Genomic DNA, 288358 nt, shown 5'->3' with positions numbered 1-288358 from the left:
CAAATGTGAGGCATTGGGAATCGTTTTCGGACTTCGGAAGTTTCATCAGTACCCATTCAGACAGAAGTTTACACTTCTCACAGACCATCGACTTCTGAATTCAATTTTTGGACTACACACAGGCATTCCCCCATTAGCTGCTAGTCGTATGCAATGATGGGCATTGTTGCTTTCCGCACACACATGAAATCCAGTATCAGAAATCCACTCTGCACAGGAATGCAGATGGTCTCTCAAGGCAAACGTTGAGATATTGCCCAGAAGGAAATCTTTTACTTTGAGCAGGTAGAGAATATACCCATCACCTCTACTCAGGTATGGAAGGCAACGTGCATTGAACCAGTATTATCCCAAATTATGGACCTGGTGATGCATGGAACATCTCAATGAACCTCTCCAATCTCACCCGACCTTGTTACCTACATGTCCCAGAGAATGGAGTTATCGGTCCATTCTGGTTGGTTGTTGTGGGGAAGACTTGTCAGTATCCCACCACCACTGAGATCAGAGAAGTTAGAACAGCTGCATTCTGGTCACTGTGGAATAGTGTGCATGAAGAAAATTGCACAAAGTTATTTTTGGTGGCTGGGATTGGACAGTGCTATTGAAGAGAAGGTAAGAGCTTGTAAGTCATGTCAGGGTATAAGGAATGCCCCCCAGTTGGCACCCTACACCCATCAGACTGACTTGAAAACCCGTGACAGTGTATTCACATTTACTTCACTGGTGGTGGTAGATGCCCATTCTAAATGGGCAGAAGTCTCTATAATGCAGTCCACTACTGCAGAGAGTAATTATCCAAAACTGATGAGGACTCTTTCATCATTTTGGTCTGCCAGAACAACTTGTGAGTGACAACAGATCGCACTTCATTTCTCAGGAGTTTGGAAATTTTATGAAGGCAAATGGAATACACCATCACTTCAGCACCATATCATCCATCCACCAATGGATTAGCTGAAAGATTTGAGCAGACAATGAAACAAGCTTTCAAACTGGCAATGGGACAACTATCCATTCAAAAGAGCCTGGACACCTTCTTACTATCCTACAGAAACACACCTCATGCTATGGTCAAGGCATCCCTGGCCCTTCTAATGATGGAACGACAGCTGCATACTTGCTTTGATCTGCTGAAACCTTCTGAACCCCGACAAATTGTGCAACGTCAGCAGCAAGATCAAGTCATAAGGCATGCACCCAGAGCAAAAGACCGAACCTTTAGCCCAGGACAGCCGGTTTTGGCTCAGAATTATGCTTCTGGATCTAAATGGGTCCCTGTCACTGTCATTGCTCAAACAGGACCTGTTTTTCTACATTGGCTGGACTGCCAAGGATCTCATCTGGAAGCGACATGTAGATCAGCTGTTGCCAGGTCATACCAGTCCCCAGGATACATCTTCAGTTGAGTTGCCTGACTTCACCACTTCCGGCGAGACACTGAATCAAGAGTCAACAACTCCTAAATTGTTTGCCTTCTATAACACTGATAGAGATATGCACAGCTGTTCCACCCCTTCCTCCCCCCGCAGCTATTAATACATACTCTGGGTTAATTAATAAGTAAAACATGATTTTATTAACTACAAAATAGGATTTAAGTGGTTCCAAGTAGTAACATATAGAACAAAGTAAATTACCAAACAAAATAAAATAAAACACGCAAGTCTAAACCTAATACAGTAAGAAAGTGTGTCATAAATATAAAGGGAAGGGTAAACACTTTTAAAATCCCTCCCGGCCAGAGGAAAAAATCCTCTCACCTGTAAAGGGTTAAGAAGCTAAAGGTAACCTCACTGGCACCTGACCAAAATGACCAATGAGGAGACAAAATACTTTCAAAAGCTGGGAGGAGGGAGAAAAACAAAGGGTCTGTGTCTGTCTGTATGATGCTTTTGCCAGGGACAGAACAGGAATGGAGTCTTAGAACTTTTAGTAAGTAATCTAGCTAAGTATGTGTTAGATTATGATTTCTTTAAATGGCTGAGAAAAGAATTGTGCTGAATAGAATGACTATTCCTGTCTGTGTGTCTTTTTTGTAACTTAAGGTTTTGCCTAGAGGGATTCTCTGTTTTGAATCTAATTACCCTGTAAGGTACCTACCATCCTGATTTTACAGAGGTGATTCCTTTACTTCTATTTACTTCTATTTCTATTAAAAGTCTTCTTGTAAGAAAACGGAATGCTTTTTCATTGTTCTCAGATCCAAGGGTTTGGGTCTGTGGTCACCTATGCAAATTGGTGAGGATTTTTACCAAACCTTTCCCAGGAAGTGGGGTGCAAGGGTTAGGAGGATTCTGGGGGGGAAAGACGTGTCCAAACTACATTTCCCAGTAAACCCAGTTAGAGTTTGGTGGTGGCAGTGGATATTCCAAGGACAAAGGATAAAATTAATTTGTACCTTGGGGAAGTTTTAACCTAAACTGGTAAAAGTAAGCTTAGGAGGTTTTCATGCAGGTCCCCACATCTGTACCCTAGAGTTCAGTGTGTGTGTGTGTGTGGGGGACCTTGACAAAGTGATTACAGAAGAAATCTCACCCTCAGAGATGTTCCAGTAAGCATCTTTTACAGACTAGTCTCCTTCTAGTCTGGGTCCAGCAATCACTCACACCTCTGTGGTTACTGTCCTTTGTTCCAGTTTATTTCAGGTATCTCTTGAGCCAGCTGAAGACCAAATGGAGGGGCTTAAATAGACTCTCTTGTGGTTGGTCACCCTCCCTCCCCCTGTGTAGAATTCCAGCTACAGGATGGCGTTTTGGAGTCACATGGGGAAGTCACATGTCCATGCATGACTCAGAATTTTAGAGGTCACAGCCATTTTTCACATGCTACCTTGAATGTCCTTAGGTGGATTGGAGTCTTCAAAGATCCATTGTCCATTAAGTGTTTCTTGATTGGGCACTTAACTTGAAAATTCCTTTCTAAAGAAGCTGACCAAATGCTTTACTAAGGCTACTTAAAATCAAACAAGTACATAGCCAATATTCATAACTTTGAATACAAAAACGATACATGCATACAAATAGGATGAATATATTCAGTACACCATAACCTTTGCAGAGATATGTTACATGGCATATGTAGCATAAAACATATTCCAGTTATGTCATATTTACATTCATAAGCATATTTCCATAAAGCATTATGGGGTGCACAGTCACACTGAGGTACACTGACTGTTACCTGCAAAGCAAGGTTTGGATTGGCGGAGTCCTGAAGAGTTTGTTAGCAAGGCCGATGGTATGCCAGGGAGCTGACACACAATGTAGTAGCAGCAAAGCCTACTCCTGCTGAGGCAGAGCAGTAACACAATGGCTCACCGTTCTGGGTGTCCTGAGCAAGGGATCAGACAGGATGTCTGTCTTGGCTATGTTGCATTACTTTTAAATGTTTTACTGACCTTTTCAAACCACCACCACCATCATAAAGAAAAAAAATGCAGTTTATTAAACGCCGCTGCATCCCTTTGGAAATACCTTAATTGGCCTCTTTACTCTTCTACTGCTGTGACAGCTAATAGACTAGACACAGCTCTTACTCTTCTGTGACTTTTGTAATCTTTCCTGAATGATGCCTTTCCAGTTCAGATAGAAATGTCATCACCCCTATCTATAATGTCAGTATGCTAATTCCCACCTGTAGTTAAACTCTTATAACTGAACAATATATAGATTACATTTTGCTATTTTTGCATGTTTTCATTTTTAGAATGGATGTGTCACATCATTGCTAACTCTGCTTACTGTAAGTGTTAACATAGACTGCAATCATTTGCCTGATATCCTGCATCTGGATTTGCAAGAAGTGATTGATTGATATGCTCTAATTGTTGGCCTTTCAATTACTGGAAAAAGTATTTAATTGAATGCCTCAGCATTGGTTATATCAGTTCTTATCCCAGTTATTGGTTAACTAATTCTGTTCACAAACAGGGAAAAGGAGCTCTTAATGGAATTGTATTGTGCATGTCCCTCCAGTAGACCACAGACACTTGTTTTCACAGTCTACATCCCAACATTAATTTTGGAAGTAAATGTAGTGGAATGTTTATGTGCTGAATATGGAGCTGCTTTGTAGTAATTTGTTAATAGTGTATGTTGGTCTGGCTCTGGCTGAGGGTTTTCTTATACAAATAATTTTGGTTTAAGTGTCTCTCATAAAAAGACTGTCTGCAAACTATCAGGCAGGAAGGAGATATCTCAAGATTGTCACCTACCAGCTTCCACTTGAGACAACGAGCTTGTGTTAATTTAAGGTATAGCTTGTGTTGCCCCTGACTTGAGTGCCACCCTCGATCAAAGACCTTTAACTGTAATGTGGTGTGCTGGCCTGTCACTGAGTATGAGCTACAGCTTAAGTTAACACAACTCATCAGCTGTCAACACAACAGCTCTGTTTTTAAGCCAATTGCTCTTTGCAGCTTTATTTATTTCAGTGATCTTGACTAACTTGAGTTAACTGCAGTGAAGACATAGCCAATGCCAGAACTAATAGCCCTGATGACGCTGGCTTGATCTCAGCTGAGCCTATGGAACTGGGCAAAAGCTTCTCAACACTTGTAGAAGCCTCCTGCAGAGAAAAGGTAATCTTGTAAGCTTTAAAGGACACTCTTTAAGGAAAGTAGGGTGGAAACTAGATTGAAAAGATACAGGAACCATTATGGGGTAAGAGGACTTTACGTAGGATACACATGCATGTAGGCTGTTTGTTTTACATTCTTTTATTTTTTTCCTCCTCCAATGCTTTGTTTCAACTACTAAGTGAAGATACCGGCTGTTGGTCAGTCCCACTGGTCACAGATCCCAAAGGGAGGAAATGGAGGTGTCAGAAACTCAGTCAGAAGTGTAAAGTGATAAGGGATTGGTATGTTTAAGGTATTGCAACCAGGCCCCCATATATAAATAAGTATTTGATTCTACTGCAAGACAAGTAAGGTCACAAGGCCTAACAACTGAGGAGGTGCACTCAGAGAGAACAGAACACGGACTGTGACAGTTTTCTTAAAGCCTGCTCAGATGCAACTTATTTTATCCAGATTAAAAAAACAAAAAAGAATTATGAAGACAAATGCAAGGTGTCAAGGTTCCTTCCTCACTCTGAACTCTAGGGTACAGATGTGGGGACCTGCATGAAAACCCCCCCAAAGCTTATTTTTACCAACTTAGGTTAAAACTTCCCCAAGGCACAAACTATTTTTCCTTTTGTCCCTGGACTTTATTGCTGCCGCCACCAAGTGTCTAACAAATATAACAGGGAAAGAGCCCACTTGGAAATGTCTTTCCCCCCCAAATCCCCCCAAGCTCTACACCCCCTTTCCTGGGGAAGGCTTGATAAAAATCCTCACCAATTTGCATAGGTGAACATAGACCCAAACCCTTGGAACTTAAGAACAAGGAAAAAGCAATCAGGTTCTTAAAAGAGAATTCTAATTAAAGAAAAAGTAAAAGAATCATCTCTGTAAATCAGGATGGTAAATACCTTACAGGGTAATTAGATTCAAAACATAGAGAATCCCTCTAGGCAAAACCTTAAGTTACAAGAAGACACAAAAACAGGAATATACCTTCCATTCAGCACAACTTATTTTATCAGCCATTTAAACACAACAGAATCTAGCACATATCTAGATTGCTTACTGACTTTTTACAGAAGTTCTGACCTGCATTCCTGCTCTGGTCCCAGCAAAAATGACACAGACAGAGAGAACCCTTTGTTCCTCCCCCCCTCCAGCTTTGAAAGTACCTTGTCTCCTCATTGGTCATTTTGGTCAGGTGCCAGTGAGGTTGTCTTAGCTTCTTAATCCTTTACTGGTGAAAGGGTTTTTTCCTCTGGCCAGGAGGGATTTAAAGGTATTTACCCTTTCCTTTATATTTATGACACAAGGGATTCCTTTTGTTTATGTTTTGTTGCTTTTAATACCATCACCATTCACAATTATTTAGTTTAGACTCCATTGGCCTTTCCTTTATAAATTGTAGGCCCCATCCTGCAGTGCTTATTCAGTCACATACTCAGCTATTCTCCTAATCAAGAATCAGATAGGGAGTGAAGAGATTGGGAGAGATGACAGTCTGTTGCTACACAAGAGGTTTAGGGTCTAGTTAATTTGGACACTACTATGTACCTTCCCTTTCCAGCTGGCTTTTGTTGTTTCTTACATTAGTGTGTGTTATCAAGGGCCAAATTCTGATCACCTTAATTATGCTGAATAATATCTCTTTCTGCAAATTATCCCATGGAAATGAACCACACCAATTTATAGAGTGAGGTACTATTTACAGTGAAGAAGGGTGTCCAAATCTGGCCTGAAATAAGTTTCTCGTGGTAAAGCCATTCTTATTCCAGTTTGCATAATAAGTTACATGATTTACTTGTCGTTTGTAAATTCCAGCCTATCTACTTAATCTCTGTGGAATGTAAAGTACTTGCAATCCCTTGTGCTGAACGAATTTAATGAATTCTTGCCAAGATTACTCAAACCAGAACTACTTTAAGTGTATGCTTCCTTTAAAATACTTTATTGATAAACTACAGATGTTTTAAAGCCTATACTACTTTTTTTTAGTGGTAAAGTTCACAATGTTTGTAGCTAACAGAATATGCAGAAATAAAATTCAAACCATATGGCCAAAAATGTAACTTTTCAATCAATAGCCTAGGATGTACCAGCCTCTCTGGAATGCACTGGTATGGTTAAGATCCATGGAGATGCTCAAGCTGGAGACCTCTTTACTATTAAAAAGAGGGGGTTGTTAGCAGGGCATCATCAGTGAGAAGGGAGGGTGTTGAGGGTGAGATTTTTGTCTAATGGGATGATATGGGTTGGGGGCACTGATTTGCATTTTGTCGGCTGAGGTGGTGGTTGGTGTGGGAGTGCTTCTTTTTGTAAGTATTTTTGTGGTTTTTAGTTCATAGCATTAGATATATTTTTAAATCAATAGGACATAATTAAAACCATGCTTTTATGAAGTGCCAGGAAAGTCTGTATATTGCTGAAATAGACTCCCAAAGACTTTCCCAGAAGTTCTAGGAACAGGATTAAGGTATCTCCCCTCCCCCAAAATTTTAGCTGAACTGATGTTACCTCAGACAGATTTGCAGAGCTAGAAGAAAACCACGGGGTCCTGGCATATGTATGTGAACAGTTGCCATCTTGGTTGACACTGGGATAACAGACTCATATCCTCTGATCAGGCACAGATTGATATGTGTAATACATCAAGGCCAGAGGGTTACAGATTTCCTCTGGACAGAGGGTTTTCATTCCAAGAAGTGGAGACCCACAGCAGTTAAAATCCCAGATAAGACTGGACTAACTTGGTCAACCCATCTGGGATCTCCAAAGCATTAGTTTCTACAGCTTGACAAAAAAAGTCAGGCTCTCAAGCGAAGAGTAACACCTGCATCCTGCGTGGATGGGGTTCAGGGCAGGACACACTAACCCGTGAGTTATACATGCATTTTGTAAAACTACAGCCACTGAAAATCCTGCAATACTTTGCCTGTCTGTACTAAGGCAAAACGCTAAGGACTCCAGGATTCAATCCCCGATGAACAGACTAAGGAGTCACAACTTGCACTCTAGCCTCTGCTTTCCTTCTGCTTTCACTATGCACCGGGTGCAACCATGTTCCTGTTGAGATCGAAGGCAGCTTTCCAATTGTATTAAAAAAGAGCAGTTCTCAGCCCGTCTCAGTAATATGTTTCAATCACTTATGTAAAATCATTCTTCTTCAATTATTTTATCATGTAACTTTAAGCAATTAAGATTCAAAAGACACATTTTTCAATTTCTTGGGGTTTTCTGATTACCATGGAAACCACTGTATGCATCTGATGAAGTGAGCTGTAGCTCACGAAAGCTTATGCTCTAATAAATTTGTTCGTCTCTAAGATGCCACAAGTCCTCCTTTTCTTTTTACGGATACAGACTAACATGGCTGCTGCTCTGAAATCTAACGAATTTCAGGAGATCTTAAGTTTCTATGGGACACAAACCACCACATTTGCTGATCTGCTTTTCTGTCTGTTTTGTACTAAATACTGTTTTACTTCATATCTGCTTTGGTGCATGTCAAAGCAGTGGATGAACATCAGCCTGTCCTTCAATGGCATATATAATGTCTCATTTAAATTACACAGAATGAGAATTCGGAGAGAAGTTCCTCTGCTTCCCTTTAAAAGATTTGTTTCTGAAAATCTTGTCTGAATCCAGAGGAACTTCAATAAATGCACTAAACGTTGCTTGCTAGGGACAATGTGTTACATCTATTTTTTTTTCTTTAAACTTGCACTGTACAAATTGATTGAAGACACTGCATTACAGAAATAAGTTACCTGACATGCAGAGATTTAATTGGGAATTTCTGTCTTTAAAGGCTTTGCAAGCTTCCTCCATTTGAAAAATGTGAACTATAATGTGAGAAGCAGTACTCTCAGATTACCTCCCACAGGTTGTTGAATAATCCATTTCATTGACCACGCTGACTTACCAGCATCCCCTTTGTAATAGTAAGGCGGATATTGCTTACTGATGCGCGCACACACTCTCTCTCTCTCCCCCTCATAGAGAGAGGGAAAGAGAGCATTTCATAGTTGATTTATTCTTCAGATATATGAAACTAAAGAGGTGCCCATCCCAAGCTCAGCTCTGGGCACTCTGACATAATTTAACCAGGAACCACACAGTCTGCTCTCCTGAATATTAAACAAATATATGGAGGCAGATCAGATAATACATGGACTTAAAAAAACCCCACAACCCATCACTTTTAACAAACACCTTTGCATTAAATCCTCCTGATTCCCTCATACTGGGCCTTTTGTTCTTTAAATCATAATACTGTGGAGTGTGTGTCTGTGGCCATAATGTTACTGTGGAAGCGCCAAGAGCCACTTTGCTTCAGGTAGGCATAATACAGCCCAGAACTCAAGGGAGGAGGGGGGGAGAATATGGTCACAGCATTACCGCTGTAGAGAAAGCAGCATGTGCTCCACTCTGCAGGTGCATCCTGTTTTGCTGATTAGTGTAAAGGGTGGCAGGGTGATGGTAGCAACCCATCCCTTTGGGGTGTGGGTTCTACTCTTGTGCAGGACTTCAGCTTCAGAAGCACAAGAGCTGTGATCATGTCCTCTCCCCTCAAATTATTACACCTTGCTCATCACCATCTTATCTGATCTTGAGCATAAGATCACTTCTGAGGGATACAGTGCATAGTGGAACACACAGCTTGTGTTCCCATAACTCTTTCCTTCGGGGAAAACCCAGAATCCAGTGATGACATTTTAGTCTGAGAGCACATGTAATTCTGTGTGCAAGTTAATGATCAAAAGGTAAAGTAGGTGTCATTTGATTAGTAAAAAATTGACAGAATCATAATTTCAATGGTGTAAGCCTCTGCAGCACGGAAGGGGAAGACTTGCTGACCCCGTCCCCTGGATCTCAGCTCCAGGTCTTCCAGTGGGTGGAAATTTTGATAATAGTGTTCTCAGAAATGAGATCTGGGTATCATTCAAAAGCCCTTTCTCCCATGACCACAATGGTACCAAACATGACAAACCTAGAACAGTTATAGAGACATGTATTCAATAAAATGTTTTTAAAAACAAGAATTTTTTAAAATTATACTTTAAAGTAGGCATGCCAAATATGCAGCCTTCACGAAGTTAAATTGTGGCCCTCCACTGACAGTACAGTGTTATCAGTTAATGCCAGAACATGATACCCAATAGATTTTTTTAATGTTACAGATTACCTTCATGTTGATTCACCACATCCAGCAAAAAAGAAGCACTTCAGTGGCATTGATTATTGATTTTGTTTATTATGCCAAAAGATTGTAATGAGGCACCAGTTAAGACATCAGCATCTAGCCAGAAATTACTGAAATCCATCCACAAATGGTATGCACACGTATATATAACATAATTACAATCCCAAAGTAATTTATAACATAATCCTGGTTAATAATTTGGTCTTGATCATTTTTAGGCGTCAATCTGGAGACCAAGAGTCCTGACTAGTAGCTGAACCTTTGGGGAATATCACCACAGAGGAAATGGTGGCCCATTATATGCTTTAGAAAATACACTGATAAAGTGGATTTGGCAAAGTTGATGTGGAAATACATTGAACATCAGGTAAAAGTTGAAGATGCTGTGACGAATACTAGATGTGGGCAAGACTTGCCTTATACAAGCTCCTATGGTATGTGTTTTGGGAACACCATGCTACCAAGGAGACTTAAAAACAAAAACCCTCACCCATTAATGTCCGGGAGAATTCAAAAACAATTTAGAAATCCAGAATTTGGGCATCAGTTTTGCCTTTACCTTGGGCCTCCAAAAAGCAATAGGATCCTAGGCCTGGTCAAAAACCAGGTCATTATTTTCATGAAAATTTCTTCCTTTTTTGGATGACATTTCAATGAAAAACTGTGTTTTTTTTTTTCAAACTAATATCTGATTGAAAAACAGGACAAATATGCATCAATTGTTTTACAACCAAAATTGTGAATTTTGAACTTTAAAAAAAAACCAGTTACATGTAATCACGCTACAATTAGTATGATGTTACAGCTTGTTCTTCACCAAAACCCATGATCTGAACAGCCTCTATCTTTGATGGGTTGGGTTCAAAAATCCAAACTGGTATCCAGATTCAAGTGTTGCAATTTGCTCCTGTCTCTACACAGAGTCAAACCTGAACCCCAGCTTGGAACAGACCAAAACAATTTGTATCTTGTATAAATTCAAATGAAAACACCTTAGGTACATCATTACCTTTAATAAACATATAACATAAGGCTAAACTGGCACTGTTGTCTTAAGGCATTGGCATTATTTATAATCCTGCAACTGTGCAATTGGCAAAAATATAATCCCTAAATTTCCAGAAATACTGCATGACTCTAGGATTGCATTCCATTAAGAAGGATTTACTATACATAGGTAGCTCCCAGATGTATCATGTTAATTTCCCATATATCAGTGGGAGAACAGAGTCCTCTACATCATGAGTCACCCCTGACAACATTAATTTATCCCCACTGAAAATAATGCCCATCACTGAATCAGTGCAAAAGTTTCACTTGCAAGAATATTCAAGAATACATCATGAATATTGTGTCACTTAGAATCTGAGTAAATGGAAAGCTATCCATTACCATGGAAGTATGGAAAAGGAAAACTATGGTGTTGCCATGGAGATGCTATGGATAGATAAGACTAATATGAAGTAAAGATCAGAGTCAGAAGCAAAAGAGGACTTGCTGATCCTGAAGTTGTCTGCCATTTTCAAACTGTGTGTATGTGTATACAAACAGCTCTTTAGTGCAATTCAATACCTAGTATTTTACCTAAACAGTTAATTTAATTTGGTACAGTCCTCTTAAAATACCTGATTTTCTGGTATTGGCCATAGGCATCTGCTGAGAACTGAGCTCCAAGGAGGAGAAAATAAAAAGAGGACTGGCCATAGTTATTAGGGGTATGGACACTGAAGCTGTATTGTGCTCAAATTAAGCTCTTCGACTGACTGCTGATGAGCATGGTAGCAGCAAACAGCAGCTATGATAGACCTAAAGAGCCACATTCTACTCCCAGTTCTATTGTAAATCTAAAGTCATCCTGAAGCAAATCTATTTACTCAAGCGTTGCACAGAGAGTTGAGGAACAGGGGAAGATTGCAGCTTAAGAGAATCTTTACTGTTAGTAATAACAAACAAAAAAGGACAGAATCCATCAGGACTTTCAGATTCTAGAGTACATTTGCATGACTGGGAGTTAAAAAGACACACCCAAAACCCCCAATACAGCCCAATAACAGATATTTTTACTTGAAACCTGAGCAAACCTGATCTGAAACGCTGACACAATAAACATGAAACCTGAAAATGCAATTTTAAAATCACTTTTCAGACTAGAAATATGCTTCAGTTCTCATAATACCTCAGTAAGAGGGACAGTTATTTCCCCCTTTTTACAAATGGGGAAACTGAGACACAGCAAAGTCTAGGTTATTTAATGAGCCAGTGGCAGAATGCAGACAAGACATCAGGAATCCTGCTTCAGTCTTGTGCTCTAACATCAATATTATACCTCCATGCAAAAAAAAAAAAGTTTTTTTCAAATGTTTTCATATCTGTAACAAGGTGTGAATTAATTTTAAATGTTAGGCAAGGGTTTGTGTCAATTCTTACTGAAAAAAATGACTAGATAACACACACAGTGATAACATTCTGGAAGGGAGAGTTGAACAATTTGAGAACCAGGTGATCTATTAAGATGTGTCATGGGCTTCAGGCTGATGGGAAACCTCCTGGTACTCTTATATTTATGGGACAATTTATAAAAAGAACTCCCCTGAGTAAGCATACACTTAAAAGAAAATTCAATCTGTGCTGGCAAATGCTTCCACATGCCAATGGCAAAGTTAGGTGGTGAGGGATACTCAAGTGAAATGTTTATTGGCATCCGAATCAATGCTGGGGACATGAAAGTATTTTAAGGGCAGTCCGAAGTGAGAGAAATCATCTGAGTGAAATATTTTCTCCTTTCCAGATCTTAACCCTGTGACACAAACCTGGAGAAGAGACTTTAGAAAGATCAAGAAAGGCTTTATCAAAGAGGTAGCAGACCCTGAACTATTGCTCCCAGCTAAACTATATGCTGTCTATATGAAGAAGTGTATATTTTTTTGGGATATAAAAAAACCCCTCAGATACTGACTTGATAAAATCAGAGGTGACTTCAATCAGGCTGTTAAAAGAGGGAAAATAAAATATTTTTTCAAATATGAAACCTCTCCATTTCTGGAGAGTGAAGTTTTCACCTCTTTTATTTTGGCATTTAAAAGTAACTATGAGTGCAAATACTTTATCCTTGGTAATCAAACAATATAGGTTAAGCTTGATGGATTTCACTCCAGTCTCGAGAGTTACTGTGTGCAATGGCATACTTTGACTAACCACAAAGTAGTTCAGATTGGTTGAGTTCATTTGAATTAGTGCTTCTTGCACCAAAAGAGTAGATGAAAGATGTAGAATTTGAGATGAGTTAGAATCATTTATTGGCATAGATACCACTACACGGTCTTTCCTCGTTTATAGTTAGATTTAATTGAGTCATTATTGAAATATTTTACATACAAGTCTAGTGCATTGCAGTGCCTCATTTTAGGTGTCCTGCCACCTAGTGGAATTCACAGCTCTGAGTTAGTTGCCCAGACCATCATACAATGCATGGGGAGAGTTAGGTGGCTAAAAAAGGGATTCACAGGAGCTAGCAAGCTGGATGGGGATCTCCCTAAGCTAGCTGGTAGGAAATGAGAGGAGAGAGATGTGACCTATTCCTCCCCCTCAAAGGGAGTAAGGTGCCTAACTCCATGCCAGAGAGGATGACTCCTTCCACTTGGGATTCACAGCTGTGAACCCTCTTGGAGCAAGGGGGCTAAGCCAGGTCAGCCTTTCCTCAGGAAAAAGAAGGCAGAGGAGTTGGTAGTGATGGTGTCTCAACCTCCCCTTTTATGCCAATGCTATCATGAGAATAAGGATCCAGTAAGTTATTTAAAAAGAAAGTCATAGGCAAATGATAGGCAGTGCATCACTGGTGAATTTAATTACAAACATTTCTTTAAGGTGAGCTGGCAGGCCACACAGGAGATCTTGGTGAGCCACATTTGGCCCACAAGCCACCTATTGAGTAACACTGGGTTAGAACTTTCATTTAGGATGTGGGAGATCCATGGTCAAATCCTTCCTCTGCCTGATTAAGAGCAGGGACTTGAAAACCTAGGTCTCCCTCATCCTATGTGATTAAGGCATTCACCTCGGTGGTCTGCATTCAAGTCCCTACTCTGAATCATTCAGAGGAGGGCTTTGAACCCAGGTCTTCTACATGCTGGGTGAGTGGTCTAACCACTGGGCTATTGTATATAAAGTGGAGTGGGGGAGGGCGTTACCTCTTCGGCTATGTTTTGTGCAGAGCTGGATCTGGTAGACATGCTCTTAGATTCTAAGTATGCCCCATTTTCCCTCACCTAAAGATATATACTTTTTATTACATGATCACACACTCTTTTATGGGAACTATTATGTCACAGTGTTTGAAGAGGTCAACATGAATTCAGACAGGAAGACACAGGAGGAGCTGATATACTAATGAGAAAAGATGAAGGGTCAAATTCTGTGAAGTCTTAAAACCAGTCTAACCCCACAGAAGTCAATGAGATTGCACAGCATTTAAGTCAATATAGAACTGGGCCCAAATATCTACAACAGAAAATAAAGGAAAAGAAGCACAAGATGTTCAGCTGAATATCTGGCTTTCAATAAGATTTCTCTGAAAGTAACAACATTATAACTCTAGGGGCAGGTTTACACTTAAAAAGCTGCACCGGTGTAGCTGCACCACTGTAGCACTTTAGTCAAGATGCTACTATGCCGATGGGAGAGCTTCTCCTGTTGGCATAGTTAAAATCACCTCTGTGAGAGGTGGTAGCTATGTGGACAGGAGAAGCTCTCCCTGTCAACATAGCACTGTCTACACTGGGGCTTATGTCGGAATAATTGCATTGCTCATGGGTGTGGACTCTTCACATGTAGATGTAGCTATACCAATATAAGTTTGTAGTACAGACCTGGCCTCAGAAATCAGAGAATTTAAAGCACTCACAATAGCTAACATTGAGGCCAATGAATGTATCACACCTAAAGCGGGGGGATGTTGTCCAGGCTTGCCAGAGGCGGGCTGCAGTGCTTTATGCCTGTGGTGGGGAAACAGGGCCAGAATCTGCTGCAAAAAGGTAGGTGATGGTCAACTTTGCAGTACCGACTCACCCCCTGGGAATGTAAGGGCGGAAGGCTTTAAAGGTGCAAGCCCTGGTGTAGGAAATCCCTTTCACAGAGTGCGGAGGCTTGCACAAGGAGCTAGCGACAAATTCGAGTAGATGTCACTGGTGCTATGTAGCCGTGGCATACGAGGTTGGTGGTGGCATGCCTTGGCTCCAGGCACATGGCTCAGCTATGAAGAAAGTTGTAAAGACTTCTTCTAATTTCCAGATCAGGATTGCTGGTCACCTATATGGCCCATCAGGAAGGGGCAGGTGTTGTGGGACATGGTATTGGCAACCCAGCTGTGGGAGTCCTCGACAATCCTTGCATAGTGCAAGGGGCAACCAAGTTCATTTGGGAGGATGGGAGGTTCACTGATGAAACTTGACGGGCTGACAAGTTTTTGGGCTGCCATATAAAAGGCCATTGGAAGATGTCTGGGAACCTGACTAGGTTTGCAGGGGAGGCAGGCAAGCTAATTACTGATGCTTCCTTGTGGTGGATGCCCAGTGCAAGTACTCCATAGGGAAGACATCCAGTGACAAGTTGAATGGCTTGGTAAAGGAATTTAAAAACTGGTGCTGGTTAAAGAAATGGAACAGTGGCGAAGGGGGGTTGGGGCGCCTATGGTTGGAATGGCAGGGAGCCAGCCCACCTTAACCCTCCTACGAGGGGGTGGGGGTGGATGGTAAGGTACCGGCAATGGATGTGCTGGAGGGATCTGGATGGAAAAATGAGGGGGAGATGGTGGAAGCCCCCCAGGTAATTACGGAATTAATAGGGGGTTACCGACACTGCACCCTTTTATCTGCCAGGTAGTCCCAGATATCTAATAATAAAGTTGCGGCCTGATTAAATCCATATCAAGTGTCTCCTGTTCTTCTTTCAGTATGGCTGGGTAATATCTCCAAAGTTTGAATGCAGAAAGTTATGCATCTCAATCCTGATTTTATATCGCTAGTAACCAAAAGAATACGCACTTGTGTAAAGTTACCCATCTGAGTAAGTGCTGGTAGGATCAGAGGCAAAACTATTATTGTCTCCTTGTTTTGAACAGAAATAAACATTCCTTCCCACATATGAAAAACACAAAGAAAAATTAAAGAATAAATCACAGAACAAATGAGGGAAGAAGAAAAAACGGATTTATCTCTGACCACTCTCGGACCATGAGGATTGTATGTATTGCACAAGTTGTGAAGACATATGCTAGCAGTGAAGAGCTTGATCTGCAATTCAGTGAATCGCCTCTTATGTCATTCAAAAATGGTTTCCAGATCCCTATAAATTCATCTATTTTATTCTCTAATCCATAAATTTCCTTTAGATATGCATAGTAGCTATTTCTGTGAAATCTGCAGTTCACTCTGTCTTATCTCTGTTGTCTTGCCAGTACCTGAATTGATTTTTTTTCTCAGTGTAATGCTTTCACCATTCCAAACATACCTTTTAAATTTGAATATTAATGTAAATAAATTAACATTGAGGATACCCTTTAATATAAAGAAATATATTAATTTTTATCATGGAGATTGCAGCTAAGTTTGTCTGAAACTAAATACTGCATCATCTCTAAAACCTTTAGTGACTAACGTTTTTGGAAGGGATATTTGGAGCAAACAGTAGTTATACATTTCCTAGTTTTCCAGCATTTGAACTCTCACATTCAGCAAGCCATAGAGAGCGCTGTGTAGTTGCAACCTGATTTCCGCTTTAATGATGAGTTTGTCTGATGAAATTAGTATTTGAAAATGGGTGATCTTTTATTTCTTTGTTTATTTTTACAGTCTTGATTATTTTTAAGTAAAATGCATACACCTTAAACTATGATTGTGAATTCTAATTACTGCAGAGGTCAAATCTCAAGGTTTCTACTCCATCTTTATCCTTCATGTCCCCTCTGCTGTTTTTGACATTGTCATTCGGACTCTCCTTCCTGAAATCTTGTCCTCTTCTGGCTATTGTGGTTCTGTCTCCTTTTTCTCTCCTTACCCCTGTTGATTTCTTTAGTCTGCCTCTCTTCTCTCTTTCAATGGGGTGGGAGGGGTGTCTTACAGGGCATGTCTACACTACAGCTAGGAGTGAGCCTCCCAGCATGCATAGACACACTTGTGGTAGCGCTGCTTGAGCTAGTGGGCTAAAAATAGCAGTGTGGCCATTGTGGACACAGGGGTTGGGTGTGCTTGGACTTAGGTGGATTGCTTGAGCCACCAGACAGGCTGCAGTGTCCACACTGTTAGTGCGTAAGCTCAAGCAAAGCGAGCATGAGTCTGTCTGCCAGTGTTGGGAAGCTCGCTCTAAGCTGCAGCATAGATATACCTACAGTGCTCCACCCTCAGCCCCTTTCCTTTTCTCATTGTTCACATTTTCCTTGAGTGATCTCACCTGCTCACATAATTTTATTTATGTTGTGTGACGTTCAAACCAAACTGATTCACCAGCAGCCTACATTTAACATGGTCAAAACTGAACCTTCTTTCCCTTTCTAAAACCTCTTTCCCATTATCTATCATTGTTGACAAGACCACCATCCTCCCTCTCACTCAGTCCATAACCTAGGTTGTTATCTTTGACTCTTCCCTCTTTTTTGCCTCACACATTCAGGCCATGTCCAAACCCTGCCACGTTTTCCACTATAACGTTTCTAAGATGTGATGTGCATGTCATGCTGTAAAAAATATACAGCTACTAAGATCATCTTTCTTGCCTGTTGCTCTGACCATATCATTCCCCACTTCTGGACCTCTCACTGGGGTTCCTGTTTTCTACTGCATCAAGTTCAAACTTCTTATACATGTCTTCAAGGCCCTTCACCACATGGTTCCTCTCTGCTTGTCTCTTATGTTGCCCACCAGCCCCCTCTGTTCTGCTAATGATGCCAAGCTCAGGTAGCTGGTTGTTTGCTTCTCCCACAACTGTTTTTGCATTTTCTTACACCTCACTATTTACAGATGGCATGGTCTCCCTGGTACTGATCAAGTCTGTAGCTTCCATGGCCTAGCCTTCCCTCCAGGTCACCTCCCAATCAAGTCCCTTTCTGAAGTTAACAAAAAACTCCAACCCACCCACCAACAAAAAACCCAAAATCTAGAGGCTACTGGGCCAGGCTGTTGGCCCCCATCTGGGACTTGTCATTCTTGGCCTCTTTCAGTCTTGAAGCCTGTGCTTCCCCTCTTGATCTGGGGAAGAGATAGGGGAACCTAGGCCCACCGTTGCCTCTGGATTCCAGCCCAGGGATGCTGTTTTAGGTGACTAAGGATTGTTCCTTAAGGTCCTTGCCCCTTCCCTGGGCTGCTCCTACCTTTCCCTGCTTGTCAGCATCTGCCACAGGTCTGTGGATGCTCTATTCCAACTGTGGATTTGTGGCTCCTCTCAGCTTCTCCTCAGCCAGTGACTAGGGAGTTTCCTCAAAGCGACTTCCTGCTTACTTGGCAGCAACTGGCTGTATTTCAAATGTCCTTCTGGTTTCCTTCCTTCAGACAGAAGTCTCACCCACTCCTCCTCTTTGGAATTTGGGGTGTAACTTAAACCAGCTGTAAGGCTTTAGCCAACATCTTCTTCAGTTGATCCCCTTTCTCCCAATTGATTTGCAGTCTCCGAAAGTTCAGCAGGAAATCTTCTACTACTGTCTCCCCTACTATGAGGGAAGAGGAAACATATGTGTGGGGCCCACTCCTAAAGATCTTCTCAATTGTCTGGGCGAGAGAGGAGCCAAGACTCACCATCTCCGCAAGGCTCTTGGGCCCTTTAGGAAACAGTAATATGATTTCTTCCAAAACAACACTGCTTATTCCTGAGACCATTTCCTCTCTCCCAATATCTCCTAGGTCCTTCTATATATCAGACCTCTCAAAATTTTAGAGGGCCAGCTGCTAGCACCGCTACCTTCAAGGGGACAAGCCACACTGTCACAACCTCTGAACAAGACTACAAGCAATCTTGCAGATTTGCAAAACTGGGTAGCCTCATTGCAATGACATGGTGAGTTGTGCATCCAATTCATGGTCCTGCTTTGAGCAGGGGGTTGGACTAGATGACCTCCTGAGGTTCCTTCCAACCCTGATATTCTATGATTCTATGATTAATTAAACTAACACAAAGGCTACAACCCTGCATAGAATGTGCTTAAGTGATCCCCACCCTCACCTCCGTGCCGCTAAAGCTGCTTCCCCACCAGCCCGGGGAGCATGGGGTCTCCACTGAGCATCCCTGATAGGGTACAACCCAGCCACAAACCACAAGTGCCTGACCTGCGGCTGAAGAAACCAGTGCAGCCGGGTGGGTATCAGCGGGCGGGCGGAGAGTCTGTGCGGCAGATGCCCCAGAGGCTGGGGTGGGAGTGACCCTGCAGCAGCCTGAGGAAGGGAAGGGGGCTCAATCAGGTGTTGAGATTTTTCAAACCTCGTAACAAACAATTAACCTGACTTTCGGAGGCATAACACAACACAGCTGGAAAGGGGGCAGGAGGAGGAGGCAGGCAGATGGGGAAGTGAATTAGTTTGGCTGGCTTCAGAAATGCTGGTTCCTTTGGCTTGGCTGTCAGAAAAAACAGAGTGGGAACATTGGACATGAGGAAGCTGCTTAGAGGAGAGGCTGCTGGGCTGAAAGGTGCAGATTGTGTGTTGTGTATGTACAGCTAGCCTATGTTTGTGGAAGGGGGGTTTCAGTTCCCTTCAATTCTTTACCGCATAGTTATGTTTTGGTTTTGGTAGCACACACAGGTTATTATCCTTATCACTGAATCAAAACTCAAGCATGCAAGGTATAATATAACAGGCTGAGCTGAAGACAAAGGGATGACATATGTATAGTAAACACGGGCAGGATACAGACAGGGGGATAATGTCCAAAAATTTTAAACGTGTGTCCTCACGAAACTTACTGTACAAGATTGTCCTCACGAATTTTCATCTTGAATCTGGGCCTATAGACTATGAAAGCCTATGATGATGGCCAAGCTACCAAGCTAGGGCTCAACCAACCAACCAGTCACCTATTCTAGCTACCATATGAAGACAATAATGGGGAATTCTCACACATAAATAAATCCTTAGTCAACTAGACGTAAACCTATAGAGACACTAAAATGTAACAATTCTGTACCTTTCAACATGCACTTGATCCAGCACCAGCCACTAGTGGTGGTTTGTTTATATAATTAGCTGATATGAGAGGACATGTTCATCATGGTCTAATCTTGTGCCATCAGAACCGATATCTTTTTATTAATATTTATTAATATTTTAACTCTTTAATATGACAAAATCTATATCAGTTAACAAAAAAAATATGGCTTTTACCAAATCACATTTCTTATTTGCTTAAATTTGCAGCTGTAAGCTTAGAGAGTGTGTCACATTTTGGTCCGATAGGGACGCACATAAAAACAAATTGTGAAACTTATCAAATGCCAAAAAATTAACAAGTGTCTAAATTTGAGGCCCCCTTTGAGCTTAAGGCCCAGGCCAAATGGTCCTCCTTGTCCCCTTCTGCTTGGCCCTGACCCTACCTAAGACTATACCAGACACTTTCAAAAAACCTTCAAGATTTCACGTCTGGATTGACATACACTAGGAGAATTATGTGAGGAAAGCTTACATAATAGCATTGACTAGAGCCTTGCACAGGAAAGGTAGACATTATCTCTTCAATTACAAAACCACTAAATTCACCTGTAGGTTTTTTTTTTGTTAATTAAGAAAGAAAGAAGTAATGATGCATTAGACACGGTAGAACTACATAGCATTGATAGTAACACAAATGGGCACATACCTGATATGTCCACACATATGCCAATTTATGCCATTGTTTGTTTTTTAAAATGTTAGCATATGACATTGGATAAATGGATACGTACACATTATGTACATGCCATGAATGAAGATTTAATGTCTTTTCTCCAGGAAGATATAGCATAGCTAAGGAAATGACAATTTTAAATAACATGGCCATGTTTAGCTTGCCTATGAGAAACCGTTTCTATAGGTATTCACTAAAATTTATGCTGACAGGTTAGAATGTCATGTACTTTAATACATGCAATTTATGGCCATTCGACCATCTAACTACTTTATTTATTTACATGGTGCACATTACAGTGACTATAAGTCAAACATAAGCAATTTACTTTGACAACCACAAATCATTAGAATGCTTAAAATATTCTTGATGAGGGAGTTTCAGGAACAGATCTGAACTTCAGATCTCTTCCACAAAATGTTTAGCTTGTTGCAGATTCTAAAGGAGGAAAATGCTTGTCACTTGCATTACTCTAGCAACTACTGTAGCAACTACTGTAGCAACTACTGTAGCTAACAGCGGCAGCAGTTCAACATAATGACTCTGATAGTCATGCCATGCTCCCAAGTGAGTCTTTTTGCCCATTTACGTCACTTATTCTTTCATGTTGAATATATCGAGCTGAAACAAAGTCTTGGTTTCAGAAGAGGCCTCCTTGCTCATATAGTAGCAATATAACCTGAAACATATCACATTCCTGATACTGTACTTCAGTACTGGAAATCTGTATATGAAACTCTCATATTGAGCATGACTTATGTAAAACTGAATTCTGCCTTAATGTGAAATTACTAAATAGTGTCATGACTACAGTTCTCAGATGATTCATACATGCCAACGAGCACGGTGTAAATGGTAAGAAAAAAACACAGGTGTTGCTAGACAAATTAACCTTAGCTCTTTTCCAGAGTACACCTACAATGAGCTTCCTCTACTGTTATCTTCAGACCTCAGACCACGCTACATGGTACACCAAATACATACATTAAGGACTACTGTCATGTCTGTAGCATGACAAGGTTGGGGAGGTAATATCTTTTATTGGAACAACTTCTATGGGTGAGAGAGACAAGAAGGGCCAATAAAAGATATTACTTCACCCACCTTGTCTCTCTTTTATCCTGGGACTGACGTGACTACAACTACACTGCCTACAGCATGTCCGTACTCTCTCAGACAGGCAAAGGACTATATTGTACTATGTATTTTCCCAGGAGAGGAGACGAGAGGAGAGGAGAGGAGGTCAGCAGCACTAGCGACCCTGCAAGCATCACCTCCCAAAGTTTCATGCTAATTCTCTCCCTGCATGGGAGGAGAACAGGAGGAGATATGATACCTATAGTATTTGGAATCTCTAGATCACAGTTGTAGAGCCTCCAGGGAGAAAGGCTTTCCCTTCACAATGATCTAAATGTCTTCATTCCTCTAGGCAACATGACTGTCTAAGCAGTCAGATGCCATAGGTTGCCATGCCAGTTGCTCTACGCTGCATATCAGGGACCTTGTGGGAAATAATGCTGTTCAGAGATCTGTTATCTACTGGTTTCCGATCCATTTTATATTGATGAATCCTCTTGGATTCCTCACTGATACTAAACTCCCCATATTAGCCTCTGCAAGTAATGCATAATTGGCTAAGATACTTTGCCCTATCCTGGTGGACAATGACCTGGCCTCAGTTATTAATGTCTTCATCACCTCTTGTTTGGACATGAAGCCTTCAGCATTTAGGAAACTCCACGTTGTAAAGAACTATCCTTATCAGTACAAGCTACTGCAAGCACATCAAACCTCTCCTCCACTCTCTACACGGGCTTCCCATGGAGTATCAAATCAGACCCTCATAGGTACCTTTGACTGGATTCTAATATGGGATTCTAATTTTAAATAAACATTAATAGATTTCAGTGTCAGTTAAGTTTTTTGTCTTCTTGTTTTGTCTAATTCAATTTGGGCAATATAACAAAATAATGTTTCCCACACCTATCTGATGTTTGTTCTTTATCAGTGCAATCCAATCTAATTGCATTGCATAATGCAAATCCTCTTCAGGAAGAAAAAGCCAACCTGTGTAGCGAACTTAACTCCACCCACTCACTTCCCACCTCACCTGGAGGGAAAAAAACACTGGGCAAGATTCTCAGCTGCTATAAATCAGTTTATCAATATGAGCTTTACTAGAGCCATGCTGGTTTATTCCAGCTGAGAATCTTGTCCAATTTGTTTTGTGAAATACTTCTTAGCTTGAATTATAGATAATTAACAGGAAAGGTTATATTTAGATCAATCTCAATTATTTAGGCAACCAGCAATCCTAAGTATTTATATTGTCTAATTACTTCTAAAGCAAACCATCAAGAGAACCTCCTTTACACAACAAAGCTCATTTAATTTTGATTAGTTTGCCAGCATAAGGGTTTGTCCTCCTGATATTTAAAACTTATAAATATGCTCAGCTGACTCTGCAAGCCCACTGATATAAAACAGTAACTACATGGAAGTCAATGGACTTATAGCAGTGTAAGTAAGAACACATTCAGACCCACTGTTTTTATAGTATTCTATTTGAAGCATGAATTTAAATAGTAACATCTGGGAATCACGTATTAAATTAACTAAACAGAAAATTTAGTTTAAAGTATGTAGAGACATTTTTACAGTGTGAGATGTTAAACTGGTGAGTAGTCTCTAGGGAACTGACGGGAGCCCCTTCTCTAGAACAAGTTATAATTGAACCATTAGTCTATATACGCCATAGCCAACTGAGCAAAAATTGAAAAAGTCTGAGTGATTTAGGAGCCCCTGACTTTCAATGAAAATAGGCTCCTAAATCCTGTAGGCATTTATGAAAATTTTACCCTTACTCTAAAGTTGCTACCAAACTTCAGCTCTTGACAATGCCAGTGATACAGCATTGATATTTGCTTCATATAATAATTGCTTTTTTGGGTAATAAACTTAGTCAGAATGTTTCCGTCTTTGCAACCATGTGCTGCAGCTTTTTGCTGTCACTAACAAGCATTCCATTTCTCAATTCACTGTTTGGGACTGTGACATCTGTGAATGTTGTTTAAACTTTTGACCAGCTCTACATAGAAGCACAACAATGACATATTAGCAGGAAGGGCTACAGTACCTGCAAATTCAAAGAAAACACTCTTCCCGATAAAAGTTTTACTGGTAGCTGGTAAGCCAGCAGCGCAGCACTTACGGCTCATGGCTTCTCTGCTAATCTTACAACCCTGACCCAGATTTAAAGAGACAAAGATGTGGAATTATGGAGCTCTGGCATTCTACCTAGCTTTGTGTGCTACAAGCACTTTTTACCAAAGAAATAGGATTCATTCAATGTGAAAGAATATTAAAACATTGTGCCAGCCAACATCAGGTGAAACGTTGCTGTGGTCTGGGAGTACATCAAGATCCTGGCTGCTCCGGACTTGCCAATATACCAAGACCTCAATTCATTGCCACTTTCCTGACTCAAAACCAAGAAGCTTTTCTGGATCCACATGTCAGTGCTACAGGCCAACAGAAAGGACATCAGCATTCTCTGGCTCAAATTGTGAGCCGCTTGTGAAGTCCCAAATAAAGACATGATTGAAGATCCAATGAAATAAGTCCCAGGATTCTGCCTTCCCTATAGGCAATGGACTGCATTTAACCACATTTGGACAATGTATGGAAGGTGTGAATATCTCCTCCACAAATGGAAAATCAAAGAATCACCAAATTCTGACTGGTGAGGTACAAACCATGCAACACATCAGGGAAAACTGCACCATTCAGGCTTACAGAGGTGACACAGGGGTTTCAGTAGCTACCCCAGAAGCATTTGAATGGCTTTCGAATCTCAAGATTCAATTATAATCCCACCCCATTGCTTTTCAAATGCCATACCATAAAAAGAAGTGCACATTATCACTTTGGAGGGCTACACTACTAGTCATTTTTGTCACCAGCACAGAGTGCCAAGATAGAAAAGTGAAGAAAGGATACGGCTAAATCCTTCTTGAGAGAGCTATTTGAAGGATCTACCCCACAAACTGAGAACATTCTGATATGTGTGCTTTTCATTGTCAAGGTTTATAACTCAATCATGAAAACATACCTCCCTTATAAATGTGTTTAGGTATGGTTAAGATATATCAGGTTTAAAAATATATTAATAATCACGGTTCATACTCAAAACAATAAAAACCTGATTTGTTTTGTTTACTTGAAAACTGGCTGATCATTAGAATCTTTAATGTATTTAAGGGGGAAGGAGGAGAGATTAAAATATAAATTATTTTGTTTAGAAATATGTTTCATGGTACATGTTAGTTTCTTTAACTGAAATTTGTATCTTTTTTTTCAAGACTGTGGACACAGTAAACGCGCTTGTACCTGGGTTTGATGTCTTTTCCTTGAAAATAGGATATTCAAAGATGAGAATTTCAGAGTAGAGCAGTCACAAAAAAGAAAAGGAGTACTTGTGGCACCTTAGAGACTAACAAATTTACTTGAGCATAAGCTTTCGTGAGCTACAGCTCACTTCATCGGATGATGTACATTTAACTTTAAATCATCAAATCTGATAGCGGCTGGATAGAAAGAAAACATTAGACAAATTAAGGTTAAATTCTCCAGAAACTGTACGTTGAAATTTCCCTCTGCCTTGAAATCCAGTGGGTTTGCTGTGACCTCTGATTTTCATGCTGTTTCAACAGTGTGATCTCACTGTTACCTTTTGTTGCCCCATCTACTTGTTATATCTACCTCTTGACTCTCATCTTATACTTGACTTGTATAAGATCTTTGGGTCAGGCACTGTCTTTTTGTGCAATTGGGATCTGAGCTTCGACTGGAATGATATTGAAATATAAATAAACAATAATTATAAGAATAGGTAAATCAGTTTCCTTTTCCCCATCCATATTTTTAGGAGCTAAAGATCTAGGACACAGAAACTGTTTAATGAGTCAAAGTGGTTTTCCCTCTGTTCTTTTGTTGGCAGGGCCTATTTTCAGTAGATTTTTGTTGTTTTTACCACCAGTAGCCATATTTCAAAGAAGAGAGCAAATTTTTTTCTGTGGCTGTGATTAGCTGAACGTTGGTGGGAAGATGCTATTAGATGTGAATGATTCTCTTGAGCTTCTATATTATTCTACTGTAAGCAGTAAATCATGCAAAAATGTTGATAGCCATCATAGTAATCACCATGAAAAAATAATAGAGAAGTAATCATTAAAAAAATGTTGATGCACCTAGAACATCATTGTTCTAGGCACTGTACAAACAGAATAAAAGATGGTCCCTGTCCTGAAATCTAATTAAGACAAGACACATTGAGTAGCTATAGCAAACCAATGGAAGTAGGATAAGAGAAGCAGTTACAATAATGTGTGATGCACAGCTACATGGTTTTGTGATAATTAGTTTTTTAGATTACCATAAACTAATCAATAAGTTAAGTACCAAATGTCTCTAGTGGACATCTACTTAGCTCTTATGAGTTTGCAGTTTCCTGTTGGCATTATGGTAGAAGCTGGTTAGAAAGAAAGATTTTAAGAATGGGAAGTGGCTTTATGCCCAAATTCAGGCCAGATGTTCCATGCAAAGGGGTGGTATTGAAATAGGCATGAAAGTGTTTGTGGAGAAGCAAAAATGGGCAGTAGAAGCTGGCACTGTTTGTGGAAAGAGAGCAATGAGATGACATGGTAAGAGCGAACAACAGATAAATAGATAAACTTTGACAGTTCTTAAAGGCAAGGATCCGGAAATTGTATCTGATGCAGCAGAACAGATTAGCCATTGGGCTGTCGTAAAGAGAGAAGGGATGACATGATCAGAATAATAAGGGAGGATAATCTCCATGGCAGTCATTTGAATGGGCCTGAGAGGTGAGTGTCTAGAAGGCCAGAGAATATTAGTCAAAACAGAACACAATGAGGGCCTGGTCAAGAATTTTAGTGGCATGAACAAAGAGTAGTGGCTATATCGCACAGATAGTATAAAGCAGAATAAATTGGACACTGCCTGGATTTGTAGGAAGTAATGCACAGTTTATTTTAATTACTTGTCTCATTAAATTTTTCAGACATTTTCTGTTTCATGATGAGCCACCACATCTGTAATGTAATTTTTACAAAAAGCAGTTGCTCACATTAAAAATTAATTTAAGTGCATTGAGATTTTAATTTTTTAAAGATTCCTATAATCATTTTAATAAGAAAATAAGGGGAAAATAGTCTATTCCAATACCTTGGCTATATTTGAAGTGAGATGAAATCAACAGCTGCAAGTTTAGCATGACATATTTTATGGTTCAGAATGTTAATTTAGCTATAATTGCTGTCACTAAACAAAAGACTAATTACACATAATACTAATAACTAATACATTTATAAAGGACCATCCATTACAAAAGATGCCAAAGCATTGTGCTATAATAGACACTTGAATATTGCACATGCATATGCAAAATATTTTAAAAAGGTGAATGATACTGCTGAAAGAATTGTGCAAAAAATTAAACATTAACAGAAATGTTTGGCTTTGTTTTCTGCAGCCTGGGCATTGTATTTCACACATTTTTGAATGCTCATGCTTTCAATATGCTGAAGGTACAAATTTTTGAACAGAAGTATAATGGCCAGCATCTTTGTCATTTGACATACAGCTTATCATTAACCACAATTGAAGGCAATGTTCTGTTCCCCATGCATTGTGGATATGATCGCATAATCTCCTCATAAATTCCTTGACCACTCCTAAATAATTTAGTAGCCAGGCAACTCTTCCATGCCAGTCATTCTCCTATGAAATCAGCTGCACTGTAAACAGATTGCACTTGCTGACTTCAGAGTGCTCAACTGTGCAATGTGACTTTTCTCTTAATTTTGTATTTTACTGGAATGTTGACCTTGTAGAGTAGAATATGGAAACCAGAGTAAGATTTTCTGCTTTATGTTCTCTCCTGCCCTCAGAGCTTGATACTAGCTTCCCAATGGTCCAGATTCTGACCTTAGCTGCACACGTATGGCTTATATTTACAACCATGAAAATTGTGCATGGTATCTACAGGTTGATTCTCGTGCATTGATTTTTCTTCGCATTTTACAGCAAGATAACAGGTGAAAACAATAAATATTAACATGAATTGCTAAATGGGTTGAGATGTTATTGGCAGGTTGAATGGTAGAACTATTTGCAGTAATTTTCCACTTTAGCAATTATTTTCAATAGCGTGCTCACTGAATATTGGCACAAATCTGTGCGGTTTTTCTGTGTAGAAAAGGGAAGCCATGGAAGCTGGGTTTTTTTAAGGCAATTGTGAGGGAAGATATCATAGTACAGGATAGCATTGTCGTGTTGTTGGAAAGTGATCAATAATTATGTCAATTCAGTAAGAATTAAATGCACAGATCAGATATAAACAATATGTTTTAAATACAAAGACATTACGCATTATGGAGGAGTTGGTCATGAGTCCATATTAAGACTCATTCTAGAATTCCATTCTAAACCCTATTTCCTATTTCTTGTGTCTTTTTTTTTTTGAGTAACTGAGTTGTTTGCAAATTTATACATTTAAATTAGGACCCCTGAATAATTTATTTTCCTGAGACTTTGGAAAGAATAAGGTTAAAGGTGTTTATTTGCCGGTTAGTCAAACACTACTTATGTTTAATTTTCACCCAGGACCTCCAGATTTTTCAGCCCAGGAGTTTTCAGCAAAGGTAGGTTGTCAGCACTCCCAATGTCACATATAGAATATCACAAAAAAGTACTAGTTTGGAGTCTTCATCCTTATGAGCTACAGCCATACAGAGTAAAATGGGATCTGGCTAGTCAAGCCAGTTTCATTTTCTTGGGAAACAGCCTTCCTATTTGCTATATCCTCACTGATTCTGGAGGACTATAGTGTCCTCAGTGTGGTAGGCAGGCAAAGCTGGGGACTGGTGAGAAGAGCTTATGGGTCATTGAAACAGAAGTGTTAGGGACTGGAGAGTGGAATCTAAGGGAGTGAGAAGAAAGAAGATGGGGATTCAGGCTGGTCTCTAGTGACAAACCTGTGTCGCTCCACAGTTTCATTCTGCTTTGGGAAGCAATGTTTCTCCCTGGCTCCAAGAATTGGTGTGAGGCTTGCGGCAGTGGTGAGCTTCAGAGTGGTGCAGATCTCTCTACCTTGTTTCCCAATGAGGTAAAATAACAAATGTATTGTCCTTCTGTTGCAGTTCTCTTGCATGGCTATCTCTATGTACAGCATGAATGCCTCCTTCAACCAGGTCATCTCTGGGCTAGGTTTGTGTCTGTGAAATTCAGGGCTCCAGGGGACTTCCAGCTGAGCTCCATGGCTCATGATACCAGTGGCTGCACTTCAGAGAACTCACACCTCGGATGCTGCCACTATATTTCACTAGCAAAGAGTGAGGCTGAAAAATGCAGATTAAGTTGAGGAAGTGGAACTTTATTAAACTCTGTGCACTACTTGGTCCATGTGATTGCGCTGCTCCCAGCCCAACTACTACTTTCCACAGTTCCTCTGGTGCCTGGTCAATAACAGTATCCCCTGGGAACATGGGCCCTATGACTCCAGTTCCACTGATCATGATACAAGGGCTTGCCCAAAGCAGAGTAATAATTCTGGAACAAAATAACTTTTAGTCAGTAATAGAGTCTCTGCAAAGGGAGTTATTCTGGAATAGCTATAGTGGAATAACTGATTTCACTATAGCTATGCTATACCTGTTAATTTGCCCATGTAGACAAACTCTTAAACTCCCAAACACTTTAAAATGAGCTGGCATTTCCATTGCTTTTCATGTGAATTCTTCAAATGCTTCACAAACCTTAACTGATTCAGTTTCACAGCACCCCTCTGACGTACATAAGGGATATATAGGAATCGTTTCACTGACTACTGAAATACAGTCTTCACTGATGCAAAATCTGCAGCTGTTTAATTGTTCACAGCAACATTACCTAACAATTTAGGTCAGGAAGGAAAGAAGTGTAATATTTAGTACAAATTGCTGGGGGGATTTAGATAGGCAGAATGTAATTGCCTGAGCTGGGATTTAGTTAGCACAATGCCACCCTTATGAAAAGCGTTATGTGAGCTTCAAACAATCACACTTTGTCTGGAATTTGTTTTTTATAGCAACATCTGAAAAAGGGCATTTCCAGCAGCTCTGTGCTGCTCAGCATTATGCTAGTGCACTGCTTAGGGCAGATTCCCAGAGAAGAGTATGCCCTGTGATATCACCAACAAGAGCTGTGTTTGTCAACATTTGTCACTGTTGACAAATGCAACCTAATGAACATTGGAGGGAATACCCAGGCATCTTTCTGGATTCTAACTTAAATGTATCAACTCAGGCAGGAGAAGACCCCAGGCAACACTGTAGACAGCAAAATTAAGACCTTTGTAAATATGCAGTAGTGGTCAATAAAGATAACAAAACATTAGATACAAAAGGAATGGGGTGCAGAACAGTATATGGAATATTATAATAGTATTGTAACAATCAAAGGTATACCCTCACCTGGAATAATGTATGTTCAGTTATGGTCCCTGCAGTGGCTAAATTAGATCTCACTGCACCAACCAAGTTTGAAAGAGATAGTTCTCTTCTTCTCTTAGCAGAGGAAGGGGAAGTATACTCCTACCTGCTCTCCTTTACTGGAACTCATCTCACAAAGGTCACAGAAGAATTATAGACAGGTGATTAGAATGACTAGGGGCATGGTAAAAAAATCTCTTCTGAAAAAAGTTTGAAAAGACTTGGATTGCTTAACTTGGAGAGGCTATGACTAAGGGTATGTCTACACTATGGAATTAGGTTGAATTTATAGAAGTCGGTTTTTTAGAAATCGGTTTTCTATATTCGAGTGTGTGTGTCCCCACAGAAAATGCTCTAAGTGCATTAAGTGCATTAACTCGGCGGAGTGCTTCCACTGTACCGAGGCAAGCGTCGACTTCCGGAGCGTTGCACTGTGGGTAACTATCCCACAGTTCCCGCAGTCTCTGCTGCCCATTGGAATTCTGGGTTGAGATCCCAATGCCTGATGGGGCTAAAACATTGTCGCGGGTGGTTCTGGGTACATATCGTCAGGCCCCCATTCCCTCCCTCCCTCCGTGAAAGCAAGGACAGACAATCGTTTTGTGCCTTTTTTCCTGAGTTACCTGTGCAGACGCTATACCACGGCAAGCATGGAGCCTGCTAAGGTAACCGTCACCGTATGTCTCCTGGGTGCTGGCAGACGCGGTACTGCATTGCTACACAGTAGCAGCAACCCATTGCCTTCTGGCAGCAAATGGTGTAATACGACTGGTAGCCGTCATCGTCATGTCCGAGGTGCTCCTGGCCACGTCGGCCGGGAGCGCCTGGGCAGACATGGGCGCAGGGACTAAATTTGGAGTGACTTGACCAGGTCATTCTCTTTAGTCCTGCAGTCAGTCCTATTGAACCATCTTATGGTGAGCAGGCAGGCGATGTGGATTGCTAGCAGTCATACTGTACCATCTTCTGCCGGGCAGGCAAGAGATGAGGATGGCTAGCAGTCATATTGTACCATCTTCTGCTGAGCAGGCAAGACATGAGGATGGCTAGCAGTCGTACTGTACCATCTTCTGCTGAGCAGCCATGAGATGAGGATGGCATGCATTCCTTCTGCACCGTCTGCTGCCAGCCAAAGATGTAAAAGATAGATGGAGTGGATCAAAACAAGAAATAGACCAGACTTGTTTTGTACTCATTTGCTTCCCCCCCTCCCCTGTCTAGGGGACTCATTCCTCTAGGTCACACTGCAGTCACTCACAGAGAAGGTGCAGAGAGGTAAATCTAGCCATGTATCAATCAGAGGCCAGACCAACCTGCTTGCTCCAGTAAGAACAATTACTTAGGTGCACCATTTCTTATTGGAACCCTCCGTGAAGTCCTGCCTGAAATACTTCTTGATGTAAAGCCACCCCCTTTGTTGATTTTAGCTCCCTGAAGCCATCCCTGTAAGCCGTGTCATCAGTCGCCCCTCCCTCCGTCACAGCAACGGCAGACAATCGTTCCGCACCTTTTTTCAGTGCGGACGCCATACCAAGGCAAGCATGGAGGCTGCTCAGCTCACTTTGGCATTTAGGAGCACATTAAACACCACACACATTATCCAGCAGTATACGTAGCACCGGAACCTGGCAGAGCGATACAGGGCGAGGAGGTGACATCAGCGCGGACACGTGAGTGATCAGGACATGGACACAGATTTCTCTGAAAGCACGGGCCCTGCCAATGCATGCATCATGGTGCTAATGGGGCAGGTTCATGCTGTGGAATGCCGATTCTGGGCTCGGGAAACAAGCACAGACTGGTGGGACCACATAGTGTTGCAGGTCTGGGACAATTCCCATTGGCTGCGAAACTTTCGCATGCGTAAGGGCACTCTCATGGAACTTTGTGACTTGCTTTCCCCTGCCCTGAAGCGCATGAATACCAAGATGAGAGCAGCCCTCACAGTTGAGAAGCGAGTGGCGATAGCCCTGTAGAAGCTTGCAACGCCAGACAGCTACCGGTCAGTTGGGAATCAATTTGGAGTGGGCAAATCTATTGTGGGGGCTGCTGTGATGCAAGTAGCCCACGCAATCAAAGATCTGCTGATATCAAGGGTAGTGACCCTGGGAAATGTGCAGGTCATAGTGGATGGCTTTGCTGCAATGGGATTCCCTAACTGTGGTGGGGCCATAGACGGAACCCATATCCCTGTCTTGACACCGGAGCACCAAGCCAGCGAATACATAAACCGCAAGGGGTACTTTTCGATAGTGCTGCATGCTCTGGTGGATCACAAGGGACGTTTCATCAACATCAACGTGGGATGGCCGGGAAAGGTACGTGACGCTCGCATCTTCAGGAACTCTGGTCTGTTTCAAAAGCTGCAGGAAGGGACTTTATTCCCAGACCAGAAAATAACTGTTGGGGATGTTGAAATGCCTATATGTATCCTTGGGGACCCAGCCTACCCCTTAATGCCATGGCTCATGAAGCCGTACACATGCAGCCTGGACAGTAGTCAGGAGCTGATCAAGTGCAGGCTGAGCAAGTGCAGAATGGTGGTAGAATGTGCATTTGGATGTTTAAAGGCGCACTGGCACAGTTTACTGACTCGCTTAGACCTCAGCGAAACCAGTATTCCCACTGTTATTACTGCTTGCTGTGTGCTCCACAATATCTGTGAGAGTAAGGGGGAGACATTTATGGTGGGGTGGGAGGTTGAAGCAAATCGCCTGGCTGCTGGTTACGTGCAGCCAGACACCAGGGCGGTTAGAAGACCACAGGAGGGCGAGGTACGCATCAGAGAAGCTTTGAAAACCAGTTTCATGACTGGCCAGGCTACAGTGTGATAGTTCTCTTTGTTTCTCCTTGATGAAACCCCCCGCCCCTTGGTTCACTCTACTTCCCTGTAAGCTAATCACCCTCCCCTCCTCCCTTCAATCATTGCTTGCAGAGGCAATAAAGTCACTGTTGCTTCACATTCATGCATTCTTTATTCATTCATCACACAAATAGGGGGATGACTACCAAGGTAGCCCAGGAGGGGTGGTGGAGGAGGGAAGAAAAATGCCACACAGCACTTTAAAAGTTTACAACTTTAAAATTTATTGAATGCCAGCCTTCTTTTTTTTGGGCAATCCTCTGTGGCGGAGTGGCTGGTTGGCTGGTGGCCCCCCCACCTCATTCTTGGGCGTCTGGGTGTGGAGGCTATGGAACTTGGGGAGGAGGCTGGTTGGTTACACAGGGGCTGTAGTGGCAGTCTGTGCTCCAGCTGCCTTTGCTGCAGCTCAACCATACACTGGAGCATACTGGTTTGGTCCTCCAGCAGCCTCAGCATTGAATCCTGCCTCCTCTCATCACGCTGCCGCCACATTTGAGCTTCAGCCCTGTCTTCAGCCCGCCACTTACTCTCTTCAGCCCGCCACTTACTCTCTTCAGCCCGCCAGCTCTCCTCCAGGTCATTTTGTGCTTTCCTGCACTCTGACATTATTTGCCTCCACGCATTCATCTGTGCTCTGTCAGTGTGGGAGGACAGCATGAGCTCAGAGAACATTTCATCACGAGTGCATTTTTTTTTCTTTCTAATCTTCACTAGCCTCTGGGAAGGAGAAGATCCTGTGATCATTGAAACACATGCAGCTGATGGAGAAAAAAAAAGGGACAGCAGTATTTAAAAAGACACATTTTATAAAACAGTGGCTACACTCTTTCAGGGTAAACCTTGCTGTTAACATTACATACATAGCACATGTGCTTTTGTTACAAGGTCGCATTTTGCCTCCCCTCACCGCGTGGCTACCCCCTCAACCCTCTCCCCTCCCCGTGGCTAACAGTGGGGAACATTTCTGTTCAGCCACAGGCAAACGCCCAGCAGGAACAGGCTCCTCTGAGTGTCCCCTGAAGAAAAGCACCCTATTTCAACCAGGTGACCATGAATGATATCTCACTCTCCTGAGGATAACACAGAGAGATAAAGAACGGATGTTGTTTGAACGCCAGCAAACATACACTGCAATGCTTTGTTTTACAATGATTCCCGAGTACGTGCTACTGGCCTGGAGTGGTAAAGTGTCCTACCATGAAGGACGCAATAAGGCTGCCCTCCCCAGAAACCTTTTGCAAAGGTTTTGGGAGTACATCTAGGAGAGCAAATTAATCCTTTCACATGCTTGCTTTTAAACCATGTATAGTATTTTAAAAGGTACACTCACTGGAGGTCCCTTCTCCTCCTGCCGGGTCCAGAAGGCAGCCTTGGGTGGGTTCGGGGGGTACTGGCTCCAGGTCCAGGGTGAGAAACAGTTCCTGGCTGTCGGGAAAACCGGTTTCTCCGCTTGCTTGCTGTGAGCTATCTACAACCTCCTCCTCCTCCTCATCATCTTCTTCGTCCCCAAAACTTGCTTCCGTGTTGCCTCCATCTCCATTGAAGGAGTCAAACAACACGGCTGGGGTAGTGGTGGCTGAACCCCCTAAAATGGCATGCAGCTCATAGAAGCAGCATGTTTGGGGCTCTGACCCAGAGCGGCCATTCGCCCCTCTGGTTTTCTGGTAGGCTTGCCTCAGCTCCTTAAGTTTCACGCGGCACTGCTTCGGATCCCTGTTATGGCCTCTGTCCTTCATGCCCTGGGAGATTTTGACAAAGGTTTTGGCATTTCGAAAACTGGAACGGAGTTGTGATAGCACGGATTCCTCTCCCCATCCAGCGATCAGATCCCATACCTCCCGTTCAGTCCATGCTGGAGCTCTTTTGTGATTCTGGGACTCCATCATGGTCACCTCTGCCGATGAGCTCTGCATGGTCACTTGCTGCTTGCCATGCTGGCCAAACAGGAAATGAGATTAAAAAGTTCGCAGTTCTTTTCCTGTCTACCTGGCCAGTGCATCTGAGTTGAGAGCGCTGTCCAGAGCGGTCACAATGGAGCACTCTGGGATAGCTCCCGGAGGCCAATACCATCTAATTGTGTCTACAGTACCCCAAATTCGACCCGGCAAGGCCAATTTAAGCGCTAATCCACTTGTCAGGGGTGGAGTACGGAAATCGATTTTAAGAGCCCTTTAAGTTGAAATAAAGGGCTTCATCGTGTGGACGGGTGCAGGTTTACATCGATTTAACGCTGCTAAATTCAACCTAAAGTCCTAGTGTAGACCAGGGCTAAGAGAGGACAGGATATAGAAGGTATATCAGGTACGTCTATTCACCCTTTCTCATTGTACAAGAACAAGGGGAGATACAAAGAAACAGAAAGGTGACAAATTCAAATCTGATAAGAGGAAATACTTTTTGTCGTGGAACCCATTGGCACTGAGGCCAAGGGCTTAGTAGAATTTGGATATTAGATTGACATTTATATAGATAACAAAAAATATCCACAGTTATAATGGTGTAATATATATATATTTTTAAAATCAGTGTTTTGGAAGAGATACAAAGAAACAGAAAGGTGACAAATTCAAATCTGATAAGAGGAAATACTTTTTGTCGTGGAACCCATTGGCACTGAGGCCAAGGGCTTAGTAGAATTTGGATATTAGATTGGACATTTATATAGATAACAAAAATATCCACAGTTATAATGGTGCAATATATATATATTTTTAAAATCAGTGTTTTGGAAGAGTTATAAACCTTCATGCTTCTAGGTATACAGCAACTTATAATTAATGTGGATTAAAAAGAAACTTTCCTTGGGGCAAATTATCCCATAACTGATGACTATGAGGTTCCTATATCTTTCTCCCAAGCATCTGCTACTGGTCATTATAAGACACAGGATATTGGGCTAGATGGAGATACTGGTCTGATCCAGGTAGGGACTACATTTCTGAGCACCTAGTTATTGCTTGGACCTGTTCAGACCCTGCTTGACTACAAGGATCACAGCACAAAATAGAATGGTTGCAAAAGATAATCACGTAAATTTCCCTAAAAGGCAACACATGACAATTTGTGTTGGAATGATCTATGTTTTTACATGATTTGTCTCATTGATTTTACAGGAACTTAGCAAGCATGTCAACTGTTTAGAAATCTATTTGGAGGTCTTCAAATTATTCTTAATTTACTGGGAGGTAATTTAAATTGAAATTGTCTTAAATTGTCAGTTCAGGTTAAAACATTTTGTATTAATGTGTTTGAAGTTTTTGTAATCCTCATCTTTCTTTATTTAAGCTAATTCTTTTTTTTTTAAATCCTCCAAGCAATAAGTAAAAGACTATACATTATTGTACAGGATAAGAAGATTTAAATCTTTTTCATAGTTCTGCATTGGATGAAAAATTGGCTGACTACTCTACCTCTCTATTACATAGTAGTGAGGACACACTTGCCTCTTTGTGCTTTAAAATGAAAGCATGTTGAGAGCACCATTAGTTTTAAAGATTTCACTGATAAAAAACCAAGAAACAACCCTTTTGTGTTTAGAAAGTCCTTTGAGTCTGTGGGCCTTGATTCTGATCTCACTTATAAGTCAGTAGCAATTCCTCTGAAATCAATAGAGTTATACTGGTGTAAAGCAATGAAGAGCCATGCCCTAAAAGACAACAATAACAAAAAATGAAGCCATCTGCAATGTACTGATTACAAGGGGAGCAAATGATGTTGCTTCTGGCAATAAAAATGTGCAATGATATCTTCTTAACCTTTACAAATAAAACTCTTTTCTTGGTGGGTATATCATATTAGACTGGCCTACAACATCTGGAGTGAGATCCTGACATATTCTCCTATGTGTTAGTCCATGTGTTTTCTTGCATAAGTCCATCAAACTTGTTTATCATTTTGAGGAGTACTTTTAATTGAGCAAGATCTTAGAAAGTTCTGATGCTGTGTTGACTGAATACAAACCTTGCTTGCTTAAAAATGATAAGAATAATGATTCTAAAGGAGTGTCTTGAAATAATCTTAAAAGTAAATTGTCATTCAAGGTCAGAAAGTTCTCCTACTTTTCCAGCGATACAATTCTATTTAAAAGTAAATAATCAATACTCTGTATCAGCATTGTGTCTTCTGTACAAAATTAGTCAAGGAATGTGGAGAAGGAAAGCTTACTGATAACCTTGGAGGTAGTTAAAACAGGAAAAACTCATCTTGCAGTGGTGTCTGCAAAACTGAGAGACATTCCTGGAAATGTACCTAGTGAAGGTTTGGTGGTAAGACAAAAAAATGAGATGAACTCTGTACTGATTAACATGGCTCATGACATCAGAGACATCTCAGTTCTAAAGTAGCTTAACACAAATTCTGATCTTCACATTGCTGAAAGTCATACTGAAGAAACAATATTTTGAGGGAATGAAAAAACTGAAACTAAGCTTGGAAATTAGTTGGAACTTTGCATTTACAAGTCACTTTCAGCCAGAGAGGAATCATTAATAAGAAAACTTCAGCAATTTTATCAAAAATTTACTGAATCTGTAGGTGTATATAGATACATAGATATATCCCAAGAGCAAGCATGTTACTGAGAAAGCAAAAAGAAATGAAAGTTTGCAGGAGAAGTCAGATTAAATACATGTTAAAAATACTCATCTGAAAATGGGATCCATCATGTATACAATAGGAGGATGATCCAATAGGCCATAGAAAAAGTGTGAAAAAAGGTGACTAGCCTCCTGAGAAAAAATCCAAAGGCAAAATAGCACTAGAGTGAATTCTAAATATTTACTCATTAAGTCAACAGAGAAATTTTAATTTACAGTACTGAGTTAGTCAAAATTGGACAAGCAGGAGATAAGCACTGACACCTTATATGTAGTTAGCTTTGATATTGATTTTGGACTCCCAGGGAAGGGAAGCTAAGGCCACGGTTTTCTTGGAGAGTGACAAAACTAGGCACTATCGAAAAATAGCTCTTTTCTTTCTTTCTTTCTTTCTTTCTTTCTTTTTTTTTTTTTTTTTTTTTTTTTTGCTGGAGAATGTTGCCAGCGTGAACTGCAGCTTCCCTCAAATTTGTTTTATAAGTCAGAAGGAAAAAAGATGGGGAACGTATACTGTAATGCTAGAGGCCTCCATGACAATTAAGGGGTTAGAGGAAACAGGAACGTCTCTTTCATTAATCCAAAGTAAGGTGCTTAACATATTTGGTGAGAGAAATTGCTAAAAAATAATGCACATTTAAGTGACCCCATAAAGTGGAAAGCTAGAGCTGCTTCAAAGCCATTGATAGTTTGTCAGCAAAAATAACACGCTAATTCTACTCCACTAGGGAGAGGAGCATATCAGACATAACCACAGTCTGAGCCTGGCAACTTTGGAAACAACCTCTTAGCCTTGGTTCACCAGAGCCAGGACTTCAATACTCTTTTTCTAGGCTGGCTGAGTGGTGGAGGGTTGATTGATAGATATTGCGGGTTGGAGTAACAGTCAGAGGAGTTTGTTTTGGAGTTGGAGGCTCTTTTTACATTTATTTTTGACATGTTTGATTATTTCATTATAATTTTGAAATTTTGTAAGTGCCTAGAGAGCTATCCAATATACAAAACCAACTAAAGAAATGTAATTGACTCTGAAAAGCCTGGGGCAAAGCATGGAGGACTGGAAGGGTCTGCAGCAATGCATTAGAATCATAGAAGGTTAGGGTTGGAAGGGACCTCAGGAGGTCATCTAGTCCAACCCCCTGCTCAAAGCAGGACCAATCCCCAATTTTTGCCCCAGACCCCTAAATGGTCCCCTCAAGGATTGAACTCACAACCCTGGGTTTAGCAGGCCAATGCTCAAACCACTGAGCTATCCCTCCCCCCAAAATTGAACTCACAACCCTGGATTTAGCAGGCTAATGCTCAAACCACTGAGCTATATCTGCTCATATTTGCCTGGAGAATCAGGTTCACACCAGAGCAGGTGAAGTCACACAGGCCTTATCTTGCCATGGACTGAATATGGCGGTGCTGATTGTGACAAAAGTGAGTCCTGAGAAGTGTAAGGAGTTCAAAAAGACTACACTGGGATTTGCCAGAGAGGCATGGGCTTTGGGGACAATAAGTGTTTAGTGAGGGAATCCCTGGAGAGTGGTGAATGCAAATTCCACCACTCCAGTTATGCAAAACCCCAGCCTTTTGAAGCTATGCCCTGAGGTGAGGGCCATTGACTGGTGATTACCTGTTCCCAGAGACAGGAGATCAAAGACCCAAGCTGTATAAAGAAAAGAACTACAAGAATTATCTGAAATCTGGAAAACCTGCCTTACACTGAGAGACATAAGAAGCTCAATCTATTTAGTTTATCCAATAGAAGGTTATGAGATGACCTGCTATCAGGAGTGGCGGAAGCTCCCTAAAAGTGTGTGGGGGGGGCACCACCACTCCTTCCTCCTAAGGCCCTGCCCCCTTGCCCCAGTGCTAATCCTTAAGGATGGCAAAAAGTGGGGGGTCCATGGCCCCCTGACTCCCTCATTCCGGTGCCCCTGCCTGATATTCCCCTTATGTAAAAGGGGAGAAGATTTCTGATAGTATAAGACTCTTTAATTTAGCATATTATTTGGAGTCGTGACTTGGAGTGGCTTGAATGCAGATTTGCCAGCTGGTTGAAGAAATACAGCTCTTTCTGGGCTGGAGTCACAAAAGAACTTCAGTATCAGGTTGGCACTTTAGATGCCTATGTCCCACCCTGAGCAATGCAGTTAGACTGACCTAACCCCCAGTGTAGATTCTTCCATTGACCTAGCTACTGCCTCTCAGGGATGTGGATTATCTCTGCCAATAGGAGAACCCTTGCCCATGTCGTAGGTAGTTTCTACACTGAAGTGCTAGAGCAACACAGCTGCAGCTATTTTGTTAAAGCATTTCAAGTATAGACAAGCCCTATGGTGCCTATATCTGTGAGAAGGGTAGGCCTTACTCTGACACCTCCTACTGGTTACCTTGGATGAGAAGCCTCCTAAGACACTGGCTCTTATGAATCCCATTCTCAGGTGCCTCTTTCTCCCCATTCATTGTAGAGGGAACCTAGGGCCAAACCCAGCCTTTGTATATCCCAGTGATTTTCTAGGCACCTAAAAGTATGGTGTGGTGATGCTTAGGTTTCTTTTTAATCTAGCTCCTTGTTCTTCCACTGGGCAGAGTGGTGTTTTCAAGACAATTTAGTTAGCTGGAGGTAGTTGATGAAATGGTTCAATAAGTGTGCCAAAATACTTTTTGTTTTCATATCAGCAAAGGACAACATTAGGGAAGCAGTTTTCAAAAGAGGGTTGTTTAAATTTAGGCTCCGAAATCCATATTTTGGCTCCTAAATTAGTGGTCTGATTTTTCAAAATTGCTGAATACCCAGGACCTGCCAGACACTGCACTTCTGAAAATCAGGCCACTTACTTAGAAGCCAAAATATGGATTTAGGAGCCTAACTTTAGGGTCCCATTCTGAAAATAATGGTCAGAGATTTTCAAATATTTTTATATATGTGTGTGTGTATAACTTCTTAGCCCTATTAAAGCTACACTATACCCATTGAAGATAAATAATAATAACAATAAATATATACAATTACATAGCAAGTGATATTAGAGAAACTCAGAATGCTTTACTAACAGTCATTAATTAATTAAGCCTCAAAACTGCCCTGTGGTGTAGGTGAATAGGAATATGACAGCACGTATTTGCCAAAAAGGATTTGACATATACAAACTGGGCGTGTGATTCCCTGCTCGCATGTACATACTTGCCTGAGCGCTCATCTGAGCTAGCATGCTAAAAATAGTAGTGTAACCATGGCTTGGGCAGCAGCAGCAGCTTGTGGGCCAGCCATCCCAAGTACAGACGTGTCTGAACCCCGTGAGTGCGCGCTCGGGGAGGCTGGCCTGTGCTGCTGCAGCCTGTGGTACCATACCTACACTACTATTTTTAGCATGCTTGCTCAGATGAGAGCTAGCACCAGTATGTGTATGTAAACTTGAAATCACGCCCCACCTCATAGTGCAGATGTAACCATATTGACTTTCTGCTGGCAGTAGGGGGGATTCCACTGAATTTAACGGAGGGGTTGCCATTGTCTCAAAGTGAGTGATTAGGAACTCAGTGGAATCATGTTCTATTATAATTGGTAGTACACATGAAAAGCACATTTTAAAAACCTTTTATCTTAGAATAACAGTACTTTTGTCCTATATATTTGATATGCTACTGAATCACAAACTAAATGTGTCAGCTATTGTCAGGATTTCTGTTGTGTCCTTTTTACAGGAACATGTTTGTTTGGTTGGTTGTTTTTTTTTTTTACCAACAAAGAGCACTTGTGAAGGGTTGACACCCTCAACAGCCTTTTCAGAAGTTAAGTTTGATATGACAACTTTCCTGACATTTTACCCTCTTTGAGTATGCACATAGGGAACAACCATTTATTTAGCCCTGTCTTAAAGGTTTATATGCCCTATAATCTAAACCTCTGAAAGACCTGGTGGAAAATACAGATTTCTCCTTTAATATTCTTAGACACCCAAGTTTGCAGTCCTTGAAGACCCAAAGCTCCCAGCTATTTCAGTGGGAGTTCAGGATGTGTAAGGAGTGCCAGTGTCCCAATTTTGCACTAATCTGCCTGACACTGGCCTACACGGAGCTCGCTGCACAATGGGCCTGGGTATGTATCTGGTGTGAATTTGACTCAGAAACCATGCTGGTGTGTGGTACTCAATTTGTACCTCCGTCAAATAAAAGTTGCTTCTTAGTTTTATAAATAGTCTTTGTTTTAGAATATTATTTTTTATTTCAATATGGATTGTTACTATTTTACTTACGTACCGATGCAGGGAAATGCCTGTATGACAGAAACATTCACTAATATTTTAATGGACCAACATTTTTAAAACCATGTATGTCTCTTGTTTTCTAAACTGGAATCTCAGTCCTGTAAAATCTTCAGAATGTGCTTAATTTGATGCACTGTGAATAGTCACATTGATTATAGTGACCACTCACAAGATGACATTCACATTCACTTCAGTGGGCACAGGATTTTATCTACAATGCATCAAGTTAAACATGTGAATAAATCTTTTCCGGATTGGGCCTTAACTATCATATTCAATTAAGGCTAACATGTTAAAATAATCAGAATAAAAGTCTGTTAATTCTCTCTCCCTTGCCGTTTGTTCAGAAAAGTTTCTAGATACCTGTCTATGACAAAATTCATTACAAATCAATGTTTTCTTGTAAGACATTTTTGTTGTGAGTTTTCAGTTATATTTTTGCATTTTGTAAAACTGTTCTGAAGAAAAAAAGTCATATTGATGCTTTGCTCCTTTAATTTACCACTCACACCCAAAGACCATTTTGTTATCCAAGGATCCCATTCTCCTGCTTCAGGGTATGAGTAACTTCTGTTTACTTCAGGAATTACTTGTACCTTACAAGGTAGAAGATTATGATCCCATATTCAGAGGAAACAGAAAAACACCCTACACAGTAAATAGCTGTTTTTCAAAGAGATTACACCTTGTGTCCCTTTGTAATGGTCCATAGCCCTGACTCCAGAAAGCATTTAAACATAGTTCTGGATAGGTATACTTTCCTGAATCAGGGAGTATAAGATTCTCTATTTCTCTCTCTAACAGGGTGACCTGACTCATTAAGGGCCAGAGGACTCAGCCCTGTTCATTTACCTCCACCCCTCTATCCCTATGCAGGATTCGATTTAAGAGGAAGGAAACCTAGCAGTGGGTGCAAGTAGAATATACAGGCTGTCCTGTGGTGGGCAGGATCCCACCTGGAGGATTCTGGGGGTAGCTACAGAGAGGGTTAGTACCATAAGTGCAGCTCCAATATACCAGCACTACCAGGGAACCATGCAACGGCTGGTGACCAGAGCTAGCACAGAGGCACAGGTCTTCTGTGCAGAAGGTTTTAGCTTGCTGCCAGTCTATGGGAATTTGCAAGTTTTAGAGTAGGCTTGATGGCTTATTTCACAGTAGGGCAACTACTACCATCTGAACCCAATGATAAGAGCAATACTTTCCTGATATCCCCCAGGCAAGGGGATGATCTGGGACCCTCATGATCACACTTACCTGTCTTTGTTTGTCAGAGAGGCTTTGTAATTGGGGACAAATACATTAGGAAAGTTTTTTATTTTTTAACTAATAAATGTTGTGAAAAAAGTTGTAAAATAAAATAATAGTTTAAAAAATCCATTGATTGTTTCTTTATGACCATGACATTTCCCCTTTCTTGTTTATATCTAATAAATTGTCAGGATGACTACTTTTGCTACAGATATGAGGGCTAACTACGTTCTGCATGTGAAATCAGATTATAAATCTTTTTCAAGAGCTGCAAAATAAATGACAACCTTGGGTTTACAACAGCTGCTGTGGTTGAATAAACCATGAACTTTATGTTACCAGGCGAGTATCTCTGCTGAGGCTCTAGGCACATCTCAAAGATGTAGGATATTAAAATATAATTTGTTTTTTTTATTAACCATGGTATTCTACTGAATACATTAAAAGTAAATCTGATGGATACTGTAGTGTTTTGCTGTGCTTTAAGTTGTGTCCCATGTTTCTGCTAGATTGACAGGCTCAGATATGACATGGTTTCCATGCATTTCAAAGGGTTGGAAAGCTTCTTGTTTGCTCTATGAAAAAATGATTAAATGATTCCGAATTGGAGGATGCTTGTTTTCTGAGACTGCAGTACCCCATTCCTGGTTCACCTTTTCACACAACAGATAATCCATAGAATGATGAGGAGATTTGCATAAGGAGGCCGAAAAGAGGACTTGCTCAGTGAGTGAGAAAATGTTTGGTCTGCTGATGATGCAATTTCTACACTTACATCAGTGAGAGAAAGATACTGATCATCCCAGGGTAAGCATATTTGTATTTTTATTTGTGCATGATAACTGCACTTCACTTCTAAAAATATTCATAGCTGATGGATAAGGAAGATGAGGAAATGATTTGAGAAGGAGAATAAAGAGTGAAGAAGAGATCCCGGGGAAGGAGATGCCTGCATTGTGTAGCCCATGAAAATGTTTCCTGAGTAGTAATCCAATGGGCAAATATCCAAAGGGATTTTACCAAGTCAGTAATGTTTGACATATTTATTTTTTTAGATGTATAAAAATCTCTTTAGGTCTGAATATCCATCTTATAAATTAAAATACACAGTAAAAAGTACAGTGTACAAAACTACTCATACATAAATAAAATGTCCATCAAACCCTTTAGACCCTTACCCAAAAGTATTTGCATAAATTCTGCCTACTCTTTTGACTGATTCTTCCAGGCCTTCAACACAATCTAAATCCTTCTGGATTAAGTTGCAGCCACTTCAAGCCCAAATGCATTACAGACACTGCATTTTTTGTTCCACTATTCTGATCAGGTTTGATCTGATGGAGAAAGAGCTGGTGTCACTATACTGAATTCAGCTCAGCCCATATCTCCTCTGGAATGAGACCATGTCTACACTGCAAAGTTAAGTCGACTTCATGTAAGTCGACATCAAGTCTCCGATTTAAGTAAGTTGATCTTGCATGTCCACACTGCGCTCATTGTGTCGGCGGAGTGCATTCTCACTAGCAGGGCTTGCATCGACGCACTGCACATTGCAGAGTACCTTCATGAAAGCTGCCTAGAGATCTCCATGGAGGATTCCAGGGCCATCCCCATGCACATAAACAGTCTTTTTCAGACAGCACCCTCTGCATAGCTAGAGTGGCTACCGATACCCACTATACCTACATTTTTGTTCAGATTAAACATAAAAAATAATACCATGTAACCCCTACAGTTTGACTGGAAATGTGTACTCATCAGAGGTGCCTTCCCCAGCATCACGCTCCGCCACCAACTGGTCTTGTAAAAGGATGGGCTCCAGGATTAAAAACAGTTCTTGGCTGTCAGGGAGAATGGATCCTCTGCTTGCCTGTCTCACATTCTCCTCCTTCTCCTCCTCTTCCTCGTCAACAATGTTCTCCTCATTGTTGCTGGAGATTTAAGTACCCATTGTTTATAAGGAAAACTTTGGACCAGATCCCAAAGATGTTATTCAAGCTTTCCTCAGTCCTCACTTGGCAAACTACCATCAACATTACAGCAGCTTGCTTGAGTAGGAACTGGGTAAAACCAGAATTAGTGAACTCAGAATTTTGTTCTGAGTTTGCTTTGGAATACTGAATATTCCAGCACCTGTGAAATACCTTAGTAGAAACTGCCCTTATGAGACATAGCAAGAACACATGGGAGGAGAAGGACTCAATTTGAGACTTTCTTGCACAAAATCCTGGTATTAGCAGGCATGGTTTTCTACCCTGCTTGGAAATGGAACAGAGTACACACACACTACATACAAATCTTAACTTACCCTGTACCATGATTTTTGCAGAGCATAAACCCCAGCTTAAACTTTTTTTCAGAAGCTTGATTGTTCAAAGGGTATCCCTAAAGAGCCTATCTGTCTTTTTTCCTATTTCAGAATGACCCAGCAATAAATACATTGCACCTTCATGAGGGACGCAACACCTGGATAACAGGTTGACTCTCTATGCTGGATCCTAGCTAGTTAGTATAGGTGACTCCCTGCTCATTGTGCTGGCATTTGTGGATCCCTTTCTTAGGCACCTAAATCTGCCATGCATTGTATAGGGAGACCGGGTGCCTAACTCAGGGCTGTGGAGCCTACTAGGCAGCTGAGCTCCTAAAAGCCTTATGTTTATTAATATGTATACATTGTCAGTATTAGTCACTCTTATCTGACAAACATTCTGCTCATAGGGGGAGAATAATGTCCATGTGCTCTTATTCAAGTTCAGCATTAAGATTAATTGCAGCTGTGCACTTTTTAGTCCACTTCTACACTTCCTCGGTTCTCTATGGGTTTCCTTTCATACAAAGCCATAGTTTCTCTGTTTTATGTCTGATTCCCTTTCATATTGAACCAGAAAAGCAAATTCATATGCTGTACTATAAAGTAAAAAGGGTCTTGGAATTATTATTATTTTCAATATAGTACAAATGTTTGCTTCGTGTGCTTTACCGTAAACTCTTTTAGAGATTTTTCTGGTATTATTGGCCATATCTGCTACCCTTTTCATTCCTTCTGTATAATGTACATTATACAGAAATTTCTCTCCTCACCCTCAACATTATCAAAAAGACTTATTTTTGTAGATTCATCAAAAGATTTATTTCCTCCACAAATTTCTTTTTGGAAAAGTAAAGTCAGTGTTTGCTTTGAAAATGGAAAAAGGAAGAAAATTCACAGTTTTCCCCAGATGACAGATTTTATAGTCCTCTGTTTTGGGGCAGAGTAGCAAAATTTCACACTTAGTCAAAATGCAAAGGTCATTTCAAACCATCTTTATTTGCATGCATATTAAGTATATACATGAAACAAAAAATAGTTCAAAGAATGAGAATAATGAGATCTTTGTACTGAAATAATAGTAAAATAGGTGAATTTTAAAATGTATTAAAAACCTGTTTGTTATACACTCAGGGGTAGCTTTCCCATAAGTCCTGAGGACCAGGCAGCAGACCAACAACTAGATTGTGACTCAGTGATACCATTGGGTATCTTTTCTCATATCCTTTCCCATAAGGGAGTTGTCCAGAATAAATGCTGAAGAGTTAGTACAGCCTCAGGCCTCAATAATTTTCCACTGGCTTTTCTATGAAGTTTGGAAGATGGGAGGAAATGAGCATATCTTCATCCTCCTTGCCACCTACTTCACGGAATGCTCATCTGAGGTACCAAATCTAGGGATACAATGTTACTGAGGCTGCAGATCCCTTTCAGCACAGGTGGGTTGGCGAAATCTGTGCAGATGAAACCTTCCAAGTTTCTTTGATTAGATACTCATTTGGGCCCTTGAGTCCTCCCAATGTTTATATTACATAGAACAATTCATATGACATAGGACAATCAGAAATGAGTTTGTGACATAACCAATGACTAAGGCTAGACTTTGTAAGAAATCTTGGTCTTTGGGACTCACTGAAAACAACTTTTGGCAGTATAGAAAAATCCAACAGAATTTAATGGAAATGTTAACTTTTCACTATATTTTTTTAACCCATCCCATAGAATTGCATAGAGGTATATATTCCTGCTATTCTTTTAATCTAAATTCTATGGAACTTTTCCATAAAGGGGAAAGCCAACCTAGAGAGGATTATTATAAATGAATTCTCTTATAAAGAAAACAGGAGAATTATTCTCCATATCAGCTATCAGAAGAAAACATCTTGCCCTTTAACCATAGGGCGAGAACCTCAGCTGATGTAAATCAGCATAGCTCCAGTGAGGCCATAATCTATAAATGGTACCAGGAAGGTGGCAGCAATATGTCTGAATGCAGAAAGCTGAATATTGCATTCATTTTTTATAGAATGAGAGGTGAAGAGGTCTAGCCTATCAAACTTTGAACCAGATATATTCATCCTTCTAGCCTCAGTTCCTAACTATAAATTCAATCCTAGGTGTCTTAAATTCAGCTCTATAACTATGCAAGGGTAAATCTCTGACAATTAGGCAGCAAAGAGATGGCCACAACAGGATCCAAATAAAAGGCTTTTGGATTTTATCCATGCAACAAAGAAATGCAAAATTCAGACTACAGACTTTGAAATTAGCAATATCTCAGGCTCATAGTTATAAACTGGAACCAGGATCACAGGTTTAATAGAAGGGCAGAAGAGCAAGACTTTCATATCATACATCATGTGCATTAGCATTTGTATCAGTGCACTGTTCAGCCACATGAGGGCAGTAAACTATTGCCATATGATGACATTGCTGTTTAAAGGAAAGATCCCTTTTTTAGTAATATATAAAATAGTTGCTTATGTTTAATATGCATCACTAGCCTTAATTTTTATGTTCTAATCTAATCAGTACTAATCATATAATAAATTTTACATTGTTGCACCCAGACTGTTCAGTAAATGTTTACAAATAGTTAATACCTTTACAGATATCAGTATCTGTTTGGAAACAATTCACTAGGACAGCACAGGGCTGAAATCATTGGTCAATTTGTTTGCAGTGAATAATCCAACCACCTTTAATATTGTTATTTTTCATTTTAACCAACTAAAAAGTAGTTGGTTCCAGAAGTAGTATGTAGATATTAATAAAATAATTGTCAGAATGGAATATCCTGGAGAACCATATGAAAATGCATCAGAGATCATTCAGTAGCAACATGTAATATTAATAATTATTATGGGCCCTATTTAAATTGTGGGATAATTGTCAAAAAATTGCAACTGAGTTGAAGACAAGCCATGGGCAATTGTGAAAAAGTAATAATGGACCTTATTATTTGTGGTAATAAAGTCCATTATTACTTTTCTATGATTTTCCGCTGTTGGCTGCATGGGGCTGAGAGTGGTGGCTCCTGCTGTCAGCATCCCAGGGCTGAGAGCAGGGAGCCGAGGCTGACAGAGGCCACCTGGAGCTGCATGATAATCAAGGTGGGCCATGCACATTGTGTAGAGAGTTGTCACTTTGGATGGGCTATTACCAGCAGGAGAGTGAGTTTGTGTGTGGGGGGGTGGAGGGTGAGAAAACCTGGATTTGTGCTGGAAATGGCCCAACTTGATGATCACTTTAGATAAGCTATTACCAGCAGGACAGTGGGGTGGGAGGAGGTATTGTTTCATGATCTCTATGTGTATATAAAGTCTGCTGCAGTTTTCATGGTATGCATCCGATGAAGTGAGCTGTAGCTCACGAAAGCTCATGCTCAAATAAATTGGTTAGTCTCTAAGGTGCCACAAGTACTCCTTTTCTTTTTGTGAATACAGACTAACACAGCTGTTACTCTGATACATGATCAGAGACCTCTGGAAGACAGTGTTCTTAGGCACTGGAAGAATTTTAAAGAAAGTCAAAGGAGAAAGAGCACTAAAATGCAGGAATTCTGTGGAAGGTTTTCCAAAACTTCTGACTACCCAAACCTCTGGCATTGGTTCATGATCAGGATTTATTGGTGACTCACAGGGATAAGTTTTAGACAGTAACTTTCCCCTTTGTTTCTCAGAATGATTAGCAGCACCAGTCCTGCAAACCTCAGATGCCACCAAAACAAGGTTCATTAGATAGAGAAATTCTAAATAATTCAAGTTTTATGTAATAAAGTCAAACCCTGAAGAACATTCACACTATGTCTGAAGTAGGAAATAGGGATATTTGATTAAATGTGGTAAAAATAATCGTGATTTGTTCTGTCTCCCACTGAAGTCAGTAACAAAACTCCAAATGTCTTCAAGGCCCCAAATCAGTACATCTTTCAGATGAGGATCTTGGCATACTATCCGACAATGTATTAGTCATGGATCTCTTTGATGATTATCCATTGGGGAGTGTGATGCTTACCGCACACTACAGAAACCTTTAAATGGCAAAGTGAAAACAGGTCTAGGTCATTAGTTCATTCTTCTCATATGTTGTATCATATGCTAGATTCTAAAAGCTGACAATTTAAGACATGCCTGCACCCAGACTTATTATTAAGCAGCTATATTTCTCTGGGTGATGAAATGATCTGAGAGAGAATTTAGAGTTAATTATTTCTGAATAAAATACAGCCTCCTCTATTAAAAAAAGAAAAAAAAAAAGAAAAGAAAAAAAAAGAACAAACAGACCCAGATTTCTGCGCCCTTCCACAAAAAAGTGTTGCTTAGCAGCATCATAATTTTAATGTGATTAAATATCCTAATTATTTTGTTTTAATGAATAAAATTAAGCTAAAATGTATAAATACACACATTAAAGTGATTCATTTGTCACTGATGTTTTATCGACGGAATTGTTTTGTACTTAAATAGTCATGTGTGGAGAATGCTTGGTGAGGAATTTGATACGTGTGTTTTTCTTCAACTTGTCTCCATGTATAAAATGGAACAAATTCTGCACTCAGGGCCTGATTCTTCACAATTTTACATTTCAGTAACTCTTCTACTCATGTAAGTAGGCGTATTTACAATGGCACTGGACTCTTACGTCTAATACATATTATCATTTATACTATGATTGTTCCCAAAGACCCAGTTCAAGATTTGAGTTGCATTGTGCTAGGTCCTGAGCAATGTAAAGGGGCACATAATCCCCACCTGAAAGACTTAATAATCCAAGGCCCATCATGGAATGGACAGAACAGCCACAAATACTTTGTAGTGTAGGTCCGCATAAGCACAGAGGTCTGCACTAATGTATCCAGCTGCAGTGTCAGAACCTAAGAAGACAAGCAACATATAAAGGATGAAGGAAAGAGAGAGAAAATCAAATATCTGCAAATACAAATTTGAATATACTTGTATTATACACTTGTTACTTTTAATTTGGACTTGTAGCTACCTAAGCAAATAAATATCAATATTTTAATATAAATTATGTATTACCATATGCTGTTTTAAAATAATAATTATTGGTAATTATTAGTATATAATTCCTTTGAAACTCTGTATTTGACTATTATAATGCTCAATTTTTTTATTACTACGTTCCCTGATTTTCATTCAGTGGTGCTAGTTTATGACTAAAAGAGTTCTGGGAACTTGGAGGCGTATAAGTCTTACCCAAACATTGGATTCGTAGTATGTTTGTAGTGCCCTTGGCTTTGTACAATCTTACCTCTGAGTACAATTTGTACTATGCAATATAGCTTACACAGTGTTCTAAGGAAATAATGAGCTAGTCATGGTATATACAATTTATACAAAAATTGTCCTAGTGCAAAGCACTGTGGTACAAACTTTATTGAAGGAAAGAAACAAGAAGAAAAGAGGATTAATAATGCAAACAGAACAACAGTTAGATGACCAAAAAAATAGATAATAAAAATTAAACACTCTCTTCCTGTCTTCCCATGCAGCTTGATTTAGCCATCATAGGCTCAAGAGAAAGATAGAGACAAGATTTTTTCCACTTTCAAAGGGTATTCCTTTGAGTCACAGTAGGGATTTTGTTTTTATGCAGCAGTTTCTCTCTTACACAGAAACTTCACCTTTCTTTAAATTGTGGCTCCCCACAGGATCCATATTAAGTACCCCAACGTAGGGAGACTACATATCTAGTGCCATTAAACTTATTTATCGGTGGTTGTGAATAAGTGGAGGAGAAAATTTCTACACACTTAGATTCCCGAATCCCTATTTAGGCAATTGAGTAAGTAGCCTGTTATTCAAATATACTGAGCACTCAGAGTTCCCAATAAAGTCAGTTGGAGTTGTGTGTGTATACATATCTGATAGAAGAACTAAAACTTATGGCATATGGGTCTGTAACACCTGCTGGGGCTACCCGGAGCTGTCAGCCACTGTGTTACCTCTCTGCCTCAGCCAGAGGAAGTTTTGCTGGCTATTAGACAGTGTGTCAGCTCCCAGCCACACCAGTCTCTCTTTCTCACCCGCTGACTTCTTACGGCTCTCCCAGCCCTAGCCTTGCCTAGCCTTGCCTACCACTGTGTATTCACAGATTATATTAATTTTGCTGCTCTGTTAAAGAGTCAGTACATCACAGTTTATTAATTTAATGGGGATAAATACACCCTTCCCTTCAAACAGTACTGAATTGGCTTATAGTAAGAATAAAACAAGTTTATTAACAAGAGAGCATGGATTGAGTGATACCAAGTAAAAGAGATAAAGATAGAGATGTTACAAGCAAATAAAAGTGAAAACACACATATACAAGTCTAAAACTCATTCTAGCAAGGTACAGTTTCTTTTACACACAGTTTCCTTTCCAGCTTTTTATGGCCAGCCTGGCCAGAACCCATCAAATTGCTTGTTCTTTGTCTTCTTAAGGTGAAGGATAAAGATGGAATCTCTTTCTTTGTTCCTTATGTCCCCAAAGGGACGTCTTTGTCTTATAAGTCAGAAAGGCCTCTTGGGGGTTCAGTCTCATGTGACTTTCTGTGATGCACAGTTATAGTTTTATTTACAGCTAATAGGTAAATTGAGGTTAAACTCACATTCTTTGACCAGGACAGGCCTGTTTATCACCTTTACCTAGGCTAGACTGTCTTGTCTTAAACATGTTCTAGTAACATCATACAGAGGGAATTCATAACTTCATACATAATGTTAACACATGTGTTTTGCAATTATATTAATAACCAGTGGGTTATTAGCTTTCAGAGGATACCGCAGAAGGCATATTTTGTACAAATATTACAGAAGCAGTATGTAGTAAGTATGTCAGGCCTGATGAGAGTTGCTGTCACAGAGTAATGAACCACAAATGGGCCTCTGTGTCCATTGTCCTTTAATATTTTTAAGTGCTGTATTTTGTGTCATACAGAAAGACGAAAGTGGAGATGTAGTGATAGTTCTTAAAGGAGGTAGAACCCAATCCTATAACTGATCAGGACTCAAAGCTCCCCTTGACTTAATTGAGAACTCTTCATGTAAACTGATTGCACTGGGCACACAGAACATGTGCAATTTGCTTTTCAGACCCAGTTATACCCTTCTTTTAATTCTCAACCCATTTCTTAAATGTAATGCTTCCTCAGTTACATCTAGCACCGCAGAAAAGGAATAGGACTTTATAGGTATTAGGGAACCAATATTTAGTTTGCATAATATAAATGAGAGCTGTCAAGCTTCCTCCCCCACTCTGAACTCTAGGGTACAGATGTGGGGACCTGCATGAAAAACCTCCTAAGCTTATCTTCACCAGCTTAGGTCAAAACTTCCCCAAGGTACAAAATATTCCACCCGTTGTCCTTGGACTGGCCGCTACCACCACCAAACTAATACTGGTTACTGGGGAAGAGCTGTTTGGACGCATCCTTCCCCCCAAAATACTTCCCAAAACCTTGCACCCCACTTCCTGGACAAGGTTTGGTAAAAAGCCTCACCAATTTGCCTAGGTGACCACAGACCCAGACCCTTGGATCTTAAGAACAATGAACAATCCTCCCAACACTTGCACCCCCCCTTTCCTGGGAAATGTTGGATAAAAAGCCTCACCAATTTGCATAGGTGACCACAGACCCAAACCCTTGGATCTGAGAACAATGAAAAAGCATTCAGTTTCTTACAAGAAGACTTTTAAAAAAATAGAAGTAAATAGAAATGAAGAAATCCCCCCTGTAAAATCAGGATGGTAGATATCTTACAGGGTAATTAGATTCAAAAACATAGAGAACCCCTCTAGGCAAAACCTTAAGTTACAAAAAAGATACACAGACAGAAATAGTTATTCTATTCAGCACAATTCTTTTCTCAGCCATTTAAAGAAATCATAATCTAACACATACCTAGCTAGATTACTTACTAAAAGTTCTAAGACTCCATTCCTGGTCTATCCCCGACAAAGACCAGCATATAGACAGACACACAGACCCTTTGTTTCTCTCCCTCCTCCCAGCTTTTGAAAGTATCTTGTCTCCTCATTGGTCATTTTGGTCAGGTGCCAGCGAGGTTACCTTTAGCTTCTTAACCCTTTACAGGTGAGAGGAGCTTTCCCCTGGCCAGGAGGGATTTCAAAGGGGTTTACCCTTCCCTTTATATTTATGACACGCCCCCCAAATCTCAGCTAGGGTGAAACACTGGCTGGGATTTCTTCCTGGAGCTCTAGGAAAAACAGAGTTAATAAGACACATGCATCTCTAAATATACTACCAAGTACATAAAGACTAACAATATTTTCCACATCTCAAGGACGATTTTAACCAGTTGATTCTGGGAAACTTTCACGGGAGAGTGCATCAGCCACTTTGTTAGAAGCTCCTGTGATGTGTTGGATGTCGAAATCAAAATCTTGGAGAGCTAAACTCCACCGAAGAAGTTTTTTGTTAGTTTCCTTGACGGTGTGAAGCCACTTCAGTGCAGCATGGTTGGTTTGCAGGTGGAAACGCCGTCCCCAAACATATGGGCGTAGCTTTTCCAGAGCGTAGACAATGGCATAACATTCTTTTTCAGTGACTGACCAGTTGCTTTCCCTCTCAGACAGTTTTTTGCTGAGAAAAACTACAGGGTGGAATTCTTGATCAGGTCCTTTCTGCATTAAAACTGCTCCCACACCACGCTCGGATGCATCTGTGGTTACTAGGAACGGTTTGTCAAAGTCTGGGGCCCTTAGGACAGGGTCAGACATGAGTGTCGCTTTAAACTTGTTAAAGGCCTTCTGACACTTTCCGGTCCACTGAACAGCATTTGGCTGTTTCTTTTTGGTTAGGTCTGTCAGTGGGGCAGCGATTTGGCTGTAGTGCGGTACAAATCGTCTGTAATAACCGGCCAAGCCTAAGAAGGATTGAACCTGTTTCTTTGACTTTGGGACAGGCCACTTTTGGATAGCATCCACTTTGGCCTGTAGGGGGCTGATAGTTCCTTGACCCACCTGGTGTCCAAGGTAAGTCACTACAAAGGACTTTTTGTAGATGTTCCAGGTGGTCTGCCCAGGAATCCGAAAATATGGCCACATCGTCAAGGTAAGCGACTGCATATTCTCCTAATCCCACTAGGAGGCCATCTACAAGTCTTTGGAAAGTGGCGGGTGCATTTCGCAGCCTGAAAGGGAGTACATTAAATTCATACAGCCCGAGATGTGTGGTGAAGGCTGACCTTTCCTTGGCAGATTCATCTAGCGGTACCTGCCAGTACCCCTTGGTTAAGTCCAAGGTAGAGATGAACTGGGCCCGTCCCAGTTTCTCTAATAGTTCATCTGTGCGTGGCATTGGATAGTTGTCTGGGCGAGTTACAGCATTTAGCTTACGGTAGTCCACGCAAAAACGTATTTCCCCATCTGGTTTGGGAACTAGAACCACTGGAGATGCCCATGGAGTTTCAGAGGGGCGGATTACACCCATCTGTAACATATCCTGGATCTCCCGTTCTATAGCAGTTTTAGCTTGAGGAGACACCTGGTAAGGTTGGAACCTAATTGGGTGAGCATTACCTGTGTCAATGGAGTGGTATGCCCGTTCAGTCAGTCCTGGGGTGGCTGAGAACGTTGGTGCGTAGCTAGTGCACAGCTCCTGGATCTGCTGTTGCTGCATATGCCCAAGGGTCGTGGAGAGGTTCACCTCTTCCACACCACCAGCGCATTTCCCTTTGTAGTAGACACCTTCAGGCCACTCAGCGTCGTCTCCTCCCTGGGCTGTAAACTGACAAACCTTTAATTCTCTGGAATAAAAGGGCTTTAGAGAATTAATATGGTACACCTTAGGCTTTCGGTTGGAGGTGGGGAATGCTATGAGATAATTAACAGCTCCCAGGCACTCCTGGACCATGAATGGCCCTTCCCACGAGGCTTCCATTTTATGGGCTTGGAGCGCCTTTAAGACCATGACCTGGTCTCCTACTTTGAAGGAACGCTCTCTGGCATGTTTATCATACCAGGCTTTTTGCTCTTTCTGAGCATCCTGTAAGTTTTCTCTAGCAAGGGCTAAAGAGGTTCGGAGGGTGTTTTGTAGGTTGGTTACAAAGTCCAGAATGTTAGTTCCTGGAGAAGGTGTAAATCCCTCCCATTGCTGCTTCACCAACTGCAATGGCCCCTTAACCTCACGGCCATATACAAGTTCAAATGGGGAAAACCCTAAACTGGGATGTGGTACAGCTCTGTAGGCAAAGAGCAACTGCTGCAACACTAGGTCCCAATCATTGGAGTGCTCATTTACGAATTTACGTATCATGGCCCCCAAAGTTCCATTAAACTTCTCCACCATGCCATTTGTTTGATGGTGGTAAGGAGTGGCAACCAAGTGATTTACCCCATGAGCTTCCCAAAGGTTTTTCATAGTTCCTGCCAGGAAATTAGTCCCTGCATCTGTGAGGATGTCAGAGGGCCAACCTACCCTGGCAAAAATGTCTGCTAGTGCCTGGCACACACTTTTAGCCCTGGTGTTGCTTAGAGCTACTGCTTCCGGCCATCGGGTGGCAAAATCCATGAAAGTCAGTATGTACTGCTTTCCTCTGGGTGTCTTTTTCGGAAAAGGACCCAGAATATCCACAGCTACTCGCTGAAATGGAACTTCAATGATGGGGAGTGGCTGGAGAGGGGCTTTGACCTGGTCTTGGGGTTTTCCCACTCTTTGGCACACCTCACAAGACTGGACATAGGTAGAAACATCCTTGCCCATTCCCTCCCAGTGGAATGACCCCCCCAAACGGTCTTTGGTCCTGTTCACCCCAGCATGGCCACTAGGGTGATCATGGGCTAAGCTCAAGAGCTTGGCCCGGTATTTAGTTGGGACTACCAACTGTCTCTGAGGATGCCAGTCTTCCTGGTGTCCCCCAGAAAGAGTTTCCTTTTATAAAAGTCCTCTTTCTACAACAAATCTGGATCGATTAGAAGAGCTGATAGGCGGTGGGTTGCTCCGTGCCGCCGTCCAAGCTCTCTGGAGGCTTTCATCTGCTTCCTGTTCGGTCTGGAACTGTTCCCTTGATGCTGGAGACATCAGTCCCTCATTGGATTGTGGACCTAGGCTTGGTCCCTCTGGAAGCGATATAGGGGATGGAGCTGTTTCTGTTGACTGTGAACCGCTCTCTGCTGGTGCACTATGTTGGGATTCAGGCTCCGGCGGAGCCTCTTGTGTAGGGTTATGGGCTGCTGCCAGTTCAGGTTCGGTGGGGCCCTCTGGTGTTGAGGTTGCAAGTACTGGATTCAGTGCTGACACGGGGTCTGGTGTTGGTTGTTCGGCTGGTTCCGGGACTGGTTCCGTCTGGGTCTCTGGGACTGGATCCACTACTGCTGTTGCAGACATTGGCCTGGGGTCCGGGTCCATCACCTCTGACCGGGTCCTGATAGAAGTTTCTGGAACAGAGCTAGGCCTCACGGCTTGTTTAGCCTGGCTGCGGGTGACCGTTCCCACCCTCTTGGCCCGCTTCACATGATTGGCCAAGTCTTCCCCCAACAGCATGGGGATGGGATAATCATCATAGACTGCAAAAGTCCACATTCCTGACCAGCCCTTGTCCTGGACAGGCAACTTGGCTGTAGGCAAATTGAAAGAGTTGGACTTGAAGGGTTGAATCGTCACTTGGATCTCTGGGTTGATTAAATTGGGGTCCACTAAGGAAGCATGGATTGCTGACACTTGTGCTCCGGTGTCCCTCCACGCGGTGACCTTCTTCCCGCCCACACTCACAGTTTCCCTCCACTCCAAAGGTATCTGGGAGGTATCTGGGCCTGTGGACCTCTGGTGTGACTCCGGTGCAATGAACTGTAATCTGTTGGGGTTCTTGGGGCAGTTGGCCTTTACATGCCCCAGCTCGTTATATTTAAAACATCGTCCAGCTGACGGGTCACTGGGGCGAGGAGGGTTGCTGGAGAACGGGGTGGCGGGACGATAAGGGGTCTGGAGGGTTCTTTGGGAGGTAGGTGGGGCTTTGGGCGGCCCCCGGTAATAGGGTGTGGTCTGGGATGGTCCCTTCTGGTCTCCGCTCCAACTGTGACCAGTTTTCTTCTTCTCTGCCACCTCCACCCATCTGGCTCCAATCTCTCCTGCCTCGATTACAGTTTTGGGCTTCCCGTCTAGGATGTATCTTTCTATTTCCTCAGGAACACCCTCTAAGAATTGTTCCATTTGCATTAGGAAGGGCAAATTTACTGGAGATTCAACACTTGCTCCTGATATCCAGGCATCCCAATGTTTCACAATGTGGTAGGCATGTCGGGTAAATGACATGTCTGGTTTCCACCTTAGGGCTCTGAACCTCCGACGAGACTGCTCAGGTGTTATCCCCATTCTGACTCTCACCTTGGATTTAAACAGTTCATACTTGTTCATGTGTTCTTTATGCATTTCAGCTGCCACCTCAGCTAAGGGTCCACTGAGCTGCGGCCTCAGCTCTACCATGTATTGGTCAGTAGAGATGTTGTACCCAAGGCAGGCCCTTTCGAAGTTTTCTAAGAAGGCCTCAGTATCATCACCTGCCTTGTAGGTGGGGAACTTTCTGGGATGGAAAGTGGTACCTGGAGAAGGATTGTTAGGGTTTGTTGGTATATTCTGCCGGGCCTTTATCCTCTCCACCTCCTCCTCATGCTTCCTCTCTTTTTCCTTCTCCTCCTCCACATGCTTCCTCTCTTCTTCCTTCTCCTCCTTCTTCAGCCGCATGAGTTCTATCTGTCTTTCATGTTCCCTTTGTCTTTCCTCAGCCTGAAATTTGGCTAATTCCAGCTGTAGTCGAGCTGCGGATTTGGTCATTCTAACTTCTCTGTTTTTAACTAACTTTACACCCGAGGTTTAGAAATAAACAAACAAAACTTGGCTGTAAAATTTTGCTGTGGTGGAATAGAATACCTATTCTCTGATAGTGATTGTCAGCCTACAGAAAAAGACAATTCCCTTGTCTCTGCTCTGGGCCCAAATTAAAGCTAAAAACCTCCAACTACTTGGAAACCTGCTTACCCAGCCCAAAGAAAAAGCAAATGGGTAGAACACACACCCCCTATTTACTTTTAGGAAGAAAAGAAAAAAAAAAACCTCTGGGTTGGAAGACTGAATTTCCCTGCAGGAGTTAAGTACCCTGCCTCCAGGCAAAGAAAACCTGCAATTCACAAAGATAATCCCCTTTTGTCTCTGCTTGGCCACAACGCAGAGAAAAAACAAGCTGCTTTCAGTTTCAGCTGCTTTCTGGAATTCCTTTCCAAAGGGAAAAAAAATGTCCTTTTTAAAATCTGTATTTCTAGTTCAAAAAATCTCAACTGGATCTCAAAATGATTTCAGGTTAATCCCACCAGTATGCCACCATGTCACGGTTCCTCCCCCACTCTGAACTCTAGGGTACAGATGTGGGGACCTGCATGAAAAACCTCCTAAGCTTATCTTTACCAGCTTAGGTCAAAACTTCCCCAAGGTACAAAATATTCCACCCTTTGTCCTTGGATTGGCCGCTACCACCACCAAACTAATAGTGGTTACTGGGGAAGAGCTGTTTGGACGCGTCCTTCCCCCCAAAATACTTCCCAAAACCTTACACCCCACTTCCTGGACAAGGTTTGGTAAAAAGCCTCACCAATTTACCTAGGTGACTACAGACCCAGACCCTTGGATCTTAAGAACAATGAACAATCCTCCCAACACTTGCACTCCCCCTTTCCTGGGAAATGTTGGATAAAAAGCCTCACCAATTTGCATAGGTGACCACAGACCCAAACCCTTGGATCTGAGAACAATGAAAAAGCATTCAGTTTCTTACAAGAAGACTTTTAAAAAAATAGAAGTAAATAGAAATGAAGAAATCCCCCCTGTAAAATCAGGATGGTAGATATCTTACAGGGTAATTAGATTCAAAAACATAGAGAACCCCTCTAGGCAAAACCTTAAGGTACAAAAAAGATACACAGACAGAAATAGTTATTCTATTCAGTACAGTTCTTTTCTCAGCCATTTAAAGAAATCATAACCTAACACGTACCTAGCTAGATTACTTACTAAAAGTTCTAAGACTCCATTCCTGGTCTATCCCCGGCAAAGACAGAATATAGACAGACACACAGACCCTTTGTTTCTCTCCCTCCTCCCAGCTTTTGAAAGTATCTTGTCTCCTCATTGGTCATTTTGGTCAGGTGCCAGCGAGGTTACCTTTAGCTTCTTAACCCTTTACAGGTGAGAGGAGCTTTCCCCTGGCCAGGAGGGATTTCAAAGGGGTTTACCCTTCCCTTTATATTTATGACAAGAGCCATTTCAAAATGCATAAGGTATAGACGGTCTCTGACATCTAAATTTCAATGATATCCACAGTAGTATACCAAATACTGTGGTTATCACAATGGAAATGCCAAAGAAGTTCACTTTGTGAACAATGTTTAAATTAAGTGATGTTAAAAAGTTTTTTTTTTAAAGCTGAAACTAGTGTTTCTTATAGGACATGCATAATTAAGGAAACAGAAATAAATCAATGTATATGTATCAGACACAAGCACTAAACTTACAAGATGGCAAATACAGTAGACGGATGTATGGTGCTTTGTGCTTCAGGCTAGATATAAGTTTGACCCAATGCTGTACCTAACCAATTCAAAATAATTTCTTTTTAATGTTACTAAAATAGCACTTTGCACCATAATGTAGCTTACTTTATTTACAGTAGTAAGCTGTTGATCCTTTCTTTGATGGTGACTAATGTGGCAACACTCACCCTTTCACAGCAAGAGATTTTGAGACTGAGAAGAGAGAAAAAAGGGGCTAATGCACACCAATGAAAGCTGGTCCCAATAGCTTGGCGATAAAGTATTTTGACAGAATAGTTCAAAAGTCACATTGATGTAATTTTTCATTGCACATTTTATGTTTTATAACCCATCAACAAAAAGATAGAAATCTTTAAATCTATACATGATAAATTACTTTCAAGATATATAGTTAATCATCCAGTAAACTTTGAACTGTTTAATACATGTATGAATTAAGCAATGCAAGCCTTCAGGAAAACTTTCAAACCAATGAATTCTAAATTGGGTGGAAAGGAAAGTGTAAAGAAAATGATTGCATCCAAAGTCCTGTTTCCCTGTGTGGAAAGTCTCTGCAATACCTTTTAAAAGCTTTTTTTGCTCTTTCCCCCCTGAGTTTCATTTAATTTTTAGTTCGCACACCAAAAACAAACAAACAAAGAAACAAGCAAACAAACAAACAAACAAACCGATTTCAAGACTAATACAAAAGCTAAGGGAGAAGCAGCAATGGAAAAAATAGATTAAAAAATCCATTCACCAGAATTTACAAATAAAAAAGTAGTGGTCAGATTGGGCTTTTAAGACCCAGTCCTATGATGGGGATGATGCAAACGAGTGTTGTGTCACAGGCCAGTTGTAGGTCGCATCATCTCAAAGGCACAGTGCCTCCTGTAGCCCCTTTCCATGTGAGTGATGGGGTACAACACTGATCCCCTCTACATCTAACCAGCTATTTCAACCATTGCAGAGGAGGGAGTGGGGCTACACTCTTTGCTGTGGCTAGCACCCCTGTGGGCACTACATGGTATTAAGGAAACCACAGGGAATGTTAGTCTGATAGCACTTGCACCTTGGCTCCCATTTATTCAGGCATACATTAGCCAGGCTTAGTCTGGCCCTTAGATTAATCATAAAGATAAAATTTTAAAAGCCCCAATGCAGTGTTTAAGAAAGTTGCCAGACTGACAGCATTAGAGACTGGAGTGCGCTGTTTATCCCTAATAGAATTACAGGAGACGCAGTAGTAGTACAAGCTTCCCACCACCAAGCTACCTCAATCCTAACCCCTGTGTAGTGGGGAGAGGGTAATTCAGTCACTAAAGCTAATCTGCCTTGGTCTCTTTGATGAAATTTGTGGTAGTTCAGCTTTGTGATCCAGATATCTGTCTCTGGGAATTGGACTCAGACTGCCAACTCACTTTACACATGATGCTGGTCAGGAGAAGGCAATTGGAAAATGAATGACTCTGTATCCCACAATCAATCCCTTTGTTAGAATGAAGAGTGCAAAACCACAGAGTGGGAGGGAATATTTCAGTGGATACAATGGGCATAACTAGGAAACACTATACAAATGGGTGATTTTCTCCTGGGGGAGGTGGTGAAAGCTAGTTAAAGCAAACCCTGAAGCCATGTGTATGTATGTGTGAGTGCAAGAGAGAAAGAGAAAGACTACTGCTCTCAGTCAGCATTCCCAAGTTCATCATATGGTTATTTGAGATATGTACTGAGTTTTTGGGTCAAGATTTGTCCAGTAAAGACTAAACTTAGAAGTAGCTGTGAGAAACTTGCTTACATATGAAGATTAGAAAAGAGACATAGAATACAAACACTCATTTATGGTGCAACAACATCTCGAATGAGATTCCATAGTGCAGCTCTAAGAGGTGTAGCACAAAGTTTGCAGCCCAGATGGCACGGACAGGAGAGAAGCTGCAGAGGAGCTGCTGCACCAGCCCTACACCACATGGGGATTCACTTCTCTGGGGCCCTCTCAGGTGACTGAATGAGCAGTCGTTATGGTTGCATTGTACTGCTAGAGTGACAGAAAGCAGCCATAATGGATACCAGGATCTGGTCTTTCCTTTTGTTTCACCCGTCTCAAAGAAGAAAGACATTGTAGATGAGTTTCCTTTACCAAAGGCTGATTTTCTAAAATGATGTTTTTGGCTCACACCTTAGTCCTTTTGGAGACAGTATGCTATCTTATCCTTGCAAGACTCTGCGTTTGCACCCTGGAAAGGGTGCTTATCCTGATCCTCACCTAGCGTTGTCAAATAATCCATCTGTGCAGAGGTTCTGCATCAGTGATTAATGACATATGCCATTAGCACTCTAACACAAAGCAAAATTTATTTCAGGAGTGAAAACAGTATCTTCTGTGGCTCTGGAACATGTGTTTTACTTGTGAGATCTTTGGGTTATCAATTGTCTGTATGAGAGGTAACTATTCCAGTGAGGAATCTGGGAAACATGCTGTTATGATATGGAAACTTCTGTGGTCTGGGCCTCATTGGCTATAGTCATTGCGTGATATCCATAAAATTCCACAGGATCAAAATCTGTTCATGTTTTTTGCTGACTGGAGGGTGATGCTGCAGATATATATTACCATCAGACTTATCTGAGTTAAGAAGTGTAATATCCAGCTCACCTAGACATACCTGTGCTAGCTCTGCTCAAGCTAGCATGCTAAAATAGCAGTGTAGTTGGGGTAAAGCATTCTGTGGTTTGAGCTAGCCACCTGAGTATGTACCAACACCGATCGCTCTCAGGTATGTACTCGGGCAGCTAGCCTGAGCCGCTGCCTTTGCTGTCCCAGCTACACTGCAAGTGGGTATTCATACATAAGCTGGGAATCACACCTCCCAGGTCAAATGTAGGTGCATCAATAGTGCTTCTACATGATTGGGCCCCAGAATACACAATTAATCTACAATAGAGTGAGGAGTTATTTTTACTTAAAAAGAGTGGTGGATAAAGAGCACATTCTGTGGCATATATAGCAGATGGAAAGTTAACAATGTCATACAATTCATACATGCAGATGTTGTGTACTACTTGAAAATAAAATAATAATAGAAACAACTGATAGATTAATTCTGCTAAAAGTATCACCTAGAAACCAATTTGTTTATTTGGAAGTGAAAGTTTGATTAATAACTGTGGTGTCTCTCTCTGTGCTTTAAAAAGCACCTATAGCTATAAAACCTAAAGTTCAAGTAATTTTAACAGTTCATGGTTCTCTTAATTACTCAAAGAGATTGTATGGTTTCTTTGTTAAATCCATACTTTTGGTAAATTGCTTAGTACTGAGATCTGAAAAATGTGTGCTGATCTATTTTTATTGTCAGTATGTTAGTTTTTCAGGCCCTTGATTTAAAAAAAACAACACACTATATCATTATTTCATTCTTGTTTTCAAATGGTCAGACTTACATAATGTATCGTGTGCTATAAAGAATAAGGAATGGTTCTCAGAGAAAGTCTCCAATTTCCTTTCAGAGCATTTTTGAAGAATTTCTTTCTACAACAATTTCACGTCTGTTGAGGTACCCTTGATTTTTCTATTCTAACTTTGCTTTCAATTTAACAGATTTGACAAAAGCAAAATGTAACTTGAAAGCAGAGGCTGTTTAGCAAAGGAATATGCTAATATGAAATTCCATTTTTGATTGGAATAGCAGCCATTTTTGAAAATGTGCTGTCACCTAGCAACCAACATAGATAGCTACACTGAACACACACAACTGCAAAAATATATACATCTGGTGTTTAGATTTCATATGCCACTTTCAAACAAAGGCATTACATAGTACTGCCAGTATTCCATAATCAATAGACAGTTGTGTTTAAGAAGAGGCTAAAAGCAAATAGTATTAATACACTGTACTTATATAGCCTAGATCAAAGGGTCTGAAAGAGCATTTGGTCCTTGAACAGCTTTCCAGTAGGAGTAGTGGGGACAAGAAAGCTTAATGCATTTAGAAAAGGGATTATATGATGTGATTGCTTTCGCAGGGGACTGGACTCCATGCCGCAGGAGGTCCTTTCCACTCCTATGTTCTTATGCTCTTAGCATCGCAAATATTTATGAACTAAACTTTACCTCACTCCTATGAGGGAAACTGAAGAAGAAAAAAATATCACAAAATGGAGGTATAAAGTCTGTCTTTTGAATCCATATTTAGGCACCAGAATGAAGGTCTGTCTGATCTAGTCTATTGCAGTCTACAGGAGTTTTTCTTTGAATTCAATGGGCTTTAGATTGGCTCCTAAGTGGTCTGATTTTCAAATGTGTGAAGCACCCAGAGTCCTACTGAGTCATTGGGGCCTTGCCTTTGATGGAAGGAAGTGGTTGGCAAAGAGCACCTGAGAGCATTGGACTCATAGAGGTACTTAAATGTGCGCTAATGAGCCTAAAGTTGGCCGTCAAAATTTGAAAACTTTAGACTTACTCTGTAAAAGAATGCCTGAAACCTAAGTGTTTAAAAAAAAAGTAGCTCAACAGTTGTCCCACTGATGTGACCATATCTTCCTGTTTTTATTTAGCTTTGTTCCCAGACCTTTTCTATTTCCTCCCCCCTGAGTCCTCGTCTATGAACAGCTTTTGCAGCAATTTCACTAGTTTGGTTAGTGTGTCATTTTAGTTAAATCAGGACAATCCCTATTGTGGATGCACTTATACCACTATATAACTTAAAGTATAAGGCCCAAGGCACTCAGGTGCCTAACCCCAGATTCAGGCACCTAAATCCCAGTTTTAGGCTTCACTGCAATTCACAAAATTCCTGCTCAGCCGCACTAAATGCTGTTGGCACCTAAACTCAATCGGTGCCTAAATGTTTTCAGTAAAAGTTCCCTATGCACCTATGTTTCTGCCTTTGGGCATTCACTTTGCTGCTTGACTCTGGACATCCAGATGCCTATCTTCTGCCTAAGCCTCAGAGTGATCCTGGGGAAGATAGGTGTTTGTCCTCCTAACTTGCATGTTGGGCCCAATCCAATAGGCAGACTCAGAGGTTGCCCACCGGACTGAGGCCCATTCAAAATCAGGCATCAGGAGGAGGAGAAAGAGGTGCTGGTAGTTCTGCCCACCTTGTGACTTTTAGTCCAATGGTTAGAGAACTCTCCTGGGATGTGAGAGACCCAGGTTGAATTGTCACCTCTGCCTTAAGGGCAGAAAACAGGGTTAAGTACCAGAGGGGGCACCTACATCTTTCCACAGAAAAATAACTGGTGGAGATGCCTATTTTATAATTTCTATCTTGACATGGGAAACAAAGGTTCAGTTCCCCCCCCACACACACACTCTGTCTGGGGAGAGGAGGGGAATTTGAACAGGAGAATGCTCTAAGCACTGAGCTATGGGATATAGTGAGACTAGTGGAGGGGGCGATTGAAGCTGTTCCACTGTGGCTAAATAATTAAATAGTAGGGGTTCCTGCTCTCAGTATAGAGAGACATTTTCATTCTTTTTCTGGCCAGGTGACTCTACTTATACACAGTGGAGCAGCTTCAACAGGAGAGACTGAGGTAGCATTGTATCAGGATATCCCATAGTTCAGTGCTTAGAGTATACACATAGGCCATGGGAGACCCCTGTTCAAATCCTTCCTTTCCCCCTTTGGTAAAGAGTGGGGGAATTGAACGTACACATCCCAGGTTCTCTAACCAGTGGAATAAAAGTTATAAGATAGACACCTTCGCCAGCTGTTTTGTGTGGAGTGAGGCAGATACTTGACTCATTCTCACAAGAAACAACTTAGCTACCTGGCTCCAGGAGATGGGTTTCCAGGCTGAGGATCACAAGCAGAGATAGACTCCTCCTGGCAACCCAGACCTAGGGGCTTATTTCTGAGAGGAGGCGGAGCTTAGGACACCTCTCTCTTCTCTACATCTCTCATTGGTCAGTCTGGGTGGCTCCCTGCCTAGCATACTGGATTTATGGATTCCATTCTCAGGAGTCTCTCTGTCCCCATTCATTGTGTATGGATCCAAAGCACGTAACTCCAGCTTTCTGGATCACAGTGTTATACCTGTGATTTCCTGGGCACCTAAAAGTTAGGTGCTGTGATGCTCATCATTGCAATGCCTAAGTCCCCTTGTGGATCATTTATAGCAGTATTTGTGTATCCATTCTAGGGGGTTATGGTGCTTTATTGGTTTCTAAACTGATATAGTTAAAGGGGTACAAAAATGGTCCCATCTATTTTGAAATAATAAATAAAATAGCATTAGCATTTCATTTTAAGTGTCTTGTAATTGTGCATTCATTAGCTATTTTTTATAGTTTTAGTGGTCATGATGAGATCATTGATATTCACGTGGATGTAATATATAAGTGATGTTACATTTTAATTCAGAATTCATACAAAATAATTAAACATAAATTAATATTGAAATTCAAGTCAACAAAATTTTTAAAAGAAAGTCTGTAGGAGAGTTAATGTACATTAATTGCTCCATGAAAACAGTGGCACAGAGGAAGCCATTCACAGTACATGCAATGAATGTATTGCATGTCCCAGCAAAAACTGGTTGCTCATGGGCCAGATCCAGCTGTCAGGCTGATTCCATCCGGCCTCCGAATGAGCACGGAATGTGCCATTTTACAGTGGGGTCCTCCATACAGCATGACTTCATCTCACCATACGTTTGAGGTCACACTGTATGGAGGATGCCATTTTAAAGTGGCATCCTTCATGCTCCTTTGGAGCTCTTGCACTGTCCATATGGGGATGCCATTTTGTGGAGCATCAGGAATGCAAGTGGATAACTGAATACACAAGGCATGTACTAGAGGGAGGGAGGGACCAAATTAAGCAAGAGTCAGTCAGTAGTGGCCACTGGCCAAGTGCCATTAAACTTATACACAGGAGAAAATAGAAATGTATAGAGCACACTATAGAGAGATTATATGGACACTATAATTGCCATTTTAAACAAAGCCTTCAGATAGCTACATGCATAATTAATTTATTTAAAACTTTACTGTTTTCTACAACAAAAAAATCTATTTAAATATTTAAGGTACTTAAAACAGAATGTCTCCCCTGCTGTTTCCACTTCATTAGCACTCCTGACTATTTTCCTATTTTGAAGTGTATCCTTGAAAATTGCCTCTTTTTTATATGTTTCTCTTTCACATTTTTCTGTTCTGTACCCTATATTCTCACACCAGCCACTGCTTAAATTTGCAACACAATATTTCTCTGTAAAAGCTTAAGGCATAGATTCAAGTTTCAATATAGGCTGCGGTATAAAGTTCAGTTTGGAATAATGAAAGTCTCATTAATGGCCAAAAAAGAAAGAAAAAAAGCATGTAAAAATAAAGAGAATACCAAAGATGCCCAGGCAGGGGATGGCAGTGATCACAGTACTTGCGTTTTCCTCAGCAATGCTATTTTACTGCTGGAACCTAGCCAGAGAGAACTCCTGCTGCAAGTGTAGAATGGAATATACAAGGCATACAAGTGTATGATTGAATAGAACAGAGTTAGCAGCTTCAACTCTTCATTAAGATGGAAAGTTTAGTGAAAAAAAATTGTTAATTCATTTAGCGCAAGCGACTAAAGAGACAGAATAATGGATTTTAAATTGCAGTAGAAATGTTAAGTAATCACATAGTTGTATATTCTCAGTTTTCATTTTTATAGACTACTAGTATTTACCAAAACTAATGTATTTGGTTTACTAATTGCTATGTGTACATTTAGACAGGGCTGGCCTTTCCATGAGGCGAACTGCGGCGGCCACCTCATGTTCCAGACTGTGTGTGTGGGGAGGTGGCGCGGGGGTGGGGGGCTGCCACGAGGACCTAGAGTGTAGAAAATTGTGTCTGTTGCTGGTGCATATGTATCCTCTCTGCTCTAGATGCACAGAGATGGTGGAGTGCTGTGCTGGAGGAAGGAGGGCACAAGAGTCATAACAGGCAGGCAGGAGAAAAGGTAAGAGGGAATATCAGAAAGAAGCAGGAGCTGCAGGGAGAGAGAGGAGGAGGAGCCTCTTATGGACCTCTCTAGCACCCCCAGAAGCCTGGACTGATTAACACCAGTTCTCAGGGAGCTTCCAGTTTCCTGCTGCTTCCCTGAACCCACTGGAGGAGAACAGGCAGTCAACTGAAGTAGTAGGAGCCAGTTAGGCCCTTAAGACGCTGATATCTTCCCTCACTGAGACCCTGCTACCAGCCTGCTTATTTGTTCCCTTCAGTTGAGTGTTGAGAACCACTATAGCTGGCACAGAACAGCAGTCATGAGTGAAAGAAGAAAACACCCTTCTGGGGAAGCATTAGAGAAAGAAAGAAAGCAAAGGAAGCTTTTCTATTTAAGCAGGAAGGAGCTCTCCTGAGATACATAGACACAAATGTTTACAGCCCTAGTGAGGATGTGAGTGGTGAGGAGATGCCTAATCTTCCAGTTAGCCAGAGTGCAGGTGACCTAGCAGCTACTGCAGCATCCATATCTCCATCTCAAATGGATGTAACCATGCATATTCCTGAAGAAAAGTGTAGATCAGAGAAGAGTGTGGTGGAGGCGCAAGAAACAGCTGCTGCTGAGTTTAGTTCCTTAAGTCTAGATTATCCAGGACTGTGGATCCACTTGAGCAGTAGCCTGAGGGACTTCCTTCTACTGCATGGGCCACAACAAGTGAAAAACTTCATGTTCCCCAAAGACAATGAAAATAGAAGTTTCCATCCAACACATTACTGGTGTGAAATCCCTAATGGTGACAAAGTGGAGAGGCCATGGCTTATGTACTCAAAACCCCAGAATGCTGCATACTGTTTTTGTTGCAAACTCTTCCAGTCTAATGTTCCAGCCACACTGGGTTCTACAGGAACAAAGGACTGGAAAAATCTGGCTAGAAATCTGGCATGCCATGAGAAGGCAGCAAATCACCAGAGAGCAATCCATAGGTGGAAAGAGCTTGAGATAAGAGTATGGTTAAAGGCCACCATAGATGATCAGCCTCAAGAGAAGATTGCATCAGAGTCTCTTTACTGGAAAAATGTTCTGAAAGGGCTCGTTGACATTTTGAGAATGCTTGCTACCCAAAACCTAGCACCGTGTGGCACTTCAGATCAGCTGTATGTGCCAAACAATGGAAACTTCCTTAAAATTAGGGAGCTGATGGCTGAGTTTGATGCTGTACTCCAGGAGCATCTAAGAAGAGTCACCACCCAAGAAATGTACACACACCACTACCTTGGAAAAACAATTCAAAATGAGATCATACAGTTACTGGCAACAAAAGTCAAACAGAAGATTGTGCCAGATCTGAAGTCAGCAAAATATTATTCTGTTATTCTGGACTGCACACCTGACATCAGCCATATGGAACAAATGATTTAATGGTGCATTTTGTAAAAACAACAGAACCTAGTGAAAATGTCCCTGCAGTGGTGACTGTCAGAGAGCATTTTCTAGAATTTATTGACATTGATGATACTACAGGAGCTGGTCTGACAAATATGCTTCTTAAAAAGCTGGAAGATATGGGAATTGCGATAGCTGACATGAGAGGTCAGAGCTACGATAATGGTGCCAAGATGAGAGGAAAGAACAGAGGAGTGCAGATACGGATCCGAGAGTTAAACCCCGAGCTTTTTTTGTCCCGGGCAGTTCTCATTCATTGAACTTGGTGGTCAGTGATGCAGCATCAGCTTCTATTGAGGCGTCTGAATTTTTTAATGTAATTCAAAGCATCTATGTATTTTTCTCTGCATCAACTCATCGATGGCAAATTTAGAAGTGACATCTGGGAACATCCTCCCTGACACTGAAACCACTGAGTACCACATGATGGGAAAGTCGAGTAGAGGCAACAAAGCCTATCAAACACCAAATTGGGAAGAATGATGATGCCATAGTTGACATTATGGAGGATAATGCTTTGACAGGAACTGTTTGTGGGAGAACAGTGGCAGAGGGAAATGGAATCACCAGAAACATACATAACTTCAAATTTCTGTGTGGCTTAGTGTTGTGGCATGACATACTGTTTGAAATAAATATTGTAAGCAAGAGACTCCAAGGTGTTGACCTTGATATGTCTGGAGCAATGAAAAAACTGGACAAAGCAAAGTCATACCTACAGTCTTACCGGTTAGATGAGGGATTTCAAAACGTTCTGAAGAGTGCACAGAAATTGGCAGAGGAAATTCACACTGAAGCTATTTCCCCAGCCATTCAAGAATACAAGAGTCACTGAAGAAAAAGACATTTTGATTACAAGGCACAGGATAATCCCATAAGAGACCCCAAACAACAATTCAAAGTTGAATTCTTTAACCAGGTGCGAGATTGTGCAATACAATCAGCTGAAGAAAGTTTCATGCAGCTCAAGGACACAGCAGCATATTTAGGATGTTGTATGATATTCCAAAACTCCTCACTCTACCTGAAGAAAACCTACACCAGCAATGCAGAGCACTAGAGACAGTGTTGACACATGATGACATGTGCGATATTGATGCGAGTGATTTGGGTGATGAACTGAAAACCCTTTCAAGATACATTTCAGCAGGATCAGCTCCAAAGGCTGTTCTGGAATATATATGCACAAATAAGATGACCACCCTCTTTCCAAATGCTTTTGTTGCTCTGCACATATTTCTAATGCTTCCTGTAACAGTGAAGAACGCAGTTGCCAGTGGAGAACGCAGCTTCTCCAAGCTGAAGTTAATAAAAACACATCTATGATCCACAATGACATGGTCAGCCTTGCAACCATCTCCATAGAGCATGAGCTGGCCCAGACAGTGGACCTTCACGATGCAGTTCAAATCTTTGCAACCAAGAAGGCACAGAAAGCACAACTTTGATTATTCAAACAGATAAAAATGCCAGTGTTTACTATGCAGATAAGAAAAGTTACATTTGTTGTTCAGGCGTTTGAAAGTTAAGTGTTACTTAAAATTTTTGAACAAGGCATTTTAAGTTGTTAGTTCTCCTTTATTGGGGTACATAGCAGAGCAATACCATGAGAGGAGTAGAATAGGAAGAGGCAGAATTGAGACCTTTCAAAGTTTTGGCCCAAGCGAGGGGGCATGGGTGCGTCATTTGAGCTCCCCGCCTCAGGTGTCAAAATGTTGTGGGCTGGCCCTGGCCACGAGTAAAGAAATGTTTTACTAATAACATGAGAACCCTAAAATGGTCTTGTCAGATAGTTGTAATAACATATGAATCATAAAAATCTGTATAGTATCATACACTTCTCATCCCCTATTTTCTCACTGCAATGTGTACCATGAATATTTCTCCTGCATTCCCCTCCCTAGCCATGTTTTAAAAATGTATGTGCTGTGTACCATGGAGAATGACTTGGAACTGATGTATATGAGCTCCAAACATGCCAGCTGGCCATGTCTTTGAATACTGTTTACCTATGGCTGCACTGGCTTTTCACTTGAGTGTTTATTAAGAAAGATTAATATAATGCTTCTAATTTACTTTTACTTTTCAATAAAAAGGCAAATAAATTATACACATAAACTCATGGGTAAGCAATATTGTCTTATAACTTGGCAGATTCAAATGTTAAAAATGAAATTTAATTAAAGAAACCCCTTATGTCATATGCTGATCAGACAAGAAATTTGATTAACAGAAGAGTTATATGTTGCCAGGATGCAGCCAAACAGTCTCATGAGTCCTTTTTTTTTCTGAATCCAAAAATAATTGGTTTCAGGATGGAACTATCTGTTGTAGTTTTAATTATATACTTTTTTTTTAAAAAACAGGCAAATAACCAACTAAAATAATGAAAGTAAATAGTTGTCTCAAGTCCTTGAGGTCCTTGGCTACCTCTAAGCATCTTTCAGGTATGTCCGCCCTGTGGCCAAAATGAAGGTTGGTTCATTGTTGCAACTTTGGTGTAATTAATCTCCCCACTCCCTTTTCAATCCTTCACAAGTTGTTGTCGGCATTTGGAAATGTGAGTGCCAGATCATGTCTGGCTCTTGCATGGGCATGAAGAGTAGAACATAGGACGATGTGGAAGGCTATCTCCTTTGTGTATGCCACACAAAGTTCACACACAATAGCAATCTTTGTGCTCTGGGAAATGGAAGAACTGCCCTTTCCTAGTGCCACATTGTGTGAAAGTCACACCAAAAGGGGCACAAAAACGAAATGGGCTTTGTCTCTTCCCTCTCCGCACTTGGTCATAGGTCTGGCAGTGTGAACCCACAGGAGAAGGCAGTATCTGCACCTATTCCCTTGGATGTTTTTTTCAAAGACTTCTTTTAGTCATTGCCATCAGCAGTGTGAGGCTATTCAGCATGGCCATGAGCAGTGTGATCTCTACAACCCCACTGTAGCCTGTGTCCATCTGGCATAATATGGCTTTTATGGAGTCAAATTCTGCCCTCAGTTATACCTGTGCTTTCCCATTGATATAAATGTGATTATTGGAAATGTTGCATAAATGAATAGACAATCTAGGGTGAAATGCACTGAGGTGCAGAGGAGTCACACAAAGCTCTATGGACTACTGAAACCCTATGTAAAATGACACAAAATTAGAGCCTGGATTGAGCTCTTTGCAAATTAATCAATTTAATAGATCTATGCCTCTACATATCTCTTGATCTGAAGCAATTGAAACAAACAGTCAGAACAACTATGTTGATGTTCTCTTTCACTTCAGTTTAGGAATCACCTAGTGAGTGTCATTCTTAATTCTACATTTTTAATCCTAAAGAATACTAACAATTTCTGCTTCATTTATTAATTTGTTTAATTTTAATAATGTTTCTATATAGAGCTGAGCTACAACAGGTTACTGAAATTGAACCTTCATAGAATATCAACTGAAAAGAACAAAAGCAAACCAATTCTTAGAGTTCTTAAATTGATCCTTTATTTAATAGGTTACATGGTCTTTTGATCACAACGATGGAAATGCAGATATTTCTTAAAGCATTAGAAGTCTCCAAGATTTTTAAATGAAGGGTCAAATCCATCTGCTGCCACACAATACATTTTGAATGGAACCAACATCGTGGTTTGTAGTGGAAGGGTGGATTCCAGTTCCTATAGCCAACTTTTTGTTCCCTTGTTAACGAAACTGCCAGCATAGCTCTGACTGAGAATAAGGTTGTGGAAACTATATCTCCAATCTTACAAACTCTTGCATTGGGTACAGTTAATTATGAACATAAATATTTGTAGGGTTGGGGCCTATCAGTTTACTTGACAGTTCAGTGAGTAAGCAGAAGGCTAGGAAGGGTATAGGCTAAGCTCACTGCTGTGAAAAAATCAGTAATGTAAGTAGAGATGCATATGCCAGAGGTACCTTTGTCATGGTCTGATACTTAATGCACACAACTGGGACTCTACAGATCTGGGTACAATGCCCAGTTCTATTAATTGTTTCCTGTGTAGCCTTAAGAATATTGCTTCCCGTCTCTGAATATTCATTTTTTTACTCTGAAAAATGGGGATAATAATGTAACTCTTAGGGTTTAATTAATTAACATGTACAAAACACTTGCAGATTCTCAGACAGAAGCCAATATAGAAATGGAAAATATTATTACACTATATTTCCATGATTAGATTACAAAAAGCAAATATTACAATAATTAACTTTGCCTTATGAATTGTATGTATTTTATCATTTATATATGACTAGTTTAAATTCTCCCTGTTAAAATCAACACATCTGGGTTTTAGAGAGGCTGAAAAAAACATCCACCCCTCTGTCCATCTCAAAGGTTAAAATATCATGAAGTGGTATTTGACATGGTTAACTACAGAGTTATGAAAATAAGTATGCATCACAAAATCTGTGACTCTGGAAAGCATGAGGGGATCCGGTATTAATTGTGTATGATTAGTGATTCACTTGGGCCTAATCTGCATTTTTAAATGAAAATGAACTTTATAAAGAAATGTTTCCTGTCGGCTTTGAGGGAGAAAAAGTGTCTACATCTGTGCTATATTTACAAATCTTTGCATCAGCTAACAAGAAACACTATATTAAGTAGTAAGACAAGCTGTTAATTTGTAATGTAATTAAAAATGCATATTTTGCAGTAGCTCAAAACTGTAAGCTTGTTTAATGAAATTTAAATGGCATATTTATTTTGCAACTTCAGATATGATATTAATAAACTACTTGATTTAGACCTCATTTGCATAGTAAGTGAATATAATTAAAATCAAACCTTCATTAAAAGATCACAGGGAAATATTTAATCTGCAGCATATTTGCAGGGAAACAACCAACAGAAATTATATCTGGAATAACTCAAACCACAGCAGCAACTGTAGATTGGACTAACTATGTTCATATTGTACATATGTTGAATTGTGTCCACAGTAATAAATCATTTGTAACGATTTTGGCACCATCTGAATATAATTTTGTTTTAATGTTGTTTGTATTCCTTTTTATCTGGTTTTCATAAACATCCCTGTGACTGAAGCTTATGCAAATATTGATAAAAAAACAAATTTTGGATCTTCAACTGAGACACATTTAATCATGAGTCTGAATTAATTTCATAATAAAAAATTCATGTTGGGCAAAAATGAGAGCAATTTGTAATAGCTATGTCATCCAGTCAGGGAACAGAAATAAGAGCATGTAACATATGTGACCAACCACACAACTCAGATAGCAAATCTTGAATATTGATTACACAACGTACACAGTGATCAGCTGGCAAGTAATACATAGGCTGTGTCCACCCAAAACATCAAAAAGTACTGCCAACCCCAAATGTTCATGAGTCATGCCCCACAAACCAGGAGATAGAGTGCCTGAGTGCCTCTGTTTGATAGTTTAGATTCATGGCTTTAGGCTTTACTCTGCAACCATGAGGGTTACAAGTCTACATGAAATAAAAAGATAAAAATGTTGGAATTGTTATATAATCACGACTCCATGCACTTGTAATTTATGAAAAATACCATAGATAGTGACACTTGCAATAAAATTGTGAGTTGGTAACTCTGACATACCAAATTTCTAATGGTGATAAAATGTATAAAAGTCTTGCAGCCACTCTGTGAGGAGGGGGAAAAGGGTATATTTGCTAAATAAATTGTTAATTGCAAAGCATTCTGCCAGATCTAATGAACAGTGAAGTGAAATGATATACACTGATCTGTGAGGAGAGGTATTAATGAAATTCTATCGGTCTTGCTTATGAGTCAGGCATGGCCAATAAATACTGAAAAACCACTCCCCCACCTCTGAAAAGGATGGTTCTGTATTATGAGCTACAGTGCACCTAGATCTGCAAGGGAGAGAAAGATGTCTCTCACCTTCCCTGTGTTCCTGTATAGGGACCTTGTGCTTCTACTTTGTGAAATCTGAGCTGGGGGGAAGGCAAGGCAAAGTTGGAGCTATGGCAGAACTGGGCTAACATGGGGCAAGGGGTCCTAACATGTAGACAGAAGTCACAGCTCGTAGTGCAGCTCACGCTTAAGCTTACCAATTGCTAGCAGCTGTGCAAATCCATTAACATGCCCTATCAGATAGGCAGGGCCTTCCTCAAAAACTGTGCCTCCCTGAGCCAATGAGATTGTTCAGCTCCTTCTCACTCCCACCTCACACCAATAAAACCTACTGTTTAATAACCCAGGCTAGTTGTTTATTGCCTCTGCCTGATTCAAGGAAGATTTGGATAGGCTTGAACTTCCAGTCTCCTGCAGGCATTTTGGATCTGTGCTTCTCCAGCAAAATCACTGGGGACAGGTCTGATTCGAGTCCAAGAGTCTTACTATCTTCAAAGTTTTGGGTTGTTCAAATTTGCAATTTTGATTTGGGCTTATCTCTAGCATCAAGTATAATATCAGCATGGATAGCTAGCCAATTGCCTACAAGTGAGTTTTATCTAGTGGTTTAATTTCCTTCTCTTGTAGTCTTGATATCAAATTTCCTTTTGAAATACAGTAGAAGCTTACATATATCAGATTAAATGGATTTATTTCAATTGCAATACTATTTGGCACTGTGTAAATTATTATTGAAAAGCACTAAAAGAAATATAGTCCAATAGCACCACTATACTTAAGTGTCTGTCAGCAATTCTATTATAAACCCGCTATTTGATGTTTTCTTAATGACATGAGCTTGAAAGATGAAACTCAGGGGTGTTAGCCCAGATTCACTTTTGTAAAATCAGAAAGGAAAAAAGGGGATAATTGGTAAATTGATCTAGCTATTAATGATTCAGATATAGTAAAATTATAAAATGCAGAATACTAAATCTGTTCTCAGAATACACTACCAGCAAAGAAAAAATGTATCATTGTTTTAGCCCACTAGAATCCATTATCAGAACAGGTTTCAGTGAAGATAATGGGAAATCAGAAAGTGTTCAGAAACCAATCAGACTGACTCTATAGTTCCATATTAAGATTTGTGTAGTAAGGCCCCATTCTTGCAAACACTTCCACATATGCTTAGCTTTAGTCTCCAATGGGTCTACTCACGGTAGTAAAATTAAGCACATGTGTAAGTGTTTGCAGGATAAAGAATGTTGTGAGGGGAAAATTCAGAAAGTTCAGTTATTGCATATGAATTTCTAGATGCTTACACAAATTCTGAATCATGGCTTCTTTTGACTCTGAAGTCAACCATTTAAAAATTATTGGTCATATCTAGATGGTAAAATAAGATTAATTTATTTTGCCATAATAATAGCCATTATTTCACGTATATAAAGTTTACAAGAGTAAGGGTTTCCCCCTTTTTGCCTACAGATATTATAGGAGCAGCTACTGAAAGTCATCATGCTAGGTGTGTTCCCTTAAGGTTGTCCTCCTTACAGCTACTAACACCTGTTACAAGGTGAAGATTTTGCTCTTTTTGGGTTAAACACTCAGATTTCTTGCTTATACTTTTGAGCCCCAAACTGACCATAAAAAGGGAACTATTTTTTATTTTGAGGCAGATGAATTATGAAAAAAAATCCCAGGAGCCAAGAACTAAAATAACACACACCCACACACACACACAGAGTGTCAGATACTCAGTTTGGTTTACCTTTATGATTTATTGGTAAATAATTATTTCCAACTCCATGTGCCTTTTCCAATTAATATTCATGAAAGTTTAAAATACGTTTTGTTGTACATTTTCATCTGACAGTGTTAATTATCTAACATGACACATGTCATGCTTTGCATCCTCCAGAGTCAATCTGTCTCTGACTAACATTTGTGAAGTAGTGTCATTATATCATTTCAGTTCTTACTAGCTTACTATCTGACAGGGTGCTTACTTTATTTCAGCAAAACAAACAGAAACACACACAGAGACACAAATTCATGCACTAGCTGCACAACAAAGGTGACAAAAGGATGTAGTTAGAAAAAACAATGAGGGACGTCCAATTTCTGTGTGCATATGAAGCTCTGGATATTTTGGAGTCTGTCTTTTATTGTTCTAACTTCATATCATAAATGCTGGTCAAGATTTTCAAAAGTGATAAGTGGTTTTGAGTGCCTGACTTGAGACAACCTAAGAGGAATCTGATTTCCAGGGAGCAGGTAATTAGAACTTTCTAAAAAAACCCTATAAGGAGTCTTAAGTTGGGCACCCCAAAATTGAAGTGCCTACAATAACTAGTTGTATATAAAAATATTGGCCACTATTTTGGTCAAACTGTAAGTTACATTTTGATGCCCAAACGTCCTCACTTTCACTGAATTTGATGGTTTCAGTGAACATTTACCTAGAAATAATGATATATCTGTGATTGAGCTATCCATCTGCCTTGTTTCCACAGTAGTTTCTGAGTTGTTGTTGAGGCAGAAGTATATTTTTAATTAAACCCTGTTAGCACCTAGTACTACTGTACTGACCAGATCAGTACACTCTTAGTCTTAAATGAAAATAATAACATGTAGCATAGACATAGTGCTTTCATCATCAAATTTTAGAGAGTAAGCTCTTTGGGGCATGGACTATGTCCTGTCTATGTTTTGTACTGTTCCCAGCAAATCATTCTGAAACATATTAATAAAGTAATCATACTTTGCATTGATATACTGTAGCACTTTTCCATTTTCAAAATGACTAAGTAATCATCAATTAATTTTTCTTCACAAGACTATTCTAAGATAAGTATTATTAACCTAATTTTACAGAGGGAGAAATGTGTGCCGTGTATCTAATCAGGTAGCTTGAGACATTGAAACATATGGCACCATTTCAGTGAGTGTTAATTTTTTTCTTGGCAGTGTTGTACTCCACATATTTACAGATTCAGTTACGTTAATATTGAAATTTTAAGTGATCTCTTCTATTTGATGGTTTACAAAACTATAAGCATATAGCTGATAATCTTTCTCTTGCAGAGGTGCTGGAAAAAAGTTGTTGCAACACAATTATTGACTTGCCTTAGTCTCTGTCACTTCTTGACTCAATTCTGAATTGAAAGGGGAGTGTGCAACTGCCCTTGAGAGAGTTTGTAATGACCTCCCTCTTCAGACTGTTAACAATGTCCTTTCATGGCTCATTTTACTCAATTTAATATCTTCTCTAGATATCCTTGACCCTGGTATCATTTTACATCACTCTAAGCACCTTGTAGGCCTCCTTGGTTTTGTTCTGTCATGACTCATATCTTCATCTAACTTAAGCGATATTTTTTTGTTAATTAATTACGGCATGCATCCTATTTTCCTGTTCCAGTTTGCTTTAGGGTTTTAGATTATGATCTGTACTATTCATTGCTCTGACGCTCCTATTTCCTCATCTTTTCATGATGGTTAACTCATTAGTGCTGTGCTTGTGGTACCGTATTCTCTTTTGATGCCTCTTTAAGGTCCTTCAGTTTTACTATTTTGCTGCATAGACATTCAGAACTGAAGATATTTTTAAATTAATCCTAATCTGATGTTTATGACTGTCGTAGAACTTTCTTAAGAAAAAATTGTCAGTGCCATTTGGTTTCTGTAATCAGAAGCACCGCATTAGTTTTTGTTTCTCTTCTTTGCATTCACTTTCTTAATTAGTGAACAGAACATTGGTAAGTCTGGGCTTGGATTCCTGTGTCACAAAAAGGGTACATTTTGTCATAGTGGGAATATAGCAAGGTTGTTGTTCATACATCCACTATTGGATGTTATCAGAATGGGTTATGTTTCCATGACATCCAGATTCTGTTTCTCAATTTGTATGGCTTTTTCTTCGAATTTTGCTGTTTTTCAGATGACCTCTCAGTTGTGCAGATGGGTGCCTTTGTTCATGGATTTCCTGCTGTTACAAAACTCAGCCACTACTGAAGCAGGGAAATCCTGTGGTTGGTGCTTGGCTGTGTTTTTCTGAGGTCCAGTCACACTGATTCATACTCCTTTGCCCTCTCTCCCACAGGTGCTTCCACACAGCATTTCCCCCATCCAGTAGCACTGCCTGTTACTACAACGGTAAGGTGAAACCCTGTGAAGCATGGGCATGGAGAGAAAGGAGCACAATAGTAAGAGCAGTAAAAGAAGCAGGCCTTGTAGGGAAAACTCCTTCAGATCTGAAGCAAGCCTGCTTGGGAAGGCATGGCTGAAAGGAGTTAGAATAGGAGGAGAGGAGTTCAGCTGGCTTGCGGTGCCTTGGGGAGCCTGACTAATTGGTCATAATATTAGCCGCAGGAATAACCATGCTGATTATCTTGCCATTATCTAAATCACTGATGAATATATTGAAAGAACTAGACCCAGAACTGATCCTTGAGGGACCCCACTTGATATGCCTTTTCAGCCTGACTGGAATGCACATTTCTGCATTATCGCTTGACAAATTTCAATTTCTCCTTATATATCTCTGCCCATACTGTTAGAGTATCAGCAATATTCTACCTGAGTTTTCTAGATGGTCTGCATCTGTTTTCAGCATGATGATGATATAATCAAAAAAGGACTGAGTTCCATGGATTTGTTTTATAACACCTGCTCCATGGCACATTTCCATATCACACAAGTTGGTGCTTGTGTGTTTTGTTCAATATCTTCATAAATGATCTGGAGGATGGTGTGGATTGCACTCTCAGCAAATTTGCAGATGATACTAAACTAGGAGGAGTGGTAGATACGCTGGAGGGCAGGGATAGGATACAGAGGGACCTAGACAAATTGGAGGATTGGGCCAAAAGAAATCTGATGAGGTTCAATAAGGATAAGTGCAGGATCCTGCACGTAGGATGGAAGAACCCAATGCACCGCTACAGACTAGGGACCGAATGGCTCAGCAGCAGTTCTGCAGAAAAGGACCTAGGGGTGACAGTGGACGAGAAGCTGGATATGAGTCAGCAGTGTGCCCTTGTTGCCAAGAAGGCCAATGGCATTTTGGGATGTATAAGTAGGGGCATAGTGAGCAGATAGAGGGACATGATCGTTCCCCTCTATTCGGCAGCTGGAGTACTGTGTCCAGTTTTGGGCCCCACACTACAAGAAGGATGTGGATAAATTGGAGAGAGTCCAGCGAAGGGCAACAAAAATGATTAGGGGTCTGGAACACATGACTTATGACGAGAGGCTGAGGGAACTGGGATTGTTTAGTCTGCAGAAGAGAAGAATGAGGGGGGATTTGATAGCTGCTTTCAACTACCTGAGAGGTGGTTCCAGAGAGGATGGTTCTAGACTATTCCCAGTGGTAGAAGAGGACAGGACAAGGAGTAATGGTCTCAGGTTGCACTGGGGGAGGTTTAGGTTGGATATTGGGAAAACACTTTTTCACTAGGAGGGTGGTGAAACACTGGAATGCGTTACCTAGGGAGGTGGTAGAATCTCCTTCCTTAGAAGTTTTTAAGGACAGGCTTGACAAAGCCCTGGCTGGGATGATTTAATTGGGGATTGGTCCTGCTTTGAGCAGGGGGTTGGACTAGATGACCTCCTGAGGTCCTTTCCAACCCTGATATTCTATGATTCTATGATTCTATGCTACTTCAAAGTGCAGCAACTGAAACAGTCCCTAATGGATATTCACTGTGAGTAATGCACAAGAGTAAGGACTTATCTGCATAAATAAGATGCACTGAAATCACCTTCATGAACTCCTACACACTTGCTAATGTAGTGCAAAAGTCCTTACTATGTGACACATTTTGCCTATTTTTAAAATAGGATTAATCATTAATGTAAAATCATCCCAAATCCTTACATTTTTCTTGACAGGTACATCTGGGGAGCTTCCTACTCACTGTGATCTACTACACTTATCATTCTTTCACAGGTTTCAGAGTAACAGCTGTGTTAGTCTGTATTCGCAAAAAGAAAAGGAGTACTTGTGGCACCTTAGAGACTAACCAATTTATTTGAGCATGAGCTTTCGTGAGCTACAGCTCACTTCATCGGATGCATACTGTGGAAACTGCAGAAGACATTATATACACACAGAGACCATGAAACAATACCTCCTCCCACCCCACTGTCCTGCTGGTAATAGCTTATCTAAAGTGATCATCAAGTTGGGCCATTTCCAGCACAAATCCAGGTTTTCTCACCCTCCACCCCCCCACACAAACTCACTCTCCTGCTGGTAATAGCCCATCCAAAGTGAGCACTCTCTTCACATTCTTTCACAGTTTTATACTTCCAGTTCTAGTTCAACTTTTGACGTGAAAACATATGGAATTTGGATGGCATCTTTCTTCTAGTCTTGAATATCTTTTAATTTGTCTGGATTGGTATCAAAAATGGAAGCATGCTTTTCCAGAAGTTTTTTGTCAGTCTTCTGTTCAATACATATTATATTGTTATACTATATTATTATAACAATACAAGATTATTTAGAATATTCTAAATTATATATTCTAAATTGTAGTATTACAAATTATATATTGTAATGGTGTTCTAATGTCATGTCAGTTTAACTTAACCTGTGGTCACTTGCATTTTGATATTTGTTTTCAGTTGCAATATGCACTGGCTTTATTTCTTCTCTTCTTTCCAAACATAAACCTTAATATACACAAGTGAGAGAGTGCTAAATAACAAGGTTGTTGAAACTTTCCCCAACCCAAAACAAGCCACTTTTATTTCCCCAGGGAAACGTAAAAAATATATATAGCCTGTATTAAACAAAACATAAACTATATAATGTAACATATATATTACATCATAAGAATTTTTTGTCCTGACCGTAAAAGGCTGATATTCTTGAAAATGAAAATGGCAGCAGTTCCATGGAGTAACCTGACAAGGTGGCTTTCCTCTTGCTCTTGTTGTGTTTGCTTTCCTCTGTCTTTTTAAAAGAAATTATTTTCCATTCCACATTATCAGTCTATATGAGGTGTATAGCCTACTGAACTTTGGAGGTCATGGCATTTCTCAGGTTTAACAACATCACCTAAACAGTCCTCAAATCAGCCTTTGCCTCCTTATTTGATGCTGTCCCCATTGGGTAATGCCACTAGGAACAAGGGAGAAACTGAATCAACAACTGATCCTCCCTTCCCATCCAGCCAGATTTCAGTTGACTTGGATGCTGCCTGTCAAAGGAAAAACACCCATCTTGTCCTGAAGATGACTTCCTTCACATACCTTCTCTTTTATTTATGTTGTCTGATTGGGTTTGGTGGAGGAAATTGATTTGAAAAAAAACCCACACCAGCTTTTGAGTAAGCTGAGAATGGTTTGGTTCACATTTTTATCACTGAAGAAAAAGGCTACCAGAGACAAGCTGGGTTTTGTAACTTTTTGCCTCCTTAGTTATGTAGATAAGAATAGAAGCTTTAACATTATATCTGATGAAGAAGTCAAAAAGTTAAATCCTGGCATTTAAGTACTGGCAGTGGGGAGCACAAAACTTGTAATTAACCACAACAGATGGTTATCTTTTGCTATTTGCTATAGTATTACCATAAGAAAACTTCTGTGGTCTTTCAATATATTGTTCCCTGTCATCACATCCGATGTAGCTCACGAAAGCTTATGCTCAAATAAATTGGTTAGTCTCTAAGTTGCCACAAGTACTCCTTTTCTTCCTGTCATCACAGTAATCCATGTGTCTAATAAACCAAGCCATTATGTTTAGGCCCAGAATTACCCCTGTTGTGTTCACTAATTAAGGAAGTGTTAAACCATATTGCCTATCCAGGAATCCCATTTTAATTCCCAATTCCAGGCATCTTGAGGCTTCCTTGGATAGAAACAGCAGTATGAGACAACACACACAAACAGTTTTCTCCTTCTCTCCAAGACCTCACACACATGAAATGACTCCACAGAGTCTACTAGCTACTGCCACTCCTTTCTCCTTCCCATATTGGCTGCATGGTGCTTCCTCACCTCAGCTCTTCCCACACTGCCTCTGATTCTGCCATTTTGGGAGGAGTTGGGGCCAGGGCAGCCTAAATTGGTGGCAGATGGGAGAAACATAAAGAGTAACAATAAATGTATTGCCCACCTCGGCTAGCTGGCAAAAACAAGTGGGAGGCCTGGGAGCTGAAACAAGGCTATGAACTAGCATCTCCATCCAAAAGCTCGATTTGGCATAGATCTGAACATCCTAAAGAGGCAATCTTTAACAATACAAGGGAGGAAGGAACTACAATGTTTGATACCACTTTTTTCAATGAACATACAATTTCCCTTCTTTTGATTGTGTATAGTGATGTAATTAGTTTTTAGTAATATTTATTTAATTGCCATAGCTGCCGTCTTGTGTTTTCATTTCTTCTTTTCCCCCATACACGTTCTTAATTTTCCATAAACAATACTTACACTTTATTGTTGTAGAAATCCAGCCATCTCCTCTCTTCACTGTTATAGATTTTTCTCCTCCTAAGTCTTTCCCTAATTTTTATTATTTCTTTCCTATTTCTCCTCCATTGTATTTTTCATATCCCCACTAGCCCCATCCTGGCTCATCACTTCGCAAAGGCAGTTGAAAAATTGAAGAGGATTCAGAGAAGAACTACAGGAATGATTTGAGGTCTGGATAACATGCCTCACAATGAGAGACTAAGAGACTTATCCATAGCCCATTAATGTTAATGGGAGCCTTTCCACTGACTTCCATGGATTTCGGATCAGGCCCTAAAGGGAATCAATCTATTTAGCTTATTGAAGAGAAGTTTAAGAGGAAACTTGATTATGGTCTACAAGTACCAGGAGAGGTAGAAGAGATCTGATGTTACAGGGGTCTAATTTAGCAGACAAAGACATAAATTCCAGCAACTGGAAGTTCATGTTAAAAATATTGATACTGGAAATAAGCCATATTTTAAAGCACAAGGATAATTTAACAGTGTTTGTCTAACCTGCTCTTAAAAATCTCCAATGATGGAGTTTCCACAACCTCCCTAAGCAATTTACTCCAGTGCTTAACCACCCGGTCAGTTAGAAAGCTTTTCCTAATATCCAACCTAAACTGCCCTTGTTGCAATTTAAGCCCACAAGAACAATTCCCCCCTCCTCCTTGTAACAACTTTTTATGTACTTGAAACCTGTTATCATGTCCCCCCTCAATCTTTTCTTTCCCAGACTTAACAAACACAATTTTTTCAATCTCCCCTCATAGGTCATGTTTTCTAAACCTTTAATTTTATGGCTCTCCTTTGGAGTTTCTCCAATTTGTCCACATCTTTCCCAAAGTGTGGTGCCCAGACTTGGACACAATATTCCAGGTGAGCTCCAATCAGCACAGAGTAGAGAGGAAGAATTACTTCTCATGTCTTGCTTACAACACTTCTGCTAATACAGCCCAGAATGATGTTTGCTTTTTTGCAACAGTGTTACACTGTTGTTTCATGTTTAGCTTGTGATCCACTATGATCCCCAGAACCCTTTCCGCAGTACTCCTTTCTAAGCGGTGATTTCCCATTTTGTATGTGTGCAATTGATTGTTCCTTCCTATGTGGAGTACTTTTCATTTGTCCTTATTGAATTTCATCCTATTTATTTCAGACCATTTCTCCAGTTTGTCCAGATCATTTTGAGTTTTAATTCTATCCCTGAAAGCACTTGCAACCCCTCCCAGCTTGGTATCATCCACAAACTTTATAAGTGTGCTCTCTATGCCAGGGGTACCCAAACTTGGTTCACAGCTTGTTCAGGGTAAGCCCCTAGAGGGCCACGAGATTCTTTGTTTACCTGCGGACACTCAGGTAAACAAAGCGTCTTGTGGCCTGCCAGGGGCTTACCCTGAACAAGCCACGAACCAAGTTTGGGAACCCCGATCTAGATAAGAGTCCTTACATTTGGTTCAGATCATGAAGAATTTTCACCAGTATTTGCTGGAACAATTTTTTACCTTAGTGTTGGACTCTCAGCTTCTGTTATCTGTATTCATCCCCAGAAAAGGTATTCCTTTGCTGACCACCACCCATTCACTATGCTGCATTGTGTCCCTCAGTGTAACAGCAAAAAACATCAATTTTTAAAAAGTCCACTTTTTTTGTTAAACATTCAGTAATTTTAACAAGTGTTTGTATTATTCTTAATGAATTTTTTTTTTAAATAGTACTCTATATAGATGCCTCACAATGCATCATCTCCCCAAGGAAGACATACAGATGTTAGATGTTTTGGTTTTCCCACAAACATTCATACAATTTATAAATGTTTTTCTTCACAAAATGGTATCAGAAAAAAAAAAAACCCTTGTGAATATCTGTTAGCGCAAAAGGTTTATGCCACAATTGAAATGTCTTTGATTTCCCTGCTCCTGCTTGTAAAAGATTCAGTCATCTAGTGAGGGAAACAAACAAAATCATGTGACCTAATCACAAGATGAATAATTAGAATAGTCAAAGAAAATAGTCAGTAATGCTCATAAGCTTAAATATGTTAATATAAAGTATTTGTCAATCATTTCTGAATAATGAACATATTGTAAAAATCCAAATATGTGGAATTAATTAGAAAAAAATGGGCTACCTTTTTCAAATTATTTGGTATGAATAGTTCACCCATTAACTCACTCTACCTCTATATTGAAGCTGATAAAAAATGCAAAAAAAAAAAAATCACCCACAGTTTTGAAACACAAGGATAAACACCCATTTTTTCATGTTCTGTGTGTATATAAATCTCCTTACTGTAATTTTCTTGCTGAATGCATCCGATGAAGTGAGCTGTAGCTTGCAAAAGCTTATGCTCAAATAAATTGGTCAGTCTCTAAGGTGCCACTAGTACTCCTTTTCTTTTGGCGAAAACAGACTAACATGGCTGCTACTCTGAAACAAGGATAAACATTACTGTCATTGAATGAATTGCACCAAACCAGTACTCCTAGCTGAGGTTAGAGTGTTTTTCTTGAATTTTTATTCTAAAAAAACCCCTATCCTTTAATTGCATTGAATATAGCTTTAAGTCACAATTCAATATGCTGTTCCATAAATTCTTTTACCACTGACGTTTTCCTCTTTAGTGTAGTCCTTACTTGTCTCTGCATTGCTTCCAATATAATGATTCATTTTTGTTCTTTTATCAGTTGTTATAGACTTACAGTGCTTTAAGGAATGGCTGATAAGAATAGGAAGCGTAGTCTGTTCTAGTTTTCCCTTTAAATAACAGAACGAGACATTATCTTAAATATAATCTTGGAAATGTATAGTGTAGTAGTAAAATGGATCTATTTTTTCAGTACAGGCACTCTACTGGAATATTATATGGAGACAAATTGGTAAACTAAATCTAATCTCCTCCTGAGAATTGAAATCTTCACCTTGTAGGCAGCGTAAAATGTTGCCATAGAACTTTAATAGGAAGTGATGATTTTTTTTCAGAAATTCCTAACATAGAGCAGCGCAAACCACTCAAAGTTCAGCCATCTGCAGCACTACTCCTTGAAAAATTCTTCTACTGTCAGGAGATGTGAGTTAATCAATTTGTGATTTGTGCAGCACTGATTGTTTCTAAGCTACAAATCTCCAATCTAGTAAAACACTTAAGCACATGCTTAACTCTTCACATGTGAATAGCTTCATGAAGTCAATAGGAAAACTCATATGCTGAACACTGGCATTTTCAAGGAGGCCTATAGGAGTTAGGCACCTAGTTCCCATTGAAAGTCCATGGGTGTCAAGGTTCCTCCCCCACTCTGAACTCTAGGGTACAGATGTGGGGAACCTGCATGAAAACCCTCCTAAGCTTATCTTTACCAGCTTAGGTCAAAACTTCCCCAAGGTACAAAATATTACACCCGTTATCCTTGGACTGGCCGCTACCACCACCAAACTAATACTGGTTACTGGGGAAGAGCTGTTTGGACGCGTCCTTCCCCCCAAAATACTTCCCAAAACCTTGCACCCCACTTCCTGGACAAGGTTTGGTAAAAAGCCTCACCAATTTGCATAGGTGACCACAGACCCAAACCCTTGGATCTGAGAACAATGAAAAAGCATTCAGTTTTTTACAAGAAGACTTTTAATAAAAAATAGAAGTAAATAGAAATAAAGAAATCCCCCCTGTAAAATCAGGATGGTAGATATCTTACAGGGTAATTAGATTCAAAAACATAGAGAACCCCTCTAGGCAAAACCTTAAGTTACAAAAAAGATACACAGACAGAAATAGTTATTCTATTCAGCACAATTCTTTTCTCAGCCATTTAAAGAAATCATAATCTAACACATACCTAGCTAGATTACTTACTAAAAGTTCTAAGACTCCATTCCTGGTCTATCCCCGGCCAAGACGACTACAGACAGACACAGACCCTTTGTTTCTCTCCCTCCTCCCAGCTTTTGAAAGTATCTTGTCTCCTCATTGGTCATTTTGGTCAGGTGCCAGCGAGGTTACCTTTAGCTTCTTAACCCTTTACAGGTGAGAGGAGCTTTCCCCTGGCCAGGAGGGATTTCAAAGGGGTTTACCCTTCCCTTTATATTTATGACAATGGGACTTGTCTGTCTAGCTCCTTTTGGACCTGGGAAGATCTTAGCCCACATTCTTTGATGGATTCTGACCTAAAGTTGATAGTCTCAGTTGACAGTCAATGTACTGGATTTTTAAACTAGTAATCACAGTATCACAGAAGTGTAGAGCTGGAAGGGATCTTGAGAGGTCATCTAGTCCTTCCCATCCATGCTGAGGTAAGACAAAGTAAACCTCGAAACTTCCTGACAGGTATTTATCTAACCTGCTCTTAAAAAAAACCCAGTGATGGGGATTCCACAACCTTGCCTGGTAACCTAATCCAGTACTTAACGAATGAACACAAATAGGTGGAAATACCTTTTGACAATGCCTGAAAGTATTTAAATAAAAGGTCTTATAGTTTAACTAAAGACATGAAAAGACAAATGAAGAGTGAGCAGAAAGAATGGTTTGTGGAAGAGGACAAGGGCTACGTATAGAAGATTATGAGTTCTGCATGCATCCTTTTTTATTTTTTAAATATTTTTTAAGTGTGAATTTGTCAGAGTGGTATGAAAAGTCCCTTTAGCAGAACTGGTTGAAAAATGGGAACATTTTTTGTGAACACTTTTGTGAAGAACAATCTTTTTTAGTCAAAATGTTGATGAACATTTCCATGAAAAAAATAAATTTAAAAGCTTTAGAGCAGCTCCACTCATTAGCAAATACAGTTGTCACTAAAAATCAGCCGTGGAATTTCTTCTGAGTTAATTGTATTGTTTCCTCAAAATATGGTAAGACATAAGGCCAATATCACAATAAGGCCAAATATCATATTTTTTATGTTAAATGCTGCTTCCCCCTGGTTAGAATGAAGAGAAGGAAGTGGTAATGCTACAGTGCTATAAATGACAACAATGTTTTGTGAATGCCTTCTTCTGAGAAACAAAACACCACAAATTTATGGTTAAGAGAAAAAAAATCAGTAAAATTCTTTGGATTATAGCCATAGAACAGGAGTCGGCAACCTTCAGTACGTGGCCATCAGGGTAATCCACTGGAGGGCCATAAGACATTTTGTTTACACGACGCCCCGCAGCTCCCAGCGGCTGTGGTTTGCTGTTCCCGGACAATGGGAGCTGCGGGAAGCCGCGGGTCACAGGGACTTGCTCGCCACCACTTCCTGCAGCTCCCGTTGGCCGGGAATGGCGAACCACAGCCACTGCGAGCTGAGGGGGGCCGTACCTGCAGACGGTCAATGTAAACAAAATGTCTCACGGCTCGCCAGCATATTACCCTGATGGGCCACATGCTGAAGGTTGCCGACCCCTGCCATAGAAACTGATTGGGATCATTGCTTGAGGATGGTTTTAGTAATCGCCAAAAGACTGTTTTATAAAAAATATTTAGGAAATTACAAATAAAGAAAAGAAAATGTGGCATTGGCTACATATATTTTTTCCTTGAAAGAAAATTTAATTGAAACTGTAGGCATTTCAGAACTTAGAAGTACTGCACACATACACAGCCTCATGGGAAAATATCAAGTATAGAGGAGGGGTTAAGGCAAAGCAAGGGATGAGAAGTTTGTTTGTGGGGAAGGAGAAAGGTGAAGGTACAACAAACTAGTCAGATCCCTATTGTCACAGTTTCAGGGTAACTGCACGTGTATTTCCCCTCTGTGGTTCCTCCAGGACACTTAAGGTTTCAGACTCCCCGAGAAGAGACACGTCATTCTCCCACCTGACTGTGGGTCTTAAGGCTCCACAGGCACCTGCCATATACTGATGTCACCAGCATGCTTAAAGGCCAGTGCTTGTTCTTTGCTTTCTCTCTGAGCACAGTGGCAGTGTTTTTAAAGTGACCACACTGCTTTTCTAAAGCAAAGTACATTTATTCTGGGGGGGGGAATTACAGAGAAAACAAACAAACAAAAGCAATAAATGGCTTTAAACTCACACTAAACATACAAGAAATCACCCATAATGTTTATGGAGTCCTAGTAGCCCAAAGTTTTTCCAGCTTTTCAGCAACAGTTGGGTTCCCGCCCTGCTCCCTTTTCAGTTCCTGGATGAGCTGTGGTAACCCTTCCCTCTTGGAGCTGAATACAATCCCTGGCCCACAATAATATATAAAACAGTCATAAACGTATTGCAGCATGGTCCCCAAAGATACTGTATGTGACTGCCATACCGGTCACACATATGACTGTACATTTCCTCCAGCTAAACTCAGGGAATTAATTTGTCACAATCGAGCTCTTGTTAAGAGACTGAAGAGAGTCTCAATCTCTGGCTTCTCGGCATATGTTATGATGGAGACAGCATTGTACAGTGGGCCATTGCAGTAAAATTAAACAAGTAACATGTTATGCCGGGGAAATTAATAAACATTGTTAATGTGAATGATGCTATTACTTTGGCATGATCTTAGAGACTTAAAAACAGCCAGTGTTGAAGATAGATTCCTAATTCCAAAAAAAGGTTAATGAGACTTACAAAATTAATAGGTGTAGAGCTTTAAAATGCAGCACTTTGAAAGTATAAATATTCCAAGAAAACCAGCAATCGTCGGATATCTTTCTTGATTTATATTTTACGAAGGGACAGATGAGTGTCAGCACACAGATTCCAGGTATGTAATGCCCCAGAGAGTGTTATATACTGGCTCAAAAGCCATTAGAACAATTGAAAAGAAAGGTATGTTAGATTTAGTGCCTTGGTTTGTGCAGATCTAAATGTCTCTTTAAACTATGAAGATGCAGATACACAATGCCCACTCCTGAAAAACTGCAGTGACGTTCACATTTTAGAAAAGACACCATGGTCATCAGAATTCTGAGCCTGCATTAAATGAGTGGTTTACTTAGGCAGTCAAGCTGTTCTCCTGTAGCAAAGCTTTTCAGTATGTCCAAAGTACTGCACTCTGGAGAGAAGTATTTGTTGGAGAGATGTGCAAAAGGTAATTTCTGAAATAAAATTTAAGGCACATATTTAGTCCATTTCATTTTGAGCAATTTTGTACCCCCAGGATTTTGCTTTTTCTGAACTGATCATACAAGAGTTAATTTTCATATCTGATCATTTAAAAGTGCAAAAATCAAAAGGCTTGTTTTATATCAAATGTGCTCACACAATTTCAAGCAAAAGCATAAGGGGGAAAGCAGAGAGTGTTGGAGAGACAGTCAGAAACACTCACAGGAAAACACACACACACACACACACATATATATATATACTACCTTTCTTGCCTTTATAAAATCAGTCCAAGTGTGTTCTTCTTGGGCACCTATACGCACTGGGCATGGTTCTCCACCAGTTTACACCTTCTATAGCTATTTACACCTAGGTAAATTGTTTGAGAAATGCTACTGTTACCCTGGATTTGAGGAGTGTGTGTACCCCAGAATGTGATCAAGCTAATTGCAACCATATTATGTGCATTCAGCCATCATAATAGTAATAGTAAAATAGAACACCACATGCTAGAGGGTTAAATTAAAAACAGTTTTTTTGGAGGCAAAGTCCAAACAAGCTGGAAGTTTCTGCTAATCAGGATGGGAAGAGGGGAAAGAAAAGTAAACAACTGAGACTGAAAACCTTGGTGGACAAGAACTTTAGATTTGTGTGCCTTTGATATAGAAATATTGTGATGATTAAGACTGTTAAATATGTTTGTTGATAAGTAGTGTATTGGGAGTTAGGAAAATAGATCATTTAGCAGGGGTCACTATGACATATGTGTTTTGTAGAATTAGTTACAAAAGACTAACTAATAGAGTGTATTTTGCAGCAGTCCTCGGAAGCCATCTTGAGAGATGTTTTTCCTGACATCTTTACTCCTAGTGGGTGAGCAACTGGCCATTGCGAACCCGCTATTAATTACTCATTACCATTCCAAATTTTAGGTGAATATCTGGAATGTTCTAAACCTATTGCTTATGTCTAAGGCTACATTTTAATCACAGGTATTTTTAGTAAATGTCATGGATAGTCATGGGTAGTAAAAACAATTCATGGCCTGTGACCTGTCCATGACTTGTACTATATACCCCTGACTAAATCTTGAGGGGAGGGGCAACCCGGGGGTGCCATGGGTGCTCGGGGAGGGTGGCCCAGGGGGTGCTGCAGGTGCTGGAGGGGGAGAAGCCTGGGTCCTCTGCTGCTGCTGAGGTGGGGGAGTGGTGAGTGGAAGGGCAGCAGCATGCAGCCCATGAATCCCACTGGTGCTGGGGAGGAGGGTTGGTGGGGCTGGCAGGCAACAGAAGTGGCAACAGAAGTGGCAACATCTCCCTCCCTCGGCTCCTAGGCAAAGGCATGGCGAGGCAGCTCAGCACACTGCCTCCACCCTGAGTACCAGCTCCCTGGGGACCGTGGTCAATGGGAGCTGCGAGTCAGTGCCTTCAAGAGGAGACAGCACACAGAGCCCCCTGGTCGTGCCTCCACCTAGTAGCCGAGGGGAGCCCCCCAAAGTAAGCACTGCCCACAGCCATCACCCTCTCTCGCATCCCAACCTCCAGCCCTGAGCCCCCTCCCACACCCAAAGTCCTGCTGCTTCTGGGGGAGGGGGGCCCGGTGGCCCGAGACTGCCCTAGCAGTGTCCAGTGTGGCTGGCCCAGGGGCCACCTGAGCTACTCAGGTGGCCCCCAGACCAGCCACACTGGATGCTGAAGAAGTCACAGAGATCCCAGAAAGTCACAAAATCCGTGACTTCCATGACCTCTGTGACAAACTCACAGTCTTACTTATTTGTGTGTGTATGGGGGTGGGGGGGATGTGAGAAAACCTGGATTTGTGCAGGAAATAGCCCAACTTGATTGTCATGCACATTGTGTAAAGAGTTGTCACTTTGGATGGGCTATCACCAGCAGGAGAGTGAATTTGTGTGGGGGGGCGGAGGGTGAGAAAACCTGGATTTGTGCTGGAAATGGCCCACCTGATGATCACTTTAGATAAGCTATTACCAGCAGGACAGTGGGGTGGGAGGAGGTATTGTTTCATATTCTCTGTGTATATATAAAGTCTGCTGCAGTTTCCACGATATGCATCTGATGAAGTGAGCTGTAGCTCACGAAAGCTTATGCTCTAATAAATTGGTTAGTCTCTAAGGTGCCACAAGTACTCCTTTTCTTTTTAGTCTTACTTATGTCTAAACTGCAGTTTTAGGTAGAGCACACTTACTTCCATTAATCTTTTATCAGATGGAATTGCTGTGTTCCCATTGATTTATTCCTGAGACTGACTGGAGTGAAACAGTTAAGTTACCACTTCTGTGAGCTATGAAAACCCCAGGTAACACTACTAAATCAGAACAGTAGTGTTTTGTACCCACTTTGTCTACAAACATTTACACCCCTACATTTACAAAATATACAAGACAGTGGAGAATTAAGACTTGTGTTGGGAGGGCCTGATTTAACTCTTACTTGCAAATCAGTATTATTCATGAGTAATATGCTGAAACCAAAAGGATTCCACTGGTGCAAAAATGGCAAAATAGATCCTATTTCTGAACATTAGTTTGTATCCCAAAGGCTATGAGAGAGATTCTGATTTCAGTCACAGTGGCATAAATCCAATTCCATCAACTCAATAGAGTTATCCCAAATTAACATCAGTGTGTTTGAGACAAAAGTTTGACTATATAACTCATTCTACAAGATATGTTCCTTTACTTTCCATAGTTCTATTATGCACTTTGGACCAGAGTTTTAAAGTTAGGTACCTAAATACCTTTAAAAATCTGGCTTTTTACCCTTGTCCTAGGTTTTCTTTTATAAAATTATCAAAATTATCAGAAGTTCATCCCCATTGCATTGAAAATGAATTTCACTGTTTCAACAAAAAGTTGGCTGATATTTTTTCAGTCCTCACTTAAACAGAAGGTAGTTATTTTGCCAGATAAACAGGCTTGCCCTTAGCAAAAGCTTATGCATCAACTCACAGTCAAGAGCACAAATATACTTACATATTTGTTCTCTGAGTTTGTTTCATGTATTTAGTAGGAATTGCTGTCCCAATAGGGATAGTTTAGAAGGAACTAAGGAAGTTTGGGCACCTCAGGAGACAGGCACTTAGAGTAAGTTATAAGAAATTTGCAGATAAACAGGGCAGTCTGCTAAATCACCTTTACTTTAGTTAGCTGATGTGGTTTCCTTTAGGGAGACAGATTCATAAATAATTTTCTCTGTTTTGTTACTTTGGAGAGAGAGGGCCCTATTCTCCAGTCCTTTAAATTAATTTTGTGTTGCTGATGTGATGCAAAGTGAATTTAAATGGCTGCAGATTCCGCCAAGAAAATTCCCCCTGTGTAGGAGCAATCTCCATTACTGTAAAACTGACAGAGGTGGCATATCACTTCCTATGCCAGCCCCCTGCATTCTGTTCAGCTGAGACATAGTGGAGAATTGGGGCAAGACATTACAAGAAACCAAGAAGATGGTAAAGGCTGAATGAGAGCATATTGGATGAGGGGGAAGGCGTATGGAATTAAAGGTGAAAGAAATGTGCTCATCACTTCTAGAATGACAGTTCTCTTATAAATCTCTACTTAAGTTAAGCTAAAAGGTACTGAGTTTGGTAATGTCATTGCTCCAGAACATTGATGCAAATATCTTCACCATTGCCTTCCAGCGTTAAGCCCTTTAGAACTATGGATTTATTATGGTTTGCATGCTGAAATATCCAGGGTCAGATGCAGGCTCAGCTAGCTAACCAGGGGAGTGGAGCATGCCTAGATCTTCTTCTGAAGTAGCTTCCCTGTATTATTAATGTAGAAAGAGAAGACAGCACTGCCAGGCTCACCTTCCAGCTAGGGAATAGCATGGTTGTTCACCTTTTTTCCATGGTCTTTATAAGGGATAGAAACATTCTCTACTTATAATGCCAAGTACCTCTTCTTACAAATACAGCAATAATTCAGTCAATACTGGAAATGCAAACCCCTGTACTGGCAACAGGAGAATAGGTGATGTGATTACATTCTTTCAGAAAAGACTAGTGGCAATACAGATGACAATCTCATGTGTATATTTGATTATGATAAGAAAGTAACTTTATACATAGATAATGAGGAGAGGACATTTATTCATATTTGCCAGTCTGTATGGAAGAAAAGGAAATGGGCCAATGTAATATAGTTTGCATCCAAAAACTATGTTAAAAGATCTTTAAGACTGTGAAGTCAAGTTAAGAAATGCCAAAATTAAGGTAGCCCGTGCCACCTAAATTCAACCTTCCTTGCATGAATGCATTACATGATTACATGATTACATTACAGTTCCTTTTTCTGTTCCATTCTATTGTACCAGCTTTTTTAAAATTATACCCATCCACATAATACCTGAGTGCCTAATAAACCTTAAGAGAGAAGTATGTGCATCAATCTTGAGTGGTTATAACAGTCTCCCACATAGAAAGTTAGCTTGTCATATAGTTGTTGACACCACCACAAGTCCGAATAGTACTGTAATTCAGTCCATATATTTATGCAGAAGCTAGCCTCTTGATTTCCACCTGGTCTCAAATTCCCCAGCCAGTCCAGAGCACCTGAGAACACAGTAGATATGATTTGCTTCAGGGTACTGTGTAATTATGTAGGCAATGATAAAATTAACATCACAGATCTGTATGGCTAAGGAGTGTGTGTACTGTTTCTTTAGGTCTATATTAGGAAGCCAGCAAGGGCTCAGAGGAGGCAGAATCCTTGCAGTGAAGCAGAGAGAGACAGAATTGTTCTAAGCACTAACTGTTTGTGTGATTGTTTACCATTGTCCTGTGACAGAGTGAGGTATGTTTCACTTGTTGAAGGCACCCTTGCTGCCTGAGGTTGCCTTGAGGGGAACATTAATGCAATCAACAGCACCTTGGATGGATTGGGACTGGTGTAATATCAAAGGACTCTCATGACTTACTGTTGGTACATCTGTGAGGAAATCAATATAATTAAGCCTCCTGAAAAATGACATTCAGAAATTGCTCAGTGCCATTGAAGATAGCAGACTGGTTTATCCTTGAGGCAGTCCCATTTACTATATGAAAAGCTCATGTTGACAGGAATCCAGAGCAGTTGTAACTTTGACTAGCACAGATAAAATGGCTCCCCTACAGTTTGTATGTGCTGCCCCAATCCCTTAGTATCTTTCCACAGAATTGGGGAATGATTAGAATTAAAGTTTTGGGGTTTTTTTTACCTATGAGGTACTTCCTCCTCTAATAAGTCTATCAATCCACATTTCCCTCACTTACAGGCTGTTTCTACAGAGACTGTTTGCAGGCTGTGGTCTGACTGCAGTGTCCCCTAGGGCCTTCTTCCCTACTCTCCCTACTTTTTTCCTTTTCCTTCTCATCCTCATTCTCCTCAATATCCCTGGGTTAGTGTCTGAAGTTGCCCAGAATGTTTATAAACTCTACGCTGCCTCCACACAACCCCGCCCCTCCCGATGTCTTTCAGGCAAGCAATAGTGATTGACTCTTTTCCTCTCTCTGTTTCATCCACCATGGTTAGCAAACGAAAGCAGTGGTTCTGCTATGTGTGGGCCTTTCATCCAAGGCAGGTTGTATGTTCTGGTACAGAATATCGCAGCTGTACTTTTGCTGCATTGCAGCTGTTTGAGAAAGCCATGACAGATGTATTCTTCTGGCCTTCCCTGACTCCTCCATATACATATACTCCTCCTCCTCCTATCCCAGCAGGGCAACTTTCTATGGCCACAACTCATGGGCACCCCGTTTGTGCCTTCCTTTGAAAATAACGTATGAGCCCAAAGTCCACTTGTGCCTCTTATAACAAGTGCTGAAATCTAGTTTACTAACCCCTGGCATGAGCATGGAGAATGGGAAACAATGGTATGGGGGGAGAGGAACATGGAGAACAGATACAGCCCTGGCTTATGGCAGAGGTGGGAAGAAGGGGCATGTAGAGAACCTGGCATAAAGGGGAAGGGGGGAGCAGAGGGCATACAGAGCCCATGGCATGAGGGGGGTGGGTGGGAGATGGTTGAAGGGAATCACAGTGGGGGTGGGTGGTACACAGGGAGCTGGTGCGGGGTGGGGGGAACAAACTGAGGAATACTAGGAACCCCTGGTGTGTGCAATGAATTCAGCCTACACAAGCAAGAACATGTGCATTTCTATTGACAGCAATAATAATTTTTAGTACATTCATAATGAAAGCTGCTAAATTACTAAAAGATGTAGGGGAATCATTACCTTTAGAGAGGCTGAAAATAGAATTTGCATCTGTATATTCATTCCATTAGTACAAATCACGTTACCCTGGTTTGTGTAATTAATTTAAAAATACTTCAGCGCTATTAATCACATTTACCTTTAGAGAAGATATTGTAATCCTTTTAACAATATTTTACAGCCTATATTGAAACCATTGATTTTGAACCGATAACATTGTACTGTGTATGGTAATAGAATCAGTCCACAAGGGGTCTCCCTTGCCTTAATTTTCTGTACTTCCTTGTACAGTAGAGATCCAAAAGAGTATGATATTCTTTGGAACTATTCAATGCCTTATATATTTTAAATACATAAGTAATTCAGCAATAACTCCAAGAAAGATTAATGGGTAGGTCGTGTTAACCTGAAAGGGAGAACTGCAGCCTCATTTACCAGGGCAGCTCATGTATCTTGATGAATGAAAAGTGTTGACCTAATGTCAGCTTGCCACATAGCAGTTACAGAATTGGGCTGCTGTGAATTGGTAGATTTAAAATCTTACTATATGGAGACACTCATTTCAGACTAATCCTCTGTAGCTGGTTAGATGAGGTTACTCTGATTAATTTAAGCCACACAGTTATTTGAGGTGTATGGAGCTTCTTTGCATCATTCTATAATCTGGAAAACAACAGTCACCACCAAAATGAAGTAAATAAACCCACTTCACGTTCACTTGAGCAGGATTGAGATTTCATCCCATTTAGAAACAGGTAAGTTGTACTTTCTGAGGAAGATACTGCATTGTTTCACTTCATAGAATTATTTAAGTGAGGAAACAAATCTGCTACTTTTGGTCTTTCTGATGATTGTCTGTATGATAAACCTAAGCTTCCTGATGCCTGGTAGTTGCAGAGGAAGATGCTTTCATGGTAAATTTAGGTCCTAAGTCTGTTCATTATTTTCCCCTGGTCTTTTGTGTCACCATACAAAGAACCCTGCATTTCTCTTTAATGCACTATAAAGCAAAGTTTTCTTTTGGTTCACATTCTCATCTGATGAAGTGGGTTCTAGCCCACAAAAGCTTATGCCCAAATAAATGTGTTAGTCTCTAAGGTGCCACAAGGACTCCTTGTTGTTTTTGCTGATACAGACTAACACGGCTACCACTCTGAAACCTATTCTCATCATATTGCTCTATCTCCTAATTGTGTTAAAGTTTCCCATCTACAATGTTAATTTTTAAAATCCATTAACATTTGGATTTTAGCATTTAGCAAAAGGAACTAACCAGGTTTTGGCCCAAACTTTTTCCTACCTTAAAAATTGCAGATTATTCTATAGTTTGTGATTATGTCTGAGCTGTTGCCTTTGCAAGAAATATTAATAAAAATGTCATTTTTATTGGCTCAGCAAAAACAAGTTTTGTGTTCTCTCATCTGCTTCTTCTATATTAGTTAACAAGCACTATCCCAGATTTGTGCTGACATTTTCAATGGTGCTGAGGCATAAACAAAGATGTCTGGTCATGCTACGGTGCTGCAAAATTTTTTACAACAGAGACAGTTATATCAATTTCAGTTGCATTAGAGGATAAGCAGAAAAATGAATTTATTTTTGCTAAATGGAAAGAGGCAAAATCAATAGTAGAAAAAAAAATCTTTGCGAGTTTCTGAGTGTGTAAATTTGGCTCTGATAGTGAACTTGTAATATGATTCTAAATCGCTGGCACTTCTTGAAAGGTGAACTTCTGTTCGAGTTGAAGCACTTTAAACAATCTACTTGTTGAGTCAGTGTTTGGACTGAGGCATCTATTTTTCCAAAAGCTCGTAGTGGTTTGAAGCTCCCCTGAGATTTTAAAGCCTGTGGTGTGTTTATAAAATGCTTGCAAAAGAAGAAAAAATCTACTCTGATAACACCAGTTACTAGGCAAAGCCATGATCTAAAGGAAAATAAACACTGGGAAAGTGTGGCTAGTGTATTAAAATAAGTGTAGTCCATTTTATTGTCCCATAAAACAAATTAACTCTGACAACTACCTACTCTGTAGGTACACCAGTTAGAAATAGCAGTTTATAATTTCAGCGCTTAATATTCTGACTTTGTCCATATCAGTAATAGGACGGATAGAAATAGGATTTCTGCATTCTCTGCTTTACCCAGACAGATAGGGTCCAATCATGTACTGTTTACTCAGACAATATTTCCAATGCCCTCATTAGGAGTTTTGCTGGAACAAGGAGTTCAGGATCTTTCTTGACTGATGTTTCCTTTCTTCTGGGTCAAATAGCCTTTGAGAAGTACATTATATCCACATTTTAAATTTGGGACTCTTCTATGAAATTTATTCTGGTTAAGGACTAAATCTTGAAACCCATAATCATGTAGTGAATCCCATTGTGGTCACTGAGGACTTCCCTACTAAAGGTTGCACAACTGGACCCTTAATTTGTATGAATTAAGAAAAATAGACTATATTAACAATGGTCTAATCAAAACAATACTTACTGTACTATTAAATTACAGTCCTTGGCTTTCTTCTATAATTTCACTGGTTTATAAATACTGTACATGTGATGCTCATATAGTGACTAATATAAAACATGACAAAACAAAGAATAAATGGTACTTAAATGGTTGCATTTGTATGCATCAATACTTGGTAAGAAAAATGCCTGGTGGCAAGACAGCAGTAGCATAGATTCAGTTCAAGAACCTTGTACAGTTAAAGTGGGCAATGATATGACTTTTAACTATACAAGGTACCCCTGGGATTTCCCCATCACACATGCTATATAGGCCATCAGATTCTTTCATGACACATAATAAATTCTTGAGCAGCCTCTAGACAGCCCAAAAGTAGTTTTATAAATGGCTTAGTGAAAATGAAATATGCATGCCAATGGAAAATGGAAAAGATTGAGGGATTCCTGCTTTCACTTTTTCTGATAACTTTAATTACTGGCATAATTTGACACAGAGATGACAATGTGACTGAGTGTCCTGCTAATTTAGTAATTACAGTCTAAATTGATTTTATGTATTCAGTCATTGGGATCTCTGAGATCAGAGGCTCAGGCAAAATCTAGATAATTGGATAATTTACCTTCGGAGTGAACAACAGTGTAGGTTATAGATAGCAAATAAATAAATAAATAAATCAGTCAAGTGCTTGTTTGTTTGAAATATACATGTTTGGTGAGCTGATGCAGCACTGTCGAGAGAACCACGCATATCTGTGTTCAGGTCTCTGTAATAGAAAGGCTTTTTGTGCTGAGACCTTAGCTGCCACCTCCGCCCCCCCCCCCACACACCCTGACACTGTGCTAGCCATTCAATTACTGAGGATTCAGTAGAGTATCACTTAGCTCCCTGCACAGAAGACCCACCCCGCAGAGCTCAGCTTTCTCCCTTACCCTGATGCAAAAATCTTTCTTCCTTCCCCACCCCCTCTATATTCCTCTTCCCCCTCACAACTCTGTGTTGCACCGCTGCCAGCCTGTCTCCCCAGCGTCAAGGGCGCTTGAGCTGTATGTGCTGAGCAGAGCTGGTGAGGCAGGCTGTCAGTGTCAGGGAACTGAAAGACCTAGTGGAACTTGACAGCTCTGTCAGCCTCTCACTGGGGAGCTAAAACAGGTTATAATGAGTAACGAGAGTAACTATTTCTGAGGTTTAAAGATTAGTGTTTAAAAGTGGTGTCTGTCTGGGAATAGTCTGCTAGGTTTGCCAATCCTCTAGGATTGTCCTGGAGTCTCCAAGAATTAAAGATTCATCTTTAATTAAAGATTATGTCATGTGATGAAACCTCCAGGAATATGTATGTGACATTCCCCAGGGTACAATCTGGACAGTTGAGCAGCTGTATCCTCTCATCCTTCCACCCTGGGTTGCCTTTCACACTGCTTTGCTGTGGAAACAACCACTCCTGGCTTGTTGACAAACAGCCTCTAGCATGCAAAAATCGTTCCCAGCTGAATGATATGAGTGCTTTTAACCAGCCACTCCTGAATTATATTACAGAGTGACACCAGCAAATCTCCAGTCCCAGACTTGTCCCCAGAAGTGTGTCTTGTACTGCCGAGCAACTGCCTTCTCTGCAGCACAAGCTGATAGAAAGTCCATCCTTTCATTAATAGAAAATGATATGAACAAACCTTGTTATCTCAAATGGAGGCTTCCAAACACTTAAATCCAGACACACACTGGTTTAGATAAAACAAAAACACAAGTTTATTAACTACAGAAAGATAGATTTTAAGTGATTACAAGTAATGAGGCGTAAAAGTCAGAATTGGTTACAAATTAAAAAAGGCTAAAATGCAAACTAATACCTAACTTAACAAGCTAAGTGAACTTGAAACAAAAAGTTTGTTTTCACCACATGTTCACAACAGTCTGGCTGGAATTCTTCAGCCAGGACCACTCACCATTTCAGTGATGCTTCTTTTGTCTTCCAAATATTGTTGATGCCTTGATTAGAGATGAGGGAAAAGAGGTGATTTGTGTCCTCTCTTCCCCCTTGTTAGAGCATTTCTGTTCTTTGAGAATCATCTCCAGAGGGGGTTCAGGTGACAGCAAGTCTGTTTTGAATGGGAACCCCCAGCAGTTCCATTGCCAAACTGTAAATTTCTCACTTATACCATTCCTCCTGCCAAAGAATGGCCGCTTACCCAAGTGATCGTCTATCTCATTATGCTGACACCTGGCTGAGGTGCTGTCTATACTTTGGTTTCTAAGAAACTGGTTTGGACTGCTACCCCAGAAATGGAATATGCTTTAGTAACATCATACAGTAGAGTCTTATAACTTTACATAAAACTGTTGCCACACATTTTACCCAGATAATAGTGAGCCATGAATTATGAGTTTTCAAATAACTGACAAGCTATACTTTGTACCAAATTATCATAGTTTTGTAAAAGTGGTGAACATAAGTGTATAGTCTATCACAACATCCAAACAAAACTGGCCACCCTATAGAGTGCATGTGTGTGAAGTTTGGACTTTCTAAGGACTGAGGACTTTTAAAGGTACTTAGGCACCTAAAGATGCCAATAGCTGCCTAATGCGATTTGCAACAGCTCCATTGGGCATTACTGCCTAGGCACTTCTTTGAAAACCCCACTAGGTACCTATCTGCATCTTTAGGCATATAAATACCTTTAAAAATATGGCCCTGGAACCCTTGGCCACTGGAATCCATTTCTGCTGACCCTATCATGTGACAAGGGACTTGTCTACACCAGGAAGTTAATATGTTGCAAGCTCAGGTGTGAATTTACAGTGTATTAGCTACCATGCACTAACTCCCTGTGTGGACTTACTGCACACTAAGAGTCCTCTCAGGTAGTTTAGTACAATTTAAGGAGGCTAAACTAAAGTGCACAAAGGCACCTTTAGTGCGCAGTAAGAGTGTCCATGCGAAGAAGCTAGTGTGCTGTACATTCCCTCCCTAGTTTGTTGTGAACTAACTTCCCATGTAGATGAGCCGAAGGGTACTAACCTTTGTAACTTTCATCCATATCAAGGGACTGAGGCCAGGAAATAAAGTTCAGTCACCTACCAGTACTTCTATATGTCACATCCTTGCTCCATGGATGGTAGTTCTTAAATTATAGGAGCCTAAAAATGTGTTGCAATCTCAGGGAAAATTTCAACAAAGATTAATTTTTAAATATTCTTTCTGCCAAAGTTAGTAAATCTTTGATCATAAAATATAATTGAAAATTAAATTGTCCCCTGAAGAGTGAATGCGTTAAATCTGGAAACTAAATGTAACCATTAAAATGTGAAATAGAGGGATTTTATTTCTGCTTTGAGTGAAAGTCTCAGTGCAGCCTTTACTGAAGAGCTAGTAAGGCACTCCCACAATATCAGTAATGTAAGTAGAGTAGACTGGCAGCATTTCTCCAGATACCTAAATAAAAATTCTGTTGACAGCAATGGGAATTTGAAACAGCAGGTGGATTAGCAATACTGTACTACTAAACAGTTAGGGACAGATTCTCAGCGGGGATAAATTGGTCTTGGTCTGTTGATGTCAATAGAGCTATGGACTTAAGTTAACAAAGATATTAGGCCATATCGTTCCATTGATACCTACATTCAACTTCCATTGATGTCAAAGTGTATTGTTCATGTGGATTAAAAAGCATAATATAGCTAAAGTTCATAGGTATTTGTATATATGTATACATTATTATGAATATTATGAGCAGATGGCAAATAGCTAATAAAATGCCACGGAACAGATAATTTTAGAGAAACCAAAAAAGACAAGTCCACATACCATATATGCGATCTGCACCATATACTGTGGGTTGTGTACAGCTTAGAAAAACCTGAGAAGCAGCACAATGTCCGAAACATATAAAAGTTAGCTAGATACATGGAAATGGGAATTATTGGGAAGTGATAAAGGAAAATCTATTGAAAACATTCCAATAATGTAAAGGTTAAAACTGTCATTTTCAATTTGATGCAGTTGTCTGACATAATGCCTCGGTATTTACAATCCTTTGGAGATGTATCTGACATGATTTGGCAGGTTACCCAAGAACCAAGAAATGTCATGCATGTGTTCTTTTCCTATGTTTCAATATGTAGATTCCGGAAAACTGCATTTTAAACCTTAACAGATATACTACAAACAAACATCCCCTATGTCTGCTGCGGCTTAGGAAAGATGTTTGTGGGTCAAGAAGCTTCTAAACAACTGAGGCTGGCATAGTCTACAGTGAATATCCTATAAAAACAGTAAACAGTATTGCTCACTAGGTGGATTTCTTTACTTGCAGTGAATATGCAACACAAAATGAGGACAAACTATTTTTGGCAGATGCTGCATGATGTTAACTCCAATATATGAGTGATGCAACTTTTCTACCTGACTTTTGGGCTCCTTCATTCCAGAACTATTCCAAAAAAAATTCCCATTTAATTAATGTGATTAAATTCTAACAGTTATATTGTTTTGCTTTCTTGATGTCTCCCAATAATTCAGTAATGAAATGTACAAGAAATATTTTTTTTTAATTTGGAGTTAAAGTGTAGTGATAAACAAATATAAAATATATAAATAAATTCACAATTATAACATTTGTAAATTTGGGCCAAACGTAGAAGTCATTTTTACTTGAGTTGTGAAATCCATGCAGAATTGCAAAGTTAATGGCAGATCTTTGCATAACATAAATTTGTTAGTCTCTAAGGTGCCACAAGTACTCCTTTTCTTTTTGCATAACATAATATCTGTAAAACTCCTCCAATGCTTTACTACACTTTCGTATCCAAGAAACCACATTTACAGCTCAGACTGGAGAAAGAGTTTATTGATTAGCTCAACTCAAACGTTTTCATTGCCAAATTTTCCATCTAGCACTAATCACAATATATGCATCACCAGGTGGCACTGTTACAGATAGTCTTCCATTAATGTATAAGTGAGAGGTTGTTTTGGATGGGGAGTGTTGGTTTTGCAAGGCTTTTGTGTAGAGTCAACATAGGGAGAAAGGAAGCTGTGTGAGATGCAGGAGAGCTTGTTCTCTGCCTTCAGCTCTGGTTAGAGTCAACTCTTGAGGCAACTGATCCTTGGTAACTGAGCACTGATGTTGGGTTGAGATTATTGGAAGAAGGGATTGACCTGAATGCTGTTTGACCATCCCACATTTCAGGACTGCATGTAAATAAAGCAAGTTACACTTAAAATATATCTAGTTTCCATGTCACCAATTTCTCCTCCACTGTGTAGCCGACTTGCAAACCCCCAGATCAGTTTCCATTGGGCAAAGGGGTGACACTGGTGTCAGTAGAAGACACAGCAGTATAATACAAACACTTCTTCCATGATGGATTATCTCAGACACTGAGGTTTCACAAGTAAGACAAAACAATTTATTCAGGCCAAAATTTAGGAGTTTTAGGCTTTTCAACATTAGCTCATTGTTTACAAAACTGACATTAAAAGGAGTCCAAAAGTCCTATTATTTTTTTCATGGGCTATGCTGGTTGTGTTGGTAGGAGGACATGAAATGGTAAAACTTAATTTTGTTCTTGGGGCAGAGTCATTTATTGGTGCAAATAAATAGAAATGGAAGAAGTAACACTACATCCTTCACGAAATAGACCCCACCCCCCAGCCACCACCGCAAATGCTGCATGCAGTTATTCCTGTGTGTAGTTCAAGCTCTGAGGACTAGAGATAGGAGCAGGAGCTCCACTTATAGTGGTAAAAAAACAAAAGCAAAAACACCTGACTTAAGTTATATTGAAAGTGGTCGCTTTTGATTCAAAATAAGAGTGTCCACACACACAGAGATGCAATGAAACAACTGAAGATTGATTATAATCGATCTAATTATTTCAGGTGCAATTTCAATGTAAACAATCCCCAAATGAGTCAGTAATCAGATTTACAAAATTAATTAGTCACATCCCTATTGTGGAACCTTCTAGAACACCAATACTATGACTATTTCACTTTTTGTGGCTTTTAGTTTGGTAATAATATTTATTGAAGAAAAAATGGAATTTTTTCCTGTGTGGCTTCCTTTCCTTATTAAGAACTGTTTTATTCTCAGTCCTATATTCAGCATGAGAAGTGTGTGCAGTGAGGCTCAGTAATGGATTTTTTGACTCCCTGTGTGAATGGACACATTCTCCGTCTGGCCAGGAGGAGGCTAATGATCTCCTCTGTGCCTGTGCTGCGCTAATGAGGCACACCTGCACAGCTTGTTCCTCCTGGAGAAGAAGGGGCTTAAAAAGGGAAGCTTAGTATAGAAAGAGTATGGTGACCAGGAAGTAGGCTGCTCTATGCAGAGACTGCGAGTAACAAAGGCGGGTCAGTTGAGGAGGAGATAGCGACGGAACACACCACTTCCAAAACTGCACTCGCTGACAGCCAAGCAACATGCCCCAGGAAGAAAGGTGAAGGGGCAATAGATTTTCAGAGTCTGAGCCACTGAAGCCCTATCCAGTGGCTATCTGAGAGGTTGACTCCTGTTCCAGCCAGATTCTCCTCTCTTGCAAAGGGAAGAGAGGAAGAAGGATCAGTCCTCTGCCAGGGAGCGATTGCCTCAGAGAACTCCCCCCAAGTGCAGCCACTAGAGGACTACAGAGGGTAAATGAAGGAGGGTGGGGCCTATGGGAGGTCTAAGAAGCCCTGACTCTGCCTATTATTACTTTCAGTTTCCATTTCTGGGGATAATTTTGTATTGTCTTGCTCGATTTCCTTCATTTCTTGAAAGATTAACTAGACATCAAAGAGTTCAAAGTTTGTGCTAGATAACTCACCTTCCATCTCTGTTCCCTTTGGGGAGTGGGACTGTATATTCTGATCTATTTGAAACCGAGGAAGGTAGATTACAACTGTTACTCTCAAAAATGGATTTTGGGATGCTCCTATAATAACCAGCCTATTGCCCCCTACCTGAGCTATGAGTTTCCAAGATTGTTCAGAAAACACTAAAGGACATGAATATATTCACCAAGAGGTGAATATAGCTGGACTGCTTGGTAATAGTTACCACAATGTAATTAAATTTAAAACCCCTGTGGAGGGGAAAACACCACAGCAGCTGAACATTGTAGCATTTAATTTCAGAAAGGGGAACTATACAAAAATGAGGAGGGTAGTTAAACCAAAATTAAAAGGTACAGCACCAAAAGTAAAATCCCTGCAAGCTTCATGGAAACTTTTTAAAGACACCATAATAGATGCTCAACTTAAATGTATACCCCAAATTAAAAAAAAAACATAATAAGAGAACCAAAAAAGAGCCACAATGGCTAAACAACAAAGTAAAAGAAGCAGTGAGAGGCAAAAAGGCATCCTTTAAAAAGTGGAAACTAAATCCTAGTGAGGAAAATAGAAAGAAGCAAATAAACTCCAGCAAATGAAGTGTGAAAATATAATTAGGAAGGCCAAAAAAAGAATTTGAAGAACAGCTAGCTAAACTCAAAAAATAATAGCAAAATTTTTTTAAAGTACATCAGAAGCAGGAAGCCTGCTAAACAACCAGTGGACCAGTGGGGCCAGTGGACGATCCAGATGCTAAACGAGCAACCAAGGATGATATGGCCATTGCAGTGAAACTAACTGAATTCTTTGCATCGGTCTTCATAGTTGAGGATGTGAGGGAGCCATTCTTTTTAGGTGACAAATCTGAGGAACTGTCCCAGATTGAGGTGTCATTAGAGGAGGTTTGGAACAAACTGTAATAAGTCACCAGGACCAGATGGTATTCACCCAAGAGTTGTGAAGATACTCAAATGTCAAACTGAAGGACTACTAACTGTAGTCTGTAATCTATCATTTAAATCAGATTCTGTACCAAATGACTGGAGGATAGGTAATGTGATGCCAATTTTTTAAAAGGGCTCCAGAGGTGATTCCAGCAATAAGAGGCTGGTAAGCCTGACTTCAGTACTGGGCAAATTGATTGAAACTATAGTAAAGAGCTAGGTGATCTTCCCAGCAGTGTTGCAAAAAGCAGTTCTAGATGTGGTTCATGAAGGACATTTGGGATTTGTGAAGATGAAGGAACTTCTGTGTAGTTATGCTTGGTAGCTAGGACTGAATTCAGACATTGAACATCTTATGAAGGCATGATCAGCCTGCACAGTGCATAGAACTACTGTTCCTGTGGCCTCTTTGAAACCAGCGGTCATAGATAAATCATGGCAGAGAATTGCAGTGGATATTACTGGCCCCTTCATTGCACTGCATGGCTACACACTGACTGTTATACTCACATTACCCCTTTGCATTCATAGTTTCACAAGGCACCTCAGAGGAGCTCATTTCTTGCCTAACCACTTTATTCACTACGTTTGGCCTACCAGAGAGCCTTTTCCCATCCCCCGCCCAGATAAAGGGATGCCTTTTGTGTCAAGAGAGCTTGAAGGCTTTCTGCTGCGTATTGATACATTATACATCGATACATTATAAACTGCTATGTACCATCCCCAAGGAAATGGGATAGTGGGAAAACTGCATGGGACTCTGAAGAAGCATGTAGCTTGCACAGTGGAGGATCAATGAGCTACACTCTTGCCTACTGCATTAAGTTGTGCTTTATATTCTATTCAGAGCATATCTCATAAAGGTATTGGAAAATCCCATTTCTAGCTGCTCTTCAACCAAACTATGAGGACTATGATTGACAGTCTACCTGCAGGTCTGTCTTTAGTATTTTGTGTGTTTTGGGGATGACTGTTCTTGGGTGCTTTGCTCTTTGGTGGGGATCTCTATTCTTCAATCCCCACGTGATTGACAAGAGATTTGGTGGTATAGGTGTAAAATAGGGCCTGGCGGTGCACCAAATTTTTTCGTTTAGGCAACATTTGTCTGCAGTGGCACAGCAGTACGACTGCTCCGCTAGCAATTCTTTCTTAGCATGTTAAGGCTGCAGCTAGGGTACAGCAGCACTTCAGCATGAGCAGCAGAGTAAGGCCCAAAGTCAGGCGGGCACACACCATGGGCACTTCCCTTCAGACCACTGTTTTCAGCAGTCCTTTGTCAAACTGCCTCCTCAAGATCCAGTGTCAATCAGAGATCACAGCAGAACTGGGCATTCCTGAGCAATGCCAGTTCTCTTCCTGCCCTGATCATGTCAGCAGCCATCATTTGAAGGCCACTGTCCCTGATATCTGGACTGTAGCTCAGTCTTCCCCAGTTTGATGTCAAAGCCTCACCCAGGAGCATTTGCATTTCCCTGGCTCCCCCATCTAGATAGCAGACCAGCCATAGTGGCACTCCAGAAAAGGCCTTTTCATCTTCCTTTGCAACACTACTGTGCAGACGCCTCTCACCTAGAGTTTGGAGTCAGGAAACTCATGCATGTGGACATCTCTTACTCAGGCTGTGATGTCTGGATCACTCCACCATCTCCTCCGGTTTCTATGAATGACATCTCATATCTAAGCCCTTGTCTACGGGAACACACTCAAAAATTAATTATCCTTTCAGCTAAATGGACAAGATTCAGAAAAGAGAGAGAGAGAGAACTTGAGTAAGTCTGTCTGAACCAGAACACATTCTCCCGGCTCCTTGCCGGCAGTCAGCACAGAGCCATTGCGGGACCTGTTTAAAGGAAAGGTATTGTATTGCAAAGGAAAACTGAACATTAATATCAACAAGCATGCCAAGTATTGAGGAAAAAATAGACTCCATCGCATGGATGCACATGAGCTAATAGCAGTCACCTGTCTTAAAATGGAGAGCATATCAGGGCACTTTCCATGAGATGTCTCAATCCCTTATTTGGACCATCACAATCAAAGGAGCACATGATTGCTCCATCCAATAATCTCCTATAGATGCATGGCAATACAAAGCAGGTTAAAAAAAAGCCATCATCTTGCCTTCTTTACCTCCTCCATGCACTACCAGGAGGTAGTAAGCTACTCCTCCATATAGCCAGTGCCTAAATGATGCAATATATCTCTTACTTTAGACTTGATGAGATTTTATTTACAAGAATATTGAGAACAGCAAAATGGTCACAAATACTCTACACCAACAAATATTTGTGAGAGAGTTCAAACCAGAGAGCACTCCCACAGCTGTTTTGTGGAGAGAGGTGAAAAAGGAAGAGAGGAGTGACGTAGAGAGGAAAGAGGAAATAATTGATACAGCAAATAACATGAGTGGTGGTAGTGTTGAGGAGGACAGAAGGTGCCATCATTGCCATCACCAGAGGAAGCAAAAGAGAAGAGTTTAGTTTGGTGCCCTTCATTGGGCTGAATTCGTGAAGTGTGAGCAGGCAGTAAAGATGGAGAATGATTTCTCTATCATACAGGTCCGTGAAGTATAACTAGACTAGATGAAGCAACTCCGCCATATCTCCTGGTGTGATGATGTTGATGGGAGAGTTTGCACCCCACCTTTTTCATCCTTTTGCTATTGATACCCCTTTTTTATTTTAGCCACAATCAGAAAAAGGGAGTGATAAGCCAAATTATTAGCTGCAATTCTAATTTTTAGATCAAATTGGAATGAAGCATCTTGTAAAGCACCCATAAATTGCCAGCATTTACGTTCTCAGCTGCCTTGAAGCAGTGGCCATTTTCAGTGCCTACTTTTAAAAAAATCTGTTTAATTAATGTGCATATCTTGCATATATACTATAAATGCTTTGCTTTACTTCCCTTTATCTAATTCTGTGCCTGAAGTTTATTACTTTCTAGTGCAGAAGTGAAAGGTCATCACTCATAAGTAGGAAAAAAATTGAAATTGGTGACCCACTGACATGTAATTTAAATGGAAGCAGCACAGCCAACCTAATTTCACACGTTGCTTTGTAAATAATTAATGAACTTTGTAGAAATAGTGCACAAGCTTTTTATGACATTTTGTAAGACCTAAAATTTTTATTACCATGAGTCCAATAGTGCTGTAGTTGTAAACTGCTATTGTGAATGTTTTAAAACTTACAACTGGTAGGACAGTAAATATAGGGATTTTTGCCCCACAGTACACATTGTCTTAATTAGTGTTGTAGTCTCAGGCATATCTAATTAGCTGACACATTCCACTTTTACAGCATAAAACTAAATAGTTGCTATATTTGTTCAGTACCTGACTTACTAGGCATAAACAGATATAAAGACAGAATGTTTTTTTTTTGTGGAACAGTTTAGAGCTAATAGACCTGTACAAATAATTCACAAGTAGTAATGTATGCAATTTATTCAGATTATTCTTCTGCCTCGAGATGATCTGTGGCCAGATCATGATTTTTGCAAATTTATTCTATTTATTTTTTTAAAAGATATTTTGCCTCTATGGATTGATCATGATCATTGAAAGTTCAGACTCTATTTCTCAGTTGTAATTGGTTAGATAAATCACATGGTATTTTTTCTGTTCCCTGACTGGATGAGCTCAAAAACACTTCTGCAGCAAATACTTATGCATGTGAATTTAAAATACAGTTTCTGAGAATAGCCTCAAATAGGGCTTTGAAACACACTGTCTGCAAAAAAAAATTGCTAACAAAAATGGATCCTTGAATGTTTTCAGAGGATGAACTTCAAAGGGTGCAAAGCAAAACCATTTAAAAATAAATATTTGTGGCTAGGTGGGGTTTTGTTTTGTTTTGTTTTGTTTTTGCATTATTTGCCCAGCTCTAATTAACAGCAAGAAGGCAGCTGATTTGTCTGCAGAGACTGTCAGAATTATTAGCATCTCTGTAAGCAGCAGTATAAAGCACTCTAATAAAACTCTACTTAATAATTAATAACATAGCAGAATACACTCAGTTGGGACCTGCTAAAATGAGAACTGCTTAATCAAGATATCTACCAGATAATTAATTTAGACATAAGGGTACTGTGATGTGTTGGATTTGCTACAGTTGGGTTCATGAACAATACCCTAGTGTCTCAACTAGTGCACTCACATTTTGAATCCTGCTCAAAATAATCAAAGAGCTTTTCACAGGCTTGGTTTCAGCTGAGATGTTAGAGAGACTTTTCTTTCTGCTTGTGTCACAGTTCTGACAAACTAAACAATCAAAACTTGCCATGTCGGGGATTAACAGGGAATTCACACAGATTATGTATAACCAGGATATGGCAGAAAGCTGTAAAAGCTGTCTAGCATTTTTCTCCAAGGAGGTTCTGACTCCTAGTAGCTTGCTGCTTGTCACTTGTCAGCCTAACTTTCCACAGCACCTCCTTATTGTATTCAGATGACCTGTTACTTAATTCATGTCACCTATCTTGCTACTCTGACAATCCCTCTATTTAAGATATTCAGGATATATCTACATTGCAATGTAAGCCTTGGGCTAGTGGAACTCGAGTTAGCAAACCCTGGGTTTGTTAACATAGGGCGTGAGCATCTACACTCATTTGTAACCCTAGGTTAGAAACTGTTGAATCCTGGGTCCCAAGCCGGGTCTCCAGCATCTACACTACATGATGCAGGCCTGAGACCAACCAACCAAGCATATCCCAGACTTCCTAGAGTCCTCCCAACATATGGCTGCTTTAGTCCTCTGTTCATGGTGCAGTGTGGGAAACCTTTACTTTCCATCAAAGTAGACTATCCAGAAGGCAAAGGAAGTTGGCCCATGGCATTGTGAGATACTATTGGTGGAGTCCCAGAGCATGAATTCAGTGGGACTGCATCTACACTGCAAAACAATAAGGCTTGACCACTGGGTCCCATCTTGATTCAGGTTAGGACCCTCCACTCCTATGGAGTCCTGGAACCTGGAGTCCAAGCTCTGGATTAGCACAAAATATGTGTAGATGGAAGAGGATTTAGACTTGAGTCTGAGTTCGAACCCTGGACTTGCATTGCAGGGTAGACATACCCTCAACTGCATTTTTTTACTTTATTTACCGAGACAATGTGGTAGGGCCGATCTACACAGAGAGTGCATTCTTCAGATGTGCTGCACTGGTGCAGCTATGCCACTGCAGCTGCACCGCTGCAGCACATCTGATGAAGACGCTCCATACCGATGGGAGAGAGCTCTCCCGTCAGCATAATAAAGCCCGCTCCATGAGCGGTGGTAGTTATGTCAGCAGGAGAGCCTATGCTGACACAAACTATAGTGTAGACATAGCCTTAATCCTTCCCACCCCAGTTCCCTGACAAGATTTATACATCTATTGACATTTACTGAATGGTACTGACTTGCTGCTTTCAACAGTCAATGGGACCGCTCACATGCTTAAGCACCTTGTTGAAATGAAGCCTCAGACCTTAATTCAGCAAAGTATTTAAACACATTCTTAAATCCATCTCTAGTCAGCAAATTACTGAAGCATGCACTTAGGTCCCATTGATTTGAATGGACTGAAATGCCTGCCTAAAGTTAAGAATATGCTTAAGTGCTTTGCAGAATAGTAATGGACTTCTGAATTGGGACATTGATGAGGGTGGCTATTCATTTTAATCAACTTTTCTGTAAGTGATTAGGGTGGTGTTTAGGTCTCTAAATCTCATGCTGGTTCTCAGTTTGCTCCTCCTCAGTTGTTCCTCACCTGTCATATATGCAGAAAAGGCACATGCTGGGCATCATGTAGATAGGTTCAATCCCTACTCAAGTGTATATAGACGTGCATCCTACAAATTCCATATGGGGTTCATCCATTAAGGTGACAGGCTTGCTCCCATTCTATAGCTCTGGGCTGTAGTATTCTTCTAGAAATGATCTCCTTAGTTGATCATACATTTCCAACTTTATTGGGATGAAAGGTTGGCCACTGGAGGATCTTGTTAGAATGGATTCTACCATATAAGTTCAGCTTGGAAAACCACCTGAATTATTAACAACACCTGTTAGGATGTTAACTGTTGTATATAAAATTGATGTCAAAAGCCATTATTAAAAGATCATTTAAAATGAGTAATACGATAGCTGCATTGACTTCACGATTTGTTAATTAGTCATAATGCATATAGTAAAAAGATTTAAGTTTAGCAGTATTTACAACATTAATATCAAAGTAATATACATATCAAACAAAAATTATTTATAACATTTAATAATGTGGCACCATTTCCCAGAGTACAGTAATATTTTCATATGTTTAACCAACATACAGATCAGTGTTTGTGATCTAATTAGATGTAAATTAAGATACATGGTAGTCATTTTAATCATCAGATTACTATGAAAAAATAAAATTAACTTTCTAGTTTCCCATTAAATGAACTGAGCCAAAATTATTAGTGATTTTTATTAAAGTGTTGTACAATACATAGATACAAAAACAGTCCCTTCCCAAGAGAACTTAGTCATGAAGACAGTCACAGAAAGGCAAGGCAAACTGGGTCACTCAGGGAAACATATTATAAATGTATGTATGTATTGTATCACTTAATCTAATATTTTTATGTGGCATCTCACAGAAGAAATGAGCCCTTAGGAGAGGCTTGAAGGGTGGCAGATTGAATCTAGTAGATTGGTTGATGATTCCATTCATAGTGCTAACAGGACAGAAGATGTGAAGATGGGAGTTGTAGAAGAAAATGAATGGCTTCCCTCATCACTGAACAAAGGAAGTGAAGAGAACATGACAGGACATGAGATATGACATATAGGCTGGGCCTGAGCTGTTCAGTGTCTTGAAAGGTTGGATGAGAAGCTTAAACTTGATAACTTGGACAAGGAAAAGGCAATAGAGTGTTTCAGAGAGGAAACATGGTCTGCTGAATGGACAGATAAGACAATGTATGTTTGTGACATTTTGGATAAATTAGAGGGGAGCAATATAGACATCAATGAAGCTGGACTGAGAAAAAAGGTACAATAAACACTGTGGCTGGGGGCTTGTCCTCCGCCTTCCAGTCCTGACTGGGGGTGTGTCTCTGTTCTGTGGGGCCAGGACCACAGCCTCCCCCACATCTTGCACCCAGTTGTCTTGGGTCTGTCAGCCATGCAGAGAGACTCTTGAAGCCCCACTGTCATTGCTGGGAAACTCTGCAGCCCTACCATCAGAGATGCCCTGACCCCAACCCCAACCCTACCGTCCTTAATTTCCAGCAACTGTCAACACAAAAATTGTTAAAAATAAAAAATCTTAAAAGTAATTGATATTAAATTAGAAAAAAATAAAAATTGAATTCTAATTCAAGCCTATACACATGCTATCAAGATGTCAACTCTCCTCCTCTGCACTGCTTTCATTACCCATTTGCTACATTTTCAAACACCTCTGTGGTTTCTTCCATGCTTCCCCTTATGCTTACATCCCCAGAGTTGCCTCATTGTCCTCCTTTAGATCCTCCCCCAAAACTCTCTGTGCCATGATGTCTTTGAAAAACTTGAGAGTGATTAGGCAGCTAGTGTGTGGTGAGCAGTACTTTTCACGCTGATCAGTATAATCTCATTGTTACCTTATGCTCACCTTTCTGGTTGCAGTACTGTTGTCTCTTTACATATAGTTTGGTTTGAAACTCTTCACAGGAGGGCCAATCTTTTGGGGCTTGTCTATACCGCACACTATATCAGCACTGCTGTGATCAGTGCAGCAGCATCGATTTGGCGGGTCTGGTGAAGACGCAATGAGTCAATGGCAGAGCACTCTCCTGTCGACTTCAGTACTCCTCTTCCCCAAGAAGTGTAAGGTAAGTTGACAAGAGAGCATCTCCCACTGACATAGCATGGTGTAGACACTGCGTTAGGTCAATGTAAGCTACATAGCTCAGGGGTGTGTGATTTTTTTCACACCCCTGAGCAATGTAACTTTGACTTAAGCAGCAGTGTAGACCAGGCCTTTGTTATTAGTTTGTAATGCCCTAAGCACAATGTGTCCCTGATCCATGACTGAGGATCCTAAGTGCTACTGCTATAGAAATAATAATCTAAACTTAAATATCACAAACAGAAAGTTAGATTTGCAGAATTGGACAGAGAAGGTGCAGGTGAGATTTGTGAGTAATCACAATGGTGATATGCTAATATAAACTATTTAAATAGAAATCAAGAGTGGCTGAGGTTGGCTTTGGGTAATGTCATAGATTCATACAGACAGACAGACAAGAGGGATGAGGTAATATCTTTTACTGAACCAACTTCTGTTGGTGAAAGAGAGGAAAAGCTTGTTTCTCTTTCAGCAACAGAAGTTGGTCAAATAAAAGATATCACCCACCTTGTCTCTCTCATATACTGGGATCAACATGGCTACAACAACACTGCAAACAGATACATTCAATTTAAGGACCCCTTATATCATCTAGTCTGACTGCCTGTATATCACAGGCCATTAAATTTCATCCAGTTACCCTGGTATTGAGCCCAATAACTTGGGTCTGTCTAAAGCATAACTTGTATTTGTCTAAAGCATCTCTTCCAGAAAAGCATCCAGCCTTGATCTGAAGACAGCAAGAATCTACCACTTTCCTTGGTAGCTTGTTTAAGTGATTAATCACCCTCACTGTAAAACATTTCTGCCTAATTTCTAATTTGAATGTGTCTGACTTCAACTTCCAGCCATTGGGTCTTGCGATGCCTTTCACTGCTAGATTAAAGAGCCCTTTAGTACCCACTATTTTCTCCCTAGGAAGATACTTGTACACTTTAATTAAATCACATCTCAGTCTTTTTTTCTGATAAGATAAACAGATTCAGCTTTTTAAGGGCATGTCTACATTGTCCTGCACTTCAGACTACAGAGGTGTTAATAGCATTACACGGCAACTATGCTTTAACTCCAGTGTGTGGACACTGTGGGTGCCAATTAAAAGGTTCTTAGTTTGCATTAATATACTCCTTTTCAAACAATAACACTGTAAGACATTTTTCTTTGGCCCTGAAGCTTACTACTCAAAGTTAGAATGAGCTGTTTTAAAAGTGATCTAAAATTGAAAGGTTACATTGTAACAAGGGATAACTCTGTTCTACCAAGATGGTGCCTTTCAAAGGACTCACAGAAGCATGGCCAACCAGAAAAAGAAGAGACATAGTCCACCACAAGACTTCAACTGACATCTTTAATCTCTGTTATGGCTCCAAGATAAATTGTTGATAGGTGCAAGATACAGGGATGACAGATATGGAAAACAGGATCCAGTAAATTGTTAAGAAACAAAGAAATCATTTTCATGTAAATGTCCTGAACAATAAAGAATGAAAAAATGCCAAAACATTAATATTTAACTGTTTTTAAAACAGAGTGTTTTTCAAAGTTTTCCACGAGGTATCAGCTTGTCTTTAAGAAATAACTGGAAAGGCTCCAACTGAAATGTATTCCAGAAAAGTCAAATGAAATAAAAGGACAAAAGAGACCACTTTCGTTCAGCAGGAATATAAAAAGTAATATTAAGCTGAAGACTTCTAAACAATTTAAAGGATTTGCTAGTAGGGAATACTACTGCACAAAGCAAAATAACCAAAAGCAAGTTCCATACAAAATCACAAAGAGAAAAAAAAATGACTGTCACCCTGCACAAACACAGTATACCAAGTACTAATGTTTTTTCCAATACAGTGATAGTAAACAGAGTATATATATCCCTCTTATGTTGGTAAAACAGAAAGAAAGGATGAAGAATATGTGAATATAAATCAGAAACAAGGAACTGTAGAAAACTGATTAGGAAAGCAAAGGGACACATGGAGAAATCTGTGGCCAGCAGAGATAAGTTCAATAAAAAGGAGTTTAAAATTATATTAGGAACAAAAAGAATCCTGACAATTGGTCCGTTACTAGAGAGAAATGCAGAAAAGGCAGAAATGTCCAATAAATATTTCTGTTCTGCTTTTAGAGTAAAAAAGCAGATGTATTCATATCATATGAAGCTGAAATAGTTTCCACTCAACCAGTAACTAAGGATGATGTTAAACAGCAGCTACTAAAGCATCAGATCCAGATAGCTTACACCAAAGTGTTTTAAAAGAGCTGGCTGGCGAGCTTGCTGGACGACATGTTGGTTTTCAATAAGCCTTGAATACTAGGGAAGTTCCAGAAGAAAGCTAATGTGCCAATATTTAAAAAAAGGTAAATGGGATGACCAAGTAGTTATAGGCCTCTCAGTCTGACATTGGTCCCAGGAAACAATTTGGAAGAATTTACTAAGGGTTTTGAACAATTTACCAAGGGTTGTTGTGGATTCTCCATCACTGACAGTTTTTAAATCAGGATTGGCAGCTTTTCTAAAATATATGATTTAGGAATTATTTTGGGGAAGTTATATGGCCTGTGCTAGATAGTATGTCAGACTCAACAATCACAATGGTCCCTTCTGGCCTTAAAAATCTGTGAATCTATGAAAGATAATGGAGTGGCTGATATCGGACTTGATTGATCAAGAATTAAAGGAGAGTGAAATATTTAATGCCAATGAACATGGGTTTATGTGAAACGAACATCTTTTTGGATAAGGTTAAGAGTTTTGGTTTATAAAGTTAACCAGTGCTAATGTAATATACTTAGACTTCTGTAAGGCATTTAACATGGTTACACTGCACAACATTTTAATTAAAAAAACTAGAATGATATCCGGTTAACATGGCACACATTAAAACTGACTGATAGATCTCAAAATGTAATTGTAAACAGGAAAACATCACTGACTAAGTGTGTTTCTAGTGTTGTCCCACAGGGATTGGTTCTTGGTCCTGTGGTATTGAGCATTTTTCTCAATGATTTGGAAGAAAGCATAAAATCATCACTGACACAGTTTGTAGATGACACAAAATGGGGGAGGGGTAAATAATGAATAAGACAGGTCATTGATACAGCACAGTCTGGATCAGTTGCATGCAAGCAAACACTATGTGTTTTAATATGGCTAAATGTAAATGTATACATGTAGGAACAAAGATAGGCCATATTTACAGGATGGGGTAAATCTACCCTGGCAAGCTGTGACTCTGAAAAAGATTTGTGGGTCATTGTGCTTAACAACTGAATATGAGCTTGCAGAATTCAAGGAGAAGTAGAGGTTATTTGACCTCTATATTTGACATAACAGGTGTTATGGCTGCTGGAATATTGTATCCAGTTCTGGTGTCCACAATTCAAAAAGGATGCTGATAAATTGGAGAAGGTCAGAGAAGAGCTACGAGAATAATTAAAGGATTAGAAAACATGCCTCAGAGTGACAGACTCAAGGAATTCAATTTACTTAGTTTAAGACAGAGAAGGTTAAGGGATGATTTGATCACAGTTTATAAGTACCTGCAGAGGGAAAATATTTGATAATGGGCTCTTCAGTCTAGCAGAGAGAGGTATAATATGGTCCAATGACTGGAAGCTGAAGCTAGACAAATTCAGATTGGAAAAAGTTGTAAATTCTTAACATTGAGGGTCAGAACTGTAACTAAGCATTTTAGTGTCCAGGGTGAGCAATCATATTTGCACCCCCTGGAAGAGATGCATGGGGGGGAATGTGGGGTCACATGTCCCCCAATTTATGCCTCCCATTTAGCACAGAAGTTTTCAAGCTGTGGGGCACACCTCCCTAAGGGAATGCACCCCACAGTTGGAAAACCATCACCTCCTGCCAGAAGCTGGCAGATCAGAAGCTGGTGGAAGCCACCCGGCCCACTCGGGCCACAGCTGTCTGTGCTGTGGGAGCTGGGGCACTGACTGGCTACCCGGAAGCCCTCCCTGCTCACTGAACCAGGATGCCTCTGCATGGCTGGGTGTTCCCTAGGCAGAGTGAGAGGCACAGCTCTGAGCTGTGCTCCTGTCATGCTCTTGCCTCTGCCCCAAAGGAGCTTGGCACTGGTTGGCAACACCCCCTACAGCTGGTCTCTGCCTACAGAGCCTGGTTGCCATGGGATGCTCCCATAGGTGCTCCCCTTGGGCACCTGCCTCTCAGCAGCCTGATCACACCCCAGTCACCACCTGGGCACTTGCCATTGCAGCCAGGTCACTCTCTCCACACTCCCTGTGCACAGAGCTGTACCACTCCTTGCTGACCTTGGCTGTCCTGCCCCAACCCCATAGCCTCCAGGCTCAGGGTCACACAGCCCAAGCTATGACCTTGGCCACGTGAGCCCAGTGCTTAGCCCAGGCACTGGGGGCAGGTGCCTGCTGGTAGTGCAAACTCACTCCTGCCAGCTCCGGGAACCAAGGCTGTGAGGATGGAGTGACCTCTAGGATTACCATATTTCAAGTTCCCAAATAAAGGACAGTGCTGGGGTGAGGGGAGGAGGAGCTGGAGGGGCATTTGTGGGGGTGCTGGATGGGTGGAGGGAACTGGAGGGGATACCTGTGGCAGGGGTACCCATTGGAGGTGGGCTGCCCGTGCTGGGGGGGATGGGCTGGGATAATGGAGGAGCCCTAGCTGCTGCTGCTGCTGAGGGAATGCTGCATGTGGGGCTCTCGCATCCTCCTCATCCCCTTCTCCAGCCCTGCCCTAGCCCCTCCTGCTTCCTTTCCCACTGCCTCTTCCCCCACAACAAGCACTCACCATTGTACAGAAAACAGGATGGAGGCCATGTAGGGCACCCAGTGCATGCAGAAATGGATGTGAAGTGGCACTAGGACCCAGGAGCACCGCGCTGGAGAAGCAGCTCCATACCACTCCATTCACTCCTGACCCAGGCCTCTGTTGCCCCTGACTGCAAATTATGCACATGGACTCCAGCCAGCGCTGCTGGGCCCAGTCCTGCCGGGGGAGCTGAAGGGGCTGACACTGCTGGGCGCGATCCTGCATTGCCTGATTTTTACTCCCCCACCGGCTTTGCGCCCTGGGCAGCTACTCCTCTCACCCCACCCTAGTTACAGCCCTGCTGAGGGTAATTAACCATTGAAGCAATTTACCAAGGCTGTGGAGGATTCTTCATCACTGGCAATTTTTAAATCAAGGCTGGATTTTTCTAGAAGATTTGCTCTCGGAATTATTTTGGGGAAGTTTTTGACCTTGTCAAGGTTCCTCCCCCACTCTGAACTCTAGGGTACAGATGTGGGGACCTGCATGAAAAACCTCCTAAGCTTATCTTTACCAGCTTAGGTCAAAACTTCCCCAAGGTACAAAATATTACCCCCGTTATCCTTGGAATGGCCGCTACCACCACCAAACTAATACTGGTTACTGGGGAAGAGCTGTTTGGACGCGTCCTTCCCCCCCAAAATACTTCCCAAAACCTTGCACCCCACTTCCTGGACAAGGGTTGGTAAAAAGCCTCACCAATTTGTCTAGGTGACTACAGACCCAGACCCTTGGATCTGAGAACAATGAAAAAGCATTCAGTGTTTTACAAGAAGACTTTTAATAAAAAATAGAAGTAAATAGAAATAAAGAAATCCCCCCTGTAAAATCAGGATGGTATATATCTTACAGGGTAATTAGATTCAAAAACATAGAGAACCCCTCTAGGTAAAACCTTAAGTTACAAAAAAGATACACAGACAGAAATAGTTATTCTATTCAGCACAATTCTTTTCTCAGCCATTTAAAGAAATCATAATCTAACACATACCTAGCTAGATTACTTACTAAAAGTTCTAAGACTCCATTCCTGTTCTGTCCCCGGCCAAGATGACTACAGACAGACCCACAAAAACTTTGTTTCTCTCCCTCCTCCCAGCTTTTGAAAGTATCTTGTCTCCTCATTGGTCATTTTGGTCAGGTGCCAGCGAGGTTACCTTTAGCTTCTTAACCCTTTACAGGTGAGAGGAGCTTTCCCCTGGCCAGGAGGGATTTCAAAGGGGTTTACCCTTCCCTTTATATTTATGACACGCCCCCCAAATCTCAGCTAGGGTGAAACACTGGCTGGGATTTCTTCCTGGAGCTCTAGGAAAACAGAGTTAATAAGACACATGCATCTCTAAATATACTACCAAGTACATAAAGACTAACAATATTTTCCACATCTCAAGGACGATTTTAACCAGTTGATTCTGGGAAACTTTCACGGGAGAGTGCATCAGCCACTTTGTTAGAAGCTCCTGAGATGTGTTGGATGTCGAAATCAAAATCTTGGAGAGCTAAACTCCACCGAAGAAGTTTTTTGTTAGTTTCTTTGACGGTGTGAAGCCACTTTAGTGCAGCATGGTCGGTTTGCAGGTGGAAACGCCGTCCCCAAACATATGGGCGTAGCTTTTCCAGAGCGTAGACAATGGCATAACATTCTTTTTCAGTGACTGACCAGTTGCTTTCCCTCTCAGACAGTTTTTTGCTGAGAAACACTACAGGGTGGAATTCTTGATCAGGTCCTTTCTGCATTAAAACTGCTCCCACACCACGCTCGGATGCATCTGTGGTTACTAGGAACGGTTTGTCAAAGTCTGGGGCCCTTAGTACAGGGTCAGACATGAGTGTCGCTTTAAGCTTGTTAAAGGCCTTCTGACACTTTCCGGTCCACTGAACAGCATTTGGCTGTTTCTTTTTGGTTAGGTCTGTCAGTGGGGCAGCGATTTGGCTGTAGTGCGGTACAAATCGTCTGTAATAACCGGCCAAGCCTAAGAAGGATTGAACCTGTTTCTTTGACTTTGGGACAGGCCACTTTTGGATAGCATCCACTTTGGCCTGTAGGGGGCTGATAGTTCCTTGACCCACCTGGTGTCCAAGGTAAGTCACTCTGTTTAGGCCTATTTGACACTTCTTAGCCTTAACAGTTAGTCCTGCCTCCCTTATGCGCTCAAGGACTTTTTGTAGATGTTCCAGGTGGTCTGCCCAGGAATCCGAAAATATGGCCACATCGTCAAGGTAGGCGACTGCATATTCTCCTAATCCCGCTAGGAGCCCATCTACAAGTCTTTGGAAAGTGGCGGGTGCATTTCGCAGCCCGAAAGGGAGTACATTAAATTCATACAGCCCGAGATGTGTGATGAAGGCTGACCTTTCCTTGGCAGATTCATCTAGCGGTACCTGCCAGTACCCCTTGGTTAAGTCCAAGGTAGAGATGAACTGGGCCCTTCCCAGTTTCTCTAATAGTTCATCTGTGCGTGGCATGGGATAGTTGTCTGGGCGAGTTACAGCATTTAGCTTACGGTAGTCCACGCAAAAACGTATTTCCCCATCTGGTTTGGGAACTAGAACCACTGGAGATGCCCATGCACTTTCAGAGGGGCGGATTACACCCATCTGTAACATATCCTGGATCTCCCGTTCTATAGCAGTTTTAGCTTGAGGAGACACCCGGTAAGGTTGGACCCTAATTGGGTGAGCATTACCTGTGTCAATGGAGTGGTATGCCCGTTCAGTCAGTCCTGGGGTGGCTGAGAACGTTGGCGCGTAGCTAGTGCACAGCTCCTGGATCTGCTGTCGCTGCATACGCCCAAGGGTCATGGAGAGGTTCACCTCTTCCACACCACCAGCACATTTCCCTTCGTAGTAGACACCTTCAGGCCACTCAGCGTCGTCTCCTCCCTGGGCTGTAAACTGACAAACCTTTAATTCTCTGGAATAAAAGGGCTTTAGAGAATTAATATGATACACCTTAGGCTTTCGGTTGGAGGTGGGGAATGCTATGAGATAATTAACAGCTCCCAGGCGCTCCTGGACCACGAATGGCCCTTCCCACGATGCTTCCATTTTATGGGCCTGGAGCGCCTTTAAGACCATGACCTGGTCTCCTACTTTGAAGGAACGCTCTCTGGCATGTTTATCATACCAGGCTTTTTGCTCTTTTTGAGCATCCTGTAAGTTTTCTCTAGCAAGGGCTAAAGAGGTTCGGAGGGTGTTTTGTAGGTTGGTTACAAAGTCCAGAATGTTAGTTCCTGGAGAAGGTGTAAATCCCTCCCATTGCTGCTTCACCAACTGCAATGGCCCCTTAACCTCACGGCCATATACAAGTTCAAATGGGGAAAACCCTAAACTGGGATGTGGTACAGCTCTGTAGGCAAAGAGCAACTGCTGCAATACTAGGTCCCAATCATTGGAGTGCTCATTTACGAATTTACGTATCATGGCCCCCAAAGTTCCATTAAACTTCTCCACCATGCCATTTGTTTGATGATGGTAAGGAGTGGCAACCAAGTGATTTACCCCATGAGCTTCCCAAAGGTTTTTCATAGTTCCTGCCAGGAAATTAGTCCCTGCATCTGTGAGGATGTCGGAGGGCCAACCTACCCTGGCAAAAATGTCTGCTAGTGCCTGGCACACACTTTTAGCCCTGGTGTTGCTTAGAGCTACTGCTTCCGGCCATCGGGTGGCAAAATCCATGAAAGTCAGTATGTACTGCTTTCCTCTGGGTGTCTTTTTTGGAAAAGGACCCAGAATATCCACAGCTACTCGCTGAAATGGAACTTCAATGATGGGGAGTGGCTGGAGAGGAGCTTTGACCTGGTCTTGGGGTTTTCCCACTCTTTGGCACACCTCACAAGACTGGACATAGGTAGAAACATCCTTGCCCATTCCCTCCCAGTGGAATGACCCCCCCAAACGGTCTTTGGTCCTGTTCACCCCAGCATGGCCACTAGGGTGATCATGGGCTAAGCTCAAGAGCTTGGCCCGGTATTTAGTTGGAACTACCAACTGTCTCTGAGGATGCCAGTCTTCCTGGTGTCCCCCAGAAAGAGTTTCCTTGTATAAAAGTCCTCTTTCTACAACAAACCTGGATCGATTAGAAGAGCTGAGAGGCGGTGGGTTGCTCCGTGCCGCCGTCCAAGCTCTCTGGAGGCTTTCATCTGCTTCCTGTTCGGTCTGGAACTGTTCCCTTGATGCTGGAGACATCAGTTCCTCATGGGATTGTGGACCTAGGCTTGGTCCCTCTGGAAGCGATATAGGGGATGGAGCTGTTTCTGTTGACTGTGAACCGCTCTCCGCTGGTGCACTATGTTGGGATTCAGGCTCCGGCTGAGCCTCTTGTGTAGGGTTATCGGCTGCTGCCAGTTCAGGTTCGGTGGGGCCCTCTGGTGTTGAGGTTGCAAGTACTGGATTCAGTGCTGACACGGGGTCTGGTGTTGGTTGTTTGGCTGGTTCCGGTTCTGGGACTGGTTCCGTCTGGGTCTCTGGGACTGGATCTACTACTGCTGTTGCAGACATTGGCCTGGGGTCCAGGTCCATCACCTCTGACTGGGTCCTGATAGAAGTTTCCGGAACAGAGCTAGGCCTCACGGCTTGTTTAGCCTGGTTGCGGATGACCATTCCCACCCTCTTGGCCTGCTTCACATGATTGGCCAAGTCTTCCCCCAACAGCATGGGGATGGGATAATCATCATAGACTGCAAAAGTCCACATTCCTGACCAGCCCTTGTACTGGACAGGCAACTTGGCTGTAGGCAAATTGAAAGAGTTGGACTTGAAGGGTTGAATCGTCACTTGGATCTCTGGGTTGATTAAATTGGGGTCCACTAAGGAAGCATGGATAGCTGACACTTGTGCTCCGGTGTCCCTCCACGCGGTGACCCTCTTCCCACCCACACTCACAGTTTCCCTCCGCTCCAAGGGTATCTGGGAGGTATCTGGGCCTGTGGACCTCTGGTGTGATTCCGGTGCAATGAACTGTAATCTGTTGGGGTTCTTGGGGCAGTTGGCCTTTACATGCCCCAGCTCGTTACATTTAAAACACTGTCCAGCTGACGGGTCACTTGGGCGAGGTGGGTTGCTGGAGAACGGGGTGGCAGGATGATAAGGGGTCTGGAGGGTTCTTTGGGAGGTAGGTGGGGCTTTGGGCGGCCCCCGGTAATAGGGTGTGGTCTGGGGTGGTCCCTTCTGGTCTCCGCTCCAACTGCGACCAGTTTTCTTCTTCTCTGCCACCTCCACCCATCTGGCTCCAATCTCTCCTGCCTCAATTACAGTTTTGGGTTTCCCATCTAGGATGTATCTTTCTATTTCCTCAGGAACACCCTCTAAGAATTGTTCCATTTGCATTAGGAGGGGCAAATTTACTGGAGATTCAACACTTGCTCCTGATATCCAGGCATCCCAATGTTTTACAATGTGGTAGGCATGTCGGGTAAATGACATGTCTGGTTTCCACCTTAGGGCTCTGAACCTCCGACGAGACTGCTCGGGTGTTATCCCCATTCTGACTCTCGCCTTGGATTTAAACAGTTCATACTTGTTCATGTGTTCTTTAGGCATTTCAGCTGCCACCTCAGCTAAGGGTCCACTGAGCTGCGGCCTCAGCTCTACCATGTATTGGTCAGTAGAGATGTTGTACCCAAGGCAGGCCCTTTCGAAGTTTTCTAAGAAGGCCTCAGTATCATCACCTGCCTTGTAGGTGGGGAACTTTCTGGGATGGGAAGTGGTACCTGGAGAAGGATTGCTAGTCCCCATTCTGACTCTCGCCTTGGATTTAAACAGTTCATACTTGTTCATGTGTTCTTTAGGCATTTCAGCTGCCACCTCAGCTAAGGGTCCACTGAGCTGCGGCCTCAGCTCTACCATGTATTGGTCAGTAGAGATGTTGTACCCAAGGCAGGCCCTTTCGAAGTTTTCTAAGAAGGCCTCAGTATCATCACCTGCCTTGTAGGTGGGGAACTTTCTGGGATGGGAAGTGGTACCTGGAGAAGGATTGCTAGGGTTTGTTGGTATATTCTGCTGGGCCTTTATCCTCTCCATCTCCTCCACATGCTTCCTCTCTTTTTCCTTCTCCTCCTCCTTCAGCCGCATGAGTTCTATCTGTCTTTCATGTTCCCTTTGTTTTTCCTCAGCCTGAAATTTGGCTAATTCCAGCTGTAGTCGAGCTGCGGATTTGGCCATTCTAACCTCTCTGTTTTTAACTAACTTTACACCCGAGGTTCAGAAATAAACAAACAAAACTTGGCTGTAAAATTTTGCTGTGCTGGAATAGAATACCTATTCTCTGATAGTGATTGTCAGCCTACAGAAAAAGACAATTCCCTTGTCTCTGCTCTGGGCCCAAATTAAAGCAAAAAACCTCCAACTACTTGGAAAACTGCTTACCCAGCCCAAAGAAAAAAAAAATTTCTTTTCAAACCTGTGCTCCTTGTAAAACAAAAAAAAAATCAAAATCCTAAAAAAACCCTGCCACTTTTGTCTCCAGGCAAATGGGTAGAGCACACACCCCCTATTTACTTTTAGGAAGAAAAGAAAAAAAAAAAAACCTCTGGGTTGGAAGACTGTGAATTTCCCTGCAGGAGTTAAGTACCCTGCCTCCAGGCAAGAAAACCTGCAATTCACAAGATAATCCCCTTTTGTCTCTGCTTGGCCACAAAGCAGAGAGAAACCAAGCTGCTTTCAGTTTCAAAGCTGCCTTCTGGACTTCCTAAAAATTCCTTTTTAAAATCTGTATTTCTAGTTCAAAAAATCTCAACTGGATCTCAAAATGATTTCAGGTTAATCCCACCACTGTGCCACCATGTCAAGGTTCCTCCCCCACTCTGAACTCTAGGGTACAGATGTGGGGACCTGCATGAAAAACCTCCTAAGCTTATCTTTACCAGCTTAGGTCAAAACTTCCCCAAGGTACAAAATATTACCCCCGTTATCCTTGGAATGGCCGCTACCACCACCAAACTAATACTGGTTACTGGGGAAGAGCTGTTTGGACGCGTCCTTCCCCCCCAAAATACTTCCCAAAACCTTGCACCCCACTTCCTGGACAAGGGTTGGTAAAAAGCCTCACCAATTTGTCTAGGTGACTACAGACCCAGACCCTTGGATCTTAAGAACAATGAACAATCCTCCCAACACTTGCACCCCCCCTTTCCTGGGAAATGTTGGATAAAAAGCCTCACCAATTTGCATAGGTGACCACAAACCCAAACCCTTGGATCTGAGAACAATGAAAAAGCATTCAGTGTTTTACAAGAAGACTTTTAATAAAAAATAGAAGTAAATAGAAATAAAGAAATCCCCCCTGTAAAATCAGGATGGTATATATCTTACAGGGTAATTAGATTCAAAAACATAGAGAACCCCTCTAGGTAAAACCTTAAGTTACGAAAAAGATACACAGACAGAAATAGTTATTCTATTCAGCACAATTCTTTTCTCAGCCATTTAAAGAAATCATAATCTAACACATACCTAGCTAGATTACTTACTAAAAGTTCTAAGACTCCATTCCTGTTCTGTCCCCGGCCAAGATGACTACAGACAGACCCACAAAAACTTTCTGTTTTTGTTTCTCTCCCTCCTCCCAGCTTTTGAAAGTATCTTGTCTCCTCATTGGTCATTTTGGTCAGGTGCCAGCGAGGTTACCTTTAGCTTCTTAACCCTTTACAGGTGAGAGGAGCTTTCCCCTGGCCAGGAGGGATTTCAAAGGGGTTTACCCTTCCCTTTATATTTATGACAGACCTGTTATACAGGAGGTCAGATTAGATTATCACAATGGTCCTTTCTGGAATCTGTGAATCTATGAATCTATAAGAACTGGCAGATTTGTTAACTAGTTATTTTATATCTTTACAGAATAAAGAGGAAAATTCTCCAGTTTACAGGCATATTCTTTTTTCATTCCATCTATGAATCTCCTGTTAAAGTCAATACATTTTCAAAGTCAAAGTCCTAAAACTATGTAAGATTCACAAACAAATCTGAGAGGAAATGGTAGAAATTAGTGAAGAGCTATATTTAAAACCTCACTAAATATTACACGTCATATTTGTGAGGATTGGAAAGTCACAAAACATAAGTAAAAGTGACATGAAGTTTTATCAAGTAAGTATTGTCTGGTTACATTAAATCAGCAATGGAGAAAGTACTGAAGACAATTTTACAGTTTAGTGAGAGAGCACTTTGGAAAACATAACTTGATTAGAGACAGTCAGTAGTTGTTATGCACAGAGGGTCATGCGTATGTAGCTTACTAGAGATTTTTGAAGATACAACTGTCATAGTAGAAATGTTAAATGCAGTGCACATTGTATACAGTACTTGGGCTTCCAAAATGATCTGATAACTTTTCACCTCAGAGATACCTTGCTAATGTAAAAAGTAATAAATAAATAATAAATTCTCTTGGACAAGAAGGAGACTCAAAATGTTAGATAGCTCAAATTTCTTTCTTTTGCTCTTTTTTCTCTTGTATAAATATATATATATATATATCTTTTCCAAGTTAATTTTTTTAGAGTTTCTGAAATATGATGGAGTGACACTCCTGGCACTTCTCTATTTATTTACACACCACCTCATGTACAGCATCTGTGTGCTCTACCAGCCATGACTTAGAAGAGGGGTTCTCAAACTTGGTTCGTGGCTTGTTCAGGGTAAGTCCCTGGCAGGCTGCGAGACGTTTTGTTTACCTGAGCGTCCGCAGGTACGGCTGCTCGCAGCTCCCAGTGGCCGTGGTTGCCCCTCCAACAGAGGCCTGGGTCAGGAGTGGATGGAGTGGTATGGAGCTGCTTCTCCAGCGCGGTGCTCCTGGGTCCAAATGCAACTCACTTCCATTTCTACATGTACTGGGTGCCCTACACGGCCTCCATCCTGTTTTCTGTACAATGGTGAGTGCTTGTTGTGGGGGAAGAGGCAGTGGGAAAGGAAGCAGGAGGGGCTAGGGCAGGGCTGGAGAAGGGGATGAGGAGGAGCAGGAACGGTGAACCGCGGCCACTGGGAGCTGCAAGCAGCCAAACCTGTGGATGCTCAGGTAAACAAAGTGTCTCGCGGCCCGCCAGGGTCTTACCCTGAACAAGTCGCGAACCAAGTCTAGGAACCCCTGACTTAGAGGCACCTAGTGGGATATTCAAAAGTCAATGGGACTTACGCTCCTAAATCACATAGGTGCTTTTGAAAATCCCCATCACTTCCTCTAAGGTTATTTCAGTATTCGTTCTTAGAGCTGTCAGTTAAAATTGCCACCTAATATGCTAGCTGCTGGGGTGGCTTTTGTGATGTAGACATTTGTCCACTAGGAATGGGACTGATACCACCAACTGATTTCACATACAGCAGCTCATAAAACATCTCTCAGACAGGAATGACTTAGTAATGAAGTACTGATTAGGGAACAATTCAGAACAGTGACCTGCAGCGTAAGGGCTTGGTCCAAAGCCCACTGCTGTTCATGCAAATACTCTGACTTCATTGGGCTTTGGATCAGGCCCTAAGTAAAAAGTATTATACAATATTGTTTAGATGTCTATGATGATTCCTATAAGAAATGAGTCAATAAGTTACTGAATCAAATAATCATTATGTATAAATAAAAATGAACAAATTTATGCTCCATTCTGCTGTGCACTAGCCATTGCTGAGTAACTGTGCAATCCTATTGTTATGACCTCAGTCCTCCCTTTCCCTATGTCTTTGTTGTATTCTTTATTTGTATTTTGATGCACCCAGCACACAGATGCATAGAAAATTATTATTAATAATAAGTACTTTCCCAATCCTCTAAGCTTTCCAATCTCCCTATCTGCAACTTTTTTTCCTTATTTATAATACAGTATATCAAGATATTAAAAACATGTTCAGTGATTTAAGACTATAGCAATAAAATATAGTGGCACAAATTAAAGTTTACTGAATACTTTAAACATAGACTTTTCATGGCTATACATAGTGAATGTTAAACACTTGAGGTGACATCCTCACCTTCATTCCAGCCCCTTTATGCGGTAAAAGAGCTGGAGTGGCATAAAGGAGTTCTAAAAGCTCCACATCCAGCTGGTGGAGTATTCCCCTAGAGCACACAGATGTAAGACTGCCTCCTGAGAACCCTGACAGGTTTCAGAGTAGCAGCCGTGTTAGTCTGTATCCGTAAAAAGAAAAGGAGGACTTGTGACACCTAAGAGACTAACAAATTTATTTGAGCATAAGCTTTCATGAGCTACAGCTCACTTCATCGGATACATTCAGTGGAAAATACAGTGGGGAGATTTTATATACACAGAGAACACGAAACAATGGGTGTTACCATACACACTGTAACTAGAGTGATCCGGAAAGGTGAGCTATTACCAGTAGGAGAGCGGGGGCGGGAGAGGACCCTTTTGTAGTGATAATCAAGGTGGGCCATTTCCAGCAGTTGACAAAGACAGTAGGAGCGGAAATAAACAAGGGGAAATAGTTTTACTTTGTGTAATGACACATCCACTCCCAGTCTTTATTCAAGCCTAAGTTAATTGTTTCCAGTTTGCAAATTAATTCCAATTCAGCAGTCTCTCTTTGGAGTCTGTTTTTGAAGGTTTTTTGTTGAAGAATTGCGACTTTTAGGTCTGTAATCCAGTGACCAAAGAGATTGAAGTGTTCTCCAACTGGTTTTTGAATGTCATAATTCTTGACGTCTGATTTGTGTCCATTGATTCTTTTACATAGAGACCGTCCAGTTTGGCCAATGTACATGGCAGAGTGGCATTGCTGGCACATGATGGCATATATCACATTGGTAGATGTGCAGGTGAACGAGCCTCTGATAGTGTGGCTGATGTGATTAGGCCCTATCATGGTGTCCCCTGAATAGATATGGCGTTCTGTTATTTTCTTTGTTGGGCCTGTCCTGTACTAGGTAACTTCTGGGTACTCTTCTGGTTCTGTCAATCTGTTTCTTCACTTCACCAGGTGGGTATTGTAGTTGTAAGAACGCTTGATAGAGATCTTGTAGGTGTTTGTCTCTGCCTGAGGGGTTGGAGCAAATGCGGTTGTATCGTAGAGCTTAACTGTAGAAAATGGATTGTTTGGTGTGGTCTGGATGAAAGCTGGAGGCACGTAGGTAAGTATAGCGGTCAGTAGGTTTCCAGTATAGGGTTGTGTTTATGTGACCATCGCTTATTAGCACCGTAGTGTCCAGGAAGTGGGTCTCTTGTGTGGACTGGTGCAGGCTGAGGTTGATCGTGGGATGGAAATTGTTGAAATCATGGTGTAATTCCTCAAGGGCTTCTTTTCTGTGTACCCAGATGATGAAGATGTCATCAATGTAGCACAAGTAGAGTAGGGGCATTAGGGTACGAGAGCTGAGGAAGCGTTGTTCTAAGTCAGCCATAAAAATGTTGGCATACTTTTTACGGATACAGACTAACACGGCTACTACTCTGAAACCTGTCATTATGCAAGGCACTGAATTTAGCCATATGGAGTGGAAATCTATCAACTTCATGAAAAAATTCATACAGATTCAGACAGACATCATCTTCCTTTCCAAATGCAAACAGATGGACATCATACTAAAAGGACTGAAGGTACAAAATCCATTACAATCTACATACCACACAGACTATGCTGACAGCTTGTGCCACACACTCTCAAAGAAACTGCAGAACCATCTGATCAACATCCTCTACAGCAAACAGAGAAAGATTAAGAATAAGCTCTCAAAACTGGATACTCTCACAAAGAAAATAACAGAATGCCACTAGCCATCACCTTCAGCCACCAACTAAAACCTCTCCCATGCATCATCAAGGATCTACAACCTATCCTGAAGGATGACCCATCACGCTCACAGATCTTGGGAGATAGTCCAGTCCTTGCTTACAGACAGCCTGAAGCAAATACTCACCAGCAACCACACACCACACAACAAAAACACTAACCCAGGAACATATCCGTTCAACAAAGCCCGTTGCCAACTGTGTCCACATATCTATTCAGGGGACACCATGATAAGGCCTAATCATATAATCCACACTATCAGCGGCTCGTTCACCTGCACATCTACCAATGTGATATATGCCATCATGTGCCAGCAATGCCCCTGTCATAAATATAAAGGGAAGGTTAACCACCTTTAAATTGCTCCTGGGCAGAGGAAAAACCCTTTCACCTGTAAAGGCCTAAGAAGCTAAAGACAACCTCGCAGGCACCTGACCAAAATGACCAATGAGGAGACAAGATACTTTCAAAGCTGGAGGAGGGGTGGAACAAAGGGTTCTCTCTGTCTGTGTTGCTTTTGCCCTGACCAGAGCAGGAATGCAGGTCAGAACTCCTGTAAAGGGTTAATAAGCAATCTAGTTAGACATGCATTAGATTCTGTTTTGTTTAAATGGCTGATAAAATAAGTTGTGCTGAATGGAATGTATATTCCTGTTTTTGTGTCTTTTTGTAACTTAAGGTTTTGCCTAGAGGGATTCTCTAAGTTTTGAATCTGATTACCCTGTAAGGTATTTACCATCCTAATTTTACAGAGGTGATTCTTTTACTTTCTTTAATTAAAATTCTCTTTTAAGAACCTGATTGCTTTTCCATTGTTCTTAAGATCCAAGGGTTTGGGTCTATGTTTACCTATGCAGATTGGTGAGGATTTTTATCAAGCCTTCCCCAGGAAATGGGGTGTACTGCTTGGGGGGATATTTTTGGGGTGGGAGAGACGTTTCCAAGTGGGCACTTCCCCTGTTCTTTGTGTAACACTTTGGTGGTGGCAGCGTTTAAGCTAAGCTGGTAAGAATAAGCTTAGGGGGTCTTTCATGCAGGTCCCCACATCTGTACCCTAGAGTTCAGAGTGGGGAAGGAACCTTGACAGCCCCTCTGCCATGTACATTGGTCAAACTGGACAGTCTCTACATAAAAGAATCAATGGACACAAATCAGACATCAAGAATTATAACATTCAAAAACCAGTCGGAGAACACTTCAATCTCTTTGGTCACTCGATTACAGACCTAAAAGTGGCAATTCTTCAACAAAACAACCTTCAAAAACAGACTCCTATGAGAGATTGCTGAATGAGAAAAGGACCCTGGAAACATGGGCACAAAATTACAAATAAGATTAAACTGAAAGAATGCATCTAGAATAAAAATTAATAATCCAAAACACAGACATCCAACAGCAAAGAAAAACCCATGAAGCAGAAATGCTGAAAGAGACCTAGGTGTAGTAGTAGACAACATTTCAAGCATATGTCTGCAATGTGAAAGAGCCAGTGTGACTTTGGACAATATGCAAAGATACTATTTCCCATCACAGAAGTAAGAGTCCGTCTCTTCGGTGCAACTACAGCTGAAATTGTGCTTTCAGTTCTGAGCATCACCTTACCAGAAAGATACAAACAAATGCATGGAATTTAGAGAACACACTGCACATTATCAGGAAGCTGGAGAGAATGAATGTTGAGGAAAGACTAAAAAGTGAAGTATATATAATTTGTATAAGAAAAGACTAAAGTACAATAGCAGACTACAAATATTTGAAGGGTGTAAACACCCACAAGAGACATTATTTTGGGTGATAAATGAACCTGCAGCAATTAGGATCAATGGTCTGAAACTAAGATAAGGAAAATGTAGAGTAAATATCATGAAGCATTTCCTGATAGAGAGATGGTTTTGGCTGTGGGGTAACTTCCCAGGGAAAATCATAGATACTGAATTGCTTGGAACTTTTATAACCACTCTAGAAAAGATCTTGCAGGGAACAGCCCTGGACTGTCAGAGAGATAGATTAGGTAATTTACTATATCTCTTCCATCTCTAACATCTATGATTTTGTGATTCAGTATGTATTTACCAGTCAGTGTTTTCAAAAGCAAAATGTCCCTCAAAATTAAGCACTACATATATCCATAAATGATGCAGGAATAAAACTTCCAAGTTTGTGGATTTTGATTTGGTGGTTTAGACAATACAATAACACAAAGATTAGTTGTAAAGAAGGCTATTAAGAAGATGAGCCAACAGTGAAATGTAATGCAGACAACTAGAAATAATAGCTGTGAAGCCTCAGACCCAGTGGGGGACCAGGGTATTAAACAGAAAAAAAAAAGGAGAAAATCATTTGATAGTTATTAGATATACAAAAATAATTGAAACATTTGTTCCAGCCCAAGAGTTGGAGTAAATCAAAGCAAGGTATTACGTTTTCTATTTTAATACTAATTAGGCATTTAGCTACTGACCTGAGTAGGGTGCAATATGGAGTTACACAACTTCATACGCATCAGGGAGATTGGAGCTGTCCTAAGTGGCTTGGTACACAGGAAACTGCTCAACCTGCAGTATTATTTAGGGGTGAAACCAGCAATTCTCAGCACAGCTGGCTTGCTTTGCAGACCCATGTGGAGGAAAGAGGTGGGGTCACAGCCTGACATCAATGCTCTGGGATTTGGCAGAGAATCCCTTGAGAAGACTTTGCACCGGGTCAGGTACAGGATCTGCGACTGTGACAGGCCCTTATGCAGCCTGCATGTGTGGTTGTGTGTGTGGCGGGGGGGGGGGGAGAGGCTGTGTATTTTCCCCCTCCTTTGCACACCTGCTGGATGATTTGGCATAATCTGAGCTAGGTATTTTTAGCACACTAATAATAATGCAACTATTGAAAGGAGCTCATAACTTTGTATGGCAAACTTATTTTAAAATTGGGGCAAAAAATACTGTGGAAAAATTACCACTAGAGAATTTATTCATGCTACCCCACCCAGGCTGAAGAGCAGTTCTTTCACCACAGAGATGTTAAGTGTTTCACTTGAAGAATATCAACAGGAGCATGAGAAAATGAAGTTGTTCAGTCTCTGGAGATCATCACTCATGCGGTAGCTCTTCCCCTTGGTGTTCATTTCAGTAACATGAACCATGAAGAACTCATTTGGTACAAATGTAAATGTTACAAAATGTGCACTTCCCTGGGAATTCCATTGCAATGCAGCAGTGTACCATTACATAAATACATTAAATCTTGTGCTACCTGATGCCTGAAGACAAATGAAGCATGTACTACATGTGTGTGTGTAAAACCCCCAAAGTATTTAACTTCATTCAAGAAAAACTAAACATGTTAGAAAATAAAATAATTATTCTAGATTTTATTGTAGTATTTGAGTGATTTTTTCCCAGAGAGATTTGTGGTAATGCTGCATTTTATTGGCCAGCTATGAATGGTTATGGTGAAACAGCTATAGAAGTATATGTGCCATCTCATTACTAGATTGTAATTTTATTATAATTGTTGGAATGAGGTAATTATTTGATAGTTACAAGCAGAGGGCCTGATCCTGCAGTCATTTTTCAGGCAAAACTTCCATTGACTTCAGCCATATGAATATGAAACCAGATGGGCTGCAAATCATTAGGCTCAAAATGTTACAAGACACCACAATCACTCTGTGTGTAATGCATCAATGGTTTCCACTCACCATGGATTTCTTGGTTTGGTCCATTAAAACTGTTAGATTGTTGTATAGTATTCTACGTTCTTTGACCATTGTAAAATTAATTATCTTTTTCATTGTGTTAAGAGAAGGCTGATGATTTTAATTACATGTAGTGCTCTAAGGACTTATCATTACAGTACATACAATTCAATGTTCAATTCATCTAAAGGAAGCTCTTGTTCTATCTTTGGTTTGGCAAAAATGACTTTGTTAATTCTATTACAATAAACAAACCTGACAGCAAAATGTGGGATCAGATTGTCCCTAGCAAGGAAAAATCCACAAGAAGAACCCTGCTGGGCTGAAAATTCTATGAGGTTTCCACTGCAAGACTTTGCTCTGAATTCTTCCATGGAGGGAGCAGGGGGAGGGAATAAGGTTCCCCAAGAGGAATAAGCAAGACATTTGGCTCCCAAATATACTGGATTTTCCCAGATCCATGTAGATCTCATGGGATTCACCAAAGACCAGGAACCCTATGCTGCATCCTAGCACTCTGAGGTTTTCCCCTGGATTCAGCACAGTTCTAACTGCTTCTCCTGGAGCTCCTGATCCCAGGCAAAGGGGGATATCTATTATATATAGGTGCCAGATTAACTCATGAGCAGAGTCTTTACTAGGTTGACAGAGAGGAAGGAAGAGGTCGTGCTCAGAAGATGCTAGGGGTTTCACTCTCTTAACAAACTCATATTGGGGATACTCAGGAAGGAAGGAGCATCTGCACTGCCAAGAGGCCCTACTTGGCTTCACAGGAGTGTGATGTTGTGCTCCATATGATGTTATGAAAATATGCTAGTGAGTGTGAATATAATGCAACTGGAATATGTTTCATGCAAAAGGTCTCTTGTAAGGTATCATTACAAAGCCTATAATCTACTGAGTGTGTTCATCCTATTTATATGAATGTATCATTCTTGTATCTGAAACTAGGAATATAAAATATAACTCTGAGGTCCTATTGTAGTTATGCAAATTGTGGGCCATTAATGGTGGTTTAGAATCTTGATGGCTCCCATCAACTAGGACAAATGACTGTGGAAGTCTCTGTTTATTGCAAGCCTTCCTGTGAGTCAGGCCTGGAAGAATGAAGGCTTATGGTCTCACAGGACATGTGACCATGTCACCTGGTACTGGAATCCATCTTAAACCTGGTGTTTTTCTATTTAGAAGGAGGGGTGGGGACCCAAAGAGACAAAAGATTCCTGCCATGTGCCAAAGCTATATAAGGGGGTGGAACAGAACAAAGGGGGCTGCAGTCATGAGAAGTCCCCTAGCTATCACCTGAGCTGGAACAAGGACTATACCAGAGGAAAGGATTGGGCCTAGATTAGAAAGGATTCTAGTCTGTGAAAGAAGCTTGTGGAAACATCTCTGAGGGTGAGATTTCATCTGTAATCAGTTTCTTAATGTATTAGGCTTAGACTTGCGTGTTTTTGTTTTATTTTGCTTGGTAGTTTACTTTGTTCTTTTTGTTATTACTTGGAAGCACTGAAATCCTACTTTTTATATTTAATAAAATCACTTTTTGCCTATTAATTAACCCAGAGCAAGTATTAATACCTGGGGGAGCAAACCGCTGTGCATATCTCTCTATCGGTGTTATAGAGCACGAACAATTTATGAGTCTACCCTGTATAAGCTTTATATGGGGTAAAATGAATTTATTTTGGGTTTGGATCCCATTGGGAACTGGGTATCTGGGTTCTCGAGACAGGAGCATTTTCTAAGCCATTTTCAGTTAAGTCTGCAGTTTTTGGGGGGACATGGTTCAGACCCTGGGTCAGTGTTGGAGTAGACTGGCATGTCTGGCTGAACAAGATAGGTACTGAAGGCCCAAACTGGCAGGGAAAGCAGGCTCAGAGGTAGTCTCAGCACATCAGGTGGCAGTACCAAGGGGGTCTCTGTGACCCAACCCGTCACAAGTAGGAAACCAGATTTTCCCCTTTATGTGCATTTAAATGCACACTTTTAAGAGCCATGTTTCCTCATTGCTCATTTCATCTGTTTCCAAAGGAGGCAAGGGTTTCATCAATGTGCACTTAAGAGGCTCTTACTGCATTCCCTGAACGAGGGAGTGAGCAATTAAATTCATGCTGCACAGATATTGCAAACCTCGCCTTTGGCTCCATGGAATGCAGCCCCCTCCTTTGTCGAGCAGAACTACTTCCTGTGGGATTGTCAATGGCCTTAGTTGTGGTAACTAGATTTAACCCTCTTAGATTTGACATAGTGCATGTTCTACAGTGTGAACACTGTCTGAGGATAAAAAACACGGCAATTTGGCTGATTTTTTCTGTATGCTCATCTGCAGTCTACTGCAGAGTATAATTATCCTCAATGCACAAAGGGTTAAGAAGCCTAATGAAGAAGTGACCGAGACTGTAATGTCAGAAGACACATCTTGCATGGTCGTCTGAATGGGAGTGAATATGGAGCCGACATTTTATGTTATTGCCTGGTGTAAAGGTATTATAGCCTCTCATCAACCTGCTTCTTCCACCTGTAACTGTGCTGTCTCTCCTTCTCTTTCAGTAGGTAGCAGGCTATAGTGGTGAATCAGTTTTATCTTTTTTTGTCAGAACACCTTGCAGCTGCTTAACTGTCAAATTTCCTTAAAATAGAAGAAAGAAGGCTATGAGATTCTTGGCAATACCTACTCATGGAGTTTTCAGTCACTAAAAACAAATCAACTGAAATGCACTCCTGTACATTGAGAATTAAAGTGTAGCTGAACTCAGTTGTCTTTTACTGGCTATCACTTTTCATGAAAATGAGGGTCAGACTGTGTAAATTGCCTCTTTTTTTTTTGGTTAAAATAAATATTTTATCTGTATGGTATGTTGTGACATTTAGAGTTCCCTGACTGCTCATTTTCTTTTCTATTTTTGAGCCAAACTATGATTCCCCATAATTTCCTCTCCAACCCAGGTGGTCTCCTATAATATCTTCAGCTGCATCAGGTGTAAATTCTTTAGGGGGAGAAAAGAACAATTGTTCTAAATTGGAATTTTAGGAGGACTAGCTTCCCTTCCCTCAAGACTGAGGGGAGAGAGGCTGGGGTGGCACACCTTTATGGCAACCACTACCTCTCAGAATGGTGTCAGTGTGGGAAGGAGTGATCATGGGGGATATGTGTACTATTTATTTAACCATATAGTAAGAAGCAAGGAAGGAGTGTGGATGAGTAAGACTCTAGACAGAAACTCTACAGAAAAGCAGAGCCAGAAGGAGGCAGAGCTCTTTTAGGGATAATACTGTTTTCCTTATTCTAGTAAAGTTCCTTTTTCAGTGTGAGAAGAATGTGACTCTCTGGTATTTTTCACCATTATTGCATGACACCCCAAAGGGAGCTGGGGGAGTCTGGAGAACAGGGGGAAAAACCTCAACAGAAGAGGATGTGACAGCAGGGAAGGGGAATAACCTGCATAAACAGGGGAATCTTGAGTAGGATTAGAAAAAAAATATTTTACCTCTGTGTTTGGCATTGATGCAACCACTGCTGGAATACTGTGTCCAGTTTTGGCCTGCACAATTCAAGAATTATTGATAAATTGGAGAAAGTTCAGAGAAGAGCCATGAGAATGATTAAAGAATTAAAAAAACATGCCTTATAGTGATATACTCGAGGAACTCAGTCACAGTGAGCTGTAGCTCATAAAAGCTTATGCTCAAATAAATTGGTTAGTCTCTAAGGTGCCACAAGTACTCCTTTTCTTTTTGCGAATACAGACTAACACGGCTGTTACTCTGAAACCAAGTATTTGACAATGGGCTTTTCAATCTAGCAGAGAAAGGGCTAACACAATCCAATGGCTGGAAGTTGAAGCTAAACATATTCAGACTGAAATAAAGCATAACTTTTTGACATCGATGGTAATTACCTATTGGAACAATTTACCAAGGATCAAGGTGGATTCTCCGTCACTAGCCATTTTTAAATCAATATTGGATGTTTTTCTAAAAGATCTGCTCTAAGAATTATTTTGGGGAAATTCAGTGATCTGTCTTATACAGTAGGGAAGACTAGGTGATTACAAGGATCTCTTCTGGCTTGAAATCTATGAAGTTCTGCGGGGAAGTTCAATGGGCTGGTTACTGAAACCCTTACACTACATTTGCCAGCTCCTCACTGCAGAACCTGTCAGTGACCCTCCCCTCCAGGTGACTCCTCAATGGACCTCTGGGAGGATGGGAAAAGAGATAGTACCTATATGTCTTCTCTACCCCGGGACCAAACTTTCAGAGCAATCAATTCACCAGCCCCAGTCTGGTTGGTTAGGGAGACTCCATCTCTTTGGACTGAAAATAGGACAGTCAGTTGGGAAGCCCTAAGTATAAAGAAAACAACATACAAATAATATACATGCTTAAAAATATCAAGGCCACTTCTTTGCCGGACTCCTAAGAAAAGAGATGTCAGTGAGATGAAAAGCACTTTAAATACTTCAGTTTTTTGAACCTTATTGATTAAATTCTATCTATTTGTTTTAAAGAGGTGATGCCACAGTATAGGGCCATAAATAAAAAAAAAATCTGTGAGGTATTTAGAACACTTGAGGTATGTCTCTATTTAGTATACAAGTAGAAATATGGCTACAGAACAAAAGTAAAAAATGAACACAAACCACCTATTGGCATCTAGATTCATTCAAACATATCTACATGCCCTGAGGTTGAAGTCATTCTTCCTAATTTATAAAGCATAGTATGGAAGAGGGATGTTTACATTCATCCAGCTTCTGAAAGAAAACAGGGGAATATATAGGACGTGAAATACTAAATCATTTTTAAGGCTAGAAAGGAATATTTTGCAATATAACCTAATAAGGGGCAGCATGGAGGTGGTTCCTTGTTTGTCCATGGGGGAGGCAAGGTGTACTGTCTCGTTTCCTGGCAAAGCTTACTTCCTGCTTCATGCTAAGTCAGCAGCGCTGGTTGGAGCATCAGGGGAGTGTGACCAAGGTTGTCCCCTGCCAGTCCACTCCTCATCTCCTGTGTACCCACCTGCATGAGAAGGGGAATAGTGGTTTCACGGTGGCAGCTTCCTCCACACCCTTGCTTTGTGGCCCATGAAGTAGGTAGCTTACACGGGGGATTAAGGTGTTCCATTGCTGTCTTAAAGATGACACAAAGATGCCCTGGATTCAGCATTACCAAACCTTGTCTGAGCATGACTAGAACTTTGCCACTACATATATCCTTATCTTCCTAGAAAGTGTTTGGTTTAGATTTATAAACATTATACCCAATTAAATGAGGCTAACCTCAGCATAACCATGTTGATCTGACTAATTTAAAAAGGAGAAGGATTTTTCAGTAAAAGTGATTGTGTTTGCCCATTTTTATGTGCTTTTGAAAAGTTTTTCAAACTTCAGATTTATTTAGTACTGTAACATAAATCAGGAAGAGGATTTGTATTACATTGTTACTGTCATTTTACATACTGTTGGGGGTCCCAACAGAGTGCAGTTCAAATGCTGTCTTGTCACTCAGGTTCCTTTATTTGGCATATAGCAAAGCTACGCTGCATTGATCAGACTCAAACGCAGGGTGTGTACATCACAGACCCAATATTACCAGAAGCCCTCTTTCTTTATATACACTTACACATCTTATTGCATTTACTACACTGCACGACACATTATGGGATTGGCTTAATTACATTGTGGGAAACAAGCCCTATACAACATGCTTTGCCCACTCACTGTCTGTGTTTGACCAACTCTTTACCTAATTTTAACATTCCCAATTTATCTTGTCCATTGTTATCTTGTTCTTTGTAAATGGTTCCCTAGGTTTTTTCTCCCATTACAGTAGCTAGTTCAGACATTCTGTCTCTTAGCTCACTGATCCACTTACCTATTTTAATTAGCACAGACATTCTGTTTTCAGCCTGCTGATCTGTTTACCACCCTAATCCTGTTTTCCAAGAAATGAGGCCTTCCCAATTTTTAATTACTCATGTTAAGCTAGGCCTACTTTACACTGCCTTTGTTTTTCTTTTTCATATTAACATTCATTCCACTCATCTCATATTCCTGTCCTTCTGTGATTTCTTTTTTAAGTTCACTACCCAGCAACACACTCCCAAGACCGCAGTATTTGAAATCATTTGAATCACCATTAATACTAGACTCAAAGTATGAACTGGGAGGTGCAAGTTCACCTTGTCTGGTATAGCCCACCAGGGTGTAATTTCATATTATAAGTTTCTCTGCTTTTAAAGCATTCTTCTGTAATTCTAACTTTTGCTTTTATTACATAATAAAAAACTTGGTACAAAATATAAAAAAAACAATTCCATTTATCACCACAGGAAATTTAGGTGTGAAACAGAACATAGGCCAATTAAAATAATATGTCCTGGCTCCGAACGAGAAGTTGTCCTCTTCAGCCACCAAATAATAGTCATTATCACTAGCATAGATAGCATAGATTTTACCAACTTTACTTTACCAATGTCCCAACATCTCAACTACTCTGTGCAATTTGGAGACTGTTCCTCCAGAGTGAACCCACATGCCAGCAACTCTGTCTGTAAGACATTACACCTGCACATCCAGGCACTGTCTTCCTCTGGGTTTCAGGGGGTGCTCAACTGCTCCCCCACCTCACCCCAGGCCCTGTCTCTTCCCTCACCCCAGTCCCCGCCCCACCCCTTCTCCCAAACTGCCACCCTTGCCCTGCCTCCTCCCACTTCCACTAGACCCCTTGCCTCTTCCTGCCCAGTTATATCCCCTCCCCCGAACATGCATCATCCCCGACCCTCCCCCCTTCCCTAAGCTCCTCCTGCACACCACGAAACAGCTGATTGCAGTGGGTGGGAGGCACTGGGATGGAGGGGGAGGAGTTGATTGAGGGGCCACTGGCACTGTCTGAGGCACTGTGCGGGTGGGGTGGTGCTGGCTGCTTGCTGGAGCACCCACGGAGTTAGTGTCTATGTCTGCACGTGTAAGTGTCCCCCATGCGCAAGTCTTGGGCTTTCCAGAGCTAGCTTTGTCTAACAACTGTATTTGAGGAGGGAAAACAAACTTCTTCCTCATCATATGGGTTGCAGTGGTTTAATGTTATTAGACCTTTGTTAACATTCTTACCCTGCACCAACTGGTGTCACCTCTCTTCTACCAATTTTTTTAACTTTTCTGTGATGATAAAAGAGGGCAAGTTTTTTTTGCTCCATATCATTTAAGTCCTCTTTTACTTTCTATAGCATGTAACTCCCACATACTCCACCGGTTGTTATTATTAGAAAAACTTTCATGTGCATACTTTCATGTGCATTATATGCAGTGAAAATCTTTATTAATTATCCTTAGTAATGCTCATTCAATGGTTGCATTCTTCGGTTACAGAGTAACAGCCGTGTTAGTCTGTATTCGCAAAAAGAAAAGGAGTACTTGTGGCATCTTAGAGACTAACCAATTTATTTGAGCATGAGCTTTCGTGAGCTACAGCTCACTGCATCCGATGAAGTGAGCTGTAGCTCACGAAAGCTCATGCTCAAATAAATTGGTTAGTCTTTAAGGTGCCACAAGTACTCCTATTCTTCGGTTAAAATGCTTGGTCATGTTCCCACAGTATTTCTATGTTAGCAACATATCAATTTCAAACAATTCCAGTACCAGTACCAATCCTATTAACGTTCTTTCAGTGCAGTTGCCGCTTATCTAAACAGTTTTACACATTCTACAGTATACATTTTTTGTCCAGAAAGTCTTTTCAACAGTTCTTAACCATGTTCCATTATATTTTACTTGGCACAATTCTTTAGGTATCTGCAGACCGGTAAAATTCAGTCACACTGACATATAAATATATTGAACATCTTTGTAAAATATTTCCTTATTAGGTCTTAACCCAAAACTATTTGGACCTGTTTCCAGTCTAGGACGTTTTAATCTCTCTTTTTTATTTATTTACAAAACTGCCATATAGTTTTTACTTTTTACTTCCTTTGTAACATTTATTTTACACCACAGTTAAACAGATTTTTTTGGATAGGATTTCAATGGTTGAAGAAGGAAAATAAATATTGATACTATATATTATATGTATAATATATAATTAAATTGATATGGCTAATATAATGTTGTCCCATTGACTTCAGGGGTCCTACTGACTTGTGTAAAGATAAGCAAATTCATGAGTACATGATAAGGGCCTCAGACTTAAATTTGCTGGTAAAGGACTGTGTGTTTTATTTGACTGCAAAGAACTGTCTAAATTATAGAATTGCATAAACATCTAAAAAAACCTACAAATATCCATTATTTAAATTAATTGGCTTTGTCTGAGTTTAAGCCTCTCTCCCATGTCCTCTTTAAACTAATATTTCAGTTCTCTCAGAAATGTTCACTGAAAGAGAACATTGTAAGGGAATATCAGAGAATGCTGGTGAAACATGAATTTTTAGCTCATAAATGTGAGCATTCATAACAAGAAATTTCAGTCCAAGAGATATGCTGTTCCAGTCAGGGAACTCAGATTATTACACACATGAAAACTTCCTTTAATTTCAAATTATTTATTCTCAGTGACTAAAACCCAGAATAAAGCTGTCAGCAAGAGATACATCATCAGGTCACACATCTCCTTTAAAATTCTTCCTTGGCTTGGTGACATTCACTTGAGCCAGGGAGAATATGTACTCACCACACCCACACACTGGAGTGAGGCACGCTTACTGTACATATTCCCTTGAACTCAGCTGTAAAAAGTTAAATGCATGAAATTGAGTCAAAGTCTCTACTTCCTGTAAAGGAATGATCACAGGCAGCTTGGTCATTATGTAGTCACTAACAAGACAGAAATGCCTGCAGAAAAGACAAAAGTCTCTACAACTGCCCAGTTCAGAAAGCCCCAGAGCTTCTGTAAGGAAGCAGCCACAAAGGATGCTATCTGCTGGATAAAGGTCTATAGTTGAGGAAGAAAATCATGCTATTTTTTTTTTTTTGTATTTCCAGAAGAAAGTTAGGGGAAGGTAAATCACTTACCTGGCCTGTCAATATTCCTTGGGGCATCATGAATTTGGTTCTGTTGGGTATGCTTTGAATGTGTTTACACAGAACCCTTTTCATAGTCACCATTGATTTCAAATGTGCATTTATCTTTTAAGATAGATACTTCTGTCATCACTGTTTGGAATTAATACAATAATTATTACTTTATCACATGTCAACATTGATCTCTTTAGAAAAGCTAAAACCCCAACATAGCTTTGGGAGAAATAGATGTAAAGATATATTAATGTAAAATATATCTATTTCCTGTGTAACATAGTTCTCTCAGTTCCAAGATTATACTAGAAACTTTTCTATATTGCTTGCAAACAGTTTAGAGCATAAGAGCAGTATGTAGATGTCACCTGAAGTAGTGTTTTATTTTTTTAAAAAAAACTTTAGACATGTAACACACAAAATAAAGCTCTTATTAAAACATTTTTTCTTAAATCAAAATCTAAGGGAAAGAAGTATCAATACTAGTATCCCATTGACAAAGATGGGTGTCAGCCCTAGACACCTTAGTTGTCTATACACAAATGCAAAGAATATAGGAAATAAACAGGAAGAACTGGAAGTATTAGTACATAAGATATGATTATGACTTATTTGGCATCACTGAGACTTGGTAGGACAAATATTATAATTGGAATATTGGTATAGAGGGGTAAAGGTTGCTCAGGAAAGACAAAGAGGGGAAAAAGGAAGAAGTGTTACATTATACTTAAGAATAAATGTACTTGTTCTGAAGTCCAGAAGGAGGTGAGAGGCAGACCAGTTGAAAGTCTCTGGGAGAAGATAAAAGAGAAAAAGCCAGGCATGATGTCATGGCAGGGGTCTACTATAGACCACCACAACAGGAGGAGGAGATGAATTAGTAATTTCTAGTACAAATAAAAATATCCAAAACACAAGACTCAGTAGTAATGGGTGACTTTACTCAGACATCTGTTGGAAAAGTAATACATGAAAACACAAAATGTCCAATAGGTTCTTGGAATGTATTAAGATAACTTCATGTTTCAGAAGATGGAGGTAGTAACTGGCAAATCTGAAGGGACAAGGCAATTTGGGTGAAAGTGGTCATGAATTGACAAATTTCATGACTCTCAGGAAAAGAAGAAGTGAGAACAGCAGAATAAGGACAATGGCATCCCAGAACCCTGATGGACTGAGGACAATGAATGGGACACAATCATTCCAGGGTACAAAATATATCGGAAGGACAGAACAGGTCATGCGGGGCCGAGGGGGCGGGGAGAGGAAGGGTGGCACGGAATGTGAAATAAAATGTAGAATCAAATGAACTAAAAATCTTAAATGAATCCACATGTTCCATAAAATCTCTATGGATAGTAATTCCATGCTCTAATAAGAATATAAGAGTAGGGATCTATTACTGACTACCTGACCAGGACAGTGATAGTGACAATGAAATGCTAAGGGAGATTAGAAAGGCTATCAAAATAAAAAACTTAATAATAATGGGTGATTTCAATTATCCCCATATTGACTAGGTACATGTCACCTCAGGACAAAATGCAAAGACACAATTTCTTGATACTTTAAATGACTGCTTCTTGGAGCAGCTGGTATAGGAACCAACAAGGGGAGAGGCAACTCTCGATCTAGTCCTGAGTGGAGCACAGGATCTGGTCCAAGAGGTCCAAGGACCGCTTGGAAATAGTGACCATAATTTAATAACATTTAACATTCCTGTGATGGGAAGAACACCTCAACAACCCAACACTGTGACATTTAATTTCAGAAAGGGGAACCATGCAAAAATGAGGAGGGTAGTTAAACAGAAATTAAAAGGTATGGTGACTATAGTGAAATCCCTGCAAGCTGCATGGACACCATAATAGAGGCTGAACTTAAATTTATACCCCAAATTTAAAAAAAAAAACAGTAAAAGAACTAAAAAAGATCCACCTTGGCTTAACAACCATGTAAAAGAAGCAGTGACAGATAAAAAGGCATCTTTTAAAAAGTGGAAGTCAAATCCTAGTGAGATAAATAGAAAGGAGCATAAACACTACCAAATTAAATGTAAAAACATAATAAGAAAAGTGAAAAAGGAGTTTGGAGAACAGCTAGCCAAAAACTCAAAAGGTAATAACAAAATGTTTTTTAAGTACATCAGAAGCAGGACGCCTGCTAAACAACCAGTGGGGCCCCTGGATGATCGAGATACAAAAGGAGCACTTAAAGATGATAAAATCATCATGGAGAAACTAAATGAATTCTTAGCTTCAGTCTTCATGGCTGAGGATGTTAGGGAGATTCCCAAACTGAGCTGTCTTTTGTACGTGACAAATCTGAGGAATTGTCACAGATTGAAGTGTCACTAGAAGCGGTTTTGGAATTAATTGAGAAACTTAACAGTAACAAGTCACCGGGACCAGATAGCATTCACCCAAGAGTTCTGAAAGAACTCAAATGTGAAATTGTGGAACTATTAACTATGGTTTGTAACTTGTCCTTTAAATCAGCTACTGTACCCAATGACTGAAAGATAGCTAATGTAATGCCAATATTTAAGAAGGGCTCTAGAGGTGATTCTGGCAAATACAGGCCAGTAAGTCTAATGTCAGTACCGGGCAAATTAGTTGAAACAATAGTAAATAATAAAATTGTCAGACACATAAAAGAACATAAATTGTTGCGCAAACGTCAACATGGTTTCTGTAAAGGAAGATCATGTCTTACTAATCTATTAGAGTTCTTTGTGGGGGTGAACAAACATGTGGACAAGGGGGACTCCAGTTGACGTAGTGTACTTAGATTTCCAGAAAGCCTTTGAAAAGGTCCCTCACCAAAGGCTCTTACATAAATTAAGTTGTCATGGGATAAGAGGGAAGATCCTTTCATGGATTGAGAACTGGTTAAAAGACAGGGGAAAAAGGGTAGGAATAAATGGTAAATTTTCAGAATGGAGAGGGGTAACTAGTGGTGTTCCTCAAGGGTCAGTCCTAGGACCAATCCTATTCAAGCTATTCATAGATGATCTGGAGAAAGGGGTAAACAGCGAGGTGGCAAAGTTTGCAGATGATACTAAACTGCTCAAGATAGTTAAGACCAAAGCAGACTGTGAAGAACTTCAAAAAGATCTCACAAAACCAAGGGATTGGTCAACAAAATGGCAAATGAAATTTAATGTGGATAAATGTAAAGTAATGCACATTGGAAAAAAATAATCCCAATTATTCATACAATATGCTGGAGGCTAATTTAGCTATAACTAATCAGGAGAAAGATCTTGGAGTCATCCACACAGTGGACGTCCACACAGTGTGCAGCGGCAGTCAAAAAAGCAAATGGGATGTTAGGAATCATTAAAAAAGGGATGGAAAATAAGACAGAGAACGTCTTATTGCTCTTATATAAATCCATGGTGTACCCACATCTTGAATACTGTATGCAGATGTGGTCCCCTCATCTCAAAAAAGATATACTGGCATTAGAAAAGGTTCAGAAAAGAACAACTAAAATTATTAGGGATTTAGAACGGGTCCCATATGAGGAGCGATTAAAAAGGCTAGGACTTTTCAGCTTGGAAAAGAGGGGACTAAGGGGTGATATGATAGAGGTATATAAAATCATGAGTGGTGTGGAGAAAGTGAATAAGGAAAAGTTATTTACTTGTTCCCATAATATAAGAACTAGGGGCCACCAAATGAAATTAATGGGTAGCAGGTTTAAAACAAATAAAATGAAGTTCTTCTTCACTCAGTGCACAGTCAACCTGTGGAACTCCTTGCCTGAGGAGTTTGTGAAGGCTAGGACTATAACTGGGTTTAAAAGAGAACTGGATAAATTCATGGAGGTTAAGTCCATTAATGGCTATTAGCTAGGATAGGCAAGGAATTGTGTCCCTAGCCTCTGTTTGTCAGAGGGTGGAGATGGATGGCAGGAGAGAGATCACTAGATCATTACCTGTTAGGTTCACTCCCTCTGGGGCATCTGGCATTGGCCACTGTCAGCAGACAGGATACTGGGCTGGATGGACCTTTGGTCTGTCCCAGTATGGCTGTTCTTATGTTCTTATGCCTTCAAAAAAGCAGACTTTAACAAACTCAGAGAACTGGTAAGTAAGATCCCATGGGAATAAAACCAAATGAAAGAAAGTAGTTCAGGAGAACTGGCAGTTTCTTAAAAGACAATATTAAAGGCACAAAAGAAAAAGAAAACAATATTAAAGGCACAAAAGAAAACTATCTCAATTTGAAAGCAAGATAGGAAGGATAGTGAGAGACCAATATGATTCCATCAGGAGTTCTTTAACGACTGGAAAATCAGAATGGACTCCTACAAAATATAGAAACTTGGACAAATTGCTAAGGATGAATACAAGAGAATAGCATAGAATCATAGAATCATAGATTATCAGGGTTGGAAGGGACCCCAGAAGGTCATCTAGTCCAACCCCCTGCTCGAAGCAGGACCAATTCCCAGTTAAATCATCAATGGCCATCATGGCCATGCAGGGGAAAAATCAGAAAGGCTAAGGCCTTGTCTACATTAGGGGGGGAGATCAATCTAAGTTACGCAACTTCAGCTATGTGAATAATGTAGCTGAAGTTGACATACTTAGTTCTACTTACTGTGGGGTCCACACTATGCTATGTCAACTGGAGACACTTTCCCATTGACTACCCTTGCACTTCTCATTCAGGTGAAGTACAGGAGTCGATGAGAGAGTGATCTGCAGTTGATTTAGTGGGTCTCTACTAGACCCACTAAATCGACCGCCAATGCATCGATCACACATGTAAGTGTAGACAAGCCCTAAGACACAAAATGAATTACACTTATTAAGGAACATAAAAGGCAATAAAAGAGGTTTTATTAAGAGCATGAGAAAGATAGGAAAGTGTAGATTCACCAGTTATTGAGACTGGAGAGCTAACAACCAATGACATCAATCTTAACTTAAAAGGTTGATTGTGACCAGATACTCAACACAATCAATGTTAATAACAGGGGGATGGGGGTGGAAGGAACATAAGCCAGAGTAGGGAAAGAGGTAAAGAATATTTGAATAAGTTGGATGCATTCAAGTCAGCAGGGCCTGAAGAAATTCATCCTAGAGTACTTAAAGAGCTATTTAAAGCAATTTCAGAACCATTAGTGATGATCTTCAAGAACTCATCGAGGACGAGTGAGATCCCAGAAGATTGGAGAACAGCAAATATTGTACCGTAGAATCATAGAATATCAGGGTTGGAAGGGACCTCAGGAGGTCATCTAGTCTAACCCCTTGCTCAAAGCAGGACCAATCTCCAACTAAATCATCCCAGCCAAAGCTTTGTCAAGCCAGGCCTTAAAAACCTCAAAGAAAGTATATTCCACCACCTCCCTATGTAGCCCATTCCAGTGCTTCACCACCCTCCTAATGTAAACGTTTTTCCTAATATCCAACCTAAACCTCCCCCACTGCAACTTGAGACCATTACTCCTTATTCGGTCATCTGCTACCACTGAGAAGAGTCTAGATACATCCACTTTGGAACCCCTGTCATAAATATAAAAGGAAGGGTAACCACCTTTCTGTATACAGAACTATAAAATCCCTCCTGGCCAGAGGAAAAACCCTTTCACCTGTAAAGGGTTAAGAAGCTAAGATAACCTTGCTGGCACCTGACCAAAATGACCAATGAGGAGACAAGTTACTTTCAAAGCTGGAGCGGGGGAGAGGGGGATGGGAACAAAGGGACTGTCTGTCTGTGCGATGCTTTTGCCAGGAACAGAACAGGAATGGAGTATTAGAACTTATTAGTAAGTAATCTAGCTAGAAATGCGTTAGATTTCCTTTTGTTTAAGTGGGTGAGAAAATAAGTTGTGCTGAAAAGAAAGGATATTCCTGTTTTTGTGTCTTTTTGTAACTTAAAGTTTTGCCTAAAAGGATTCTCTATGTTTGAATCTGATTACCCTGTAAGGTATTTACCATTCTGATTTTACAGAGGTGATTCTTTTACTTTTTCTTTAATTAAAATTCTTCTTTTAAGAACCTGATTGATTTTTCATTGTTCTTAAGATCCAAGGGTTTGGGTCTGTGTTCACCTGTACCAATTGGTGAGGATTATTATCAAGCCTTCCCCAGGAAAGGGGGTGTAGGGTTTGGGGGGATATTTTGGGGGGAAGACATCGCCAAGTGGGCTCTTTCCCTATTCTTTGTTTAACACTCTTGGTGGTGGCAGCATAGGGTTCAAGGACAAGGTAAAGTTTGTACCTTGAGGAAGTTTTTAACCTAAGCTGGTAAGAATAAGCTTAGGGGGTCTTTTATGCTGGTCCCCACATCTGTACCCTAGAGTTCAGAGTGGGGAAGGAACCTTGACAATCCCCTTTCAGGTACTTGAAAGCTGCTATCAAATCCCCCATTCTTCTTGTCTGCAGACTAAATAATGCCAGTTCTCTCAGCCTCTCCTCATAAGTCATGGTCTGCAGCCCCCTAATAATTTTTGTTGCCCTCCACTGGACTCTTACCAATTTTTCCACATCCTTCTTGCAGGGTTGGGCCCATTGACGTTGACAGGGATACTGGCCTAGTAGATGGGGGGAGCAGTAGATATGATAAATCTTCATTTTATTAAGGCTTTTGACACAGTCCCACATGACATTCTCTTAAGAAAGCTATGAAAATGTGGTCTCATTGAAATTACTAAAAGGTGGGTGCACAACTGGTGAAAAACTACTCAAAGAGGAGTTATCAATGGTTCACTGTCAAACTGGGAGGTTGTATTTATTGGGACCCTGTACGGTTCTGTCCTGGGTCTGGTATTATTCCAGGGATTGGCAACCTTTGGCACACGGCCCACCAAGGTAAGCCCCCTGATGGGCCGGGCCAGTTTGTTTACCTGCCACATCTGCAGGTTCATCTGATCGCAGCTCCCACTGGCCGTGGTTCACCGCTCCAGGCCAATGGGGGCTGCGGGAAACGGCGCAGGCCGAGGGACGTGCTGGCTGCCACTTCCTGCAGCACCCATTGGCCTGGAACTTGGTCCTGACTCAGCACTGGGGGCCAGATTTGATATGACCTCTTGAATTCCCTTCCAACCCTACACATATATGATTCTATGATTCTATACTTACTCTAGAAATATATATTGTCCTTTCATTTTTTCAAACACAATACGCTTTTTCAGATCTTCTGAGCATTAGGGTCCATAAAAAAGAGCATTTTTAATGCTGGTATAATATTGTTGCCTCTTTTCATAACAGCAGTGTTCCATTTTGACATTGTTGCCCCTCTGCTGAGCAGTAGCAGATGTTGGGGCCTTGCAGGTCAGTTTCTTGGTAAGGGATAAATCAGTAACATGGCGTCTCTGTATAATAAGGGCTTGTCTTCATGGAGTGTTAGTCAACACTAGAAAGATGTAAAATCCAGTGATCATGAGCATGTTGCACACTAACTAGGCTGTATGGAGCCTGCTTGTACATACTAAAAGTTCCTAGTTTGTTTTAATGTAGTACTCTTGGGGGTCCACATGGACCAGTTAGTACATAATGTATGTGTGCACTAGAATGTACACCCCTCTGGTGCAGTCTAAAGCATCATGTAGACAAACCCTAAGTGTAAACTGCTTTGTTTACATATATACATGAGTTCTGAAATGAGATGTCAAACAGCATGCAGGGCAATCCTTTCTTTGAGAAGTCTCAGCCCAACACAAGTGCCCAGTTCCCAAGGGCAACTCTACCCCAAGGACTGACTCTATCAGAGACCAAAATAAAGAGCAAACTGCTGCAAAAACAGCATTTTATACAGAGCCTATCACTGAAACTAATACCGCCACAAGCATTTACTAAAAAATTCTTTGCACATGACAAAAAGAAATTTGAAGACTATGTGCCTCTTGGTGACTCCTGCTCTACCCATATGCACTGAGTGGAAATACTGGATAATCCCTGTAAAACTATCAATGTACAAATCTGAAAGTAAATGTATGCTAAAAGAAAAGGAGTACTTGTGGCACCTTAGAGACTAACAAATTTATTTGAGCATAAGCTTTCATGAGCTACAGCTCACTTCATCGGATGCACCTCATGAAAGCTTATGCTCAAATAAATTTGTTAGTCTCTAAGGTGCCACAAATACTCCTTTTCTTTCTGTGAATACAGACTAACACGGCTGCTACTCTGAAATGTATGCTAAGGAAGTGAAGTAGTTGAGTCAGAGAAGGGGAATTGACAAGTGGAATATAGATGGGGTGGTAAATGGCTTTACTGCTTATTTTTTTGCTTATTATGGTAGACTTTGGTATGATCTTCAGTCTAGCAACCATAATGAAAAATTAACAACATATCTGTGTGGGAATTTCCTACCATTTCAATAAGCTTGTATCAATGTCAATGTAGATTCACATGAATATCAGTTAATGCTGATATGTATTATCCCCTGCCTGTCCCCTTGCAAAATTCCAATATATCTCAAGACAAACTCTATAGCCTCATTTCCAAACCTTCAGTTCTCTCCCATGTCTGACCCTGATATCTACCATGTGCCTAGACTGTCCTCATGCATCCCCTGCTCCCCTCAGCTGTGCCCTGTTCCAGGGATTGTCCTCATGCATCCCCTGTTCTCCTCAACCCCACTCACACACACACCACCACCACTGTGTCCTAAGAAGGGTGTTTCCAATGAGTTAATGCACCCAAGAGCTGAGGCAGCAGCATTCAAGGAGCCAAGCATCTCTTCAATGAAGCATAGACACCTGAAGGTCTTGGAATTGCTGCCTCACCTTACTGGGGAGCTAAAGCAGCTTCAGAGAAGGCTGCCTTCAAGTACTAATGCCTCAGTGCAGTATCTGTTTGTGCTGCATCACTCAAGCCAACCCCAACAGCAATTGCCACATTCTCCCTGCCCTCCACACACACAAACCTCCCCGCCCCGCCCCCCCCCCCCATTCTTCCCCTTTTTAGGCCATTGCACATCCCTGAAAAATGCTTTCCCTACCCAAGGCCCCATCTTACATCACCATATCCATCCCAATAATTGCTCGGTCTGTCTGCTCCCCTCAGCTCAATTCCTACTTCCCTGCTTGCAGCTCACCATGCCATCCAATAATCTCTCCCATAGCTGCCCTAGCCTGGCTTCATGGTTCACTAGGGTCTAGAAAGCTTAATGTAGCTGCAGCAGCAGTTTCTTCCTTCTTCAGTGCCTGGTATGGTGCAGGCATGGACAGCCAATGAGCAATTCTCGACTTTTATTCCATATTCACTACCTACTGGATTTCAAGTTCGTCACAACTGGTATAATGAGTGGCAGATATATCAGAGACCAAGATGGTCTTTGACTTGAGCTGACCACAAGAGATGAAGGAGCTATCCAGTGAGGTAATTTGGTGGTGTTCAATGAATGCTGGTATGATTTATAGCTATCAATAAGCTTCTTCTGCTCTCTGACTACTACCACTGCACTGTTGCACCTGAGTCATAGCAAACAGGCCCAGGACGGTATAGGATATATAGATTGAATTCAGCTCTCAAACCTAGGGGTGACTCCAAGGCCACATTAGCACTGCTCTGTGAAGAAACGTGCACCACTGCTATCTACGCTATACCTGTTCTATGGATAAAGAGAGTATTTATGTCTCCAAGGTTGTTAATCCAAGAACTAAAATTAATTTGTTCTAATGAGATAGGATTAATGTCTTTATCATAAATAACATTTTCTATAATCCCTGTTTTAAGGTCCTACATGCCTAATGTAAATCATTCCTACAAACAAGTGCCAAATTTATGTGGAATGAAGTCTGTAATGGGGGACTTTTGAAAGTCATGCGTGGAGTTCTCTTTACATTCAAGTTTTACAGTATTGCAGTTATTTTTGCAGCCAGAATCTTGTCTATCTGATGAAAATCCACAACTAATGTCTCCCTCTAAACATGTTTTCTCTCCCTGGGGGAAAGTGATCCATAAAATACTTGTCAATGTTACACCAATAAAACCCTAAGCTACTGTCCAAAATTTATGAGAAGAGGTCAAAGCATCAAACTAGAGTCATTAGGATTGTATCTCTTTATCATATTTACTCATGAACACCATGAAATTAAAGAGAATGACAAAAAAAAATAAGAGGCAGACATATCTTAACAGAAATCAGGTATATCTTTTTACTATAGGTCATTCTCCATTTAGATATTTTTACTGCACAGAGTGGTCACTTATTTTGTTGCTCTTTTGACTGTTAGAATGACAGTTGACATTTGGTTGCCGGTTTGCTGACATTAGACATGGTTTCCCATTTAACAATGTGGACTGCATGAAGGTAATCATCTTCCACCCCAGAGCAAGTAGCCTCTAAACCAAAGACTTGCATAAACATTATTCAAAAGTTATCAGGAACCAGCTGATCAACTGCCTTGGTGCTGCGAACACTGTTCCTTGGTAATGGTGTACTCAGTCGCAGAGTGCTGTGAACTGGCATGGACAAGAAGCTAGCATAGACAACTTGGATATGCAGCTGAAACACACCATGAGAATCATCATGGGAACTTTAAAACCGAAGCCTCTACTGTAGCAAACTTTGAATGTCCAGTTATCCACTGAGCTGTATCCACAGAATAAGAACTTAAAGACACTGAAGACTACCCAGAACTTCCCATCTGACAGGTTATGGATAACCGACCCCTACAATCCCCAAAATCATGACAACCACTATGGACTACATGTGACCACCTCATGTGTCTGGATCTGACCAGGGAATGGCAAAAGGTCTGGACCTCATCTACCATTCCAGACAAGCACATTACTACTGACCCAACAAGCCAGCCTCCCAGTTTCAACCTGCCACACAGACTTTGGACCACATTGAACTGCATCTGAACAAACCATGGATGATGCAGCTACTTGATGCAAAAGTGGAAAATCAAAGACTCCCTTTCATGCGACTGTGGTGAGAATGATCAAACACATCATAACACATTGCCTGAAATATAGATGAATTGGATGGTATGAACAGTGTTACAGAGGAGGCCTTGAAATGGCTTATGGACCTACAACTGCATCTATAGAATGTTCTATGCAGATACCATATGAGAGAGAGAGAGAGAGAGAGAGACTGCACAGAGTTCACTTGAGTTTCTAAACAGGCTCCTAGTTATAGACTGACTCCAGAGGATTCAGAGAAATTTAATGATTCTAATATTGCCTACAGGCATGCCATTACAAACTTTAATCTTCTCAGATATCATAAACTAAGCTATGTTTGGCCTGATACTTGTATGACAGATTCTCAAGGAAAACTTAGAATGCTCCCGCAGGAGGTGGAAACAGTGTTCCATCAAGGTGCTTCAAGGAACAGTGTGCCACTAGAGTAGCAATCCCTGAAGTAAAACAAGGAGTTAATCTCAGGTTTTGACCATTTATACTTATTAGCTATTCTTTTTTCCAAAAGTAAGGGTTCTAGTCCTGGTGTCTGAGTCAAATTCCTGCCTACGTAACTTCATTTGGTCTACCTTAAGTCCCTCATGATTTCAAATGGACATGGGATTCTTTGCTCCCTGTACTATAATGCCCTTAGTGTTGTTTTGCACTGTTAGCTTCCATGTTTCACTGTAAAATCCCTAATTTTTGTTTATATATTTTGTTAAGTACTTTGGCTTTGCAACAAGATATGATATTGTTATAGTTTATTTAACGATTATTATTCAGCCTGTTCAGTCATTTTCACTAAGCAAAACAACAAAACAAAACCCTTTATTTATGTCACTAAATGCACAGTGCTTTGTTGAAAACAGCTGAAATTTGTTTTGTCACACACAACACAATTGTCTATAATTACGTGCAAATTACTGTAAAATTCTGAAGCATGTGGCTTAATGTACTTGCTGTCAGAATTGTTTTGCTTTTAAACATCTGAGCCAAATGATTCTATGTATAACAAACCGTTTCAGCAAAAGCAGGAAACAGAGTATGAGAGAATTTTATTTAACAAAGTATTTTAAAATAAAAAAAGTTTTTATCTTGCTTGTTAAAGTAAAGTGAGAAGTTTTCTATTAACTAGGCTGGGAAGCCTTAGGGGATCGCTGAAAGCTTTTTAATTGCATATTTAAGTAGAAATGTGCTAGAGAGCTGGTGTTTAGCTTTACTGAAGCTCATGGGTCCTGACAAAATGTCTGCTTCTAACTCATTTTGTCTCTTTAGAAAATTTTCCTAAAAATTGGATTGAACGGAATAAGCTTTAATTTTATCATTGTTCACTTTAGTGGCATTATATCTATTTTACAGGAAAATGAAAATGTCATGACATCTTAAAAGTATTGACTTTCAAGTAAAAATAAAAATGCTAAAACAGCAATCTTCAAAGTATCGAACAATTTACTGTTTGTCTGAGTTGCTCACTGGGTGGAGGACGATTACAGAATGATGGAAAAGGAGGATTAGGTTTGGCTGCTACTGGTACACCATTTACAAAAGCTGCAGCTACCTAGCAAGCATTGGCTGAAAGTAGTGGAAAATACATGCATACATTTTTATTTTATATTCTGGGTAAAACAATGCTGACAACTCTGCACACTGTTGTCTGGAAACACTGTATTTGCTCTATAGGCAGAAAAAAAATGTGACAAGTGCATTATTTCTTCCACCGGTGCTCAGCTGTCCCATTTGTACCAAAAAGTTATTGGACAGAAGTTTGCTGGAAATGTAGGTTGCTTCAGCAGCACCAGCTTTCCCTGAGGTTATTTAATTGACATAGAAGCGCAGCCCCAACTAAAACTGACAACATTTTGAATCTCGGCTTTGCTGGTATGAATGCGCATTGCTTCTGGATGGATAATAATGCTTCAGAAACAAGAATAAAATGGGAAAGTAAACAGATTTTAAAATAATACAAAATGATTTCTTATTGAAAAATAAAATCTTTTACGGGAAAAAAAGGAGAATCTATTCTATTGTTTTCTGAAACAGGCCAGATTTTTGCAATGTCTAACATATATGCAAATTTATTTATCGAAATTCCCATATTCATGTACTAAAAAGGGCATATATACACACAAAAAGTACTGAAAATATGTAAGCAGTCTGGTAGTACAGCTAATTAAAATGTACATACAAATAAATACCTGCTTACACCCAAAAGAAAACTCCAGTGAATTGGCAGAGTAGCTCAAAGACCACAAGAATATTTTCTTTCAATGTCAATTCCCTCACAAATTACCTCCTCGACTCCAATTTTCAATTTACTCTTTCTGAAAGTCAATTAAAAGAAGGTGACAAGCTGACTCCAAAAGAATCATATATCCTCTAATAAACGAGTCCACTTCAGACTTGGTTATGGCAAGATCTATTCTCATTAATTACCTACAAAGATAATGAAGAAAATAATCAAACAATCAGTTGGTAATGACCTAGAAGATAATAAATAAGGTGATAAGTAACAGTCAATATGGATTTGTCAGAATAAATCAAGTCAAACCAACCTAATAACCTTCTTTGACAGGGTAACAAGCCTTGTGGATGGGGGAAGCAGTAGTTGTGATATAGCTTGACTTTAGCAAGGCTTTTGTTACTTCTCACATGACCTTCCCATAAATAAAATAAAGAAATATAGCCTAGATGAACTGATAATTGTTTTGGAAAACCATACTCAGAGAGTTGCTATCACAGAGTTACTCACAGTCAAGCTGGAAGGGCATGTTGATTAGGATCCTGCAGGGATCTGTCCTGACTCTGGTTCTATTCAATTGCTTCATAAATGTTTTGGATAATGAAATAGAGAGCACACTTATAAAGTTTGCAGACAGTACCACTCTTGAAGGGGTTGCAAGTGTTTTGGAGGACAGGATTACAAATCAAAATGATCTTGACAAACTGGAGAAATGGTCTGAAATAAGGAGGATAAAATTCAATAAGGACAAATGCAAAATACTACACTTAGGAAGGAATAATTAATTGACCAAACACAAAATGGGAAATGAATACCTCAAAAGGAGTACTGCAGAAAAGGATCTGGGGGCTTATGGCGGATCACAAACTAAATATGACTCAACTATGTAATACTGTTGCAAAAAAAGTGAACTTCATTCTGGGATGTATTAGCAGCAGTGTTGTAAGCAAGACACAAGAAGTATTTCTTCTGTTCTGCTCAGCATTGATAAGGCCTTGGTTTGAGTACTGTGTCTACTTCTGAGCACCACACCTTAGGAAAGATGTGAACAAATTGGAGAAAGTCCAGAGGAGAGCAACAGAAATTATTAAAGATCTAGAAAACATGGCCTCTGAGGAAAGATTGGAAAAACAAACAAACACCTGGGTTTGTTTAGTTTGGAGGAGAGAAGACTGAGGTGGGACATAACAGTCTTTGAGTCTGTAAAAGGTTGCTATAAAGAGGAGGGTGATAAATTGTTCTCCTTAACGACTAAGGACAGGACAAGAAATAATGGGCATAAATTTCAGCAAGGGAAATCTAGATTAGACATTAGGAAAAACTTCCTTACTGTAAGGGTAGTTAAGCACTGGGACAAATTTACCGAGGGAGGTTGTGGAACCTCTGTCATTGGAGGTTTTTAAGAAAAGGTTAGATAAACTCCTGTAAGGGATTGTCTATATAATACTTAGTCCTGCCTCAGTCCAGGGAACTGGACTACATTTCTATGATTCTATGATATCCTCAGGTCAACATCCTTGTGGATACTATTATATATCAGCAGTGTTCTGTGCTGTTGATCATAAAGTATGCAGAATTAATTGCAGGACTGATAGAGGTGTACTGATGTACTTTAATTCACTCCTTTTGGTAAGAACTCAAAGGGTTATGGTGAGAAGAGTCATTATTCTTCCACTCTGAGGTCTCTCCCATTTGGTATTTTACATGGTTCAGTCCTATCAGTTTTCTTCTATGTACATACGAAACACAGTGAGGGAAATTGTGAGGTGTAATGGGCTCAGTATTCTACTGATGCTCAATTCTGTGTTTCCATATGAAACACAAACTGGGCTGACACACTGTTAACCCGGTGCCTGGCAGACACTGAGTCTTGAGGGAAGGCTAGCTGGTTTAGGATCTATCCTAATAAAACAGAAATTATGCTGACTGGAAAGAAAAACTCTTTGAAGAAGTGGTTGTTGGCTGTGAGGGCACCTCCTGCTAAGGGTATCTGCCAGTGGATTGTAAAGGTTATTCACAGTCCCGGGGTCTTCCTGGAATCATTGTTGATCTTGAGTTCCCAGAGAGCCATAGTGACTGGAAAAAATGGTATCTTCAGTTGTCCAAGAGGCTGTGCTCTTCTCAAATGTACTCTTGCCCACTGTTCTTCCCACCGTTTCCCCTCAATGCTAGGCTGCTACAACACTGTCTATATAACACAATCTATTTATTATTTATTTATTTATTTGCATATACAGTGCCATGCATTATAGACAGGAGCTGTAAGAAGATAAAGACCCAGATTCTCTGATCCTTCTGAGTGGCATTTGGAGAAGAGAGGACAATAGAGTGTATTTATTGTATCTTTGTGTTCCTCCAGTCATTGGACCACCCAGTGGCTCTAATGCAAGTACAACTGCCAGCATTCCCCAAGGAACCAATCCAGCACCCAGGGATCAGCCAGGTGCAGCAATATCCATGCCATACACCCTTTTTTTCTGGCTATGTCCCCTATACAAGGTTGTGAGAGAGGTGAAAAGTCTCTGCAGTAGTCCTTTGTCACCTAGAGTGTCACCCTATTTAGGGGTAACCTTGAGTCGTAAGGGGGAGCTGGATGCTTTTCATCACTAGAGAAGACAAAGAATCAGGCTGAAGGTCTTTGTCTCAAATAGTTCACAATCCAGATAGGTGTTATGAATTATGTAGGGTGAGATATAATTAAAAGCAATATGATCAAATGATGAAATTTTGCTCACGACATCTTAGTGCTACACTTTTAAAAATAGCTTTAGTAACCTAATTAGTTGACAGTTCTCGGCACTGAGGTCTAGCATGTACAGGCTATTGTAAGAAGTACCTTTCATGGAGAAGGAGAGGGTGAAGGCCTGATATATTGAATCAGGGACTCAGAGAGCCCCTGGTGTTCCAGTTGTATGGGTATTGAGTGGTGATATTCAAATTCACCAGCCAGGGATGGAAAAAAAACATCCAAGCTACAGATGTCTTCTGATCCTTTTCTTCAGGACTTGCTTTATTTCCAAAACAAAAACTCAAAACCAGAACAAATCAGATCAAACTAGTGGATACAAGCCACCCACATCTTTTTCTGCTTCAGGCCCTCCTAAACTTAATTAATTTGCTTAACTAAGTCAAGGTAAAAGTGATGACAGGGCAGTTTTAGTTTTCAAATTAGCAGGTTGAGTTACAGACTATGGGGGAACCTGGCTACTATGGAGAGACCAACACTAGGGCATCCTTGACTCTGGATCTCCACTCTCTCCTGCCTCTGTCTAAGAGGCAGGAAACCTTATAACTGGCTTCTTGTTGGTAACATGCTTGGTTCTAGTCATGTGTATGGAACTACAGATTCCAGGTTTAAAAGGGTGTACTGGAATGTATGCAAGTGTCCCAAGGATCAGTGGCCTGTTACAATGTGGCTCAGATACAAGAATGGGTGAAAGATGCAAACAGGATATTTATTTATTAAGCTTGGGTGGAATTAAATGGGGGATAAGAGGAGGAAAAAGACGACAACAGCAGAGAGGTAGGAAGAACCTAGATTGTACAGGTGACAAGGAGACCAGGGCAAGGAGCTGAAATCTGATGTGGAAGGTGAGGGGAAAACTGTGAAGTGATCTGAAGAAGGGGTACACACAGTGAAATTATCAGAACAAAAAAAACCCAAACAAACAATCCTCCCCCCAACCCACATTATATCTATGTGGCCTGCTGTGCTATGATTCTCATTGCAATTCTGGTTATAACTGAAGGTGCTGGCTATAATCCATAAATCTCCTAAATGGTATACTTGTCTATTCAATCCTTTTTGTAAACCACCAGTACACATGCATTCAGCAGGAATGGTTAGGTTGCCAGTCTTTTCAGGGTGGAACTAAAAGGAGCCAGGAGCAGGGCTTTCTCACCAGTGGGAACTTCCTCTGAAAATCTGTGTGAGCCTGATCCACAGCTAAGGATCAGGCTCACTGTTCTAGTACTGTAGAAACATTCTAACTTATTGTTGAGAGTTTAGATATTATATTACTAATGGCTTGTAATACTGCAACAAAGACCAAGAAGATGCAGAGGATTTTGGTTGAACTGCATCTTCTATGCTTCTTCAGTGCCTTCACTGTCTTTTTATCCTGTAATACAGTAATGAGATTTGCACAGAGCCATTTGTTCTTGATGCATCCTGTGTCTTTGACAGTCAGGAGAACTTGTTTATATCTTTATTTCTGGAGCTGCCCTAAGAACTGTGCATATAGTTTTTGCTTGTTTTATTTATAACCACTCTTGACCCTTCTATAATACTTCAGTGAAGAAACTGGTGTCTGGACCTGTCAAGGTTCCTTCCCCACTCTGAACTCTAGGGTACAGATGTGGGGACCTGCATGAAAAACCCCCTAAGCTTATTTTTACCAGCTTAGGTTAAAACTTCCCCAAGGTACAAACTATTTTTTTTCTTTTGTCTCTGGACTTTATTGCTGCCACCACCAAGCATCTAACAAATATAACAGGGAAAGAGCCCACTTGGAAACGTCTTTTCCCCCAAAATCCCCCCAAACCCTACACCCCCTTTCCTGGGGAAGGCTTGATAAAAATCCTCACCAATTTGCATAGGTGAACACAGACCCAAACCTTGGATCTTAAGAACAAGGAAAAAGCAATCAGGTTCTTAAAAGAATAATTTTAATTAAAGAAAAAGTAAAAGAATCACCTCTGTAAAATCAGGATGGTAAATACCTTATAGGGTAATCAGATTCAAAACATAGAGAATCCCCCTGGGCAAAACCTTAAGTTACAAAAAAGACACAAAAACAAGAATATACATTCCACTGAGCATAACTTATTTTATCAGCCATTTAAACAAAACAGAATCTAACGCATATCTAACTAGATTACTTATTAACCCTTTACAGGAGTTCTGACCTGCATTCCTGCTCTGGTCCCAGCAAAAGACAACACAGACAGAGAGAACCCTTTGTCCCCCCACCCCAGCTTTTGAAAGTATCTTGTCTCCTCATTGGTCATTTTGGTCAGGTGCCAGCAAGGTTGTCTTAGCTTCTTAACCCTTTACTGGTGAAAGGGTTTTTCCTCTGGCCAGGAGGGATTTAAAGGTGTTTACCCTTCCCTTTGTATTTATGACAGGGTCCATCTACATATTTATGGATTTTCAAATACTAAATTTCAGGCAAAAATTTCTGTGATGGCTGTGGAGCTGCTTTCTAATAATTTATAAATACTTAATGTTAACCTTGTTATTGGGTTGTTTACTGTATAACTATAATGTGTTAAATATTGGGGTGTTTGCTGTTTGAATAAGTTGGTTTAGTTTAATAATGGAAATGTAAGGAAAACAAGAAGAATGATTCAAGGTAAGCCACCCCCAGTAAACACTTCAAGTTTTCAAGAGACAATGCCTAAGATATTAGCTGTGAAAATCCGACCTCCATGCTCTAGCCAAGTTACTAAACTTGTTTTGCTACATGGGGCCAATGCTGTGAGCCAGGAGATCAAACAGACTATAAACGCTTAAATGTCTCTCTCTGTCAAGGGAGAGCTGTTCAGGCAGACACCCAGGGCCTGCTGAAGTGTGCAAAGTAGCTAGGTCACCATCACATGATGCTCAGGCTTTAAGTAAGATTGACGTATGTAGACTTGTTTATTGTTTTAAAATCCTTTTTCTCTTATGATATGCTTGTTTTCCTACTATTAAGATTAGACAATACTTTGGTTTAAGAAGGCTGTCTTGTCACTGTATTAACTTGTCACTGACTCCTAGATGTGGATTCTGTGAAAGTTATTCTCCCTACCTTCCCAGACTTTTTCTTTTGTTTTATAAGATTACACATACATGTATATGACAGTGATAATGATCTTACATTCATGTAGATCTTCTTCCTGAACAACGCCAAAGTTCTTTACAAGCAGATATGCAAACACCACACAGGGTCACTTTAGCCACTAGCAAAATACAGCCCTCTCTTCAGTAAAATGTGGTAACTGTTTACAACACACTATCAATATGTCACATGTATTTAGGATAGGAAATGAAGAATGAATCCTTATGCAAATGAAACTGCATGGGGAGAAGGCTCAATTCTGGAGGGTGCTGAGAGTCCTCAACTCTCACTGACTTCCCTGGGGACTGAGGGCACTCAGCACCTTGAAGGAGCAAGCCAAAAGTAATTTCAGTTGTCAGTTGTTGGTTACATATGTGTTCTCTCAATGTGCTGTGCTGGCTCTGCGCCGATAGCTCATCCAGAAAACCTCGACAGAACTGCCCCAAAACACCACACACTTGATTCAGTAGTGTAGGCACTCAGCCAGATTTATTGTCAATGAAACATGATAATAGAACCCCATGGACTCTACAGGGATACTAAGACATGTATGCCCGCTACAATGGACCAGCTCAGTGAGTGGCTGGTCTTCCTGCTCCACCCTTGGCCAGACAAAGACACCCATTCTGTGAGCCCTCTTTTATACACTGATACAAACAAGTTATGTATTGCCCCTCTGACATGGTTAGTTACCAGCTTTTACCTTGTACATGTTGGGTCAATGAAAACATCTCTATCCATACCTTGTCATACTGACCTTATCTTTAGGAGGGATCTGTTTGTCCCTGTATCATCTTCAGGGAGTGTACACCATATCTTGGTAGCGGGGTGTTCTGGCACAATCCTTCTGAAATGTGTTTATGCAAGCATCCAGTGCCTAGAACGTCTTAGGAGTGTTTGTGTTTTTGCAACACTAGCCACGTTCTTGACAAGTTCATGTCCTGGACAGTGAACCTGAAAGAAGGCATGTTTTGTAATAGGGCCTGGCTTTTGCTGATAGCCTGTCTCTTGCTAACTTTGATTTATATGAGCAGGGCCTGACTTTAGTTCAGGCCTTAGGCCTCACACCAGGCTCCTTGTACCATGCCTCATGTCTCAGGCTTTCTCTTTCTACTACAATTTCCTAACCTTAAAATTGTCCTTCAGGAGGCAGAAGATTTACTTTTGTAGTGCAAAAGTGTGCTTGGTGCTTAATAGACAGCATAAAGAAAAAGTCCTAGCAGTGAAGATTTTACAATCCAGTTACAAATAGCTTTGAAGGCTGCATCTTCTGTGCAAGTCCCAAAGAGTAAAGGTCGGGGCACACTAGGAAAGATTCAGAAAAAAATAAAATATGGCAGCACACAGGGTAAAATCATGAGTTTATATTAGAAAACATGGAAACCTCTCTACCTGGCTGGAAAAGGAAAATGCAATGGGAGAGGAGAGAGATACAGGGTCTGATCAAAGATTTGTGGAAATAAATCAGAATCTCTCCATTGACTTTTCTGGGCTTTGGAACAGGCCTATAGTTACCTTTTTGCTTAGATCCTAACCTAATAATTTGCTCTTTGTTTTACTCCCTCAACCCCTCCAGTTCCACATTTACTAACAGACCACTTTAGCACTACCTGCTTGATCAATATTTTCCTTGACAGTTGGAAAAATAAGACTAGCACAACTCAGCATATTAGGTTCCATACTCTCTCTGATCTCTACATTAAAAAATAGACCAAGGAAAAACACAACTGATATTCACCTATCAGTTAGGTGAATGCTAAATGCTCAAGACCCAGCTCCTACATTCCTGATTTTGTCTTAAATAGCTTTATACTGATGATACACTAAGAATATTTAATGCTTGTAAAACTGGTTGAAGTTTTTCCTTTATTCTAAAGAGCTTAAACAGCTCCGATATATTACTCTTGTTCAAATTTTTTCATCCTAAATGTTCTTTCTATGGCTTTATGTTAATTACAATCTAATATTGTTACCAAAAGCACAAGGTAGCTTAGAGATTAAAAAAAAGATTCAAACAAATGGTCCCTGCCCACTTCATTTGTTTATTTTTAAAGACAGAATCTCTCACTTCTGGAAGAAGGGCTGTGATCTCTATAGGGCCCTATCCTGAAAGTTTCTGCACATGTCCTCAACTCCAATTAACTTCGGTGTGAGTGGAGGACAGTCTGCTATTGAAAGCCATCTGTCACTTGCAGTTGCTATTGCCAAATTATTTAGGAAAAAAGAGACTTTATCTTAATCTGGATACAGCTTAGATCAAAACATTCTGGATAGTGGGAGAAGTGTCTGATTCCATTTTCCCCCTCTGAATCCATATGATAAGTTTAAATAGCCTAAGGGTAGGTCTATAGTGTAATTTCCAGCTCCTTTGTAGACAGACCCTTAGTCTAGCTGTCAGGTTTCTCACAGATACAATCCTGACAGCAGAGTTCTGTACAAAGATTATATGTGACTACATTGTATGATCAATAATTTTTGGGTGAGCTGGAGAAATAAATAGAAGTAGAGGGTGGAACACAAAACTGAAGATTAATGGCAAAATATTTTCCAGCTATGTTTGAATTATCTTTCCATTAAATACTGCATTAACTTGACTAAAGAGCATCCCTCGGGTTTAATTTCAGGTTTAAGCCAGGAGAGGTATTTTATAATATCACCCCACTAAACTTATGACACTAACCTTGTGTTTGGCTAAACCTCTACAAATTAAAACCTTACATTAATCAGAGCTTTATGTTTTACATTAGGAAGGAAATAATAGAAAAATATCGGTATCAAAAGCTTTGAATATTTTACTGTTCTACCAGGCAGTGCTCATGTGATCACAATGATGATAAGGAATTATTGGTTCGCTAAGCAGTAGGAAAGAGATTCTCAGACTAGAAGACCTTTCCTACAGGAGAGATTTAGCTTCATTATTTTTGAAATATGACCTTCCCAGCAGCATTTCTAATTATACTTCCAAATTAGAACAAATATACTCTCAAAACCAGACTCATCAGCATTGGCTGTACTACCCCCATCATACAGAAAAAGTGAGTATACCTTATAATATAATACTACAGAAAACTGTGCATTGTAGAGAAATACAGATATTACTGAATCCTAAAAATAAATGTTATGCTACTCTGTTAGAAAGTAACACTGGCTATTAAATGCAGATTGATTATAGTGTTAGACCTGAAAATAAGATGTAAAATCTGTTAGCAATCCCAGTTCGGTAACACACAGGATATTTTTGCTCTTCTCCCCATTTCCATGTGTCAATACAATAGCAGCAAAATGAAAATATCCATATTGTTCACAAGTTACCAAATATATGAAGCTCTCTGTTGTCAGATTCCTTTGGGTGAAAGGGGGAAATTGGCCTATACAACTGTACATTGTGTGGTACAGGGTTGGATCCTGCAACAAATAGCATTTGAGATCTAGAGTCCATAGAAAGAGGGGGTCTGGACTGAGCAGTGAGTCAGAAACAGAGCAGCGTGTGTGGCAGATCGTTAGTGAACCACCTTCATCCTCCAGTGGAAGCTCAAGGACTCAGTGTCAGGAGGAAGACAATTCATCCCTAGGGGGTTGGAATGTGAAATCTATCCTGCATAACTGAAATGATGGAAAATCCTGAAGTGAGAGGTTGAAAATTATTGTGAGGTGGAGGGTAAAATCTCCAAGCCCCATTTATAATCATCCCATATGTTTTGTGGTATAACTAAGGTCTAAACTTTTTTAATGGGGGAGAACAGCTGAGAAATTTTGTTCACATGGGTAGAGAATTGGGCAGAGATTCAGGATTGCTGGGTTCACTTCCTCGCTGTGTCTCTGATTTTTTTGTGTGAAGTTGGGCAAGTCATTTGGCTTCTGTGGGTTTTCCTATCCAGAAAATGACTGAAACAGTACTGGTTTTATCTACCTCACATGGATGTGAAATAATGTATCTAAAATGCTTTGAGATCAGCAAACAAAAGTGCAATTTTTTTTTAATGTTGCACAATTAGGAAGCATGATATGCATGACTAAATGGCTAAAATTTTCAAATGTGCCTAAGGCTCTTGGTACACAGGATCCTATACATCCAAGTGACTTCATAAAAATGGAACACTGGCTCCTAAACCACTTAGGCAATTTTGAAAAAAAATCCTTCACTATCTAAAACTGTGCATCTAGTAATATAAGTCATAGTGTCAGTAACATAGATATGTTTGTTATACACTTTCATTCTAAGCAGCTCTTTATCAGAGCTTATAATTTCCAAAATAAATCCCAAAACCTTTCAACTAAATTTTCCCATGCTTATTTTCAACCTAAAGGTGAATTTTTGGAAAGTTCAGTAAAATGTACGTTTGCCACTTTGGTGTTATCTGAGCATGACAGTTTGTTTTTACACTTTCAAAAATTATTATGGTGCCTTTTCCCCCCTCCTCAGATAGCCAGTTTCATTTTAAATATTCAAACTCGATATATACTGTATGTAGTCATCAATAAGGAATGAATGTTTTGAAAGATTTTTAAAAAATAGCAGAGAAATAAAAAAGTTATAATTAAGTGTTGTCATAAATATAAAGGAAAGGGTAAACACCTTTAAATCCCTCCTGGCCAGAGGAAAAACCCTTTCACCTGTAAAAGGTTAAGAAGCTAAGATAACCTCGCTGGCACCTGACCAAAATGACCAATGAGGGAACAAGATACTTTCAAAGCTGGAGGGGGTGAACGGGGGAAACAAAGGGTTCTCTCTGTCTGTGTGTTGCTTTGGCCAGGACCAGAGCAGGAATGCAGGTCAGAACTCGTGTAAAAGGTTAATAAGCAATCTAGTTAGATATGCGTTAGATTCTGTTTTGTTTAAATGGCTGATAAAATAAGTTGTGCTCAGTGAAATGTATATTCCTGTTTTTGTGTCTTTTTTGTAACTTAAGGTTTTGCCCAGAGGGATTCTCTATGTTTTGAATCTGATTACCCTATAAGGTATTTACCATCCTGATTTTACAGAGGTGATTCTTTTACTTTAATTAAAATTCTTCTTTTAAGAACCTGATTGCTTTTTCCTTGTTCTTAGGATCCAAGGTTTGGGTCTGTGTTCACCTATGCAAATTGGTGAGGATTTTTATCAAGCCTTCCCCAGGAAAGTGGGTGTAGGGATTGGGGGGATTTTGGGTGGAAAGACGTTTCCAAGTGGGCTCTTTCCCTGTTATATTTGTTAGATGCTTGGTGATGGCAGCAATAAAGTCCAGAGACAAAAGGAAAAATAGTTTGTACCTTGGGGAAGTTTTAACCTAAGCTGGTAAAAATAAGCTTAGGGGGTTTTTCAACCTTATTTTTTTTCAACCTTATTTTATTTTTAAAAATAAGCTCTAGGGGTACCCTAGAGTTCAGAGTGAGGAAGGAACTGTGACATGTGTAAACAGAGCTTTGTACATACACAACATATTGGGTTTGATTTTCAAACATTGTTTTCTTTTTGTGGTGGGATGGTCTATTAGAAATTAGGTTCTATTTGTAAAAATCCTATACTGATGCAATGTTATTGATGACAATTCACATGTACAAAAGGAGAGGAAACAAAACATATGTCTCTGACAACAATTGTAACTTGGTTACATTGGTGGTGTATTAAGATATAAAAGAATTCAGAATACCTGGTAAGGGAAAAATTTACATATGTGCCAAGGAGCGTATATATTGGTTGCTGCTTTCAATGTGTTGACATTTGCTTAGATAGTTTCTTGACCACAATATTGTATCAAGTTTTCTTCTTGTAAGGGTGGGTTGTTTAATAAAATAAACTAATTAAACAGTCATAAAACCATCTTAAAGCATTTTTACGGTCAAGCTATTTGAAAAAAAAATGATGTTCATGTTATGTGACTAATTTGTTGTTTGGACTTTGATATAAAAATGGGCCAAATCCTAGTAGTTGGCAAGGTCATTAGCAAAGAATTTAAGGTCACAGTTAAAATACACATAACTCTTTTAATTGGGCTCAGTTTGTCTCCCAGCAAGCTAAACCAGTAGTCATTAGACAGATATGACCATTTGGGTTGCATCTAGAAAGTGGCTAATTCATTAATTGAAATGCAAACTGGAGCTTAGTCTGTCTAGTGAATGTCATAGCATTTAAAAAATTACATTCACATAACAATTAGCATCTATTTTATTTTCAAAGTAAGGAATTAAGAGAAAAGTTTAGATTAACTGGGACAAGAAAAATAAATCATAATTTTTAAAATATATAGATAGCATACTGAGAGCTGTAGGGAGACTGTGTTACTTATATAAACATCTTAATACATTTCTTTTTGCTGCAGTTAAATTCAGAATGCTACATTTGTTTTGACTTCTCTTTGGTGGTTACAAATTCTATTTAAAGCAGGGAGCGGCAACCTTTGGCCCGTAAGGGAAATCTGCTGACGGACTGGGACAGTTTGTTTACCTGCAGTATCCACAGGTTTGGCCGACCGCAGCTCCCACTGGCCGGAGTTCACTGTTCCAGGCCAATGGGGGCTGCGGGAAGCAGCGTGGGCTGAGGGATGTGCTGGCCACTGCTTCCTGCATCCCCCATTGGCCTGGAACGGTGAACCATGGCCAGTGGGAGCTGCAATCGGCCAAACCTGTGGACGCTGCAGGTAAACAAACTGCCCCGGCCTGCCAGCAGATTTCCCTGATGGGCCGCGTGCGAAAGGTTGCCAATCCCTGGTTTAAAATATCAAAAGATCTGTTGGCCTGATGTTCTAAAAGTAGTAATGTATGCTGTCATATGTTGGATCAGAATTCAAATTTCTGTATGGCAGTTGGTATGTGGCAGAATAATGGAGATACTATGTCTCAAAACTGGGCCCAGGTGTACAGTACACTCATAGCTGGGCTGAGTTTCAAATTTGTCAAACGTAGGAACAGGTGAGCTTCATGCACTTTTTACATAGGTTAAGTTTTGTTATGACTGGCTGGACGGAAGTGAGGAGGCAATGCAGCTCTGCTTGCTATTTGGAGTTTTACTGTTGTAATTATCCAAAAGGAGTTATACCACCATCCTCTCATGCTAGTTAGGCCTTTGGGGGGAATGAGCTAGAAATACATGGGTACCATATGAATTTGGGCCATTATCATCTCGTATTTAGTTATTATTTACCATATTCTTTGTGATGCTTCTTGTGATGGGTTCAGTCACAGAAACCCCTTTGGGACTGTCACCTGATGTGCTGAGACTACCTCTGAGCCCATTTTCTCTGCCAGTTTGGGCCTCCAGAACCCTGCCTTGTTGAGCCAGACCCGCTAGCCTGCTGTAACACAGACCCAGGGTCTGAACCACGCCCCCAAAAGCTGCAGACTTAACTGAAAACAGCTTAAGAAGTGCTCCTGTCTCCAGCACCCAGACACCCAGCTCCTAATGGGATCCAAACCCCAAATGAATCCATTTTACTCTGTTTAAAGCTTATACAGGGTAAACTAATAAATTGTCCGCCCTCTATTACACTGATAGAGAGATATTCACAGCTGTTTGCTCCCCAGATATTAATTATTTACTCTGGGTTAATTAATAAGCAAAAGTGATTTTATGAATATAAAAAATAGGATTTAAGTTGTTCCAAGTAATAATAGACACAACAAAGTAAGTTACCAAACAAAATAAAACAAAACATGCAAGTCTAAGCCTAATACATCAAGAAACTGATTACAGATGAAATTTCATCCCCAGAAATGTTCCAATAATCTTCTTTCACAGACTGCACTCCTTCCTAGTCTGGGTCGAGCAATCACTCATCCCCCCCCCCCCTGTAGTTACCATCCTTTGTTCCATTTTCTTTCAGGCATCTCTTGGGGGTGGAGAGGCCTTCTCTTCAGCCAGCTGAAGATAAAATGGAGGGGTTTCCAGGGCCCTTTATATTCTTTCTCTTGTGGGCAGAAACCCCTTTGTTCTCCTCTGCAAAATCACAGCAACAAGATGAAGTTTGTAGCCACCTGTGCAAGTCACATGTCCATGAATGATTCCGTTTTTTGCAGGCCGACATCATTGTTTACATGTTAGTTTGAATGTTCCCTGGAAAGTTCAGATGTGGATTGGCGTCTCCCAAAATCCATTGTCAGTTAAGTGTTTATTGATTGGGCACTTACTGAGAATAGTTCTTTCTCAAGAAGCTGACCAAATGCTTGACTGAGGCTACTTAGAATCAAACACATTGAGATACAAGTACAAAGCCAATATTCATAACTTCAAATACAAAAATGAGACACACATACAGACAGCATAATCATAACCAGCAAACTACAAGCTTTCCATAGACACCCCGCTTGACCTAGTGCAGCTATGGGACCCTGGTTGCAACAATGATCTATACAGTCACAGTTCATGTCAATAAAGTCACACTTCTCATTCCAGTATTAGTATTTTCACATCAACACTACATTGTAGTAGTCTATTTTGAAATGGTACCCACCACAGGGGGTCATAGTGTGGTGGATGTAGTGAGGAGCCAAAATAATAAATAAATGACAGCTTCATTTCTCCAGCCCTGGGGGCCTCAGACCCTGAGTTCTCTGTATCCTTTGACAGGTCACTTGATGATTACCTGTTCTGTTCATTCCCTCTGAAGTACCTGGCACTGGCCACTGTCAGAAGACAGGATACTGGGCTAGATGAACGTTTGGTTTGACCCAGTGTGGCCATTTTTATGTTGGTCCTACACTGACAGTATAAAGCATGATGGGCAAGATTTTCAAAGGTAATTGGTACCTAAAGATGCATATAGGCACTTAGTGGGATTTTCAAAAGTTCCTAAGCAGGTTAGGTGCCTATGACCCATCTTTAGGCGCCAAAATACCTTTGAAAATCTTTCAGGGTAACACGCGTGTTAGTCTGTATTCGCAAAAAGAAAAGGAGTACTTGTGGCACCTTAGAGACTAACCAATTTATTTGAGCATAAGCTTTCGTGAGCTACAGCTCACTTCATCGGATGCATACTGTGGAAAGTGTAGAAGATCTTTTATACACACAAAATATGAAAAAGTACCTCCCCCCACCCCACTCTCCTGCTGGCAATAGCTTATCTAAAGTGATCACTCTCCTTACAATGTGTATGATAATCAAGTTGTGCCATTTCCAGCACAAATCCAGGTTTTCTCACCCCCCCCCCCAACACACACACCCCCACTCTTCTGCTGGTAATAGCTTATCTAAAGTGACCACTCTCCTTACAATGTGTATGATAATCAAGGTGGGCCATTTCCAGCACAAATCCAGGATTTAACAAGAGCGTCTAAGGAGGGGGGGGGGGGCGGGGTTTGGAAAAAACAAGGGGAAATAGGTTACCTTGCATAATGACTTAGCCACTCCCAATCTCTATTCAAGCCGAAGTTAATTGTATCCAATTTGCAAATGAATTCCAATTCAACAGTTCCTCGCTGGAGTCTGGATTTGAAGTTTTTTTGTTGAAGAATTGCAACTTTCATGTCTGTAATCGCGTGATCAGAGAGATTAAAGCGTTCTCCGACTGGTTTATGAATGTTATAATTCTTGACATCTGATTTGTGTCCATTTATTCTTTTACGTAGAGACTGTCCAGTTTGACCAATGTACATGGCAGAGGGGCATTGCTGGCACATGATGGCATATATCACATTGGTGGATGTGCAGGTGAATGAGCCTCTGATAGTGTGGCTGATGTTAGTAGGCTCTGTGATGGTGTCCCCTGAATAGAGATGTGGGCACAGTTGGCAACGGGCTTTGTTGCAAGGATAGGTTCCTGGGTTAGTGGTTCTGTTGTGTGCTATGTGGTTGCTGGTGAGTATTTGCTTCAGGTTGGGGGGCTGTCTGTAGGCAAGGACTGGCCTGTCTCCCAGGATTTGTGAGAGTGTTGGGTCATCCTTCAGGATAGGTTGTAGATCCTTAATGATCCGTTGGAGGGGTTTTAGTTGGGGGCTGAAGGTGACGGCTAGTGGCGTTCTGTTATTTTCTTTGTTAGGCCTGTCCTGTACTAGGTGACTTCTGGGAACTCTTCTGGCTCTATCAATCTGTTTCTTCACTTCCGCAGGTGGGTACTGTAGTTGTAAGAATGCTTGATAGAGATCTTGTAGGTGTTTGTCTCTGTCTGAGGGGTTGGAGTAAATGCGGTTGTATCGCAGAGCTTGGCTGTAGACGATGGATCGTGTGCTGTGGTCAGGGTGAAAGCTGGAGGCATGTAGGTAGGAATAGCAGTCAGTAGGTTTCCGGTATAGGGTGGTGTTTATGTGACGATTGTTTATTAGCACTGTAGTGTCCAGGAAGTGGATCTCTTGTGTGGACTGGACCAGGCTGAGGTTGATGGTGGGATGGAAATTGTTGAAATCATGGTGGAATTCCTCAGGGGCTTCTTTTCCATAGGTCCAGATGATGAAGATGTCATCAATATAGCGCAAGTAGAGTAGGGGCGTTAGGGGATGAGAGCTGAGGAAGAGTTGTTCTAAGTCAGCCATAAAAATGTTGGCATACTGTGGGGCCATGTGGGTACCCATAGCAGTGCCGCTGATCTGAAGGTATACATTGTCCCCAAATGTAAAATAGTTATGGGTAAGGACAAAGTCACAAAGTTCAACCGCCAGGTTAGCCGTGACATTATCGGGGATAGTATTCTCCTTTTTAAAATGTTTCAGTCACCTAATCAGGTAGCAGAAAAAAATGCTTAAGTGAACAGCCCACACTGTAAAAGCGGCAAAGAGTCCTGTGGCACCTTATAGACTAACAGACGTACTGGAGCATAAACTTTCGTGGGTGAATACCCACGTCGTCGGATGCATGTAGTGGAAATTTCCAGAGGCAGGTATAAATATGCAAGCAAGAATCAGGCTAAGGATAACGAGGTTAGTTCAATCAGGGAGGATGAGGCCCTCTTCTAGCAGCTGAGGTGTGAACACCAAGGGAGGAGAAACTGCTTTTGTAGTTGGCTAGCCATTCACAGTCTTTGTTTAATCCTGAGCTGATGGTGTCAACTTTGCAAATGAACTGAAGCTCAGAAGTTTCTCTTTGAAGTCTGGTCCTGAAGGGTTTTTTTGCTGCAGGATGGCTACCTTTAAATCTGCTATTGTGAGTCCAGGGAGATTGAAGTGTTCTCCTACAGGTTTTTGTGTATTGCCATTCCTAATATCTGATTTGTGTCTATTTATCCTTTTACGTAGGGACTGTCCAGTTTGGCCGATTTACATAGCAGAGGGGCATTGCTGGCACATGATGGCATATATTACATTGGTGGACGTGCAGGTGAATGAGCCTCTGATAGTGTGGCTGATGTTAGTAGGCTCTGTGATGGTGTCCCCTGAATAGATATGTGGGCACAGTTGGCAACGGGCTTTGTTGCAAGGATAGGTTCCTGGGTTAGTGGTTCTGTTGTGTGCTATGTGGTTGCTGGTGAGTATTTGCTTCAGCCAGCTCTGATAGATGGGCTCCTTGCTACTGCAAAGCAAAAACTACTATAGAGTGTGTAAACTGATTTTCTTTTCTTTAGCTGACCTTCCAATAACTGAAGATCACATCTGAGAGCAAAGTGTGGTCTGAAAAATAAGCATGGCTCTTGAATTCTCATCAGGTTTTCTGCTCCACAAACAAATGCAATCTAATTACCTCATTTTAAAGCCTAAGATTAAAAGTTGATGATAATACACATCGATATAAACAGAACATTCAGCTACTTAACAAACATGTAAATTAATTAACTATTAGTTCCCTCTTAAGAAATTGCTTCTTAAAATCTGTTACTAGCAGTTAACAGCTGGCATGGTAACAAATAGGCAAAGAAAGTTCCAAGGACAAATATAATAGTATAAAAAACCAGCAACTAACTCTAGCAAAGACAAATTTTCAGAAGATTGTTGATGGTATGAGGGGTAACAAGTACTATACAAAACAGGTGCATATTATAAGGAATACCAAAGTATGACTAAACAGTTGCATTAAAAATAAGTTTTTTTCAGAAAGAAAGAAAGAAAGAAAGAAAGAAAGAAAGAAAGAAAGAAAGAAAGAAAGAAAGAAAGAAAGAAAGAAAGAAAGAAAGAAATCTATTAGAGTTCAAATATCTTCTAATGCAAACATTTATATTTAAGTTAACTGCAGAATCTAGGACCATTTTTAAAGTTCCCAGTATAAATATTCAGCTGTTTTACACACACAAAAAGATGATTATTGGTTTCCTTGAATGGCAAGTAGTAATTATATTAATATGGATGCTGTCAAAAGGGGGATTTACTGACAGTAATTTCAGCAATGAAATCACAGCATGTTGTATTGAATGAACAGTGAAGCAAAGTGATTTAAAACTTGGTATATTGAATTCACAGTTTGGTGCATCTTTGTGAGTATAAGAAAATGTGTTTTATTTAAAATTAGAAATGCAGGAATGGGTTTCAAAGTGCACACGAAAACCAGAATAAAATGAAAGTAAACTTTGATGCTATGCTTACAGAAGTGTCTGGTTTTGTTTTCGCTTTCTGTTTTCTGGGTTTTTTTATGTAGGAACAGCTTTAAAACTGAACTATTTAAAATATTCAGAAGCAATGATATTATAGTGATGGAGTAAAGTCATTTTAAAAGAAAAGTGCACATGCCTATTGAAAAATTAAAGTTTAATTCCTATTTTGTTTCACATTTTTCTTAGAATGTAAATCAGAATAGCTTTTGGATACACTGAGAACGTAAATATAAATCTGATAAGTGAAAATGGATCTTGCCTAGCACAATCTCCTGTTAGATTCCAAATCAAATTCTGTCTTGAATTTTACCCATGAAATCCCATGGACAGAATTTAGCCCTCTTGTGTAATGAAATACTGTATAAAGCTTGAATGGACTGAAGAGATTTACCCACTTTTACTGCTTTTAAATAAGTCTGTTGACCTTGCAATAACACCAACGAATGAATAACAATTATAATAATTTGCTTACATGTTGCACTTTTCATCTAGAAGATTCCCCAAAGACTAGAACACTTGCATGTACACATGATTAGATACGGATTTATAAATTGCATGCCATGGTTTTTGTTTGCTTATTTTTTTATTCTATTGTTTTCAACAAGCACCTCTAGAGGGGAAATTCCAGCATGTCCCTCAGTGCATGTGTCTGTCAAGTCTTCAGTAGATCACAAATCTGTACTGGGAAGAGTAACATAGCATAAGACCAGTTTGTGCCTGGCCATAACAGGAGGGAACAGTAAGTGTAGGAGGACGCAAGAAGCATTGTCTCCCCTTATGCAGGCTTCATAAGGAAGAGACATTACTGCCGTCCCTACCTATTCTCATACAGTTCCCCTAAATGCATGGGGAAGAGTGTGAGGGAGGGAAGTAAAGATATCACATTGGCCCCACCTTCACAAGAGCTGAGAGAGCTAGACCAGCACGTTGTAGGGCACAAACTAAGGAAGGATGGCTTCATGGTTAAGGGCTAGACTAGTTCTCAGAGATGTTGGTTCATTTCCCATCTCTACCTTAGAGGTCCTATGTGACTTTGGACAAGTTAATGTATCTCTTTGTGATCGCTGATGCAGACATTCTCTCTTACTATGAATATGTACAGTGCCTAGTATGATGAGATTAGGGGCTGTAGATAATTAATAATCATAGTGTACTGGGGACCTTTTGAGGCATAATGTCTTCCAGTTTCCCCCTAGGGTTGGGTAGTTCTCCACTGCAGGTCACTCTATGTGTGTCCCTACGAGACACAATGTAGCCCAGAGTAACTGTCTTCAATAACAAGCAGTTGGTATGCATTGCAATATTTTGTTTGAAGGCAGCAGCATCAGTAATAAAAATAACCAGAGCTTGAATGTATTTATATAGCATCTTTCATCATGAAGGGTACTAATGGCCTTTCAAAGTATATGCCTTATATAAAAATGATGTCATCTATCACTGAAATGCAGCTGCCTCTGGGGCAAAACATGGTACAATATCTATTTAACAGCACACAGCAATCTTATGAAATAGTTTAGGAAAACTACTGGTGGAGTTTAGGTGGGCAGAATTCATTTAGAATTTGTCAAGGACTCTTAGACTAAAACATCTATTATTGCAAAAAGTACCATGGGATTCTTAATTTGCTTAGAGCCAATTTTACATTTCATCTGGTTTAGAAACTAGTAAAACTGAGTAAAAAAAGTATTTTTCTTTTTCTATTTTATGCATTTTTATTTAAAAACTCAATTATGTAAGTAGTTGCAATGAGGTTATGATGTCACCAAACAGTGGAAATACCAGCAGTGATGAGGCAAACTTCAGGGTTTTGTGCCCAACCCCTGCCTAGGTACACAGTCATTCAATTTACCATTAACCATACCTTAGACAGCATGGCCAACAAAAACTGAAAAAAAAAGAAAGAAAAAAAGGTTGGAGAATCTAGACTTCAAAATGTGGGAGTTTCCCTTTAAATGGTAATAATTCTGAAGCAACATGCAGTTTGTTACCTCACTGACAGGCTCAGCAGAGAGGTGCACCATCGAGAGCTGTCATGTGAGGAACTACTGAATAAAAGGAAGAAGCCATGCATTGTCTTCAAATGGGACTATTCAGACGTTTAAAGTTAAATATGTACTTAAGGGGCTTTGCTGGATCAGAGCCTAAGCTAGTGTCTCACTGAGATGAATGGTAGGAGAAGTTGTAGAGTTGCTGTGAGAATGCAAAGGGAGTGAGAGAGCTGTCTGCAGGAGAGGTAAAGCTTGGAGCAGGCTTGTTAGATGATCTAACCAGAGACATCTGGCGCAGGGAGGAATCTTCAAGCAGCTGGTTTCTTATCAGAGAACTGAAGCAGTTCTCTGAGAGAGCTGTCTCTGGGGAGTCAGGATCCTAAGCAGACAGCTGCAAGATGAATGTCAGGGTGGGTCACATCCTAATTCATAAAAAAGGACTCTGTGAAGGAAACCTTTTGCTCACTCAGGCTGTGAGGTAAGAGCCATACCTTGGACAGATTTGGGGGACTTTCCATTTTATTTTTGGTTTATTTGTCTGAATAAACCCAGACCCCAATAAGGAAGGTGATCAGAAAAGCAAGTGTGTGAAATCTCTGTAAAAGGGCCTGGAAGAGGGGGAATAAAGGGCAGGGCAGGGCATAGGCATCCTGGCCACAAGAAGGTGCATGGGGGGGGTGGCCATCTTGTTTAGTCCCCAGTTTTGTTAGGCATCTGTTATTTATTTCTAAAAGGCTACAACAACTGGTGGCTGACCATTCCTGCATTAGAAACTTAAGGCCAGATCCTCAGCTGGTGTAAACTGGCATATCTCCACTGAAGTAATTGGTGCTACTCTGATTTACTCCAGCTGAGGAGATCTCATGAATACTTTGATTCTGTTGAAAAACACAACAAAAACTACCAGACAGACCCCTACACCATTTGGTCTACAGCCCCTTGGTATGCTGTGATAAGGTCTACAAATGACATACAAAATACAGACAGAGGGTTGTGATCAACCTGTCTTCAGGCAGCCAAACTAGCCATGCCCCAGCTCAGTGTGAGAAATGCCAATTATTGAGGAACACACCCAGACCCAGCCAGATGACATCTGAAGGTATGTCTGCATTAGGGACTGGACATATGTCCATGTGCACGTTTCTGCCATAATCCCCATAATGGCCACGTCTAAACCCCAGAAGCACATGTCTGAAGGTGAGTACAGGGTGCGTAATCTAACATGTCTGAGAAGTGTGGGTATGCAGAGGCCTTAGGCTGCAGCACTACCCTGTATCTGCCAGCATGCAATATGGATGGGGGCAAGGGTGTACCAAGTCTCAAGTTTAAATAGTCCTCCCCCCATTTCTGAACACCTCCAGAGGATCCTGCAGGACTCCTGCAATCACACCCTCCATTGGCATCTGAAATCCCTTGCAGCAGGACCTGCCTGAACATCCAGGAAGGGAACAATGAACTTGCAGAAGTCCCCAAAGCCCACCAAGCTTTCCCACCAAACACTATGTGGGAGAGGTCCCTGGTTGTTCCCAGGAACAATTTCCCCCCGACCCTCTTGTCAGGGAGAGTGGGAGGGGAAGGGCAAGGAGATGAGCTCTGAGACATTGACATTTGTCCATTGTTCATAGATTCAGTCTTGTTGTGTTTTGTTGATTTACATGGATATTTTTAAAATTATTTCTTCCAGTAATACTCTTAATAAATGTTACAGTTTCCTTGACTTGTGTGTGGACCCTCCTGCCTAAGTATGATGATTATGAGAACAGTGTTGGCCATGCTGACATCCAGATGGGTACGTAGGCAGTGCCAACTAACTTTCAGCCTATGAATTCTGCAGCTAATGAATTTTCTTTTTCATTGCTGTCATAGTATGGTTTCATGAGTCAAGTTAGGGGCAGGTATGTGGGGTTCCCCAAAGAACTATTGGCACAGACACACCCTAGGGAACCATATAATTTTTGAAGAAGTCCCTTCTTCCCTTCAATCTCTTCAGCACTGTGGCATCATGAAACTTTCCGGTGCTTCCCACTTTCATATCTTCTGCCTCTGTGATCCACTCACTCTTTGCAGAATGAGTGAATGGTACCCTTTCTGGTTCACGTACTTTGCCCATCAAAAGTTATACAAGTGTTATATGAATGTCTTTTACAGCATATTTATGTGCCAAAGGCTACTTTGCTACAGTAAAGTAGTTTTTGCTTTGCAGTAGCAAGGAGCCCATCTACTAGAGCTGGCTGAACAATTCATTCATTACAAATATTCTTGTTACAATTTTATTTTGTTTTTTTTTATTTTGCACAGGAGAACAAAGGGGGTTTCCACCCACAAGAGAGAGAATTTCAGGCCAATGGGGGCAGCAAAAAGCGGCAGCCAGCACATCCCTGGGTCCATGCCACTTCCCACAGCCCCCATTGGCCTGGAACGGTGAACCACAGCCCGTGGGAGCTGCAATCAGCCAAACCTGCGGACACTGCAGGTAAACAAACCGTCCCGGCCCACCAGCAGATTTCCCTGATGGGGCCACGTGCCAAATGTTGCCAATCCCTGATACAGAAGTATTCAAAACTCCCGTTTCCATCCCTTAGTCACAAGACTATATAGTAGACTATATTTCTTCCCAGAACAGTTTTTCCTCCTTGAATGGTAAATTACTAAAAGTAAAATATGATCTTGAAATTAACTTTAACTTGAAAAACTTCTTCACTTTTCAGCAGTGTACTCTATATTAGTGGTTCACAGGCAACAACAACATAACATTTGACTAATAGTACTATTGCTTCTCCATTTTTTAACTGGTTATCATGGCAAAGTTCTGTCCACTCCTTTTATTTTGATAGAGAAGTTCTAAAAGTGGTTATCTTGGAGATGCCCAAGATTGCATGGAGGTTTGCTGTAAATGGATGAATGGATTATATTGTTTTTTCCCTCTGAAACGTAAAGGCTTGTTCTCTTTTCTCTTTTTTTTTTTTAACCTCTGCATCAGATTCTACCAGAGCAAAGGAACTCTACAAATGTATACTGTTTTCCTCTTGGGATGTGACACTCTGGGAAGCGAAAGGAATGGAAATTGTTTGTATGTGAGTGCGTTTGTGCTGAAGAACATAAAACAACAGCTATTACCAGCTGCACAATGGGGTGGGAGGAGGTATTTTTTCATATTCTCTGTGTATATATAAAGTCTGCTGCAGTTTCCACGGCATACATCTGATGAAGTGAGCTGTAGCTCACGAAAGCTCATGCTCAAATAAATTGGTTAGTCTCTAAGGTGCCACAAGTACTCCTTTTCTTTTAGCACAGGCAGAGTTATCTTTCGAAGGAAGCAGATGATTTGCACTGAGATGGATGTTTGCTTCTCTAAACTAGGTGCTCATAATATGGTATGACAATGGTATGCTGAAGTTGCTAATGTTATACTAATTCTGAGGGTCAAAATTTGCATTATTGGAACAAAATGTATATTTGTCAGACAGATGAATTATATTATAGTCATAGGTTTCAGAGTGGTAGCCATGTTAGTCTGTATCAGCAAAAACAACAAGGAGTCCTTGTGGCACCTTAAAGACTAACACATTTATTTGGGTATAAGCTTTTGTGGGCTAAAACCCACTTCATCAGAGGCATGGAGTAGAAAATACAGTAGCAGGTATATATACACAGTACATGAAAAGGTGGGAGTTGCCTTACCAAGTGGTGGGTCAGTGCTAACAAGACAATTCAATTAACAGTAGAATACCAAGGGAAGGAAAAATCACTTTTGTCGTGGTAATGAGGGTGGCCCATTTCAAACAGTTGACAAGAAGGGGTAAGTAACAGTATAGGGAAATTAGTTTGTGTAATGGCCCATCCACTCCCAGTCTTTATTCAGGACTAATTTGATGGTGTCCAGTTTGCAAATTAATTCCAGTTCTTCAGTTTCTCGTTGGAGTCTGTTTTTGTTGTTGAAGAATTGCCACTTTTAAGTCTGTTCTTGAGTGACAAGGGAGATTGAAGTTTTCTCCAACTGGTTTTTGAATGTTCTAATTCCTGATGTCACATTTGTGTGCATTTATTCTTTTGCGTCATAGTTAGTATATGTCAGGCTTTTGGACATCTAATTCTAGGTACAGGGCAGATCAACAATTATAGCATAATAGTATGATTTTTGGCAGTATTTTGCTTCTGCCTTGGCAAGGGGATTCTGTTGCATCCTGGCAGATGATGACTTAGACTCAGTAATTCATGCATTTGTCACATCCTGGCTGGATTGCAGCCAGGCCTGCTGACGGGGGATGGGGAGGACAAAGGGGGCCATTGCCCAGGGGCATGGGTGATTTAAAAGGGCCCGGGGGCACCCAGCCACCACCGGCAGTGCAGCGGGACATAGCCCCAGCCTAGAACCCGCACTCCACCATGCACCCAAACTCCCTCCCAGAGCCCATACCCCTCCCGCACCCAAATTCCCTCCCAGAGTCTATGCCCCACACCCCCTCCCATACCCAAACTCCCTCCCAGAGCCTATACCCCCTCCTGCACCACAATGCCCTGCCCCAGCCTGGTGAAAGTGAGCGAGCGATGGAGGGAGTGGGGATGGAGTAAGCAGGGTGAGGGGACTTGGCAAGGGGGTGGGGCAGGTCTCATGGTCTCAGTGAAGGGGTGGGGTAGAGGGCAGGGCAAGGCTCTTTGGGTTTGCGCGATTAGACAGTTGGCAACCCTACCGGGCAGGCATGTAGAAGCCCTGGCCATGCTGGAAGAGGGTGCCCAGCAATGCAGCTGGCAGCTCGCTGGGCACTAGGCTGCGCAGGTGCAGCACCACCCAAATGTCAGGAGGACCATGTCCATGCAGCGCAGCTTGTGCGTGAGTGGGGGCCCATTGACTGTTCTGCCTTGGGGCCCGGAATTGCTGTCAGCGGGCCTGATTGCAGCAATGCATATACTTGGGCATTATGTAATCGGCCATCAGGAAACTCCTGCTAGTACAGAAAGCTACAGCATATCTCCTCAGCAACTGGGCTACTAGGAGTATGTCGCACCTGTCCTCCATTCTCTGCATTTGTTTCCCATTGACTATCAAGTAACGTTCAAGATCTCTGTTCTTATTTCAAGCTGCTAAATGGTCTGTGTCCAGGATATCTGAAAGATTGCCTGAGGCTCTAAGGAACACTGTGAGCAGCTCTCCTCTCCAGGCATATCAAGGATAAAGCTTGTGTGTGTGCAGCAGCAGAATTTTCTCTGGAGTTTATCTATGGTGTTAGAGCTAACGCTCACAAGATCTAACCTCCGACTTCACCACTTTTCATTCCAAGTGCAAGGTGCAGTGCTTTGATCTTGCCTACTCTAATACACACACAACACAGTAGGCATCAGGATAAATACAAATATCTTTTTAAAACCTCACATAACTTTCCCATTGGAGTGAAACGAAAATGAAAGTGAGAATCACACATCACAGTCATGTTGTTTTTACATTTCTGAAAGGTGCTCAGATGCTAAAGTGATGACACTAGAATAAGAATCTGAATAGAATAGACTTTACTTTGAGTCTGTGGGTTCTCTTGACCTAAGTAGGATTGGGCTATTACTTGCATGGCATGGTAGACTGACATGGAGCACAGGGATGCTACAGGAAATGATGATGATGACTCTAAAAATGGTATTCTTCCCACAGTGTAAAGAACTGAACAATTGCTACTTCATGGCATTAAAAGGCCTTGTGCTGCTGGATGTGCTGTCTTTCAGAAAATATGTAAAACAGAGCATTAGATCACCTGTGGCTATTAAATACCCCACTTTTTCTCTTTTTGAAAGAGAGAATTTTACTCTTTATATCTTGGCCATAAATTCCAGCTCTGGTAATTGTTTTCTGTCTACAAAATCACCCCTGCAGTTGCAATTAGATGTAGTATTCTTTTTCACTCTCTATCTTAAACTATGTTAGAGTACACTGTTAAACACCTGCTGAGTCCCACACCTCAGGTTTCAATGTTGCGTGAAGTGACCCCTCTATATCACTCATATACCTCACAGGACAGGCATAATTATTTAATAGCTGGAAAGCACTTTGAGATCCTCAAGTGCAACACATACCAGTACTGTTTTCTGGTATGATAAAAGTGGGTGACTGGGCAATAAAATGACAGATGAAATTCAATGCTGCTAAATGAAAATTAAAGCACATTGGAAAATATAATCCTAACTATACATACAAAAAGATGCGGTCTAAATTAGCTGTCACCATTCAAGAAAGAGATCTTGGAGTCATTGTGAATAATTCTTTGAAAACATATGCTCAGTGTGCAGTGGGAGTCAAAAAGGTTAAAAGAAAGTTGGGAACCAATAGGAAAGGATAGATAATAAGACAGTGAATATTATAATGCCACTATATACATTGAATACTGAGTGCCGTTGTGGTTGCCCCATCTCAAAAAAGATATATTATAAATGGATAAGGTGCAGAAAAAGGCAACAAAAATGATCAAGGGCATGGAACAGCTTCCATATGAGGAGAGATTAAAGAGACTGGGACTGTTCATCTTGGAAAAGAGATGATTAAGGGGGCGTTATACTAGAGGTCTGTACAATCATGACTGGTGTGGAGAAAGTGAATAAGGAAGTGTTATTTACCATTTACCCCTTCATGGAACACAAGAACCAGGGGTCACCCAATGAAATTAATAGGCAGCAGGTTTAAAACAAACAAAATGAAATACTTCTTCACACAATGCACAGTCAACGAGTGGAACATGTTGGCAAAGGATGTTGTGAAGGCCAAAACTATAACTGGGTTCAAAAAAGAATTAGAAATTCAGAGGGGATAGGTCCATCAATGGCTATAGCCAACTTGCTCTGGGTGTCCTTAAGCTTCTAACTGCCAGGTGCTGGGACGAGATTACAAGGGATGGATCACTTGATAATTGCCGTGTTCTGTTCACTCCCTTTGAAGCATCTGGCATTCACAACTGTTGGAAAATGGGATACTGGTCTAGATGGACCATGAGTCTGACCCATTCAAAAATTTATATGTGGAATTTTATGTGGAATATAACTGACTAAACTTGAAAAAAAACCACATATAAAGTATGAGGGCATGATGTCTGTGTCCAGGTTTAATTTTGTCACACAGGATAATATTGATGAGAGGAAAAAAATTCCTTGAAATTTTGCAAAATCCAGGCCACCCCTCATTGTGTAAATCTCTAATATTGATGACTAAATTATCTGGAAATTAAACTAATCTAAATTTTTAAGCGCCCTTATTGCCAGGTACGTAGGTGTAAGAAAACACAGTTGTGTTGGATCTAGGAGGAATTGGTTTCATTCTCTTTCCAATAACAATAGATATTTAGAGAAAATTTGGAAGAGCTGAGATAAAACAGATGCTTTTCTAAACGTGAAAAACTTGATTGGACTGACATGGGGCTAATCAATATAAATGCAAAATCCATTAAGGAGAAGAGTGTGCTTAAGGAGAAAAGACAAAAGATGGAATAGAAAGCATAAACTGACAAGATGGCAGTTGTGCGCTGGAATCTGTCACTTGGAGAATATTTTTCCAAGATATCAAAAAGGTAATAGCTATATACTTGCCTTCAAAATCTTTGGACTCAAGAACAACAAGAATTGCTTAGTAAGCCTGCACACTGGCCATATGGATCAATGAAATGTGTGAACACCTATATGCGCATTGTACTTCAGTCTAGTGGGGTTTTGTTTTGTTTTTGTGTGTGTATTTAGGGGTATGCATATATCATTCCCCAGTTAGTGGTCCTGAATTTCTTTAGAATAATTTTAGCCATGATCCAAATAAAAATGTAATAGTTTTCTTTAGGGCCAGATTATATACCCCTCTTGGCTACAGAAACAGGATTAAACCATGGATTAAACCAGGATTAAACCACCACAAACAATGATGCACTAGTAAAACTGCTCCTAGACCCACTAATAGAATTTGGCCAAATATATTAATTTATCTTTATTTTTAAGCATGATAGGTAAAATTCAGACTAGGTGTAAGTTTACTGAGCACAATAGAATTGCACCAGGTTTAAATTTGTCCCACAGTCTCCTGGCAGAATGTAGGACCAGCTACAGAGTAAGTTTGCTTAGCTCTGTGATAGGAGAAGCAGGGAAAAACAAAACAGATAATATTACTATGCATGTAACTCCCTTAGCATCTATAAAGTATACCTCTTGAGAGTGATGTGCAAATATAATAAGCAATCTTTTCTTGTACTGAAAGAACATTTTTTTTCTCCCTGATTGAGTGACATCAAATGTCTTTTGAGATATCTGAATGAACATTTCTCATAGGATACTAGTGTGAATCGCACATAAAAAAATCATAGTGAAGGTAAAGTTATTGCTGCAGGCACAGATCCGTGCCTTCAGTGTTTATTTCCTTTCAAGAACATTACAGTTTTTTGGTTTTTTTTTTTAAATTACAAACTGGGAAATTCAAAGCTAAGGCTAATCTTACATGAATAGCAAATATTAGACCGTATGTACATTTTCACAGGTAAGATGCCCAAATGATCTTATCCCAGGGAGATTCCCAAAACCCTATTCTCACTCTACAATCAAACAGATAAAACCAATACACTTAATTTGCAGTGTCTCCAACTCCCTTTCTCAGGTTAGGATTGCCAAAAATTGAAAAATTGTTTTAATTGTAACTATGACTTTTGTGTGTGTCTTTATTTACTAACTATTAGTCAGAATAACTATGACCTTTTGGGTTTTGCCATGATTATGATGAGTCTGAATAACTTCATTTTTGGTGGAAAAAAATCTCTCTATTGACAAGCTGCCTCTAGTGATTAGATATGATTTTGGGGGTCAGCAGGCTAGATTCACAAATAAACCAAAGTGCCTAGAAAACCAATGAGAAGTGAAGCTGGATCTTGCACAGGCTTGGACTAAAGGCTATGAGAGAGCTCCTTCTTCTTGGCCTATTTGTGCAAACTCACCTATAGGGACCTGATCTGGTAGACAAGGTGGAGCATACTTACCAGACTTGACTTACAGACCAGACCAGGCCCCTCAGCTGAGTCATGGGGAGGAAAGCCTAACTTAACCCACTTCATAAATCACTCTGGGGCTTAGGCATCCCTTGCCTGATTTGGGACAGTAGTGTTCATGCTCATAGGTAGAAACATAGGTGTCCAGGGAACTTTCACAGTAAAAGTGTAGTGCTAAACAAGTGTAGATGTCTACAGGAATTGGGAGTAAGGGGCAGTAGAGCCAGGGTTTTGTGAATCCCAGTGGGGCCTGATTCTCTGATTCAGGCCCCTAAAGTGGAAATTAGATACCTAAGTCCTTTTGTGACTCTAGCTTCAGCTCTCCAAGGTAAAGGATAAGGCCCAGATTCTCTGCTCACCATTGCAATGCCTAAGTGATTTAATAACCTACAACTTCTTAGGTATGTAGGTCATAAATGACCTTAGCAAAAGTTAAACAAAATAATTATGAGCATGTCATGAATTCATTAATGAGCTACATTTAAAATAGGTTTCAATGTTATAGGTCTATAGAAAGCTATGCAGACTAACACTTAGGGCTTGTCTGCACGGGCACTTTACAGCACTGCAACTTTTTCGCTCAGGGGTGTGAAAAAACACCCCCTTGAGCGCTGCAAGTTTCAGTTCTGTAAAGTGCAAGTGTAGACAGTGCACCAGCGCTGGGAGCCGCCCTGGTAGCTATTCCCCTCCTAGCGGTGGGGTTTTTTAATTGCTTTTTTTATAGCGACTACACAGCCACGTTAAAGCGTTGCTGTGGCCAGCGCTTTAACATTGCTGGTGAAGACGTGCTCTTTGTTTTAGCCTTCTCTAGAGTAAATATTTGATATTTCAATAAAATAGAATTTGGTACACCCACATATATAGAGATTTAACATTATTTTTTTCCTCATAAACATAATGAGAAAATAATATCCATTGGACTATGGAATATTCTTTTGTGGGTCTCCTTCAGTTTCTCCCATTGAAAGTCTTCCACTCTGTATAAATAAATAAATAATATATATATATATATATATATATATATATATACACATCAGGCCAGCATCACCACAAACATCATTCTATAGTGTACTGGATAGGGCACCTATCTGAGAGGTGAAAAAATCCTGTTCAAATCCCTTTGCTTCCTGGGGTGTGAGTGGAGTTGAACTAGGATCTGCCATATCCTTTGTGAGTTCCCTAATCACTTGGCTAAAGGGAATAACTGAGTCAGTTTGTTCTCCTCCTTGTCTTTCCCCTACAATCATAGGCTTTTTTATGTGAAGATAGGCATGTGCTGCTGTTGTGCTTTCAAGCAGCAGCTTAGGCACCTGATTCCAGCAGAGCGTTTCTAGCTGTGGATCCCAAGCAGAGATAGGCACCTCCTTCCAGCCTGGACTTAGGTACCTAACTACTTGAGAGGGGCAGAGCTTAGGACTGTTTTATTAATTTAGATGGAACACATGGGCCTCAAGTGTTATTATAATCCACTCACTATTCAAGATGGTTAAACAAGGTCTAGGGTTTGGTATACAGAGATCTCACCTGCTTAGTACCATGGTAAACCCACCATTAAAATCCTTTGAAAGTTTTGTAAACAATACCAAAAAGAAGGAAAAATAGTAAAAGCATTTGAAATGTAAAATATTAAGTAAGGCTTTCATTTGAACAACATTTCTTGCTTCCTTTCCTTTAGCTGAGAGAGTTTTAGAAGGAAAAATACCATTGTTTGACAGACTCTTTGGTGCTCTCAAAGATAGATAATAACTATCTTTTACTGGTGTTTGGGATTCAGTTGGAGCTGGTTGGGGTGGATCCCTGAGCTGATCTGGTTAGGACATCCTTCAGGATTAGGAAGAAGAAGGTCTGGGGTCCCAGGACACAAATGGGGTGGCAGCCATGATGGCAAAGTTTGGTTCAATACTCTGCTCTTCTGTATTCCCCCCCACCCAAAGTTTCTTTTTTATGGATCCAAAAGGGTGAAATAGCACATCCCATCATTATTTCATCCACCAATTAGGTCTAATATCCGACACACCAATTTTGGTTCATTAATTTCCAGTTCTACATCTTCTGGTTTAACATAGTTCTTGAACCATACCAGTAAGACCTTTTGTTTAGACTAATTCAATCTTTCTGCATCTCTTCCCATCAACATTTGTTATTATTGATTATTGTGACATCTTATGAGCTTTTACCTACTTTTTACAGTTGAGCTCAAAATTAGAGTAAATTTGTAGGCCCAATTATCACAAGAGGACACACTCCTCTCAAACATATGTTATTAGCTAGCTTAGGCAGCTCCCAGCCTTGTGAACTGGCTTTTGTGGAGCCCATTCTTAGGTGCCTATCTCTTACCAAGCATATTTTAGGGAAAAAAATGGTTACCTACCTCTCATAACTGTTGTTCTTTGAGATGTTTTGCTCATGTCCATTCCAATAGGCATGTGTGTGTGCTGCATGCATGATCATTGGAAGGTTTTTCCCCTAGTGGTACCCATCAGGTTGACCGTGGAGCCCTCTGGAGTGGTGCCTTCATGGTGGTGTATACAGGTCAGTTCCTTCTTGCTGGAATACTCCAACAGAAGGGAGGTGGGTGGGATTTGGAATGGACATGAGCAACACATCTCAAAGAACAACAGTTACGAGAGGTAGGTTTTCCTTTTTTCGAATGATTGCTCATGTGCATTCCAATAGGTGGGATTGCGAAGACTGACCTACCTTCTGCCCTTGGATGGAAGGTTGAAATGGCAGCCAGGTGCACTTTGATAGATGATATTACCAACAACTGCTGTGTCATGTACAGTAGGTAGCCCAAAACACAGGGAATTGGCACTTGCTGTGGAGGCTTGCTCTTCTGCAGAGACCAGATGGAAAACCACTTCCACTTCACCAGGTACATGGCACAAGTGGAGGGTTTCCTACTTCCCAGCAGAATGTCCGTAACTGAGTCCAAACACTGGAGCTCTAGCAAGTTCAGCCATGGAGTTTCCACTCCATGAGGGGGAGGGACTCCAGGTTAGGGTGTTGTAGATGGCCGTGGTCCTGTTTGATGAGGATCGGGCACACGGGAAGGGCTACTGGTCTGTCCACTGATAGGTTCAACAGCGTGGTGAACCAGTGCTGGTGGGGCCACGCTGGCACTATGAGGATCAAGGAAGCCCTGTCCCAGAATGCCATGAGGAATACTTTGTGTATAAGAGGAAATGGCGGGAACCTGTACAGCAGGTGACTCATCCATGAAAGGTGAAAAGCATCTGCAATGGAGCCCAGGCTATGGGTCAGAAAGAAGCAGAACCACGGGCACTTCCTGTTGCTCCACATTGCAAACAGGTCTATGAGGGAAAGCACCATCTCTGGAAAATCGAGAGACTCATGTCCGCCTTGAGGGACCATTCGTGACTATGGAATGAGCAGCTGAGGTGATCGGCTAGCTCATTTTGTGCTCCTGGAAGGTATGATGCCTCTAGGTGTATCGAGTGGGTGATGCAACAGTCCCACAGCCCGAGGGCTTCCTGGCACAGGGGAGAGGAGCAAGCAGCACCCTGTTTGTTTATATAGAACATCGCTGTGGTGTTGTCCATCAGCACTGGCACACGTGCCCTGAAGGTAGGCCTGGAACATTTGGCATGCCAGATGAACCTCCCTCAGCTCTCTTACATTGATGTGTAGCGATAGTTATGCATGAGACCATCAGTCTTGGGTTCTGATGTTGCCCAGGTGTACTCCCCACTCCAGCGCCAAGGTGTCCGTGACCAGTGATAGTGTAGGTTGAGGTTTGGCAAAGTGTACTCCCACACAAACAACTTGTGGCTATAGTCACCAGCGGAGAGACTCAAGGGGGGAGGGTAACTATTCTGTCCAGTGGGTCCCTGCTGGGCCCGTACACTTGTGCCAACCATGCTTGGAGGGGCCAAAGATGCAATGGACCACATATGTGAAAGCTGCCCTAGCAATTTCATGCAATTTCTGGCCACTGTTGTGGGGACTCGGCAAAGGTTCTCAATGATGTCCCTGAGGGCTTGGAAGTGCCGCTAGGGGAGGAATACCCTGGCTTGCGTGGATTCCAAGAAAGCCCCTATGAATTCTATTCTCTGCATCGGGATTAGTGTGGATTTGGGCATGTTCAGTATGAGGGCCAGCCTGAGGAAGGTGGAATGAGCAAGAGACACATGTTCAGCAACCTGTGCCTGTGACTTGACTTTAATGGGCCAGTCGTCCAGGTACAGGAAAACTTGCATCTGATGTTTGCAGAGGAAGGCTGCCATGATCATCATGCTCTTTGTGAATACCTGGGAGCCATCAAAAGCCCAAACAGGAGCACCCTGAACTAGTAGTGCTGGCCACTGACCACAAAGTGCAGAAACTGTCTGTGGGCCGTGTCAAGGTTCCTCCCCCACTCTGAACTCTAGGGTACAGATGTGGGGACCTGCATGAAAACCTCCTAAGTTTACTTTCACCAGCTTAGGTTAAAACTTCAACAAGGGATAAATTAATTTTATCCTTTGACCCTGGATTTCCACTGCCACCACCAAACTTTAACTGGCTTTACTGGGAAACGTAGTTTGGACACGTCTTTCCCCCCAAAATCCTCCCAATCCTTGCACCCCACTTCTTGGGGAAGGTTTGATAAAAATCCTCACCAATTTGCATAGGTGACCACAGACCCAAACCCTTGGATCTTAGAACAACGAAAAAGTATTCAATTTTCTTACAAGAAGGCTTTAAATAGAGGTAAAGGAATCACCTCTGTAAAATCAGGATGGTATATACGTTACAGGGTAATTGGATTCAAAAACATAGATAATCCCTCTAGGCAAAACCTTAAATTAAAAAAAAGACACACAGACAGGAATAGTCATTCTATTTAGCACAGTTCTTTTTTCAGACATTTAAAGAAATCATAATCTAACCCATACCTAGCTAGATTACTTACTAAAAGTTCTAAGACTCCATTCCTGTTCTATCCCCGGCAAAAGCAGCATACAGACAGACACAGACCCTTTGTTTCTCTCCCTCCTCCCAGCTTTTGAAAGTATCTTGTCTCCTCATTGGTCATTTTGGTCAGGTGCCAGCGAGGTTACCTTTAGCTTCTTAACCCTTTACAGGTGAGAGGATTTTTTCTCTGGCCAGGAGGGATTTTAAAGGGGTTTACCCTTCCCTTTATATTTATGACACGCCCCCCAAATCTCAGCTAGGGTGAAACACTGGCTGGGATTTCTTCCTGGAGCTCTAGGAAAAGCAGAGTTAATAAGATACATGCACCTCTAAATATATTACCAAGTTCATAAAGACTAACAATATTTTCCACATCTCAAGGACGATTTTAACTAGTTGATTCTGGGAAACTTTCACGGGAGAGTGCAGCAGCCACTTTGTTAGAAGCTCCTGAGATGTGCTGGATGTCGAAATCAAAATCTTGGAGAGCTAAACTCCACCGAATAAGTTTTTTGTTATTTCCCATGGCGGTGTGAAGCCACTTCAGTGCAGCATGGTCGGTTTGCAGGTGGAAACGTCATCCCCAAACATATGGGAGTAGCTTTTCCAGGGCGTAGACAATGGCGTAACATTCTTTTTCACTGACTGACCAGTTGCTTTCCCTCTCAGACAGTTTTTTGCTGAGAAACACTACAGGGTGGAATTCTTGATCAGGTCCTTTCTGCATTAAAACTGCTCCCACACCACGCTCGGATGCATCTGTGGTTAGTAGGAATGGTTTGTCAAAGTCCGGGGCCCTTAGTACAGGGTCAGACATGACTGTCGCTTTACGGCCTTCTGACACTTTTCGGTCCACTGAACGGCATTTGGCTGTTTCTTTTTGGTTAGGTCTGTAAGTGGGGCGGCGATTTGGCTGTATTGTGGTACAAATTGTCTGTAATAATCAGCCACGCCTAAGAAGGATTGAACCTGTTTCTTTGACTTTGGGACAGGCCACTTTTGGATAGCATCCACTTTGTCCTCTTGGAGGCTGATAGTTCCTTGACCCACCTGGTGTCCAAGGTAAGTCACTCTGTTTAGGCCTATTTGACACTTCTTAGCCTTAACAGTTAGTCCTGCCTCGCTTATGCGCTCAAGGACTTTCTGTAGATGTTCCAGGTGTTCTGCCCAGGAATCCGAAAATATGGCCACATTGTCAAGGTAGGAGACTGCATATTCTCCTAATCCCGCTAGGAGACCATCTACAAGTCTTTGGAAGGTGGCGGGTGCATTTTGCAGCCCGAAAGGGAGGACATTAAATTCATACAGCCCCAGATGTGTGGTGAAGGCTGACCTTTCCTTGGCGGATTCATCTAGCGGAAACTGCCAGTACCCCTTGGTTAAGTCCAAGGTAGAGATGAACTTGGCCTATCCCAGTTTCTCTAATAGTTCATCTGTGCATGGCATTGGATAGTTGTCTGGGCAAGTTACAGCATTTAGCTTACGGTAGTCCAAGCAAAAATGTATCTCCCCATCTGGTTTGGGAACTAGAACCACTGGAGATGCCCATGCACTTCCAGAGGGGCGGATTACACCCATCTGTAACATATCCTGGATCTCCCGTTCTATAGCAGTTTTAGCTTGAGGAGACACCCAGTAAGGTTGGACTTTAATTGGGTGAGCATTACCTGTGTCAATGGAGTGGTATGCCCGTTCAGTCAGTCCTGGGGTGGCTGAGAACGTTGGCGCGTAGCTAATGCACTGCTCCTTGATCTGCTGTCGCTGCATACGCCCAAGGGTCATGGAGAGGTTCACCTCTTCCACACCACCAGCACTTTTCCCTTCGTAGTAGACACCTTTAGGCCACTCAGCGTCGTCTCCTCCCTGGGCTGTAAACTGACAAACCTTTAATTCTCTGGAATAAAAGGGCTTTAGAGATTTAATATGGTACACCTCAGGCTTTCAGTTGGAGGTGGGGAATGCTATGAGATAATTATCAGCTCCCAGGTGCTCCTGGACCATGAATGGCCCTTCCCATGATGCTTCCATTTTATTGGCCCGGAACGCCTTTAAGACCATGACCTGGTCCCCTACTTTGAAGGAACGCTTTCTGGCATGTTTATCATACCAGGCTTTTTGCTCTTTTTGAGTATCCTGTAAGTTTTCTTTAGCAAGGGCTAAAGAGGTTCAGAGGGTGTTTTGTAGGTTGGTTACAAAGTCCAGAATGTTAGTTCCTGGAGAAGGTGTAGATCCCTCCCATTGCTGCTTCACCAACTGTAATGGCCCCTTAACCTCATGGCCATATACAAGTTCAAATGGGAAAAACCCTAAACTGGGACGTGGTACAGCTCTCTAGGCAAACAGCAAGTGCTGCAACACTAGGTCCCAATCATTGGAGTGCTCATTTACGAATTTACGTATCATGGCCCCCAAAGTTCCATTAAACTTCTCCACCATGCCATTTGTTTGATGGTGGTAAGGAGTGGCAACCAAGTGATTTATGCCATGAGCTTTCCAGAGGTTTTCCATAGTTCCTGCCAGGAAATTAGTCCCTGCATCTGTGAGGATGTCGGTGGGCCAACCTGCCCTGGCAAAAATATCTGCTAGTGGCTGGCACACACTTTTAGTCCTGGTGTTGCTTAGAGCTACTGCTTCCGGCCATCGGGTGGCAAAATCTATGAAAGTCAGTATGTACTGCTTTCCTCTGGGTGTCTTTTTCAGAAAAGGACCCAGAATATCCACAGCTACTTGCTGAAATGGAATTTCAGTCATGGGGAGTGGCTGGAGAGGGGCTTTGACCTGGTCTTCGGGTTTTCCCACTCTTTGGCATACTTCACAAGACCAGACATAGGTAGAAACATCCTTGCCCATTCCCTCCCAGTGGAATGACCCCCCCAAACGGTCTTTGGTCCTGTTCACCCCAGCATGGCCACTAGGATGATCGTGGGCTAAGCTCAAGAGCTTGGCCCGGTATTTAGTTGGAACTACCAACTGTCTCTGAGGATGCCAGTCTTCCTGGTGTCCACCAGAAAGAGTTTCCTTGTATAAAAGTCCTCTTTCTACAACAAACCTGGATCAATTAGAAGAGCTGAGAGGCGGTGGGTTCCTCCGTGCCGCCGTCCAAGCTCTCTGGAGGCTTTCATCTGCTTCCTGTTTGGGTCTGGAACTGTTCCCTTGATGTTGGAGACATCAGTTCCTCATTGGATTGTGGACCTATGCTTGGTCCCTCTGGAAGCGATGTCGTGGATGGGGCTGTTTCCATTGACTGTGAACCGCTCTCCGCTGGGACACTTTGTTGGGGTTCAGGCTCCAGCTGAGCCTCTTGTGTAGGGTTACGGGCTGCTGCCGGTTCAGGTTCGGTGGGGCCCTCTGATTTTGAGGTTGCAAGTACTGGATTCAGTGCTGGCAATGGGTCTGGTGCTGATTGTTCTGCTGGTTCCGGTTCTGGGTCTCTGGGACTGGCTCCACTACTGCTGTTGCAGACATTGGCCTGGGATCCGGGTCCATCACCTCTGACCGGGTCCTGATAGAAGTTTCCGGAACAGAGCTAGGCCTCACGGCTTGTTTAGCCTGGCTGCGGGTGACCATTCCCACCCTCTTGGCCCGCTTCACATGATTGGCCAAGTCTTCCCCCAACAGCATGGGGATGGGATAATCATCATAGACTGCAAAAGTCCACTTTCCTGACCAGCTCTGGTACTGGACAGGCAACTTGGCTGTAGGCAGATCAAAATAGTTGGACTTGAAGGGTTGAATCTTCACTTGGGTCTCTGAGTTGATTAAATTGGGGTCCACTAAGGAAGCATGGATAACAGACACTTGTGCTCCGGTGTCCCTCCACGCGGTGACCTTCTTCTCACCCACACTCACAGTTTCCCTCCGCTCCAAGGGTATCTGGGAGGTATCTGGGCCTGTGGACCTCTGGTGTGATTCCGGTGCAATGAACTGTAATCTGTTGGGGTTCTTGGGGCAGTTGGCCTTTACATGCCCCAGCTCGTTACATTTAAAACATCGTCCAGCTGATGGGTCAGTGGGGTGAGGTGCATTGCTGGAGAATGGGGTGGTGGAACGATAAGGTGTCTGGAGGGTTCTTTGGGAGGTAGGTGAGGCCTTGGGTGGCCCCCGGTAATAGGGTGTGGTCTGGGGTTGTCCCTTCTGGTCTCTGCTCCAACTGCGACCAGTTTTCTTCTTCTCTGCCACCTCCACCCATCTGGCTCCAATCTCTCCTGCCTCAATTACACTTTTGGGCTTCCCATCTAGGATGTATCTTTCTATTTCCTCAGGAACACGCTCTAAGAATTGTTCCATTTGTATTAGGGAGAGCAAATTTACTGGAGATTCAACACTTGCTCCTGATATCCAGGCATCCCAATGTTTCACAATGTGGTAGGCATGTCGGGTAAATGACACGTCTGATTTCCACCTTAGGGCTCTGAACCTCCGACAAGAATGCTCGGGTGTTATCCCCATTCTGACTCTCGCATTGGATTTAAACAGTTCATAACTGTTCATGTGTTCTTTAGGCATTTCAGCTGCCACCTCGGCTAAGGGTCCACTGAGCTGTGGCCTCAGCTCTACCATGTTTTGGTCTGTAGAGATGCTGTACTCAAGGCAGGCCCTTTCTAAGTTTTCTAAGAAGGCTTCAGTATCATCACCTGCCTTGTAGGTGGGGAACTTTCTGGGATGGGAAGTGGTACCTGGAGAAGGATTGCTAGGGTTTGTTGGTATATTCTGCTGAGCCTTTATCTTCTCCATCTCCTCCACATGCTTCTGCTCTTTTTCCTTCTCTTCCATTTCTTTGTCCCTTGCCTCCATTTCTTTGTCCCTTGCCTCCATAGCTCTCCTGTGAGCAGCCACTCGGTGTTGTTCTGCCTCTTTCGCTGCCTCCCTTTCTTTGTCCTTTGCCTCCATTTCTCTCCTGTGAGCATCTTCTCGAGCTTTTTCGGCTTCTTTCATTGTCTCCAGTTTGGCTAACTCCAATTTGTGTAGTGCCTTGGTGTCTGACATCTTTACCTCTGTGTTTTTAACTATCTTTACACCCGAGGGTTAGAAAGAAAACAAACAAAACTTGGCTTGTAAAATTTTGCTGTGCTGGAATAGGATACCTATTCTCTGATAGTGATTGTCAGCCTACAGAAAAAGACAATTCCCTTTGTCTCTGCTCTGTCCCCAAATCAAAGCAAAAAACCTCCAACTACTTGGAAACCTGCTTATCAGCAGCCCAAAGGAAAAAAAAATCCTTTTCAAACTCATGCTCCTTGTAAAAAAAAAAATCAAAATCCTAAAAAAAAAACCCTGCCACTTTTGTCTCCAGGCAAATGGATAGAACACCCCTCCCTATTTACTTTTAGGGAAAAAAAAAACTTCTGGTTTGCGAAAACTGTGAATTTTCTTTCAGGAGGTTAAGTACCCTGCCTCCAAGCAAAGAAAACCTGCAATTCACAAAGATAATCCCCTTTTGTATCTGCTCTGGCCCCAAAACAGAGAAAAAACTAGCTGCTTTCAGTTGGACCTCCTTTCCAGCAGCCCCAAAGGAAAAAAAAATTCCTTTTTAAAATCTGTATTTCTGGCTCAAAAAATCTCAGATTGATCTCAAAATGATTTCAGGTTAATTCCACCACTTTGCCACCATGTCAAGGTTCCTCCCCAACTCTGAACTCTCGGTTACAGATGTGGGGACCTGCATGAAAAGCTTACTTTCACCAGCTTAGGTTAAAACTTCCCCAAGGTACAAATTAATTTTATCCTTTGCCCTTGGATTTCCACTGCCACCACCAAACTTCAACTGGCTTTACTGGGAAACGTAGTTTGGACACGTCTTTCCCCCCCAAATCCTCCCAACCCTTGCACCCCACTTCCTGGGGAAGGTTTGGTAAAAATCCTCACCAATTTGCATAGGTGACCACAGACCCAAAACCTTGGATCTTAGAACAATGAAAAAGCATTCAGTTTTCTTACAAGAAGACTTTTAATAGAAGTTAAGGAATCACTTCTGTAAAATCAGGATGGTATATACGTTACAGGGTAATTGGATTCAAAAACATAGAGAATCCCTCTAGGCAAAACCTTAAGTTATAAAAAAGACACACAGACAGCAATAGTCATTCTATTCAGCGCAGTTCTTTTCTCAGACATTTAAAGAAATCATAATCTAACCCATACCTAGCTAGATTACTTACTAAAAGTTCTAAGACTCCATACCTGTTCTATCCCCGGCAAAAGCAGCATACAGACAGACACAGACCCTTTGTTTTTCTCCCTCCTCCCAGCTTTTTAAAGTATCTTGTCTTCTCATTGGTCATTTTGATCAGGTGCCAGCGAGGTTACCTTTAGCTTCTTAACCCTTTACAGGTGAGAGGATTTTTCCTCTGGCCAGGAGGGATTTTAAAGGTGTTTACCCTTCCCTTTATATTTATGACAGGCCGGGATAATGGAAATATGAAAGTACACATCTTTCAAGTCAAGGGCAGCGTACCAGTCCCCTGGATCCAGGGAAGGAATGATGGAGGCCAGGGAGACCAAGCAAAACTTCACTTTCTTTATGAATGTGTTGAGGTCTCGCTCATCCAGGATAGGCCAGAGCCCACCGTTGGCCTTGGGGATGAGGAAATACCGGGAGAAGAATCCCTTACCCCTGAACTCCTGAGGAACCTCCTCTATCGTCCCTAGAGTGAGGAGCGATTGCACCTCCGGCAGGAGGAGTTGTTCGTGAGAAGGATCCCTGAATAAGGACAGGGAAGGAGGGTGGGAGGGAACAGAATTGGATAGAATATCCTACGTTCACTGTGCTCAGAACCCAGTGATCGGATGTAATCTGGGACCAAGCATGGTAGAAGTGGGACAGTTGATTCATAAATGTGGGGGTAAGCATGCAAGCTCAATACTGGTGCTCCATCCTTGGGATCACCTTCAAAAGTTAGTCTTCAGACCAGGGGGCTATTTGGAAGAATCCTGGCTTTGGCCAGAGGAAGACTGCTATGGGAGCCTCCTATTATTCCTGTCCCTTCTCCTGGATGAGTCCCACCTCGGGGGCCCGGAGTAGAAGAGGGAAGGGGACAGAGGCTTAAATGGCTTTCTCTGAGGTTCAGGAATCTGAATACCCAAAGACTTTAGGGTCACCAGTGAGTCCTTAAGACTGTGCAAGTGGGAGTCTGTATTTTTGGCAAACAAGCCTTCACAGTCAAAGGGCAGGGCCTGGGTTGTGCTCTGGACCTCTGATGGTATCCCTGACACCTGCAGTCACTTGCTGCATCTCATTGTAATGGAGGTGACCATAGTCTGAGCCGCCAAGTCTGCCGAGTCTAACACAGCCTGGAGAGAGGTTCTTGAGATCACCCTGCCGTCCTCTAGAAGTGCATTAAACTCCGTGCATGAGTCAGCCGGAAGCAATTCCTGAAACTTTGCCAATGTACTCCAGGAATTAAAAGCATAGTGGCTGAGTACTGCTTGCTGGTTGGTAACTCGAAGCTGGAGCCCCCGGGTTGAGTAGACCTTCCGGCCAAAAAGGTCCAGCTTCTTAGTGTCCCATGACTTTGGAGAGGGGCCCGGCTCCCCCTGCCACTCTCATGATTTGCTGCATCAATCACTAGAGTCCCCAGTTGGGGGTGGGCGAATAGGGGTTTATACCCTTTCTGCAGCACAAAGTACCTCCTCTCCACCCATTTAGCGGTGGGTGGTTTTGAGGCAGGGGTCTGCCAGAGCACCTTAGTGGTGTTCTGGATAGTGCTTGTCAGGGGCAATAAGGTCCCTCACTGCCTAAAAGGTATCCGACGTGGAGGGGAGATCGAGTTTTTCCTCCAATTCCTCCTGAGGAATAATAGGGGAGTCCACCAGCACCAGACTTGACAGACCTCCCACACCGAGACTGGGGCGCTGCACACCGATGATGCCGGTGACGTTTCTGGTACCAGCTGATGTCGGCGGGCCGACTCGATTAGGAGGAGCTTCAAATAATAGTCCTGCTCTCTCTTAGTCCTGGGTCTAAAGCTCCCGCAAATTGAGCACTTGTCTGTCTGATGACCTTCTCCGAGACACTTAAGACAAGCAACATGCGGATTGCCTCTGGGCATACATAGGTTTTATATCTCACATGCCTTAAATCCCTATGACCAAAGCATGCTGTGGTGCCTGGGGAAAACTAGGAGGGGAACCCCCCCCCAAAAGTAAGCTTAACTAACTATAAAACTACAGCCTATTGTAACTACAACTCTATAAAATTATTTACAACTAAGAAAAGGGGAACCACTAGGTAGGCACTTGTGAATGCAAGAGACTGAACTGCTCCAATGACTGTCACTGGCGGTAAGAAGGAACTGAGCAGGTGGAGGGTCAGCAGGGACCTTATGTACACCGCCATGAAGGCGCCACTCCAGGAGCCTCCACAGCCGACCTGACAGGTACCAATAGGGGAAAAACTTTCCGATGATTGTGCACGCAGTGTGTGTATGCATCTATTGGAATGCACATGAGCAATCACTCAAAGAAGAACCTAAACACCTAACTCAGTGTTTCTGAATTCCATTGGGTGACTAAGGCTCAGATCCTTAAAGTTATTTCGATGCTTAACTCCCATAAACTTCAGTGAAAGTTAGATGTTGCAGTACTAATCTTTGCCACACCCAACTTTTAGGCATGTAGGCTGAGAACCTCAAACTTCCTATGCCCCTTTGTGGATCTGCATCATGGTAGCTATCCTTATGAGGATAAGATTAAAGAAGCAACACACATATTTTCTCTTCTAATATATATCAGTGAAGGAGTTAGGGGAATTTGTTAATTGAACTGCTCTTTTATGAGTTTTGTAAAGAATTTCTGTGCCGGATGATGGGGGGTGGGGGGAGGGTGGAGAGGAAATAAGGTCTATCAAGTAGAAAACTCACTATAGTATTTTAAAGGAAAATGGTGATTATTCATCTTTAAGTTTGAATGTCAACATAAACTTTTCAATCTTCCCTCTCACAATTTATTTTATCACTAGACGCTCTGGATAGAATTATAGTCTTGTAATTCCCACTAGCCCATGTATTACGTGTCTTTGAATGGTTCGTAAATAATCTTCCTACAAAATGCAGGAGCACACAGGTATCTAAATGCTAAACAAAAGATATATAAAGTACTATTTATCTATCCTATCAAACAGACCATACAAATGTTGCTTCTATTTAGCTTTAGTTCCTGGGTAACAGAATTAGAGCATAGAAAGTATAGGAAGCTTGAACTCCTAAATATCTCTTATTTTTTATATAAATTTAGCTGGCAAATTCTTCCAGGACTGGACTTTATTCAGTACCATTTTTTTTTCATAGTGTTGATCTGTAGAATTCAAACTAGATTTTTTTTTTACTTCTATAACAGCTTTGTATCTTTCCCTTTGTGGAATGAAAGACAACTCTGTATTCTGGGGGCGGGGGGGAGGGAATCCAGTTTAATGACTTTGAGGTTGGTTAAAGTTTATGTTAGGTGTCACTTTTGAACTACTGTCAATAAAAAAACTGTGGGCCTGATTCACCAGTCAATTGAATTAAAATATTATAAATCAACAGCATTATACCAGCCTAAAACTGTTGTAATATAATGTGGAATCAGAATTTTTTTGTAATAAAGTATCGATCAGGCTTCTAGTAGATTTATTGCAGACTTATTCAAAAAATAAAAGTTTGTTAATGTGTTGTGATAAATCTATACTAATATACATGAAAGGTTGTTCCAACATTAAAATGGAAAAAACCCTCAAAATGTAAAATACTGTATTTAATTAGTTTTTCTACAAAATCAGTTCTTACTATTTTACTGATTATTTTTAGAGTGACATACTGAATTTTGATCTTTTAGAATTTGCTTGTCAAGCATGTCAAGTAAGCAGTAAATTATTCAGCATAAAGTATGATTTGCAAGGTTATTCTCTGGGATATTTCTCTGACCACTCGCATTGGATATAATTTATTAACTTTTTTTTAACAAACCTGCCCAAAACAATTTATTAGAAGTACTTATAAGTACAAAAGTCAAGAATGAAATGTTGTAGAATAATTGTGAAGATTCCACATCTTACATGAGGGTAGTTAGAAGAAAAATTTGCGTTTAAAAAAAATGACCTTATCTTTTCACTTTGGATATTTTCTCAAAATTATTCAAAGTGATGATAGTTCTTTCTACATTTACAATCTTCTCTGTTCCTGTGCTTCAATTAAAATATAACATTTTACTTTTCTATTCTTTTTTTTGATAAACTCACCTACCTTCAATTCTGAAAACACTCTTGCCAACTTTTCATATCTAGTGTATGAGTTTTGAACAAGGTTCCTGAAAGTCTTAAACTCAATTTTAAATTTGATATTTTTTGATATTTTAAACGTTCTTACTATTCTTAATGTTTTTTAACCAGCATCTGGGTTTAGACTATTATGAACACGTGTTGACTGTAGGCCCAGTCTCTCCCTCAGTGAAATCAATGAGTTTTTTGTCATTGTTTTCAGTGGGTTCAGGATCAGGCCCTGAATAACTCCAAGATACTGTATATTAGGACACAATAAAATGGAACATGTCTAAATGTTATATTTGTATGTGTTCTATAGTGCTGTTTCAGTAGTAGTATTAAAAAATACACCAGGACAGATTCTTAGCTGGTATAAATTGGCATAAGGCTATTGATGATGCCAGTTTACACCATTGGAGAATCTGCCCCCCCCCCAAAAAAATTAAGTCTACTGGATCAATTCTAGCATTATTTATTAATATGATGCTTTTTAAATACTCCACATTGATAGTCCTGAAGACTGTAATCCTCTGTTAATTTTTTTTTGTGTAAAATGTCAAGGTGGAGCATAGGCATTTGCAGTACAAGCTTCCTCATAATTCTCTAAAAATGTTCCTCTGAATTCTGATTTAGGGAGACCACCTCTGGGAATTAGAGGACAGCTTAATGTCTATGAACTATACTCTGGCTTTGGCTTGCCTTCTAGCTATTACCCCAAACGTGCAAAGATATACGTACATACTCAACTTCACGCATTGTGCGTAGCCCTATTTACTCGATGCGACTACTCAGAGTGTGTAAAGTTAAGCATGTGCATAAATCTTTGCAGGATTGGGACCAAGTTTGTCTGTCTCAGATTCCATACAGTACTTATTACCAAGTTATCTCAGAACTTGTGACAAGGACCCCAGCAACTGTGAAATCTGGTAGCAAAGGTGGTTTGAATGCCTGTCCTCGTCTAAGCAACTGAGACGTTGCATGATACAGCACTGCAAAGTATAGCTATCTGATCATAATGATCTAAGGCCTGGGTTGGATTTGAATAGGAGAACTAAATCATAAAGGATTCATAACCCTCTGCTAATCTCCTGAGTAATCTAGCTCTTTAAGAAGGCAGGGGAAGATAAATTTTCATCCATCACAAACCTTCAAAACATTGAAAATTACAGTACTGCAAATTGCAGTACCAGACTCTGTAGCTACCTCAAGAACAACAGTACTATTAAAATAGCGACTTTTCTTAATTCAAGATTATTCTTAATGCAAATGAAAGACTATCCACCCAGGGTGTCCCAGTTAAGAACATTCTACTATATTGTGTTCTACATCATTTATTGATGAAAAAAAGAATATTAACATCAGAGAGAGAGTAATTCTGAAGGGCATATTTTACCGAACATGGTTTGTATTCTATTAGGTCCCAATCCTGGCATAAGTGTCTTGTGTGGATTGATCGGAGATTTGAGGCCTGAGAATAAATTCTGTTTTTGCCTCTACTGAGTTTTGCATTAAAAGTGCTGGGTTCTCTGTGAATCTGCAGAAGAATCTGCAGACAGTTTGCCGTGGTATGACTTATGCATATTTTTCTCTTACAGGAATATCTATTCTTTAAACTCTCCTTAATAAATAGGTTTTTATGAAGTGCTGTACTGATTGTGACAAAAGCATATGCTAATAACTCTAAAGACCTGATTCAAAACCCATTAAAGTCCATGGAAAGACTCCCCTGCACTTCAGTTGGCTTAAGATCAGGCCCTACAGAAGGACAATATAAACCAAAAAGAGATGAATGTATCCTACTCATTGCTGAAATTCACATAATTTAGCTAAGTAACATGAAGATAAACTCTATTGAGTTCTGCTGACAGATTCTTTTTAAATATTATTTCATTTGACAATTATTAAACCGTCTCAGATTCACAGACAATATTGTGTTTATCACCGAAATACTATCAAACTCCTGAAAATGCTGTGAGAACTCAACACAAAAAGCAACCAAGTCGGGCTGAAAATTAACCGATCCAAAAGGAAATTTATGTGGTCTGATACCTTGCCAAAAGCCAAAATAATAATCAAGGGAGAACAAATAGAAAAAATTGAGCAATATGTCTATTTGGGCCAAGAAATTAACATGTGTCACAATCAGGAAGGTGAACTCTTGCAAAGAAAGAAAGCAGGCTGGGGCATATTCAATTCTATCAAGGATGTCCTCCAAGTAAAAATAGACAAGGCAATACACGCCAGTCTCTTCAACTCAACAGTACTGCCAGCAATGTTGTATGGCAGCGACACATGGGTGCTGACTAAGACAGAGGAACAGCAACTGTCTGTCATGGAGAGGGCGATGGAAAGAAGAATTCTTGGAATTTCAATCCGCGACCGAGTCCCCAATGAAATGATCAGACAGTAGAGTGGAGTGCAGGACATCGTTGTTGAGAGTAGGCATAGTAAAATGTGATGGGCTGGGAGGCTGACTTACAGTCAATGGATTGCAGCTATCAGTGAGTGGTACCCACAGGAACTGAAACGACCACTTGGCCAACCTCCAAAGAGATGGGAAGATTTTATCGTGAAAAAAACATGGCCGTACATGGAGAAAGAAGGCCAGGACATGAGAAGAATGGAAGACGTGTTGTGATCAGCGCTATCTATGTAAGGGCTGAAAGACTGATCAATGAAAGTGATTTGTCTTGATGTCAAGGTGAAGGTGACAATTAGTTCATGTCTTGTCTCTGAATTTCTACTATTTTCTACTTTGACTGTCTAGTTCCTGAATTTGAACTTGTATCTGTCTTGTCTAGTTTTAATTCTAAAACAATATACAATAAAGAATTAAATTTATTAAAGATAAATCATTTTGATTACATTGACAACACACTTCATCAGCTATTTGGGAACAGGAGACTCTCACTCTTTTTGTAGACAAGCGATAAATTGAATTATGTTGCTTCTTTTACATACCTTTTTATAATCATAGTTTATAAATAATAAAAAATTATGCTGTACTCCATTTCCTACTTTCTTCCTAAAACTACATAGAATATTTCTTATTGCAAAGAATAATTTGAAAGATTTCCAAATTGGTATGACTTTTTCTTTTTAAGTACATACAAAATGAAACAGGCTAACAGAGGGTTAAAAGCATGAAGGCAATTGTCACTGGATAAAGCCACTGCAGGTGGGTAGCATAACTGGGTGTTAATTGGGTAGCATGTGGACATAAACAGATGTCACAAAGAGTGTGTGTGAGGTTACTGTGGATGAAGGAACAGCATGAATACGGAGGTCAGGCCAACATAAAATCAAAACAAGTTACGCTTTTCTGCTGTATTCTTTAGAATTTGTCATGAAGAAGTCTGTTGAATATTATTTAACTCCTTTAGTTCTTCCAGAATTCGAATCAGCAGCATATCTCATTATTTTTATAAAGTGAAAAAAGGAAGCCAAACAACTTTCTCTTAATTTAAGACTACAAGATTATGGCTCTATTTTTTCTGTGCCATTGTTCCAACACAAAAACGCTACCTAGGGTGTGAGGGGGGGTGGGGGCGGAATTATACACAACAAATCACCAAGATCTGATTGAGTTCACTGCTTGAATATAAACAGCACAGTCTGAAGGTATATCTACACTAGCAAACTGCACATGTCCATGTTTGTGGTTGTGCCATAATCCCCTTATTGTCCATATCTAAACCAAACCTGCAGAAGCATGTGTCAGAAGGCGAGTAGAGGGCAAGTAAGCAAGCATGCCTGAGCGAAGCATATGGCAACCCCCATCTTTTCGTGTTCTCTGTGTGTATAGAGAGAGAGAGAGAGAGAGAAAGCTTGTGCCCAAATAAATTTGTTTGTCTCTAAGGTGCCACAAGTACTCCTTGTTATTTTTGCTGATACAGACTAACACGGCTACCACTCTGAAACCTGGTTTTTCTGCCTGACCCGTAACCAATCTAGAAAGGCTCCTGTCCCCCCATTTTCCCTAAAAATAGTGAGCTGCGCTGACCACACCAGAACTTCTTTCCACTGCAAACTTTGCAGACCAGTCCAGGTGAACATGGATCCTGCTCTGAGAGCAGTTGCCTAGCTTGCCAATCACACCAGGGTGCTGATCAGTGTGTGGTAGGAGTGTACCATTCTCCACAACTTCACCAAGAGCAGCACAGGCATTCTCCTGTACTAGTGGTATGGACCGGAAAAATGAGGACCATTGTGAGTTTCTCAGAGTTTGGTAGGATTGGGCTCTTCAGCAGGAAGACACAATGATGAACTGGTTCATGGAGCAGGAGCACACCACAGGGAACAGGAGCATGACTTAATGCAGTGGCTCATAGAACTGGTGGCCGAATGAGTTTGGGGTCTGCCTGTTGCCATGGCCACTGCATTTCTCCAGGATCTGGCACCACATCCTTCTTCAGTGGATGCCCAGGGTGCTGCGGAGGAGGAGGAATCAATATTACTGAGTGACTGGGAGAAGCCTGGAGGACTCCTGGGATCACACCCTTCACTGGAAACTGAAACCCCTCACAGGGGAACCACACTGCGTGTCTTGGATGGGAATAATGAGCCTGTGGGATATTCTGAAGCTCGCTAAAGGCCTGTCCCGAGTTGCCCCAAGAATCCCTCTCCCCGAATTGTTTCCACCCTTGTCAGGGGGAGGGCAAGGAGACTGGTGTGGAGACATTAACATTTGGCCATTGTTCACTGCTTCATTCCTCCTAGGTTTTGTTGATTTACATTTCTTTAAAAATATTTTAATGATACATTCCATATACTGCTTTTAATAAATGTTTACGTTTCCTTGACTTGTGTGTGGGACCTCATTCCTAAGTATAGTGGAGGTAAGATATTTTCAGGTTCGGAATTAGGCCCCAGGATTCAGAGTATATGAATTAGAATGTAACTGTCTGGTGCCATAACACTGCAAACACTTTTCTGTCTGTCCCACAATCCCCTCTGCATCCCTGTTCAAAAATATCCTTAGTCCCAAGGGTACATGGGCGGGATGGAGAGAGTGCAGCTAGTGTCATATGTTCACAGAAATCACAACTAGTTCCAAAAGCAGTAGAACTCATACAGAGAAAATGGGTAGATAAGTGTTTTTATGGCATGGTTCACATGCAGAAAACCGAAACACAATTCAAAGTAACAATGCAGACATCTCCCACTTCTCAGTGATTAAATGTCCTCTCCTTACCAATCCCCCCCAAACCCTGACCAGTTCCAAACTTGGGATTCATGATCCATAACAGCTGCTAAATGTAGTTAGCACAGCTGAGAAAGTAAGGTTAAAAAAAAATATATGGCTGCACTCCTCCAAGCAAATTTTGATAAGGTCATTAAGAGAGACTGAGTGCTTCTAATAACAAAAGTTTGTACACAAGCGTGAAGACAAAAGCACTGCACAATGACAGCAACTTGGCTGCTGCTCACCTCAGTAGCACAAACCCAACCTTAAAGGTGATAACCCAGTGGAGGTGACCTGTTATAACTGTCTTTCATGTATTCTGTGTCACAGGAACCAACAGCTAATGAACTTCAGGTGCAGGGGAACAAAATCCTCCCACAGCTATGTAGCCCTACCAATATGAGCTAGTGTTGCCTCATATGTTTTTCAGCAGCTGTGCAGGCTGTGAAGATGTCCCTCAGCACAGGGAGACATCATCCTCTGCCTCCTGGCTGTGCTAAGATGTGTGCATATATGGAATCCCTGATTTCCCTTGCCTGCAGGGAACCAGCTCTATTGTGCATGTGGGTGGGATCTAGGTGCCTGTACGGAGTTTGTAAAATGGACTTGGCATGCGTGCACTCTGGATGGAAGCACTTTACCAATACAAATATTAAGGAGCCCCCTGCCGTCAACAATTATGCAAATTGTGTTAGCCACATTGGGATTCAGGTGAGTGCATAGACAATGCCAGTGAGCTTTGAGTCTACCACATGTGTACTCCACAATCAATCAGTCTGCAACTACTGAGTTTGTAATTTAATTCACTTTTTTCCAGGGTCATTGATATTGGGGTATGGTTTCATGAATCAGTATAGTTCCTGTGGTGTGTCTGTGCCAACTTGTAGTTTGGGTGACTTGGCACAAGCACACCCCAGAGAACTATATTGTTTCTGGAGAAGCAAGTCCCTTCTTTCCCCTTCAAGTACAATCCAGGTCTCTTGAGCACATAGGTGTCATGAACTTTTTGAGGATTTCCTATGTTGACATTCATGAATCTGCCTCTCTGGTCTTCCAAGCCTTGCAAACTGTGTGACTAGTAACCTTCTCAGTTCACACACTCACTCGCCCCTTTGGTGGGCAAAGTGCTGGGATACAGGTTCCACCATGGCCCCTGCATAGTTCAGATATTCCATCCTCTGGAATCCAGATTTTACTTTGGAACTTTGCTAATGGCAACCACTAATATATTCAGTAGCAATGGCTGATCGGTGTTAATTGCTTCAGAAGCCTGCACAGTCATGACCCTAACAATGTGTTTCCCAATTCCAAAGTGGTGTGCAACAGACTGATCATTGTCTGGTGTTACTAGCTTCCACAGTACAACAGCCACCCACTTCTGCACTGGATTGGCTTCTCTGAATCAAATGTTCTGGCACTGAAGGTGTGGCAAGCTCCTCACACAGCTCCATGAAAGTTTGTTTCTTCATTTGGAAGTTCTGAAGCCACTGCTGCTCATCCTAGGTTTCCAAAATGATGAGATCCCACCACAGTGTGCTTGTTCTCCTGCACCAGAAGCAATGGTTCACTCATGGGCATCCCGTGGCAATACTGGCATTCACTGACATTTTTATCATAGGAGCCAAATGGATTGTCATTCACTCTCAGTATCAGCCATATGTGATGTTGTGATAGAGTGCAGGGAGTTAACAGGTGAGTCTGCACTCTGATCATCCTGATGCTAATTAATGTCCCCTCCCCTCCAAGGGTTGATTGGTGTAGCCCATAGGACTAGCTTGCCTTTATTATATTCACTGATTTGCCTTCATTATATTCTGCCTTTAATATATTCAGTAGCAATTCAAGGAACCTACAGGCCCGAGTTCAGAAGTTAGCACTAGGCTATGAACTTTGGGACAGATAAACAGCCCACTTTTGGGAAGTTTTGGAAAGAACATCCAAGTGGAAGATTGCCATGGCAACAAATTGATGTATATGAAAATAAATTGAAATAATTAGTATAGTAACCTATAGAAGGAGGACACCTCAACCTCAGTAGGATGAGGAAATACACATAAGGAAAAGGGGAAAAAACCTACTGAATATGCATTAGATATAATGGCATCAATGTAAAAGTAACATCCCAGCCTGTGGGCAGGAGGAAAGAGAGATGGAGCCCTTGGAAGGTGCCAGAATGAAGGACACTAGTGATAATGAGGAAGGTGATGGTGATGAGGAAGAGAATGGCTAACATTTCAGGTAGTTCTGCAAGGGATGGTGTAAGTATGGATGTTCAGATGTATATTCTGTATTATCTCTATCTACCTTGCTGGGTTAAAGTGTAACTGTGCTAAATGTATTAATAAATTATTTGTAAATATAGACAAGTTCTTATAGTATGAATGTTGCAATACTATATTATGTCCCAGCTATATAATAATTTAAATACTGGGCCTAATCCTGGGACAAGAACCTGCCAACCCTCAAAGTGATAACTGGGAATTCTTAAGTAATCAATAAAATTAATACATAAGCTATAGATCAGGCTACACTGGGGAATGAAATGCAATTAGCTAATCTGAATAGCAGGCTGGGTGAGCTAAAGGATTAATTAGCCCTTCAGCTGAAGACTGATAAAAAGGGCACAGGAAGCAAGTGCAGAAGAGAGAGGAGCAGGGCTATGGGAGAAGGACTGAGGATACAATTAAATAATATTGCTACATAAAACTGTAAAGATGCTGGTAGAGGAAACATAGATAAACAATAAGGTGTGGATATCCCAGCAGTGGAGTCTGAGCAGGTTTCTGTGGTGCAAGAAAGCAGGAGCAGACTGCACCTTGTTACAGATGTGTAAGAAAGCTCTTCCCCAATTCCATTCCAGTTGCCTACTTCACTGCTAAACATTTGTCCCATGGCATGGAGCAGAACCACATCATCATCCCATTGCTCCATGTCTTCCACCCAATTTGGCAGGAGGATGAGGTGAGCAGAAACTGCCATCGGCAAATGTATGAAGACGGGGGCACTACCATCAACACACAGCAAAGTGGTTCCTAGGTTGTCTCCTAGATTGTGATGCAAAGAACCCTGGGATACTGCCCCTGAAAAGGTAGCACTAATGTTGCATAACAAAAGTGTGAATGCAAGCATATGCATGTACGCAGCATTATACCATGTCCAGCACGGCATATGTGCAAACTTGGCATGGGTATAGGGAACGTGTGTGAGCATATACACGGTCAAGTAACCGAGTATGCGTGCCAGTGTAGACATAGTCTTAGACGTACCTAATATTTACAATTCTTAGAAAAAACAGGAAGCAGTTCATTGAGAGACTGTCTGTTGCAGTGGTTAGAGAACTGGGCCAACAATCAGGAATTGTTGTCCTGGTTCTGTCACTGATCTGCTTTGCGATCTTTGGTGAGTGGCTGCACTTCTCTCTGCTTCTGTTTTCCCTCACACCCAAGACAAGTCTGTCTTGTCTATTTAGATTGTAAATTCTTCAGGCCAGTAAATCTCTCTTACCTCGTGCTTATACATTGTCTGGCACAACAGGGCCCTTATCAGAGATACTACTCTAACACAATTAATCTGCAATAATATTTTTTGGCTTTCACTATGAAATGTTGAGCACTTTTTGGTGCTCTCAGGTAATACATAACAAATATAATCAATTAAGGTTAGTAATAGGCCAAAGCCAGCTCTCACTGTAGCCAAACAGAACAGGATTTGGGTCTAAGTGCCTACTTAAGAAAATGGAATCTCCATCTAGTATCCATATTATTTTTATAGTGGTGCTTGCTAGCCATCTGCACCCAGGGAAAGATAGCCAGAACCCAATTTCAGGGAAGATTTCTTCTTTTAATTTAAACGTTATAGTATAGTTTTGCAAATAATCTGAATGATGTTACCATACAGCTACAAGTTTTGACATATTAAAAGCAACTCATTTCAAAAAATAACTCTTACATTATAGAACTGGCAATCTTTATGAAAAGACAAACGGTACCACACTTAAACTAGGAGTAATGGGGTAGGTCATTACCTCACAGGTAGTAGTGCTGCAGTGCAGTGCACCATAATTCCAAAACAGGTGGTATTTTTGTAAGGGAAGATGCATGTGAACCAAAGTATTTTATTGCGCTGCCTGCTACTGTTTCTCTTCCTCCGTTCTTTGTCTGTCTGCTGTCTATATGTTGTGAGGTCGTTTGGAGCAGGCAGCTTAACTTCGTACTTGCCCCTGAGGACTTGACTCTGTAAACTGGATGCTTAATGTCAGAGGGGTTGCTTGTGTGAATAAATGCTACTTGGTATGAGAAAAAGTTGCAGAATCAGGCCCCTAGTGTCTGGCATACAGTAGGAATAATAATGTTAAAGATTAACTAAAAGTGCAAGTGAACGCTTGATATACATATTTAAGCAAGAGTTAGTGTTTTGACAATTTTTACTATGTGCCTCCCAAATTAATCCACTTAATGTGTATGGATCATTTTTAGTGGCTTAAACTATCTTGTTTTAGTTAACAATGACATCCTCTGCAGCAACTGTTTTTGTGTACCTCTGTTTTTGTAAGAAATAACGAACTCTCCCTATATCACCGCATATTGCTAAGTGTGTGTGTGTGTGAAATAGGGCCTTCCCCATGAAGGAGAAGGTTGCACTAAGATTATGGCTATACTTAAACCATTACAATGGCACAGCTGCAGCTTCACCACTGTTGTGCTTCAGTGTAGACACTCACTACAATGATGGGAGGGGGGGTCTCCCATAGGTTTAGGTAATCCACCTCTCTGAGGCAATATCTAGGTTGACAGAAGAACTCAGGTCAATTAATGATGTTGCTCCGAGGTGTGAATGTTTCACATTCCCTGATAGACATAGTTGAGTAGACTTAACTTTTTAGTGTAGACCTGGCCTAAATGGCCCAAAAGCTCATTTTTACTTTCTAGTCCTATCGTCTGTTTTTATCGTTTGCCCTCAGATATGACCTATCCCAATGGCCCCCAGACTTTAGTCCATGGCCCAATGAGAGAACTGGCTGCTCACCTGGTCCTAGCATTCTTCCTTCTTTCCTCGTAAAATCCCATTTGAGGCAGCTAAAATACATTAAACTCTTTCCCAGTAGAACTTTCCCACGTAATTAATTGCTGTAGTTGCCACAGGGATGTTCTGTGGACACAAACTGGATGCAAAGGCCTTCACTAAAAATCTCTCTTACGATGTGGTCTACACTGTGAAAAAGTTGGAAATCCCCTGGCGTGGTCGATGTTGCATAAAGGCATTATTAATTATTTATGATCAGTTATTATTATCTCTAAGAAGGAATGACATATAAAGGAGGCACTTTCAGGTACTACTTCACTAGCCATACATCAAATGTTTCCATTAAAGATGTATAGAGCTGCTCCAATTCCCTGTACAGAACCAGTAATTTAATGCATTTCATCTAGGTCTCTTAAACCAAAGTTTTTCAATTCAATTCCCCTTTGGGGTAAGCATAGCTGTCTTTCTGGAAGCAGCATACTCTAGAGAACAGGGCATTGGATTGGGATTCAGGTGACATGGATTCAGTTCCCAGCTCTGCCACTGATCTGCTGTGTGACCTTTGTCCAGTCATTTCACTTCTGTGCACCACTGTTCCTTTGTTTTGTCTATTTAAACCATAAGCATTCTAGGGCAGGGATTGTCTTGCAATGTGTGTGCATACAGTGTCGAGTACCATGGGGCTCCAATCTCAGCTGGGGGGGTTTCTAGAACAATCTAGTACAAATAGTAATAATGATGATGATAATTATAAACAGAAGAAGCCTTTTCATTGACCTAAGTGAGGGATGAATCAGGCCCTTGAGCAGGGATGGGCAAACTGATTTAGAAGCAGTAAGAACCCCCTTCTTCCAAACTTTTGCCCATCCCCCAGACTGAGCATGTCTGAAGGTAAGAGAACATCCCCACTGTAACCTCCATCTCTCTCTTAATGATCAGTTCTCAGGATCATGGGGAGAGAGACTCCACAAATGTGCAGCTTTCACAACCCCTTGGTGCCCTCTGGGACATAAGGTGTAGTATGCTTTTTACATTTTAGAGAGTCTTAAGATTTGTGGAAAACAAAATTCAGCTCTCACAGGTGCCAGCACACTCACTGGATCAGCTGTGAGGAGGAAGCTTAATGAAAAGTAGGGGAGTTAATATTGAAACAGCATCCAGTTGGATGCTGCAATTTGCAGGTGCAGTTTCTAGAAATCATTTACAGTGTGTATTCTACTCTGCCAGCCAAGGGAGGTGGTAGATGATCCTTCAGCCTTAGACTTCGCATTACCTGAGGCTGAGTGCTTTATTTCTCCACCTTAATGTTGCAAGAAAGCTACTTTGTTATATGGAATACCGCTTAGTTAAGGATTGTTTTTAATATGTGTAAAATATGGATATATTCTGTGAATTTTATCTAATTCCCAGTTACTTTATGAAGGGCTCATCATATGGCTGTTGTATAGAACTGTATATGTTTTTAATTGCAAGTATGGTTAGCTTATCATAGAGTTGTAAAATTCAAGGATGTAGCTTGTAGCAAGAAGCTGGTTCAATAAAATCAACTGCATGGATTTTCTACATTGACTCATTCGCAAAATGAAAAAAAAAAAATTACTTGAATCAGGGATTCTATAAACCCAGCAGTTTCTCTGACCAAACTGGTGAAACTAATTTATTCCCCAGCAAAAGTCAGCTCATCCAATCTCCTATAGTTTTAGAAGGCATATTTTATTAGTATTGTTTATGGACAGAACTTGACAAACAACATGCATCAGATTATGTCATAGTAATGCAGAAGTACTATTCTTTGTAGTGATTTGAATGGCAAAGAGTGAATAAAGGAAAATGTATTTAGTAATCCAGGGACAGAATCCAATATTAAGAAGTAATTGAAAAAGATGTGTTGCTTGGAAACTGCTGAGAATACTGCTTTGTTTCAGCTGAGAGAAATATAAAGTAGGCATTAAAAGAGTAAAACCTCTTTCCTCCTAAATGCAACTGGTGATAGTTTTAAGAAGCAGTGACAGAGAACTTTGAATACTGTACTTCAGCCCCACAAACGGTTCAATAAGACACCTCAAAATATTAAAAGACATATCCTTAGGTTAGCTAGATAGCATTAGACAATTCAGATGGAGTTATGTTGTGGGTGCATGAACTTGGACTCAGATTAATCGTAATGAAATAGTCCTACTAAGAATAATGGCCCTTTCAGAAAAGAGTGCATCTAATCAGCGGTGTCATGCACCATTGAGTTTTTGTGCAAGGGGCTTGCTGTTTAATAGCTGTTTGGTGGCATTTAGGATTGGATGCAGTTATTAAACAACGTGAAAAGCTAATTTGTTTCTTGGCAGGGGGAGTTAGCCCTTTTACTCTCGCCCATACTCACACAGAATGACCCTGCAGTTAGATAAACAAAGAGATGCTACATATGTATAATTTACTATGTGCAAAAGGCAGATGGGCTTAGTATTTGTTCTGTGTAGACAAATTCAACACCACACTGAACATATGGTTATCTAGACAAGTATCCAAAGATTAATAATTTTATCAAAGGCATGAAATAATAATAAAAGCTGTGCCAAAAGCAGTTTCAAAGCTTTTTATTGAAAAAATGAGAGATACATCAAAGCATCTAGAAAAAGTAATTCACATAGCGTAACTATGAAGAACCAAGCCAGAATCAGAGCAGAATATTGTCCGTAAAGAAGGTTTTTTCATGTGTATATAAAGAGTAAGCACCATAGTATATCTAATAATAATAATTTATATAGCACCCCTGAACCTGCACGAAATCCTATTGAAATCAACCACATGTAAAAATTGCTTTGTTAATGGGTGCATTACGTGACTTAATTCAGTTTTAATTTTGTTTTGCAAACCTGCAAAACAGTCTGACATTAAAACCGTGTCAACATGAAAATCATCCACAATTTTTCTCCACAGTGGAAAATACATTTCTTTCTAGTATATTCTTCAGAAAATAGAAAGACTTCAGCACATGAAAACACTGTATTAACTTCCATGAGGCTCCCACAGAATTTGTGAAGTAATATAATTTTTATCTTTCTGGGAGAGCTGTTTTTAGTGTTTCATTATTTATTCTGGTAGTTTCAAATGTATGCACATCCTTCATTTCCTGTCTTAACATACTGTGTAATATTGCTGTATACTGTTAATCAGCTGGTATGTTTCATCTCCAAGATGCCTGTACTATTATGTACATTACACTTGTATAAATATAGCCAGAATTTTCAGATCTGGATTGCCTAAAACTAAGTTCTAGAATATACCTTCACTTATTTTCCACAAATCCTGTTAAAGTCAAGGAAAGCAGCGGGTGCTCAGAAACTTTGAAAATCAGACCATTTTTATTGGGGTACCTAAACACATATTTAGAGATGACTTAGGCACCTACAATTTAAAATTTTGGCCATATATAAACAAATTTGTTAGTTGAAGTGGCCAAGTGCATTTAAAGTGACAACAGGCCATTAAATACAGAAACCAGTTAGACTAATGCCCACTGGCCAGCACCCAAATAACCTTAACTCTGTCCCTGACTTTGTGCTCTGGAGTTAATCAACTTATCCAACTTCTAATAAAGCCAATGGTAGACTTGTACTTTAAGGGGTATTGGGTAAGGCCCTTTTATGGCTTTTTAACATTATAAATCGGGATACTTAAGTATTAGTGTATATTTGTTTTTTTTTTCTGTATTCTCATGTTTGATGATTAAATGTGACACAAGTTCCTGAACACATGTTTATGATCTGGCATAAAAGTTATGTTTATACTATGTTTGTCAATAGCTTGTTTCCAATGCTGTTTCTCTATATGGAATTATTTTACTTCAGAGGAATGCTATCTGGAGGTGCTTAACCAGAGCTGATAAAAACGAGACTTTCCATCCCGTGGTAAATTCTGATATTTTGAATGTTGTTTTCATCCTGAATTGGGACGAGAAGCAGACATGCCAAACCCGTGAAAAAAACTCAGAAATTGGGCTTGTTTTTGGCATAATTGGTTTGTGAGTGGCTTGTTGGCTAGTTTTTGGCTTGTTGCTTTTTTTTTTTTTTTGATTGGCTCCCAGCAAGCAGGGGCAAGGGAGGGCAAGCAGGGGCAAGGGGGAAAGCAGGGGCAAGGTGGGGAGAGAGTCAGGGGTGCACAACGGACCCACCACAGTCCCAGACTGCACACTGGGGGGGGGATCTAGTCACAGTGTTGGGGTTCTTAGGGACTGGCTTATTCTGGCCTTGTTTAGAAATGGGATTAGCTTGATTTTTGGTTTATTGTGAAAGTTTGGGTGCTTATTTACATGAAAGTTGGCAACTGTGTTAAGTCACAACATCGAGCTTTTAGCAGAATAGAAAACTATTCTATTCAGAAATGTCAAACATTTCATTTCAACTTTTTTGATTGAAATGAAACATTTTCATGTTCCCAAACTGAAATTGTGTTTGTTGAACCAAATAAAAATGGGTTTTTTTTTTGAGCCAGTAAGCAATTAAACTGCATCTGTCTACGCTGCCACAGTGCTTCAAGGGAGCTCCAGTGTGAGTGCCTCATGTTCCCATTCTCTTCTATGTGCCAGGGTCCCCAGCCAGACCACATCTTCTAGCACTGTAGTATCTGAGCATTTACGAATCCCGTATCAATCAAAACACCAATGTCTTTATTAACAATCTTAGTGGTATATCTGCATAGCAGATATATAATCTGCATACCTCCTGTCATCTATTTGTTATATCAGAATATGGGATTGTGTTTTCTACACAAATATTTTGATTTAAGTGTTTTACACTAGGGAGCTGTCAGGGATATGTCAGTCAAGATGGTAACTATCTGCCTTTGCTTAAGGAATAATGCAAGAATGATTAGCTCTGACATGCTGGCTTAATTCCCATTTGAGCCTCTGGAGCTGGTCTGATGAAGAGGGGACAAAACAACCGCTTGATATTGAAGAAGCTTACTGGAGAAAAAAATGCTGGCAGGGTTTAAAAGTATTCAGCTGTGGGTACAAAGGGGGGCGAGGGAACGAGACTGAAAGGACACTCAGACACAGGAACCTGTGGGATTGTCTGAAGAAGCCAAGCCTACTTAGGCCAGCATAGCTCTGGGGTAGTAGAATGTGTGCAGGCTGCTTGTTGTTTTTTGTAAAATACTGCTTTTTTTAACCCTTTAATGAAGGGATTGTCAGGTTTTGGCACGCAGCCCACCAGGGTAAGCCCCCTGGCAGGCCGAGTTGGTTTGTTTACCTGCCGCGTCCACAGGTTCGGCCGATTGCAGCTCCCACTCGCTGCTCCAGGCCGATGGGTGCTGCAGGAAGTGGCATGGGCCGCGGGCCGCGTGCCAAAGGTTGCCAATCCCTGCTTTAATGCTTTGTTCCAATTACTACATACAAATTCTTAGTTTTAAGAATGCTGCTGGTCAATCTGTCAGTCTCTTTGGTCCCAGTTTTTGAAAGAAAGGAAGGAATCACACGTGCCTGAAATCCAGTCAGACCTGAAGCATGTTAAGCAGTTGGCATACATGAGATTCTGCAGACAAGATCCAGTCTAGTTGTGTGATTCCACCCCAAGACAGATAGAGAAAAGAGGCCTATTACCTGAGGATATCCACTCAGAGATCAGAATTGTAACTGCTCTATAATTGGCACAGTTTTGGAACAGATTTTCAATAGTAGAGTGAAACCCTAGATTTAAAATACAATTATTCTTCATATTGTTGCTCACAAAATTGATGTTTCTTACTCTTTTTGTGAAGTATATTTGTAGAGCTGTACAAATTAAGAACAAAAATAATAATAGGGTTGCCCTCACAGGAGATTTAGCTCTAAGAAAAAAGCCAATCAAATAGACTCTAATTATGAATTAGAAAATCTTTTCATTTGGCTAGATATGTTTCATAGAATCATAGAATATCAGGGTTGGAAGGGACCTCAGGAGATCATCTAGTCCAACCCCCTGCTCAAAGCAGGACCAATCCCCAATTTTTGCCCCAACTCCCTAAATGGCCCCCTCAAGGATTGAACTCACAACCCTAAGTTTAGCAGGCCAATGCTCAAATCACTGAGCTATCCCACCCCGCAAAACTAGGTTTGACTAGGTTTATGATGGTAAGGAATTTGGAGTAAGATTTGCCATTTTCTTGACATACAAAAATCCACAGAATTCCAGGAGTTAAGCATAACAGTCTCCCAAACTCTCACATTTTGACCTACAAGTAAACAAGCCATTTCTAATCCAATCACATATAGTGCAATACTCAGAAGTGAAACTATAAAGTTAGTTAACACGGACAAATAAAAGTACTTAAGATATTTTCAACAAACTTTTACTGAAAAATAGTTTGATTTATTCAGCAATTCCTTGTGACATTCTTTACTTTCCAGTGTGTGAGCACTAGGTAATAAATCCAAACTATTGCAAATGTTATAGCAAGCTGAATTTAGTTTTTATTTTGCAGTAATGGAAAGCAATATTTTGAAAACACACATGAAATTTTAAATCATGAATCCATGTATAAATAATTATTAGTTCTTCAGGAATGTAAACTGTTCAACTAATATCCAGATAACGCCATCTAAATGGTTCTTAAATTATTGAAATACTGCTTAAAATAATGGAATGTAAAGAAAAGACATTTTCACAATTGGGAACTAAAGTGAAAATATTTATTGATTGATCAAAATAGATAGGGAATTCTTGCAAAAAAACTGAACATACAAATGTATTAGTCCATCTACCTTTGTTTTTTTCTATTGCTCCCACCAATGGTATCTACATTGTATTTAAATTAAAGTGTTAAAAGAATTTGCCACTATACTATTAAAAGCCTAATTCAAAACCCATTGAAGTCAATGGAAGTCAAAAGGTGAAATAATTTGTAATAATTTAGCTTTAAATTCTAGTTTTTACATTCCATTCAGGGACCTCCCACAGGAGGGCTACTTTTCAAGAAGCATGAGAATATATCATCAGATAAAATATAACATTCTTTCAATGTTACTTTAAAAAGTAAATTGGAATCAAATATTGAACGGTGGCTGAGCTCTCCAAAGTCATACTCCAATGCTTTCATCCAATAAAAGTGTCCATTCCAATAAAATAGAAACAACTTAACTGAGCTTAATAAGAATGAAACTGGAGTGCACTTGGAAAGAGACTCCCAAGTTATTTTTCCTACAGATGACAACACCCCAAAGTCTCCAGCAAGGTATGACATGACAAAAGTCAGCCAGTGAAGAACAAAGTGAAAAATGTTGGGCTTGAGTATCCCCTGTGCCTGAATTCCAGAAAAGTGAGGAGGGCCAACAGGGAACTAATTGCAACTCTTAATCTGCACTGGCCTGCCCTCAGAATTAGTTAGAGCAGTTTAAGGGTTGCTCTAATTTATGCTACATTTATACGGTCCCCAAGGGAATTTATGCCTCGGGTGGTGCAGTGCTCCAACACATTGCCAACACACCTTCTCAATTCCTCATGAACTGGTAGATCCCCAAGGTGTGGAAAAAGGCTGATCCAGGAACTGGTTGTGATGGCATTATACCAGTAGGAAGTTCCCTCTACTAGGTAATTATCTGATGGTGCATCATAGGCATAATCCAACCTGAACTGTGAAAAGGGACACAGAATCTTGCTTGTAACTTCAAAGCAAATTCTCATGGATGGATTTATCTTGATGCCCATGACCTCTTTCTGGTGCTTGTTAAAGCTGCTTCCTTTTACAAGTTAACCCTTTACCCAGAGTTGCATATATTCACCTTTGTTTTTCAGTTATCCTGTTAGGGGCTATATTCTGCCACCCTCACCCATTGACCAGTATGTTACCCATTAAGTAGGCACACTGAAATAAATTATTTTAATTGTACTATTTGCAGAATAAGGTACTGCTCAGCATGGGTAAGGATGGCTGAATCTGGCCCTTCATGATCTGCTAAACTAGTTGATTTAGAATGAAGGTGAAAAAGTAATGATGGAATATGGGCATATGTGACTGCTGGAATGCTTTTTAATGAGTCAGAATAGGTAAAGCACCTAAAAAGTAATTTTAATATGATGGCTTTATTTTCAATTATTTTTTAATCAAAAGACATTCTTTATACCTATCTTTCACTCTAGTGATGGTATATCATATTTTGTTAATGTTCTTTTCCAAATGAATCCTACCACATGGCTATTGCCCTTTTACTCAGTGAAATAGTATGGAATATAGATTAATGCAAGTCACCATGGAATTTAAAGTCTAAACAAAAGAGAATTTAAAAAAAAAGAAAATGTTAACCCATTTTGAATTTTTCATACCCAAGGGATGAGAACAAGCTTAGTGTTCCATTTTAAGTGAATCCAGTCATATGACAAATGCCCTTCTATGGCTATGAAACGTTTTTGAATTGTAGATTGAAACAATATACTTGGGAATTTCACAACAGACTAGTAAGTATAAAATAATGAGGATATAGGCTTTGTTCAGCCAAGAATCCACGCTGACAGACATTTTGCATAATGGACATTTTAAAACAATTAAATAGGTCAAACATACAAAATTAATTGTTATCACTTTTTATTGTGTGAGTATACTTTCTGTTCTCTATCTCCTACACTCAAAAAGGCACCTATGAACCTGGCGGCTGCTGCAAGAGCATTTTAACAGGCACCATTCTGCTGACTAGAACAATCAGCATTTAGTTTTGTCCCTCACTGTCTATCAGGCTCCTCTACTAGTGAGGGTTCCAAGGTAAAGGACAAATGCTGTATTTCTTGCACAATACACTCTGAGTACCCTCATTTGTGAAAACTGACAAACCAGGTATTATGCAAGTGCATGCATCCTAAAGAGTTTGCTCAGTGGGCTGTGAGTCTAAGGTTGCTCTACTTGTTCTGCTACTGAATAGGGAAACTTTTACCCACAGAAGAAAAAGTATGTTAAATAAATCTATAAGCAAAGAATTCAGAAAAAGACACTTGTCACATCTCCTATGGATTCTATGCACTAGGATAATTTTATTATTGATGGTCTGTGAAATACAGACATGTCCTCCTTTGTTTGTTTTTCCTTCATTGTTCAACAACAACCGCATACTGCAGAACTCTGCATTTTGGATGTAATAAAACTTTGCCTTTAGTAAAAGTTTGCACTTATCCCAGTAGTATTGTATTTTATTGCTCTCATTTTAGCTGCATCGATATATTTCAATGACAGTTTTGAAGATATTTTTAATCATATCTGTCCATTTTAGTCACTATGTTGTGGGGGAGATGACAACATTCTTTTTTTTTCTATGTAAAAGCACAATATCATGCGGAGGAAACTATTCTAGTAAAATTCAAGGAATTGCTAACTTACTGTTGTCATACATATAAAGGGAAGGGTAAACACCTTTAAATCCCTCCTGGCCAGAGGAAAAACCCTTTCACCTGTAAAAAGTTAAGAAGCTAAGATAACCTCGCTGGCACCTGACCAAAATGACCAATGAGGAGACAAGATACTTTCAAAGCTGGAGGGGGGAGCGGGGGAAACAAAGGGTTCTCTCTGTCTGTGTGTTGCTTTTACCAGGACCAGAGCAGGAATGCAGGTCAGAACTCCTGTAAAGGCTTAATAAGCAATCTAATTAGATATGCGTTAGATTCTGTTTTGTTTAAATGGCTGATAAAATAAGTTGTGCTGAATGGAATGTATATTCCTGTTTTTGTGTCTTTTTTGTAACTTAAGGTTTTGCCTAGAGGGATTCTCTATGTTTTGAATCTGATTACCCTGTAAGGTATTTACCATCCTGATTGTATAGAGGTGATTCTTTTACTTTTTCTTTAATTAAAATTCTCTTTTAAGAACCTGATTGCTTTTTCATTGTTCTTAAGATCCAAGGGTTTGGGTCTGTGTTCACCTATGCAAATTGGTGAGGATTTTTATCAAGCCTTCCCCAGGAATGGGGTGTAGTGCTTGGGGGGGATATTTGGGTGGGGGGGGAAGACGTTTCCAAGTGGGCACTTCCCCTGTTCTTTGTGTAACACTTTGGTGGTGGCAGTGTTTAAGCTAAGCTGGTAAGAATAAGCTTAGGAGGTCTTTCATGCAGGTCCCCACATCTGTATCCTAGAGTTCAGAGTGGGGAAGGAACCTTGACAACTGTCCTACACCCATACAAACATAGATGGGTAAAGGAGAGTTGTCCTGTGAAATTGTGTCCCTTCCCCGCAAGCCTTTCTACAGGATCAGGAGACACGCATAGTTTTGGGGTAGGCTCAGGTAAGGCATGCATCCCCTGTTGCCCATCTACCCAACAGAAAATCTGCACAAAAATAATACTGACATCAATATTAACTGTTGTATGGAAACAAATCCTGACCCACAAGTGAGGGTTCCAGTGCAATGGCCAAAATGGAGTCTATTGGAGCTGTACTCACAAGGAGTCAAAATGGGAACAGGATGTCCCATATCTAGTACAGAGGCTCAAGGCCTCCATATGGAAGGCTCTGGCCTCTGGAAGCTCCCTGAGAGGCATGGGTTTTTTGTGCCAAACCCCTGTTCACTAACTGCAGGGAGCAATTCCGCCCCCCCCTACAACTCTTATCTGGGAAATTATGGAGTTCCTAGTTTGCTTTCTTTCATAAGGAACTTTCAGTTAGAAAGATATAAATTCTGACCCCAACCATGAAGAAACAAATGAGTTCATTTTGGGGCTGTCCAAAAACTACAAACACTTTGTTCAGTCATTCTGTATTATGGCAGCACCCCTCATGAAGAAGGGAGCTCTACCACAAAACTAGTGTAATTTGCTCCTTGCAAGAGTTACCAGGTTGATACCTCTTCATGCTGAAGTGCTCTGTTCTTCCACAGAAGATGTATGATGGAAGCAGAGGCTGCTGCAGTGCAAGCTTCCCTATGCTGCCCTTACAATTCACCCCATATTGCTAAATGTAAGAGGGAATTTCATTTTCCATGCCCATATGTTCTTTATATTCTCTGCTGACACCTGAGATTGCTGTATGCAGTGGTGTTGAAGTCATATCGGTCCCAGAATATGAGAGACAAGGTGGATGATGTAATATTACAGAAGAACATAAAAATGGCCATACTGGGTGTGACAGGGTTAGGACTCACCACCGCAGGGCCTCCTGCTGACTCATCAGGGAATTAGTTCAGTCCAGTGTGGAATGCCCTCCCCTGGTGGTGTCCCGTCCATCTCTCACCCTCTCTTGGCACCTGGACCCATGTTGTTCCCTCCTTGAAGCATCCTCTTCAAGACACTGCCCTCCAGCAGTGCCTCCTAGTCCTCATTCACCCCCTTACGGCCGGGGAGGGGGGGGTTACCAGTAGTTTTTCACTTTGCCTAGCTACAGCAGCCAACCACACCCCAAAAGTCTAACCCCTTTTGCCAGGGGTCCAGTGCAGTCCACTATCACCCCATCCAACAGCTGGATGTATGTGTCAGGGGAAAGAACCTAGGCATGCCCTCTACTCTGGGTCCCGACCCAGGGACCCTTTGGCGGCAGCCTTCCTGCCCTCCTTCTCTCCCCTTGTCTGCCTCTCTCCCTAGGTCACTTCCCCTTTGCACCAGCCCGGCCCTTCCCTCAGGGCCTGCAGCCTGGCAGATACCGGGCTAGAGTTCCTTCTGCTCCCCTCACCATCCCTGGTGCTAGTCCCCTTGCACAGAGGACAGATCTTCACCCTCTGAAGGCCTGGGAGAGACTGACTGCTCCCTTCCTGGGCAGCCTTTATATATGGCTGAGCCTGGCCCTGATTGGCTGTCTCTTACTCAGCCTCTGATTGGCTCCCTAGCAGGCCTTCTCCGATTGGCCGCCCACCTGCACCGCTTCTCTGGCCTGCTGAAGCCCCATCTAGTATAGGAGTGGGGCAGCCACCCCACTACACTGCGTCAGATCAAAGGTCCATCTAGCCCAGTATCCTCTCTTTCGACAGTGACCAGTGCCAGCTGCTCCAGAGGGAATGAACAGAACAGGTAATGATCAAGTGATCTATCCCCTTGGTTATGGTGTAGATTAGGGGTCAGCAACCTTCGGCATGCGGTCCATTAGGGTAATCCTCTGGCAGGCCATGAAACATTTTGTTTACATTGACCACCTGCAGGCATGGCCCCCCACAGCTCTCAGTGGCTGCAGTTCACCATTCCCGGCCAATGGGAGCTGTGAGAAGCAGCGGCCAGCATATCCCTGCGGCATATCTCCTGGGATGCTATGTCAGGGTGACAGATGGTTGGCTCCGTCCCCCTCAGAAGAGAGTCTTCAACCACCACTACCCTACATTTCCTCCTGAGAGTGGAGGCTGTGATCCTCCCAGCCTTGGGGGTACATAGCTTCTCCTCTTCAGCCTTTGGGGGTGATTCCTCATAACTCATTGCCAGGGCACCATGGGGATGGGGGACTTTGTCCTGGGAAGTAGTGACTCCCCCCTTACTTGGGGATCATGGTGGATAATCACTAAACATGAGTTCCCAGTGTGTCACCTTAGTCAAATTCTTGGATGTATTTGATATCTTCCACAGTATTCTGGCCAGCAAGTTAAAAAAGTATGGATTGGATTAATGGACTATAAGGTGGATAGAAATCTGGCTAGATTGTTGGGCTCAACGGGTAATGATTAATGGCTCGATGTCTAGTTGGCAGCCAGTATCAAGTGGAGTGCCCTAGGGGTAGGTTCTGAGGCCAGTTTTGTTCAACATCTTTATTAATTATCTGGTAATGGGATGAATTGCACCCTCAGCAAGTTTGCAGATGACACTAAACTGGGGGCGGGGAGAGGTAGATATGATGGAGGTTGGGATAGGGTCCAGGTGACCTAGACAAATTGGAGGATTGGGCCATAAGAAATCTGATGAGGTTCAACAAGGACAAGTGCAGAGTTCTGCACTGAGAAAGGAAGAACCCCATGCACCGCTACAGGCTGGGGACCGACTGTCTAAGCAGCATTTCTTCAGAAAAGGACCTGGGGATTACAGTGGATGAGAAGCTGGATATGAGTCATCAGTGTGCCCTTGTTGCCAAGAAGGCCAATGGCATATTGGGCTGTATTAGTAGGAGCATTGCCAGCAGATTGAGGGAAGTGATTATTCCCCTCTATTTGGCACTGGTGAGGCCACACCTGGAGTATTGCACTGGTGAGGCCACACCTGGAGTATTGGGCCCCCCACTACAGAAGGAATGTGCACAAATTGGAGAGAGTCCAGCAGAGGGCAACAGAAATGATTAGGGGGCTGCGGCACATGACTTACGAGGAGAGGCTGAAAGAACTGGGGTTACTTAGTCGGCAGAAGAGAAGAGTGAGGGGGGATTTGATAGTAGCCTTCAATTACCTGAACGGGGGTTCCAAAGAGGATGGAGCTAGGCTGTTCTCAGTGGTGGCAGATGACAGAACAAGAAGCAATGGTCTTATATTGCAGTGGAGGAGCTCTAGGTTGGATATTAGGAAACACTATTTCACTAGGAGGGTGGTGAAGCACTGGACTGGGTTACCTAGGGATGTGGTGGAATCTCTGTCCTTAAAGGTTTTTAAGGCCTTTCTTGACAAAGCCTTGACTGGTGTGATTTAGTTGGTGTTGCTCCTGCTTTGAGCAGGGGAATGGACTAGATGACCTCCTGACGTCTCTTCCAACCCTAATATTCGATGATTCTAGATTCTATGATAAACAGGAAAATCTTAAGTAGGAGCAGAGTGGGTTATATTACCTCTGTATTTAGCACTGCTGTGACCACTTCTGGAATATTGTGTCCAGTTCTTGTGTCCACAATTCATGAAGGATGTTCAAAAATTGGAGAGGGTTCAGAGAAGAGTTACCAAAATGATTTAAAAAAAAAGACCAGAAAACATATCTTATAGCGATAGACTCAAAGAACTTAACCAATTTAGCTTATCAAAAAGAAGTTTAAGGGCTAACTTGGTCACAGTTTAAGTACCTACATAGTGAACTAAAAAGATGACAATGGAGGGCTCCTCAATCTAGTTGACAAAGGTATAACACAAGAGCAAATGTCTGAAATCTGATGCTAGACAAATTTAGACTAGAACTAAGGCACTATTTTTTAGCAGCGAGGGTAATTATCCATTGGAACAATTTACCTTGTGTTGTGATTGTTTTTTCCATTACTGGTAATTTTTAAATCAAAATTGGGTGTTTTTCTAATAGATATGCTCTAGTTCAAACAGGAATTAGTTCAGGAAGTTCCTGTGGTCTGTATTATGCAAGAGGTCAGATAAGATGATCAGTGATTCCTTCTGGCCCTATAATCTAGGAGTCTGTGAACTCTTGGGCTGCTCTAACTCAGTACAGAGAGATCAGCCATACATGCGGTTGGAACAGGATCAGGGAAGTGCAAAGGTGAATATTATGTCATGTTTGCAACAATGAATGCACACATTCACACTCCCTAAGCTTTCTGCAAATCACCCTAAGATCTTCTCTGCTCACTGTACATGAAAGGCCTTAACAATGTCCTTTTGTATTTGTTTTATTTATTTCATGTGCAGTGAATTAGAAACACACTACAGGGGTTTCCTTTCAGATCTGAAAGACTGTAGTAGCAGTCCTTACATCTGTCACTGCATATTGAAATGTAGACTCAGCTGAGAGAGGGCTGGAATTTGGCTTGAGGTCAGAACAGACAAGGTGGCCTATCAAGAAATAAAATGATGATTCTCCACCCCATTACACCAGCTTTACACTGGTGTAACTCCATGTGAATTCAGATGGTAAAACTGATATAACAGAGTGGAGAGTCACACCTGTGAATTTTATTATGGGAACAGGGTACTGAAACTACTAAAATAAATCCCTGATCAAATACAAGTGGTTCCTTTTCTGAAATATCAACTTGTTGGTAAACACCATCCTCTCCACGGCAATGTCACACAACCTGTCAAAACATTCTGCATAACGATGGCTGAAGAGGCCTGTACACACAAGCTGCCATACAGCCTTTAGGATCCTATAAGAGAAGAGCCAGACTTCTAGAAAATGATTGTGAATAACTCTATTTCAGCTACAGGGAGAAGCAGTCACAACACATACCAAATGCTTTGAGTGAAACAAGGCAGACATAGGAAGCAGGAGAGGAGTAGGTACACGTAAATTACCTCACATTTTAAGTATGCAATGTTGTAGCAGTGCCAGTCCCAGGATATTAGAGAGACAGGGTGGGTAAGATAATGTCTTTTACTGGACCAATTTTTGTTGGTGAGAGAGACAAGCTTTCGAGCTTCAGGTGACCTGAAGAAGAGCTCTGTGTAAGCTTGAAAGCTTGTCTCTCTCACCAACAAAAATTGGTCCAATAAAAGATATCACCTCACCTACCTTGTCTCTCACATTTTACAGACAACCACTTTCTCCTTTCACTCACTGGTTTTACACCAGTGATTTCAATGGAGTTTCTCCTGATTTACAGAGTGTGATATATATAGATTTATTATGGGGAACTAGAAAACCTCTAAGTTGACCAGCTCATATCTATCACATCAGCCTCTCAAAGATTCTGAGACCCACATAGCTTATTGAACATAATGATCAATACATAAGTACAGTTTCCCTCAAAAAACAACAGTGTTCTGGCTAGGGCACTAGTTATAGGAGGACTATAGGAACTTCTTTGGGACACAACTATGTGGGTCACTGTATTGCCTCTTATTTACTCTAGGGATACCTCAACTGTAGAACCTTGACATCTGAGGAAGAAACACCTAAACTATACAGGTTTCCAATTTTGTCCATTTTAAGGAAAAGCATAAAATACATATAAACAAATGAAGTTAAAAAGGCAGTGGTTTGATAGCAAATAATCAAATTAATCTAATGATCAGGTTGGTTAAATAAACCAACAATTCCTTAGGAGTTGTGTGGAATGATTTGGGAAAGCAGCAATCTTGTTTATCAATCAGTTGCAAAAGTAATAAGGCATTATCAATGTCAATACTAATTGAAATATTATGTTGCAGTCAAATAGTTGACACATGGAAGGGCAAATCACTCCCTGGTTGAAGCTAATGTGGATACTACAGTTCTAAATTCATTAAGTTAGCCTGTCAAAATTAGCGGTGGAATGGAGCATAAGTGATGGCCAATGTCTTCTTCCCCACCTTCCACACAGGGTCATGATGAAATAATCAAATACAATTCAAAAGATTATTCAGCTTGTTATAATTAATATCCAAATGACAAATGTTGGTGAAAATGACACGATTTTTCATGATTAAACATACAACTTCTAACACACGAAACATACACATGTGTGATCTTTCAGATGTCAAAGTTGTTAACCTAATGATACTTTAGGTATTTCAAGAACTATTTTATAGGCACCATCCTCAAGTAAATTATCTGTGTTCTAGCTACATACACCCACATGCACACCACATACACACACCAGCCATTGGCTGGATCTTAAAACAAGTGTAAGAATGCTGAGGTAGAGGTATCACAATACTAATTAAGATTAGAAAACAAACTAGCAAGATTGATACTTATGCAGGATGGTTGTAACAAATCCTTTGGTTTAATTCAGCCTCAGTTGAAAAGATTAGCTTATAGTTTTGTTGACTAAAGGTTACCTGCTTGTAGTTGTTGAACCTTACATGTTCCATGCTGCTGGACTCCTATCCTCAGAGGCCAGTTCTGAGGGTGGAGGAAGCAGAGGCCTCTCTGTCAGTCATGGGGACATTGCATAGCCAGAAGGTAGCAACCAGTGACTGCAGCAGCAGCCATTGCAGGCAAACAAGCACAAAGTGAGCCAACTGCCATCAAGAAGCTGTCTTCCTTTCTTTAAGTTTCTGAAGATGATGGCCTGGCTGATTCTTCCTCTTGGAATTCCTCCTCAGAAGCTTCTTGGTGAATCAGAACGGGATGCTCCTCTTCTGAGGTCACTCGCATCACCCAGTGTTAGATCTCCTTTATGCAAACAAAGAACCTCCATGTTCCAGTACGGTTCAGAAAGTCCCTGGTTCCAAAAATATTCCATCGGTCAGTCAGTCAGTTGGCATGTCCTTACGCATTTTGAGACATTTGAGGTCATGGGCCAATCCACAGACATTATCTCAGCCATCCTAAAAAGTCCTAACTCAAAAATAATTTCAAAATAATGTGCATTTATTTTCCTAATTAAACACCATATTCTTAAAATCATAAGTAATCTGTTTTTATTACATGGGGAATAAAGCCACATTGTTAGACAATTTAAAACAATGTATCAAGTCAGAAAGTCTGACCTATGGTATTTTTAGAAAGTGTAGTAGATTCTCCTACCTGCCAGGCTGAATTTCAGACTACATCTTTCCCCCATAAACATATCTTATTCATCAACACACCAGACCAGACCAGGGTTTTTTTTTTTAAATTTTATTTTAAAGTTGCAAAGCATGCTTCTCGAATTTCTGCTCTGGGACCCCTTGGACCAGCAGGCATCTGTCTGAAATGAAAACCACATAGAAACTTTGCAATTTTTTAAGCTCTGCTTCATTCTGGATATTAAGGTAATTCTAACTCTGACAAGCATTTTCTTCAGTTAGAAAATGTTTGGTGTAGTAAACTTTTAAGTAGGAATTCTCTTTAGCTATGGTGCTTGCACTTAAAATATTTTTACCTGTTTGAAACTTCTTGTTTGTTGGAATATTTCCGAAAGCTTGATCAATGCTGTCTCGGATACTGTTGTATAATCATCTTCTCTTGGTACACCTCCTATGGTAACTACAATATTCTGCATAAATCCCTTCATGATTAAATAGAATAAAAAGCACATGTGGTTTCAAAGTTAAGTACAAACAAAAGCAATGAAGTTACTCCACGAGTACACAAATGCTTGCTGACAAAGTTATATAAGTTATTAGAAGCTCTATCCACTAAGAATGTGTCACTATAAAATGTTTGCAAGCAAACTGGTTTGGAAGAGAGCACTTGTTTGCTGATAACATTCCAGTGCTGAAATATATCTCATCATTAAAATAAATGTTTGGTTGCAAATTTGGCATGATGCAAATGTAGTTCAGTGTAGTCTATGAAATCCTTGTTGTTCCACAGCCCCTACAAAAATGAGATTCCATTTCATGATGTTATCCAAAAATGAATAATTTTAAATGGGTTTGTTTCCTTCATAGAAAGACGAATATCTAACTGTTGAGAAAAATGTGATCTCTTCCTTTTCCCATATTTAGTAGATTATAGTGTTACTAATATTTTGAATATATGTGTTAGGTAAATAAAATTTTAGCACAAAATGTAAAAAAAAAAATGTGTGCCTGAAAATATATATATAAATCCGGATAGAGGCACCTCCATAACAGGACGTAATAAGCACTGAAAATTGACACTGAAATAATATGGGAGTTATTTTGCATAGCACCTCCACTTTTTGAGGTAGCTGCATATGGATTTATATTCTTGAATTCAGGGAATCACGGTGGTTAGTCGTAGCTAGAGATTGTCTTTGGGTTCATGGGTCAGTTTTGTAGGATTACCATTCAAATAAGCTTGAAGCTGTTTGATAAGAAGATTTCTCCAATACATTATAAGGAAGACCTTTACACAAATCTGGGTATTTAATAGGAAATAAATGTATATGAAAACTGCTTGATAAAAAGCTGGTTTGGAGGACTTTTCATTGTTCTGTGTGATATGGTACTTGGAAGGCCAGATGGTCTAATGATTAGTGCATCTAACCTCCAACCACTTGTCTTTCTGTAGGGTGAGGGGTTACGGTGCCTTGTTCCTGACCTAAGGCTGGGAGTGTTTTCCCGCACCCACCACATCTGTGTCCTTGCTCTTAAGTGGGGTATGGTACGGAGTCTAGGGTTGTCATCCCTCCAGGATTGTTCTAGAGTCTCTAGGAATTAAAGATTAATGTCATGTGATGAAACCTCCAGGAATATGTCCAACCAAAACTGACAAGCCTATAGGGGTCCTAGCCCAGGGCACTGTGGAAAGTAACATCAGCAAATTTCTCCCCATGGAGAGTCTAAGTCTGCCATGCTGGGCTACTTCCTATCTGTGCGCTCCTTCAGTTTGGAGCATGGTTCTTATAGGCCAAACTGTCATTAGCTTCACACAAAAAAGTCCAGATAAGCAGAGCCCGGCAAGGCCTCCTGGTTTCTGAAGAGGGTGGTGGCCGGAGAAACCACTGCCTGGGACCTTACCCGCTTGGTGGTCCCCTTTTAGGCCCCACCATCTGTCTGGCTTCCTGGAGGATTTTTTTCTCCTGCAGCCTGTCCTCCACCCTTTGTCTGGGCTTCTGAGCTTTGCCTGGGCTCCTCTGGCCATAACATATTCACCAAGACTGGAGGGTTGGGGTTACCTGGGACCAGTATTGCCTTTTAACTCATTTGTGCCAAGTGTGGGGTTTGGATACCTCGTCACATACTGACTCTGAGTACAGATCAGCCTGTTGTTGATTTTCCATTTATAGAATTCTCATACTGCACAAATTTTCTAGCCTAAAACTTACTCATAAAAGATGGTCCAATTCTGCAAACCATTTACTCAAATGAGCAGCCTGTACCTATGTGACTAGCCTTACTGAAAGACAAGGGATTGCTCATGTGAGTAAGGATAATTATTTTAAAAGTTTTCAGGATTGAGGATTCATATTATATCCTTAATATTAGGACTGAGGAGGGGGAAATTACTGTATATAATCATTGACTTTTATGTCATTGCAGTAGATACTATAGTTTTGTATCTAAATAAATAAGAACTATTTATCTCCTGATATATTTTATACTTATCTCTGTAATTGATATTCAAAATTGTCCTCATGACACTAAATTGTCTATATTTTCTAGAAGATGACCAGTTATGAGAAACTAAACACAATGGGTCAAATTCACATCTTGGCTTCAGCGAGATTCCCAGCCACTTGTGTCTGGACTGAATACATTCCTGTATCTCTGGAGTTAAATCTACAGTTACACTTATCAAATCCTGTGGGCCAATATAGTTACAATAACTTCTTCAAAGGTTAGATTAATGGGGCTTATTATAGTATTTAGTCTTGCTTAACAGAACAAGACTGATTATATTGGACTTTATTAATAATAATTGCCCTTTTAAGGAGACTTTTAGTAAAAAAGGTCCTTTTTTTCTCTGGTAAATCCTTGGCCTCAGCATCATTTTAAACTAAAGGGGTGGGCCTTCTCCAATCAATCAAACAGAAAGAGCCATGGTATAATTTACATTAAAAAAATGACTGGGATTTCTTCAGGTGTATTTTATAAAGATTTTTCATATAAATTAAGTGCAGCTAGTTCTATTCGTTTATAAAGTCTCCACAGAAAAGTGACCCATTTTCTTTACCATTCTCTCCAGGCAGTTTCTAAAGAATTTCCGCAGAATTTTTCTTATAATGTTCTAAAAAATAGGACTCTGCCACTGAACAAACACTCATTTATTACAACAGGTATTGCTTTCCGACCAGCCATGGTGATTGTGTTTGCTTGAGGGTAGAGTGACAGAAAGGAATTGCTGATGCAGAGACTATTATCAATAGTTATGGAGGAGCATCACATGGTCAGGGACAAAATAACCTATTATTGCCCTTGACACAATACTGATTTTAATACTAAACGTTCAATAAGAGAATCTGACTACGTAGTGTTTTCATTAGTCATGTTTGATTTAGTATTCAATGTCTTCGAGTAACTAAGCCTGTAGTTCCCATAACCCACAATCGAATTGCACTTTCATCTTTCCTAACACAAGAAAAAGATATTGGGTTTTTGGGAGGAAAGAATGATTTCATACTGGATGAGAAGCTGATATGGGAAGTGCTACTGATGCATTATGATTATTTGATAATGTTAATTAGGGAATACTGGAAGTCACTTACATTAAGAGTCACATTTCAAATGGAATATTATTTAAATTGCACAAAGTAGCTACAGGACGTAGTGAGAACTACAACACCTAAGCAATACATCTTAACAGTAGACTGAACTTTTCAGTGTCCTACCTGGTATTCAGTTTTTAAAAAAAATAGACATAAAATGGAACATGTTTTTTTGGGAATATATCTGAAGGGGAAAAAAAAGAATACACCTCTGACACTGGGAGGCCAGGTGCCAGCTCACGTCAAGACACTAGATGTCAACTGAACACTGACAAATACATAGCTGGAACCACTGTGGCTCACCTGTGGGTTAGTATTTTTAAAATAGGTATTAATTATAAAAATGTGTTTAGAGTTTAGACCAGTGGTGGGCAACCTGCAGCCCATGGGCTACATGCCGCACATCAGGGTAATCTGATTGTGGGCCATGAGAATTTTTGCTGACGTTGACCATCCACAGTCATGGCCCTCCACAGCTCCCAGTTGCCGCGGTTAACCATTACCGGCCACTGGTTTAGACTTTATGAAATGCTTGTAAGCTATTGCATGCATTAATCTCCTTTATAATATCTGTATCCCATTTTATAAGGTAATAATTGTCTTCTTTGTAATTGTAAATCACCATACAAGAGAGAAGCATTGTACTAGTTTCTGACAGAAGGTGTTATCTCCTGCTCAACAAAAGAAGGACCATCAACACCAGATGAGCCACTGTGGAACATCAGAGGACAAAAGACTTTGTTGATTGGTCCCTGCCCCACTCCATTCCCCCCCCCCCCACCATGCACTGAAAATGTACGACTGAATTCCTCCCAACAGCTGAATTTGCAACTGAAAGCAGAAGCAGGGAAGGAATAAAAGCCCCTAACATGGAGGAACTGTATCTTTTATGCTGCTTGGACTTTAAGGGGCAAGGATTATTAAGCATAAGCAAAAGATCCCCAGAGGCTGCCATGAGTTAGCCCTGAAGGACATATAGAGCTTGCTGGTTATAGAAGCTTCTATAACTTTTTGAAATTTAAGACTGGGAATCATTTGTGTGTATATATGTTTACCTGCTTTAAACTTGTCAATAACTCTCTTATTTCCTTTTCCTACTTAATAAATTGTTTCCTAGTTAAATAGTTTATTATAGGATTATAGGACTATAAGCATTGTCATTGGTGTGAAATATAAGGTGCAATTGACCTGGGGTGACTGGTCCTTTGGGACTGGGAGTAACCTGAATATTGTTGTAATTTTTTTGGTGTAAGAGACCATCTGTCACAAAGGCAAGCTTCCTAGGGACATAGATTGGACTACCCAAGTAGATGTCTGTGACTCCGTGTTAAGTGCTGTTATAGTGCTTGAAGAGTTCACACTTGATAATTGGTTGGTGAAATCTAAGTATAGCACTCACAACGAATTTGAGGTTTGTTCCCTGCTTCCTAACAGTCTGCCTTGAGGTTGGTACCCAGGCTTTTGAACCACTGCAGGGAAGCTTGACAACACCTTATTCGCTGTACTGATCTAGTGAATGGTAATTGAATGTGCATGGGTAGAGTCATGTTTATGCTTTTGAATCAAAGGTCAAATGAATTAATGTTCTCTGTGAACTCCTGTCAACCCTAAATTGGACAGCTAGGTTAGTGAATGGGAATTTTAATTTAAAATGATTTGCATAGATAATTGTAATATTGACATGCCTACCCTTCACATGGTTGAATGAAATGTGTTCTCTGGGGTGACAGGGTACGCACTTAATTCCACACAAAAATGTTGGACTCAAAAACAGCTGCCAAGCTTCCTGAGATCCCAGCAAAATTTTTCAGAATGTCAGAAAAGGTTGAAGTCTAGTTCAAGCCCGAACATCCCTTCGATCAGGCAGACGGCTCCCCACCCCCCCATATTAGACTTTTAAACAGTACCTTTCACTAAGTTATCTAAGTACACACTTGTACCCCATGTTGCTGACTGAGCTGTGGGTGGTCAGTGATGGAAACAAGAGCTCAGCCTACCAGTTAGAGCTGGGTTCAGGGTGGAAAGAATCTAGGCAATGAGCCCAGGGTCAGTACTGCAGGGATGAATGCCAAATGCCAGAGCCAGGGAGTAAAGCAGAGCTGTAAGCCAGGGAAGAAGCTGGGGATAGAAGCCAGCAACACTGATGCTGTAGGGGTGCAGGAGCAGGATACGAAGTAGGCTGCAGCAGGAACAGGAACAAGTGGTGGAACAGAGCAGGATCAGGGACTGGAACAAGAGCAAGCATAACTCTGGGTATTTGCTGAGCAACTGCTGATCTGCTATGAGGTGTATAATCAGGGCTGTTAAACCAGCAGCCAGTCAAGGGCTGTGGACACTTTGGTAATTTCAAGGCACTGCAGCTGGGCTCATTCATTGCCTAGTGGTGGAGTCAGCCTGGGAACAGGCCAGCAGCTCGTCTTAGCTGGCCTGGTCCCAGACAGCACCCACCTTCATTTGGGGTTGCATCCCAGGAGACCTTGGGGCAGTTTCTTGGTGGAAGGAGAACAGGGGCATGGATGTGTCCCATGGGTTCCTACAAATGCTCATCTGAGCTGTATCCCTTCCAGTCAATCAGATATTAGAGTCTTCCCCAGACTCAGCAACAGTCAGGAATCTTCTGGACCACATATTTCTCATGGCCCTGCATGGTTATCTGCAGAGGGGGAGGAGTAGTATGATGTGGGAAGGGATTCTTAATCAAATGTTTCAGGAGGGAGATGTAGAACATGGGATGGATCTTGAAGCATTCTGGCAGATGCTATTAAAAGGCTACCAGGTGAAGTTGTTCCATGATTGCAAATGGTCCCAAGTACTTGTTGTCCAGCTTTATGGATGAATGGGTGGATCACAGATTTTGGTCAGACAGCCAATTCTTATTCCCAATCTTGAGGGTGGGGTTGGCTGACAGTGTTGGTCAGCATTGAGCTTATGCGCTGTCTTAGCCTCTTCTGACCATTGCCTGAGTTCTTCATGTGGATGTGTGTGATGAGGTCAGCAATGGTGGGCATTGGCGAGTCAAGGGTGATTTCCAAAGTGGAACCCATAATTCATGAAGAAAGTTGTCTGTTGGGTAACAGTATGTGTGGAGTTGTTGTAGGTGAATTCCGTGTGAGGAAATAAGTGCCAGCCAGTCCTTCTGCTCATAATTTAGGAAGCACATACTACTCCAGGATGTGATTTACTTTCTCTGCCTGACCACTGTTGCTGGGGTGGTACCATGTCATGGGAAACCTTATGATAATGGTGCTAACATGGCAGGAAAACACTCTGGTGCTCAGGCACTGCTTCTTCATCAGAATCCTCAGGCACTTTTTCCCATGTGCATTGCTTACACTGAACTTCATTGCTGCTATTTCTGGTGAGTCATCAGTTGATAGTATTATGTTCTTCAGATGTCTTCAGCTATTCTGCAATATTTTCAGTGCTAGTCCACAGCAATGAGAAATTTTGAAGAAAAATGTTCCTGATTCACTCCATTCAGTGTCTGGTACACAGTAGGCTGCATATATTGATTGCCCGTGTTCTTTTGCTGATAGCCTGAAAGACTTACAAGTAGCATTGAATGAACCGTCAGAATTTAGCCTGACTTCCAAAACCAGAAGTCATATTGCAAGCTGAGTAAAATACATGCCAAAATTTAAATGCGTTCTGCTCACCTCCACCATTTGGCTGAGAATTATATTCCCCAGCAATTCTATTCTGGTCCTTCAGCACTGAGATGCTGCACTTGATGCTGAAAAAGACAATACTAAGAACCTTCTCACAGAACTGGTACAATTGTGAGAGGAACGGAACAACATATATGATGAATGTGTGCACATTGCAGCAAATCTTGGCATTGAGGCTCCAGGGAAAACATGCCCATCCTAAAACAGAAGTGATGATGCAAGTGATCAAGATTTCTAACCATCAGAGGAGTGAAATTCTAGAACAGCCTTTCAAGGGGAGAAGTGGGAACAAAAACTTAACTGGCTTCAAGACTGAGCTTGATAAGTGCATTGAGGGGATGATAGGATGGGACTGCCTACAATAGCATGTGGCCCATTGGCGATTGCCAGTAGCAAAAATTCCCAACTGCTGGAGACAGGATACTGGATTGGGTGGGCTCTAAGAATTCTTTTACAGGTATCGGTCTTGCCCACATGCTCAGGGTCTAACTGATTGTCATATTTGGGGTCGGGAAGGAATTTTCCCCTAGGTCACATTGGCAGAGACCCTGTGGGGGTTTTACCTTCCTCTGAATCATGGGGCCCAGGTCACTTGTTTAAACTAGTGTAAATGGTGAATTCTCTGGAACTTGAAGCCTTTAAACCATGATTTGAGGACTTCAGTTACTCAGCCAGAGGTTGGGGTCTATTTCAGGAGTGGATGAGGTTCTGTGCCCTGCAACGTGCAGGATGTCAGACTAGATAATCACAATAGTCCCTTCTGACCTTAAAGTCTGTGAGTCTAAGATAAGCCTCTAAAGGACCATCTCTGGGACAACATTTTCTTTCACATAATGCACTTTTTCATGAGTGGCCTCAAAAAGTAATTTGCTACACTCGCATATGTTTATTAAAAATTGCATTTCTCTGGATTTTTCTTGAAAAGAAAGAAGTTGCTCACAATAAGTTTGTGTCTTTATTCCACTGATGTCTCTAGGGATATAAAAAAGGGAATCAGTGTTTCTCAAGCACATTTACAACAACAACAACAGGCGGCCTCAAAATACTGTCACCTTTTCATTTACTAAATAAGCTGCATGAAGTCTCTCTGCAGAATCTCTTCCCCAGCCTGATTGTTGCACTTCACATCTTTTCCTGCTGCTGACCCGTGTCCGTGGCCAGCATGGAAAGATCATCTCTAATGTGTGAAGTACTACCACAGCACAACTATGGGTCAGTTGAGAGCTAATGGCCTAACAACTCTTGCAGTTGAAAGTGATCTGGCAAGATTGGTGCGTTTCAATGACACTATTTTTCATTTGCTGCAAAGAAGACAGGAAAGCACTATTATAAATTGAAAATCTTAAAATAAATTATATGGAAACTTCTTTTATTCTTCTTGCTTCTTTACTCCATTCTTTATTACCACAGACTTACAGGGGTCTGTTCTCATATTTTCAGCTTGTACTTGAGTCTTGTATTCCTCAGTTACATTTATTTATTTCTGGAAATACTGGTACTTTGCTTACATAGATACTACAGATGTTTTGGGGGCCCCAGTAAAATTGTCCCCCTTTTACCGTGCTGTTTTCAGTCCTGGTGAGGCTGTTGGTCAATAAAAAAATGACATGAAGAGGTTTGTTTATGCTTATATCATTTTTTAAAATAGGCTTTTATAATTCATTATTCTTTGGCCTACCAGCCTGACCTATTAAGTGACTGTCATCAATAGAGAAAATTGCAGATGAGCTTATTACCAGTTATCAGTTATTTTGTCATTTTCCTCCAGTTTTGAAATCTTGATATTGAATATAAGATTATTGACAAAACACCATTCTATATAATTTTTTAATGTGCCTAGTTACTTTTGGAGATCAAAACCCTCTAGTGTTGTTCTTCTCTAAATATCACTTAGATATTTGGGCCTATAGCTTTTATGGCCAAATTCTAGCTTTGGACATGCAAGTACTGCTCTCATTGAGTGTGAGCTCTCCCTCTCTTCTCACATCATCAATATCTGCTGGGGTCCATCATCTGAGCAATATTATCCATTTGTGCCATGTCCTTAACTCCAGTTCAGCTTATATTGTCACTCGTCTTTCATCTCTTCATATCTTGATTAGAACAGCTCACTTCTCCTAGGCATATCTAAATCCTATCACTCCAGCATCTGCAGAATCCCACAGCTTCATTCACATGCATAGAAAACAGGGTGACAATATCAATCAACTTGGCTCCCCATTCATTTCCAGATAGGTTTCAAAGTTTCCCCTTTTGAGCAGTGGTTTATTAGCCACTGGGCCAATGGGGCTTGGGTCAACTGGGGGGCCCTGGAAAAATGGGCACCCTGTTCCCCAACCCGCTCCACCTGCCTGGCGCTCCTGCTGGGGAGCAGGGTTGGGGTGCTATGGTTTGCCCCGCTCCGGCCACCAAGCACTCCTGCCCGGAAGCGGGGTAAGCCCCAATGCCCCGATCCCACTCCCCAGCAGGGGCACCGGTGCGGGGAGGAAAGCAGGGTACTGCAAGTGGAAGGGGAGGGGCCCCACACTTGCTCTGGCCCAGGGCTCCAGGAAACCTTAATCTGCCTCTGCATATGCAGCAAAATTACTAAATTTTAAAATAGCTTATCTTAATTCTAGTACACAAAAATGTGGTTTGTGATTGTGACTCTACAAGTGGCATTTACAAATCTGTTGAATTTTCATGTGTAGAGGATAACAATGGTTAATATACCCTGCATCTTTAAAAAAGAGCTAGGTCTTCTGTCTTTACCATCTTACAAAGGGTCTCCAAACAGAAGAGAGAGATTGAGGTTACATATTTAGATGCCACAAAAATAGGGGCCTCATTCAAAGCCCATTGAATTCATAGTTTCAATGGGCTTTGGATCAGGCCATATATTCCTAAAGAAGACACAGCAGGCAGATAGATAATTAGATAGCTAGAAAAGATGTCAGAGAACAGACTTTCTTGTAAGTCAGTGGAGTTTCTCCAGATATAAATTGGTGTAAAAGAGTGCAGAATTTGACTATTCAGTTTTATCACATTAGTCCTGACCATGTGTTTACAAGGAGGTGACAGTTAGGAAATACAGTTTGGGCCCAATCCCACTCCCCCTGAAAGCAACAGGAATTTTGCCATTGATTTAAAATGGAAGTAAGATCAGACCTTTTATAATTCTGCAGACCACATTTAGCATCTTGAGCTTTGCACTGGGCATATCTAAAGCATCTCTTTTTCATCCATTTTTACTTTAACCATATCAACAACAATCTTTTAAATGCCATCATCTTATTCAAATGTCACCACTTCAGCAAGGATGAACCTAATTCATGGGCTCACACCGGAGGCACCTTTTGCCTCAGATACTGTGCCAAGAACAAAAGGGCAATGCTGAAGTGGCTAAAGTACTGTGTTGTGCTGAAAAAAAAAAAAAAAGAAAGAAAGTGCCCTTTTGGTTTAGCTTCTATTTTGGAGAAGAATTTAGAAATAGTAAAGTTCACATTTGGTCAGGTTGCACTTGCTGCTCCAGGGACATTATCAAATTCAGTGGCAAAGAAACTAAAATCACCCATGGTAACATGTGCCTCACACTTAGTACTCAAAAGCGATACTGACACTTCTGGACTACAGGGCAAAAGTGCCTTAAACCAATGATCATGCTTTCTGCTTCGTTTTTGTTCTCTATATCTATTTGCTATTAAATTTAAAGAGGAGTTGAGCAATTCAGAAACTTTCACATTGCATTATGTATTGCCTAGTAGCACATAAGCTATCTGCCAGTAGCCCCTTGGATTGGAGTATTCATCTTTTCTTTAAAAAAATGCAAGTTATTGATTTAAATAATAAAAAGATGGATGGTTTCAGAGTAACAGCCGTGTTAGTCTGTATTCGCAAAAAGAAAAGGAGTACTTGTGGCACCTTAGAGACTAACCAATTTATTAGAGCATAAGCTTTCGTGAGCTACAGCTCACTTCATCAGATGCTGTTACCTAATATAGATAAATAAAGAAATTAACCCTAAATGAGACTTGGATTAGTTTACTTAAATTTTACAGTATAATCCAAACAGCATATCCTTCTGGGTTGGGGGAGAATGTAGGGATGAAATAAAAGTAGGCACAGGACATCATCAACAGCCATTACGCAGGGTACCCATTTCATCAGTCTTTTCATGCTTGCCCATATGGCTTGCTAACCCACATTCAGACATGTGGCATGCTCTGCAAAGTACAAAAGTATTGTAGCCTAATCAGTGGTCACAAAATTTAGAATTTTACTTTCCCAATAACCATCCACTCACTCTTCCTTAAAAAGAAAAGGAGGACTTGTGGCACCTTAGAGACTAACCAATTTATTTGAGCATAAGCTTTCGTGAGCTACAGCTCACTTCATCGGATGCATTCAGTGGAAAATAAATGCTCAAATAAATTGGTTAGTGTCTAAGGTGCCACAAGTACTCCTTTTCTTTTTTGCGAATACAGACTAATACTGCTCCTACTCTGAAACCTGTCACTCTTCCTTGTTTCTTATTAATATACATGAACAGAAAATATAATCATTTAAATTATCCAGATGTTTATCCTTCTTAACATTAACCTAATACATTTACTTTCTCACAAATGTATAATAAATCTTATCCCTAACAATAAAACATTTTCCATATATCTTACCTATCTACATATATCTCACCTACCTATCTACATATATCTCACACACCACCTTATTTAGCCTGCAAAAGAATCAAGAAGGACTTAGGTCTGTAGACAGCAACAACACAAATACCAATGTAGATGGTCTAGTCAATATTGCTTAGGACACATTGTCTAAGTGGAATAGCCCAACTTCTCTTCATGGTGGTATCTCAAGGTGATCCATGAGAAGTTTCCTCCTTTTTCTTATTTTTCTCTATGTAAAGCATGTAAGTCACCACCACCTGCATCCACACTTCTAAAGTCACTGAGACACTTTCTCCAAAATTGCATAATCAAGTTCTTTCCAACTTGCCAAATCAAGATTAATGGCTTGTCTACATAGGGACACTCAGGAAAGTTAAGACAAATTAAATAAAGGTGTGAAGTTATATTGCATTCATCAAAATACATTCAACCTCTGTGTGGATATTCTCATTCAGAAGTAAAGTAGCCTTAGCTCATTGTAGCTCAATCCTCCATGGATTCATTTCATCCAAATGTGCTTTAAGTTCACACCTTTACTAAATTCATCTTAATTTTCCTGTGTGTCCCCATGTAGACAAATCCTAGCTTGTCCCTTAATAGCTTGTCACTACATTAATGATTGCACAGTGTTAATCTTATTTCATCTACATGTTCAAAACATAGGCTGCCTTTCGATTCCAATATAGCTCCTTCTGCACATTACATAGGCAACAAAATTAGAGAGTGGGATATTTGAGACTGTTTGAAAGGGGAAGAGGTGGATAAATGTGATGTCAACAGAATCTAGTTTGCTAAATGTTTCTTTGATTACAAAAAGGATTTTGGGTTCTGGCAATTTTTTTTAAGCAGAATGAATATTTTGTCTATCCAGAAATTATAGGATTAACATCCTTTACCTCTTTTTAAATGGCGTGGTTGCTGTAGCCTCATCTATTATTTAACTTCTAGTAAGTATAGAGAAACTGCAACTTCTCTTACTTGTTTAGTTAATTTTAAAGGAAATATTGATCCTTATGTAACTAAATTCCATCGGGCTACCTTCCTGTTTTACTGGCACCTACTAATCACTTCAAATGATTGCCCAAGGTATGCACAGGAAGCATGGTAGTCAATAGCTATTGGTGACCTGACTAATGGATGCTGGTAGGTTAGTCCACAGAGACATCGTGACAAGGAGTGGAAGTTCCCATTCTAACTTCAGTGAAAGATTTCAACAAAGATTATTCCCTAACTAGTCCGTCATCTTAAAACAATTAGTCTGGAGGTGGCTGTGTTATTAAATGGGCAATTTTCCTCAACAGTTCATGAAATTACTTGGAAATGATCATGCTGGAAAATTCTGGCAGAACAGAATTATACTGGTATTGACCAGTTTGTTCACAGCTCTACAGTATCTTGATCCTGGCTACCTTAGGGAGTTTCTCCATAGGCTCTGTTTCAAGATTTGAGATGAGCTGAGATGCTACTAAAATTCACCTGATTTGAACTATGGAGGGTGGTAGGAGCAGGAGGCTCTCAGGAGAGGCTCTGGAATTTGCTTTTCATATTTGCCTGTCTGGCAAAGTCCAAGACTGTTGACCTAAAGGTTATAATGCAAAACTCATCTGTTTGCACAATGCACCAGTTGAATGTTGATGTAGGATGAATGTTGCTCTGATTAGGATGGAATTCTCTTGGGAGTGATTACTGTAATATAATTGAAGTTTGTATGGTACAGACATGGAATCAGAGATCTTGAGGCATATTTAAATAATAAAAAATACATAAATTGTTTATTGGACAGCTTTTATCAGTGGTTTATATTAAGGTGTTATATGTTCCGTAAAACTATCATTGTGCCAGGTGACATAGACAGTTCTAGGGGTGTGGAGTATTCTCTCCATGTGGAGCTCTTCCATACTTTTCAGAGCTACCTTCCTGACAGTGATACCCTGAAAAAGGCAGGTGTGGGATTTATGGGAGAGAGGGTAGGAAGAAGCAAACCCCCAAAAGCCTGAGGCATTAAAAAAAAACCCTCCCAATGCCTCTCCAAGGTGGCTTTGATCTTTTCACATTTCCAGGCTTGATTTGTGGTTAATTAAGTGAAACTGACACACAGCTGATGATAGTGACATTGTTCATACAAAATTAATAACTTTTGAAATTAGACTTCAATCAATATATCTTTATTGGTGTTCATTAGATCTTAGTTACAGGAGTTCAGTAAATTAGGTGTCTCTTTGTTTCTGTTTTTTATTTTGGTAATTTTTGTTTGGTTGGTATTTTTAGAAAATATTAAACTTTGGTCAATGTCTCTATTTTTAGGGAGTCATAATTCTGGAATCCCTTGTCCAATTTACTTCACATTTGATACAAAAATTCTACCTTACCTCCAGACTTAGCCTCACAATTTTAAAGTTGGAAACTCAGTTGCACCGTCAACTATAACACCATAAAATGATCAATACTTTTGCTAGAAACAGGGACTGCAGTTAGAACTGTAAGGGAATAATAAGATCTCTGAAATTTAGAACATCTATTTTCAAAATTAGCAAGAAATAGAATGAATTAAAAATAAGGGTAGCAAAAAGGCACAGAAGAGTTTGGAAAAAGTGTTAAAAATAAATTAGATTGTGCCCAATGTATACACACGCTATCTAGCAATAAATACACTGAGAATGAAAGAGGAGTAATATGGATGAAAAGTAATCAAAGTTAAAACAGGGCTATGGAAGGATACATTCATCAAGTACTGAGAAGAAGTGGAAAGATTACAAAATGAAGCTAAGTGTAAAAAAATGATAAGTAAAGCCAAGGTGGGGAATGAAAGGAAGATTACAATAAAGGTTATGATTAATAAGAAAATTTCCAAGTACATGAAGAACAAAAGGTCAGCAGGAGAAACACTACACTCTCTAAAAGATGGCAAGAGTAGTTTATTGCCAGAAGACATAGAAATTGATAAAAAAAAAGGTGTTTAGAAAAGGTGATGAAGGACAGCTGCAAGAAACAGACAAATTTCCTGGGAGAAGAAGAAGAAATGCTAAAGGTAATCACACCAGAAGAGTTGATCAAGAAATTAGAACATCTAGCAGTTGATAAAACTTTATGGCATGATGGAATACATTGCAGAATTCTAAAGGAAGAAGCAAAATAAATAGGGGAACTCATAGGAAAAATCTTAAACATGGGAGTCAGTGATAGCCTGGAGAGACACTAATTCAACATGCATACGTCATCCTTTTTCTTAGAGAATTGGATATTTTGGGAGTAAACTTAATTGCTATCAAAACATGAATAAAATATCCCAGTACAAAAGGGATGGAAGTAAAATCCATAAAACTATAGGCCTATAAATTACAGTTAAACACCAACTGCCGGGTTTTTTACAGCAACAGAGAGAGATGAAAAGGAGTACTTGTGGCACCTTAGAGACTAACCAATTTATTTGAGCATAAGCTTTCGTGAGCTACAGCTCACTTAGAATCATAGAATCATAGAATATCAGGGTTGGAAGGGACCTCAGGAGGTCATCTAGTCCAACCCCCTGCTCAAAAGCAGGACCCATACCCAATTAAATCATCCCAGCCAGGGCTTTGTCAAGCCTGACCTTAAAAACTTCTAAGGAAGGAGATTCCACCACCTCCGTAGGCAACACATTCCAGTGTTTCACCACCCTCCTAGTGAAAACGTTTTTCCTAATATCCAATCTAAACCTCCCCCACTGCAACTTGAGACGATTTCTCCTTGTCCTGTCCTCTTCCACCACTGAGAATAGTCTAGAACCATCCTCTCTGGAACTACCTCTCAGGTAGTTGAAAGCAGCTATCAAATCCCCCCTCATTCTTCTTTTCTGCAGACTAAACAATCCCAGTTCCCTCAGCCTCTCCTCATAACTCATGTGTTCCAGACCCCTAATCATTTTTGTTGCCCTTCGCTGGACTCTCTCCAATTTATCCACATCCTTCTCGTAGTGTGGGGCCCAAAACTGGACACAGTACTCCAGATGAGGCCTCACCAATGTCGAATAGAGGGGGACGATCACGTCCCTCGATCTGCTCGCTATGCCCCTACTTATACATCCCAAAATGCCATTGGCCTTCTTGGCAACAAGGGCACACTGCTAGCTCATATCCAGCTTCTCGTCCACTGTCACCCCTAGGTCCTTTTCCGCAGAACTGCTGCCTAGCCATTCGGTCCCTAGTCTGTAGCTGTGCATTGGGTTCTTCCGTCCTAAGTGCAGGACCCTGCACTTATCCTTATTGAACCTCATCAGATTTCTTTTGGCCCAATCCTCCAATTTGTCTAGGTCCCTCTGTATCCTATCCCTGCCCTCCAGCGTATCTACCACTCCTCCCAGTTTAGTATCATCCGCAAATTTGCTGAGAGTGCAATCCGCACCATCCTCCAGATAATTTATGAAGATATTGAACAAAACCGGCCCCAGGACCGACCCCTGGGGCACTCCACTTGATACCGGCTGCCAACTAGACATGGAGCCATTGATCATTACATGAATACGAACAGAGGAGGGACGCATGCGATGAGAGCAGGCAGGATGCTATGGTCAAGCCCATGGGGGAGCAAACTGACATGCTCCGCTGTATGGTGGATTTAATGCGGGAAAGGCAGCAAGACCACAGACTGCCGCTGCAGTCCCTGTATAACCACCCTCCATCCTCCCCAAGTTCCATAGCCTCCTCACCCAGACGCCCAAGAACATGGGGGCGGGGGGAGGCTATGGGGACCCACACAGTCAACCCCAGAGGGCTGCACAAGGAGCAGAAAGTTGACATATCTTAAAATTTTGATTTGGTTTCTGGACTTGTCCTTCCCTCCTCCTCCACGCCCCTAACCCAATACTTCCCCTCCCATGTCTAACTTCTGATTTCTCTCAATGTTTTGTGCAACAAATAATAAAGAATGGTTTTAAAACAATTGTGACTTTATTTCCTTTTATATATATATATATATATATATATATATATATATATGGGGGGGCAGGTAACTTTAAGTGAAACAAACACAACTGTCACACCGTGCCCCAGCCAGTCATGAAACTAGCTTTCAAAGCTTCTCTGAAGTGCAGCGCGCCCTGCTGCACTCTTCTAATCACCCTATTGTCTGGCTGTGCGAAACTGGCCACCAGGCGAGTTGCTTCAACCTCCCACCCCGCCATAAATGTCTCCCCCTTACTCTCACAAATATCGTGGAGCACACAACAAGCAGCAATTACAATTGGAATATTTATTTCGCTGAGATGTAACCGAGTCAGTAAACTGTGCCAGTGTGCTTTCAAACATCCAAAATCACATCCAACCACCATTCTGCACTTGTTCAGCCTATAGTTGAACTGCTCCTTACTACTGTCCAGGGTGCCTGTGTATGGCTTCATGAGCCATGGCATTAAGCGGTAGGCTGGGTCCCCGAGGATAACTATATAACTATATATTTTCCTATCTGGGAAATAAGTCCTTCCTGCAGCTATTCAAACAGACCAGAGTTCCTGAAGATGCGAGTGTCATGCACCTTTCCCGGCCATCCCACGTTGATGTTGGTGAAATGTCCCTTGTGATCCACCAGTGCTTGCAGCACCATGTAAAAGCACCCCTTGCGGTTTATGTACTGGCCGCCCAATTGTTCCGAGGCCAAGATAGGGTTATGTGTTCCGTCTATCGCCCCATTGGAGTTAGAGAACCCCAGCACATTAAAGCCATACACAATGGTCTGCACTTTTCCCAATGTCACTACCCTTGATAGCAGCTGGTCAATGATTGCGTTGGCTACTTGAAGCACAGCAGCCTCCACAGTAGATTTGCCCACTCCAAACTGATTCTGGACTGATGGGTAGCTGTCGGGCATTGCAAGCTTCCACAGGGCTACGGCTACTCGCTTCTCAACTGAGAAGGCTGCTCTCATTTTGGTGTCTTTGCGCTTCAGGGCAGCAAGTCACAAAGTTCCATGAAAGTGGCCCTATGCATACGAAAGTTTCTCAGCCAGTGGGAATCATCTCATACCTGCAACACTATGCAGTCCCACCAGTCTGTGCTTGTTTCCCGGGCCCAGAATCGGCATTCCACAGCATGAACCTGGCCCAACACCACCATGATCTACCAATCACCACATGCCGTGCTTCTAGGAACATCTGTGTCCATGTCCTCATCAGTATAGTAATCGTGCTGTCGTCGCTTCCTCGCCTAGTTTTGCAGGTACTGCACATACTGTTGGATAATGTGCGAGGTATGTATAATGGTCAAAACTTCAGCGGAGATCTGAGCGGGCTCCATGGCTATGGCACCTGCATGGGTAATCCTGGAAAAAGGGCGTGAAACGTAGGAGAGTAGAGTGGCAGCAGAAGAGGTGCTGTTTGGTTCACGATAGCTGAAAAATGCAAGAAATGGTTGTCTTCTGTAGCTTTCATGGAGGTGGGAGCCCAGGACAGACAACATGGAGAAGCTCGGTAGCATGGCAAGAGCGGGAGAGTAGAGTTGGTGGCGAAAGCTGTGCTGCTCGGTTCACGATGGCCGAGCAGAGTTGGCAGCGGAAGCGTTTGATGAGGAAGAGAAGGAGTAGATACTAGAGATTACATAGGAAGATGAGAGGAAATGTGTGGTGGATTCATAGTAGCAGGAGAGCAGTGGTGCACCATCTGCTGAAAGCAGTATGGCGTCTGCATGCCAAAAAGGGGTGAAACAATTGTCTGCCATAGGTTTCACAAAGAGAGGAGCAACTGATGACATGCCCCCAGAAACACCCGCAAGAATGTTTTTGCCCCATCATGCACTGGGAGCTTAACCCAGAATTCCAGTGGGCAGCGGGGACTGTGGGGACTGTGGGATAGCTACCCACAGTGCACCGCTCTAACTTTGGATGCTAGCCTTGGTACTGTGGAAGCACTCGGCTGAATTCGCGTGCTTAATGGGGACACAGAAGACCAAATGTATAAAATCACTTCCGAAAATTCGAATAAAATAATTTTGAAATCATTTCGTACTGTAGATGTACCCTTCATAAGCCCAGTTCCTCAGCCTCTCCTCATAAATCATATGCCCCACCCCCCTAATCATTTCCATTGCCCTCTGCTGGACTCTCTCCAATTTGTCCATATCCTTTTTGTCATGGGGGGCCCAAAACTGGATGCAATACTCCAGATGTGGACTCACCAGTGCCGAATACAGGGGAATAATCACTTCCCTCAAAAAGAAGATAATAGTATGATAGCTGTGGATATGTCTTGATTTTTGGGTGGTGATAACTGTACTGTAAATGTTTTGGTAGTCAACAAAAAAATTGCAAAACTGTTTTGTCCTCAGCAATTTAAAAACAAAACAAAACTATGATTCATTCAAGTGGGCTGCTCAATAGCTCAAAGAGAATGGGTCTGTCATTTCTGGAACATCTGAACTAGAATGGCTATTCTGTTGGATTGAGAAAGCAGAGTATCTGGAAATAATTTGATTACTTTGATTACCATGAAATATATTAAAATCTTTTTAGAAAAGCCATCTTTTCCTCCCTAAATGGGAAGTTCATCTTACACATTTTATTGTGGCGCGTGTTAAGCTAAAAAAAAAAATTGGTTTGAAGATGGATAGTACTATCATGTGCTGCACGGGGTGGTTTTGCAATGAAATCTGAATCGTGGTTGACCTAACTATTGGAGTTGGGAGATAATCCTGGAAAACCCCCATATCAACTTGATCAGTTCCAGGCAGGCTTAATTACTAGAGAGTCCTCCATGACTACACTAGCTGTGTCTCTCAAAATTATTAAGTGTTGTACACGTAAAGACATATTAATCTGGTGTAATTGTGAGATGCCTCACCTGAAGAAGTGGGGTTTGTATTTTGTTCTAAAGGGAATAGGTTCATATTCATGTCGATCTCTACTGAAAGTGAGTTTCTGATTTTTTGGCTAGCTTCTGAGAAAGCTCTGTCACCTTCACACATGTACAGATATCTAACTTCTGAAATTGACAGCTACATAGTTCCAGTGTAGTATAGCTGTGGTGTGCGTCATGATCATGCTGGAAACACTGCATTTCTCATTGTTATGAGCCAAGTCTGAAGTTATACATTATTTTAGTACCTTGAAGTTTCTGTCATTCAAAAATAGTGTGTTGCAAAGGCTTGTGGGAAGTCCGTTTACATCTGTAAAGTTATGAGGACTGTGCACATCCTCGCTTAGACACTGTATTATCAAATAAACAGATTTTATACTCAAATGTCTGCCTGGTACTTAGGTGGAGTTTTATCTCAGGCAGACATTCGTTCAGTGAATCTATTTATCAAACAGTACTTTATCTAAGCAAGGACGTGGGCAGCATTTTTAATAAGGCATATATAACCATGCAGTACAACTAGAAATAATTTTTAAAAAAACCACCCTACTATATAGAAATGTTGCATGATATGTTTAGCAGCTGGTCACGGAATACAGGATCTGTGTTTTTCATCAAAGTACTAAAAAGGTTTAAATGTTTATGATATGAAATGTTTGTTGTGACATTAGTATTTTCATTTCTGAATTGCATTCTGTCATCGTTATCTTTCGTACTAGAAATTTGAAATTGTCTTTTCAATATTTATTTTTTAAAAAGCTGGACAAGTAGCTTTTTAAATTTATTAGAAAACTCCAGCCCCACTATAATCACATAGCCCAGTTTCTCTCTTTGCTTTTAGAGTGACAATTCATAATCCTGTATTTAGAGTGCAATGCACTTCCACAGAACTTTTGTTTTCAGATCAACCTTAGGATTTCATATTGGGATTAAGCAGAAGAAGAGATGTGAAGGATCTGCAGTCTCATCTGAATACTCTCATGTTCATTTCTCATTAATATTCCTGGGAGTTTCATGCATGCATGGAAATTTCAATGTCAGCAATCAAGGCAAGAAAAAATATGAAAACAATATTTTCTCATATAATTGAAAATTTGCCTCAGCACAAAATATCCTTGAAAGGGATAGTTAAGATAAAACCATTTTAGATCAGATTCTGCAACTCAGTCCTAATGAGTAGTGTTGTACTCCACGAAGCATCCCATCAAATTCAGTTAGCCTGTTCTTGGACTAAAATAAATAAAATAAAATAAAATAAAATCAGGACTAAGTGTGGCAGAATCAGGCCTCTTAATGGCTGTGTATTCGGGATCATATAAAATCTTATGTTTGAATATATTCTTACTCAGAAATGTATGTCTGAAGTGAAAGAAATTACAATAGCTGTTTTTATGTAAGCACACTGTGTTTCTCTCTTAAGAAAAATGAATATAAAATATGAGGGCCCACTATGATTTTTGTCTTTTGTTAAATCAGCTCATAAAGAATGTATGTTGAAATGAATGGTTACTTCACTACCATAAACAGGACAACTTTCACATAATTTAATATGAAATATGATGCTTATCAACAAGAAAGCTGTGATTCCCATATTCCCAGAAGGAATGAGGAAGTGAGTGTTACATTACTGGTGATCTAAAGAATGTTGTAATTAATTCATTAATTAATTGAATTAATTACAACATATACGAACAATGAATTAGTTGTATATTTATTTATTTATTGAATTAATTAATTACTATATATATATATATATATATATATATATATATATATATATATATATATGTGTGTCTTTTGTTGCATTAAGCATAGAAATAAATGGGTCATCAGATTTTTCTATAGCAATAACATTTACTGTTACATTTTCAGCAGTTCTTCTTAGATGGTAGTTTTTTATATTCATAGATTCATAGATATTTAGGTCAGAAGGGACCATTATGATCATCTAGTCTGACCTCCTGCACAATGCAGGCCACAGAATTTCACCCACCACTCCTAAAAAAGACCTCACACCTATATCTGTGCTATTGAAGTCCTCAAATTGTAGTTTGAAGACCTCAAGGAGCAGAGAATCCTCCAGCAAGTGACCCGTGCCCCATGCTACAGAGGAAGGCGAAAAACCTCCAGGGCCTTCCAATCTGCCCTGGAGGAAAATTCCTTCCCGACCCCAAATATGGCGATCAGCTAAACCCTGAGCATATGGGCAAGATTCATCAGCCAGATACTACAGAAAATTCTTTCCCGAAAATGAGAGTTCACACTGATATTCCAGGACAGAGTAAAGATTAATAAAAATATTATTTTTTTCAGTAAAGCTGTGGTTGACTACTCAGGAGCTGATTCTTCAGATATTACTCCAATGAGAGTTTTATTTCAGTGAGAGCCTCAGGACGAGACCTAAAATTTGATACAGAAAAATGTGCTTTTGTATTTTAAAAGAATGGCTGTCAGATCCTCAGATGATGTGAAATGATACAGCTCTGTTTATACCAGTTGAAGATGTGGTCTATGCTTATTTCTATAATTAAAAAAAAATGCTCCAAATTCTGTCCTCGGTTACACTTGTGCAATTCCACTGAACTAAAGGGGCTGTAATAGGTGTATCTGAGCTAATCTTGGACCAGTATTTAAAAATATAGATTCTAAATGAATATAATCATTTAAATTATGTTCTATAAAATATAGATTAAATCAGTTTTTAATTTGTGAGCCAGACTGCACTGAGCATTACACAGCTGCAGACATATTCATATATTGGGAATGGTAAGTCTGCTTTCTGAAATGCTAAGATTAATGATTTTCTAATTCCAGATAAACTTTGCTTAGCTCTTTATTAACTCCTGGACAGCAAAGTGGAGAGTTCCCAGAGCTACCTGCTAATGTGGTATGAGCTTTCTACTGTAAATGGTAAGGAATTTAAGATGATATTGAGTTCTCAAAACCTTTCCCTTTACTCCCCATCACTCCAGAATAAATTGGGCTACTTCTTCCCTTTCTCCAGCAACAAGAGTTAAAGTGGTGAAAGTGGAGGCTGGTGGGGTGGGAGAGAGCCAGAGACTGTTTCATTGAATAGCAGATGGGTAGCTCCCCATCCTGTTCCTGGCTTGGAGGACAGCAGCACCTTTTCCACATGGGCTAGTGCAATGTGAGCGCCCCTTTTGTTTCAATTTTAGTGCCAAATTTACACACTGGGAGTAGGTAAAGATTTTCCATTGTGCACCATCAGGTGGTGACTAGGAGTAAAGATATGAGAATATTTAAGAAAGCAAAGGGAGAGAGAGGAAGAAAAGCATTCTGATGTAAGAAATACAGAAGGGAGAGGGATGAAAGAGGCAATGAGGGAAGCAAAGGAAAGAAAGTAGCAATGAGTATAGGATCACCGCCCTGCCACATTAAAGAGGGGCTTTGGCAGGATTGATAGGGGAAGAGCCACCCTGGAGTCGTAAGGTCTGCTTTTGGAGTCCTCTTACACTGACTCCTGAGGTCAGCCTGGTTAGAGCACCTGGTGCTTTTGATTGGACAATTCAAAGGCCATCAGGCACCTAGCCTCTTCTGATCCCCTCTCCCTTCTCATTAAAGTAATTGCACTCAAAAATCAGGAAGTACCAGATTTAAAATTGTTTGTGCAGTCTTAAATTGTGCTCCCCTTATGCTCATGCACCATAATACAGTATCTAATTATATACTCCCATACTATTTTTCCCCTCAGTCCCTAACTCATTCAGTTTCCATGATGTATCCCAGCCTTATGATCACCAATCCATTGCAGTTTCCTCAGGAAGTTGGTGGTTTTTTGAAGATAGCTAGGAGTGCTGGTAGCACAGGATCTGAGGAGAGAGTCCAAATAGCCAGCTAATCCTGCTGTAAGAGTGTCAATGCCTGAAATGATGGGGTATCCAGGATGTCCAGGTTTATTGATCTTGGGTAGCAGATAGAATACCCCTGGTCAGGGCTCTGGGGGTGTGTCCATGTAGATTTGTTCCTGTGCTATATCAGGGAGTTTCTTGAGAGGATGGTGTAGTTTCTTTTGGTAACCGTCAGTGGGATTAGAGGATAGTGGCCTGTAGAATGTGGCATTGGAGAGTTGCGTGGCAATCTCCTGTTCATAATCTGACCTGTTCATGATGACTACAGCACCTCCCTTTATCATCCCCTTTGATTATAATGTCAGGAGTTGTTTCTGAGGCTGTGGATGGCATTGCATTCTGTACGGCTATGATTATGGGGCAAGTGATGCTGTTTGTTCAATATTTCAGCCTGTGCAACTCAGGCTATGAAATTGTGAACAAACAGCATCACAAACAGCATCACTTGCCCCATAACCTCAGCCATACAGTTCTGGGTCCAGTTCTGTTCGATATCTTCATCAATGATTTAGATAATAGCATAGAGAGTACACGTATAAAGTTTTCAGCTGGGAGGGGTTACAAGCTGTGATGAGCTGCCAAAATCTAAACAACCAGTTCCCTCCTCACCCCACGAGGGGGTCATGGCCCGCCCCTGCCCCCTGGGACTCCTGCCCCATCCAACCCACCACGTTCCTTGATGCCCACCCCCTGGGATCCCTGTCCCATCCACCCCCCTGCAACCAGAACTGGGCAGGAGGGTCTCGTGGGCCACCGTAGTGGGTGCCCACCCTGCCCTGCCTCTAAGAGCCAGAAGGACCTGCTGGGGGGCGAGGTGGGGAGTCCCGGAGGTGCTTACCTGGGGTGGCTCCCAGGAAGCATCCAGCAGGTCCCTCTGGCTCCTAGGGGTGGGGTAGCCTGGCTAGGAGGGGAGCAGGGGGAGCAGCTGCTCCCCCCACTGATCACATCAAAAGTGGCACCTTAGGCACCGACTCCATGGGCACTCCGGGGCTGGAGCACCCACTGGCAGCTCCCCACCGTGTGCCCGGCCTCAGCTCACCTCTGCTGTGCCTCCACCCCTGAACGCACTGCCCCGCTCTGCTTCTCCACCCCCTCTGGCTTCCCACGAATCAGCTGTTTGTGCGGGAAGCCTCGGAGGGCTGAGAAGCAAGCAGCGGCTTCGCGTTCAGGCCCAGAGGTGGAGGCGGAGGCAAGCTGTGGCAGGGAGTGGTTCCCCTGCGCACCCCCTGGGTTACCTGCTGCAGCCCTCCTTGTGCCCCCCTGCCCCAGCTCACCTGCGCTCTGCCTCCTTGGGCCTGAGTGTGAAGCTGCCACTTGCTTCTCAGCCCTCCCAGGCTTCCTGAGCGAACAGCTGATTTGCGGGAAACTGGCCGGGGGACGGAGAAGCAGAGCGGGGAGGTGCGTTCAGGGGAGGAGGTGGAGTGGAGATGAGGTGAGCTGGGGCTGGGCGGGGAGCTGCTGGTGGGTGCTGTGCTCCCCCCAAATTTTCCCCCTGTGTGCTCCAGCCCCGGAGCACCCATGCAGTTGGCGCCTAAGGTGCCACTTTTGGTCGGTTGTTAAATTTAGAAGTCCTTGTCGGGGTAAAAGGGCTTCTAAATTTAACAACCAGCTCCAGCGAACCGGTGCAAACTGGCTCCAGCTCACCACTGGTTACAAGTGCTTTGAAGGATAGGATTAAAATTCAAAATTATTTGGACAAATTGAAGAAATGGTCTGAAGTAAATAGGATGAAATTCAATAAGGACAAATGCAAAGTACTCCACTTAGGAAGGAACAATCAGTTGCACACATACAAAATGAGGAATTACTGCCTAGGATGGAGTACTGTGGAAAGAGATCTAGGCATCATAGTCACAAGCTAAATATGAGTCAACAAGTATAACACTGTTGCAGAAAAAAGCAAACATCATTCTGGGATGTATTAGCAGTAATGTTGTAAGCAAGACACAAGAAATATTTTTTTTCCACTTTAGTCCATGCCGATTAGGCCTCAGCTAGAGTATTGTGTCCAGTGCTGGGTGCCACATTTCAGGAAAGATGTGGACAAATTGGAGAAAGTCCAGAGAAGAGCAACAAAAATGATTAAAGTTCTAGAAAACATGGCCTGTGAGGGAAGATTGAAAAAAAAAATGTTTTTTTTTTAGTCTGGAGAAGAGAAGACTGAGAGGGTATATAACAGTTTTCAAGTACATAAAAAGGCTGTTACAAAAGAGGAGGGAGAAAATTGTTCTCATGAACCTTTGAGGATAGGACAAGAAACAAGGGTCTTATATTGCAGCAATTGGACATTAGGAAAAACTTCCCAACTGTCTGGGTGGTTAAGCACTTGGAATAAATTGACTACAGAGTTTGTGGAGATTTTTTAAGAGTAGGTTAGACAAACACCTGTGAGGGATGGTCTAGGTAATACTTAGTCCTACCATGCATGCAGGGGACTGGACTAGATGATCTCTTGAGGTCCCTCCCAGTCCTCTGATTCTATGATTTATATAAAATGTGCAGATGCTGTACTACATGATCCATATGTAGTAGGATCTTGATACATTACATATGTAGAGCATTGCTGAGGACTGCTGATAGCTAAGCTATGCAAATTAATGATTTTACCCTTATGCTATTCCTCTCACACTCCTCCTTTCTATTTGTATCACTCATTTCTCATTTCTTGTCTTAAATTACACTACGAGTTCTTTGAGGGCAGAGGTAATGCATAGCACAATTGGGCCTAGATCCTCATCAGGGCCCCTGGGCATTATTGTAATCCAAGTAAATAATAATGAGTATAAAATAATAAGAGGAAAAACAACAAATACCAAAATGTGTTAATCTCTCTTGAGTTTGAGCCAGCAGGAGTCTCTCTTGCACTGCCCTTCACAGAAGCACATACAATGTTTCACAGTCCCCCCTCCCCCGCCCACACACACATTTCCAGATGATGAAGAATTCTGAGTTTTAATACTTTGTTATTGCAAAACTAATTACAACCATTGTAATATTGCTATCATGTATCTGTTTTCTTATTCAGCAGAAAACCTCGGAACTGAAACATAATGGATGCTTTTTGTCTCAGCATTTTAGGAAAGTTAATTTGGTGCAGGCTGCATTAGTCATAATTATACCTAGTGTTACACAGAAAATTTACAGCATAATTGAAACATTGACAAATCTAATGTAGTCATGCCTTTGTCCAGTGGAAGATTCACAGTGCATAAAGAATAAGTGTTAAGGTAATAATAAACAGATTACAAAACTTTTCAAAGTGCCATGTCCGTACAAGTATCAAGACAAGACTATTCATAGTTTAATGAGGAGAAAAGTAAAATAAAACAGTGGACATTAGCAAGTTCTGTTTCTCTTAAAATTAAATATAAGTGCAAAAATTGTAGAGATAATATGCAATAGTGAAATATTATAGAATAATTCTCTGCAGGGGTGAAACTGGAGAGAAAATTAATGTTACACAAATAAATAATCATCAACATTTTTTAGATATTATTTGTGTCCATCTTTCTGAAGAGTGTATCAAAAGGGCTACAAACTTATGCCAAAGTAGACTAGGTACATGTTGCTGTTGGACCTTCACTGGATTTTTAAAGACTGTTTTTCTGGTTCAGCCAAGTTCCCTGAGCATCCTGGGTCACTTGTGCTCCGAGGGGTCATGACTGAGGCATGGTTTTGGGGAGGAGAGCTCAATCAGTATTTTCAAAAGAATTTTTGGGTCATAAAAGAGGTGCTCCATGTGAATTAAATGTCCGACTAAGCCAGAAGGTGCAAGTTAAGGTATTCAAGCAGCAGATCACTCCTCATGGGCTGTCCTAAGAGTGTATATCAATCAATCAATCTTCAAACAAAATAGAATCGCTCCCACTAACAAATGACTAATTGTGAGTGAATAGGAGAAAGCAATTTTAATAAAAAGTTTTGGAGAGGCTGGGAAAAGGGATAAGAACCTGGCAAGGACACAAACACACATATTGATGTCTGGGAGGAGGGGATGTATTGGGGTTGAACACACAGGGTTAGAAAAACAGCTATGGGAAACTTCCATACAGCGTCCAGTTGTGCCTTTGTGTATATAATGAGACATGTCTGAGAAGGATGAGCCAGGCAAGAAGGCTCAGAATCAAACAGGGCTTGTCATGGTTTTAAGAGCAGCATCTCCAGATACACTACTCCCTGGATGCCTGAAATATACAAGGCAAAAGGGGTCTGACATTATGTTTACGTCTTTTAGAAGCTGCCGGTTTTCTGCTTCACATTTCTCTTTTGCAAAAAATGGGTACATTTATAAAAATCTATAAAAAGAGAAATAAGGACAATCTTGGGAATTACAGACCTGTCATCTTAACTTCAGTACCTGGGAACAATAATGGAGCAAATAATTAAGCAATCAGTTTGCAAACCCTTAGAAGATAATAAGGTGATAAATAACAGTCAGCAAGGGCGGTTTAGGTTGGACATTAGGAAAAACTTCCTAACTGCCAGGGTGGTTAAGCACTGCAATAAATTGCCTAGGGATGTTGTGGAATCTATCACTGGAGATTTTTAAGAGCAGGTCAGGGATGATCTAGATCAGTGGTTCTCAAAGCCGGTCCACCACTTGTTCAGGGAAAGCCCCTGGTGCACCGGATCGGTTTATTTACCTGCCGCATCCGCAAGTTCAGCCGATCGTGGCTCCCACTGGCCACGGTTTGCCGTTCCAGGCCAATGGGGGTTGTGGGAAGCGGCTTTGAGAACCACTGGTCTAGATAATATTTAGTCCTACCATGAGTGCAAGGGACTTTCTCCAAGGTACTTTCCAGTCCTATGAATCTATGATTCTATAGATTTAAAAGCATCCATAATATGTGACTCAGAGATCCCCGTAACACCTAGTAAAGGGGGCTCTCTCACACATCTGGAGCTCCTTGGGAGCTTGTTCTTTGTAGGATTGCCACAGAGGCCATAGGAGAGGAAAATCATAGGTGGGTGAGAGAGAATACAAGTATAACATGTTGGAATGGGGGCAGCACAGTAGCAGAGAATCACACCATCCATGAACACTCAGGGTCTCAAGTTTGCATTGCATGAGTGCTCATTTTGCTGCCTGAGTATTTGTTATTCTTGAGATGGAGAGAATTTTCCTAAAAGGAGCAATGTGCATGATCACCTCTGAACCACATCCCCTAACAGCTGTAGACTTAAACTGAAAGCAGCTTAAGAAGTGTTCCTCTCTTTAACGCTCGGATGCCCAACTCCCAATGGGGTCAAAACAGCAAATAAATCCGTTTTACCCTGTATAAAGTTTATAAAGGGTAAACTCATAAATTGTTCACCCTCTACAACACTGATAGAGAGATATGCACAGCTGTTTCTCTCTCTCCCTCCCACCCCTGCCGGTATTAATACATACTCTGGGTTAATTAATAAGTAAAAAGTGATTTTATTAAATATAGAAAGTACGATTTAAGTGGCTCCAAGTAGTAACAGACAGAACAAAGTGAATTACCAAGCAAAATAAAATAAAACACACAAGTCTAAGCCTAGTACAGTAATAAAACTGAATACAGATAAAATCTCACCCTCAGAGATGTTTCAATAAGTTTATTTCACAGACTAGACGCCTTCCTAGTCTGGGCACAATCCTTTCCCCGGTACAGCCCTTGTTCCAGCTCAGGTCACAGCTAGAGGATTTCTCATGAAGGCTGCCCCATTTGTTCTGCTCTACCTACTTATATATGTTTTGCATAGGGCAGGAATCCTTTGTCCCTCTGGGTTCCCACCCCTCTTCTCAATGGAAAAGCACCAAGTTAAAGATGGATTCCAGTTCAGGTGACATGATCACATGTCACTGTAAGACTTAATTACCCACTTGCCAGCACACACCTATACAAGAAGACTTACAAATAAAACTTACAAGTAAAACATCTACAGTCAATTGTCCTGGTTCATGGGAGCCATTAAGATTCCAAACCACCATTAATAGCCCACACTTTGCATAAATACAGTAGAACCTCAGAGTTGTGTTTCATATTTCTAGTTTCAGATACAAGAGTGACACATTTATACAAATAGGATGACCACACTCAGTAGATTATAAGCTTTGTAATGATACGTTACAAGAGACCTTTTGCATGAAGCATATTCCAGTTACATTATATTCACACTCATTAGCATATTTGTATAAAATCATATAGAGTGCAATGTCACAGGCCTCATCCAAACTGAACTTAACCTCTGAACTTTTAGGGATTCACCCATTATTACTTAAAACAAGAACTTCTGCAATGAGCAATAACTCTGTGTGTCTGACATTCATTAGAGACAGAACTACACTAGCTGCTTACATTTTTAATCATCCCATTATTATGGAGAGGGCTGCTGTATCTTCTGATAAACTGTCTTAATAAAATCACCAACCATATTCCTTTAAGTAACATCAATTTAAAAATGAGTAAAAAACAGGAGAAACTCAGCTTTGCTCCCAACATCACTAAGCCATGTAGAACGAGCATCAAGTTCAGTTATGTCTGCTTTCATGCAGATTGCAGTACTGAACTATGTGTTGAATTTGCCTACCCCCTTTGGGTAATCACTGTCATTTCATTGAACTTCTGACTTTACTCCAGGCATAGAGGTAATGAAAACCAATAACAGATGCATACAATATTAGACAACCTTATTGCAGTGCTGCCATCACATATCATTACTATCAGTTTGACCTTGTCAGCACACCGTGCAATATGTTCTTTGCTCTAGGTTTTATTACTGCTGGTCTCACTGTCTGCAAGAGCTACATGATCTAATTGATCTCAGCAACCCCCTCACCTATTCCCCGAATGAGTGTTCTGTACTTAGACATATTGCAATGATTTCTCCCAGTTTTTCATAACTTAAATCTGATTCAGACCCGTTATGTGCATTATCTTGCACTACAATGTATTTCATTTTTCAGATAAGATCGTGCACTTCTTGCGATTCACCTTCTTGTAATGTGAGATGTTTATTAGGGATGCATGCTTCAGACTGAGGGATTTAGTGTTGTTGACACATTTACACCATCAGTTATTTAAGAAATATAGGTAAAACTGCCATTAGATTAACATAATGCTCTTGGCATAAGTCTTAAAAATATGACTAGGGTCTTCGAGCCATGGTGTCCATAAGAGTTACTGAGTGCACAGAAGGAGAATACTTTCAATTATAATAAGAACTAAATAAAACACACAGAATAAATATTATAAATTGGGAATTAGAGGGCTATAATACATGTATTGTAGTGATAGGTGCATGAGAAACCATCTAGAAATAATCTTGTATTTCACATATCTGATATCACATCTAAGAATACAAGTCACAATTTTCAAATGTGGGTATCTAAAATTATACACTTAGATCCATATTTAGATACCTCAACGTAAGCATCCTAATTTTGAGAGGAGCATAGTGCCTGAAACTCCTACTGAAACTATTTGGAAACTATAGAGATCTGCGCTTCTGAAAATCAGTCTATGATTTTAGGTGATTTAATATGGATGTAGGCGTTTAACTCAAGGCACCTAATATTTTGGCCAATGAGATTTGGGCATTAGTTCAATAGCTGGTTGCCTGTTCCACATACTCCTACTCTCAAGTGCTTCTACTGTGGAAAAAAAGAACCTGTGATCACTGGAGCATGAGGCATGGCTCACGCCTGAAATAAACATAGAAAAGCAGGAGACATTATATGGAGCAATATCGGATGACAGCAGCGAAAGCTGGCAGAAGGGCAACAACAGTGTGGGAAATGGAGAGAGCATTAACACGGAGAGAGTAGAAATTGTGAGGGAAATTATTTCACTTGAGAGGAAAAGGGAGAGACCTGGAAACTGAAGAATATAGATTCAAACTTGGATTTATGTATTGTATAAAATAAAAATCAGTCAGATTTTAAATTCTCCACTATAATTCTGTCTCTGGATTTTGGTCACCACACAAATGACCCAGTTTTTGTTATTGTGGGTCACCATTGGAAGTGTTTTTGCTGCATAATTTACTATTGGCTGTTTATTAATACTATATACAATTCAGTCAGGGACTGTGTTAAAATCATAAACCATGGGACTGCAGCTCAAGTGCTTTTTCTAGTCACTAATAGCCTGTAACGAAGCAGGTCTGAAGAGCTTTAGGTTAGAAATAACAAAATGATGATTAAAAGTATCAGCAATTTCTACTTTCTGAGTGTTTTTAGAGAAGGAAATATTATAGCACAGGAATGGAGGAGAGATAGGACCATGACTCATCCCAGAAGAAGGAAAGGTTATTCACCTTGTGCAGTAACTAGACTTCTACCAGATTTGTGTCCCTGTAGGTACTCCATTGCAGGTGACTCCTGAGCAGTGTCCCCCTAAGGAAGTGTGAGATTCAGAACAGAGTCTAATACAGAATAGAGAACTGTGTTGCCCACAGCCGCATCTGATTTTTGCTGCAGGCATCAGGGTTTAATGATTAGAAAAGGTATGAACTGGGAACCAAGTTGCCACTCTACAGATGTCTGCAATTGGTACGTACTTAAGTAAAGCTATTGATGTAGATAGTGCTCTTGTAGAATATGCTATCACTCTCAAAGGGGAGTTCAACATGAGCTCTGTTGTAACAAATCTTAATACAACTGGAGGTCCACCAAATTCTTGTTTGTCTCTGTAATGGATACAAATAGTCTAGGAGATTTTCTAAATGGTTTTGTCCTGTCTAGATAGAAGACTATGCAGTCCTGACGTCTAGAGTATGGACTATGACTTCTTGAAGAGTCTGATGCAGTTCTGAGATGAAAACCAGGAGATGAATGGTTTGATAAATGTGAAATTCTGAGGACACTTTAGGTAAGAATCTTGGATTTTTAGTGATTTTTTCTCTCTAGAGAACACTGTAAATAGGGGAGTCTCTCATTAAAGCCCCCAACTCTCCTATACTTTGGGCAGAAGTGAACTCTACCAGAAAGGCTGTCTTCATAGATATATCTAATAATGAACACTTAGCTAGTGGTTTAAACTAGGGTTGTCAAGCAATTAAAAATATTTTTTATTAATAGCAAGAATAAAAAAACCCATCATGATTAATTGCACAATTAATTGCACCGTTAATAATAGAATAACATTTAAATACTGACTGTTTTCTACATTTTCAAATACATCAATTTCAATTACAACACAGAATACAAAGTTTACAGTGCTCAATTTATATTTATTTTTATGACAAATATTTGCACTGTAAAAAACAAAAGAAGTAATATTTTTCAATTCACCTAATACAAGTGCTGTAGTGCAATCTCTTTATCATGAAAGTTGAACTTACAAATGTAGAATTATGTACAAAAAATAAGTTCATTCAAAAATAAAACAATGTAAAATTGTAGAGCCCACAAGTCCACTCGGTCCTACTTCTTGTTCAGCCAATCACACAGACAAACAAGTTTGTTTACATTTGCAGGAGATAATGCTGCACACTTCTTGTTTACAATGTCACCTGAAAGTGAGAAAAGGCATTCTAATGGCACAGTTGTAACTGGTGTCGCAAGATTATTTACTTGCCAGATGTGCTAAAGATTCATATGTCCCTTCATGCTTCAACCACCATTCCAGGGGACATACATCCATGCCGATGATGGGTTCTGCTCTGTAACAATCCAAAGCACTGTGGACTAATGCATGTTCATTTTAATTATGTGAGTCAGATGCCACAAGCAGAAGGTTGATTTTCTTTTTTGGTGGTTTGGGTTCTGTAGTTTCTGCATTGGAATGTTGCTCTTTTAAGACTCCTGCAAGCATGCTCCACACCTCATCCCTCTCAGATTTTGGAAGGCACTTCAGATTTTTAAAGCTTGGGTCAAGTGCTGTAGCTATCTTTATAAATAGGACATTGGTACCTTCTTTGCATTTTGTGAAATTTGCAGTGAAAGAGTTCTTAAAATGAACAACATGTGCTGACTTATCTTCTGAGACTGCTATAACATGAAATATATGGCAGAATGCACACAAAATAGAGCAGGAACATGCAATTCTCCCCCCCAGGAGTTCAGTCACATATTTAATTAACACATTTTTTTAAATGAGCATCATCAGCATGGAAGCATGTTCTCTGGAATAGTGGCCAAAGCATGAAGGGGCATACAAAAGTTTAGCATATCTGGCATGTAAATACCTTGCAATGCCAGCTACAAAAGTGCCTTGCAAATGCCTATTCTCACTTTCTGGTGACATTGTAAATAAGAAGAGGGAAGTATTATGACCTGTAAATGTAAACAAACTTGTTTGTCTAAGCAATTGGCTGAACAAGAAGTAGGACTGAGTGGACTTGAAAGCTCTGAAGTTTTACAGTGTTTTGTTTTTGAGTGCAGTTATGTAACAAAAAAAATCTACATTTGTAAGCTTCACTTTCATGACAAAGAGATTGCATTATAGTATTTGTATGAGGTGAACTGAAAAACACTTTCTTTTATTTTATAGTGCAAATATTTGTAATAAAAATATATACTTTGATTTCAATTACAACAAGAATATATATGAAATGTAGAAAAACATAAAAAATATTTAATTCATTTCAATTGATATTCTATTGTTTAACAGTGAGATTAAAACTGCAATTAATCATGACTACTTTTTTAATCGTGATTAATTTTTTTGAGTTAGTTGCGTGAGTTAACTGTGATTATTAATTGACAACCCTAGTTCAAACGGATGCTTCATAAGACCATTAAGGACTAGGTTCAAGACCATGGGAGAGGTAGGGTCTCTGATTTATGGGGAGACATTTGACAAACCTTTCAGAAATCTTGCCATAGTAGGGTGAGCGAAGAGAGAAAACCTCCCTGTGGGGGTGTGAAAGGCTGTTATTGCCACTAAGTGAACACTAATAGAATTGATAAATAAACACATCTTCAATTTCAACAGATAATCCAGTACCTTTAGAAGAGGAGAGCGAGTTGGCAAAATCTGTTGTCTTACACCAAAGATGGTATCATTTCCACTTCTGAAGGTAAGTATTTCTTGTAGATGGTTTTCTAATATTTTAATGAAAGTTGTTGTACTTTTGAGGAACATGATCTATCCCTGAGAACCATTGAGGAACCATGCTTGGACCCTGAGAATCTGTAAGTTGGGATGAAGTTTTTGACCTGTATGTTGAGTCAGTAGTAAGAATCAGAGCTTAAATTCTCAAGGATGATTTCCTAGAGCCCCCTGCCCTCCTGCATTTGAGACTCCAGGCATTACCCTGGGGACCTTTTGTAAATATTCAGACTGATTTTATTCCAATGTCTAAATGTTGTAATTATGAGAGAATGTGTTAGTTTTCGTTGATGTATTTTCAAACTGGGTTGAGGCCTTCCCTTGCAGAAGGGCAGATGCCAAGATTGTTGTGAAACTTTTGCTTAAGGATTTTGACCACGATTTGGCATACCTGTGAGTATCAACAGTGATTGTGCAACTCATTTTACTGGACAGATTGTAAAAGAGTTATGTGCAGCTTTGCAGATCCAACCTCCACTGCCCCCACCACCCGCAGTTTGCCGGGACAGTGAAACGTCAAAATGGGATTTTGAAAAATAAACTAGCCAAGAGCTGTGCTGAGACTAACTTAAATTGGCCAGATGCCCTTCCATTAGCATTGATGAGCATAAGGGCCACTCCCAATCGAAAGACTGGACTCAGTCCTCATAAGATCCTGACAGGGCACCTGATGCGACTTCCAGCAGCGCCTCCACTGACCTTCGCCCAGATGGACATTCATTTTATGGATGACACAATGCTTAATTACTGTCAGGCACTAATGAAATGTGTTAGGTCTCTTTATACACAGATGAAAGAAGCACTACCCAAGGATCCTGAGCAACCCTGCCACTCGCTGGAACCAGGAGATTGGGTCTACATAAAGGTCCATCAACAAAAGACCACCCTGACCCCGTGCTGGAAGGGCCCTTACCAAGTCCTGTTAACACCGCTGTGAGGTGCCAAGGACTGACTGCCTGGACCCATGCTTCTCACTGAAAAAAGGCCCCTCCACCTCGGGATGACCCTCCGACTGATGATTGGTCTCTCTCTCCTTCTGGACAGCAGGAGAAAAGGACAAGGTGATTTGCTAGTAACCTCTCCCTTGTCCACTGACAGAACTACCATGCATTTGGATTTTGCTAGAAGAACCAAATCATTACAGGCTGATGTGCTAGTAACCTCTCCACTGCATAATGCTAAACCACGACTGTTTCAAGAGGGAAGAAGGAACACTGGCTCTGCTGAAGCCACCGAGGTCCAGGAATTCCTGATGATAAAGGACATTAAAAATTGGCCTTGGTGGAGGAAACGGAGTATCGTATATTGGCAGGGTGGGGACCGTTCTTGGGAATGTGGAGTTGAGTGGTGGCTTGGATTTTTTTTCCAGGGTCTGGGCTTTGTGCTTACGGACAAGTACCATCAGAATGTACTGCCTTCCCTAACTGGCTTCCCAATGACGAATACCAAAGATGCCTTGCTGCCACAAAGATTACCCCCACCATCCCCTCCACCTTTGCCACAACCCCTGTAATTTATCCAAATACAGACAATACTGAATATTCTAATGAAACCCAATGGACAATTATATCTTAGTGATTTACTGAAATTTTGTTCAGAAAATTTATTTTTTAAAGTTCAGAAATGTCATATGAGCGAACAATTGAGTGGAAAACAAATGAGTCTGTGGAAACAGAAATATATGATATCACTACAAATGAGCCCCAAGAATCGGAAATTGAGATTAATGGGTTCTATAGCGAGGTAGATATGATGGCCGTTCCTGGAGTTTGCAGTATGTTAGATGAAAGAGGCCCTTATTGTTATTTAGTCACCCAATTACTGAATAATCAAACGTAGACCCAAAGAGTCTGTTCTACCACTGGAAATTTTAGCTGCATTGAAATAATCCCAGTAACTAATAATTTAAGCTGCACCATATTGCAATATACCCCTTCTTATGCTATTAATGCCAATGCCTCTTGGAAATATATGAAAGTGTTTAGCTGACAGATTTGGTATGGTACTTCACCAAAGAGAGGTGTGTTAGGCTATCGATGGACTGTGATTAATACTACACTAGGGACTATAAAATTCACGCTGCCCTTATCCAGTTTTCAGGTCACCTCTACATATCCTAATTGCTCAAAAGGGGCTGCCATTCAGTTTGCACAGCAAAGGGCCTGGGTTTCTTCCAGAAAGAAGAGGGACTTGGCTGGACACCTATGGGATGGTGCCAATAGCTCAGCTGAAATTTGGAATATTTATAAAGGCCAACAACATGAAGAAAAAGTAGGACAGTTGGAAAAAGCCACAGGTCTTATTACTGGAGCACAGTTAACCCAGGTACAGGCTGCAGTTGGTGAATTATGTGTTATCTCCACCTTTAGTTCAATGACCCAGAAACTTCTGACAATGATGGTGCAAAATATCATGGCGGCTGGGAAGGCATTGCAGTGGGATATGGCATGTTCAGAAATTCAGGATTTCCTGAACGATCAGCTCATGGCCATTCAGATTGGCCTTGAGCATCAGGCTTGGCCCACTGCCCTTACAGATACTTCAGGAGCATCATCTGATCTGTGGGAATGGAGACATACTTGGAGATTTTCTGGGTGGAAGAGCAGACGTTCGCAGTGCTCATTCCAAGCATACGGACTGATTGGAGAGATGTGGGCTCCCACATACCAAATCCTGCCGGGTCCATGGGGAGGTCGCATGTGGGACTGGATAATTCACCAAGACATTTGGGAAATTAAACTACCTGGTATGCATAACCGATTTATAGTCAGTGCTCCTGGAATAACACCCAACATTTGGCTAGAGATAGGGAGTCAATGGACACTCTGGCCTTTAGAACCCCCATAGCTTCAGTGTGTATGAAAACTGAAGCCAGGGGAAGTTGTCACTGTTCATGACAATGTTTGTTGGGAAGGTATGGGACAAGAAACTACCCTGACAGGACACCTGCTTCCAAGCTGATGACAGTTGTGTGTACGTTAAGGCCACCACTTTGCAAGACATACATTTTAATCTCACCACTGCTGCAGGCAATCATATTATTTATTGGCCTGCAGATAGAATCCTACAATCAGCCCTTAGGTTTTAGACACCCTTTAATTGGACTGCCTTAGTACCTGACTGGTTCCAAAATTTGCCTTCACTCCTACCAAAGGTCCGTAAAATCTCTGAATTACAAGATGAAATTCATATGCTTCAAAATATATATCAAATTGAAAAGTATGCCTTTCATACAGCCTATAGAGTGTCTACTTTATGTACTAATTATGATGTATTGTGTTTTGTGATTAAGGCTATAGAACAACCCCATCACATTATTACAGTGGGAATGTTAATGCTTTTATTGTTGTTGTTCAGTTTAGGATTATGTTATTGTTGTTAAGGATGCAATAATAATAATAACACCTTCTATGTGCATACTAACCATGCATTGTCGTTGCATCCAATCAAAACCCATGAGGCTGAACCATTAGATCTAGAATCAGAAATGCAAAGTTTGATGAAAATGGAGGTTTAAGACTGATAGTTGTGCTGGAAACACAAGAGGGGGGAGCATGGAAGTGGAAAATGGGATAAAGGGAATTTGAATGCAGACATCTTAGTTTTCTTAGGAATACAGCAAGAGTCAGGCTAACTCTAACTCTAATAATGCGAGACTAATCCCTGGCCTACACTAGGAGTTGAGGTCGAATTTAACAGTGTTAAATCGATTTAACCCTGCACCCGTCCACATGACGAAGCCTTTTTTTTTTTAATTTAAAGGGCTCTTAAAATCGATTTCCTTACTTCACCCCTGACAAGGGAATTAGCGCTGAAATTGGCCTTACTGGATTGAATTTGGGGTACTGTGGACACAATTAGATGGTATTGGCCTCCAGGAACTATCCCAGAGTGCTCCATTGTGACAGCTCTGGACAGCATTCTCAACTCAGATGAATTGGCCAGGTAGACAGGAAAAGGCCCGCAAACTTTTGAATTTCAATTTCCTGTTTGGCCAGTGTGGCAAGCTGCAGGTGAGTGCAGAGGTGACTGTGATGGACTCCCAGAATCACAAAAGAGTTCCAGCATGGACCGAACGGGAGGTACAGGATCTGATCACTATATGGGGAGAGGAATCCGTGCTATCAGAACTCCCTTCCAGTTTTCGAAATGCCAAAACATTTGTCAAAGTCTCCCAGGGCATGAAGGACAGAGGCCATAACAGGGACCCAAAGCAGTGCCACGTGAAACTTAAGGAGCTGAGGCAAACCTACCAGAAAACCAGAGAGGCAAATGGCTGCTCCGGGTCAGAGCCCAAAACATGCTGCTTCTATGATGAGCTGCATGCCATTTTAGGCGGTTCAGCCACCACTACCCCAACTGTATTGTTTGACTCCTTCAATGGAGATGGAGGCAACACAGAAGCAGGTTTTGGGGACGAGGAAGATGATGATGATGAGGTTGTAGATAGCTCACAGCAAGCAAGCAGAGATACCAGTTTTCCTGACAGCCAGGAACTGTTTCTCACCCTGGACCTGGAGCCAGTACCCCATGAACCCACCCAAGGCTGCCTCCTGGACCCACCAAGCGGAGAAGGGACCTCTGGTGAGTGTACCTTTTTAAATAGTATACATGGTTTAAAGGCAAGCATGTTTAATGATTAATTTTCCCTGGCATTCGCTACTGGAAAGGTCTGTTAACATATCTGGGGATGGAGCGGAAATCCTCCAGGAACAACTCCATAAAGCTCTCCTGGATGTACTCCTAAAGCCTTTGCAAAAGGTTTCTGGAGACGGCAGCCTTATTCCGTCCACCATGGTAGGACACTTTACCACACCAGGCCAGTAGCACATATTCGGGAATCATTGCAGAACAAAGCATTGCAGTGTATGTGTCATAAATATAAAGGGAAGAGTAACCACCTCTCTGTATACAGAACTATAAAATCCCTCCTGGCCAGAGGCAAAACCTTTTCACCTGTAAAGGGTTAAGAAGCTAAGATAACCTCACTTGCACCTGACCAAAATGACCAATTAGGAGACAATTTACTTTGTCTAAAGCTGGGGCGGGGGGCGGGGATAACAAAGGCTCTGTCTGTCTGTGTGATGCTTTTGCCGGGACCAGAGCAGGAATGCTCTTTAGAACTTCTGTTAAGTTAGTAAGTAATCTAGCTAGAAATGCGTTAGATTTCCCTTTGTTAAATGGCTGGTAAAATAGGTTGTGCTGAATTGAATGTATATTCCTGTTTTTGTGTCTTTTTGTAACTTAAGGTTTTGCCTAAAGGGATTCTATGTTTTCAATCTGATTACCCTGTAAGGTATTTACCATCCTGATTTTACAGAGGTAATTCTTTAATTAAAATTCTCTTTTAAGAACCTGATTGCTTTTTCATTGTTCTTAATATCCAAGGGTTTGGGTCTGTGTTCACCTATGCAAATTGGTGAGGATTTTTATCAAGCCTTCCCCAGGAAAGGGGGTGTAGGGTTTGGGAGGATATTTTTTGGGGGAAGACGTCTCCAAGTGGGCTCTTTCCCTGTTCTTTGTTTAATATGCTTGGTGGTGGCAGCATAGGGTTCAAGGACAAGGCAAAGTTTGTACCTTGAGGAAGTTTTTAACCAGAGCTGGTAAGAATTAGCTTAGGGGGTCTTTCATGCAGGTCCTCACATCTGTACCCTAGAGTTCAGAGTGGGGAAGGAACCTTGACAGTCTGTTTGCTGGCGTTCAAACAACATCCGTTCTTTATCTCTCTGTATTATCCTCAGGAGTGGGATATCATTCATGGTCACCTGGTTGAAATAGGGTACTTTTCTTAAGGGCACATTCAGAGGTGGCTGGTCCTGCTGGGCTGTTTGTCTGTGGCTGAACAGAAATGTTCCCCGCCATTAGCCATGGGGAGTAGGGAGGGGTTAGGTGGTGGGGGGAAGCAAAATGTGACCTTGTAACAAAAACACATGCCCTATATATGTAATGTTAACAGCAAGGTTTACCATGAAAGAGTGTACCCATTGCTCTATACAATGTGTCTTTTTAAATACCACTGTCCCTTTTTTTCTCCATCAGCTCCATGTGTTTCAAGGATCACAGGATCTTCTCCTGCCCAGAGGCTAGCGAAGATTAGAAGGCAAAAAAAAAAAATGAACTCACGATGAAATGTTCTTTGAGCTCATGCTGTCCTCCCACAATGACAAAGTACAGACGAATGTGTGGAGGCAGACAATGTCAGAGTGCAGGAAAGCACAAAATGACCGGGAGGAGAAGTGGTGGGTTGAAGAGAGGGCTGAAGCTGAAAGGTGGCGGCAGCGTGATGAGAGAAGGCAGGATTCAATGCTGAGGCTGATGGAGGACCAAATTAATATGCCCCAGTGTATGGCTGAGCTGCAGGAAAGGCAGCAGGAGCCCAGACCACTGCTACAGCCCCTGTAAGCAACCGCCCTCCTCCCCATGTTCCATAGCCTCCTCACCCAGACACCCAAGAATGCGGTGTGGGGGGCCTTCGGGCACCCAGCCACTCTACCCCAAAGGACTGCCCAAGCAACAGAAGGCTGGCATTCAATAAGTTTTAAACTTTTAAAGTGCTGTGTGGACTTGTCCTTCCCTCCTCCACCACCCCTCCCAGGCTACCTTGGCAGTTATCCCCCTATTTGTGTGATGAATGAATAAAGAATGCATGAATGTGAAGCAACAATGACTTTATTGCCTCTGCAAAAAGTGATCGAAGGGAGAAGCGGAGGGTGGTTAGCTTACAGGGAAGTAGAGTGAACCAAGGTGGTGGTGGGTGGGTTCCATCAAGGAGAACGAAACAGAACTTTCACACCATAGCCTGGCTAGTCACGAAACTGGTTTTCAAAGCTTCTCTGATGCACACCACGCCCTCCTGTGCTCTTCTAATCACTCTGGTGTCTGGCTGCGTGTAACCAGTGGCCAGGCGATTTGCCTCAACCTCCCACCCTGCCATAAACATCTCCCCCTTGCCCTCACAGATATCGTGGAGCGCACAGCAAGCAGTAATAACAGTGGGAATATTGGTTTCGCTGAGGTTTAACCAAGTCAGTAAACTGCGCCAGCATGCTTTTAAACATCCAAAAAGCATTCTATCACCATTCTGCACTTGCTCAGCCTATAGTTGAACAGCTCCTGACTACTGCCCAGGGTGCCTATGTATGACTTCATGAACCATGGCATTAAGAGGTAGGCTGGGTCCCCAAGGATAACTATAGGCATTTCACCTTCCCAAACAATTATTTTCTGGTCTGGGAATAAAGTCCCTTCCTGCAACTTTTGAAACAGACCAGAGTTCCTGAAGATGCGAGCGTCATGTACCTTTCCCGCCCATCCCATGTTGATGTTGGTGAAACATCCCTTGAGATCCACCAGGGCTTGCAGCACTATTGAAAAGTACCCCTTGCAGTTTATGCACTCGCCAGCTTGGTGCTCCTGTGCCAAGATAGGGATATGGGTTCTGTCTATGGCCCCACCACAGTTAGAGAATCCCATTGCAGCAAAGCAATCCACTATGACCCGCACATTTCCCAGGGTCACTATCCTTGATATCAGCAGATCTTTGATTGCATTTGCTACTTGCATCACAGCAGCCCCCACAGTAGATTTGCCCACTCCAAATTGATTCCCGACTGATTGGTAGCTGTCTGGTGTTGAAAGCTTCCACAGGGCTATTTCCACTCGCTTCTCAACTGTGAGGGCTGCTCTCATCTTGGTGTTCTTGCGCCTCAGGGCAGGGGAAAGCAGGTCACAAAGTTCCATGAAAGTGCCCTTACGCATGCAAAAGTTTCTCAGACACTGGGAATCGTCCCAGACCTGAAACACTATGCGGTCCCACCAGTCTGTGCTTGTTTCCCAGGCCCAGAATTGGCATTCCACTGCATGAACCTGCCCCATTAGCACCATGATGCCCGCATTGCCAGGGCCTGTGATTTGAGAGAAGTCTGTGTCCATGTCCCCATCACTTTCGTCACCGTGCTGACATCGCCTACTCGCCCGGTTTCACTTTGCCAATTTCTGGTGCTGCATATACTGTGCATGGTTAATGCGCGTGGTGTTTAATGTGCTCCTAATTGCCAAAGTGATCTGAGCAGGCTTTATGCTTGCCATGGTATGGCGTCTGCACAGAAAAAAGGCGCAGAACGATAGTCTGCTGTTGCTCTGATGGAAGGAGAGGCGACTGACTACATGGCTTCTAGGGTTGGCTTACAGGGAATCAAAATCAACAAAGGGGGTGGCTATACATCAAAGAGAAACAAAAACAACTGTCACACAGAATGGCCCCCTCAAGGATTGAACTCAAAATCCTGGGTTTAGCAGGGCAATGCTCAACCCACTGAGCTATCCCTCCCCCTAGTAATTCAGGCAGGACTGAATCTCCATTAAACTTTTCAAGGTGCCCCTAACAGACCTCACCAAAATGATTGTCGGCCATTGATTTCATAGAGGCTGGGAGGGAGGGGGGAGCAAATGAATACAAAACAAATCTGGTGTATTTCTTGTTTTGACCCACTGCATCTATCTTTTACATCTTTGGCTGGCAGCAGATGGTGCAGTAGGACTGCTAGCCACCTCATCTCCTGCCTGCTCGGCAGAAGATGGTGAATTAGGACTGCCGGAAGGACTAAAGAGAATGACCTGGTCGAGTCACTCCTATTTTAGTCCCTATGCCCATGTCTGCCGAGGCGCTCCTGACCGACCTCACTGAGGCATCCAGGAGCACCTTGGACATGATGACGATGGTTATCAGGCCTATGTGCACTGTCTGCTGCCACAAGGCAATGGCAGTAGTTGCTGCTGTGTAGCAATGCACTACCGCATCTGTCAGCACCCAGGAGACATATGGTGACAGTGAGCTGAGCGGGCTCCAGGCTTGCCGTGGTATGGCGTCTGCACAGGTAACTCAGGAAAAAAGGCACAAAACAATTGCTTTCACGGAGGGATGGGCTGACAACATGTACCCAGAACCACCCACAACAATGTTTTTGCCCCATTAGGCATTGGGATCTCAACCCAGAATTCCAATGGGCGGCAGAGACTGTGGGATAGCTACCCATAGTGCAATGCTCTGGAAGTCGACGCTAGCCTTGGTACTGTGGAAGCACTCCGCCAAGTTAATGCATTTAATGCACTTCGAGCATTTTGTGTGGGGATACACAAAATCGATGATATAAAATGATTTCTAAAAAACTGACTTCTATAAATTCAACCTAATTTCATAGTGTAGACACACCCTAAGTCAGGGCCTGGGCAAGTGGGAAGTGAGTGAGGAAACTGTAAGAGATGCTGTTTTGACCTTGTGTTAGGTAAGAATGGAACGCAGACTGTAGCAGAAACTGCTTTCAAAGTAAGATATCAGGAAGGAATATGTATAAACAAGACACAGCAGTTGATTATTGTATGTAATATAAGGTATAAATGCTTGCCCTAATCGCCTAATCTGGCGGAAACCTGCCTAGGAAGAGGAAATCCCTGTCCGTGAGCACTCTCCCCCTTGCAATTACTTGAGAATAAATGGTCTCTGACTTGTTGCAAACAACCTAAGAGTGAAGACTGCGTTTTTCTTCCACACAATGCCACCATTGTTATTTTGACCAGTATGACACAGGCTTTGGTTACAGAGCTAACATGACATTCTTTACCTAAGGGTTCCCTGTATACCTCAATGTCCTCTTCCAGTTGGGGTTCTTGGGTCGTACTTGATAGAATTTATATCTAACCTCAGGGTTTCAGTCCTGCTCAGAGAAATATTGGATGAATTTCCTTTACCAGCCCAGCAGTGTTCTTTTAAGATCGTAAAATTGGGAGCCTCTTCTGCAATGCAGATGCTATATATTCCACAGTAGAAAAGTAAACTGTGTACTATAGTAATACATAAATGTTCCCCTTTTCTCTGTTGAATTTATTGCTGTGTGTACAAATACAGAGACAGGCACTCTTCATAGTGGAAGAAGGAATACTGAATCCCTATTTTATTTACTTGATTTACAGATGGGTGATCACCACTGCAAGATCAGAATGTCAAAAACTTTAATGCATGCTCGTTCCTTAACTTCCACTCTAACAATCTTTTCTTCTGATACCATAAAGATGGGATGGCTCTGGTAAGCCAGGTGGTTTATTTCCTCTAGTCAGTTTTATTGCAGCAGAATTACAGACATGATGAAGACACCAAGATTTCTTCAGCAAGCAGAAGATCAGTAAGGCAGTGTGACCCAAGGATGATCATTTATAATCTGACAAAATAGGCTACTTCTTTGATAAATAGAGTGGCCATTCCTTTCTAGATTAAAATAAGTACTATATTCTTCTCTTCCAGCTTGCCATCCACATGTTCAAAATATCAGACAGCCTCATTCCAACTAGATGGTATTTTAATATTTCCCTAATAGCTGACTATTTGTTTCCCTCCTTTAAAAAAAAAATTGACAGCTCTTCTTAGAAAAATACCTTATGAAAGCCAGCCGCTTCTGAAGCCATCCTCTGGGAAACAATGAAGGCCTATATGTGTGGCTGAATTATCTTTCTTTCTGCAAAGAAAAAGAATCTTGCACTGGTTCAGCTGAATTAACCATTTCATAGATTCATATGAAAGGGAGTGTTGTGATCTTCTCACATGCAGAGGTTTCCAAGCCAATATGCAGGAGTCTTATTAGTGAAGTGCAGAACTCTCAGACCACCATTGAATCTGGTCAGAGGGCAGTCACCAGTGATGTGACACTATCTGTCTTTGGCCACAGCCACATATGGGATAATCTTGTTGACAGCAGGAGTGAAGGTTAGTTGTATATTGACCCTGGCCTGTTCAAAATCAGTTCAGAAGGGTGATGTGGTAATTCAAAGTTGGGTACATGTGTGGTTGGGTCAGCTATAAGAAACTGGTTTCTGACATCAGCTGCAGACCATTCTTCATGCCACATTGACATTGCAGAGAAATTTAGTTTGCACTCTGTACCCCAAAACAGCACCCTGAAATCCCCATATTCACCCATCATAAATTATGATATATTTCATACAAAGCATACCATATAAGATATCATATGAAAGGTCATGATCTGCTGAAAGCCATTGTTTTGTCAAAGTATGTATATCAGTGTGTATAAAGTTTTCAGATTTTGCTGTATGATTGTTACTTAAATATGTTGTTAGTTTGAGAGTCTCCACTGCTAGTTCTCCAGTGACAACAAAGGAGGTGACCCACTCCCAGCGGGGTTTTAAATGGCCAGCTGAGGAGATTGGTCCCAGATTAAAGAGGAAGCCTGTGTATTAAGAACGATAACCTACTACCAACACCCAGTGGATTGAGAAAAACTGCTTGATCCCAATACTGCCTAGTCTAATAGGATTTGAGACTTACACCGTGTGCTTACCTTTTATTTTCTTTGGTAACTATCTCTGACGTTTTGTGCCTACCGCTTATAATCTATCTTTCAGCAGTTAATAAATCTGCTTTGTATTTTACATAAAACAGTGTGTTTTGGCTCAACTGCTTGGGAAATCTCTGCTCAATTTACAAAGACTAGTATGTGTCCCCTCTACATCAAAGGAGGGGCAGACTGGGTAATAAACTTAAACTGGTTAGACTTCTGGCTAGGGAAAGATGGTATAGTCTAGGGATGCAAGGCTGGGGGCATGGGAGATTTGCTGGTTTCTTTCTCTGTGTGATCATGAATGGCTCAGGGAGCATTCATGCAATTTAGCTGGGTGTGGGGCTCCATGTGCTGTTGTGATAAGTGGTAACTGCTTGGTGGGGTCTGCTGCTTGTCAGTACCAAAGTATTGTGAGAGACAACCCAGGCTGTAGAGTTAAGAAGGCACAGAGGTACCACAGTTCCAGGTTGTACCCCCAGGGATCCCATCACATCTGGGAAATGCAAGTGACCCCACAATGGATGCACGGATGGCAACTACACCGTTGCGTGGTTAAAGAGGTCTGTGTATAGGGATAGGCTTGGGTTTGCCCCGATGTTCTCAACCATTCTTGTTGTAGCATCCTCATGCTAATATGTGGAGGAATGACATCACTTAACACGGCAAGCCACAGTACTGGTGTGGGTCAAATTATTTCAATTATGATGAGCATGATTGAGTGCAGTTGTGTGTCAACCAACCTGACATGATATTAGTGGAGTCACACCAGAGCTGCAGAGTAACACAGGGCTAAACCTGATTATCAGAAAGTATGAGTGTTTGCTCTCCATGAAATGCCAGCCAATTTGCTCAGAATGTTGTTATGCATCCTCACCCTTACCCACTATTTTCCTCAAGTATTTAATATATGTGAGAAATCTGTCTAGAGTTACTCTGACGTAGACTGGGTGGGAGTCATGTTTCAAGTGATGTGAATTGAAGAGATATTCAGTTATTAATCTGGCATTGTGAAAATGGAACACACTCAAAATAGTCTTGGCTACAGTTGGTTATAAATGCCACCAACTACAGGATTCATAGACTATCAGGGTTGGAAGGGATCTCAGGAGGTCATCTAGTCCAACCCCCTGCTCAAAGCAGGACCAATCCCCAATTTTTGGCCCAGATCCCTAAATGGCCCCCTCAAGGATTGAACTCATAACCCTGGGTTTAGTAGACCAATGTTCAAACCACTGAGCTATTTGAGGCACTCAGGCAGGGAAGAGCCCCAAACCATCTAAGGGTCTTTGGCCATCAAGCAGGGCAGAGCAGTAAATAATCTAGGAGCCAAGCCCTCAGGGAGGGCAGGGCACCAAGCAGTCTAAGAGGCTCTGTCCCTCAAGCAAGGCAGAGCAGTGATCACTCTAGAAGCCCAGGCCCTCAAGCAGGGCTGGGCACCAAACAGTCTAAAGACTCCTGCCCTCAGGCAGGGCAAAGCAGTAAAGGGTCTAGCATCCTAGTTCTGGAAGATGGTAGACTAACACAGCCCTCCTGGCCTACAGTGGGGAGGCTGCCACCCCAGGGGTGGGGTTGACAGCAGGGGGTAATGGGACTCAGGCCCATCCTACTCCACCAGGTTCCAGCCCAGGGCCCTAACAGTGCTGGAATATTCCACCACTAGGTCTGCAGGGAATCCAGTCACAACAAACTGACCTGGACTCATGCAGCAATGCAGCTAGACCAGAGTCAGCTGTCCCTGGGCAACTTCCTCCCCTCCCCTTGAGTTGTACCTGGGTCCCAGGGGCATCCTGTCTCCCTGGGATACATTGCCAGTGACAGTTGCAGCTGCTCCTCTTCATCTGTGCCTGGCAGCTCCGGTGAGTCCTCAGGACAGTAGAAGCCTGCTATGGAATCCTGCTCTACCAGCAGGTAGGAAACATTTGTTTCCCTCTGTGGCTCCAGCCCAATTGAGCTGCAGGGCCTGCCTTTTATACTTCCTGTTCCTGTCTCGCCCCTCTGCTGCTGGGGCTGTGGGCATGGACTTCCTGGCTCCGCCCACCAGGGGGAGCACGGCCATTCCTTCCTGTCAGACTCTGAGGGAGGCCATGCCTCACCAGGGGGAGCACGGCCATTCCTTCCTGTCAGACTCTGAGGGAGGCCATGCCTCCTTGCTACAATGAGTTAAAAGTATTTCCAGGTACTACACCTGCCCTTTATTCTTCCTGCTAATAAAATGGTTTCTGTCCCCATTGCTGAATGAAAAACCCACACAAACATGGAAGTATGGACAGTGATTATTATATAGTGCTATGAAATGGCCCAAAGGCTTAAACCTGAAGTTAAGGTGCTGAACACTCATGATTTGATCCACTCATGATTTGAGCACATATGAATAATATACTAGTTTGCTGCCTTTCATGCATAATGAGCTCAAAATGCTGCTTTTTTTTTTCAAAAAAATATGTGTACAAATGGTGCACAAAGATCATTTTACCCACCATAGAAATGCATCCTTCTCTAGAGTTGAATGCAGCAAAGTAACAGCGTCATTACACACCAGTTAAGAACAGGAAATGAATATTTTAAAAGAATTACAGTTCTTGATTCTAATGTGCTCCACTCAGGGGCACTGAACTGTTTTGCTCTGCCTCAGTGAAAATGTATGTGTTACATTTTATATGGTTATGTTAACATAAAACTGTTAAAGGTCTTTAGCTATCTTTTTAAAAGTTGTCTGGGATTTCAGCATAAGTGAACATACCAATGTTTCCTGAGTAATTTGAGGACAACATATGTAATAAGGACCCAGAAGTCGGACTAGTAAGAAAATGCAAAGAGGTTGTCTATAATAAATCCAAATTGGCAATGGAGAACAGTGTATTTGCATTTAGAGGTTATAAGGCATCATTAGGCTGTGGATGAGTCAAGATGATTCTTTAATTGAAGTTTTGTAACTGAAAACAGACAGACAGTGAAAGTTACAAAGAGATCTTAGGAAAAAAGGTTGGAAGCTGGAACAACAAGGATTGTGATTTATCCTGGTCTAATTTACAGCAAGGACTCCCAAAATTTTTCCTAACCTGATCTCCTTTTAGACTGTGCAAAATCTTGCATTTCCCCAATGGATTCTAAAAAGACAGTATGTTTGTAAATTTAACATTATTTTAAATCAGCATAGCTTACAAAACAATAGTATGAATGTGTGAGTTTGGATGAATAGAGCTATTCCATTCATAGCATGATATTTTTGAAACACAAAATGGAATTTTATACTGAGCAATACAATAGATCTCTAGATAGAAATAACAGGTTTTGTATTTATTTTTAATAGCAACCATTCTTGTGAATCCTGATTTCCACAGAAACAATGAATGTCACAAGCACTTTCAGGGCCCCTGGTAAGAAAATTTTACATTTGATTTTAACTAAAATCCAGAACTCTCACACATCTTGAGACCAAAAACTCAGTTTAAAGCTTTGTGAAAAGACAACTCAGCAAAGGAGTGTTGAATTTCTGTCACAGGTCAGCTCTTCCATTTGTGAAAATTGGGATAGTTCCATTAAGTTCAGTGGAGCTTCACAGCTGAGCATCTGAACTTTGGTGACTACCTGGTTTTGTTAACTGCTTCCTTGATAAATGAGTCACACAGACACTTTAGGAAGATCAATTGAGAAACAATCTTTAAACTTTGCTGAAGTTTCTCAGTATGGCTATTTATAATAACCTTCACATCAACGCTCTTGTCAATTTATAATCTAGCAGAAAGTGAGAGATGCTTCGTTCAATATGAAGAGCCGACCTTCTACCTCTTTTGAACCCACTGACTTTCTCTTTCACTGACATGAGATTCCAATTACACCCCTTTAAGGATAAGTTTAAATTGTTCTAGCATTCAAAAATATTGGTAAGGTAAGCAAGTATGAAGATAAAAGGAATAATGTAAACAGCTCCAGTTCTCAAGCACTGTGATGTGAACAAACACATAATGATCAGTGCGGATCCAAGCAGATATGATTTAGGTGGTGTATTGTTGCAACTACATGGATCTGAGTGGAAGACAGCAGCATTTTGCTCTTGCACACCCACTGAAGCAGAAAAACGATATGCACCGATTGAAAAGGAGTACCTGGCAAATGTATGGGCATGTGAGAACTTTTACAGATATCCATGTGGACTGGGTTTGTTTACACTGATAGACCATAAACTGCTTGTAACTAGGGTTGCCAGGTGTCCGATTTTCAACTGGAATGCCCGGTCAAAAAGAGACCCTGGCGGCTCCGGTTAGTACCGCTGATTGGACTGTTAAAAGTTGAGATGGCGACACAGTGGGGTAAGACAGACAGGCTCCCTGCCCTGGCTTTGCCCAGCTCCCAGAAGCGGCCGGCATGTCCCTGCAGCCCCTAGGACCAGGGACAGCTAGGGAGGCTCCATGCACTGCCCCCACCCTGAACATCGGCTCCACAGCTCCCATTGTTCGGGAACTGTGGCCAATGGGAGCTCCGTAGGCGGAGCACATGGGTGCGGGCATCACACAGAGTCACCAGGCTGGGCTTCCACTTAGGGGCCGCAGGTACATGCCGGCCGTTTTTGGGAGCCGCCTAAGGTAAGTACTGTCCGAGAAGCCCACACCCCAAACACCCCTCTCACACCCCAACCTCCTGCCCCAGCCCTGAGCCCCCTTCCGCACCCAAACTCCTTCCGAGATCCCACAACCCCTCCTGCACTCCGAACCCCTCATCCCCACTCCCCAGCTGGGGCCCTCTCCTACACCCCAAAGCCCTCATCCCCAGCCCCACAGTCCACACCCCCAGCCGGAGCCCTCACCCCCTTCCACACCCCAATCCCTTGCCCCAGCCAGGTGAAAATGAGTGAGTGAACAGGAGTTGGGGAGAGCGAGTGAGGGAGGGAAGGGGGATGGGTGGGGCCTTGGAAGGAGGGAAGAGGGAGGGGAGGGAGGGAAGGGTGGGGCCTTGGAGAAGGGGTGGGGTGGGGCCTCAGGGAAAGGGTGGAGCATGGGTGGGGCAAGGGTATTCAGTTTTCTGCAATCAGAAAGTTGGCAACCCTACTTGTAACCCTCAAAAATGGAAAAGACCTGGAGCAACTGAGATGCCAGCATCACGGCTAAGGTTAATGCAATTTAACCCAATTGCTAAAAATGTTCCCAGGAAAAGAACTGGTAGTAGCAGAACCTCTGCCATGGAGCCCAGCATCACACTCAATTACACATATCCAATCATTACAAATATTCTCACAATAACCACAAACCTTGATACAAATATTTTCTATAGCATGGCCTGGCAGCATTTTGTAAACCAACAAATCTTCCTGAAATACTATAAAGTCTAACTATTCAGCTGAACTTAGGGTGACCAGACAGCAAGTGTGAAAAATCGGGACAGTGAGTAGGAATAATAGGCACCTATATAAGACAAAGCCCTGAATATCAGGACTGTCCCTATAAAATCGGGACAGTTGGTCACCCTAGCTGAACTTGAAGCATCATTGTATTCATCCAGCTATATTACATTAAGCTTACATTTCAATGTAAAGTTGCTCATAAACTCATTAAGCCACTGTTATTAACTTGAAAGGGAAAAAAGAGATATGTTTAACAAGAACATTAGATCTGATTCTGATCTCACCTATCCTGGTTTTCATGAGTTCAACTGAATTGACTTCAACTGAATTACTCCTTATTTACATCAGGGAAAAGGAGACGAGAATACAGTCTTTTGAGAGTAATATTTTAGTGTATACAGATTCCATCGTATCCTTTCAAATAGTTTGTGGGCCCTGCTGTAGTAATCATGGTTTTTTAAAATATTTTAGGAAGCAGTCATGGCAGCTGTGTTTATCTTTAACTAAGCCTTGCTTGTCGTGTTTATTTAGTAAGCATGGCTATTTTGAACTTACCATGACTGTATAACTTCTTCAAAATATATTGGTGTTGTGCAAAGGGCAAAAACACAATGAATATGTTGGCAACATCTGGCTTTGTAATTTTCATTACCGTATTTAGGGCACAAGACAAAATCATAGTCTCAGCTATGAGGACATATTCCGTCCCCTTTCTGATCTCTGTGTGAGCACCCCCCTCAGGTGTTTGGCCTTTTGCCTTTATCTGTCTTCAGGTGGAGTCTCATGTTTCTTCCACTCTTAGACTGGGACCTAGTTATGTTACCATGTGTACCACTCACTTGTCACCCTGAAGGCCAGTTTTGAATTGGGTACTTGCTTGATTCTCCCTTTCGGAACTCATGACCAGTGATATTGAGCAACAGTCTTCTTAAATGTGTTTACACAGAAGTTTAAAGAAAGCATTAGATAAAAAAATATTTTAAAATAAAGAGCCTACATACATCCAGTCCAGTCTCATTTAATCTTATTCTTCACTAAAGCTAACTTAGGTGCTTTTGACTTAATTTACAGGAAAAGATAGGAGCCAACTCTCATTATTTTACAAAGCAAATATCACCCACCCCAACCCTGTCATTGTTGACAGCATGTCCTGCTGTTCTCCTAGCACACCTGTGTTGTGTCAGTCCGGTTCTCTCTGAAGCAGAAGAGAGGGGATCCTTCCATTCCAGAGGGAATCATTACTATATTCCTCTATAGCTTTGTTTCAGGGCCCAGGTGTGAACTCTCCCAGTGCCTCAGACTATTATTTTCTGGTGCACCGGAGCATCCAGCAGGGCCTATGAAGGAGACTGTCCAGTCTTTGCTACTCCATTGTTTGGGTGGTTAGATTGATTGTAATCACTAGTCTGATGGCTGTTTCTCATCTGTGGGTGAAAGGGCTGAAAATGTCTGGGGAGGTGGGCTCCCTCAATCCCCTTTCTAAGCTTAATACACAATCCGAGAAATCAAGCACATAAAACACCTTTGGTTTTCCAGACACAACAGCTTCTTCTTGGAAAAATGAACAGGCCTGTTTACAAGTGATGCACAAATGCTGATGGCTTCATATTCCCCACTGGCATTGCTTCCCCACAAAATAAACACTGAGGCCCAACTTGGTCAGTAAAACATGTATGTAAATTGAACATATTTTTCATCATATGTTCTAGTCCAGTAACTGGTTAACTAACTGCATTAGAAGGGGCAGTTCTTATAGGGAATTCATTCCTTGTGGGAAAGGGTCAGGCGAAGAGGGTAACCATTCTACAGAAAATCTGCAGGCTGAGGGAACAAAACATATATTTGGGAATAGGGATGTGGGAAAAGAAAACAAACAAACAAACACAAAAAACCCAGAGAAAGTAAATGCCCAGCTCTGTGTTCTCAGAGAAAGAGCACTTTGAAAAATTCCTAGAGAAAAAATTACACTGAACTGGAGTTAAGGTTAAGTGTATGTAACAGTAGGGGTAAAAAAAACATTACTGGGATGCTATAATTACCCCCAAACCAAACATTAGAAACTCAGAAAGTTCAAAGTTAAGGTTACATGTAATAGAAATTCAAATATTTTAAGGTAAGGAAATGCATCATTAAGGCATCCAAACAAGCTTAACTCCATTGTGCAGCGATGTCATGCAATAACCAAATGAATCAAGCATTTTAGTGTTTGTGGTCCCGGTTTAGATAAAACAGATTTTTAAAGACACATCGGATTTTTTTCATTATTTTCCCCCTTGTGGAATCACTGCTTCTTACTTCCATTGTGCACAACCATTTGGGATAGGCAGAAGCCAGCCTTAAGTGACAAAGTGTAGGATGCAGCATAAAGCTGAGAAATTACTGTCATTTGAGGCTGATCAAACCTATTTTATACTACATGAAGAGATACAAAAATGATAAATCTTTCACACACTGACACACTGTCTCGGCTTTCAATTTCTTTGCAAATTAGTTCTCAACTCCCTCCGCCCCTCCATATATCTTAGCTTTTACTTTGTGGATTATAAAAGTAATTTTCAAGGATGGTGGTAACTGCAGTTGCATTTAATGATACCTTAGGAGAGTGTTAGACAGGTTTACATTGTTATCTACTATGCCGAAATAAGACATGTTTAGTTTCAATGGCAGAGATATGAAATACCCAAGGACACCTGTGACTAATGGGAACTTGCAAATTTTTAAAATATGGTCTTGTTTTACAATGAACAAGAGATGAACCAAAGAAGAAATAACAAGTATGGTATCTAAGTTTATTACATATAAATTAGTTTGCTTACTGTTGTGATTAGCATTCTATTGGCCATTCTATGGATAGTAGTCACCCTTGTCAGAAATAAATTGCTGACAATATAAACTGTATATAAGCCAATGTCAATCAAGTTAGCAAGAGCTGTCTACTGCCTGTTTCAGAGCTCACTGTTTTATTAGCCTTGAGCCAAGGTTACTTTACTTTGCCTTTGCATGTGATGTTATGTGACACATATTTTATTCTCTTTATAAATGAGAGAGGTATAATGGCTGCTCTGAATGCTATAACTGCATATATATGTAAGAGTTAAAAGCACTCAATAGCAATGTAGTCTATTTATTTCCAAAATATCAGGCTAGTTTGTATTCATTTATACTGAAAGTAGGACACACTTGACAGCTATTAATCTGTACTGTAATTAGCATTAGCCTTGCAAACTGAAGATAATGTAAAAGCTTATGCCATAATATAAAATGTTTCAGTGGATCATAATTAACAAACAACTTCAGTTTCTGATGAATATGTTTTCTTTTATTGTTTTAGAGGTTACACCTAATAATTGTAAATGAATGTAAATTAATACCATGTGTCAAAGACCAGACCACCTAGAGATGTTTTTAAAATATTTTCCTTGTACATTTATTTTCTTCTTTCATGAATCAGTAAATAATTTCTGAAATATCCTTCAATTATACTGTGGAATTTCAGATATTAGTCCAGTGGTATTATTCATTAAAAGGTATGCCTAGCTATTGTGACAGGGTTGGGCCAGATGGTGATAGGAGAGTAATAGAAGGCATATATATTAGCCCCAGGCTAAGTAGGTCCCTTTTCCCTGGGTAAGGTAACAGGGAAGGTTCCAGAACAACCAGGAACCTTCTGGAGACAATTAAGACAGGCTGATTAGAACACCTGCAGCCAATCAAGAAGCTGCTGGAATCAATTAAGGCAGGAAGAGGATCGTGATGTTAGACTACCCAAACCAAGAGACCGGGGAACTCCTAGGGCTCCATACAGATGTTATGCCTGCGGGGAGTGGGGACATATAGCTGCACAGTGTTCTAATGCCAAGGAGCCTATGCAGTGTAACCTAGGGAACTGGGCAGACCCATGCTCCCTAATCCACCTTGTGGGGGTCTCACTAACCCCACATATGTACACTAGACCAGTGAAGCTAAATGAGCTAAATGGGGTAGAGACCACAGCACTGGTTGATTCGGGGAGTGCTATCACGCTTGTCTCAGGGAAGCTCATGAAGCGTAGTCAGCTGCTGTGGGCTAAGCGTATGGGGATAGCATGCATCCATGGGACAGTTGGTTATTACCCCACCATCCCAGTAAAAATCGAGATTCAGTGGAACGCTATTGAGGTAGCAGCAGGTGTAGTCCCTAAACTCCCATACCCAGTGCTTATAGGGAGGGACTTCCCAGGGTTTGGAGACTTACTCCCAGTAGGGGAATTGGAGAAAAGGGGAAGCCCTGAACATAGTGAGGTATCCACAGTAGACTGTCAACCCCCAACTTTCTCTGAAATATCCCCAGATTTGTTCTCCACTCCCAGACAACGTAGAAAGACAAAAAGGGAAAGAAGGGCAGCTAAGGCCTTGGGAACCCGAATGCTGGCACAAAGCCAGAGGGTCGCTCTCGTAGGTAGGTGGACCTGAGCAGCTGAAAAGGAGGTTCCCCAGGAGGGAGAAGCACCCGAGTTGGACTCAAACCCTAATGCCTCTGAACCAGTAGAGGCAACAGAGACTGGCCCCCTAGATCTCGGGTAGATTAGCCCCGGGAGAGGAAATTTTGTACAGGACCAGGCTGAAGACCCAAGGTACAATAACATTAGGAAGGAGGTGACTGAAATAGATGGGGTCCCCGTGGAAGGGAAAATCCAGGGACCAGGACCCTACTTCATAATGAAGAAGAATCTCTTATACTGGGTTGCACCAATACAGGGACAGAAGGTACAGCAGATCCTAGTACCTCAAAAACACCAGAATGCTGTATTAAGTCTGGCCCATAGTCATCTTTTTGAGGGGCATTTGGGGGTAGAGACCTGGCTCGGGTCCTGCGACGATTCTTCTGGCCCAGAGTACATGAAGAAGTGCAGAGGTACCGTGCATCCTGCCTGGAGTGTCAGCTGCACAGTCCCCATCCCCACTTGAGGGCACCTTTAATACCCATTCCCATCTTAGAGGTCCCCTTCGAGTGAATAGCCATGGGTCTAGTGGGACCCCTGAAGAAGACAGCCCGGGGCCACCAATATATACTTGTTGTTCTGGATTATGCTACTCGCTACCCAGAAGCTGTCCCCCTGCAGAACACGGCCTCTAAAATGACAGCTAAAGAGTTGGTGGGGATCTTTGCCTGAGTGGGGCTATCAAAGGAGATATTAACAGACCAAGGTACCCCATTTATGTCAAAGCTAATGAAGGACCTCTGTACACTGCTCCATATACATACTCTGAGAACTTCAGTCTATCATCCGCAGACTGATGGGCTGGTAGAAACGTTTAACCGAACCCTCAAGGTAATGATAAGGAAAGTGGTAAGTCGAGACGGGAAGGATTGGGACACCCTACTACCCTACCTTATGTTGGTAATCTTGGAGGTACCTCAGGCCTCCACTGGGTTTTCCCCCTTCGAATTATTACACGGACACCACTCCCATGGCATACTAGATATTGCAAAAGAAATCTGGGAAGAGGAACCCAATGAGGGGAGAAATATAATTGACAATGTGTTGCAGATGCAAGAACGGATAGTCCGTGTCACCCCTATAGTATGGGAACATTTTGAAACGGCGCAGGAGGCCCAGCGAACACATTACAATCGCCAGGCAAAAGTCCGACAGTTCCAACAAGGGGATCGGGTGATGGTGTTGGTACCCATGGCAGAAAGCAATCTTTTGGCCCAATGGCAGGGGTCCTATTGGGTGGTTGAACCCGTGCGGGACATAACCTACAAGGTGCGGAAGCCAAGACACCGGAAACAAGAACAAATTGATCACATTAACCTCTTAAAGCCTTGGCACCAACGAGAGGCATGTGTAGTGGCCCAAGAGACCCCAATCCAGGGAAATAACCTGCAGGAGCAGATCAGGATATCCACTGATCTGACACCAAACCCGAAGAAGGAGGTAACTGAGATGATCAACCGATACCAGGACGTGTTTTCAACCAAACCAGGCCAGACCAGCGAAGCATATCACCACATAATCACAGACCCTGGGGAAAAGGTAACTTTAGGGCCCTATCTGGTCCCAGCAGCAAAAAGGGAGGAGATCAAGGCAGAGGTAAAAAAGGATGTTAGAGCTGGGAGTCATTGAAGCGTCCAACAGTCAGTGGTCAAGCCAGATTCTGTTGGTGCCCAAACCCGATGGCACCACTAGATTTTGTAATGACTTTTTCTGGCTGAATGAGATATCCAAATTTGATGCATACCCCATACCAATGAGTTATTTGACCGCCTGGGCAAAGCCCGATTTTTGACCACCCTTGATTTAACAAAGGGATACTGGCAGATTCCCCTTGCCAAAGATGCGAAAGAAAAGACGGCATTCTCTACCCCAGAGGGTCTGTTTCAATGTACTGTTCTTCCTTTTGGACTGCATGGGGCACCTGCCACCTTCCAGTGTCTTATGGACAAGCTTCTACGGCCCCATACCAGTTATGCAGCGGCATACCTGGATGATGTGATTATTCACACCCCCGACTGGGAAACCCACTTAGGAAAGGTGGAAGCGGTTCTGGACATGCTAAGACAGGCTGGCCTCACAGCCAACCCAGCCAAGTGTGCTATAGGGCTAGCTGAGGCTATACCTTGGCTACGTTGTAGGAAGGGGCATGGTCAAGCCACAACTAAACAAAATAGAGGCTATCCAAAATTGGCCCAGGCCGAATCGCAAAAAGCAAGTCTGGGTATTCCTGGGTGTGGTGTGGTACTACCGAAGATTTATTCCCCATTTTGCTACCAGAGCGAGTCCCCTGACAGACCTGATAAAAGCCCGGGGTTCAGACATGGTGAAGTGGACAGATGCCGCAGAGAAAGCATTCATGGATCTACAGACAGCCCTCTTCAGTAACCCTGTGCTTATAGCCCCAGACTTGAACAAAGAATTCATTTTACAAACAGATGCATCTGAAGTAGGATTGGGAGCTGTCCTATCGCAGATGGTCGGAGATGAAGAACACCCAATCCTCTACCTCAGCAGGAAACTCCTCCCAATAGAGCAGAAGTATGCTGTGGTTGAAAGAGAGCGCCTAGCTGTGAAATGGGCCATGGAAACACTACATTATTACCTTCTGGGACGACGGTTTACCCTTGTGACCGACCATGGACCCCTCCAGTGGATGCAGCGAAATAAAGAGAAGAACGCAAGGGTGACCAGATGGTTCTTGTCCCTGCAACCTTTCCAATTCACCATACAACACTGGGCTGGAAGCCACCATGGCAATGCAGATGGCTTGTCATGAGTACACTCCCTGATGTCCCAAGTTGTCCAACCCCGTAGTGTTGAGCGGGGTGTGTGTGGGGGGGATATGTGACAGGGTCGGGCCAGATGGCTATAGGAGAGTAATAGAAGGCAGATATATTAGCCCCAGGCTAAGTAGGTCCCATTTCCCTGGGTAAGGTAACAGGGAAGGTTTTTTGAAACAGAAAAGAAGTTTATTGGTAACACTTACAAAATTACCAAAGGAAACAAAACAACTATGCAACAAAACAACGCAAACAGAAGGTATAACACAGCAGCTTTCAGGAGGGAGAAGTGTTCAGGCTAGCCTGGGCCCAAAGCAGGGGGGCTTCCTCGACACTCGTGGTCTTCCACCCTCCTGAGTTACCTGGTGGCCTAGAGCGGGGGGGCTTCCTCGACACTCGTGGTCTTCCACCCCCTCGAGTTACCTAGTGCCGCGCCCAGTGTCACCGATCCTCCCTCTCCTGAGAGTGCCTGGCAAGATGGGCATGGCTGCGGGGTGGGCGGTTTAGGGGTGGGGGGGGTAGACGCCCATGTATTATAGGACCCCTCCTAGATGACTGTAATGATGGTATGCACAGTGGCAACGGCTGGGGCTGGCG

At 41.2% G+C, this 288358-nt stretch overlaps 2 protein-coding genes across 3 annotated transcripts; one reads left to right on the top strand and one right to left on the bottom strand.

Moving 5' to 3' along the window:
• Window positions 1-86981: 86981 nt before the first annotated feature.
• Window positions 86982-124859, bottom strand: LOC311523597 (uncharacterized protein). Its single transcript, XM_084633770.1, has 2 exons — window positions 121005-124859; window positions 86982-87033 (listed from the first exon to the last, which is right to left on the bottom strand). Exon 1 carries the CDS (start codon window positions 124525-124527, stop codon window positions 121231-121233), a length of 3297 nt encoding a protein of 1098 aa, XP_084489896.1. The 5' UTR covers window positions 124528-124859; the 3' UTR covers window positions 86982-87033; window positions 121005-121230.
• LOC311523606 (uncharacterized protein) lies at window positions 97408-270422 on the top strand. Of its 2 annotated transcripts, XM_084633779.1 has the most exons (7): window positions 97408-97702; window positions 114857-115017; window positions 251737-251832; window positions 261505-261631; window positions 263699-263783; window positions 267814-268399; window positions 269855-270422. In XM_084633779.1, exons 5-7 carry the CDS (start codon window positions 263760-263762, stop codon window positions 269941-269943), a joined length of 699 nt encoding a protein of 232 aa, XP_084489905.1. In that variant the 5' UTR covers window positions 97408-97702; window positions 114857-115017; window positions 251737-251832; window positions 261505-261631; window positions 263699-263759; the 3' UTR covers window positions 269944-270422. The 2 variants fall into 2 exon arrangements, 1 of the variants encoding a protein (XP_084489905.1); XR_014712389.1 differs by lacking the exons at window positions 97408-97702; window positions 114857-115017; window positions 251737-251832; window positions 261505-261631; window positions 263699-263783 and adding an exon at window positions 269065-269137 and having other exon boundaries at window positions 267647-268399.
• Window positions 270423-288358: the final 17936 nt, after the last annotated feature.

This window comes from Lepidochelys olivacea, assembly GCF_965140295.1.
Source record: "Lepidochelys olivacea isolate rLepOli2 genome assembly, chromosome: 1".
Lineage (NCBI taxonomy): Eukaryota > Metazoa > Chordata > Testudines > Cheloniidae > Lepidochelys > Lepidochelys olivacea.
The sequence above is the reverse complement of the archived record's forward strand: the minus strand, read 5'-3'. Positions and strand labels throughout refer to the sequence as shown.

What these genes read in the sequence shown, in the direction of transcription:
- LOC311523597 (XM_084633770.1), bottom strand. Translation starts at nt 124,527, where the DNA reads ATGTGGACTTTTGCAGTCTATGATGATTATCCCATCCCCATGCTGTTG.
- LOC311523606 (XM_084633779.1), top strand. Translation starts at nt 263,760, where the DNA reads ATGGTATCATTTCCACTTCTGAAG. An exon ending in TATCATTTCCACTTCTGAAG is followed by an intron (nt 263,784 to 267,813) that starts GTAAGTATTTCT and finishes CTGTTTGGCCAG; the next exon opens with TGTGGCAAGCTGCAGGTGAG. An exon ending in AAGCGGAGAAGGGACCTCTG is followed by an intron (nt 268,400 to 269,854) that starts GTGAGTGTACCT and finishes TTTCTCCATCAG; the next exon opens with CTCCATGTGTTTCAAGGATC.